The following is a 288,358-nucleotide window of genomic DNA, read 5'->3' as shown; positions in this document are numbered from 1 at the left end:
GATAGGGAGGAATTGTTTTAGCCCTGCTGGATATTTTACTACAGGAACAAAAAGAGGTTGGGAATTTGGATGTACAATATTGACTTACTAGGAGGTGAGGTAGAAAAGCTGGTTATTTACCAATAGGACAGGACATTTACAAATGCTTCCATTCCGCAAGTGGAACTCCATAGAGGGACAAGGCTATCAAGAATGGAGGGTCAACAAGGGGACGTAACTTTTTTTTTTTTTTAAGATTTTATTTATTTATTTGACAGAGAGAGACAGCGAGAGAGGGAACCCAAGCAGGGGGAGTGGGAGAGGGAGAAGCAGGCTTCCCGCCGAGCAAGGAGCCCATTGTAAGGCTTGATCCCAGGACCCTGGGATCATGACCTGAGCTGAAGGCAAATGCTTAACGACTGAGCCACCCACGCGCCCCCCCCCCCAACTGTTTTTTTTAACTCTCACATTCTCAACATTGGTCTAGGAAAGGATTACTGGAAGCTAAGGAAAAGGGGGGAGGGCTGTTGCTTTTGTTTGCTCTGGAGTAGAGGGGTTTGGATCTTACAGATCTCAGAATTTTAAGGTAATAACTTTAGGGGTTAGTAAACATTTTCCATAAAATTTTGTTTGTCCCTTTTATTTCTTCATCTTCTATTTGAGATTTCTCCAATTTCCCTAACTCCCACTTTCAATCACCTATAGTTGTTATTAACCTAGCAGGTCTCTCCCCAACCAGGCTTTATTAGCTCTATTCCCATTTCAGTTCCCTTGAGTTCACATCCTTCACCTTCACCAGTGATTCTCAAATGGGGGCAGTTTTGTTCCCCCAGGACATTGAAGATATATTTGATTGTCACATCTGGGACTGTGGTGCTACAAGCATCTATAGGTTAAAGGCCAGGGATGCTGTCAAAACATCCTACAATGCACAGGACTGCCTCCACAACAAAGAATTATCGAAAATCTGTAGTTCTGAGGTTGAGAAACTCTAATCTGGATTACTGTGAATCCACGGGTTTGTATGCCTGTTTCCACTTTAAGTTTCATTCAGAAGCTTTCAAGAGTTCCCCATTGCCTATGGAATGAAGTCTGATTGCCCATGGAATGAAGTGTAAAGTCCTTGGCATAGGATATAGAAGAATTTTTTTCATTGCTTTGAAGCCTCATCTTTTGCTCTTCAAGGTTAGCCCTCTCTAGAGGGTAGACTGAATACTTGAGGTTTTCACCTAACACTACAGTGCCTGTATGCTGCTACATATACATTTTTCCTAGCCTACAGTACCTCTCTCTCCCTCCCCCCTCCGTCTAGGCAAACTTACTGCTTCTTCTGAATTGCATTTCACCTTCTCTGTGAACTCTTTGTCTCTGCCCTATTGGTACCTTAATTATATATGCATTTATTATATCACAGTGACTATGTTCTGTTTGCATGACTTTGTTTCCTACTACAGTATATCCTCTTGAGGGAAAAGTGTGTGTTTTATTTATTATTGTATTCTAGTATTTAGAACAGTTCCTGATGCAAAGTAGCTTCTTAGATGTTTAGTGGAACATACATTTTTTTTCCCAACGGATAAGTAATAATTTGGAAATTAGCTTACAGTTGAGATTTTACTATAATTTATGTCTTGTGCAGTAATATGTAATCTTTTTGCCTCACCTTCATGCTTTCTGTTGCTGCTATCCCTTTTCAGATGTCATTTTGCCTTCTCTTGCTTATGATGGTAATTTAAATGGATTAATACTTAGGTCTTTCCATTCAGTATCACATAGAAGGTTGTACTTCTTGATTAGATTTTAATCTTTTGCTATTTTATTGAAGAAAGTTAAATCTATAATGGCACATGTTTAGGGATCTCTTCTGCCTAAGAAGGAAGGCGTTAGGCTAATTACAGGTTTTTGACGGTTGTGGTGGAGAGAAGAGTGATGAATTCTTCTTTGGAAAAATGAGAAACATAATGAGAGCTTTTGGGGTGGGAGAATGCTACATTGGATTTATTTAAATACTTTTTTTCTGTTTTGCTTAGTACACTGCTGTAAGAAAATAAATTGCGCTATTGTAATGACCCGCTCAAAAGCAAGTCTGCATTTGTGAAGGATCTGAATACCAGAAGGTCATTTAAAGCAACAGTTTTCATGCTTTCAAATGTATGACTGGAATTTAGGTGCCCTTGTGGTAATCCTAGTTGACAGGTTGTTATTTCATTTAAATAAATATTCTTTGATGTATTGAACATTTCTGATAGGATATTCTTTAGCCCAGACATTTTCTAAAATATAAATTTTAAACTAGTGAAAGCTTAATTAAGGTATAGTGTTTCTGCTGTGTATCAAAGCCTTATAGTTGTGAGCTATATTACTAGAAATAACTTGCTTTAAAATTCTTTCATTTATAATATTGTTCCAATGGGTTCATTTTTATTCTCATCCACAAAAGTTGCTTGTGATGTAGACATAAAGGGTAATTGAATTGGTGCAAGAGTGCATAGAGATGGAAATATTTTAGTCTCATGAAATTTTATCCACTGCTATAATTATTGGGTTGGTAGGTAGTTACCTTTCTTACACAAGCTTAATTTTTTCCCCCTTTAAATCAAAGACTACTAACAGATGCCCATTTCTGTAGTTAGAATCTAATTTGCATAGAATGATTTCCATAGGCATTATTTGCAAGGTCATTTTGAAATTTAGAAATTAGTGTTTTCTTCAAATTAGTTGTCTCTACTGGCCAAAATTATATTTTATATATTTGTCTGGCTAGGACACTTTTTCTGAAGAAAGTTATTTTTAACTATTTGCTTTAGCAGACTTAAGACAGAACAGTGAGTAAACATAGATTTTCTTATTTCAGGTCTTAAATTAGTTACCTTCCCAAGAATGATCAGCATTCCTTAAAGGGAAAAATATATACAAATTCCCATAAAGATATAATTTAGTGCAAATTTACTATAAATAAGAGAGGTAAGATGGTGGAAACTATCATTAACCTTCACATATAAAAAAGCCCTGCCAAACTCTGGTAAGATTGTTTACTAACTTTATTATAATGTTTGCCAATGAGTTCATGCTTTTACTGGACAAGCTATTTAATATCAGTCTGTTTACATTACTGGTATACTTATAAGACCCATGAAAGTTGTATATTTTAAAAAAATTTGAGCTTATTTCTTTTAGTACCTTAAGTTGAATGCCCACTTAAGACACAATGACTTGTACTTTTGCCTAATGTGCATAGAATTTAAAAAATTGAAAAAAAAATCCATTCCTTAGGAATTAGCTGCTTCTTTTAAGTGGGAGTAGTTCCTCTTTAAGAAACAAGGTAGCAAAATGGAGCGGAAAAAGATATAGTTTGGAGAATTTTTTTACCTGTATTTGGTGCCCTTGAAGCATTTCTTCATATTGCAGTGAGAATAGGTAAGTGCCAGTGGAAAAAATTTTGCAAAGCATTTAACTTTGCTGATAAGTTAATTTCTATTCATTAAGGTTTTATAAAATTGAATTATAATGTATACTTCTAAAACATCTGTTGCTTTATATCAATATGTTGTTCAGCCTATTAGGACTGTGGGTTATTTTGGAGGTGTGTATTGAGGGCGGCGGGGGTTGGGAAATGGTGGGTGGTGATAAGGACATTAGAGAGAATGTCTTAGAAATTTTACTTGTTTCCTATTCCACCATTTCTGATATCATCTATATGTTAGTTATGTTAGTTTAGATTAGTGTGGGGATGTTAGGAGTGGCTTGGTTTCTTTCCTTCTTTTTCCTAGCCAAGGAAGTATCGCCTGGGGATGCTGGAGGAGAGGCTAGTTCCGATGGGATCAAAGGCACGAAAAGCAAAGAACCCTATTGGCTGCCTTGCTGACAGGTGTAAATCAGGAGTACCCATCAATATGGTTTGGTGGAACAGAGTCACAGAAAACAATTTACAGGTAAAAATAATTTTATTAGACATTTTTTGAAAGTGAATATATTGGTTGCTTTCTGTGTCTGTGTGGGGTGGTGGGTGTGAGATTGGATGGCTTAGTTGATATCCTTAGGTGATTTTTTTTCTTTTTTTTTTAAATCAAAGGAAGGTCAGTGGCCTGTTAACCAACTAAATGACTTTGGTGACTTTTTGAACTTTCTCTGCTTATAGTATACTTTCCTATTCTTTTATGAAATTTAGTTTTTCCCTTTTGATTTTGTTAACAAAAAAGAGTTCAGTTATTTTAATACACAAAGTTATTCAGGGTACTATATTCAAAAATCATTATAAAATTTATTATGGAAAACATTTATTTGTACTCTGAATAACAGGAAGCTTCATGTGTTTACTTTTTGTACATTTTTACTAAATAAAAATTATATGTAAACAAACTTGTTAAGTATTGGCTCTAAAACCAACTTCAGTAGTATGCTGTCATAGAGTTAAGGCAGGTACATTTCAGTCTTGGACTCTCCCTTATCAATACTGAATAATGAAAATGGATTTTATAACTCAGAGACTAGCTTTGAATAAGATTCTGAAGTACCTGTGAAATAATTTGAATTAGATTCAGTTTTAATTTGGATTATAGTTATTCTCATTTAAAAAAATTGGTAATGGTGTAATATAGATCTATTAATCCAAATTTCAGTTTAGATGGAAGTAGAATATCTTTCTTCCCAAACTTTCTGAATACATGGGTATTTTTAATATATATTGCCAGCCAAAAGTCTGTAATCCCACACACACATACCACACACTGAAAAGTTATAACAAAGTTAACAACTTGGTTTTATTTCTGTTACCAACCTTGTGTTATGAAGGGGTTCCACAGTATTTTGGTCTGTTCAGTATTAATACCATAGCAATATCTATATTGCCTTGGGCACAAAAATAAAGGAGTTACTCCAAAAATATTACAAAGCATAGTATCTGCCCCAAATGAAGTTTTCATAGTATTTTGTAAAGGTCAGGAAAACCTGGGGAGGTGGGGAGGAGTCCACATCATGATATCCTTAAAATTTCACTGGAAAGTTTTGAATATGTCAATTAGGGAAAGCAATATAGTTCACTGAATTTTTGTCTTAATTAGATTAGTAGGAGAGAGATATGTTGTGGATTGTTAGAATTATTTTTCAGTTTTAAAAAGTCTGAGAATAAATTGTACCCTAACTAAGAAGAGATACAAGTGGAACTGGAACTGCTTGTAGGCTGTGGGGTAAAACACTGATAAATGCACGGGTATAGCCACTTGGTCTTTCCACAGCTGTCCATCTTATCCTGTTGCCAGCTTTTGAGGGACCTTTTTTTAGCCCAGCTTGAAAAATCGTTAGGTTACTATAAGAATATATGCTAGAAATTATGTTTTAATTAAAACAGGTTATAATATATAAGCTTTTCAATGTGCGAAAGATTGAATTCGTGTTATCTGAATCTCCTGTTTCAACTACTACTATTATTTTATCCTTCAAATAGTTCTTTTCCTTTAAGGACATGAGGAATGCCTTAGTAGCTTGGTTTGATATTGGAAGGACAGTGTCACCTCAAAATATCAGTCACATGTTGAAGTATTGAAAAATGCCCATCTGGTGTCCATTACTATATCCATGGATTCCTAAACCAGGTACCTGGTGTTGTTTATGCAGAGCAAGGAGTATGTCCGTACCTTTTTTCTTTTCTTTTCTTTTTTTTAACTGGGGTTTTTATCTTTTTGTTGTGTGAGAAAACTAATTCTTGTGAATCTGTTCTTTTTTTTTAATATTTTATTTTATTTATTTGATAGAGACACACACAGCGAGAGAGGGAACACAAGCAGGGGGAGTGGGAGAGGGAGAAGCAGGCTTCCCGCAGAGCAGGGAGCCCGATGCCGGGCTTGATCCCAGGACCGTGGGGTCATGACCTGAGCTGAAGGCAGATGCTTAGTGACGGAGCCACCCAGGCGCCCCTATTCGTTATCATTTTTTTAAGTTTTGTGTGATGCTTTTTAACATACTTGTCCACAAAAATTTTACACAATAAAAAAATATGAATAGCCAGCTATCTTTCCTGTTTCATTTGTGTCCTTTCCTTTAAATCTTAGGTCTTCTTAATCTTAAGGTCACAGAAATGTTTATTTGTATTTTATTTTAGTAATTATAGCTGTGTTTCTTAAATGGTTACCTTGTGCCAGGCACTGTGCTAAGCTCTTTACATATATTGTCTCTTTTGGTCTTCCTAATAGCTTATGAGAGAACATTACTATTAAATGAAGAAACATCTTCAGAGAAGCTAAGTAACATTAAGGTTAAATAATAGAGAAGCAGACATTTTAACCCATGTTTGTCAGACTTTAAATTCTCTTAACTTTATGTGATATACCCTCTATTGAACTAGAGCTGTGGTTGGCTTAATTATCTAACTGGTTAACTGAACTTCTGTAGGGCAGCTTGTTTTTGGATGAGAGTGCATACATATTTTCTATCCATGGATTGTAACTTACGCATAACTGCAGGATTGGTAAGGTCAGTCCTTTTTCCTTAGGATTCCATCTGATTCTCAGTGACCTTTAATTACCTTTCTTTCTGGAACTGCAAACATTTCTTCACATTGATTTCTTAGTGTTAAGTTAACATCTTTAGAAGTTTTTCCACTTCTGAAAACAAAAGATAACCAAGAAAACCCTTATACCAAACACAGCAACAGAAACTTTCTCTGAAGGTTTCCACCTGAATCATTCATAATTGCATTTATTCTCTTCAGTGTTGGGTTTCTTTCAAGAGCTCCATGATCCTTCATCTTTTAGTACTTAATAATCGTTTTATTTATTTTCCATCAAGAATCTCATGATACGAGAGAGCCTGTTTACCACGACATTTGTAAAACAGTGATTCATGCTTTCATTTAAAACATACATACAAAAATACATATGTGTATATATAAAATATGCTGATTAAAGAATCAAAGATATTTATTGTTTTCCTTAGTTTTTCTAAGGATTTAGATGAAGTATATAAGTTTTTATATTTATAAAAATAAATTTAGTGAAGGCTAAATTTATTTTTCATATGGCTCTTTGAAATACTGATAATGTTCATGAGGTCTCCATTACTATGTTTGTGGAGTTCCCGTTCGAGAACCCTTGGAATTGATTCTGTTCTTTTCTCTGATTTCTTTACCACCCATTTATTCTTTCAGTGTCTGCAGTTTGGTATCATCAAAATTTGCTGAAATTGGGGCACCTGATGGCTCAGTTGGTTAAGCGTCTGCCTTCGACTAGGGTCATGATCCCGGGATCCTGGGATCAAGCCCCACGTCGGGCTCCTTGCTCGGCAGGGAGCCTGCTTCTCCTCCCTCTCTCTCTGTTCTCTCCCCACCCCGCTCGTGCTCTCTCTCTCTCAAATAAATACATAAAATCTTAAAATTTTTTTTTGCTGAAATTGCTCTCAAAATTTGTCAGAAATCTCCTTAATTACCACATAGAGCAGTTTTATCCAATACTTAAAACTGCTGGCCACCTCACTATTTTTGAAACTTTCCTTTTTGCAGTCTTGACTCTTTGTTTTACCCCTAGCTCCTTGTGAGCTCCAGTTCTTGGCTCACTCATTCTTTGCTTTCCCTTGTATGCCTAAGACCTAAAATCTTATTTCTATTAGGGCTGTCTTCTAAGTTAAAGACTCAGATTTTTTGTGCTTTCTGGTATCTTTGCATGTAGATATGTATCCCACTTGTCCCTGCAAATTTGGCATATCTAAAACTTACGCATTTTTCTATTTTCTAAATGTTTTTTTTGTAGTTCTTCTTTAATGACTTTATAATCTTCCCAGTCCAGTCACTGAGGCTACATATCTTAACTTCTCCTGTGTCATCTCTCACATTCTACCATTTATTATAAGAAGGAAACTCTTGAAGTTTGTTAATTGAAAGACAGTACATTGGATAATTTATTTGCCATCATATTAAGGCTTTGCCACAATAATGCCATATTATCCCCATTTGACAAACAATGTAAGTTGCAATTTAGAAAAACCTTATTTTGTTTTTAAGATTTTATTTTTTAAGTAATGTCTACACCCAGTGTGGGGCTCAAACTCAACCCTGAGATCAAGAGTCACACGCTCCATTGACTGAGCCAGCCAGGCCTCTAATCCCTATTCTTTAAAATTCTGTAGTATCTTCCTCTTCTTTCCTTTTTTAACACTAACAGTTTATACCCTAAGGATACCTTCTGTATAATTTTTGTCTAATTCCTCCAGGATCTCTTTTACTTACCTAGGGCTATCTCTCTAACCATTCACACATACTAAATTCTAATCAAATTCCACGTGTCATGTAATATGAAATACGTTGTCAGTTCTCTGTATCTTTGTATCTCTTACTATTGTTAACAGAGCCTGAAAAAAAAATCTTTCCTCCTTTTTCCTTCAAGAGTTAACTCAAATACTACCTTCTCTGTGAATACTTGCCTGAAAGAAATTTTTTTTTTTTTACTGCTTCTATAAGACTTGGTGTTGTTTAAGAGTTATTTCATTGTTTTATATTCTTTACCTGTTTGCCTTTTCCCACTGGATTGTAAATATTTGAGACTGAGAATGTATTTATTACTGTTTTTGTACCCTTAATGTATTTTGTCTCTAAATGTTACTGTTTAATTTCCTTTTATTAGGCAATATATGTGATTTATGGTAATTTATTCTAATACTTTTATATATTTAAAAAATTTGATCATAGGTTCTGGGATTTATAGCTACCATATTACTATTGCTTAGTTGTATTATCACAACTGATTTAGAACAGAGGATAGTGATTTCTTTTGAAATGTTAGAGAATCTTCTATATTTTTAAAACTCAAAGTTTAACATTTGTCCAAGTATTCTTGATATTTTCTAATCTTCTGATCTTGGTAGTAGTCTTAATTACTTCTTGACGTTGTTAAGCCACAGGGCTTCCGCATTTTATATTTTTCTCATGATCTTAGCCCAAACACCAAGCAGATGGTAGATGGAAGGTCATCTGAGACTCCATATCAGGAGTACTTTATTTTACCTAAGTGTAAATTAATTCTCTTTATCTTTCTTCAGTCTTTGCCTAGGTTGTTTACCCATTTCTCTGCCTGACCAATCTGTATGTCAGTTTCCAAATTTTTTATTTGTTCTGTGATTATATAGTTCAAATGCCATTGTTTAGGATTGAAATACTTTATCACTTACCTTACAGAATTGTGAAGATTCAGATTTCAAAGCACATAGTAGATACTAAATAAATTTCCATTCCATCAGTTTCACCCTATCACTCCTAAACTCGGTCTTTGTTTATATTTATTTAGGGTGCTATCAGTTATATTCAGATCCATGTGACATCATGGTGTGTGTGTGTGTGTGTGTGTATATATATATATTTTTTTATATATAGGATGGGACAGTAACATTAATTGTCTTTTAGGGGCTCACACTGTAATGCTAACTCTCTTGAATATTTTTAAAAATGCCTTTTTTTTTTTTTTGAAGGGATAACAGTGTGTTCTCATCTTTCCCATAAGACTGAGGTGTTAAGGGGCACCTGAGTGGCTCAGTCAGTTAAGCGTCAGTTAAGTGTCTAACTCTTGATTTCGGCTGGAATTGTGATCTCCATCAAGCCCCATGTCGGCCCCTGCTCTCAGCAGAGAGTGTCCTTGAAGATTTTCTCTCTCCCTCTGCTCCTCTCCCTGCATGCGTGCTTTCTCTTTCTCTTAAATAAATAAGGCTTAAAAAAAAAAAAGAATTAGGTGTCAACTGGAATAAAAGGGTGGGAAGTGCATGGCTTTGTTAACTTCTCAGGGTATTACAGGTTAAGATTTGCCTAAAAGTAATGACATTTTAAATAAAATCATATTCATTTTGTCTCAGACTTTTGGAAATAATGGGTTATAGATCATAAATTATTAGTGTTGCTTTAGCTTACCCCCAGAGTGATGTAAATGAATGAGAATGGTAGGACTGTTGGCTGTATTAGGAGATTCATACTTGTCAACATCTCTTTTGATGGCATTTGCTTGCCTTGTAGTCTGATTAAATGGCATTTCTTGTAAGAAGTATTAGAAGAATGCTCATGTTAAGATCTTTTGGCCCACAAATTCTTCTGCGAATTCTAGTTCCTTGTTACTGGTGCTTTTAAGATCCCAGAGAGGTTTTTGAAACTCACCAGATATATCTCAGTCTTTAGTTACTTGCTGAGTTTTAGTGTTACTTCAGGTGATTTCTAGACTTTAGACCCTAGGAGATGGGATTGTTTGGGCTTTAGAATGGAATGGATTGGAATTTTTAAGGTTAAAACTTAAACCTTCTACTCAGGGTTCCTCAGGACTTTGAAGAGTTCTAGAACTGTGGTGCAGATAAAATGGCATTAGTATGTATACACTGCTTTCTGACCCCCAGACCCACTTCTTTGCTCCTTTATAGCTGTTCTAAACCTTTAACACTGTTCTCAAACCTACTCACCCCTTCTTTGTCACTTTTGAGTAAATGACTTGTGTATTTCACAGGAGGGGAGAAAGGGCATGAGAATGAATTGTCTCATTTGGTAGCTTTCAACCTGTGGGCAGCATTTTCATTCATAACTTTTCTTACTGTTTTTCCTCCTGTCTCAGACAAACGGTTGTTCCTTTACTATGTGCATCAGAATCTCTTTATTACCTCTAACAATTTATTCTATTATTTATCGCTTTTCAGTTTTAGGACATGTCTCCCTCAACAATGATTTCTTTCTCCTAGCTTGTGAACATGCCATGTTTAAGTTTCTTTCACTCTGGGACCCTGGGAGTAAGGAATGCTAACTGAGGAAATGTTCTAGGGTCAATTATGTTTGGGAAACTGCGATAAAATTTGAGAAATGCTTACTACTTATTGTTGCTACCTTTTTATCTTTAATTCATCCCTCAATTCCCATTGTTTTGCCATTCACTTTCACCAGTTCTGTTGAAACTCTTTTTGATAAGGTTACCTATCAAAAGTACCAGTTATTCGATCTCTGATGGGTTTGACATTGTTGACCATTCCTCTTTCTTTGAATTTAGCTCTTAGACTGTTCTTTGTTAGTCTCTTTTGAAGACCTCTTGTCTGTTGCCTTGCCCTCAGGAACTCTCCCAAGCTCTGTCCTTCATTCTGTTCTCATTTATTCCACACAGTGCCCCTCAGGGGTCTCAGCAGATCTTTATTACTTCAGCTATTCCCTATTCATAGTCGACTTTCAGGTCTTTTTTTTTTTTTTTTATGCCCTCAGTCCTTTGCATTCACTCTGAATACTAGCTGCTTCAGAACATTTTCATTTATATGGCATAAGACTTTGAAAATTCATTATGTCTAAAATGAACATCACATCTTTTCCTTTAAACCTGTTTTATTCACACATGTCTGTACAAATTCATTCACAACTATGTGCCTGCTGTCTGTCTTGGTTTTTGATATCACCAGTTGCCTGACTAGTGAGATTTTCTTGCCACCTCCATCTTCCTTATCTGTCACATCACTCAGCCGCTAGGTTCTATTGATTGGGCTGCTTTGAAATTGTCTTCACTTTTAATATTACTGAGTTATAATTTAGGTCTACCTCATTTCTTATCTGGATTGTTATTATTGTAAGACTGTTACTATCTGGTTTCCTGCTTCTGGTCTTAACTTTCAAACCACTACCTGACTGATTATCTGATCTTGTTTTTTTACCTTTGTCAGTAGAATAAAATTCAGATCCTTCAGAAAGGTATCCAAAGTGTACCTATTGATCTCTCTCCTGTTAAATGCTGTAGACCTACTGAACTATTTGTAGTACCATGAAGAGTACCATGCTCTTTCTGCTTCTTTCTTTGAACACTGTCTTTGAACATTGCTTTGCTTGCTGTGCCCTTTTCTCTATCTTTTGACTCAGCAGACTTGTCTTTTAGGAATCATTTCAGGCATATAGTCTTATGACCTAATTAGTCAGCATTAAGCATTTGTTCACTTTTCCCTAGCACTTATATTGCTCTAATGTATATATAACTTGTCTTAAAGGCTAACAGTATATGGCACACTGTAGATACTTAATATTTTTTGGTATCTGGATGTTCTGAGCTCTTGGGATTGCAGAATTAGGTTCAGGGTACATTTACCTGTGAAATGCCCATCTGTGAGCTTCTAGACCACAGTGCCTATGTTTTATAGGTTTTTCTTCTCCACAGTGCCTAGCACAGTATCTTCTATGTATTAGCTATTCAAATAATTGAATGAATGAACCTGGATTAGTGATTATCTGGTGATGAGTATATTTGTCCTGATGGTAGTCCTGAAATTTAATGCTTTGTGCAGTTTCTTAAAATTTTCTTTGGTACAGTTTCATGACAAAAAATATCATTATGGAAAAATGTTTGAAAAATCTTAATATATCTTGAATGTTGTGACTGAATATGGCAGGGTTCTTGGTTACAGAGAATGCCTCTAAGTAAATCTTTCTTACTGTGCAATGTGGCAAATAGGTTTCACTATTGTATACCTATGAAAAGAAACTGTGCATAGATATAGAAAATAGTTATAACTATATAGTAATTCTTGCCTATATAGTAATTCTTGCCTTTTTGAGATGTTGTGATGGTCTCATTGCCCTGGACTACTCATTAACTGACCTGAAGGGATATTTTTATTTTCTTTAGGGAGAGTAATTTTTTTTTAATCTTTCTTGAGATAATTGACATACAAATAGGTAGAGCAATATTGAGCTAGGTGATAATGCCTCTGTGACCATTAATGATTACTGCTATTGGGGAACTTGTAACATATAAATAACTTTCCAGTGGAAGAGGAGCGGTTTACCTGTTTTTTGTTTGAAAATGTGTTCTATCCACCACACACAGATTTTGCTTTTTTATATACATTGATTCTATTGGTCTCAATTTAAATATTGCATATTTTATGTGAGTTCTTATGTAACACCATACTGTTCAGTGATGATGATATGCAAAGAAAAGGGAACTGTGTAAGTGACTTTATGATTAACAGTCTTAAACTTTCTTGCAACTTTTTTGTAAAAATATATATACTTAATGGAAAAAAATTCAGATACTATAGAGAAGTACAAAGAAGGAAGCAAATATGCCTCCAGTTTCCTCACCACACAGAGATGACATCTCTCTTAACATTTTAGTGAGCTCTTCAGTTAGCATCCTTTTATATACATGTGCGCGTGTGCACACACATTTTTCCCTCTTTCCCCTTCTTCCCTTTCTCTTAGGCATAAGTACACCATTTTACAGAAATAGCTATTTAGTATAATTGCTGTATTGTAGCCTAATTTTTATTTTATTTTTACTCACTGGACCTCCCTCCCTGGAAATAGAAATATATTAATTCACATGATTTTTAGTGGCTACATGCTGTTGTAGGGACCAAAATCCACATAACTGAATCCCTATCAAGAGATATTTTAGTCACTTCCTTTTTAAAAAAAAATAATAAATTTTAAAAAATACATGCAAAACTTAATTTTTTTTACATAGGTGATTTTCTCCTTAGCTCTAGTTCCTAGATGTGGGGGAGTACTAGGGCAGCTTATTTTTCATTTTGTTGCATATTATCAAGCTGTTCTCAAGAACAGTGTTTAGGGTATTACCTATTTATGACAAACTTCATAAAGGATGGACTAGTGAGTACTTTTTTTGGAAATTTATGTTTCCATAGTTTCAAGTTATTATATATAATTACTTTTGCTGAGCTTATGAAAATTTTTCTGTTTAACTCTACCATAATATGAAGCTTATTACTAATTGATTTTCACTTGTAGGTTCTCATGTACTGATGTTACTTTACTCTAAAGATAGCCAAATTATAAACAGGAGAACTTCTGTTTAAAACAAAACTGAAGTGCATCTCTTGGAAGCATTAGTAATCAATTTCTTCCATGGTCTTCACCAATTTGACTCTAATTTATTTAGAAATCATATTTCCTCTATTGGGGTGTTTATCAGAGGGCCCAAATTGCTTCAGAAAATTTTCAAATTGAGATACTAGACTAATTTTCACAGTAGTAGTATTTTAGATATTAACTCTTAACTTACAAGGTGAAATTTTGCTGGTCTTAAATGGGTTAGTTTCTGAACAACCCAGAAATTGAGTATATTTTGATAATAAATTTTAAATTGACCATATTTGGATATGCTTGAAATAAGGGGAAATAACAACCCACTAAATTCAAAAAAAGTCTTGTAGAAATGTGAACTTGGAGGGTCTGGTTAGCCATTTGACTTCTTCTTTCCATTTCACCCTGTTCCTCTTTATTCTATATTATTTATGAACACTGAAGATTGGTAAAAATAGCTCTGAATGGGGCTCTTCTTTATGTCCTTGGGTTTCATCTTTTTATGCCTTTATAGATCATTTTATCAAGGCAAAATACTTGCCAGTTCCTGCCTTTTTCCCTCATTTTCAGTATCCCCTCTTTTACCTACCCAAATAATTCACTGGTCTTTGCCCTTGCCAGGAGACAGACAGACAGACAGACAGACACACACACACACACACACACACCCCTTGGACATAAATCTTTTGAATTAGTCCCAACTGGGCTCTTTTGCTAACTCCAAAGAGAGAAGAATAGTAGTGAAGATGGTATATTGTAGTAGGTTTTAGAAAAAAAGATAAGGCTAAGATTAATATCAACATTTCATATCCTTTTTTTTTTTTAATTAATTCAGTCAGGAACAGTGGAGACTTGATCTGTTCAATCTAATTGGATTTCATCAGTAAAGTCATTAAACAAAACTTCCCCTTCTCTTTTCTTCCCACTTTCGCTTCCTCTTTTTCCTCCTCTTCTTCCTTTTCTTTTTTTCTGCTTTTCTCTCTTATTCTCTTTAATCCTCGTTGAAAAATAGAAGATGGATTGGAGTTGAGCAAGATTGGAGTCTAGTTGCTCCATTGGGATGATGTTGCAGTAAACCTGAGTAGAGATGATGGTGGTGTAGACTAGGGCACTGATGGTGACATAGAAATAGTTGAATTTGAGAAATATTTAGGATGTAGAATAGATAATCATGATTTGATGCTTCAAAGATATCTACATTATCAAAAAGATAGTTGTGGTATAATTTATCTGTTTAGGAAAGAGATGATACAGAAAACACAACAAAACTTGAAAAGAAAAACCAACTTAATAGGGAGGTGATAGATTTGTTCACAGATTGTTTGAATTGATAGTTGCAAAGCACCTCTTTACTAGTGAGTGCCTAAACAAAATGAGGAGTTGGCTAGATTTTATTTATTGATCAAATTAGGGATACCTTGTGTTTTGAAAACATCACTACTAGATTTGTTTTCTGGCCAAGGTGGAAGAATAGGTGTTGGATTTACCCTCCAGAAACAGTTAAAAAACTGAACAAAGTATATGAAATAACAGTTTTCAAGACATTAGGTATCAGACAGTGGAGGACAATCATCCCTGATAGATGGGAAACAAAGGTGAGCCTAGCTTACCTCTTGGAGGGTTTCTAGGCCTGGTGCATGGAACGGGAACTCAGGTGGAGCCTAGTGATCTATTTAATTGAGGAGACCAAACTGGATGTTCAAAGTTCCCGTTGAGTCTTCAGCTGAGTACTGAGCAGAGGATATGAGTGAAAAGGCTATTTGAGCTGGAAGAAGAAATTCCTAAAAAGATCACAGGAGATAATTCTCAGAGTTCATATAGGACCAACTGGAGTTCCTATTCTCACCAGCCAAAATGGAAAACATCATGATTTATGAAGCACCAGTAACATAATGGGAAGTCTTTTGCCTAGTAGTGGGGCCAAATTATTGTCTTAAAATAAATGCTGCCCTGGCCCTTCCTGATGAAATTTAAAAGCAAGATCTGAAGGATCAGACTACCTTTTAAGCAGTTTATGATGGAGAACAAAGCTCAAGAATTTTTATAGGAATGTTAAAAAAAAATACCCAATACCCAACAAGATAAAAGTAGCAATATTTGTCATCTAATAAAAAATTAGTAGACATGCAAAGACTACTTGTGAGTCTGAAATAATTTTTTAAAAAAGCAAAATAAACACTTCTTTCAAACATACAAGAGTTGAAGGATTCACCACCAGCAGATGTGTACTTCGGTAGATATTAAAGGAAGTATTTTAAGCAGAAGGAAAACAAAAGCCTGTGGAAATCAGAATCTATACAAAGAGATGAACACTGGGAACAGATACTCCATGAGTAAATATAAGAAACTTTCCCCCTTAGTTAAGTCTCTTTGAAAAATACTTGTTCAAAGCAAAAATAATAACAACCTCTTATTAGGTTTATAACATAATAGATTTAAAATATGTATTGACAATAGCACAAAGTCTGGGAGAGGAGAAATGGAAGTATAATATTGTAAGCTTGCTATACTATATGTGAAGTAGTGTAAGACAATTACAGTTGGGTGTTAGGAACTGAATTTTGTCTCCCCTAAATACATATGTTTAAGCCCTAACCCTTAATGTGACTGTATTTGGAAATAGGACCTTTAAAGAAATAATTAAGGTTAAATGTGGTCATAAAGGATGGGGCCCTAATCCAGTATGACTGATGTCCTTAGAAGACAAAGAAATAACCAGTGGTGCACGGGCACAGAGAAAAGGCCTGTTGCTGTGAGGGCACAGCAAGAAGTTCGCTGTCTGCAAGCCAAGGAGAGAGGCCTCAGGGGAAACCACCTCTGCTGGCACCTTGATCCTAGACTCTTACCTTCTAGAACTGTGAGAAAATAAATTTCTGTTGTTTAAACTGCTCCGTATATGGTATTTTGTTATGACCTTAGCAGACTAAGATAGTTGGTGATAAGTTAAATATATATACGTATATATTATAAAACTTAAGGCAGCCACTGTAATAACACAACAGAGAGTTACAGCTAATAAGCTGAGAGAAGAAATAAAAAGAAATTTTAAAAATCAGTTAATTCCAGAAGAAGGCAGGAAAAGGAAAAGGGGAACAAAGAACAAAGAGAACAAATAGAAAAGTAGCAAGATAGTAGTTTTGAATCTACCCATATTAATAATCACATTAAATGTAAATAGCCTAAATGTCCCAATAAGAAGGCAGAGATTTTCAGATTGGATTTAAAAAAAAAAAAGAGCAAGATCCAACTATATGAAACTGACAAAAACCCCACTTTAAACATAAAGCCAAAAATAGGTTTAAAGTTATACCATGCACTAGTCAGAAAAGACTTGGGTGTGTGTGTATTACTAGTATCATACACCATATATAATAGTATGTATACTATAATATATAGTTTAATTATAGTAATATACTACTGCATATTATCAGTCTATATATAGTGTGTATATGTGTGTGTGTGTGTGTGTGTGTATAATATGTAGATAGATAGATAGATAGTGTAGTAATATAGTTGGTTCTGGAACAGTGTAGGGGTTAGGGTGATAACCCCCCATGCATTTGAAAATCTTTGTATAATGGAGTCCCTGGGTAGCTCAATCAGTTAAGCGTCTGCCTTCGGCTCAGGTCATGATCCCCGGGTCCTGGGATCGAGTCCCATGTCGGGCTCTTTGCTCCATGGGAGCCTGCTTCTCCCACTCCCTGCCACTCCCCCTGCTTGTCCTCTCTCTCTGTCAAATAAATAAATAAAATCTTTAAAAAAAAATCTTTGTATAACTTTTGACTACCCCAGAACTTAATGACTGGTAGCCTTCTGTTGACCGGAAGCCATACTGATTATATAAACATTGGATTAACACACATTTTGTATGTTATATGTATTATATACTATATTCTTACAATAAAGTAAGCTAGAGAAAAGAAAATAATAAAATCAAAAGAGAAAATGCACTTATAGGTACTGTACTGTATCGAAAAAATCTGTGTAAGTAATCTTGCATAGTTCAAACCCATGGTTATTCAAGAGTCAACTGTATATATAGTACACTGATATATACTGTATAAATAATATACCTGAGGTAGTTGTATTTACATCAGACAAAGTAGGTGTCAGAGCAGAGAATATTATCAGGAACAAAGAGAATTATTTGATAAAGGGACGTTCATTAAGAGCATGGATGTAGCATTCTTCAGTGTGTATGTACCTAATAATAGGGTTAAAATATGAATATATGAGACAAAGACTAATAAGTTGCAAGGAGAAGAAGTAGACAGACAGTGATAAGGGATTTCAGTACTCCTCAGTAGTGGAGGGAGACAAAAACAGTAAGAATATAGGAGATTTGAACAACTCTATCAATTTGACTTTTATGGAAAACTCTGCCCCAAACAACCAAATTCATATTCTTTTTAAGTGCACATAAAACATTGACTTAGACCAATTCTGGGTCATGGAACAAGTCTTAATAAATTTATAAAAGGATTCAGGTCAGACAGATACGTTCTCTGACCACAATGTAATTAAGATAGAAATCAGTAACAAAGATTTTTGGAGAATCTTCAAGTATTTGGAAGCCAAATAACACACTTCTAAATTATATGTGAGTCAAAGAAGAAATAGGGAAAGCAGAAAGTATTTTGAATTGAATGAAAATGAAGACATGTCTAAAGTTGTGGGATGCTGCAAAAACAGTAATGAGGGAGATTTATAGCACTAAATGCTTATAGTAGAAAAGAAGAAATGTTCTTAGGTCAGTGACCTCAGCTTCTACCTTAGGAAACTAGAGAAAGAAGAACAAATGCAGCCCAAATTTGGCCCCCCAAAGATTACTTCATGTCCTAATCTCTGGAACTTGTGACTTCTACCTTATTTAGACAGTCTTTACAGATGTAATTAAGTTAAGGATTTGGAGATATCTTCCTGCATTACCTAAGTGGGCCCGGAATAACGGCAAGTGTCCTGGTAAGACAGAGGCAGAGGGAGATTATACACAGGAAAAGGTGATATGAGGACAGAGACTAGAAACAAGTGATGTGGTACAAGCCAAGGAATCTCAAGAGAATGCTGGCAGTTACCATAAGCTAGGAGGGAAGCATAGAATGGATTCTGCTCCAGGCATTTGTACCACCAACTTAATTTCGAACTTATGGTGTCCAAAAAGTAGAAGAGCATACATGTCTGTTGTTTTAAGCCATCAAGTTTTTGGTAATTTGTTACCAGAAAACTGGTACATATGTACTAGCAAGAAATAATAGTACATTGAAATTTTTAAAATTATGTAATTTATGATATCAGAAATATAAAATAGGGATCAATCTGACAAAGGTCTGAGAGTCTGTAATTGAAAACTTTGAAACATTCCTGAGAGGAATTAAAGAAGACCTAAATAAATGGAGACAGGTATCATGTTCATGGATCTGAAGACTCATCATTAAGATGTTGATTCTTACCAAGTTGATCTATAGATTTGTGTAATCTCAAATAAGTAGTTGATTTTCATCAAAGTAGCAAAGGCTATTCAGTGGAGGAAAAATGATCTGTTTAGCAAACAGTGCTAGAATAATTGAGTATATGCAAAAAATATTAGACCCATACCTCACACTTTATAAAATTAACTCAGAGTGGAACTTAGACCTACATGTAAAACATGAAACCACAAAATTTATAGAAGAAAACGCATAATATCTGTGACCTTTGGTTAGACAGGTATTTCTTAGATGCAACACCAAATACATGACTCTTAAACATTTTTATAAACTGCACTACATCAAAATTTAAGAACTTCAGTTCTTTGAAAGATACTGTTAAGACAGTGAAAAGACAAATTATAGACCTGGAGAAAATATTTGTATATCACATATCTGACAAAGGACTTCTATCCCAAACTGTCAAAATTCCATAATAAAAAATCCAATAAAAATGGTCAACAAGTGTGAACTGATATTTCGTGATAGAAAACACAGAGTGGCAAATAAGTCATTTGGGAAATGCAAAATAAAACCACATTGAGATACTACTACACATGTATTAAAATGTCTAAAATATAAAAGTCCGACCAAAGCACATGTCCCTGAGTACATAGAGCAACTTGATCTCTCCACAGAGTGCTGGTGGACATATTAAAATAGTACAACCACTTTGTGAAACAGCTTACCAATCTTTTAAAAGGATTATATATATACATACCATATATATCCAAGCCATTTTCCAACAGTAATGAAACATACCCACACAAAGACTTGTACCTGGTTCTTTGCAACTTTGTTTTTAATAGCCAAAAACTGGAAACGACCTTTGTCCATCAGGTGGAAAGATAAACAAGTTGTGGTATATTGATGTTATTGACTATTCATCAATTAAAAAGAATGCAGTATTGATAAGAGCCAGTGACATTAATGAATCTTAATGTTGCCAAGTGAAAGAAGCTGGGTAAAAAACCAGCGCAGAAATATGTATGTAAGATTCATTCATATTATTCTAGAAAATGCAGATTAATCTGTAGTGACAGAAAGCTGATCTGTGGTTTCCTCAAGACCGAAGTAGGGGAGTAGAGAGGAATGTTAGGGAGGTACTTGAAAGAAGCTTGTGGCAACTTTTTGGCATGATGTATATATTCATTATCTTGATTTGGGTAATGGTTTCTTGGTTGTCTACCTATGACCAGAGTTATCAAAGTTTACATTTTAAATATGTGTGGCTTATTTATATGTCAATTGTGTCTAAATAAAGCTGTTAAGAAAAAGTTAGCAGGTTAGGTTTCATTCGGAGAGTAGAAAGATTACTGATAGCAACTTAAGCCATTAAGACAGGTTAAGTAAGTTGAGCTCATCATAAGGATCTTTACCATGGAAGGTCTTTAATGGGTTTTATGGGTTTATTATGTGATTTTTAAAAACCTGAACAATACTCAACATTAATAGTTTCTCAGTGTCACCTTAAGACAACTTTTTCTTACAGACCTTTTTGACATATTTGCAGTGAAATATTACATAAGACTTTATTATATTTTCATTTAATGCAAACTTCCTGTTTTTCTGCTTAATTTTAAAAACATATTTAATGGTTGTACTTTTTATTTTGTTGCACTGTTTATTAAATCAGTCCCTTAATTTATGGGACTAATTTATTGTGGTCTTAAATAAAGTGTTCTGTTTGTAGTGGAGTCCAGCAGAGTATTAAATACTAATTTTACTTTAAAAGTAACAGTTTCCATGGAATCATGTAATAGTAGAAAAGCATAAAATAGTGTTAAACCTGAGTTAGAAACCTCATCAGAAAATTACTTCATTTGTAAAAAACCCTATCGGATAGGAAATACTCTGTCATTTTGGTTGGGTGAGATATCTACATTGAAATTTTAATTATTAAGTATAATAACAGTGACAACAGTGCTTTTTAAACTAAGTATTAGGACTTTTGCTTTAGTCTGTTTCTGTTTAGAGAGTACAGGTCGGTATCATAGCTAAATGTTGGGGGATGGTGTCAATTTATAAAAAGCACTTGGTTGTTTTTGGCATGCAAGTTGTAGTGTAAATTTAAGTGTATGAGAACCCGAAACTCTGTTTTTATTGATAAATTCTCCCAAAGTGAATGTCTATTACTTGACATGAATAAACATTGATTTTTTTTCAAACATGCATGTAAAGCTGTTTAAGGAATGCTGAAAATTAGGATTTAAAATATAAATACTAGAATAGAAATAGAAATTATGAATATAAATATAATTACCTGTATATGAAATAACAAATATAATACTATAGGAACATAACTAGATAGTTATGCAAGGATTATTATTATTTTTTTAAAAGATTTTATTTATTTATTTGACAGAGAGAGACACAGCGAGAGAGGGAACACAAGCAGGGGGAGTGGGAGAGGGAGAAGCAGGCTTCCCGCCAGCAGGGAGCCCGACATGGGGCTCGATCCCAGGACCCGATGTGGGGCTCGATCCCAGGACCCTGGGATCATTACCTGAGCTGAAGGCAGATGCTTAACGACTGAGCCACCCAGGCACCCCTATAGTTATGTAAGGATTATGAAAATCACAGGGCAGGAGTAATAAAACTTTTTATTCCATTCTCTTTAGGGGTGTTGAAGTTAGTTAGAAAATTTATATAACCCAAGTCCTTGAGTCTTCTTTCTAGATATAACCTTCACCTCCTAAAGCTAAAAGAAATTGATTACTTTGTGATGAATATATATTTCATTTTAATATGATATACTGGTTTTAGTTAACTGGTTTTGGCTTATTTTTCAAGAAATTGTTCTTTTTAACATGTTGAAGGTGTGTGCCTATACTATTTTGTTACTTTATAAAGTCCGTATTTATATTTTAAACCAACAAATTTAAAGTCATTTTAAGAATGTATCTTTTAATTGTAGTTATTATTTTAAATAATTGTATCATAAAAAGTATTCTCATTATTTTAATTGTTAATTATTACTTTAAATATTTCTGATAGTTCTCTAATCTGGCTAGGTAATAATAGGAGAATTTGTATTACCTGTTAATAATAGCTTTACTCTTTTATTCCTAGATTTTGTTTGTTTTGTGTTGTACCTAAATCCTGTGTAATTGTTTTTTCTGCCATTTAAATCCATTTACTTTTTCTCTAACCTCAAATACCGAGAGTTGAATAAAATAAACTCCTAAACCATCCACTCAAGGGAAATGCTTTGCCATCTTAAATCAGGAAAGAGAAAGGAGGGAGGATTTTAGGCTTCTCTTTTCACTTCTTAACTAAAATTCACTGTTGGGTAGGTTTTTTGCATCTTTGGTTGTTGAATCTGTAAAGGTTGCTGTTTAGTGTGTAAATTTTCATAGTTACATTAATTTTAATAACCTAATAAATTCGGCAGTTCTTTATAATTTATTATAATGATATTTTATATATGATTTTTTGGGGAATGGTGGAATAGACTTTTCCCTCCTTTTTCTCCTTTATAAGATCCTTTAAAGTAGGCTTTCAAATTAATTTAAAATAGATTTAATTTAGAGTAGCTCAGCTTTGAAATCAGATAGTCTGTTAGTCACAGTAAATATAAGATATAACTGACATGGAAAATGAGTAATACCGGATTCTCAGGAATATACTACTAAAATTTTTTGTATACACATATAATTTTCTTTGTCTAAATTTGCTGTTTTGTAGTAATCTTGTAATCCTGAAGTCTCCATCCCTCCTAGGCACTCTGGAGTCTTACCAAGATACTGATTACTTTTATCTTGACTCTCATCTTCTAAAATAGATTTTTTTTTTTAGAGATTTTATTTATTTATTTGACAGAGAGAGCGAAAGCAGGAACACAAGCGGGGGGGGGGGGGGAGGGGGAGAGGGAGAAGCAGGCTTCCCGCGGAGCAGGGAGCAGGGAGCCTGATGAGGGGCTCAATCCCAGGGATCATGACCTGAGCCGAAGGCAGAGGCTTAACGACTGAGGCACCCAGGCGCACCTTCTAAAATAGATTTAAGATTAACTGAAACACATTGGTTTAGCTCTGAAGTGATCCTGTTAGTAGCCATTTGTTCCCTTAGAACTAGGGATTAGTATATCAGTAAAATGCATGGACTTATTTTTCTAGAAATTTTCACACATATTAAGGAATTGACCATACCTTTATAGAACATAGCACGATTTTTGAAAACTTTAGAATTTGGAAGGGTTTAAAATAGATACACACACGCACACACACACAGAAAAGTAATAGAAGATAATTTTTTTTCTCTTTGGAAAATATATTTTGGATCAGGCCTGGAATTTTTTTTTTTCTGAATTTCATGTCTTAGATGTGACAGTTAAAGAGATTTCATTACTTCAGTATATTTTCATTAAGCCCAGGTTAACATTTCTTCTACATTTTATTAACTTTATATTTAACATTAGCTGGTATGTAATTGGTAAACTCTCATTTGTTGTAGAGTTTAAATTGAGGTCAGCCTATTGCCTTATAATCTTCTAAATCTAATAATTTGAATTCTAATTTGGCAGTGTAGAGTGGTGTTCATATTGAATCAGGGAAGTTTTTCTCGGGTTGTACAGGAATTAGTTCATCTTATTTTCTGCCTTCTGTGGAAATGCATTTTTACATTCTAATGATTGGTTCTAAAAGACTTTTTAAGTGATTAAATGCTTTGCATCATGATTCAGTGTGTTTTAAACTTAGTTTATATGTATGCATAGAATGTGGGCTGAAGTGTGAACCATACTAAATTATGTTCTTGGCTGACCATTTGAAAGTTGAGTTCAAATGATATCATTAGTGTTAAGAGTGGTTGAATCTTTATTATGCTTAGGCATTTAGAATTTGAAATGGTTACTATTTCAGAAAAATTTACGATATTTATTCCATGTCGAAAAAATACAGGCCATTTATGAATTTGATATGCAGTCTCATAATGTTACAGTAGTTCTTAAAGCCTAAAGTACTATGCCACATAAATATATAAAATGTGGCATAGTACAGCTGTGAAGAAAGTTTTTTTTCCATGTAATCTCATAGTAAAATACTTTAAATTTAACAAGTTACATGTGATACTTGTGGGCATTGAAAGCACTGGGGCCTCTGTTAGGTTTTTCTTATATCTTGATTCCTCCCACCTTTTCCTTGTTTTTAAATGTTTTTCTTGTCTTTACTCTGTTAATTAAATATATGGCACCATATTATTGGGGAAATGTGTTAAGTGTTTTAAAAAAGGGAAATGATTAATTTTGGAATAAAGTCGCTTTTGACCTTTATCCTGGTAGAAGTGGTTTAAAGATATTAAACTTGAAACTTGTTGCTCAGTTTTGAGGTAGTCTCAACCTCCCAGTTCTCTAAAATGTGTTAGGATAGTTTGGTAATGATGCATATTTGACAATCAAATTTTACATGTTTCTGGGGTTAAATTCTGCAAATGAAATAATTAAAATCCTCAAAATTGATTAAAAATTTTTCTTCAAGAAATTTAATTATACCACTCCAAAATATGGAAACTAAAAACACTGTAAATCCTTTCAATAAAATATTTTACTCAGTAAATCATTGTACAATAATGCCTAGTAGATTCAGTGTCTTTTTTGGGCTTAAAGTGTGTTAACTTACTATATTTGATTTTTAAATAGACACCAAATCCTACTGCAAGCGAGTTTATTCCTAAAGGAGGATCAACCTCCAGGCTGAGTAACGTGTCCCAGTCAAATATGTCTGCCTTCTCTCAAGTGTTCTCTCACCCATCCATGGGAAGTCCTGCTGCTGCTGGATTAGCACCAGGTAAGTTGAGTAACTGTTTCCATTGAGTTCTAGATATCAAATCTGTAAGCACTTTTGCTATTAGTTTATCAAAACTGAAATTGTAAACTTGAATGATTCATAGTTGGACACATGATGAGTTTTATGTTTTCAGTTTTGGCACCATAGATCAAATGTATAGTTGAAAATTTTAAAACAAAATTTAAATATGAACAAAAATTATATATAAGCATGTTTAAAAGCACAAAAATAAATTTAAAGTAGAAAATGGTTTATTAGAAAAAATTACTTGGACTTTACTATTTCCCTATTTTTTCAAGTCAATAATAATGCCGTTTCACTCAAAAACTTCTGTAAAAGCATCAGAAATAGAATATTGATATGTATATATACTTCAAAGTCTCCCTTTTATAGAAGTTTCTAAAAAAATAATTCTGTGTCATTCTAAATACAAGTTTAGATGTATTGCCTTTCAGGTGTTTGATTATAAATCTATAGTAGTCATTTTAAATTGGCTAAAGTATTATAAACAATAGTAGGAAAGAAATGTATTTAGGGGTCATCAAGGTAGAGAAAATAGTACTTTTCAATCATTTTTTTTCCAAGTTTACCCATAATGGCAGAAGAATTTGAATAAATGCACTTATACTCCATGGGTCCTGAGGTATAGTTCAGTGTGACCCTTCCAGAATCCTATTTTCTTTGAAGTCCTCTCTTTTATCTTAAATATTCATGCAAATTTTGCATTCTACTCTATATAGTAAAGTTATTTTAATATAAAAATATGAAAACTTTCTTAAATAACATCACCCACCCCTACTGCTGTACCTTAATTAGAGAGTTAAGGTGTGGAGAATTATGTTGAATTTATAGTAAGTGCAGAGTAGGTTATCTTGTCTCTATATACTGCTTGAATTACTCACACGATTATATTTTTAGAACCTTTACTGGATAATCATCACTTGGTCTTGAATGTTTCAAAAGACAGAAATTGGATGCCATTGAAGCCAAAAAGTCTACCTAGATCAGTCTGGAACTAATATTGCCTCCAGGGCTTAATCCAGTTAGTAAGATTCATTGGTTTTGATACTAATATCGAAATCAAGGATCTTTATGAGATAAAGAATGAGAGTAGTACTGATATCTTTATGGAACAGAGCATCTTGTTTAGTATATAAAGTATGAGGCGGAATAACCTTGTGTTGCCAAGGATTTTATCAATGCCTCCTGCCACCTTTTTCCTTCTTGCTCTCTTCTTTCCCACTCATCTCCCCTTCCCTTTTGACCTTTTCCCTCTCCCCTGTCTGCTTACCTTTTCTTCTACTTTGGCTCTTTTCAGGTTCAGTTAAATTTGTAAATATTTTCCCTTCTTCCCTAGAGAGCAGTGTCAGAATTGAATATCCCTGGTAGCCTAAAAGTTTTACTTGTAAGTAATATGCTACTATGATTTTTGTCCCATTGAGGTGTTTCACATTGTTTACATGAGCATAATCTACATGTCAGCTATACATCTAAAATTTCTTAGAGATTGTCCAGACTTCTGAGCAGTGTTTATAAAGCACCCACAAGCATGGTATCCATATGCCAATCAGGAAACTTTGGCTCTCTTAAGGAAGTACCAGTTTATTTTGGCCTAACAGCACGTCTTCACTTACTTCAAAAGCAGTTATTTTGTTCACATCTTTGATCAGATTAGTTCAAGCTTGCCATTAAAAAAGTAAGCTTTTTAAATATTGAAGGAGTTAAAAATGTCAAAGGAAATTTTAGATCTTGAAAACAAAATTTATTAATGCTGCTTCTTTAAGCTCTTCAGTAGGGGTGGGTAGGTAGATGTTTCATTGGTCTCAGTTGGGTACCAACAACCTAAATTTAGGATAAACTTAATATAAAACATTAAATTAATGGAGAAACTATTTACTCTTACATATAGCTCTAACATTAAAATGGTCATTTTATTTCCTAATGAAAGTAATTACTGTCTGGAACCATTGGTAATGGGTCAGTATACATGTTATATGTATTCCTGAATCCTATTATTTAAAAATTTTTCTTCATTCAAATGAAAATCAACTAATAAGCTAAAGTATTTTCCACAAATACTGGAATGATGAATGGTTTTATATTTATTATTTCTTAATATTTTCTCTTTTAGTTAATGGCTTAACACTTTCTGGAGATGAACAAAGAAAAAAATTAAGTCTCCCTTCAGTGTCTTTTATCCTTTCTTATCCACAGATGTTTTTTTTTTCCCTCCCAAGGCCTAGGAAAGGTTTTGGTATTTCCACTTTAAAGTTGTAGAATCAAAAAGGTGGTAGAGTTTATTTACCTACCTTAGTGGCCATTTAATTTATCTTTAATGCTTCTTGTCTACTGTAGATATAACCTATTGATAATTTTCAGTTTATGAAGTTTCATTTTCGCTTTTTTCTGTTTTAGAAATTATTGCCCTTGAAAATATGTCAAATATCGTTTTTCTAAAAAAACATGAAACCTTAAATATTTTGGCACTCAGATGTAAACTAGAGTAATGTCATTTTCATTATATATGAAAAAATGCATTATTAAATATATCTTTTGACCAAAATTTGAAAATATTTGAGCAAAATTAAGTAGATAATTAGATTTTGAATTTCCTCAAATTACAAGGAATTAAAAGCATGCCTGGAACGCAGTAGATTCTGAGTTAACCCTGAGTGAAAGTTTCTTCTTTAAAATGTGTTCTCATCACTTTTAAACCTGATGTGCATTTTTAAAAAGCTTTAATATAAAAAGTAAAACTTTATATAAGTTATTTGAATTTTTCATAGCTAATTAGGTTTCAGAGGTATTTAAATTATTAAAAACATGCAGCACATGTTAAGTTTCCATTGAATTGTACACACAGCCACTTTCTTCTGCTTTAGGAATCAAGGATCTATAGGTTTAGTTGTTTTATGCACATTTAACCTAAGAACAGTAGCTTGCTACGTTCTAAGTATCTGCTATGAATAGTTACAGGAGTATTTGGGGTATGGCACTCAACTTGGACTTCACGGTCTTTGAGAACCCCTGTTGTTCTTTATTTGTAAACATACATTTTTCTCTGGTCACAGCATGTATTATCCTCTGGAGATTCACAGACTTCGGAAAGTTAAGAACCACTGGCTTAACACATACTTAGCAAAATCTATTTCCAGAATGTGTTTTAGTAAGAATGTTTTGAAAGTTACAGATAAAGATCTATTTTTCTAGTAGCTCTTGCTTTAGGTGAAGTTTTTGAATAGATCTTTAGAAATGAAAATATGACTATAATAAGTATACAAAATGATAGTTTATGCCTTTTTTGTGCCATGAAAACTAATTTTATCATGAGAACTGATTGTTGAATGTTTTTTTTAATCAGAATTTTTCCTAAGAGTATTTTGAATTGATAGTAGACTTAGTAAACTAAGTTTTGCTGTACTTTAATTACCTCAGTATTAACCATAGTCTGTTTGAAAGTGATTTTTAAGAGAGGTAGCAATGGGAACCTACATTTTGAGGGAATTTACTGATACATTTGGTGGTTTAATGCACAGTTGTGACTCAGGATTTGAGCATCTCTTGTTCGTGTGTGGATACTTGCGAGGAGCAGAGACAGTTTTTGAATTTGAAAATGCCATCATTAATTTATAAATGAGAAAGAGAACCATTAGTGACTTCCAGTATTTTCAAAAATTCGTTTCTTTAAGATGAGGATGGTGCAGGCTTTTGGACCATTAGCCAAATTTTAATTTAAGTTATGGCAAATCTCAGATGACTGATTTGGGGAGAAGCATTTAACTATACTTACCATTATTGAATAATTGTATTCATTTGTTATAAATCTTATTGTAATAGTCTAGAAAAATCTAAAGAAAATACAGTTTTAGATCCAGTTTTTTGAAATAATCATTTCTTGTATATTCTTGAGGGTGCCGAATTGATGGGTAAAATTAGCTAATATTTATTTTTTGGCTTGGGCAAGGTGTGGGAAAAGGGGGACAGGAAAGGAAAAGGGGAAATTAATATTTTTTCATCATTGTTCTAAAATATTAAACTTCATATATTATAATTTTATGTATATATATCAGTTGGTGCTACCTAAAAATAGTTCTTTATTTTTGTAATGTTGAGAAGTTTGAGTAAGGAGATTTTTTTCTTAAAGTTTTAGGCTAAAAAATAAAGTTCTGTGATTCATTAGCTCTGTGGCATTTCATATCATAGGCAAAGAAATGGAGGCTTAATTCGTTTCATTTACATAGTAGTTGGTTTGTGGAATAATCTGATACTGGTCATTGATTTAGGTGAAACTTTTTGGAGTCGACATAATTGAGCTTTGTGCCAGTTTAGAGGTGACATTCCTAACAGATTATCATCTTACTTCTTCTTAGTAATAAAGAACTCATTAGCTAAGCAAGGTAACTCAGTGTATATTTTAAGTTTGAATAAAAAGGAAAATTACATCTTTTGCTGAACTAAACTCTGTCTTGTCTGTCTTTTATCCGCTGGTCCTAGTTCTTTCTGTGTTGAATGGGGTAAATTCTTTTTCAACATGGTAGCCCTTTCAGATACTTTCTTTTTTGGACAAGTTGTACGTATGTGTGTATCCATATAACTGATCTATTTGTATGACTGAAAAACGAGAGAGGGCAAATTGGGATATACTGTTAAAATTAACAAATCATATAGGTCAGAAATCACGAACTCCTCTAAGTCATTATGGTTGGAACACTACTGTGGTTGAAATCAAATGCACAGATGTCTACCCCGCTAGCTGTATTACTGCTCTGATATCCAGCTAGGGAGCGTATGTACCTGTGGGAAAATAGGAAACTCTGCTAATAGGATGAAGCTGTGGTCTTGCTGATGGTGAATATCTAAGTTCATATTTAAAATTTTACTGTGTATCTTAGGTTCTACATTACAATCACTGAAGGCATAAAAACTTCATAATCTATCATTTTAGATTATTTTATGTTTTGCTCAGTGGTATAATTACTAAAAATAAAATTATAAAAAATATTTATGTAATTCTTAAACATCACCAGTTCTATAGGATGTTACTCTAAGTAGATTTTCTTATAATTATTTTTCAGAAGTCCACTGTTAAATGAATTCCATGGGTCAACCTAGTCAAGAAATTCTGCCATGAGTTTATTTTGATATTTCAGTCTGAATTGATTTCTCTGAATTACTTTTACTCTTAATAGCAGTAGGGGTAGTCTAGCATTAAAATATTCTTCTTTGTTTAAAAATATCAGTCTAGATTTCCTAAGCATATTATCAATTCCCTAAGAAGAACCATTTCATTTCTTATCTAGCACAAACAGGCATATAGATGGTGCCTAATAAGTGCTTACTCACTTAAGCTTCATTTTTGTCTTGGGAAAAAAATGTTTTCATTGGTCAGTATCTCTTAAGTACAGTGAATTTTAATGATTTCATGAACATCTTTGAAAACTTCTAAAAACTGCAAATGTTCAAGAGACTATAGCTATTAATAGTCCTATAAGAACAGAAATGTGCCATTTGAAAGTTTGACTATATCAGAACTAGAGTCACTTTGTGTCCTGAGGTGCTAAAACATTCTTAAAATCAGTGAAAATATTTGTAAGTATTTTTTAAATTGCATGTTTCCATTTTTTGTAACTACTTTGTTTTTCAGGTATATTCTGCAGAACCAATCAAACTTTTCCAGGTTTTCTAACTGGGGAATACTTTCTACATTCAAAAATAAAATAAAAATTTATAGTTAAGATCAGGGGTCTCTGAGGTTTTTGTGAAGAGGACCTTTTCATTGCCCTGTAATGTTAAGCTCATCCTAGATGGAGACTGCTCTTTGTATGCATGTATATGGATACAGATGGTGCTGTCCCAGGGAAGATTACTAACAGTAGAACTGTAGAGCCATAACCGGGTTGGGAATGCCCGTGGGCCTGTATTCCCTTCCCAGTTGGGAATTTCAGGAAACTGAGGCGAGACGTTAATGGCGCAGAGGGGGATGTGGCTGCTGCAGCTGGCTTGGAGACCTGTCAGGTAAGGCTTAATAGCTACCAGTAGACACTCTCTACTGGTTGGGGAATCCCTGGTTAATACATCCTGTTAGGTTTTAGAGTTCCTGTTGTGGACTTCCTGTTTAAATCTCATGTATTGGCTAACACGTCCCTTACCTATGGGGTAGGGGCTGGATGGGAGCGGGTAGGGGTTCCGTGCCACTCTGAGTTCAGTGATCTGCTACTGCAGCAACATCTCCTGCTGCTCTTCGGCTGCTTTCATTGAATCATGACATGATTGCCTTTGGAACGTGGTGCTGGTTATAATAAAATAGCTGTGTGGTTTTTGGCACACCCTTTGATCCCTGTGTTTTAGCACCTTTGTTTCTATAAGAAGATGATATTTGATGATTCCAAAAGTCTTTCTAATGTAAAATTCTATTGTTTTGTGGCACGTTGATCTGTAGGAGATAGGTACACTAAAAAGAAGCAGAAATGAACACAGTGATGAGAGAGAGGTGGCAGAAGGAGAGTTTGGTTTTTGTACTAGACTTAAAAGGGACTTTAAAAGGTACTGGACTTCCTTGACATTGTGTAAATGGAAAATCCCACCAGGGCTATATCATAGGTGGAGATGAGGGGGGTTTTGTTTCAGCAATATAAGATTAGCATCTGGGGTAAATCAGAGTGTTGTAGTGGTTCTGGATCAATGAGGCAGAGAGGGCATGTATTAGTTAAATGCCCAAGAACATTCCTGATTTCTAGCTGGATGTAGAGAGTTGGGAGTCAGCTCCTCCCGCACCCCCCCTTAAGTCCAATAGGTTGAGAGCTCGGGATCATTTCTTCTTTAACCTTTTGGCTCAGTGGTGCCTGGTGCATTGTATGTACTCAGTGAGGGAGAGAGTGTGTGAATATAATTACTGTGCTGTGTGTTACGTGTTTAGTTAGGGATGGTCCTTTAATTCTATAGGAATGACATGAAAAGTGGCAGCCTCATCTTTTTTTTAATTTTAATTTTATTTTTGATAATTATTTTTTAATTTAAATTCAGTTACTTAACATAGAATGTATTATTTGTTTCAGGGGTACAGGCCTGTGATTCATCAGTCTTACATAATACCCAGTGCTCATTACAACACATACCCTCCCCAGTGTCCATCACCACATTACCCCATCGCCCTTCCCTCCAGCAGCCTCTTCTGTGTCTTGAATTTTCCCTGATTCTTCTCAGCCTGACTAGTCAAATTCATACATGAAAGCCACCTATTTTCTTACTCTTTTTTGCTTTTCAGATATGCAGTCTGAATAGAGCGCGTGGGAAGGGTCTTAGAAAAGGAGAGGAATTAGAGATATACCTATTTTAAAACCCCTAGTGCACATAGGCTTGTAAAGCCTAAACATAAATACTAGCAAACAATCAAATGTGGACTGCGTGTTTATGGTGATAATGTTTAGTTCTGGATTTTTTAGTCTTGATTCTCTTATACATTGACATGTCTGAAATGAGATGTTTTCTTGTGATTTCATAAATATCTTCCTGTATTTTAGATGTGGTTTCCAGATTTTAGATTGGTATTCCTCTAAGTAGTAACTAATAACTAATAGTCCCTTTGGGGGGTTTTGTGCCTTAAAGAAAACAGTATAGATCAATTGGATGTTAGTATAATTATTGTCCCCAAACTGCTTCCTAGGCTGTAATTACTGTGGATTGTAATCTTACTGCCCATTGTTTGTGATGTGGTGTTACGCTAACCTGCTGAAACAAACAGATCCAAACTGTAAGGGCTTCTTCACCTCACAAACACTTATTTCTTGCTTTTATAATAGTCCAGGGCAGATATTCAGGTTGTCTGAGATACTTTTTTCCATGTAATCAGTTAGGGACCCAGGTCAGGTGGTTTCTAGGCATCTCTCCAGCAACTGGAAGAGGAGGAACATCAGTGGGATGTTGGTATGCACAAGCCTGGAAATTGTCTGGTATCCAGTGATGACTGTCCACCAAAATATGAACTTTGGTTTTTTTTAAGCAGTTAGGTTACATTTGCCAGTCTTCTTGGGATGTAAAATTTTAACAGTTGATCCTGGTTATCTCATGTATATACATTTTGGGGCACTATCTTATTTGTATCTTTGGTATCTAAAGAAATTGACAAAGAAGCTACAATAATTTATTTAGGATCACAGGAAATGGAGGTTTCCAGCATACTTGATTTTTTATTTATTTACTTTTTTTTTTTTTTTGGAGAGAAAGGATGCAAGCACATGTGGGTTGGGGAGAGGGGCAGAATGAGAGGGAGAAAGAGAGAGAGAATCTTAAGCAGGCTTCCACACTTAGCATGGAGCCCGATTTGGGGCTGGATCTCCTGACCCTGAGCTAATGGAGTTGGATGCCCAACCTACTGCTCCACCTAGGTGCCCCGCTTGATTTTTTTTAGTATCAGAAGCTTTATGGTTTTAAGTCGAAACTTGAGATTTTCAGCAATTTTTCATAGATTTCCAAAATTTGTAGTACTCTGTTGCTTCAGATAAAATATAAGCTTTTTTTGGTGACTCACACTCAGCTTTGTCTGCCTCAGTGATCATATTGAACCAGAATCTAATTGATACCCTTTAGGTATCAGAGTTTGTAGAGCAGTTTGTTTCAAGTTATATAATTACTTAGATTCTTTACCCTTTCCATTGTCCTTTCATCCTAGTATGTTAGATTATAACACCTTAAAGGTAAGGCCTTTTTCTCTTGTTCTCTGAATCTGTTAAAGTGCTCCTGAATGGATATACTCAGGCAAGTTTATTTGAACCCTTTTACCGAGTTCTTAACTGGTTTTTTATTGATGACGGTGTTGTGCTCTTAGTATTCCTATCTTTAGGACAGTGGTTCTCAAATTTGAGAGTCCATCACAGTCACCTGGAGTGCTTGTTAAAACCCAGCCTTCTGGGTCCCATTTTGAGTTCCTCATTTCGTAGGTTTGGGTACTCTTCTAGTTTGTTTCCAGGTGTTGCTGATAAGATTGCTTTCCCTGGAAAGCTGTTGTGAGACCCCACTGTTCTTAGTGCTCTATGCTGTCTTCTTTCCCCATTTTTTCTTTTATCCCCTTTCTTTTCCTCCTCCTAACCTGAGGACTGAGAACACAAACACATTTTTTTAATACTTTTTTTTTTTCCAAATAAGAAAAAGACTTTGAGTTAAGGATTGTTGCCTGTGAATAAGGTACATGGACTTCATCCTTCGAGACTAGTTTTTTTCCATTTCTTGGCTCTGTTCTGGATAACTGAAGTGATCAGATAAGTATCCATTGAATTAATTGTTACAGGGGTTACTGAAGCTCATTCAAGATCATAAACACAATTAAAAAAAATGGGTGATGGGGATTTCTTCCACCTCAGTAATGGTCATGGGACAAAAATAGTTTAATTATTATAATACATTTAATAAAATGATGTTTATTCTGGCACCTGATAAGGACCATGGCTCTTTAAAATTTTAAATCCCGTGGATCATGAACCAGTAATCAAATACCTTTTGTTTACATGTTACATTTTAATATGTATGCTTTAAAGTTTTTGTGTAGAGGTCAACTAAATTGTTATGTTAGAGAAATAAGAGAGGTATTTATTGATTTTATCACAACATTTTCTTGAAGTCAAAGTTCAATTTTTGTTTTAAATTTGGTATTAGCTTTTATTCATTGGAAAGAAATCCAAAGTTAAAATAACATTAATATTAACCTTACATTATTTTTGTGAATATCTGTAATTTTTTGTAATCAGACACACTTGTTTATAAACAGTGCAAACATAATTTGTCACTATGAATGAAGAGCACCATTTACTCATAAATATTCATTATCACTTGAGAAGCAAAAAATGGTTCTTTTTTTTTTTTTTCAGAGAGAGAGACACAGTGAGAGAGGGAACACAAGCAGGGGGAGTGGGAGAGGGAGAAGCAGGCTTTCCGTGGAGCAGGGAGCCCGATGTGGGGCTCGATCCCAGGACCCTGGGACCATGACCTGAGCCGAAGGCAGACACTTAACGACTGAGCCACCCAGGCACCCCGCAAAAAATGGTTCTTTTGATCTAGAAGAGTTGGTTTTGTTATGAAATACCTGTCCTCCTCCCATTTTGTTTTAACCCTTCGTTTAAATATAAATGTTGTGATTTAAAAGATTGCCACCATTGTAGAGGCTAGGAAAGATCCTACCATTTCAGATCATTAGTCCAAGTTTGGAGACAGGCAGGTCACTGTTTCTTCAGATATTCTGGTGATCAAATTAAGTTACCTGCTATACAGGCCAGAGGATATAGTTTTAAAATTGTTATTCAAACCTATACAGTGGTTTTTAAAAATGTAGATAAGTTATTAACATTTTCAGGGGTTTAGGCATTGTAGTTTACACATAGTTAATATTCTAATAATATTTGTCAAATTAATTAATGAAAACTCATGGAAATAAGGCTGTTGATAGAGGTAAGGGTGAAGGTAGGTCAAAGGAAGGACTACTATTTGTAAACATGGGAAGCAAAACAGATGTGCAGGCTATGGTCTCCATCAAATAGTATGTCAGAGTATGTGGTTGATAAAACTCAGGTTAAATTCCTAATACGAACTCACAGTGTTTGCCTAACTTTGGTAAAGGAGATTAAATAAATTTTTTGAGGAAGCTGTAGGGTACTTAATAGATTTGTCAATGCTTTTAGTGTTTCTGATATCCAGGTAGTCCAGATACTTTTTATCTCAAGTAAATAATCAGCCAAAATGAAGTAATGATTATATAAATCAGTTGCTAAAATTTTCTAGATGTTGAGGAGAAAACCAGAGATAGAAACTTGAGTTGTATTTATTTTGGCCAAATCCACATGGCTTCTATTAAAGGTTATTTACATTAAGAAACAAAAAAGAAAGAAAACTTTTTGGAGGTGTTAAAACTTTTCATTTTTATTGTGTAATGTAGTGAAGAGAAAAATATTTGTACTTTTAATCAAATATAATTTTTGTAACTGAAATGTTAACCGTGATTCAGTATTTAGACATTTTTTGCTTTCTCTTTATATTTTCCTAAAAGTAAAAATATTGCTGGTTCTTTATATACTTCTTAAAAGAATGAAAAAGAATACTTGTGATATTTTCATGGTCCTATTCAAATAATTTTTAGTTCAATTTTTTTTTTTGATGGAGTTTTTAAAAACAAGATTTAGGTTTCTTCTCACTAGTATATTAAAAGGCCTAAGGTGGGTACTGAAGGATGGCAGAATAAGAGTTAGAATCAGGTATACTGCAAGTACTGGAGGTTCTTTGACTCCAAGGTTCAGTTTACCTTGAATATAGATTTTGGAGACTTCAAGAATAGAAAACTGTTCTGTCACGTCTTTTAAAAAGCATTTCACTGGTAGCTGATGACTTGATTCTGTTCCCCTCTATGTGGGATGCCGTTGCATGTAGGATGTGAAGCTCTACTACCTTCAATTAAAAAATTCTATGAAATACATACTTCACTCATTGAGAATTTAATTTCCATAAACATAAAAACATCCACAAATTGAGATCGTATATGTATTAAGAATCAGAGTAAGTTTTTCGGTAAGGTATTTTCTATTAATTTAATTCGAGTTCTGCCATGAATAACCTTTAACCACAAAACTGTTCAAAATGCTCCCTTTTATCATGTTGGGTGAAAGCTGTAATCTGTTAGGAAAATAATTTATATGTAAGATCTAAGGTGAAATCATGCCTCTATTAAATATGGTCTGTGAATGTACATATTCCCTATCATTTCTATGGAATGGTTTTTAGGTTAGGCCCAGTCCAAAACTTTTACCTGAATTTTCAGGTTAGAATACTGTATTCTTATTTTTTTTTTCCTATTTGAGAAGGTTAACAGACCCAGAATGCATATTGTTAAACTAGAAAATGAGAATTTAAAACCAGTAATTTCAAATAAAGACAGATATATTGGTGTAATTGGAAGAATTGTAGACAGTAACTTTGGGTGGTTGCTTTTAGTGATTCGGAAATAAAAACAAAGGGAGAAATTCTCTTAGTAATCTTATATACTTAAGTTATTAGTGATGAAATTTTAAAACAGTTTGAATAAAAGACACTGTAAATAGGATAGAGTTTTCTTTGATTTACAGTTCTATGTGTTTTTTTGTGTTAAATGCTTTTTATTCCATTTTATTACTTTGCACAGTATTATTTAAAAATTGGTTATGCATTTTAATCTCTTCTATAGAGCAGCAGGGATTTTTGTGATTTGCTCAACTGCATGGTTTCCTAATATTTTGGAAATTATGACTATCTTATTCTTGGGGTTGTGACTGCTTTCTTTTGGAGGAAAAATATATTGTGTGGCTTGGGTGCATTTTTTTTATGTTGCAAATTAATTTTGTATATTGGACATTTTATCTATTCCTTGAGGAAGGTTGAGAGCTATCTCAGGGGTAGAAGTGAAGTAGGTTCTCATCATTTCACTGGCAAAATCAGATATATAGTTTTTCTTATTTACCTAATTCCCTGATGTGAGAGCTCTGAAGTTTTCCATCTGTATTTGTATAAAAAGAATATATTTGTAACTTAAAACTTTCATCTAATGAAAAGTAATTTATTTATAATTTTGTTGCATTAAAATTTGGTAAAATAAATAACACATCTCCAATTTTTTAAATTTTGAGAAATTGACATTTGGGAGTTTTGGTTCTCATACTTAACTTTTGGAGATATTTTTGTATGTACCTGTACTTACAGGACATAACTAGTAACCCCATGGGGGAATTGCTTGGAGAAACTTAAGCAGATGTTGAGACTTTGGTTTTATTATGAAGTTTTTACTATATTCAAACTGCAGTCAGTAGGAAATATGACACCTCCTCCCCGCCCCCCGAAAGGGGAAAGGTCTATTTTAAACATAATTGTGTAAAGTAATCTTTTTGTTTTGCCATTTTAATAATTTTGACTTTTATGACTAATATATAGTAATACAAAGTACTATTGCTTATGTTCGTAAAAATATTTGACTGTAATGTAAAAATATCTCTGACTGTAAAAATATTTACCTCATGGCCTCAGCCATTAATGCTAGAAAAAGCTACTGATTAAAATTGTGTGAAAATTAGCTTAAATCAGTGTTAATCTTTTAAAGATTAACTGAGGATGTGTATCAACATTTCCCAGGGTGTTTTTAAAAAAAATACGTGAGGAAGACCCATCCTAAACCTGCCATTCCTCACCCGGATCCTCCCTTCCTTTCCCCTCCAGTTCTGCACATGTCTGTTTTTAGACAGCTGATCTGGCAATTCCAGTGTCCATTTCTGGTTAAGAACCAGTGCTTTAAGGGGTTAGGGACAGTGGAGAAGCAGCAGTCTTCTTACAGTGGGGCAGAGCAGGACTTTTTCCTCCCTCAGATCCTTTGTTACATGTATTTATGATTAAAAGAAAATATTAATGTGTTGTCCTAAAATTTTTCATTTTTTGGAATTTTGATATGATTATTATGGAACTATTGAGGGTGTGCATATGAATGGATACTTTTTATAACGTTATAAAAAATTGTAGGTAGCAAGAATCCTAAACTGTTTAATTCATTTCCCCAGCTTCATTTCCCTCTTAAGCTAACTAAGCCATTTGAAAATCTCTTAATTACCTTAGAAGAATAGTCCTTACTTCCCTTGGTACTTCAGTTCATTTCAGAATTTATTAATTATTCTGTATTGCATTTGCGGAGTTAAGGCTTTTTCTTATCAGGGCTTTTATGAAGTGGGTAAACCTATCATCACCGTCTGAAAGATGCTTGAGTAAGAAACTTAAGATTCATCTTTGCTCTCTTCCCTTCACTATCCACAGCCCGTTGATGAGTAATCCAGTCAATTCAGTTTGCATATGATATCTCTAACATACACTGCCCGGTTCCTAGACTAGGCCATGATAGACTAATTGGTCTACCTCTGCAGTTCATTTCCCATTTAAAAGCAAAAGTAATCTTAAATATAAATGAGGTCATGGCCTTCTAATCGTTAGTAGAATAAAATCCAAGCTTCTTACTATGGCTTACCTAATTCATGTATTGTATACTTGTCTAAATCTCCCCCGTCCACTCTCTCCTCTCCATTGTATATTCAGTTACAGCCACGCTGGCCTTCCTCAGATATGTCAAGCTCCTTTTTGGCTCATGCTCTCTGCATATGTTCCTCCACCTGTTCTTTCTGTGACTGGTTCTTTCCTTCTCTTAGGTGTCAGCTAAAATGTCACAAAGTCTTTGACTAATTTAAAGGACATTTCCCACCATTATTTTCCTCATGTTGCCCTGTTTATTTCCTTATCAGAACTTATTACAATTTGAAGTTTTATTTTTGTTTAAATTAGGATGAGTGGTCCTATTTATGCCCATTGGCATATAAACTCTCTTGTGGCAGAAACTATGTTTAGATGCCAAGTGAGTATTTTTAGAATTAAAACAATTGAAGATAACTAAAGACTGCTGATTTCTTTTCTGATTAAATAAGCCTCATCCCTTTAATTCTACCTCATGGAGAACCTACTGTGTTATAAAGTACACATCCTATTTGAGAATATGTATTTGAACATGGTCAGCTGCCCCCCCACACCCGCCCCCGCCAGTGTCTGTGCCTTTGCTTATGACCTTACTCTGCCTGGAAGGCTTTTCAGTTTCTTGAGATCTTGCCTGTTTTTCATTGATTAGGTCAGATGCCTCATTTTCTTTCCCCAAAGCCATTTCTACCTCTCTGGTCATTCTTCTCTGTGCTTCTATAGGGCTTGAGTATCTCACAATATATTTTTAAAATTTCGTCTCTGTTTTGGAGCACCTGGGTGGCTCAGCCGGTTACTGTCCAACTCTTAATTTCAACTCGGGTCAGGATCTCAGGGTCATGAGATCGAGCCATGCGTTGGGCGCCACGCTCAGTGGGGAGTCTTCTTGAGATTCTTTCTCTCCCTCTCATGCTCCCCCTCACCCTGCTCACTCACGCATGTGCTCTCTCGCTCTCTCTAAAGTAAATCTTAAAAAAAAATAAAAATTTGCCTATGTTTTATATACATTTTCTCCACTAAAGTTAAGTGCTTCTTCTGGAGGCATTTATAACATTTTACCCATTATTGTGATCTCACATGGAGACCTAGAGTAAATTTTTAAATTGGAAAATTTTGAGCACTTTAGTGGGCTTTATTTATGATAGAGTGTGAACTTCATGAGATCGGGACTGGGTCTTATTTCTTGAATTCCTGGAACCTTGCTCAGTGCCTGATCTCACGCAGTGGTTCCAGTAAGCTTTCATATGTAGTTACAGATTAATCTGTGGTGCTTCCAAAATACAGCTTTCCCTGCCCCATCTAAGATCTCCTGAATCAGAAACTACTCATTTGGAGCAATGGCCTTTGTATTTTTAAAGATTTCACAGGAGATTCTGATATCTGCCCTTTGACTTCTAAAAAAAAAAAAAGTTCAAAATGCCAGAAAATTTTAAGAAAGGGGAGATTTTATCTGATTTGAATGAGGATGTCCAGGCAAGAAAGGTTCATGGAAAAGGAAATACTGGACATGGGTTTTAAAGGATGGATAGGATTTCTTCAAACGTTTTAATCACAGTTGAGAATCTGTGAAGTTGTTGTTTTTGTTGTTTTTTCTGTTTGTTTCAACCAGTTGAATAGCATAATCTAGAAATGCTCTCACTCAGTTAGTGAACTTTAAAAAGTAATTCAACCCGATGGTTGGAAGACTGAACAGATGTGAAGAAAATCTCAGGTGTGTTATTGAAGCATAGGCTTGAAGCTTTTCTCTTCTATTGGAACACGTGTTCCCTTTAAATGCTGATTGTGAGGAAGTCCATGGAGTTTCCTTGGAGAGACTAGGTTAGGGCAGGGTGTGTTTTTGTTTTTGTTTTTAACCAGTTGGCACTTTGTTTTGTTTTCTTAAAACAAGCTGTGTGTTGGTACCAGCATGCAGTCATTCCATATGACAATTTAAATGACTATCATTAGCTCCTATGGATAATTCTGTTTTTACTCTGTAGGCTCTTAGTCACTGCTTTTGTTATGTAGAGTGTCTTTTTCACTTATCTTTTCAAAGAAATACCCCTGAAATCTACCATTTGTGTGATGCGTGTGATGTGCTGTTTCATCTCTGAAATATCAGAAGAATGGGATTTCATTTTTTAAAATTGCTAGGCAAGGGGTGCCTGACTGGCTCAGTCGGTAGAACATGTGGCTTTTGATTTCAGGGTCATGAGTTGGGGCCCCACGTTGGGTGTAGAGATTACTTAAAAATAAAATCTTTAAAAAAAATAAAATTGCTAGGCAAGTGCAAAAGGTTAGATTGGGCAGGAACTTGGAAAAATTAATGAAGAATGGCACTGAGATAGATACCTTTTCCATATATTTAAAGTACCTAGTACCTCTCAAAATCTTTACCAGTTTTGTTTGCCATTAGCACTCCAGAGTTTGGCACATTGTGTTTTGAGAGTTGTGAGAATGTGGGGAGAAGAGATAAGACTGTAAAGGTGGTTTGGAGTACAGATAACAGGAACTTCCAACTCAGCAGGCATCAGAAACTAAAGACTTAATTACCATTTCTGCCCCTAGGGGACCTGTGAACCAGTAATACCAAGCCTTAATTAGAGCTCAGAACAGTGGTTTTCAAATATTGTTTTAAAGCAGCATAATGCTTGTGAAGTCCATATACAGTCTCCAAATCTAAATTTATATAAAGTTGATAAAACTGGCATTTACAGGGTCAGGTTTTAAAAATTTATTCATGAAGTTATTCAGTGAGAATAACAAGTCTGTGTGGTACTTTGTTGAACACAATAGCTTGAAATTGGTGGGTAAAGGATAATAATTACTCTTTGTTCCTCAATCTCCTTTTCTCTGTTTTCTATCATATAGTAACATGAGAATCATAATTCATATGTAAGTTGAGCTCTTATTCAACTTTGTATGAGTACCTGTGCATTTAAATAAAGATTACTCCAGAGTCACTACCTTCCTAATACAAAACCCATATATATATATATACACAGAGAGAAAGGTAACAGGAGAGAGAGGCTTTATTCTGGGATCTCCATGAAAATACTGTAATCCAATACAAACTAAGTATGTTGGTGATAATCTCCAGTATGCTAAAAATGAGTGCATACTATTTGGACCTGCATTTATGATTTTATTATTGATTTAATAAATATTGAAAAAATAGATAAAAGATTTTCAAATCAAGAAATTTACACAACCCTGAAGCTTTTCTGGAAGCCTAGGGTTTTACTTGATACAGTTTGAAAACCACTGGCCCAGAAGGCCTATTTTTCAATAGGAGGGAACTTACTTACTTACCTAAGGAATCTGGGAGGGTTAGAGCTTTTTTTGAATTGAGATTCTTCATCTGAACCACAGAATACGGACAATGATTTGAGTGACTATTTTGTGTCTTAGCTCATTAGGGCTTAACTCAGTCTCTGAGAAAGGCTGGGAAAGTGAGGAATCAGTAAGACTTTAAAGCCAAACCAAAGCAGAAAACTCCGCAAATTACCAAAGTGTCAGATCCTTATATGCAAATGAACACAATTTTCAAGGCAGTGTATTGATATTACTAGTTTTGTCCTCCATAAATCTGAGCTCTCAGGCACTGAGATTCTTGGTTTGAGAATCAAGAATTTTCATATTACAACTTGGAAATGGCAAGGGAAAGATTGGGATTAGAATTTTTCCCACACTTGAATGAATAAATAATAGAATTAATAAATTTTTTAAAAAATGAAAAGTTGTATTGGTCACCTTCATGATTCTTTCTGGAGACAGTCTTGAGTAACATATTTGTTTTATGAAAGTCTTTTAATCTAATTCACATGAAAGGACAAAATGACATTTCTGTGTTCTGAAATTAGCTTGAGCTCTCTGGTTGCCTTTCTTACTGAGTTTTTTGCCTCCCTTTTCCATAGTAGCATGATTGTAGACAAAACCCCTAACTCCTGAAGTGGAAAGGCCCCTCGTTTTGTTGTGGTATATCTTGAAGCTCAAAGGCTGTGCATGTTGATTTTTTGGTTTTAGAAATAATAGGAAGGCAACCCACCATTGCCAAGTCCTGAAACAGAACATTTTACTCTTTTTGTCTTTTGATTTAGAATATTTTCTCTAACTACTGAATGAAGACCTTGCATTTAAGGAATTATGTAAAACTTCACTGGTTTTTTTTATGTATGGCTTTAAGCAAAGCTACCCTAAGACATGTAGACTACTTCTGGTTGGCGACATTTAATTTCCCCCCCACTTCACTGTTTCTTGGGCACGCGCAGGCACGCTCGCACACACATGCACACACACACACACACACACACAAATCAGCTCCTCAAAAATCAAAACAAAACAACAGCTTTGTCCCTTGGAATACTTTTCATTTTATATACCCTGTAAATTTCTTCTTGAGTGAGAAACCATATGGTTTGTGTGATAGCTTTTCATGTAAGCTTTTTTATCTATTTAACGTTTCTTTGCTGTAACTGAGTGAAAGCAAAACCAAGACCTGCCTATGGCACATAGCTGCCTTCAGTTTATTGGCTACTTCTCTAGTTGAAAGGAAGTTGAACTATTTTTTGGACCCAATAAGTTGTCCTTTCCACTTGGGTGTTGAAAGAGCTTATGAGCAGTAGCTGTTCTGATTTTTGTTGGTTGTTTTCTCTAGGGAACAAGCTACCCTCTGAGTCAGCACTGGACTTGAAGATAAATCCTACAATTCATGAAACTGACTGATTCGACTAAAGGATGGATAGTTTGGGCAGCGTTGGACAGCTCTATGAGGGGTCTGTTGGTTTAACTGTGAAGGGATTGTTGAGTTCAGCAACTTTTAATTCCCCTAATCATAAGGGGTTGCTGTTGTGAAAACAGGGTTTGTGAAGGAATCAGTTCTGGCAATTAACATCAATATCCTTATTGACTCCGTTTTCATTTTATCACCACACTTCATGGAACAATTCTTTAAAGTTTTACTGCTACTTGTTGCCAGCAAGAATTAGTACACCCCCACGAGGTCAGCATAGGATTTTGCTGAATCCAAGTACCCTTTTTTCACATGGGGTTATAAACATTTCTTTCAAGTAAACCTTTTGGCATTTGGGTTGTTTCATCTTTGCAAAGGTAGTGTGCATTTGTGGTGTGAAACTTTTAGGACTAAATTGAACTTAATTTGATTAGTGTATATTTTACTAGATCTGTGAGTAATTTACATTTTGGCTTATGGGTAATATTGTGATATGCTTTTGATAATTACCAATTTTTGCCTTAAAAAGTACAGTATTTTTTGCTATCAGTCTTCAAGGAAATGAGAATAATTACAGTGTTTAAATAAATGGATTTTAAAATCTGAAACCTTGAGGGATTTAAGCTACAGAAGGAAAATATTTCTTATCCTAATATTCTAGGCCATAATAAATTTTGCAGGAATACTGTGGATTGTCTTTTTGGAGGCTTTTAAAAATAGGGTATGGCATGTCATTGGGAATATTTTGGCCAAATGTACATCTGTGCAGTAACACACATAATCTTGTGGTTTAGGATTGCAAATATATTTATTTTAGTCATTTGAAAGTTAGCATGATTTAAAATATATAAAATAATGGGGCTTTTCCTAGCCAATATTTTAGTTAACTGCTGAATATCTTTTATTGTTTAGGCTAGAAGTGCAAATGATCATCTATCATGTCAGAGTTTGGAAAATTGGGCTATGTAGACAGTGAGCTTTTATACAGTTCAACTTCAGGTTCATTAGCTGCATAATTATTTTGACTTTAAGCATGGTACTTTTAATTACAAACATTTTTAGCCAGTTTTGATAATTATTTGCAAAACTTAATTTGATGGGATGATGAAATTATTATGCGGAAAGAGGAAAGCCTATTATCTTAGCTATTACTTCCTAATTCTGTTGCTTTTTGGGTGCTGGTTTGTTTTATTTTGTACAGTCTGTTTGAGCATTAGATCCACATTTAAAATATACACATGCCTGTATGATGGTTGTCTCAGTTAACATGTTTATTTGAAAGTTTTCTTACCTCAGTTTGTGACTTAACATTGATGGTAAAATGTTTCCAAATCAAAATTTAATAAAATAGACTTTTTTACTTGATGGCAAGATCTTGAAGGATTATTGCTGTTAGTCCCCTTGTTTGGCAGAAAAGTGATCAAACCATAATCTAGATTTACCATATTTTCCTAGATTCTCAGATGCCATATATTATAAAATGCATCCTATCAGTTTAATAATAACTTTGGGGGGGGAGAAAAATTATTGTCACTAGATATATAAATTTTAAAAAATCTTTAATAAAGAAAATAACCCAGACATCCATATTGCTAGGATTCTTCAGAAACTTTGATTTCTGATAGTTTTTAAATTCAATACCTTCTGAATCACTCTTGTTGTAGCAGTTATACATGGCTTCATAGTCCCATATTTCTTTTCATAGTACCTAAACCTTTAGGACTGATGGTATCATTTTAAGACTTACTGTAGAATTCCAGAAACTTTAACAGATAAATATTTTTAATTGGTTGCATCGTCCTCTCCTCCTTTAATATTTCATATTTGACAGGGAGAAACTTGACAATTCTGCCTTTAACCATGTTTTTCTCTTTATACTATAACTTTTCCTTCTAGGTACATTACTTTTATATAGTCATTAGGGATTTAAATTTAGGTTAAATTCAACAGCATGAGTTCTACATCTGAGCTGTATTAGCACTCAAGGGGCCTAGATTCTAGTTTCATTTCTATGATCACTGAATTTATATGACTGAACAAATCACTGAGCGACTCTGGGCCCGTTGTCTGATTTGTAAAAAGAGAGAAAAAGCTTAGTCTACTTCTGGCTTAAAAATTGGAAATTATAAAATATTTTCTTCAAACTATTGACAAGTTCGTGAAGTAGATTCTTACATATCTTTAGTAGATAATTAAATAGATTCTTAAATTATCTTTAAGAAGATAATTATAAGTTTAAGGGTGACTCAATGGGGTGATTATCATGAAACGAAAATATTGACTAGGATTTTTCTAAATTTAGGATTTTTAAATTTCTATATTCTTTTATTATAAGGCAATATAGATGATGACTTTAATATTTGTGCAAACAAGCTTATGCTCAAGGTTATTCAGAATGTAAACTTAAAAGAAATCGATTTTATTTTCAGTAACATTACTAATTATTTAAATAGCTTTTCTGGGTGCCTCGGATGGTTAAGCATCTGCCTTCGGCTCAGGTCATGATCCCAGGGTCCTGGGATCCAGTCCCGCATTGGGATCGAGTCCCGCATCGGGCTCCAGGCTCCTTGGGAGCCTGCTTCCCCCTCTGCCTCTCTCTCTCTCTCTGTCTCTCATGAATAAATAAATAAAATCTTTAAAAAAATAGCTTTTCTGTATTTCCTAACTGGATCAAATAACTATGTCATGAGAAAAATTTTAGTTCACATTATAACGCATCACTTATAATGAGCTATTTCCCATAAAACCATTCTTAGCACCTTAATAGACTTTAGTTGATTGACAGTATTTTCTCTAACCTTCAAATTGCCTTTTGGTTTTTTTTTTTTAAAGATTTTATTTATTTATTTGACATAGAGATAGAGAGAGAGCACAAGTAGGCAGAGAGGCAGGCAGAGGGAGAGGGAGAAGCAGGCTCCCCGCTGAGCAGGGAGCCTGACACGGGGCTCGATCCCAGGACCCTGGGTTCATGACCTGAGCTGAAGGCAGACGCTTAACCAACTGAGCCACCCAGGTGCCCCTGCCTTTCGGTTTTTAAAAAGTTACTTCATCTATTAAAAAGTTGAATCATAGTGTTATCTTTTAAAAAGCAGCATATATGTGTATGTTCTGTTATATATATATATATATGTATAACTGTTATATATGTGTATGTGTATATATGTATATATATATTTATCTTAACTAGGATTTAGGGTGATTTCTTAGGATACTTTCTAGAACTAGAATTTCTGGGATAAAGGCTGTGAATAGTTTTTAAGCTACTGAAGCTGAAAGCAGCTACTTTTATTTATGATGCATATACCAAATCATAGCCTAGATGATCCTCTGTAGGATTCCTCAGAATCTAGCAATTATTTACTAAGTATAAAGTTTTGTTTCATAATCTTCTAATGTTTAAATAAGTAAACTTTTTGAATGCGTTCTATAATTTTTGTATGCTAGAAGCTAAGAAAATAGGACTTCTCTATTGATATTACGAAGTCTTTTCTATTTAATGTTAGTAGCTACAATCTTATTTTAAGCCATAACATTTAGTGTGTGTATTTAGATAGTTCAAATACTTAGAGATAGGAGCAATGAAGCACATAGGTTCAGCTCCTTTTTATATGAACTATATTCATTTTTTCTTTGCTATATTTCCTAGCCATGGAGTATGCATCGCTAATATATGTAATCTTTTCTAAAGGTGTATGGATAAAAAGTAGTGAAATTCACTGCTGTATCTTAAGGTTTACGTTTTTTCTCCTTTTCCTTTCCTGGGACATATGTTTAGATAGGAAAAACAAAACATTTGCTCTTGTATTTTTCTGTAACAATATTCACTTTACTGTAGAGCAGAATTATGAAACAGTGGTGACTTTACTGGACACAATTCAAGGTGTCTGTGCAGAAGTGAGTTAACATAGCAGGCTAAAGACTTGTGTCTTTAAAAAAGCCTGCTTGCAAGGTTGGCCCTTGGTTGATGTCCAGGAACTTGGAGTTAAGGAGTGTTCCCATTGTTCCCCAACTGATGAGGGTGTTTTACTGTGCCTAGACTCTTTATGTAAACAATTTAATTTAAGCTGCACACCTGCTTTTCTTCTGGGAGTTTGGAATTCTGGTATGTGTTAGGCAGAGGGTGCCTATAATCAATTCCCTATAAAAACCAAGGGCATGGAGTCTCTGATGGGTTTCTCTGGGCACATAGGTTGTACACGTGTTACTGGAGGAATAGTGAGCTGTGTGAACCCCCATGAGAGGAAGAGAGCGTAAGGAAACATAGACATGAATTCCTCTGGGCTCTACCTGTGTGCTTTTTCCTTGAGATATGGATGTATTTGCTTATTACATTGCTGTGATAAATCTTCACCATGAGTGCAACTATATGCTGAATCCTTTGAGTTCCAGTGAATTTCTAAACATGGGGGTGGTCCTGAGGACCTCCTGGCCAAGGATCTTTGATACTAAATTTATGGAGAAACTCTAAGGATTATATTTTAAAGCAGTTTTATTTATACAGTAATTATTATATGGAGAGTTTAGTGCATTTCTTATGTTATTCTGTAACTGTTAACATTTTATTTCAAGAAGTTTTATTCAGTAGAAATCTGTCCTGCATACAATAGAGTTACCTAGAGTATCCTGGGGATTTATTTGACAGTTGCAAATTGCAAATAATTTGTTTGACAGGTTGCAAATTGCAAATAATTTGACAGGTTGCAAATTGCAGATAATCAAATTGCAAATAACTCTGTGATATACAAACTTTTAATTGTTAAAATGATTATAATTAAATACTTAAACTAATTTTCTCTTTCGGCCAAGAACAGCTAGTGATAGAAATGAACTAAGAATTAAAGTTTGTGTCCGAAGCACTGAAAGAGCAAGTCGGGTCTTCTGAACCTAACTTTGGAGTTGATGTTTTATACCCATCCTTTAAATCATCAGCAAAGTGGAAGAAAATGTATTGTTAGTATGTTTAAGACCCTATTAGAATTTAGGAGTGAAAACTTAGTGTCTGTTTTGGGCTGTAACTGTGTATCATTTTATTTTAGGAAGGTGGTGGTATTGGGGATTTGGTTAAAAAATGAATAAATTAAGAAATGTATTTTTAGTAGTAACTTTGTTTTTTGTACTACTGGGTATTATCACAGGAATTCCTTAGTATGATTTTCTCTTGGATGAGGCCCCAAATATTGACTCTGTTGCTAAGAAGATGATGCTTCTATTTTTCTTCAATTTAAGTCCATCTGTTCAGTATGAGATATATTTTGATAATTTCTTATCTAAACTGTTCTCTTCAGTATAGTCATACATGACAATTTATTGTTGGGGATTTAGTTTGGCTGTTGGAATTTTGTTAAAAGTTATTAGTGTAAGCTAGGTTTACCCAAGCTACATTGACCTGGAAAGAATAATGCTAAAATAATCAGACTGTTGTATAAGAATGTCCTCACCCCAAATTCTTTCAAATTCCTCCCTTTCTTTCACAACGGTTTTTGGCTTGTTTCACATTTGCTTTTAAATAGTGACAGTCAACATCTATGTCACTTGATAGCATACACATTGATTTTTTTCCTCCCAATTTCCTGTTATACTCAGGTAATTCTGGTGATGGCGTTCTCCATTTCCTGATCATGGCTCTTGCTCTATTTAGCATCTTAGTTGTTGGTGTCAAAAAGAGGAAACTTTATCTATATCAGTTTATTTTTAACAGATTTCTTGTGTGCTGACAACTGTGCTGTAACAAAGTATAGTTAGGAATACAGAGAGGATTAAGGTATATAGTTCTTTCCTACAAAGAGACAATTTAAAACGTGTGGTACTTGCTGTAAAACATAAAATGCAAAATGATGGGAATAATTTTAAAATACGGGTATTGAGAAAATTTTTTATAGAGTAGAAGATTTTTCAGAAGGATGAATTGGAATTTACTATGAGGATGGGGTTTAGAGAATTTGGTGTTGGCAGGTAGGGTTGTCGATTAATGTCCCAGGGGTGGAAGGAGCTTGGGAGACTTGTGGATACATGAGGCAGCATGGTGTCTTCAGGGAAGTTGCATTGAATCTTTAGATGAAAAGAATCATCATCATTACATCTTCCTATCTATGAATATGGACTATCTCTTCTTTTCTATCTTTTTCCAGGTCTTCCTACAGAGTTTTATAATTTTCTGTGTTCAGGTCTTTATGTATATTTTGTTAGATCCTCTGAGACACTTTGTAGTTAGTATTTGTTGGTATTATAATTGCTGTCTTTAAAAAATAAAATTTTTCTAATTATTTCTAGTATGTAGAAAATGTGATTGACCTTTGTATGTTGGTTACTTTGGTATTTCTAATATTTTATAGATTCTTACATGTGTGCAAATAATGATAGCTTTATTTTTTCCTTTGCAACCTTTCTTCTGTTGTTTTGTTACATTGGCTAAGGCCTTTAATATGGTATTATTTAGAAGTAGTCATAATTGACATTTTTTGTCATGTTCTTGATTTTAAAAGGAATGTTTCTAATATTTTCATATTTCGGGAGATCTTTATTCTTGGCATCTCAGATGCATCTGTTATCTGAGAGGACATCTTTTTTTTTTTAACTTCTCTGAAAGAAAAAATAATCACTTTTTTTTCCCTAGAAGGGATTTAAAAGTAACCTTAGCATTTATTTGTGAAGCCTTTATTCAGTGACTCCTGTGGGTCTAAAAGATGAGCAAGACAAAAATATCCACTTTTATGGAGTTCACAGCTCTTATTTTTCCTTTTATGGCTTTGAATTGTTTACCATTATCATGTCAGTTAAAAAGTCTTAGTTGATAGGTATTGCCAAATTGTTTTCCAAAAGACTGTAATAACTGATATTACAAGTGTGTGACAGTATTTATATGCTACCCACCTTTTTAATTGTCTTAATAAACTTTTTAATCTATGCCAGTCTGAGAGGAGGCCAGTGATAATGTTGGTTTTAATTTGTGTCTCTTTGTTAGTGAATAACAGCATCTTTTTACATATTTTAGGCATTAAATTTTCTTGTCTACAAACTGACTAGTAGTGTAATTTTTCCTTTTTCTTTTGGTTGCTTTCTGTTTTCTTAATGATTTTAAGAACTATATTAAGCAGATTAGCCTTTTTTTTAAGTGTTGGAAATATCTTTTTTTTGCCGTGTAGGAAATTTATTTTTGAAGAGGTTAAATTGATTAACATTTTCTTTTGACTTTCTCATTTTGGCTCTTCATAACATTATATTTTTAAAAATATTCTTTGAAGTACTTTTCTTCGTGAACTCTTAAATATTCAGTCTGAATGTTTTATCTGAAATTTATGTAGGAAAAGTGAATGAAAGGGTCAGTTGCTTATGTCTGTTTTATCTAAATAACTATCTTTGCTTATGTCTGTATTCATTCTGTCATTTAGTGACAGCAGTAAGTTGTCATATCTGACTGCTGTCCTCTCCTCCACTAAAGTTTGAAATGCCACCTTTATCTTATTTCTTCATATGTATTTGAGGTCTAATTTTGTGCCCATTCTGTTGTATTGACCCACTCTTTATGTGACTCTTTATCAAACATTTTTATTACTGTAGCTTTTATCACTTTTTACTGTCTTCTGGTCTTATACTTTATTCTTTTACTTTTTCTTTATTCTTTTGCTGTACTTAATTTTCTTTAATAATTTTCCTGGCTATTCTTAATGTTTATTTTTCCACATAGATATAATTGGTTTGGCCTTATGTTGGACTCTAGCATTAGTTATGGGTAGAATTGAAATCTTTATAACAAGTAAGTACAGGTATTTATTTCCTTTTGTTCAAGTTACCTTTTGTTTCTGTTAGTTAGTAGAGTTTTAACCTCTTCTTAATATAAGCCCTATTTTTCTAGTTCATGTCTTTAATCATTTTAGTTTTATGTCTTATAGCATTCTGTTTTCTGAGATTCCTTTTTCTCAGGGTATTAATTCTCAACTGTATTATGCATGCAGACTCTGACTTTGGGAGTTCTTTTAAAAAGTGGGGTTGTTTTTCTGGGGAGAGATCTTGTCTGTTCTGGGTTGTAGAAGCATTCATCAGAACAGTTGGTGCTTGCTTCCTGCAAGTGTCACGTGCAGTTCAAGCTTTATGTTACTTTCTCACTGGGATGCCTGTGACATGTCTCCTGGGAATTTTATCTCCTCTGCCTGCGCCTGGTATAGGCACAGGGTTCTCTCTGCACACAAGCCCAGCCTTCTCCTTTCCTCCATCTCTCTTCCACAAGCAAGCTTACGTTTTGCCTCTCATGGGCCAGTAGGTAGAAAGAAGTTTTCTCATCCTACATTCACTGATGCAGCTTTTCCAGACTTGTGGGCTTCACACTGATATTAGAGCTCCATTCCCCATGTGTTCTGGGCTGAAGGCCATGTTTCACATTCTCATGTGGGCATTAAAGCCTCCATTAGCCTAGGTTTTTTTTTCTCAAACTTTCCACAGTGTAACCTCTTAATTCCAAATTTTTCTTTAATTTCTTACTCTTGGAGTTTTTTGTTGTTGTTCTTTTTTTACCTCAGCTATCCTTTAATTTGGGTCATACTATATCTCATATTTCCGTGTATTCACAGCACTGACAGGGGTTGAGGGGAGGGTGTCATGTTAGCTCAGTCTCTCATTTCCCAGAAACGGTATTGTCCTAGCTGGTTGTTTGTATTTAGGAATGCTGTTCATTTACTGTATATTAATATTGTAACCATTTGCTTTAATGAACTCTGTCATTATTTACAAGAGTCTTTTTTGTTGGTTTTCTTGGGTTTTTCAGGTATAGAATCATGTCATCCAAAAACACTGATACTTTGTATATTAGCTGTGATTTTTTTTTAATATCATTTCTTATATTTTGTTAATTGTTCTGGTTAACTCCTCCAGGGAGCATCTCTTTACTGTTTCCTCACTTTTATTTGAATTAGGATACATTTAAGAGAAGATTTTTTTAAATGTTCTAAAGCAGTGAATTCAACATATATGACTTAAGTCTCACAGTTTGCATATTCACCTAGTAAATTATAATATAGTTACAGTATATGATGTCACCAAAATGTCATTCTAAGAGTATACTACAAAAACTAACACAAACAATAAATACAAAAATGAAATACTTCTAAATCATCTTTTTTTAAATACAAATTTTCATTATTCCAGATTGTCTCTTACAGTATCCTCAGTGGTTACTATATTTGCTTAAGTGTTCTGGTGGTTGAGTACCAGTAAGAGCAGGGTGTTGGTGTAGTAATAACCACAAGTAGCTCTTATCCCCAATATAAGGAAAGACAGAACTTAAAAAGGAGTATTTACATGTGAGAGAGATGAAACCAAATCTGTTCATTTTAATTCATCTTTATTTTTGACTACTCATTTCTGTAGTATGGTTCTAGTCCTTTGTGCTGTTTATAATTTAGTGTTGGATCTAGGCAGTTGACATTAAGTATGTTGTGGCTATTGTCTTCATAGTAGTTAGGTACAGAATACCTCTCTTCCGAGCAGATGTGTGCATATTTTACTCAGTTCTTTAACAAGTTTGTAAACTATTCTGGTGACACAAAGCTGTGCCTTATATGACTAGGTTTGATGTTTTAGTAATTCAGGGGTTAATTTCATTTTTAGCTCTCTATACATTTAAATATCCTGTTGCCCCTATGGGTAGTGATGCTTAATAGTGTACGTGTTTCATTTTGAATGTGTTTAACTGTAATCTGCCTCAGCTCAGATATATGAACTCAGATTTCGGAGCTGCAGCTTTCTATTAGTATAGCTACAAAATTAAAAGTTCTTAAGAGAAAGCTTATTACTTTACAACTTAAAAATTCTACTATACTGTGAATTTCCTTTTTAACTGACCACAGATTGTTTTTGGTAATCCTTTGCCATGTATTCAACCTTAAAGAGAGATTCTTTTGTCTCACTTGCACACCTACTTTGATGTCAGAATCTTTCCTTGCACCCCATGCTGCACCTCCTCCACCCCACGTGGCTTATGTCGTCAGTAATGCTACTACTATAGACAATGGATCCCTTTTCTACTCTTTAGTACAAGACTTAGAAACTGGATGACTGGATAGTATATTGGCTAAGAGCATAAGCTTTGGAATCAATAGACCTGCGTTAAGTCTTGATTCTTTTGTTTAATAACCTATGTTCGTCCTTACAATAAATTTAAAAACTTTTTTAATGTTTTCTTCGCAGTGAGGTGAATACTATATACCTACCTCACAGGGTTGTTGTGAGGATTACATATACTGATGTATATGAAGTACTTTTATTAGTGCCCGCCACAATGAAAGTGCTCAAGAATTGGTAGCTATATTTGTTGCTGTTGCTTAATTTAAAGGTAGTAAACAAATTTGTTCATCTTTGGTCACTTGGCCAGTTTTGTCTTGGAAAGACTTGAACACTGGCTTTAGGAAAACTATCTTAAATGCATTTCATATTAGGTAAGTGGGGAGTATTTTATCTTTTGAAAATAGTTCAGTAATTCAATTTTTGCTCTATGGATTAACCTGCAATTAAATGTGTAATACAGAGTTAGAAAAACAGAACTCTGGAACAGTTTTTGTTTTTGTTTTTGTTTTAATACGCTTATATCTTAACATAGTAGCTTGGCTTCCTTATAAATAATGATTTTTTGAAAGGGGTTTAGATTTTTAAAGTCTCTCTTAGACACATTTAAGACTTACTTGAGAATGCCTGGCCTGTTTTAATGTTCATGCAGTAGACATTGTGTTATAGCAGTAGGAGTGTTACATTTGGAGTTTGGAGACTTGGGTTTGAGCCAGGAGGCTTTGCTGTTGAATTTGCACAAATGTCACTGGTCAAATCAAAAAACCTCTTCATGTCTGAATTCTGATCTCTCCTGTGGTGCTTGTAACTTGACCTGCCTCACCTGCCTAACTCATTTAGTTGCTCAGAAAATCAGACGAAATAATTATGTTAAGGCTCTTTAAAAAGTGCAGAGGGCTCTCCAGAGTAAAAATAAGTGTTATCTCAGTTCTCACTTTAGTTTTGTCTACCTACATCTTTCCAAAAAACAATGTTGGTATTTGTTTCTTGAATGCCTCAAAATTGAAATTCATGTCCCTGTTAATTATATTTCTCTGATCAGAGGCATTTTGGTATAAACATTTTCCTTGCATTGTAAGATGGCATATTACTCTAAAGGTGTGGGTTTTAGTCATTCCCCAAATGGCCAGAAAACAGTTTGTGGATAAGCCGAGTTTTTCAGGAAGTGTAACTGTAGCTCTAGAAACCCTTTTCAATCTCTGCTCAGAACTGATCACCTCCATTAAGCCTTTGATTAATTCTACCTGGTTTTAATTAATTTGCATTCCATCTGCATTTATGCATGTAGTTTGCAGTATATTAATTTATATTTTGAGTGTTTTTTTTAAGTCATTTTTTGTCTTTTACATGTGACCTGGTCTTGTTTTCTCAGCTAGCTTGGAATCTCCTGAAGGGTTAAGACAATTATCCTTTCCCTTTCTTCACCTTAGAATCATAATAGGGGATGCCTTACAAAAAATGGTTTCTTACTAGTTGTGTTTGGATAGAACTTGTGTTAGAACCTAGTTGGCCTAATTTTACAAAGTTAGGCATCTGCAGAAATTTTCATTTGTTTTAGTATGTGCCTATTTAGAGTTAAAGACAAAGGCATCAGAACAGTATATTGCTTGATAAAAAAACATAATGTGTAAGCCGTCATGTATTTCAGCCAAGACTAGACTTAATTGTTTTGTTTTTTCAAACCATTTTGTTAATTGTATTTGGCCAAAAGAAACCTAGTGAATATCATTAAATAGTTTGATTTTTAATACTATACTACTTTAGGGTAATGTGCTATTTGTATTGTTAATAGCCATAGTTTTAAATGATTCTTCACAAAAAGGGAATTGGGCCCTGTCTTCTATAAAATAAGCTTATAAAAAGGATTTTAAAGAGTCCCAGTTTGTTATTTTTCATTTTTCCATTAAATTAATTTAAGTTACTAATGATTCTTACTATTGAAGTTTCTCATGTAAACCTTGATATGGAGGAGACTATTCTTGCAATAAATTTCCTAGTTTATTTGGAAATGTCTATCTTTGAAAAAAAAACGTCGTTACATTTGCTTTCATCAGAGCTTTCTCTAAAACAAACCAAGATAAAATTATGGCTTTTATTTTTACACTTGAATTTGCTAAAGATGATGTTTCTTCCAAATGAATGTTTGCATTTTATTTTCCAGATGTGTTTCTTTAAAACCAATTTTGCTCCCTAAGAAACATTTTTACATCTTCTTCAGGAATGTCCTTGTCTGCTGGATCTTCCCCTCTTCATTCTCCCAAGATCACTCCGCATACTTCTCCTGCCCCCAGAAGAAGAAGTCACACTCCAAATCCAGCAAATTACATGGTGCCTTCTAGTGCCTCTACACCTGTTAATAATCCTGTTTCTCAGACTCCATCTTCTGGTCAGGTGATCCAAAAGGAAACTGTCGGTGGGACGACTTACTTCTATACAGACACAACCCCAGCACCTTTGACTGGAATGGTATGTCTGCATTAAAGGAGAAGTGATAGTACTCTTACAACAATTCCTTCTTATTAATGAGATTAATAAGGAGGTTTACCCCCTCTTGCATCTGTTTATTGTGATGTGAAAAAGTGAGTATTTGATTTTCTAACTTAGATGATAATTCTGATCTCATCTCTTCAAAGTAAACTGTTTCTGCAGTAATAACAACTCCAGTTTTGGACAAATCTGGTTTTAATCACAGATTAGATTCAAGCTCTAGTTTAGTACTTCATGGCATGTTTGCTCATGGGGTTACCTAGTACTTGTGCTCACTAGAGTTGACGTTTGCTACATTTGTTTATAGGTATAGGTAGTTTTAACTCTAGTAAAGAAGTCAGAGAAAGTAGATGGTTTCTTATCATAGTTACTGAAAGCAAACTGATGATCAACTCTTGCTTCAGGTGAGGCAGTGATTTAATTTCTAGATCTCTGGATAGTGGAGGATAGTGATAAGAGGTCTCCAATATGGGTTATTGGTAAGGAGGGAGGAAGCCCCAGGGGAGCCCTGATCATGGATGAGGAAAGAGCTAACAAAGGAGGGAGGAGGGAAAGGGCAGAGAGGGAAATGTCGTCACGTTCCACAAATTGTACCTTTTAGCTTCATTGTTGTGTCCACGTTCAAAAATTGTTTTTTAACTGGTACAGTAAAATAAGTAGTAGGTGAAGAGCTTGTGAGTTAGAAGGCCAAATTCCATTAAAACACAAGAGCTGATCTAAATTGTAGATATATGACATAATTACAGATTATAGATTTAGATGAAAAGTATACTTGGATTTTAGTAAGCAGATTTTGATCTCACAAGTTAAATTAATGGTTTATTTTGATAAATATTTTACTAAAAGGCAATTTGAATGGGAAGATGACAGAGTTCTTTAATGTTTTTTAAGAGTCTAAGTCCTGCCATTGTTTTGTGACTTTTGAATCTTAGTACCTCTGAGCCCATTTCCCCAGTTGTAAATGGGGATACTACCTGACCTCCTTATGAGAAATAAATGTGAAAACATTTATAGAAGTACTTGTAAATTATGTAAAATGCTTTTTAAAAACTAATAAATAGCTAATAGTTTTGTTCTGTTTTGTTTTGTTTTTTGGTCAGAGATCTTTCAAAAATTATCACAGAACAGCTTGCCGAACAGAAGGTCAAATAATTGAGGTAGAGTAGAGACTTTCCTTGGTTCTTTCAAGTAAGAATTCCATCAATGTTTTACCTTTTTTGGGGGTTTATTATATTTTATAATTATTTACATTTTTATTATATTTTATCATATTTGTAGAAAGAGAAAAGTTGCTTTAATCTATAAAGAGGTTCTTTTGTCACAAAACTGTCTCAACTGTTTTTGTAGAGATTATATATGGCACATTTTTATGATGTTTTTACCCTTCAGACAACTCTTAAAAATATGCTCATGGTAAACCTGAGGTGGTTAAGCCAAACTGTGCTATCTGGTGTAAGAAAACCAAGGCAAAAGAAAGGAGGTATTATTCTCTCTACAGATAGAGTTTAAAAGAAACCTTACAGGTATTGCAAAACCACTTCCTGGTTGAGATCCAGAGCAAAAGGAATCATCTGAGGGCAGCAGAAATTTCAAAGAGGAAAAAAAAGTGTTTCAGCTTTTAAAATGAAAAAAGAAAAGAGTTTAGAATGTACATCGATTTTGTGTCAGGGACCAGTGAAGAGGAAGGAGAGGCAGAGGGAAAAGAGAAGAAGCAGTGGGTGGGGAACAATTCAGTTCCAAGAAGCTGGAAGATTCAGTAATTTGGCTATAGTTTGCCCAGATAGTATTTAAGTAGATTGTTGCACCCTTCTGTTCCCCTAAGCTGCAGACCCAGACCCAGAGTAAGTCAGTTGGTCCTCTTTACTGTTGCAGTTTGAAGTGTTTAACCAGTATGTACATAACAGTTTGTTTAGGTTGGCCACAAAAAGCCCTTCACGGGGGTGGCTCTTTGGGGATAACCTCGTTATCTGACTAAATCCAAACACTTTGAATATCTGCTTTCTTCCTCTCTTCCAACTGCTTTAAAAAATATTTACAAACTATTATATAACTCTTCTTCCAAAGAGCAGCTTTGGCTTCTCATTGGAAGTTAAATTTTACTGTATCTGAAGAAATTTCCTTTCTCGTTACATTTTTAAATACATTATTACATTATAAGATTATTTTTAAAGTGAGTTCATTCAAAAAGTATACTAATAACAGCTCTTCTGAGGTGTTTAATTCATTATCATTAAAATGTATCCATTTATTTATCACTGTTAAAGATTAAAACTTTATCAAAACAATGATAAAGCTCATCAGTAGAGAGCAATTGGTTATTACATTTTCCCCCTCCCTACCTTTTTAGGTATTTCCAAACTATCATATTTATCCTCCAACTGCACCTCATGTTGCTTATATGCAACCAAAAGCAAATGCACCTTCCTTCTTCATGGCTGATGAACTCCGACAGGTATGCTTTCAGAATCCCTGGTGGAAATACTTAATGTTTGTTGTGCTTTAGCAAACAACTGAAGAAAGAACAAAGCTCTTTTCAAATCATACAATTTAATCAAATATGCTGTACTAAAGCAGATAGAATTTAGAATTTATGAGTTCTCATTGATATATTTATTTAAGGAAACCTGTTCAAGAAAATTACAAGTATGTGTAGGACATAAAACAGAAAAGCTATTTAAATGGGTCACCTTTTTGCACTTCATATCCTATACATTGAAAGGTCTCTCTAAAATATACTAAATAAATTATTTAAATGGTTTCTAACCTTCAGACAACTTTTTGCTAATATCTGTAGGATGAGAATAAGTAGTTTGGCCTAGAAATAAACTTCATTTTAAAAGAGCTTAATATTTTCTATAAAGTGGGTTTTATAAAATAATTTATAGTTTTTTTTAAGGTAAACTAATCTAGGTATTATTTGATATGTAGAATTTCATTTTATACTTATATTCTCAGAAAGATTTTTATTTCACAGAAGTAAGTTGTACCAATATAGTGTTGATGAGTGAATTATTGACAAATTAGCATTGGCCTTGAGTTTTCAGCCAGAGTTAGTTATGTGCTTTGGGTTATATAGCACAGCTACTTAACCCCAACCCTAAATTTGGGTAGGTCTATCTATTTAGACATTTTATCATTTTTAGAAATGTCATTTCATGTTATCAACATTAAAAGTACACATACCAAAAAATATTAATACTTAATGTTATTTAGTTATAATAGAAAATCAGATTTCAGAAGCTATGTTAATATGTAAATATACTTGTTTTCTTTTCTTAGGAGCTGATTAACAGGCATTTAATAACAATGGCCCAAATTGATCAAGCAGATATGCCAGGTAAAATGTGTGTTGATTCATCCTTTTAAAGGATAATTATAATCTTTATGTACACGTTTTTATGTCTTGAACAGCAATTGCTATTTGAAATCTACTTTTGAAGAGTTCTAAGATGCCACTGATCATCTAGTTCATTTCACTTCTATATGCGACAGTATTCTAGTTTGTCAAAAAAAATTAGGTGGTTTTAGAATTCATGGTGATTTACCTCACTGTGCACTAAAATATTAGTGTCTTCTGAAACTTGATGAAATGTGGATACTTAAACAGAGGGGAAAGGTAATTATTATTTTTGAAACTATGGTGTACCAGACAATGTGCTAATTAAATTCTTTATAGGTCTTACTTTCTCACAAAAATTTTATGACATAGACATGAATACTATCTTTTCTTTCTTATGTATGAGGAAAACTGAAGTTGACAGGAAGGCTAAGTAACTTGCCATTTAAGACCAATGGCTAGTAATCAGTTGGTTGGGTCAGAATTTAAACCTGGGTTTTTCTGACTGTACCATAGTGTTTCTTAGAATGCAATTAAAATCTCTTTCCCTAGCTTATTCTGTATATAGCAAGATTAAATGTGGTATAATTTAGCAAAACTTTATAAATAATGTAGTAGGAATACATTTGCCGTAGAGATTATCTCAAAACATGTGGTTGTAATCAAGGATTCCGTATAGTCCACTGTGCATCTTGTTGATTGCTAAAGAATTAAAAGGAATATGTCTAGCTGTTATGCCTTAAGACCAATCTTTTCAGTTTAGATGGCTAGGGAACTTACCTCATAGCCTTTGAGGTTTTCAGGTTGGAATTTTCCTTAATTATTTAACATTGTCTAAGGGTAAAAGAAGAAAAGAAAACTAGGTTTATTTTTGCCTTTCCAGTCTTTATGATTGCAATCATGTGAAAATAATATGACTGTAGATTAGACATAATTTGAAATTGTAATAGAATTTAGGAGGCTGGATATAAGGTTAATACATGTCAGTTAAGTTTCTATAGAACAGTAGCCAATAACTGCAAAATATAATGAAAAGAAAAGGTGTTATTTACAGTCATTTCAGGTTATCAGTAGCTAGGAATAAATGCAGCAAAAGATATGTGAGATCTCAATGGGGGAGACATTAAGAGATATTAAATAAGATGAATAAATAGAGTAAAATACTATATTATAAATAGGAAGACATAATGATTAAGATGTCAGATTTTCTAAACTGACGTATAGGTTCAGTATAATTGCAGTCAACTGTGTGAGCTGTTTTTAATCGTAATTCTTCTGACACCTATTTCGTGTCCTAACTATTTATTAAGGACTCAGTTCCACAGAACTACTCCTACTTCAGATGCCAGCTGAAATGGGTTATCCAGGCTACCCACACTCTGTGGGGCCAACTACAAATTTGGGGGTTTCCACAGCCACTTCCCCATCCCCCCACCCCACCGGTTCAGTAATTTGCTAGAATTAGACTCACTTTAGGTACTACTGCCGGTTTAGTATAGAGGATACAACTCAGGAACAGCCAAATGGAAGAGATGTCTAGGGCAAAGTAAGGTGGGGGCAGGGGATGGGGAACGGGGACTTCCATACCCTTTCCAGGTATGCCACCCTCCTAGTACCTCAGTGTGTTCACCAACTTGTAAGCTCTCTGAATTGCACTGTTTAGGGTTTGTTTTTTTGTTTTTTTTAATTGAAGTTTCATTGTGTGAGTATGGTTGATGAAATCTTTAGCTTTTGGTGATGAACTGAATCTTCAGCTTCTTTGTCCACCCTGGGGGTTAGGAGAGAGGGCTGAAAGTTCCAAGCTTCTAATCAAAGTTTGGTCTTTATTATTTTTAAATTATATTGTGGCATAACAAAGCTTTTCATAGTATATGATAAAATTTATCAAAGAGTAAAGGGCCAAGACTACCCAAGGTACTTTGAAGATGATGAAAAATCTGGGTGTATTGAGGGAAGGGAGGCATAGTTTGAGTCTGTAATAACTAAAATAATGTGAACGGGGGGTGGGGCACTGGGTTAGACAAATTGGTTAATGAACCAGGCTAAGGAGAGCCTAGACACATTCTGTGGTACACATAGCATGTCAGTGGGGAAAGAAGGCATTGAAAAAAATGGTTTTCTTTATGGTAAAAGATAAAATTGGATCATTATCTTTAACCACATCTTGAAAATCAACTCCAAATTAATTAAGAACTTAACTCTATAAAACAAAACTTATAGAAACTCTTACTATAAAATCTTGGTGAATAGATTGAATATTTCAGTGGGGAAAGATTTCCTATAGAGAAGACAAAGATCATTGACTTTTAAAGAAAATACTGATAAATTTTACTAAATTAGAATTGAAAACAATCCAGATACTCAGAGTAAAGAAAAAACCTGGAAGAAGATATTTACACAGCTGACAAAGAATATAAAAAACACAATCCAGTAAGAGCATAAATGACTCAGTTGAAAAAGGGCCAAAAGATAGGAATAGGCATGTGAAGAAAGAGGAAATTCACATGACCAGTAAATGTATGACAAGATGTTGAACATCATTGAACATTAGGGGAAAATACAAATAAGATAGCATTTTATTTATTTATGTATTTATCTATTTATTTAAAGATTATATTTATTTGAGAGAGAGAACAAACAGTGGGGAGGAGCAGAGGGAGAGAGAGAGAGGGAGAAGCAGACTCCCTGCTGAGCAGGAAGCCCAATGTGGGGCTCTGTTCCAGGACCTGGAGATCATGACCTGAGCCAAAGGCAAACACTTAACCGACTGAGCCACCCAGGCACCTGATTTTAAAGCCTGGTTGTATAAAGTGTTAGGATATGGACCCACAGGTTCTCCAGTACATTGCTGTTGGTACTAGAAATTGGTTAACCTGTTACCACTTTGGAAAATTCCTAAAGCTGTGTACACTATGATCCAGCAGTTTTCTGCATGGAAATATGTAAACTCCTATACGTTTTCAAATGCAAAATGTGTAAAGTATCCATAGCATTGTTGCTTAAAATAGCAGAAACTTTGATCAATCCAGATGAATTGTGATATTGTTAGATAATGGAATATTGTACAGCAGCTTAAATGAAGAAAGTTCACTGATGTGCAGCAATACAGAAGACTCTTAGTAATGTCATAGTAAGTAACGTTAGTTGCAAGAGACTACATATAGCATGATAGCCTTTTGTAAAGTTAAAATTATAATATGTGTTTACATTTATGTGAATGTATGTGTATATACATATGTGTATATTTATATGTAATAAAACTATAAAAAGAGAAGGAAGTGAGAGAAGGAAGGCAGAGGTTGGTAGAGAGCCATATATTTGGATATAAGTTAAAATAAAGGTCTGAGCTTTTGTTTTGAGTGCTGAGTTTGCAGATGCTTATTATGTTATTAAGAATAATTAACTAAATAAAAGCAGGCCCTGCATAGACATGAACCAGTGATTCGAGTGTCACAAGCTAAAGGTTATGGTTAATCCAATTCTTTGCCCCCATGTTCAACAAGTTTTTTTTTAACATGATACAGGAAATGTTAATGCTGAAGATAACAATAACAAAGTCTTAAGTACATTATATAGAACTAAATTATTTCTTAAATTCAGTAAAATAGCTGCCTTCAAATATTTTATTTTATTTTATTTTATTTATTTTATTTTATTATGTTGGTCACCATACATCATTAGTTTTTGATGTAGTGATCCATGATTCATTGTTTGCATATAACACCCAGGGCTCCATGCAGTATGTGTCCTCCTTAATACCCATCACCAGGCTAACCCATCCCCCTACCCCTCTCCCCTCTAAAACCCTCAGTTTGTTTCTCGGAGTCCATAGTCTCTCATGGTTCGTCTCTCCCTCCAGTTCCCCCCCTTCATTTTCCCTTCCTTCTCCTAATGTCCTCCGTGCTATTGCTTATGTTCCACAAATAAGTGAAACCATGTGGTAATTGACTTTCTCTGCTTGACTTATTTCACTTAGCATCATCTCCTCCAGTCCCATCCATGTTGATGCAAAAGTTGGGTATTCATCCTTTCTGATGGCTGAGTAATATTCCATTGTATATATGGACCACATCTTCTTTACCCATTCATCTGTTGAAGGGCATCTTGGCTCTTTCCACAGTTTGGCTATTGCAGACATTGCTGCTATGAACATTGGGGTGCATATGGCCCTTCTTTTCACTACATCTGTGTCTTTGGGGTAAATACCCAGGAGTGCAATTGCTGGGTCATAGGGTAGCTCTATTTTTAATTTTCTGAGGCACCTCCACACTGTTTTCCAAAGTGGCTGTACCAACTTGCATTCCCACCAACAGTGTAAGAGGGTTCCCCTTTCTCCACAACCTCTCCAACATTTGTTGTTTTCTTGCCTTGTCAATTTTTGCCATTTTAACTGGTGTAAGTGGTATCTCAGTGTGGTTTTGATTTGAATTTCCCTGATGGCTAATGATGATGCATGTTCAACAAATTTTAATAAATGCTTTTTTTTTTTCCTGTCAGTGCACTAACTGCTCTTTTTCATGTCTTATGTTTACTATTAATCTTCATCTCATGTTGGCTCATTTATTAAAGTTTGGTCTTGCTGTTTTTTTCTCTCTCCTTTTTCTATTCCGTACTTCATACTCCCACCAGATTAGTACTTCTCAACTTTGAAATCAAACTTTATTTCCTGTAGATCAGGGGTTCTCCACCAGGAATGATTTGCCCCCTCATGGGTCATTTGGCAATGTCCAGAACAGTTTAGGTTGTCACATCTGTCAATGGAGTGCTACTGGCTACTAGTGGGTTGCTTAACACCCTACAATACATAAAACAGCCCACAACAACAAAGAGTGATCCTGTCCGATATGTCCATAGTGCTGAGGTTGAGAAACCAGAGTGAGTCTCAGATATTCAATATCTTAGATCCAGCCTATCATTGTATGTTCTTTGAGGGGAAGTAGGGTTGGATAGAGCAAAGACACTGACATTTTCTTTTTTTATCATTATATTTAATATTATTTGGTGGAATTGGACCCCAGACTAAAACTTGGGGCTGAACTAAAGAGTATAGCTTTGTCCGTAGTCTTCCAAGTTGATTTTCTTTACTTTGATTTTTGATACTTAACAGTGATTTAGGCATCCCCTTTTATTCATAAAGGCACTTCCCTTTATTCATACTTATTTTGTGCATTTGTTCAATTGAACTAGGGACAAAGAAAGAGCAGAACAACAATGAATAGTCCTTTCAGTGGAAACATTTGGTTTTTAAGGTTAATATTAGACTACATATGATTATTTCAGGGTGGAGTGAGAAATAATAGTGTTAAAAGGTGACTCTTTGAAGCAGGGTAAAATTGTAATGTACAGACATAAAATAAGTATTTTGAAGATTTTATTTAAGTCATGAGGAGCCATTTATAAGACCTATTATAGAGCAGGAATATTGAAATGAATGTGTAAACTGGCTTTTTCATGGAGGACAGGAGTTACTTTGCAGTGCTAACAGTTAGCTACATATAGTTTACAGGGGTGTAAAATACCTCTCATAGCATCAGAATCAGACACTGGAAGGAAATCCTTTGGTAGTGCCTAGTTTTCTACTGATCCACAGTTTTTGTTTTGTTTTGTTTTCCTGTAATGTAGAGAATTCAACATGTCTTGTTTCAAAGTACAAATAGGGATAAAGGAGTTAAGAGTGTAAGATTTTTAGTTGATTTTGTGCCTCATTCACTCTCTCTGTCACATTGATGCTATGAGTACCACTGCTTGGCATAGTGAGTTTCAAGTCCTTAGTATAGCATTTAAATTTCCCTCTGATCCAATCCCAACATAACTCTCTCAGCTTTTTCTCCACTTTGCACCTCCTGTGTGGTATACCCTGTTCTCCCACCACATGAGATTTCACAGTTCCTGAACACAGTGTACACATTCAAGCATGGTGGTGGTGATTCTCTTTATTCCCTTGCCATCAAGCAAAGCACTCTTTTAACTCGTTTTAGCTCACTGAAAGCAGTCTCATCCTTCAGTTTGTAGTATACGTACCAAATCTTCTGTTAGATCTTTCCTAGTATCCTCGGGAATCGCTCCCTTCTCCCTTCTGTGTCCATATGTAGTGGTTCTCAAGATGTGGTCCTTGACCTAGGAGCGTCTTTTCATTATCACCTGGAAACTTGTTAGAATTGCAAATTCTTGGGCCCTACTTCAGACCTACTAAATAAACACTGGGCATGGGGCCCAGCAAACTGTGAATTAACAAGCCTCTGTGATTCTGAGGGGTACTGAAGTTTAAGGACCAGTGCTGCGGTGAGTTTTACTTGTTTCATAGCTATTTTCCTTGTACTGTATAGGTTTTATATAAATCTCTGTCGTTTGTTTTTTTCTAAGTGTCTTGATAACGCATCTTTCATTAATATGGGTTCACTAATACATAGTAGGCACTCGTGACATTTTTACTGTTTTGAAATTAATGACTTCCTCTTATTAGATGCTCCTCATGAAATAACCAGGAAACAAAATTTATTCATCATCTGTATGTGGAAATTACAGTGATCATTAAAATGATAAATGGGCAAAAGTTACAGCTGTATTCCCTTGTGTGTCTACCTCCCTTATACTGCTTTATTTCAAAGAACGTGCCACTTGACCTTGTTTTGAAAGTTAGATTGAATCAGTGTTTGTTTTGCACTATGGCCAAAATGCTGTCTGCGGGTTAAGAGCATAAGACTATAGAATCAGAGTCCTGAGTTTGCATCCCAACTCACTCTCTAGACGTGTGATCCTTATTTTCCTTACTTATGAAATAGTTCTATCTCATATGGTTTCAAAAACTAAGAGATAGTGAATGTAAGAATTTAGCAAAGGCTAAGTGGGGTCATTTTGAACCTGTCTTCTGGAATGAGTTTTCTTAATAGGGGTTCACATGTATTTCTTAACAGTCGTAAGTCAAAAATTATTAGTTGTTTTTGTCTGTGAGTTTTTTAAAGGAGATCTATTGCTGTGTTTTAAAAATAGTGTTAAACAGGGGCACCTGTGTGGCTCAGGTGGCTAAATGTCTGACTCTTGATTTCATCTCAGGTCATGATTTCAGGGTTGTGATATCAAGCCCGTTGTTGGGCTCTGCGTTCAGTGTGGATCCTGCTTAAGATTCTCTCCCTCTCCCTCAGCCCTCCCTCCCCCTCCCTGCTTGCATGAGCACATTCTCTCTCTCTCTAATAAAAAATAAAAATAAAAAATAAAAACAGTGTTAAACATATTTATTGTAGCAAGTTTGGCAAGTATGGACTAGTAGTGTAAGGAAGAGAATAAAAATCATCCCACTCAGATTATAATTGTTAAAGTTTTTGCTTTATTCCTTAGATGATTTTCTGTGCATATTCTTCATGTTCACTTAACTTGCTTTTCATTTGAGATATTATGAACATTTCTAAGTCATTCAAGATATTTAACAGAATGGAAGCTGTCCAATTGGAAAATGTAATTTGACTGTATGTGAAGCATTAAAAAATTCTTGTCATTTTGGATTGTAAAACCAATACATGTTTGTTCTAGAAAATAGCAATAAAGAAGGGAAAAGAAATTGCCTATACTCTAGAGAGAAGCCAGCCACTGAATACATTTAGTCTTTATAAGAAACAACAAATTGGGGTTCAAGATAAATAGTTTTTTTAATGCCTAACCAGAGTATCATGAGCAAATTCCAATGCATTATCCCGGTTATTCTTAAACATAATTTTTCTTACTTTGAGGAACATGGAAAAAGTATGATGGTAAAGTTGTTTTCATTTTCTTCTTTTATATTGTGCTAGGGATTAAAATTGTGCTATTCTACCCCATGGTTGAAAGTTTTGAAAGATTGCCATATTTATACAAACATATACACAACGAACATATTACACATACACACTCTTCAATTTAATGTTACTTGTTTGGAATTTCTTTACACTTTAAAAAACAAGAATTCATATGTTTAACACCGTCTAAATATATTTTGTGTAAACTAAAACATTTAAAGAAGCAAAATCTATCTTGATTTTTATTGAACATCAGAATCAGAAATGTTTATTTATTTTTAAAAATATTTATTTATTTGACACGGGGTGGGAGAACAAGCAGGGGGAACAGCACAGGAAGAGGGAGAAGCAGGCTCTTCGCTGTGCAGGGAGTCCGATGCGGGGCTCAATCCCAGAACCCCAGGATCATGACGTGAGCTAAAGGCAGACACTTAACCGACTGAGCCACCCAGGTGCCCCAGAATTAGAAATGTTTAACATCTCTAAGTGATAGCATAAATTGCTTCTAACAGCTGAGAAACAGAGTTGTATTGTGCTGTTAGAGATAAGAAATGTTTTCGAGTGTATGAAGTCTGGTTGTTCTTTCATTGTTTTATAATGCCTATTTTAATTGGTAGTGAAGCCAGTTTGTTTTATAGAATTGTTATGAATGTTGACACTTCCAGAATTCAAAAGTATGTTTTGATAATGGTGGTTTATGGTAGATTGGGTTTTTTTATTACTCTGAGAGATTGATGAATATCAGGAAGTTAAAGTTGTCTTCCTGTGAATTACTCTAGCAGTCCCTACAGAAGTTGACAGCTACCATAGCCTATTCCCTCTAGAACCACTGCCACCACCCAACCGGATACAGAAATCAAGTAATTTTGGATATATTACATCTTGCTACAAAGCTGTAAATAGCAAAGATGATCTGCCATATTGCCTTCGGAGGATACATGGTAAGGAAGATAAATTATCCTCTTTTTGAAGCATGTTATTGAGGCTAAGATTACCAAAATATTCTTGCATATATTTATTTACTTAATATGCAAGTTTAAAGGATAATAAATAAATTTATTTCATTTGAAAATTAGTAGCTCATAAGTGATATGTAACATGGCTTTTTCTTCACATTTCTGATGGAATAAAGGGGAGATGTCATTTACAGTTTAGTTCAAAAGGTTTTCTTTTTCAGGTTTTCGTCTTGTTAACACGAAGTGCATGGTGTTGGTTGATATGTGGAAAAAAATTCAGCACTCAAATATTGTAACCTTGCGTGAAGTATTTACCACTAAAGCATTTGCAGAGCCTTGTGAGTAATTTGTACTTGTCTTTCTGCTTATGGGCTTCATTATTTGAAGCCAGATTGCAGTAATGAGTGTTTGTGTTTTATTTTTAAGCTCTTGTGTTTGCATATGATTTCCATGCTGGAGGAGAGACTATGATGAGCAGACACTTTAATGACCCTAATGCTGATGCCTATTTCACAAAGAGAAAGTGGGGTAAGAAAAAGATGCAAGCACGCTATATTTTGACAAATGCTTTTGCTCTGTGGAGGAGTAGTTTTGTATTTTAAAATGCATGTAAATTTGTCCCTGTAATCATAGTGCATTTTAAAAAGAAATGTCTCAAAGAATTGAAGTCAATCCATAACCAGCTGGGAAATAGTATATTGTGTGTATAGACTGAGATGAAGATGGGGTGGGAAAGACTCGTGGAGGTATCTGAAGTCTAAATAACTGAGAATATGGTAAAAGTTTTTTCCTCTTAAACATTGTTTTTCTTTTAAAAATACAATGCTTTCTGAAGAAAGACAGTTTGGAAAATGATGCCTGTAGCTTCACTGCCCAAAGCACAACCATTATCATCTCTTCCTATATTTCTTTCCAAATCTTGGTTTTTTGTTTTGTTTTGTTTTTTGGGTTCCTGTCACGTCATTTCCTTTTCCTTTTATCATTCTGTGACATTGCATCTTTCATTTATTATAAGCATTTTCCCCCTAAGTTTTATATTTTCTGAATATAATTTAATGACTCATAGTCCAGTGTGACTATATATCATTTATGAAATGATTTCCCTAAGCAAATGCTTTTTTTTTTAAAGGTAGGACTCCCTGTTACTTGAGGAATCAGTCTTCAAAATAAATTCTCAGGTAGCATTTACTTAAGCAGGGAATATTTTCTTTTTTTGCCCCTTTCCAATATTTATAGTTCAAATCCTGCAAAGAACCAAAAATATTGTAATTATGGTTAATTAATGTTTATTAAAGGGTAAAATAGCTTCAGAGTAAAAGTAGGCCCATTTTGAGATGTCTTTTAATTAACGTATGTATTTGGGGAAGAAAAATGTATGTATCATTTTCTTGTTTGAGGACAGGAAAGAAGCATTGAATTCTTTTTAAAAAATGTTTATTCCTGAAGTTGACAAATGATTGCATTTTATTACTGTGGTTTTTAATCTCTTAAAGATTTTCTTGAATACATACTGAGAGAAATTGAGGAAGAAAGATGTGAGTCCAAATTATAGTTTTGGATTGTGACTCCCTTTAATTGTGGATAAAAATATATTACTTCTGTTTGCTTTGCTTTCTGACAGTTGGAAGAAGAAAGCTGTGGTTACATGGCTGTTTCACGTTAAAAATCTGGTCATATGGTGTGGTCACTTTTTTTCCTTTTGCCGTGTCATCTGTAGACACATACATAATTTTGTTGAAGGGGATGTGGTATAACTTTTCCTATAGATGAATATAGCTGTAGTTGTTCAAGTTTATTTTAGTAGTAACACCTGTGAGATGACTGTTGGCTTTAAATTTATAGCTGGGTTTCTCTGCCTCCGCACTGTTGACATTTAGGGCTGGAGAATGATTTTGTGGGAGCTGTCCTGTGCATTCCAGGGTGTTAAGCACCGTCCCTGGGCTCTACCCTCTAGATGCCAGTAGCAAGCCCCTTCTCCAGTAGCGACACCAAAAATATCTCCATACAATGCCAGATGTTACCTGGGGAGCAGGATTGACCCTTGTTGAGAACCACTGATTATAGCACTCCTTTCTGGTTTGTTTGTTTTTTAATCTTTATTTTTGGTGTTGACTGATTTATTTGATATATTATGTTTACATTTTCACAGGAATCATTCCTTTTTCTGGTATTTGAAAATATCATTTGAATAGTAGTAATTTTCCTGGACTTACTGTATATACTTTAATTTGTAGTAACTTCTAATATAACGCAATTGTCAGTTTTCCTATTGTGAATATTAAAAGAAGAAAAAAAGTGTGTGTATAAACTTTTGGAGAGACATAGATGGAAGTCTAATATTTTCTTATACTATTTAATTTAACTTGGTACAAAGTAAAAGATTATACACCATAAGAAATACACTAATTAGGAAAATGGGAATAATAATCATACCATACTGTATTATAGGGGTTGTGATGAGAGGTTTAAAATGAGACAAAGTGGGTCAAGTAACCTCTGCTGCTGTTAACAATATAAAGGTTAAGACAGAATCTGGCACAGAGTAGTAAGCAGGCACTGTGTTTGCTATAAATGTTCTTTTTCCTTATTACCACATTTATTAAATAGTTTTATTTAAACTCTTCATAGTCCTCTTGGATGATGTCTTGGCATTTATCACTACAGCCACTTTTTGAGTTATTTAACACTGTTTTCCAGATTGTATTAATTTCAGTCTGTCCAAATGGAGGGAAAGCAGTTTTTGAATTTTGTATTTGCTTTTTCTTGGAAATGTTATCCCAAGCCATAGATTTGCTCTCTATTATCTCTGCAATTAACCATTTAACTGTGTTGCTTTTATACCTAATTCACAAAAAATATGTTTACAATCATAAGAACACTTGAATTTATAATGTCATATTCCCTGAAATAATTAAAAAATCTGCATTAAATTTATGTGGCTCCTTTTCCACTGATTTAAGGATTAACAGTGACCCAGGAAATAGTATCAAGAAGTACTTAAGCAAGAGTTGAGGGGCACCTGGGTGGCTCAGTTAAGCACCCAACTCTTGATTTTGGCTCAAGTCATGATCTCAGAGCCATGAAATCGAGCCCCACATCGGGCTCTGTGCTGGTCATGGAGCCTGATTTAAGATTCTCTCTTTCCCCCTCTCTGTCTGCCCCTCCTCCCCAACTCCCTCCCACCCCTGCTTATGTGCCTGTTCTCTCTCTCTATCTCTCAAAAAAAAAAAAGCTGATAGAATCAAAATGATTACTCTCATGGTAGGTCGGATTATTTTTGTTTCATTATTAGACATAAGTGATATTCAGTGCTTTACATTTATATTTTTATGAGTTGGATACCATCCTAACTGACATGGCTGTAAAGAGAGGAGACTGGGCAGTTTATGGAGAAAAAGAAAATATTCAGCATAAATGATGGTAGAGACTTTTATTTTTCTGTCAAGCCACAGAACGAACAGTTCTCACCTGCCTGAACAATAATATAGGCTAGGATTATTACTGTTTTTTTTTAAAGATTTTATTTACTTATTTGAGAGAGACAGCGAGAGAGGGAACACAAGCAGGGGGAGTGGGAGAGGGAGAAGAAGTCTTCCCGTGGAACAGGGAGCCCAGTGCAGGGCTCCATCCCAGAACACTGGGATCATGACCTGAGCTGAAGGCAGACGCATAATAACTGAGCCACCCAGGCGCCCTAGGCTAGGATTATTTTAAGTAAAATAATAATCTTCACCTTTGCTGTTTTTATTCAGAATTTATATTTACATTTATTTGGTTCACAGTTAAATATAAATTCTTTAAATAGTAATTACAGTGCTCACAGAAAAGAGCACTTCAGTGAGAACTCTTCTGTTGCTAACAGTATAAAGGTATAATCTCATAAATAGGAAATTGGGGTTTGTCTTTTAATTTCTTATATGTATATATATAAAAAACCTTATATATAAAACGTTATATATATATATGATAAACCTTCTATATAAAAACACCATATATATTGACAAGTTGCAGGGCACCTGAGTGGCTCAGTTGGTTAAGCGTCCACCTTCAGCTCAGGTCATGATCCTGGGGAACTCGGATGGAGCCCCACATAGGGCTCCCTGCTCAGCGGGAAGCCTGCTTCTCCCTCTCACTCTCCCTCTGTGCTCTCTCTCTCTCAAATAAATTTGACAAATTTTGCCATGATACATGAATTTTTTTTGTTAATTTTGGTTTGAATGTTTTAGTCTTTTAGTTCGTTATTTAAAAGAGGTCCTTTTGGCTTTGTAGGTCAACACGATGGACCATTGCCCAGACAGCATGCGGGATTATTGCCAGAGTCTCTTATTTGGGCATATATCGTCCAACTGAGTTCTGCATTGCGTACCATTCACACAGCAGGTTTGGCATGTCGAGTTATGGACCCAACAAAGATTCTGATAACTGGCAAAACAAGGTACTAGCATTTTGAGTTTTGGCTGCTTTGTTGAGCATCTAACCTATGACAGTTTAGTAAACAAAGCATGATGATTTGTTTTAATTCAACCTTTTCATATATTCCATCCAGAACAACTGCTATGACTTTGAGTTCATTTGTAAGTTTAAAAAATGTTGAATTCTTAAAAAAATGCCTGGTTATTAACCAAGAATCTTGTAAGGGTTTGGGAGATACATATAGTTAGGGTTGGGGGGATATAGACATAATACCAATATACCTTTTCTATGTATAACCATGGTTCTCTGATTGGAGCATGAAACAGAATTACCTGGAGGGCTCATTACTAAGCACACTTTACTGGGCTCCACCCCAGACTTCTCATTCAGTAGACCTGAGAATTTACATTTCCAACAAGTTCTTAGGTGATGCTGTTCCTGCTCACTGGGTCCCATGCTTTGAGAACCACTGCTACAAAATTAAGTAACAGCCCTTGACTTCACCAGAGTTTTATTTGAATTGCTTTAATTTTGAGAGTTATCTTGGACAGCATAGCATAAAGAGCTCAAGAGTCTGGTACCTACCTGGTTATCTGGGTTCATCATATCCTAAGTCTGTTAGTTGCTATTTATATGATCCTGAGGAAGTTCTGTACTTTCTGTGTATGCAACAGCCTTGTAAGACAGCCACTATTATTATCTGTTCCACATTTGTAAGATACTTGTCTCATAAGATTATTGAGAGGATTGAATGGTTAATACATGTGAATGGTGCCTAATACATCTTCAGCAAATGTTAGAAAGCTAATTAGTTCTCTTTCATGAATAACTAATAAAGAAGCAGCTTGCTGTGATGAAAAGACCACTGGCCTGGTAGTCAAAGATGTGAGTTATAGTCCTGGCTTTATCAGTTTCTGGCTTCTATAAACTCTTATAGGCCTATCACTTAGTATTTATGAGCCTTAATTTCCAACTCATCTCTAAAATGGTTTTTGATAGAGGTTACATGGGGAGGTTAGACTAGATAATATTCTGAGGTCCTTCCTAATAATATAGGAAATTTAAATTTTTTAAAAAATCTCATTTTAATCATTTTCTTTAAATTCTCTGGTCTTTAAAGGTTGCGAGTAAATTGTGTTGGAGTTTTTGATGTTTTAACATTTGATAACAGTCAGAATAATAATCCATTGGCATTAATGGCTCAATACCAGGTGAGTAAGAATGAACATGGATACTTCCTTAATAACTTAAGGCTTGATTTTCTTTTAAGACAAATTTTATTTATTTTAAAGTGTTTTAGGGGTTTTAAGTCTAGATTTCAATTTATTCTGGGGGCGTGTCTGCCAACTTTGAACACGTATTCTTAATCACCGTGGTGTATGTAGTGTAGAGCCCTTACAAGTGGGAATAGAGAAACTTAATGACAGTGTCAAAGACAAACTGTTCAAATGAAAATGTATTTATGTGATGAGGAAATTTGTACTCAGCATAGATTAAAACAGATTAATTAGTTGAATAAATGATATTAAATGACATTTTCCTTTTTTTCACTTCTTTAATGTGTTAAAATCATAGCTGTTATTTTTACTTTTAGATACTGTCCCACTACCAATCCAAAAATTTTAGAGGTATTTTCGAAGGAAAGTTGTTGTATTGCCATTTTCTAAATAATTTTTTCTTTTGCATACTCACTTCTTGTATATAATCAGAATTTGGTTCTAGTCTAGTCATAATAATAGTGTAAATTTAGGCCCCTCTTATGTTTTTAGCTGTTTATTTCATACCTCTTGATTAATGTAAGGTATAGGAGAATAAGACCCTGTCTCTGCAGGGAACTTTAAGTGTAGTTGCTTTTGCCTTGATGATTCTGTGCAAGTAACGTGGCTCTGTAAAGTAATTATTTCATATTCATTATTGCAGTACTTCACATTTTTTGGAGAACGTACAGGTGCTGTTTTAAGACAATGTTAATTCTTTTTGTGTAAGAAATTTTTGGTGCTTCTGAACATTTATTAACTGTTAGAGGTTTGATGTAAGGCAGAATTTCTTTATTACTGGAGAAACAAGGAGAAAAACACTTTACCTTTCATCACCCTTCTCATTTCGACTTCCTTTGTTTAAATCTTTGAAAGATTTTAGTTTGCTTTATATTATAAGCCAAAATTTCTGAACAAAAAGGAAAAGACAGAATGAGAAGTAGCGTCTAAGTAGTGCCTAGTAATCCAATTCATGTGTAAACCTCTTTTGCTGCAGAACCAGGGACAGTACAGTCCCCAAGACTTAGAGCCACTCATCACATTGAGTCATATGCAGACTTTTCACATCTTCCTTCCCCTCTGCTCCTGCCCAGCCAAACTCAGCGGCAGCCAAGCTGTCCTGGTTGGTAGCACCATCTAGTGGGCACCACACAGAAGAATTTGCCAACCCCCCCCCCCCCCAGCAACAGCTTTCTTCTGCCTAAGGGGATTTGCTCCCTCTCTCTTATCTAGGGTGGTTGTTCTTAGTGACTTTCCTTCTGACCTTCTTACACCTAGTGCCTAACTAATTAGCTCTGGAGATTTCTCTTCCTAATCTCTGTGCTTCTAAAAGTGACTGATTATTGACTGAAATACTAGTGATCTTCATGTATCCAGGAAAATAATATTAAATTTTTGAGGCGAAATTAGACATTATTTAGAACCAGTGCCACCTAACTCTATTGCAAGTATCTGGAAACCTCATGTCCACATTAAAAAATGAAACACCTTACAGTTTTGTTTTTTTACAAGTACAGCCTTACACTCTCATTCTTCTGTATTCTGAGTAGAGTTCTCTAAAAAAAAAAAAATTACTAGTATAAGGCTAGTTTGATTTTGGTTTTCTATGAGTTTAATAGCAGTATTATCCTCCCTTTTTCTTTGTGGGTGTACATTATTTCAGTTATGGTAGTGGTTGTGTAGTTACCTTGAAAAACAACTCTTTTTAAGAAAAAGTAATCCTAGAATTCCAAACAAACAACTCTTAAGTAAGTATTTGGGATGATTGATTGGTAAGTTAGGAACTGCCTTCATTCATAAACTCAGGCTGCTTTCAACCAGTCATCACTTTCCCTTTATTTTCCAGCAGTAAAGGTATCTCAGGTTTTCTTTTTTTTTTCTTTCCCCTTTATTTTTTGGGGGCGGGTGATGTATGTGTGGAAGATTTTTCATATAGCTTATAGTAAGGTAAAGGAGAGAATTAAAGATAGTCCCAGTGGGGGATTGTGATTTTACAGAGAAGAGGGTACATGAGAAAGGAGTGCATTGTTTCTTGTAGTCTATTTTTCATAGTCTGTTTCAGACACGTGAATAGAGACTGACTTTCAGTAAAGTGGACATAAGTAGAGCCATAGATAGAATCAGAGAAAAATCAAGAAATCAAGAATCAGGAAGAAACTGAAAATGACTGGGGGGAAAACCTCCAGAATTCAACAAATGGGGGGAAAAACCAGATGGAGGTAAGAAGCAAAATAACAAATGGAAAATTATTTAGCTGGCAAATAAGGAAAGGAGAGTTACTGAGCTTTTATGATGTTAAACTCAATTAAGCAAAGACTTCATTAACCTCTTAGTTAAAATCATTTCTAATTTAATCTGGATTATGTGACATGTATACTTTATTTCTAAAAGTGGGTATTCCCACCTCGAGTCAGCTTTAGAAAGGTGGTGGGATGTACTCACAATGAAATGTTATTTTACAAACCCATCCAGTCCTTCAGCTGTCTTGGACTTTTGTATTCCTGTCTCATAATAGGGAATACTGGAATGTTCTAGGTGGGAGGTTTAGTTATAGCATCAATTCAGGGTGGAGCTAAACTGAAAATTCTGTTGTTTTAAGGGTTGGGAGAGGCTGTGTGTTGGTACATGCTGTTCAAATACTTGATAACTAATAGCAACCTTCAGGTTGCTTTGCTGAGGATATGGGATTGAAACACAGAAATTCACATTTAGCATTTACATGTACTGATTTCTCTTGACCCACATTTTTGTGGTTTTATTACTGTAACTTGGAATATTTTACTTGACCTTGAGAATGATTGAGGGGAATCCTTTTTGAGTTCATTCATGGCAGTGCCCTCCAGAGAACAGAAATGATGGCAACAGTACTAGTGCTCCCTCCCAGGCCACCTCCACTCCTGCCTTTCTGGGCTCCTAACTCTGTACCACAGATGAAGTTGTAGAAAGTTCTTTGACATGAATCCTTGGCATCTCTTATTCTGATAGATTCAAAGTTGTTTTTCTAATCTGTTTTTCCACTGGTTATAGGATCTCATGTTCAAAGTGTCAGATTCACAAATGCTAGTTTGGGATGGATTTTTGAATTTGGATTTTTTGATGTTATTTTAGTAATGGAGTTTGACATCTTTATACTTTATTATTTGGGTAAAATTAAGGATAGCTGTATAGTGCTAAAGTTTCATTAGTGACTGCCTTTAAATATTCACCTATTTTGTAACTATACCATTTATAAATATTCCATGAAACCAGTGGTTCTCAACCCTGGCTGCGTACCAGAACTCTTATGGAAACTTTGAAAAATACTAATACCTAAATCTTACCCCAGACTGGTAACACCAGAATTGGGGTAAAGGGATGGTCACAGGGTGATTTATTTTTTTTTAAGCTCCTCAGGTGATTTTAATGTATAGCTAGATTTGAAACTCTTTATACTAAACCAGTATTCAGTAAATGTATCCAGTAGTTCAGATCAGATCTCAGATCTTGAAGATCTACAGAAGTTTTCTGTCGAAATTACTTCAGATGATTGTATTTAACTCTGAGCCATTCCATTCTCCTAGACACATAATTATTAATAATTACCTGCCAAGAAGGGCCACTTTAGAGAACCATTCTGTTTCCTAGAGTTATAATAGGTAATAGAGAACTTACCTCAATCCAGCTAGCTGTCTTTTGAAAATTCTTTTAGAAGGAGAGCCTCAGAGTGGTAAATGTTAAAAAATAGATAGATAGATAGGTAGATACCAGGTGGTATCAGAACTCTCAGAGATCTGTTATAATATGAGGAAAAATTGTCTAGTTGGAAACAAGGGTAGACAGGATGTAATTGGGGTGTGCAGCATTTTCGATGTTCTAAAAAACATACTCTGAAATCAGGTAATGGTTATGTTGTGTTCGGAATAATGGAATAACTTTTCTTCAAATAATTCTTCAAACTCCCTCTGTATATTGGGTATAATGGAAAGTGGAAAGGGGGCATATTATAAATTGTAATGATCATAGTAAAGTGAGTATATAGTGACCAGCCTTAAGTTTCTTATAATGAGAATGTCAGCTCTGTATAAATTTTTTAAAAAATTTTAAAGCAGCAATTCTGTAGTTGGCGTGTGAATTGCTCAGAGTTATGTTTCTTGGAGCTACATTCATCAGAATTATCTGGGTGCTTTTAAAAATGTTGGGCCTGGTCACCCAGACCTACTGAATGAGAATCTCTGGTGGAGAGGTTCAGAAATCATCTTCCAGCTCCCAGGTGACTCTGAGCACCAATATTTGAGAACCCTGTGCTGGGAGTCCTACAGCTTTTTTGTAAGGGTGCCGGCTGTAGTGTCGGTCTATTACATTTGTACCTTATAAAAAAAAATTAAAAGTTATATTTATTCTTTCATGTCAGCAAGCAGATCTGATATCATTAGGAAAAGTTGTGTTGGCTTTGGCTTGCAACTCTTTGGCAGGAATTCAGCGAGAGAATTTACAGAAAGCCATGGAACTGGTGACAATCAACTACTCCTCTGACCTGAAGAATCTGATTTTGTAAGTTTAACTATACGATTAACTGTATGTAATGATCATATGAGATGAGACAGCTTTTTCATAGAGGCCTTTTAATAGTGATTCTATTTTAGTTCTTACTATTAAAAATCAGGCAGAACACAGTTAAACAACTTTTAATTTCTTTTTTGTTACGTTTATATTTCTTTGAATAAATTCATATATTAATGTGTTTAGTTATTGATGTTTTAAACATTTGGCCTCTAAAGTTGCATTGGTATCCACTAGCTACATAAACCTTTTAAGTTTAAAATAAAATAAAATAAATTAGTTCTTCAGTTGCACTAGCTGCATTTCAAGAGCTCGAAAGCCACATGTGGCTTCTGGCTAATATACCCATAATCTCAGAAAGTTCTGTTAGATGGTGCTGCTCTAGAGCATGATAGGTAGCTCTCTGAAAGCTGTCATAAATAAACCTCAGACGCAATCCAGTTACAGACTCTGTGGCCAAAACATCCATCCCAGAAAGCATGTTCATCAAGATCCCTTTGCTTCTATTCCAATATCTTCAGACTCTCAAGAAATCCTTGAGTATAGGCTTGAAATGTATTTGACTTAGGAGAAACCCACTGTGGAGTACTGTCACCAGAGAAGGACTTTTCCCTAAGATAGATCTCACATTGGGGAATTCCAGAGGGTGGACAACCATAATTCTTATTCTAAGTTATTCTACAGAACAGATGCTAGGCTATCTCTTGACATTTTTCCTATTCTGTTCTAGAAGCAGTTAGAGCATATTGATCCTTTTCAGTGTCTTAGTTTTCAGCTGTTCCTTCCGATTTTTCTGTGTAGTCTTGGATGATTCAGTTTCTTTTTGGACTAGCCCTGGATATGGAATGGAGGGTTAGAGGATGGGGCTGCCTACCTGTGCTTTGTTACACTGGTGTAAATGTCCTGCTCGTGACAGCACTGGAAACCAGTGGTTGCCCAGTGTTCCTATTAATAATCAGATGATTGTTCTTCCCAAATGGAAATATTTGTTTCATAAATTTTCACAGCAGTGATTCCTAGCCTTAATTTGCAACATCTGGGTGTTTCAAATAATCTCAAGTAGTAATCTCCAAATTTTCTTTTTAAAAAACTTGAGAGTAAAGGATATAAATGTAACAAACTAGCCATATGTTAATAATTGTCGAAACCGGGTGATGGGTAAATGGACCTTCATTATACTGTTCTACTTTTAGAAATGTTTGAAATTTTCCTTAATAAAATGTTTGAAATTTTCCTTAATAAAAAGTAAATTAAAAAGCCATACTTTCATACTAACTAATAACAACTTTATAGAGCACCAAACCATGTATCAGGCACTTTCAAACGATGTGAATGAATTTATTTTCCCAATAACCCTGTAAATTAGCTCCATTTTAGAGATGACAGAACTGAGGCATGGAGAGGTAAAGTAACTTGCCAAAGTCACAAAGCTTGTAATAAGTAGTTAGATATAAATATGTCCGTCATTACAGATAAATAGCTAAGATATAGATTATCCACAGGAGTATTTTATTCAACAAAAGAATGCCTGTTCTGTGCCAGATGCTGAAGGTACTTTGAACAAGATGAACAAAACCCCCAACTTCTGGAGCTTCCACCCTAATGGGGAGGAGGTAACAAATATGTAATCGAATAAGATGTTTGCAGGTAGTCCTATGAAGAAGCTAAGATAGAATTATAAGCAGAGAGTGCAAGGGGGGAGGCTACTTTAATGAGAATGGTTAGGAAATGGCTCACCTGTCAGGATAGGCAGTAACAGGTCATGGTCATCTTTGTATTCTAGCAGGTAGCCTTTCAAAATGTAGTATTTTTCTGCCTCAGTTATAATGGTAGAAGAAACTGAATTGGTCTCTTCTGATATATGTTGTGCATGAAGATTTCTCAGAAATAGATAATATACCATGACAACTGGTAAATGAAGTTGCAGAGCAGAGGGCAGCTTCCTAAAAAGTTGAGCCTTGTTTGATTTATCAAAACTCAAGACCCAGTTTTAGTTTCAGAAATTATTTTGAAGAGCAATGGAAAAATCTCTTCACGTACAACCACCCCCTATTTCACCACTCCAAAAAAGTTTGTAATAATCTCTTCATGTCCCACTATTGTAAGGAAGCGTTTGAGAATGGAAATGATTAAGTGTGACCCTACTCAACTTTCCTTTCTCATTTTCATAATAGCAAAAATGTAGAGAAAGAGACATGTTTCTTCTGTTGGCTCTTAAAATTTTCCAGAGAAATCATTAAGCCTTGAAAGTGAACTTGACTTGCATGAAAAAATGTTTTCAAATTTATGTACACTAATAGGATGGCAGCAGCGATGGCTATGTGCTTGTGGGTTATGTTCTTTAAATTACATGTTTGGCATTCAAGTGATGCTTCTTTATTTTCACCAGGTATTTGTTGACTGACCAAAACAGGATGCGAAGTGTAAATGACATCATGCCCATGATTGGTGCTCGATTTTATACTCAATTGGATGCTGCTCAAATGAGAAATGATGTCATAGAGGAAGACCTTGCAAAGGTAAAGAGTCTAGTTAAAAAGAGATATACACATTTGGCACCTATATGTGTAGGGAGATATAAAACATAGTAATTTCTGTGCTAAATATTCTACATAATTGGCTAAGACCGTTTGCAGATATATTTGTCCAAACTTAATGTTCAGTATTTTAATTTTTTCTATCCTTTGGGCATTTTTTTTTTCATGATTTTGCTACATTCAGTTGACACAGTCTTGATTTTTTTTTCATGTAAGTTACTTTAACCATTCTTAAAAATCGCCAGCTGCATGATCTTCTTGAGTATTACTCTTGAATGAAATGGAAATATTATATTCAAAACTATAATCAAAAGGTGGGGATACTAGGATTTATTGTTTAAAGGTAATATTGGTGTAGGATACCAGTTTTGTAAAATTTTGCTTTTATATTCAGTTAGCTGGAATATTAATACTCTCTTTCTTTTCAAAATGTTTTATAGGAGGTTCAAAATGGAAGACTGTTTAGGCTTCTAGCAAAATTGGGAACAATCAATGAGAGGCCGGAGTAAGGATTTACAGTATTTTACAATATATTTTCAATCAAGGGCGCTAAGAGCAATGAGTATTCCTTATTCTTACTGGCTTTATTTGGAAAAAGAAAAATTCTTATGTGAAGCCATTAGGATGCTGTTTTTCAAGTATAGCTTAGATCTGGTTGTTCTTGGGGATTCCACACACACATACACATACAGAAAAGATACTGCTAGAAATCTCCATTGTGGTTTGTACACGAGGGAACGTTTTATGACTATCAGTATGGCCTCTACCCTGTCTCCTTTTTGAAGCGTGGTCAGTTCAGTTTGCCGTAGTCAGATTAGAGACTTCAGAGAGGTCTAATTGTTGCATGCCCCTTATCTTCTATTAAAGGGCATTATTTATAGCAATCATATCAGTGACACCACCACTTTTACATTATTTGTCATTTAGTTCTGCTTCATTCGTAAGTTAAAATTACCATATGTTCAAGAAAGAAGTAGAGTTGTTGTCTGTACTAAGTAGTAACTGTCAAAGACAGGTGGAGCGATACTCTAGCTGTTGTCACTTTCAGGACATGTTTCAGGAATGTTACCTCGGTTAATAGAAATAGATGATACATAAATATTGCTTGAGGGAGATTTTTTGACCGCAAAATTCATGTTCACTTCCCTTTCTTCAAAGTTAAAAAGAAAAACTCAATTAGTATTTTCTGTGATAATTTTTCTAAAAGAAGAGATGACATTGGGGGAAAAAAAAGCCCAAACTTTTAGCTGTTTTTTCTGGCATTTATTTATTTAAAAATTAGTATGCTTGTAGTATTATTTCTTGATTTTCCCCCCCAGTATTTAACTCAGCTAATGACTTTGTCCTGTGGAAGATGAGACTTTATCTTTCATACCCCTTCCCTTAACCAAACACACACACACACACACACACACACACACACACACACACACACACAGTATTCACATTTTACCGCTTAGCCCATAATTTTGAGTTAAATCTTTATTCAGTGTTGACATTACTGTAACAGGGTCAATGTTGTTCCTAGTTGCACCACATTGTAAACCATGACTATATTTTCTTTCTTTTGTATTTTGTTTTTTGATTTTTGTTTTCCTGGGGTTAATAATTGTCTTATATAGAAAATGAAAAAATATTGACCACCAGTTTATTCCAAACTCGCTGCCAGAGTTATGAAACACCTTTCCATATGGTCAAAAATAGGTAACCTATCAGTTCCTTTTTTTTTCTCCCCCTTAGAGAAATTGCCCCTGGAGCCTCTGTCCTTCTGTTCCTATCTGGGCTGGTTGCGCTTTAAGCCTGCTCACACTCACACTTTAGAACTGGAGCTTCCCTTCACTATTATCCTGGGAATTCTCATTGTCTCTCCCTTTGTGTTGGATACCCTGTTTCTTGCTTTTTTCCCTTGGTTTATTCTTTTGATTTATTGGAACACATCCTCCTGTAGCTTCCTGAGAAAGGTGAGTTTTTTGAGTCTATAAGTCTGAAAATATATTCTGTTTTTACACTTTATTGATAGTATGATTGGGTATAAAATTCTAGATAGTCCTCCGAAAATTCTTTTTATTAACTAAATCTTTTGAATAGATTAATATGAACCAGTTTTTTTTAAAGTAGAAAAGGGTTTGCAGTGAAAAAAAAATCTTTCATACTTGTAACATTCCCAGTCTCTCCACTTTCTCCCATTAATCTTTTATATTCTTCCTGAGTTACAATGATATATTCTTATCTCCCTCCTCCCCCTTTTTAAAATATACAAATTGTAAACCACGCACAGTGTTCTATATGTTGCTTTTTCCTCCTAACTATATTTTGGAAATCTTTTTGTTTAGGTATGTTTGGCGTATACCAAACACTATTCTCAGTAGTTTACAAATATGCCCTAACCTTACTCCTCATAACAACCGTGTGGTGCAGGTACCATTAGTATTCCACTTAACAGAAATACTTGGGCATAAAGAGGTTGAATACTGGGCACCTGGGTGGCTCAGGTGGTTAAACGTCTGCCTTCAGCTCAGGTCATGATCCTGGAGTCCTGGGATCAAGTCCCATGTCGGGCTCCCTGCTCAGCGGGGAGTCTGCTTCTCCCTCTCCCTCTGCCTCTCTTCCCTGCTCCTGCTCTCTCTCACTCTCTCTCAAATAAATAAATAAAATCTTTAAAAAAAAAGAAGAGGTTAAATACCTTTTCCAGGGTTACATCATTAGTGAGTATATGAGCCGGAATTCAAATCCAGACAGTATGGTTCCAGAGTCCGTACTCTTAACCGTAATGCTCTGCTTCCATAATTTATGTAGCTATGTAATAGTCCATTCTGTAGATACACTATAATTTATTTCTCCAGTTCCTTACCAATAGACATTTGAGTTGTTTTCATTTTTTTGCTAGTATAAACAGTGCTTCAGGGACTGAGTTATGCATACTTAATTTTATGTGTGCATAAATATAGGCCCAGTTGTGATTGTTAGATCTGTGGATGTGTGACTGTAAACCCTTACAGAAGGGTTTCCCAGTGTACGATGCATGAGAGTCTTTCACCAACAATACTCTTTCAGCTTGTGGATTTTTGTCAACCTGTTAGATGAGAAATTGAATCTCAGTGCAGTTTTATTTTGTATTAACGCTTATGAGCATGTTTGCTATCATTTTTATGTTTTTGATCCATTTCTGTTCCTTTTTCTGTCCATATCCTTGGCTCATTTTTATTTTCAGTTGAATTATCTGTCTTTTTGATGTATAGGAGCTAGAGAGATTTATCCTTTGTGACTGTTTTCTTTTTAGTTTGTCATTTTTCTTTTGACTCTGCTTAATTTTTTTCCATGCAGACATTTTTATATATAGTCTAATTGATCAAACTTCTTTTATAAAAGCTTTTGGATTTTTGAATCACAATTAGAAAGGCCTTTTCTACTTCCACGATTTTAAAGGAATTATCTCATGGTTTCTTCTAGAGTACTTATGGTTTTATTTTTTTTTCATATTAAATTTTTATGTGTGGAATTTATATAGGGTGTGAGGTATGTATTCAACTCCTCCACCCTTTCCCCTCAGAAGACTACCCAGTGGCCCAAAAGCTATGTGTTGAATAGTCTAGCTTTTCTGCACTGGTTTAAGGCAGCACTTCTTTCACATTACTGACATTTTAAAATCTAGTAGGTGCTAGTTCTTACCTCCATTTAATTGCCTGTTTTTTATTATTTTCCTAAAACTGCTTAATTTTCTGTATAAATTCTAGAATCAGCTTTTTTATTTAAAAAAATCAGTAAACCTGATGGTATTTTTATTGAGAAGATAACATGTTTATTAATAAACTTAAGGAGCATTTGTGTTTATAGATGTTGAGTTTCTTAACCAAGGTAATGGTCTGTCATCATACTTGTTGACACCTACTTTACTGTTCTTAAGTGCTGAAGTTGTTCTTTACGTTGTTGTAGCACACTAAGTTTACTAGGTATTTTTTCTTGTTGCTATTGTAACTGCGAATCCCCCGCCCATTCTTTCTTCTTAGATTGCTTATTATCAGTGCACATAAAAATTACTGATTCCTGTAAATTTTGTACCCTGATATCTTAGTGTTTGGATAGTTTTTCACTAGATTTTCTTGGGTTTCCCATATACATAGTCCTATCTCCACATAATTGTAGTTACATTTCCTCCTTCCTAATTTCTATACTTTTAATTTCGCTGGAGTGTTTGTGTCAGCTAGTATCTCTAGTACATAGTTAAGTAATGGTAATGATAATTGCTGTCAAAATTTGAAGCATTGCTCCATTGTCTTTTAACTTCTGTATTCAAAGCCATTTTCTTTTCAAACCCTTTCCCTTCCCCTGTGCTTTTAGACTCTTTATCAGTGATGTTCAGAAATTCACAGTGATTTATCTTGGTGTGGGGTTTTTTTGATTCATTCTGATGAAGTAACAGGTGGGCAGATTAAAAGGTTAATCTTGGAAACTGATGTCCTTCAGTTCTGAGAAGTTGTCTTCGTTGTTTCTTTGATAATTTCACCCTTTGGATTTCCCGTTGCTCAGATGTTAGACCATGGCAATTGATTTTCTAATATTCTCTTCTGTTTTCTGTATTGTATCTTTTTGTTCTACTTTCTAGGTAATTATCTCAATTTATTTTGTCTAAAAATAAAGATTTTTTTCTAATGTTTTTTAATTTTTAAGTTTCTGCTGTCATATTTTTAATTTTCAAGAACTTTCTGTTCTCTAAATGTCTTACAGCATCTAATTCTTGTTTCTCTGAGACTCTCAATTATAGATTTTTGGTTAGGTTTTGTTTTGTTCTAAGTTCTGTTCTGTTCCCTGCAATATCTCGTAGGAAACAAGAGTTTGTTTCGTTTTGTTTTGTTTCATTCTCCAAAGGATTTCTGATCCTTGGCTATTCATTCATATTAAAAATGATCCTTTTTCAGGGTATCTGGCTGGCTCAGTCGGAAGAGCATGTGACTCTTGATTTTGGGGTTGTAAGTTTGATCCCTACATTGGGTATGGAGATTACTAAAAAATAAATGAATGAACTTTTTTAAAAATGACTTTTTTCATCTAAAAAGCTAACGGGAAGGTCCTTGCAGGGTCAGGGACTGTAGAATGTGTGGTAAAGTAGTGTGATATTTTTATATATAATTTTTGTTTGTTTTTGGTAGATTCTTAAATGTTATAATTTCTCTTGGGCAAGTCCGTATCCAGAAAAAAAATCTTCAACCTTTTGTCTGTAGTATAAACCCATAGTCGAGCTTTGGGTAGCCAAAGTAGCAGGAAAGTGTTGGTTAAATAGTCTTAGCTACTATCTCTTGCTCTTCCTGGCATCCTGAAGGCAGGAGCTTCCTTGTTCACCCTGTCTAGAAAGATTTCTGGTACCCTTTCTGGCAAATTTCTGCAAAGCAGAAGTGGAGGTGGGAATGAGAGAGAGGTTATCTATTTGTTATTTATAGAACTTTTAATCAATTCTGCTGTTTCCAGCTTTAGTCCATACCTGCACTTCGAGTAGTACCAATGATTTCCCTTCCTGGGCTTAACTGGTAGGGCTTGCTTTTGTGGCTTCCCCCTTTTTTTGTTCGCATTTTGTAGCATTAGAGTTCAGTTTTTTTCAAGTCAGCTGATCATATCACTTACCTGTTTTTCACCTTCCAATTTTTCTTCTGTTGTTGCTTCTGGTCACTTTGTTCTTGCATGTTTATTATACCCCTTTTTAGACATTTATTATCAATTTGGTGGGATTTTGAAAGGAAACAGATAAATGGGTGTGTTTAATTAGCATTTTAATTGAAAGTCCCTGGAGTGATCTTTGCGAAACTCATATGATTGTGTTTCAACCATGTGGTAGGCTTTCCATCTTGTTCTTAGAAGACAGACCTGTTTGTTTTTTCCCCAGACCTCGTTTTTTTAACCAAGACTGCATAATCTGATCCCTCCCTTATCTTTGCTTCAGATCTACCTCTTTTTTTTTTTCCTTTTAATTTTCTCCTCCCCTCTCTTGCCTTCTCTCCCTCTTTGTCCTTGTATTTTCTTTTCCCCCTCCTTGCTTTTACTCTCTGTCTCTCCTTTGGCCTCTTTCTTTTCCAACCCCCAACGCCATCCAGCCACTGACCTTTGCTAAGTTTCTGAAGTGCTGCATGCTCTGTTCCTTGCAAATACTGATGCCTCTGGCTAGGGCGTACTTCCTCCAGGAAGCTTCCCTTCCCTTCCCAGATGAATTCATGTTTCTGTTGTGTACCAGTACCTGTTTTCTTAATGGCATTATCTCAATATGCAACTTTCTTTGGTTATTTGAACGTCCTTTTCCTCACTAGACCATAAGTTCCAGAGGTCACTGGAAAGTGACTGATTGTTTTGGCCAGGTGATCGCTGTCACTGTTCTCTAGTTCTTGGCAGCACTCTCACATCCGCTCATGTTGGTAGAAAACCAAAATCTACCCTGTTTTTGTCTTTTAAACATTTCTCTGTTTTATGTTTACCAGTAAAGTTGAGCACATATCTGATCATACCTCTCTACTCTGTATCCTAAAGGTGAGAAGAGGAAAAGAATCTCTTTCAACCTATTTCTGAAGATCTTTAAAGACATTTTCTTTTTCCTCCATTTTATCTAATGGTAGAAGCTTAAATATGAAAGTGATTATAAAATAGGAGTGTATAAGGGATGATTGCCTTTGAGAACTAGAAACTGGTATTCATATACTTTCATGTTGTGTGAAATTATTTTTAAAAATTTAGCAATCTACACATAAAATTTGAAAACAGATTTTTTTTGGCCTCCTTATAACTTTAGGAGGATTAAAAAAATAAATCTCACACTCACACACACACACACACACACACACACCTACTTATCAGAGAAAACAATAAAAAAAAAAAAACTAGTGTGGAGTCTGAAGCATCAACATGGCCATGTGATATATAGTGTGAGTTATTGAGGTAAAATATTACCTTTCCCTAGGTTTCAGAAGGATCCTACCTGGTCGGAGACTGGAGACCGTTATCTTTTGAAACTCTTTAGGGATCATCTTTTCCATCAGGTGACAGAAGCAGGTGCTCCTTGGATTGACCTCAGTCATATCATTTCTTGTCTTAACAAGGTAATTTGTATCTGGATTTTTAAGATCACAATGCCATCTACAGTTTGCAGAGTTGCATCTTCTACAAAGACTAAGAGACTTAGATGTAGATGTATTCTGCTCCAGCCTAGAAGATATTTTATTAATAATTATCAGGTATATCTACTTAATAACAATTTCTAGACTAGGCAGGTTTTTTAACATCTACGTGAATAATTACAGAATTTTTCATTGTGGATCTTTTCATTGTGATAAAATGTCACAAAAGCAATGGGTGGGAAAAACAAAAATAATGTTATATTTAAATCTTTTTTAAAAGTTGAATTCTTTTAAGTCATCGTGAGTCTTGTCCTACATGTTATCTGTTCATTTACTGTTAACTGTGGGCATAGTAATCCAGTGTTAGAATAGTAAAAGCACAGTAGGCCCAGTGCTCTAAATGGAGAATTAGGTGAGTAGATGAACTTAGGTAGATGGAGATGTATCAGTTCATTTGAGAGGTGAGCTTTGTGTTTTTGAAAGGGCTAGGAGAGAGACAGTTTACAAAGGAAGGAAGGAATGCATTTTCCTTATGAATTACTTGGAGTCACAGAGTGTAGAAGGGGTCTGCAGAAGTAAATCCTAGTCTTTGTATAGGTTTATATCTAAATCTCAGGGGTCGGCAGACTGTGGCCTGACAGCCCGTTTTTGTAGAGCCCACAACCTGAGAATAGTATTGACATTTTTAGAAGATTGTAAAAACAAAAAAACAAAAGCAAAACTAAGAAGAATATGTGACAGAGACTGCATGGCCCTGAAATTTAAGGCATTTACTATCTGGCCATCTTTATGGAAACTATTTGCTGACCCCTGGTCTAAACTGCCCCTAAATTACAAGTACTAGAGGAAATACCCTACCATGGCATAGGATGTAGAGCTGGTAATGCACAGTGTGCTAACTCCTCAGGGAAAACATGGTTTTTGTTTTTAGGCACTACTTTGCCTTGCTTGAACTTCCTTAAAACTCTTTAAAAAGAGTATTGTCAATAATCTACATTAAGACAGAACAAGCTGTGTATACCATTGAATTCATCCAGTGTGATTTATGTATTTATTTGCTCTTTTCCTTAAGGGGAAGACATTTTTCTTGAAAGTAATGAGTGGAGAACAATTCTACTGGATTTTAGAAAATAGCATACATAGTATCAAAGCGCCAGTAATTAAAATATGTAGCACTGGTGTAAACACTGGCAGGCAGATCCTGTGAAATTAAGCCATGGACAGATACCTTAAGTGAAGATTTTTTAAGACTATTAGGATAATTGGCAACTTGAAGAAAATTCTATTTCATTTCATAAAATAGGTAGTAGTAAATAAAATTTATCCCAAACCTGAAAGTATGGTAATTTTCTAAGTCTGGAAAGAGTGTAATAAATTAAAAGGGATGGATGGCTATCTTGATGATATAAAAATTAAAATCTTACATAGCATATTTTGGTGGAAATTATGACAAATTAACTGGTAAAATGATTTGAAAGTTTGAGCCTTCAGAATTAGTAAATTTTAAACATTTTAATGAATTAATTAATGAAAAAGGAAGGAAAAGTGTACATCGAAAGCTAACCAAAAAAAGTGAAAACCTTAACAAGGTAAGTTACTCAATGGACTAAGGATTACTGTATATGCTTTATAAAGACCTCATTAAAATATTACTACCAAATCTTGACTGATGAGTGGGTGAAGATCATAAACTGGCATTCATACAGTGGAAATAACACAAGTAAATGTAGGAAAACATTGGTAACATTCATCAGAACATGTAAATAAAAATAGCAAGGCATGCACTTGACACGGAGTTGCTTGTAAATTGGTACAACTCATAAATCAGTGGTTCTGATACCCTTTGGAAAACAGTTTAGCTATATGTATTAAGCTATAAAATTATTTGTACTTTTTGATTCAGTATTTTTAAGTATTTCTCCTAAGGAAGTAATTCAGCAGAAGAAAAAAAAAATTAAGTAGATGAATATGTTCATGCTCTATAATTTGTGATACAAAAAAACCAGAAGATACTGGGTCTCCTGGTGGCTTAGTCGGTATAGCGTGGGACTCTTGATCTCGGGGGTCGTGAGTTTAAGCCCCACGTTGGGTGTAGAGCTTAATTTTAAAAAAAAAAAAAAAAAAGGAAGATATTGGAATAATGAAATGATGGAATATAATGCAAACAAGTATTAAGCATGAAAGATAGGTGAAAACATCCAAGTTGAAAAGTGTGCATACTGATTAGTGACGTAAAATGCTTATGTATATCTAGAAGGGAATATGACAGAAATTTTTAAAATATTAATCATTGTTGCAAAAGTTGTGCTAAAATAGATAAAGTGGATTATGAACTTCCCATTTTGTGTCTCTGTTTCAGTTAGATGCTGGTGTGCCAGAAAAAATAAGCCTCATTTCCAGAGATGAGAAGAGTGTGCTTGTGGTGACTTACAGTGACTTAAAGCGCTGCTTCGAAAACACTTTCCAAGAACTGATTGCAGCTGCAAATGGTCAGTTGTAGTATTTGCTGAAAAAGCACGCAGGACATGGCTGAGGACCTTAACCGATAGCAAATTGCACTACAGCTGAACTGTTCTCATCCTCTCATTTCACATTTGGGAAACAAACAGGAGATGAGCAAAGCTGCTTGCACTTCAGTCAGGTACACTGTTACTTGAAAGGAAGAATGTTTCACCTATCCTAGAGCTGTGGCTGCCATTGGGGCCATTATCTGTGAAGAATTTATTTTAGATTAAGGAGCACCATTAGGTGAATGGTGTTCCCGCTTTTGTTTTTTTCCACTTGTATATGCACTAATTTTAATTTTTTAAAGACTTTTTTCTGATCTTTGAACTTTTGCCACATTGTATACTTATTAAGGGAAACTATTTGCAAGGACATTTTTGGGAAACAATGCTGGGCAGCATTTTTGTCACTGAGGGTTGCAAAATTTTCTCTTTTGGGGATTGGTTGCCCTGAATAACCTAATGGACCAGGTAAATAATTTCACAGAAGTACAGTGTAGTGTATAATTCTTGTAAGCGTATTGTATGCAAGCTCTGTATGCCACCCACACTGTTAGTTCAAATGGAGATTTTTGGGGGTTTTTTTGTTTTGTTTTTAAGAACACACAAAGAGAGATCAGTGAATTGTTGGATCTGAGTTCCCCCATCAGTAGATGTAATAAATCCTTTCTGAGTGAGGATTGGATAAACAGGAACTTAAGGAGCACATAGAGCTCTTTGCTCCAAATTCAACCAGAGTTTTTTTAAAAAGGTGTTTCCCTGCTTATCAGATATATTTACATTTATGCAATTTTTTTTAATAGAAAAAGAAATTCTGATAAAGGCCTGAAGTTCAGGAGTATATTGCTTTAGATTCTTTCCAGTTCGCTTTTTTGTATAAAGTTCTGTTCTTTGAACCACAGCTTTATTATGGTACTTTACACTGGATACAGACACAGAGACACTGTTCAGAGGATGAACTAAACACAGCAGTGGTCTGGCATCAAGAGCTTTCTGAAGTTTTACAGCCTGAATCTGGAGGGATAACAATCTGCTGTGCCTTTGCAGTCACTGCTTAGCCCAAAGTAATAGTACTTTTGATAATAACTTCACTATGTGGGATATTCCTGAATAAGTTAATCTCAAAAGTTTGGAATTTTCCTCCTCTTAACTTTCTTAATATTTGGACGTGCAGTTGTCGCCAAACTTGGGTATTCATGGAATTTCTAGTTAATGAAATACCTATACTTTGATACGGAAGACTGCCAAATACATAGGAATTTTCTTTCACAAAAAAACAGTAATGAAGACTCTATCTCCTTTCCCAGCACTGAATGTTTTACTAGCACTGGGTGCTCACCATGCAACTATGAAGAAAATGTGGAAACTCAAAAGGTCAGGAAAGACTTCCAAGCACTTGCAACTGATGTTACGGTCTTCAATTTTAATAATTACACATATTTGTAGTTTTCAGAGAAGTTTTTAATATTTCTCTGTCCACTTTTTATAAGCTTTAAAATGATTTTCTCTGCCTTGAGATTTGCATCAAGAAAAAAACACCTCTTCTCACCTGAAAGCATTGAAGACTAAAGACACGCTTTACACATTTTAACAGGTGTGTTTGAGTCCACGTTTGGTAGCATCAGTTGTTGAGTTAAAAAGAAAATCAATTATTGCATTTGATCTGGATGGATTTTAAAAGAACATAATGTTCAATATTCAAAGGATAATTAACATTTGCCACCATAATGTTCTTTTTTATGTAAAAGGAACAAGAACTTGGAGACATTAACATGCAAAAGTCTTTTATCATTAGCTCATGTATTTGAGGAAGAGCAGCTGTCTTTTTATATGTTTTTTGACAAATCATATTGTAATTCTTTTGTACAAAAAAGAACTACTTGTATTCTAGAAGAAATATGAAATGCTTAATTTATAAGCGGGCTGGAGATTTTTTCCAATATTGTTTTCTTTGAAAATGAAAGGGGATCATCTATTTTAGTTTTGGGGCCTGGGAACTTTTTGAAAATTTAATTTGTGGACCAATGTTTTGTGAAAGTTAAGGAAGGGCAGGGGTAAAATAGGGCTTGAATTTCTCATCCTGTATAGACCAGCAAACTTCCCTCTGCAAGGCAGGTTCAAATCACAAACCCAAGAATGTTTGCATCCTAAGTGCTAGTTTGCTTCAGCCCCTAGTAACCTCAGGACTTGGTTTGAATATAAAGGTAGACAGCTGATATGTTTTCATGAGTAAATATTGTCGGCCAGAAACAGTTGGTGTCAGGTAATACGTATTTTTTTTAAGCCTTGTTTTATATTTATTTTTCATTTAGTTTTTATTGGGAATGGTTTTCAGTAGAACTCTTAGTTCTGCTTAGGTGTTTTTTGGGGGATCCCTCTTTTCCATAGTGTAATTCCATTTAAGAGGTTGTCTAAAAGTTAGTCTTTTTAAGTCATAGGAAGATTTTAATATCTGAGAGTAGTCAAATTAAGGATATAAACTTCCCATACCTTCTGTCATGACAGATCAAAGCACAGAAAGGACAACCCTTGAAATCATGTAACGTTGGTCATTTCAATTTTTTGTACCTATTTTAAATTCTGTTAGTGTATTTACTTCATTGTAAATATTTTTGAGGGTACCTTTGTATTTTGCTTTTGACCTTGGTTCTGTGGTTTGGATGTCAACAACTTCCCTAAAAGCACCAGTATGTTAAGTTCTGATGTCATGATCCCAATATGGGTTATTCATCTTTAATCCTGTTTTCAGTCTCTATGTGTACAGCCGTATTTTTAATAAAGAATTACAGAGAAGTTTGTTGTTTTTTTGGTACCAGTTTATTTAACAAGATGATGTTTGCCTTATGATCGGGATTTAAAGACTGAATACTTCCTGTGTGTTTGGAGAAATTGGTGGCATGTTTATTCATTAATTTACCAGATATCTGTGAAATGCCTACTTGGATCTATTCTAGGTACTAAAAATGTAGATGTGAGTACTTGTTATTTATAAAGTGCATAGTTATACTCACACACTTCTATATAATACATGGCTTTTACAGTGTAGTTTAGGAAAGAAGACTTACTTATGTGAAAGGATAGGGAATGATATATGCCTAGCCTTTGATTCAGTACTTCATTAATTTACTATATAGGTGAAGGGTGCCCCTCCCCCAAGTCTTCCAGAAACATTATTCAGAATATAAGAATAGAGTTCAAAAATGGCAAAAATGTTAACATTTGTTGAATCTGAGTACCTAGTGTTTATTTCCTGTACATTTGAAAAGTTGGAAAAAAAATACAGAATAGAGAGTGATAAGGGACTTGAGGCCTAGGTGAAGGGTAACGAGTAAAAGAGGAAGGATGGATTATTTTCAGCTGAAGGAACTGGTGAGTTGCTTTTAGAAATTCAGAGGAGAGAGAGAGAATAAGTGTAGAAGGATCTTGTGGAAAAAAAAAAAAATCCATGAATTTGATGGCAGATCAAAATGACCGTTGTAGACTCATGGGGAAGACTAGTCCACCTAGAATAGAGGGTGTGTTGGGGGTTTTAAATCTTTTAGATTTAAATTTCATAAGAGAAACCACTAAAAATACTGTTCAAGCTAGGCCAGTGTGACATCTCATACACTCTGGTGAATGGACATACACCATGGCTTTATTACTTTCTTCTGCTGTGCTCTGAATGGTCAAAGACAGGCGTTTTCCCTTCACCTTCAGCAATTGCACAATGATATCTGTAAAATATCCTTCTGTATAAGTGTGGGGGAAGGGGTGCGGTGGAGAAAGATTTATTTATTTATTTTAAAAAAGACTTCTTTATTTTTAGAGAGAAAAAGAGCATGAATGGGAGGGGCATAGAAAGGGAGAGAGAATCCCAAGCCGACTCCACATTGAGCACTGAGCACAGAGCCTGACTCAGGGCTTGATCTCATGAGCCTGAGATCATAGCCTGAACTGAAACCAGGAATTGGATGCTTAACTGACTGCACCACCCAGTCACCCCAGTGAAGAAAGACTTTTAAAACACAAGTCCTTAACATTTATTAAAAACAGTCTGTATGATGGTTAAGAAACCAGCTTGCTAGAACAAGACTACCTGAGTTCAAAAACTGGCTCTACCACTTAGAGCTCTGTGATCTTGAGAAACGATTTACCCACAGTTGAATGAATTGAGATTCACTCATTAAATATTTATTGAATGCCTATTAAATGTCAGGCATTGCTCTAGAGGAACCAACAGAACAACTCTGACCACAACAGACAAATATTTCTGCTCTTACAGAGTTTCCACTCTAGCAGGAAGAAGACAAAGTACATAGTACATTAAGAGGTAATAATGGCTATGGAAAGAAAGTAAAGTAGGATAAAGGACGTGGGTGGAGTCGCCATATTTAGCACATAAAAATAACACAAAGTTGAATTTGAATTTCAGATAAACAATGGATAATTTCTTTTTTTTTAAGATTTTATTTATTTGAGAGAGAATGAGAGCACGAGAGGGAAGAGGGTCAGAGGGAGAAGCAGACTCCCTGCTGAGCAGGGAGCCTGATGCGGGACTCGATCCCGGGACTCCAGGATCATGACCTGAGCCGAAGGCAGTTGCTTAACCAACTGAGCCACCCAGGCGCCCTGGATAATTTCTTTTTTAGCATAAGTATGTCTCAGGTATTGCATGGGACATACTTGTCTTAAAAAATTAATTTGTTTATGTGAAATTCAAATTTGGTTATCCCTGTGTTTCATCTTGCAACTCGAGATGTGGGGAATATGGTGGTGGTGGTAGAATTTCAAATGGGATGATCTGGGTACCAGCCCTCACTGAGAAGGTGATATTCAAGCAAGGACTTGAGGTAATGGAGCCAGCCATGCAGATACCTGAGGGAGAAGAATTCCACGTCGGAATGTGCCAGGAGTATATGAGGAATGGCAAAGGGGCCTGTGTGGCTATAAAAGAAGTGAAGTCAGGTAATGGGGAAGGAGGGTAGTGTTCTGTAGACCATTTTAGGACCATTTTGGCTTTTACTCCCATTGAAAGGAGAAGCTGCAGGAAGATTTTGAGTGGAAGAAAAACCTGATAATAATTAAAAAGGATCTCTTTGGTTACTAGTTAGGAAGTTCTTGCAATATTTTGAGCAAAAGATGAGAGGAATTTGGACACAGGTGATAGTGGCGTGAAGTGATTAGATTCTGAATGTGTTTTAAAATTAGAGCCAAAAAGGACGTCCTAATTATTGGATATGGAGTGAGAAAAGTCAAAATCACTGTTAAGATTTTGACCTGATGCTGACAGGAAGGAGGATTCTACTGAATTGAAAGAGATTGTTTTAGAAACAAAGGTTTTTTTTGGAGGGTGGGCAAGGATGGGGAAGTGAGGAAAGACAAATGGGAGTTTGGTCTGGGACCTGTTACATCTCAGGTGTTCAGTACTCATTTGTTTTGGTTACTTATTTTGTAATGAATGACTCCAAACTTAATGGCCTAAAACACCATTTTATTCTCAGGAATTCTGTGGGTTAGGAATTTGGGACAGGGCACAGCTGGGATGGCTTTATCTCTATTCCATTATGTTTGGGGCCTCTGCTGGGAAAATTCCAGTGGCTGGGGGCTGAAATCATCTGGTCTGACACTGGGACTGAATGACTTGAAAGCTGGGCTCAGCTGGGGACCGTCAGTGGAAGCACCTACACGTGACCCCACCCTGTGGTCCAGTCTTCTGCAATCATGACGACTGGATCTCTAGTTTGAGCTTCTGGAGCATGAGTGTACCAGGGGACTCGGGTGGAAAGGGCATGATCTTTTCTGACCTGGCCTCAGACTCATGCAGTGTCACTTCTGCCACAGTCTGTTGATTACAATTGAGTCACAAAGGCATCTCTGATTCTAGGGGAGAGTAATGTGATGGGGAAGTGGCAAGGGCACGTTGCCAAAGGTCGTGTGGGATGGGAGATGTTATTGCCACTATTTTTGGAAAATACAGTCTGCCACCGCATCAAGAGATGTCATTTTAACACATACGCATGTGAGTTTGGAGTCTGGGGGAGAGATCTGGTCTGTGTGTGTAATTTGCAAGTCATTATATAGATGTCTTTTAAAGCCCTGAGATTGGTTGAGATCATGAAGGGAGTTAGTATAGACGGAGAGGAGAAATAAGTCCAAGGGCCCGAGCCCTAGGGTAACTGGAACAATGTTCAAATGTCTGAGACAAGAGAAAACTAGTTAGAGGGACAGAAATGACCCGTGAAGTAGGAAGAAAAATGTGCGATGTCCTGGAATGAAGGTTAAAATGGATATTTTCAGGAATAAGGGTCAAGTTGTTGAGTCAAGAAAGATTAAGATTGAGACTGAAAATTGGCCGTTGGGTTTAGCAATTTGCAGGTAACCGATAACCTTACCAAGAGCGGTGTCCATGAGTGTGGCAGAGAAGGCTAGGTTTGAGCGGGTTTAAGAGTAGTACTTGGGGGTAGGGATCGGAAACAGAGACTAACCACCTCAAGGAATTTTCCTGTAAAGAGGAGTAAAGAAATGTATTGGTAATGAGGGGAAAGGAAGAGTGGAGGGTTTTTTTTTGTTTTGTAACATGGGAGAGTGAATAGCATGTTTGTCTGATCTAGTGGGAAAGGCACCAGTTGATGGCGGTGAGGGAGTGCTGAATTTCTGGAGCTGTGTCCCTGAGGATAGGAAGGTGTCCAGCTGTGTCAGGACATGTTTTGAACTGGCCATCCAGAAGAGAAGGCTGACTGTGTGAGTACAGGTGCTGGCAGGTTGGGTAGATGTGAGGGTGAGATTTTGAAGTTCTCTTGATTACTTAAATCTTCCCCTTGATGTGGGTACAACTAATGGTACCAGTTACATTGGATTGCTTTGAAAATTGAATGAATTTATTCTTCTAAAGCACTTAGAATAGTTGCTGGCCCATGAAGTTAATCTATTTTTGTCTGAGATTAAGCCCTTACTCTTTTTTAAATGGGCCTTCTCTGAAAAGTTGTGATATTAAATGGTTTCTTTCTTTTAATAATCTTTTATTGAATAATAATACGCACATACACACAAGTTTGCAAATAAGTGTATAGCTCTGTTAGTTATCACAAAGTGAACACACCTAGGTACCACACCCAGACCAAGAAATAGAACATTTGTGGCATCTAATTGTTTTTGTTTTGTTTTGTTTAAATATCCTTAGTTCAAAAAAATAGAAGGCTAGTCATCCCTGTGTTGGGATCCAGGATATTTTTATAAAATTTACTGGCCTGTGAAACCCAAAAGTCTGGTAAATGTTTAGCACTGAGGAGTCCAGTAAACCTTACTGGGCCATCCTTCTGCTGGAAGAAAGAAACAAAACAAAACAAACCCACAACAATTCCCAAATGTCCTATAAGTTTCCAGAGTCATGAGAAAATTTCTAAACTATGATGTGACACCAATTCCTTGAGCATTCTTCAAATCATGTGCTTCAATGAGTGACTTTACTCTTATGTTATGAAAATGAACACTATTTTTAAAGGATTTCAGATTCATGAAGATAAAACTGCCTCGTGTCCTCTTCAGTTAACCACATATTTACTGAGATGAGTCACTTTTCCTCATTCTTGCCTCTGTCCCAAAGAGAGTAGGCCTGGTTTCCCTTACAACATGTCTCCATCTAGTTTCCTCATGATGTTTTCAGGAAGGTGATGGTATGACCACTTTCCAAAACAACGTGTTGGTCACTTATGTCTATTAGCGATGATCTGGATTATTTCTCTTTTTAGGATGCAATCCGCCAAAACACAAATGAAAGATATTTGGCTGGTGGACTTTTCTTAGGGAAGCTCTTGTGTCTTAGGCTTTTGTCTAATTATGTATGGTTTCCTGCACACCACCTCTAATACACACACAAACGCACACACACATCCTGTAATTAAGTTAATCATTTCTTAGCTGACAATTAGCGTTTGGGAAAACCCACCTCTTTTTTAATTGAGGGCACTTCCATTTGCAGCCAGCACTTGCACTCAACTCAGTCTGTACATTTTACTTCTGATTGTGTTCATTTTAGTGTTTCGTTTTCTGGGCGATGTGCCTTGTATGAGTTTGGTTTTGATTTACTGATGCTTTACAGCAGCCATCTTGTGGCATGGAGAGAAAGCTCTTCGCCCCTCTCTAAAGAGTGCTTGCTTGATTTTTCTTATGCTGTGTTTCGTAATTGGTACTTAATGAAATCCCTCTGAACACCAGTCCTCCACCCCCAAGGAAACCCAGGACCCCTTTTTTCACGTATAAGCAAATTGGAGAAAATATGTAGATATTTTTAGAAGTTAATTTTATTATATGAAGATAGCATACAAAATACATTCATAGTGACTAGAGATGTAGGACCAAATTAAGTCTTACTTATATCTGCAGCATATATTCTTGGTATGTATAAAAGTAACTTTAAAATTCCAGTGTCCTTAAATAGTTACGCACAAAACACACACACGTATATACACATACAGTTACTACCACTGTCAGTCAAAGATGTGCTCCTCCTTTCACTAATGAAAAGGGGCTGGCAAGTATCTGTTTCAGGTTTGACATTCTTACAGGCTGGGAAACAAGGCACAGCTAGAAGACCTACATGACATTTTTCAGGATTTGGACAAATCTGTTCCCTGGGCTAAAACTAAGGTCATCGTTTCTTAGACTAACTAGATAACAGACTTGCGTATGGTTTCAGTCCTGTTCACCCACAATGTTACACATACATGGCCTCACAAATCCTGAAAGGAAATGCTGCTTTACTTGTTAGTGCCAACTGTTTTTGTGAAAATGACAAATGGTTCTAATAATGTCATCGGTTAATTAGTGTTTTCATTTTCAGTGCTTTTTAATAAATGTCCAGGGCTGGTAAATGAACCATTCTGTGGCAAGCACTCTGCCACTAGATAGATTCATTACTGCAAGCTTCCATTTTTCTTTCTGTGTTAAAACTCTAGATGGAACCATTGTTGACTTATGGACTCATGTAGGCTATAAACCTGAGTCTTTGAAGCAGCTGAATTAACACAGTTCTAGTACTTTTTTTTCTTCTTTTGGAAAGATGGCATTACTAAGGTCTCTGAACAATACAGAATTAGATTATTGAAATCAAGATGTGGTATGAGTAGTTAAGGTTTTTGTTTTCACTCATTGCTGGATCCTTACTGATTTGAAAGCACAAGAGAATTGATTGACGTCTTCTTTTATTTTCCCTATTCAACCTCCTTCTGGTTACCTGATTGATACCATCGCCAGCTGTCCCAGGTGCTTTTGTGCGTGCAGAGAAGAGGAGAAACAAAGCTCATCCCCTCTTCTGGCCCTGGCCTGACTTTGTTTGCACTGGGCCCTTGGTGGAGAGGCCTGCCTCGCTTCTCTGCCGGCCAGGGGCTTCCCCAGCAGAGCCACCATTGGAGCATCCGCCACCCCCCTTGGGGTGTGCTGACTGTCCCATCTCTTTATACTAGGAACCTTGAAACCAGAGTGTGACACACAGAAAAGGAAGCAAAGATTCCTTATATCTCAGGTTCTAGAGTTAAGTTACGTGCATAAAGGGAAGCATACTCTACTACCAGAAGCAGCAATTCACTGTTGCCTATCCAGCCTTGACTGGCTTTAGAAGGTGCATACATCCTAAATACATAGCATCAAACAGAGCCAGTTGAGAGATCCAGAGTCTGTAGACCCTGAAGAGTCGGCACCCTTGTGTACCCTGTCTCCCTATTTCCATCATCCTCAGACCCATGGCAAGGTCCAAAGCAGATGAAAAGAGGCTTGTCTCCTCTTGATGGCTCATTAACTAATATCCTGAGTCCCAATTCTAAAAGTATCTTGCATAAATTACATGTCACCTTTTTTCTCAAGGAGCATAAAGTGCTTAATAAACATTGGTTAACGTTCTTCCACATCTTTCCAGTAGACCAGCATGAGATAGTAGAATCCCCATTAAAAAGGAAACATGATTGACTTCCTATCTTTTGGGTCCCAACTGTTTCAGTGAGTTGGTTTGGTTGGTATAGAGATGGGGTTTTCACCCTGTTCATCCTGTTTTTGCTCCATCTATCCTGGTTTTGGCATAGAGGAAACCCTCCGCAAGATTCATTTTCATCCTCCTCAGCTTCCTTTTATAACTAACTGCACAAAACAGGTTAATGTAAAAAAATTGAAGTGTTTTGATTATACATTAAGACTCAAAATAGAATCTGACAATATGTTTGAACATGTGGCTTAAAGCCCAAGTAACCCTAACAGACCAAACTCGTTCCAATTAGCTTACTCTGAGCAACCTGCTAAGTGTGAGGCCATCATGCCGTGGAGCCAGCTTAGCTCAGGGTGAGTTTGCAGTGTATCTTGCTAGAGGGGCCTGCAGTCTCGGCTCAGATTTGAGCACCAAGCTCGGTGCTAGAAATTTAAAAATGTGCCATATATGGGAATGGGCATAGATCCAGTCCTGTAGCTAAAATTTTAAAAATTTGTTTTGTACTTCTGAAAAAATATGTCTGTCCTCTTCTTGCCTGCTGGAATCCAGAAAATGTCCCCTCATCCTTCTGTCCTATCTGCTGCCTGGCTGGGTTTTCCATGTGGACCGGGTTCGGTCAGGGTTTGGAAGCATTGTCATGGCTTCTCCTACTCCCTTCCCATATGGGACAGCACAAATTCTTCTCTCCAGTGCTCCGTCCTGTTTGCTCTCTGCTACCTTTCTCCCTTCTTTCCTTCTCCTCCTTCCATGTCACATCTGCTAGAGGACCCCAGAGACATTGCACAAGCTGTCTTAGGGCTGGTTGCCTCCCGGTTCCTGGGCGCCGGTGGCGGGCCCCGTGGAGTCCACACTGCACGGTGGGATCAGTGTGTCTCCTGAATCATCAAATGCCCTGTGGTCTCAGGGGTAGGAGCAGGTAAGTCATTGGGCTTAGAAAGGGTTTCTCTAACACACTGAATAATGTAAGGATTTACCAGTGGTGTTTTTCACTTGTCACTATTTCTCTATCTGGGGTTACATTCTTGTTAGTCAAAAAGAAAAAAAAAAAAAGCACTATTAAAAATCACAAAAGGCAGCTTGCTCCTGTGGAAAGGTAAAGGTGTACATTTATATATGTGTCATACTGGCAAAAGCAGCTAGTTTTCAGGGGGCATAAATACTTGTGTGGTTCTACAAAGAAGGCGACGTGTCAAACTTTAGACAGGCGGGGTGGAGTATAAGACCACCGAGTTGTAGTCTGGGGGAGGAGAGCAGCACGAAATCTTCTTTTCCAGCTCTGAGTTGTCATACGTAAATCTGCGCCTGCCTCTGTTGATGTGCCCACACCCGGAATGGCAGAAAGCAGGCCGCGTGAGGTCAGAAAGCCCTGACTCCTTACTTTTACTGGTTACTCTCAGGCTAAAGAGAGAAAAGGAGAAAAAAAAAAATCATATACACAAAATCAATTTCTTGAAAACAAACACGTCCACTCTTTCCTGTTAGGCCTTTGCTCGTAACTGTTCTAGAGTTGATGGTTATTGAATCCCATCTCAATCTCGGCTCACAGGCTCTTTGTTCTCGAGCCTCACGCTGCTTCTCTGCTACAGGGCTGGTGGCGCTGGGCAGAAAGATGCCTTCTCTGGCCGGGGCGGGGCCTGGGTATGAATAGATACTGCAAATCCATAACCCCGGGTGGAAAATAACTCCAAGACGGGTACGGCCCTCCCCTGCTCTTGGGCCGGTTAGCTACTGGGGTAGGGTGAAAACCGCTCCCGCCTCCAAAATACATTGATCTCAAATCTCTGGAACCTGCAAATAGCACTTCGGCAAAAGACTGAATATTGCCTCATGTGGCAAGCCAGGTGATTAAGCTAAGGATCTTCAGAGGAGGAGCTTAGCCTGAATCGCCCAGGTGGGCCCTAAATACAATCACACGTATCCTTATAAGAGGCAGATGGAGATTCACAGCCACACACAGAAGGCGGTGATTGAAGGTGGAGCGGGGAGACACGGCCACAAGCCAAGGAATGCCCAGAGACACTGAGAACCGGGAAAGGTGACAAATGGATTCTCCCTCAGAGCCTCCAGAGGGATTGCGGCTCTGCCAACACCTTGATTTTGGACTGCTGGCCTCCAGAACTACAAGAAAATAAATCTCTCTTGGTTTAGGCCCCTGACTTTGTTGGGGATGTGTTACAACAGCCTCAAGAAACGAATAGAGCTTCAGGCAAACAGGTCAGCACAGTTGTTTCCCTATCATGCTTGTGTTCTAGAAAACTTGCTGTGGCTCAAAGGAGAAGAAACTTGTTTCTGGTTCTATATGTTACATCCAGCCTGAGACACATACACAGGAAAGAAAAGCTTCTCTTGTCCTTTCATATTGGTTTGTTTCTTCATAGCTGGGATGAGAACGAGAAAGCCTCATTGTGCTACCATATTATTTCGACTGGTTCATGGACTAACACATTAAGCATTTTCTGTATTTTTAATCTCAGAGTCAAGGGTGAGATTATGGCTTTCCTTCACAGAGATCTAGATTAAGTGTTCCAAAATAGGAAACAAAAGGTTGTTGGTAGCCTACTTTCTTTCTTCCCTTATACATGTCTTCTTTATGAGGTTCCTTCCCCTAATCCTCTACCCTCTGAGGGGACTCAGCTCTGGTACCCTCACGGTGCTCATGTTAAAAGGAAACGAGTATGAAGATGTTTGCCTGGCAGTGTGCCTTCCCTTCGGACTTGAGGTTGTTAATTATGCCCACTCTATCACTTCGAGGCATTTGGGCCCACCTTTGGACTCAGATCAAGGTCAGCAAAGCACAGCCTATGGGCTGGCCACCTGCTTGGTTTCGTTCCTCCCCCCGCCCCAGCTTTATTGAGATATAGTTCACCTGTTTAAGGTGTCCAGCTGAATGTTTTTAGTATATTCGCAGATGGTGCAACCATCAACACAATCAATTTTAGGACATTTTCCTCACCCCGCAAAACCCATACCTATCAGTATAGCCCATTACCCTTTATCCCCACATGTCCCACCCCCAGCCCTAGACAACCACTGACCGACTTTTATTTATAGAATAAATATATAGAGTGGCCTATTCCTGGCATTTCACGTAAATGGAATCATACGCTATGTAGTCTGTTGTGACTGGCTTCATTCACTTAAAAATGATTTCAAGGTTTGTCCATGTTGTAGCATATATCAGTACTTCGTACTTTTTTATTGGCAAATAATGTTTGTATGGGTATACTGCATTTTATCAACTCATCAATTGAAGGACCGTTGGCTTGTTTGGGGGTTATTATTAACGATGCTGCTATGAACATTCATGAATAAGCTTTTGTATGGACATCAGTTTTTGTTCTGTTGGGTATGTACCCGAAGGAGTGGAATTGCTGGGTTTTAGAGTAACTCTATTAACCTTTTGAAGAACTGCTATCCTGTTTCCCAAAGTGACTGTGCCATTTTACATTCCTACAGCAACACACAAGGGTTATGATTTCTCCCCCTCCTCGTCAACGCTAACTTTTTGGTTCTAGCCATCCTAGTGGGTGTGAAGTGGTATCTCGTTGTGGTTTTGATTTGTGTTTCCCTGATGACTAATGACCTTAAGCATCTTTTCCTGTGCTCATTGGCCACGGCTGTTTCTGTAAATAAAGTTTACTGGAACACAGCCCCATCTCCCTGTTTATATATCGGTGATGGCTGCTTTTATCCTACAGTGGCAGAGTTGAGTAGTTGTTTTGTTTTGTTTTTAAAGATTTTATTTATTTGAGAGAGAGAGAGAGAATGAGCAGAAGGAGCAGGAGACTCTCTGCTGAGCAGGGAGCCCAACACGGGGCTCCATCCCAGGACCCTGGGACCATGACCTGAGCCAAAGGCAGATGCTTAACTGAGCCACTCAGGTGCCCTGAGTAGTTGTTTTCTATGTGGCTCTTGAAGAAAAAGTCCGCTGACCTCTGATTCAGAGGAAAGAGGAGCATGTTCTACCTTTGGGTGAGACGGGCAGGCATTTGAATCAGGAAAGGTGGGAATGCCTGATAGATAGGCCCAGCCTTCGCCTGTCCAGCACGGTCCCCAGGCAGAGACCAGCACAGAGAAGCTGAAGTGCTAGCAGGGCCAGTGGAGAAAAAAGCTGGGGCCTAAGTTATTCCAACAGCACTTGCCGATGGCCGCTGTAGGGAGGGAGAAGTGTCAGGAGCCAACAGGAAACAAGCCTTCTCTTGGAAGGGTTGACTTCTCGGGATGGCACATCTTAGGACAGGAAAACAGGACCGTGCGCCTTCCCGTACAAATGCTGGCAAGCCTAGGGTATAATCACGGGCAAGCTGCCCTCCCTGCCCTCATAAGCATGTCTCCGTCTGACTTTTGCACTGCTCACACAGTTGGGCATGTCAGGCTCTGTCCAGCTAAGGCACTGTGCTTCATGTGTTTGGACTGCCTGTCCCTGCTAGAATTTTCTGCATGTTTCTACTTCTCAAATCCCAGGCTTCCTTCTCAGCACTTGGTGCTCATCTCTCTGATTTTTATACCCTCCTTCTTGCCCTTCTGAGGACAAAAAGTGCTTTTCTGCAAAGCCTGAACACTGCAGTTCAGGAGGCCGAGTGGCCCTCAGCTGTCCCCACTGAGTTTTCCCCAGCATCTTCCTTCACACCCCTCGATCAGTTGATCAGAGAAAAGACCCCCAGCTTCCTTACTCAATCTTCACAGAGGCCTTGGGTTTGCTCTCAGCCCAGGTGAAGCGCTTCAGCAAGGGGGAGGCCAGCAGAGTGCTACTGTCCACCTGGTAATCCTGGTGGGAGGAAGGAAACAGGTTACACTTCTTGCCTGACCCAGATGGGTCCACGAGTCTGGGGCATGATACTGGGATGCATATCCGAAGTCACTCCAAGCTCTGTCCTCACCTGCCTATTAAGACCAAACATGTTCTCCGCATGGGCAAACCTAAATTTTGTCAGTTGCAAAAAAAAAAAAAAAAAAAAAAAGCCTATTATTCCCTGTGACTTTGAGGTCCTTCTTCCTGAAGGTGAAGAAAATACCTTTAAACAAAAGGGGAAGCTGCAGGTAACAGGCGAGCATTTTTTTGTAGCAAACTTTTATGCAAATGATTGCATACATCTACTAAAACTAATTTTGGCAGATGACTGCTATCTGTGAGTATTTGGGGGCCATACATAAGATGCAAAGCTTTTGAGAAATTAGAAAGACCTGGTTGAATTTTCTTTCTTGTGGATCCTATGGAATTCTCAGGCCCTCCATGGTCATGGTTTGCAACAATTCCATTTTCTCCTTGGTTCAGCTTTAGCATGGAGTTTCATGCAGGCTCCTCCTTACTCTGTTAATACAGCCTTCCCAGTGTGTGGACTCCACACTTTTTGCCTCTGCCCTTTGAGTCTCTGATGGGGCTGTGTTCATGTCCTTACTCATCAGTAAGCAAACCTAAGCGAGCAAAGAAGCTGTTGTGGCCCCACTGTATCGGGCTGGGGAGGGTTAAGGTGGCAGAAATCTTCCATGTTTTGCTCAGTATCACGTCCTAGAACTTAAAACCAGCTTGCTAAGCAAAACAAAATTTCCAGCTACTTTACTTTGGTATTCTGCGGCTTAGTTGTAATGCTTTTAAGTGTTCTAGTCATCTTTTCCTCTTTAGTGTGTTTGAAAAGCTTTTGGTGCTTTTTAAATGATGACTGTGCTGGGTATCAAGTCACAGTGTTTGTGGTCCTCACCTTCACACTGTGGTTGGTTTTCCGGCCCTTTTATGGGATCTGAGTAATACCAGTGCTCCTCAAACTTTACTCTGCACATCAGTCCCCTGGGGACCCTGTGACAGGGCAAAGTCTGACTCAGTGAGTATGGACAGGTCCTGAGATTCGGCATTTCTAGCCCGCTTAGTGACCACGGTGCTTACCTGGAGATCACACTGTCAGGGGCTCGCTGGCAGAAGGGCACTCTTGCCCAGCCCCTCCCCCTCCTCCCCTTACTCTCTCAACCTCACGTTCCAGAGCTTCAAACAGACAGCTGGGTAAGGCCTTGTGTTTGCTGGCCTGTACTGGATTGCTTCTCCCAGTGTGGCTGGGTAGGACCATGGCTGTTCAGCTTCTAGAACCTCAGTGGGAAGAAGCGTAAGGCCTGGGTAGACTTCTCTCAGGACCTCAAGGCTATTTTTTTTTTTTTTAAGATTTTATTTATTTATTTGACAGAGACATAGCAAAAGAGGGAACACAAGCAGGGGGAGTGGGAGAGGGAGAAGCAGGCTTCCCGCCGAGCAGGGAGCCCAAAGCGGGGCTTGATCCTAGGACCCCGGGACCATGACCTGAGCCGAAGGCAGCCGCTTAACGACTGAGCCACCCAGGCGCCCCCTCAAGGCTATTCTTAAGGGAGAGCTTTCTGTTACATCATGAAGACCCAGCCACTCACAGCTTTGAGTTCCTCCATTAATCTGGAAGCAGGATTCCATCATTGATAGCCAAGAAGCTTAGAAACACACAATGAAGTTTCCTAAGGGACTAAACTATGACCAGGTGAAGATGTGGACCCTGGAGTGAATTCCAGGTCATTGTCAAATTTCAGAATTACCTATTGGCTCTGTATAGCTAAGTCTTGTTGTCAGTCCCCTGAAATTGTCATTTCAGCCACTACTCATTACTGACACCCATGGACTGAGAGCCACAAAACCACTGGAGTTTGTGTTTGGATAGAGTCCAGCAAAGGGTCCTGCCAGGGTGCCCTGAGTAGGTGAATTCCATTACTTACATCAAAGATAGAGGCGGTGTTTGGCGAAAGTTCTTCAAAGGTTTTGATTCTCTCCAGACTCATGAAATTGAAAGCATTTACGTATCTGATAAAGGAGCAGAAAGAATAATCAAGACAGGAAAATGAATCCAGCTTTTAGTAGTTGGGAGACTATGGGCATTGTATCCCAGCTGAGGTGAACAGAAGTACCAAAGGAATCCTCTGGCTCCTGAGGCTGCAGGTCTCTTGCTGTGTTCCCCCTAAGGGCCTCCCATGGTTGTCCATCCACGTTGCAGAGTTTTGAGCAAAACCCCAGAGGGACCCTTGAGAGACTCCTCAGTGGTTGGGCTTCTAGTCCCTTGTGGAATTGGAGAAATGTCAGGCCTAGAAGAAACCTGAATCCTCATGTGGTCTAAACACCCTCCCTTACAAAGGAGAGAAATGATGCCCAGAGAAGGGATATGACTTGATAATGTATAGCTGCCTACTTCTCAAAGGATGTGAGGGGACCAAGGGAATGACCTCGCAAGGTCACACAGCTGATTTAACGGCTAGTCCTGTATATTCTGTTCTTGGATTCCAGATTGGGAGAAATGGGTAGTATTTTTGTGTTTTCCCTATAACTACCTACTGATCTATTGTTGATGATCCATTAGGAAGGCTGGCAGAGATCTCCACCATATGGTTCCTCCTAAGGCAAGTTAACCTACAGACTGAGTTTCTCAGTCTGAAACCCTATCATCACTTGCAAGGCCCAATTTCTTAGATAAGCTTCTTATTGGCCTAAGGCTCAGCAGCATCCTGTAAAGGCCCCAAAACTGACGATTTCCCTCCCCCATCTCTGATACAATCAGATATTGCTAATATGTCAATCCCAGCTAGTTTTCTTTAAAAAAAAAAAGGGGGGGGGAGGGTGATTCAATAGGTAATTTTTTTATCTTAAAAATTTAGGTGACTTTTTTTTCTTAAAAAAAAGTGATTCAGTGGTGTGTTGATACATGTATCATGTATCAAAGATACAATCAGATACTGCTAATGTGTTCAATCCCAGCTAGTTTTCCTATCTTAAAAAAAAATGGGGGTGATTCATCTGTTTCAGCCTCTGGGCTGGTTGTGAACTGTGAGCAGTGCCAGTGACCTATAACCCATGACCACAAATCTGGGCTGGCCACTGGACTTCTAGGCCTGTCAGAGAAGGCTGTCAGTCTTTTCAGACTGTCCCAACCCTTAGCCATGCCTCCCCTGGCTGAACTGAGGTCAAAGCTCTAGGGTTGTGCCTTCTGCAGATAAAGATGCTGGAAGGCCCACAGGATAGTCTAAAGATCCTAAAAATTGTTCTAATGGCATGGAGGGAGTATCAAAATACCTAGGTTACAAACTCCAATCTGCCACTTTCTAGACACACCATTTTTGAAAGCAAGCTATCTCCCACGGAGCCTAATGTCCCCATTTGTGGAACAGGAATACCTACTGTATAGTATTGAGCATTAAAGGAATTGATGTCCATAAAGAGCTTACACAGGGCCAGACTACACACAGCACGTGTCTGTGTACCCATTAGTACTGAGTGTTTGATACACGTGGAACCATTAGCAGTAATGAACATCCATATGTAACTGTTAGGACTTATGTGGGATGCATGTATAACCACTAGTAATGACGTGTTGATACATGTATAACTGTTAGTGCTAAACATGTGTAATACACATGTAACCATTAGTACTCAAGAGCCAATTCCTGCCCCACTAGCACCCAGTAGAGGCACTCAGTCAGTATTTTTTCCCCTTATCTCTTCCCCAACTTCTTCTGCAGTGATGAGAGAGAGGTTAGTGTGTCAAGTAAGAAAAAAAAAAGTTTGTTTTATCTAAGGCCTTATGAAAAGAAAAGTTATTGGGGGGAAAAAAGATGTAGGAGTATCCAAGAATAAAAGAAAATGCAATGTGTTATTTTTTTTTTTTTAAGATTTTATTTATTTGACAGAGAGAGTGAGAGAGCCCAAGAGAGGGTAGGGTTAGAGGGAGAAGCAGACTCCCTGCTGAGCAGGGAGCCCGATGTGGGACTCGATCCCGGGACTCCAGGATCATGACCTGAGCCGAAGGCAGTCGCTTAACCAACTGAGCCACCCAGGCGCCCTGCAATGTGTTATTCTTGATTGGATCCTGTGTTTGTCTTTTGTTTTTTCTTAAGGTATAAAAGACATTTGGAGAACTTATGGAAAGGTGAATATTTAATACTATTAAGGAACTATCAATTTCTTTGTGATAATTTTGATGTGGTAACACAGGAGAACGACCTTCTTACAAGACTTAGGGGTAGAATGTTATATGCCTTAAGCTCTCTTTCAATTGGTTCAGCAAAAAGAAAAAAAATGCACATAGAATGTATACAATAGAGACAAAATAGGGCCAAATGTTAACTATGGTTGAATTTAGGAGGTAGACTTTTTTTTTTTAATGTTTGAAAATTTTATAATACAAGGCTGGGGAAAGAAAGAAATCTTACCTGACATTATCAGAACTTCCTGAGTTAAACTTTGGAGCTGAAGTATCTTCCTTGAAGAAGTCATCAGAGAAGGCAGGAGATGAATACGTAAACCCACTATTTCCTGTCAGTATGGCATTTAGTGGGATATAGTCTTTACCGTCCTAAAATACCAAAGATAGAGCTCTAATTGTACAAATTTCTATTTTAACCCATGTCTGTGACAGCTTCAACTGTGTCATTTCCACAATCTTTGTTGTGTTTTGGGAAGATAATTGTGCATATGCACTGTGCGCGTGCGCATACACACACACACACACACACACACACACACACATACATTTAACTGCTAATCGTGCTATTAATAGCTCTTAAAACAAAGAAAACACCCCCTTGACTTATATTCAAAGGCATTTGGGTCTTCCGACATCCTAGATAAATTCAGCTTTACCTGTTGTACATTTGCTTGAAGCAAGTCGCCTAGTTTTTCCACAAGTTCTGCAAATCTTGGCCTTTCTTTTGGGTCTTTGTGCCAGCAGTGCAACATGATCTGATAGCTGTTGGGTGAAAGCACAACAGAACTAGCTGGAGACCAGTGCTAATTGTGTAAATTGCCCCACATGCATCAGCAAAGTGATGGGTGTCGTCTTACAGATAAAGATTATGCTGCTTGTAGAATACTGTATTTGCCTTCATTTTTGCATGTGGGCATGCAGCACCCTCCCACACAAGGCTGTTTGGGCTAGGTCCTACTGATAGCGGAAAACATGTCTACAAAGGCAGACTAACAAACCAACCCTCCAGAATCCATCGCCACCCAAGTTCTTTGGAGTGCTTGTGGTTTGGGTAGGCAGGAGCTCTTCTTGAATAAAGCAGGGCTCCTGGAAAAGGAAGCCCTGCTGTTGACTTGCACTTAGGTATGCAATTTAGAGCTCCTCCCCTCACTGTCAAAAGCCGGGCAATGTCCCGTAAAGGTAAAAGTTCTCATAGACACAAATATCCATGGGTGAATTATTTGTAGTAGTTATAGTCTCAGGCTGGAAAAAAAAAAAAAAGAATCGACTCAGGCTTCTTAAGAAGTATGTGGTATGTCCAGGGCCTCACGGTTCCATGATTGAGCTCAGCAGTGGAGACGGGTAGAGAAAGCATTGTATACAGGACTACGGTCCCTTCCAAAAGGTGAATGTTTGTGTAGCATGTGGGTTGTTCCTTGGGCTGCGTGCAGGTTTCTTGCATGTGGCTGACCCCCTCTCCCTCTGCCAGCCCCAGCATTTCAAAGCTGCCATTACAAACTGGCCTCCCACCCCTCTCAAGGCACTAGGTACAGGCTGGGCTTCTGGGTATGAAAACGTTTGTCTTAATCTCATCCTTAAATGTCAACAGGCTTCCTCTACAATTCTTCTCCTCTGACCTTGGAGATGGAAAGGTTTTGGGCTCTTCTCTTGATCCTGTCTGAGGGGATGTAGGTCTCTGCCTGCCCCCTCCCCCTACCCCCCCCCCCACCAAGAAGAACACACGCCAGGGGTCTGTACACACACTGGGTTACAGATTTACTCTCCTTGGGCTCTTTGTTCTCCTCAAGAGATGTTTACTGTAAGTAGTATCTTCTCTCAGAAGATCATCTGGACTAGAGAAGGACTCTGACCAAGTAGGAGCAAAGTCTGAATGGCCTCAGAATTTGGAACTGGATCAGAACCCGGCTGTTAGCACCACGTGGGCAGGGACCACATCTCCGTGCCCCTCACCTAGCTCAGGACCTGCCATACAAGCACTCCATTATTTGATAAGGAAGTCAGGCTGGTCTCTGGGAAGAGATAGCAAGGCTCCTTCCATCAAGTCGTAAGCCATATTGCAGACATTACTTGTAGTGCCGGGACCTGGGTGTTCCTAACCCAGGCCTGCGAAAAGCCTGAGAACCCTGCCACCCCCCACTGCCACTTCTTAGACCCATGCTTTCAGGCTGGCCCAGCTGCTCCCAGTGTCTCTGAAGGATCTCCCCATTTATTTCAAAGGACAGATGAGGTGCCCAACAGAGACAGCAGGAATATAGGAAGGTTATGAAAAGAGAAAAGCTCATCAGGGGGAAGGGAAAATAAAGGCAAAAGCACAAAGTTAATCTGCAAAATGTGCTTCCTGACTCTGAGTGGTTGGATGGAGGCAGGGCTCCCAGCTCCCAGGTGGCTGGTGAAAAGAAGGGATAATCAGTTATGTGGTGCACATAAGGCAAAAGTTAAAAACAGACCAGTTACTTGGAAGAATCACGGCTATTCCTAGAACTGAAATCCGAAAGGAAGCTGTGCTAGACGCCTCTCAAGAGTGTAATTTCCATCTAGGAAATAATGACTTCATGGGACCATCTTGTACCTTGTCTTTCAACCAAAGCCTGAAGAGCAAACGTACCACTCATGAAAAACAATTCTGAGAGGCAAGACGCTGCGGTCGGGCGGTGGGGGGGGGGGGGGTCTCCTTTGGTCCCCAGGGAAGGGGTGGCCCCATGTGGTCTTCAGACACCCTCCGTGGGTCCTGGTCTTCAAAAGCAAGCTCCCCGAATAGTTGGATGGTGAAGTTGAGGTTCTACTTTCTGAGTACCCAGTGAGTACATATCCTACGTCTTTGATTAAGGGACTGGAGCTCATAAAGACCACTTGTCTGAATCACAGATTCTCCTGACTTTGTCCAGACTGACGGATCAGGACTCTTCTCAGAAGACGATTCTGGTTCCCTCCCGCCCATGTGTCTCCTCTACTATACCTATTTTACTTAACTCCCAGGGGGTGCGGTGGGCCTCAACGGGTCCCAAGAGCTGTGAAGGCCAATGTCAAGGACCACCCTACCGAGGCTCAATGTGCAGACAGGCAGGAAACTGGGAGTGAAGAGAGGAACACGGGCTCTCCAACTGGGGGCCATTGTCCCCACTGTCTGGGGGACCTAGGACAAGGGGCTGCAGGGCCCATGTCCCTGACTGTCCCTGACCACCAGCCTCAGAGCGAGGGCTCCAGGCACTTGCTCCGGTCAGGCAACCTGGCCCAGCCTGCTAGTGGCCTGACACAGTCTGCACAATCCTACATGGAGCTCACTTGAGGTTTACACATTTTACTAATGTTTCGAGCTGGGTACAAAAACGTTTACCAAGGAGACAGGAGGTCACTGACAAAGCCCGTGGTCCCACACCCCCAATACGCTGGCTGTGATGTGATGAAGGCTGGCCCTCTTCCATCCTACCACCCTGAGGCCTAATCATCCAAGGCAGCTCTAGCAATGAGCAGTCTTGGAGGCTGTTGGAAGGACATTCAATGTATACACGCTGATAATGTATAAAAGGTAGCCTGGCTAGAACCAGGCAAGAAAGCGGGGTGGTCCTGTTGGGGGCCCCGACTTCTCTCAGCCAGCACCCTTTCCCTGCTGAGCCAAAAGCTGCTGTGATCAGGACTCACCCTGGCTTCTCTCTGCCCAAACTAGCAAAAGGGACCACCTACAACTACTTGCTGTTTTTATTTTGATTCTTGGTTTCTGATTTCTAGTTTCCATTCCTCTTGCCTAAAATCCAATGCAAAATCATCTCAGCAAACACCAAAGGAAAAGAAAAAAAAAATCAAAACATTCATTGCTTGTTTCCTTATTGAAAGACATCTGATTAAACAGGCCCTGGGCGAGGAACCAGCCACTCAGGGTTGAACAGTTTACATCACTAAGTAAACAGGTTGAACACAATAAAGAGACACCAGCTGCACCCACCCCAACAGCCCTCCTTGAAACCAGCTGTGGGAAGGGCTTCCTTCTCAAGCTATCACCCAAGCCCCCAACTGCATGCCACTTTAGGCCAAGTTCAGGTCACAGAGGCCAGTTCCAAGAGCTGCACTTTGTCCTCCACTCAGGCCTTCCCGCTGTGGCGCAAACAAGACGGCAATTCTCCACCAGCTCTCGAATGCTTGAGAATGGCCGAAGGTTTGGATTCCAGGCTTCTGAACAAACATTTCACAAAGCCACTGCTTTTCACCATTTCTAGAACTCTCCAGCATTGAGGAACCATCCTTCTCTCTACAGGCTGCGTGGGATACGAGGGTTTCCCGGGAGTGGTTAATGTGAAGACTTGAAGCTTTGATGAAGTCCAAGGGTGTTTTCAGTCCAAAGCTGATATGACTTTGTACCTCTAGCATCCTTTTGGACTAGAATCTGCATAGGTACTAGAACAGACCCTGCAGGTATGTGGCCTGGTGTGGACTCTGGGCTCAGACAAACTTATTAGCAGTGTCTCAGATCACTTAGATGTTCTGTGCCTTGGTTTTCTCACCTGTAAAATGGCGTTAATAATTGTACCTACTTTATAGGGTTGTTATGAGCATTAGGTAAGTTAGTATGGGTTAAAAGACACTTAAAACAGTGCCTGGCACTTAAGCACTAAATAACTGTTTAGTTAATATTAGGCGTTACCTAGTAATGACTGCAATTATTATGGTTAGTAGTTGAGAACTAGTCTTGTGATTGTCAGATTTAAGACTGATTGATCGATTTTACTTGAGAGAGAGAGAGAGAGAAAACAGGAGCTGAAGGGCAGAGGGAGAAGCAGACTCCTCGCTGAGCAGGGAGCCCGACGCGGGGCTCGATCCCAGGACTCTGGGATCATGACCTGAGTCGAAGGCAGACACTTAACCGTCTGAGCCACCCGGGTGCCCCGTGTTTGTCAGAGTATATGAAAAGTGGAAGAAATATTCAAAGCATGAGTGGACATATTAGGAATGTGGGTGTATTTCTAATTTAACAGCCTTGTGATCTAGGGAAATCAGTCCAAAAGGCTTCTTAAACGTCTCCTCTGCTGCTTAGTTGACGGAGGACCCATCACTTCACTTTTGAGAGGATTAGTTTCATTACTCCTCAAATTCGAATTATAACATCTGTCTGTCCGCCCCTCGAGGTTGCTGCGAGCTTTAGCTGAAACTGTGTGGGGGAAACGCTTAGAAAACCATGAAGTGCGAAGTAATCTCCTTTTACACCAGATCTCCCAGCTGTTGCCCCTCTCCACCAAGCCAAAGGAAGCAAGCGATTAAAAACTCTCAATGCCTTCCACACTCCACAGCCCAAATGTCGTCCTGGGGCTACTCTGTTCCCAGCTCTCCGAAAGGAGCCCTGCCTCAAGGTCCCCGGACTTCCCTGACCAGACCCCACACAGGCCCGACAAGCACAGGTGCCCCTAGCTCCCTTCTGCACTCATGCTCTTCCCCAGCATTGCCTTCACAAGCCCGAGTCTCCCACTCTCGTCCGGGCTCTGACCTAGCCTCGTCTCCAGATGATGAAGGAAAAAGACAGCAACCTTGCACTTTGGCCAAGCCCATACTTCCTTCATTCCCTCTGACTCCTCCCCAGAGGCCATCCCAGGGCTTCTGACAAGACCCCATTGTGTGGGTAGCACAGGGAGGGCCGCCTGCCAGTTCAGGAAAGGTGGTGCCGCCATGGGGAGGTCCGAGTCCTCGTCAGCAGCTCGACAGAACTGCAAGGGTCATCACATTCCTGCTTAGGCCTCAAAGTTCAAAACATCCACAAAGCTTCAGGGAAACAGAGTGTCTGAGGGAGGCCAGCAAGCGTTTGCAGGATGGAGAACGCCTTCCCGAGGAGCCTGGAGTCCTAGGATCCTAAGCAGGGATCCACCTCAAGAAAAAGCTCCACACAGCTGCCAATTCCCAAAATGAGTCTCGAGAAGTCTTAATGCCCATGGAGCCTTCTGGGGAGAAGGATTACTACTTCATTCGGGAGATTCTTTTCCTCTCCTACACCTCTTCCCCTGAATTCCGCATGAACCCCCCTCACGGGTCTGTAGCGTGAATGGAGGACTGGCTGGTCCATAGTGGCTTTTAGCCCTTCATCCCTGTGGCTGCTTAGCTCGTTTGGCTCCCGCTTTGTGAAGGAGGACAAGGTCTTGCATTCAGTGCCTGGGTGGTCTGTTCAGTGTGCCGGCATTCATACCTAGAAGCCCAATTTCTAACTTCAGTTCCCGCTAATGGCCTTGAAAAGTCATGTCCGTGCTCAAGAGGGGAAATAGGGAGGCACGGGTCAGGGATAATGTGTCCCACTTCCAGAAAATAGTCCCAGCACAGCTGGGCCCAAGAGGGGCTGAACATCATTGACAGGACGCTCCCCTCTTGGAGGTGTGCTGGTGGGAAGAGCGAGGTCGGGCGGGGAAGGGAGGAAGTTGGGGGCTCACATTTCAGGAGGTGCGTATTCGGGGGCCCTCATCCTCATGCCTTCCTTCAGGCGGCTGCAGAAGTCCTCGTCCATTTGCACGCCCGGGTATGGAGACCCACCTGTAGGAGACAGCATGGGGAAGCACAGGGTACATCACGGTTTCGGGGTGCAGAAGACCACGGGGAAGCAAGTCCGTGTTTGCCTCCTCCCTTTAGACTGATGGCTTAGTCCCAAGTCCCCAGTGATCGGAATGGAGGTCCACAGCCAGTACCACCTGGGGAGAGGCTCGGCAGATCCCCGCCAGCAGCGCAGGCTTGCCTGGTCGGTCCTGTGGTGCTGGGTGTCCGATGCCCACAGGCCATCCCCACGTCGGGAGAAGGGGTGTCCTCTGCAGGGGGTTCCCATCTCCCCACAAGAAACTCTAAAGAAAGCCCATCATTAGAGACGCCTACCTGGGGTGACTGAGATTCTTTTTAAGACGCCAGTGGCCCTGGAATCGGATACTCGGGGATCAGTCACACCTCAGTGAGAATGCTTTACTTCACTACGTTCTTGTAAATGCCTCACAGAACTGGAGGACTGGCTGCTGTGAGGGACCCGAGGGAAAGGGGGCCTTGAGCTCCGGGGTGAGGCTGAACGGGGACCGCGCCCGAGAGGGGCCCAGACTCTGCCTCCCGCCCAGTTTACCATCCAGGAGACCCACGTAACATTTCCTTTGAGGGGGACGCTTGGCTGGAGCTCGGGGCAGCCAAGGCCTCCTGACCTGCCCTGTTGCAGACCTCGGATCTAGTCTCAGCATTTGTTTGTCTGCACTTTCTAGTGCTTGCTGCTGGTAGGAAGCAGCTGGGAGGCGTGTGGCTCTGGCACCGTGTCACTGTGGGGCCACTGCCGACGCCAAACTGCTTTCAAGGACTGGAAGCAACAGGTGCCTGTCATCGAAAGCAGGGGAATGGTTTTCACACATTACAGGAAACCAGGGATGTTACTGGGTGACTTTTATTTGCTCTGAAAGGCAAATTTTTGGCAAAGTCCAAAAGACTGTTGGCTAGACCCCACGCTTGGGAGGCCTCGGAGCATCAGTGTGTTGTCTGCGAGCAGATGTGGGCTCTGTGCACATCTGTGGGCCTGGGGCCTTGAAAAGGCCTTCTAGCCACCCATCGTGGATGTTATTGGAAGCAGAATAAATACAACCAGTGTTCCCATTGTTCATCCTACGTAAACCAGCGTCTAGGGCTAACTGGGCTAATATCCAAGCTGGAGCTGGTTTCTAACACCGACGCCCGCCGAGCTGTGCTTGCTGGGGCCTTTCTGGAGAAATTCTGAGGGGAGGGTGATGCAGAGAGGGAAGGGGCAGGGCGTTAGGAATTGGGGAGTTTGAGGAATTAGGAGAAGGCGCAAGGAAGAGAGAAAGTAGTCAGACTGGCTAATGTGATGCTGGTGTGCCCCTCCCCCCCGCCCCCGCCATGTGTGTTGCTACAGAGCATTCTTCCAGTACAGGGCATACACGCATGCACCGTTCCTTATGTGAGCTTCTACAAGGACCCAGGCGTCTTTTAGAGGCTGATCTCAAGGGTGAGTCTATCCGGAGGACACTCGACAGAGGATGCAGACTTTTGGTTCTGGGCCATGTATTTGATCCCTTCCTTCCCCCCGGATTTACCTAGGGAGAAGATTTCCCACAGCAGTACTCCATAAGACCACACGTCGCTCTTGGTGCTGTAGATTTTGTCAAAGATAGATTCGGGAGCCATCCACTTCAGAGGAAGTCGAGTCTAGAAAAGAGCAGGGGGGCCTTGAGCAGAAGGACTGGAAAACAAAGCATGTTCCACCCAAGTGCCCATGGGCTCCCCTCCCAGATAACACTTGGCCCACAAATCATTTCCTAGAGCAGCTATGGTTTCCTCAAATGGAGGAAACCCTTACAACAGTGTCACACTAAAAGGGAGGGCAGTCACTGTCTGGTGAGCCCCTCCCATGTATCCTGCATGTCTTCCCTCCAGGACTCGGGAAGAAGCCCTTCTCCCCCAAAAGGTGTGAGCTCTACAGGGTCCTGGAGAAGGATGATCTGAATTAGGGCACATCCTGAAAAATCGATGATTTTCAGGGTTTTGGTTTTTGGTGTGGACGAAGGAGGATTTTGAAAGGCCTTGCTATGTAAAAAAAAGACAGGATTTTTAAAAAGTCACTGGATCAGGGGAGCAGGCGAAGGCACTGGAAGGAAGGAAGGTGATAGATAGCATTTAGGAGACCATTTGGCTGGTTTTCCAGTGTGCCGAGAAATCTTCCTTCTCCAGACAGCAGGAGTCCCGGTGGGTTAGGCCTTGCACTGCAGATGGATGGGATTTGACAGGAAGTATGGGATCACGGATTGAAAGAGAGAGAGACAGAAGTGGGAGAGTCCAGAAGAGACAGAGATGACAGAAAATAGGGACAGACTTCGCAAATCAGTGCTCCCAAGGAAGGTTTGTTGTTCTCCTTTTATAAAAGGAGACCGTGGGGCAATGGTTCCCAAAGTCTAGTCCTGGGAGCAGCTGTATCTGCAGCACCTAGAAACTCATTAGAAAGGCAGATTCTCAGGCCCCCGCCCCGCAAGACTCCCTGCATCAGAATCTCGGGGTGGGGGGGGGGTGGAGCTCAGTAAATTAGAGTTTAACAAGCCCTCCAGGTGATGGGTGTGCTTGCTCAAGTGTGAGAACTGCTCCCGGAGTAATCGTCAGAGCCCAGACCCAGCTTCAGCCCTCCGGCTGGAGAAGAAAGGACACAGGAAGTCACCCACAAAGGTGCAAAATAACACTCTGTTCAAAAACAAGCAGGGAAGAGAAGCCAGTGGGAGCCAGCAGGGAGATGCTAGGCAGGAAGGCAGGCAGGGGAGGTAAACCATTTCCTTGTCAGCGAGATAACATTGATCCCCTCCCCCCACTTCCCTGAGATATCCACACCTGCTGAATCAATCACCCGGGTTTATTTGAGGGAAAGAGTCCAGGCTGTTCTCTCCAGCGGTACAGGGAACTCCCACAGGAGTCAAAGGGAGGCGATGATACGGTCTTCCCAGGCCCCCGCTGAACATTTCTCAGGTTAGCAGGCTCTGGCAGTGCCGCCCAAAAGGACAGGTACCAAGCCAGCAATGGGGGAAAGAACAGAACCAGGAGACGGGGGTCTTTCTGAGCCCCACGCAAGGGCTCTCTGGTATACAGCCCATTCGGGCTGCTCGTCTTCACAGAAAGCACATGATGGGTTTTCGGGGAGTGTGTAAATATTTACCAGGGGCTTTGGTCTGTGGTTTAAAGATGACAGGGTATAAATGAGTCAAAGAAACATCATACTGACTTACATCTCCTTTTCTCACATAATCGGGGTTCTTATAAATATCCCGGGCAAGGCCAAAATCGCAAATCTTCACCACATTGTTCTCAGATAAAAGAATATTTCTTGCTGCCAGGTCCCGATGAATGCACTAGAATGAAACAGTTGCATCATCAATGCATTTCCTTAATCTAGCCCACCATTTCCCTGCACCTTTTCAGTGTCCTTATTCCTCTTAATTAGAAGATCCATTTCACATGCTTCCTTTACATGAAGGAAGTGACTTCCAAAGCCCATGGGGTGACCATAAACACGAAGGCATTTCTTTACAAATATAGGCCCCCCCCAAGGCCCAAAAGCCAAGAAATGCCCCGAGTCCGCTTTGCCACTTTTGGGCAGGACAGCATCCTGGTAAACCAAGTTGGCCACTGATGTCTCCCGTGAGCAAAACCCCACTTCCCCCACCTCCGGCCTTTAATCCTGAGCTGCTAAGGTCAGATCGTGATCTGGTTTCGTGGAGCACTCCACATGGATGAATTAACAGAAGCTCTCCGGAGAAGTTGTGTATTCTGAGATTCTGGCCAGTTTTGAAAATGTGCCAGAGGGCAATGTGGAGAATGGTCACCAGGTTTGTCTAGTCTGAAATCTGGTGAGGTGTTCCCCTAGAATCCAGTTCTACTCATTGGTATCCGAGGCTCCTCCATCCTATCAGGACAAATTAAGGCATTTGGTGTGATGTTTACTCTATGTAAGTATAAGCAAATACTAGGAAGGGTGGATTTAGAGCAAAGGTGAGTGTGTGTCCATATAACACCCACATGTCCAGGCTTGGCAAAGAAGGAAAGCAGTAAAAGACAAGGCTGACCTTTCTGGAAGACAAAAACTCCATGCCTCTGGCCACTTGGAAACTGTAAGAAATCAGATCTTCCATAGTGATGGGCTGCTTGTAGAAATCATCAGAATCTGGAAAGCATTAAAACCGTAACTGTTTGTAATGACTCTTATTATTCCACCAAATCCCAGTTTATTGGAACAATGTTAGCAAAACATAAAACCAACAAGTAGATCAGAGTTCATTTTCAAGAGCATTGGAGTTTCAAAACGAACATCAGAGATTTTTCCAGGCCTCCAGCCCATTCTACCCAGGCATGGGGTGGGGGGGGGGGTGATGCATTTGGACAAGAAGCCCTGAGGGGAGACAATTGCACAGTTCCCTGTCAAAATTAGTAACTCTGTAAATAATCTTAATTCAAATCTTATCTCCTCAGGACATTACCCTTCAAGTCTCCCACGGATGTTTATTAGGGTGATAAATAAGAAAAAAATGTCAGAGATGCACAGTATGTTGTAAAAATATCTCAGACTGTAGGACAGGAAGGAATTAATACCTACCCTCCTCTTCCTCAACATCGCTCAGACTTTTATCTTCCTGAAACCCAGAGCTCGCGAAGCTCTCGCTGCTGGTGACACTATCTAGTCTTGGTTTCTTGTCTTGCTCCAGGTCGGGCTCCGTTTTTTCTTTCTTAGGCTCCACGTGTAAAGCCGCATCCTTTGAACCGACCGAGAAGGATACAGGGGAAAGAGTTTCAGAACAGCGATGAGGGAAACTAATCCCTCATGCGGGCAGGCACCTGAGTTGGGAGAGTGTCATTGCACAAAACGGGTGGTAAATTGGTGGCAAGAACCCCATGCTCAGGTGCCTGGCTCTTCATGGGGTTCTGGAGTCTGTTCGGCTTTTGGGTGGGTTTCGAGATAGCATCTTAGGTAGGATAAAGAAATGTTAACAGTCGCTGGTATTCACTGAGCGCTTGTTTGGTGTGAGCCAGTATATTAAGACTCTTAGGTACCTTTTCTCATTTAGTCTTTGTAACAATTTTATGAAGTAGTTCTTGCTGATATATGAAGAAATAGGTCTGGAGGAGGTGAGTAATAAAAGTCACAGGCAAGTAGTAAATGGCAACGCTTGAACCCAGGTTTGGCCAACTCCAGTCCATGCCTTTTACCATTTTTTCCATACCACACACCATCTTGTGAAATATGATCCAAATAATAGAGACAAATCCCCAAATCCCTAGTGGACTTGGGACTTCACTTGGCATAATCCCTGGGTGTAAGGAGAGAAGGCCATACTTATCGATTTCTCTGGTTTCTTTGGGGAAGGAGGGAATGCGAACATTTGTCTCCCCTCCATTAAAAACAAAGATCCAGTTTGATCCTAATAAGGGTAGAAAAGGCCTTTCATCCTGGACTGCGCATCCAAGCCCTGGTGTGTAATCTGGCTCTTTCATTATGATATTGGGCAAATTACCTCCCTTTTTGGGTTTCATTTTCCTCACTGGAAAAGCTCCATCTTATTATGTTTGGCCTCCTAGGAAAGGAGGTGTTGGTTCTGGGTGTTCGTGTGGAACCGAAAAAGATTTTTATCATCTTTGGTAATTCACCTAATAACTGTGACACTACAGATTTGGTGCGTCCGGTGGCTTCGTGACTATGTGCTGGTCGAGCCTGGACCTGGGCTCAGTCATGCTAGCTGGCAGTTCTGAGGAAGGGGCTGACAGGGACTGAGGCTCAGTGGTGTCCCTTGATGCACCTGCATGGAGCGAGGCAGTGCTGGGTCCACATCCTTGCTTGGCTTTTCCTAGACATGTCACAAATCAGGAGAGATCCTTCCACTAGAGGGCGCAGTGGGAGTAAGCAGAGGACAGCGGAGGGAGCCACAGCAGGGACAGCCAGACAGATTTAGGCTGGGGGGTACTAGCCTCCTGCCTGCTGACAAGAGCCCCGCAGGAGCCCTGCAGGGGGGCAGGCAGGCTACACTGCCACCCCAGGTGACCTACCTGGGAAGAGGTAAACTGTAATTCTTTGTTACTGCGCCTCCCTGAGGCAGTTAGAGTTGGTTCTGCTCAGTTGGGTACTGGAATTGGATTTTTCACAAGGCCCCTGCTCAGGCCACAAGGCAGCAGGGAAAAGGCACTGGCAAGGGTGTGGGGAGGAAAGTGCTCGACAGGTCTGCTCATGGCTCAGCACATGACAATCCATGCTCTCTGCTCCCCGGGCTACCTTCTTCCTCATCCTCCCAGTGGTCACAGCCCCAGACACATCTGCAGGGGCCTTAACTCAAGCTCCCTCATCCCGTCCTTGACTCTCAATCAATGCTCTGTTCAGCTTTGCTTATTGGTAACCATCGCTGTTAAATAAAGGTGGATGTACGGAACTTTCGGGACTCTGGCAGAAGGCAGTGCATTTATTACAAATAGTATTGAGAGATCCTGCTGCATTTATTTGGAAAACGGAATATCCCATTTCTATTTAGCCTTTCGGTTTTTCCTTCACTTTCTCTTTATATTCCTTTAGGTTCCAAATATGAAATACAGCCATGTGTTTTCCATGAAAACACTGAGCTCCACCAACAGGGAGGCGAATCATTAAATATAGCCAGAGAAGGAAGCAGAGCTTTCTAAACAAAGAACGCACGAACCCAAATGTTCCATCCTGCCCAGGTCCCTGGGGTACGCTGCTGCCTTAGTTCTTCTTGAAGCCAGTCCAGGATTTCAGGACTGCAGGGACTTTGCACTGCTCCCAACCCAGGCCACCACTTTCCCCTTTTTCTTATGGTTTCTCCCCCGCTCCTGCCCCCACCCTGCTTTCCTTATCCAGCATAATGCACAGAAAAGCTTTGCAAGGGTTGTCAAGAGAGCGGGGCTCTTTTCTCCCAGACTTCACCTCTGGGTAAGGGAGTGTCCTTAAGCCAATCACTTACTTGACTTTTCTGGGCACATCTATAATGTGAGAGAGTGAACTAGCTGAACACAAGGTCCTTTCCAGATTCAAGATTTTTTTTTTTTTTTTTAAGTAATCTCTACCCTCAACATGGGGCTTGAACTCAGGACCCTGAGATATAAAGAGTCACATGCTCTACTGACTGAGCCAGTCATGTGCCCCTTCAGCGTCAAGGTTCTATTGGAGGGCATGGCTTAAAACTGGGGACAATATGTTCTCGCATATATGTTTCCAAGTCTGGTAGACCACCTGTGTCTTTGGTAGGGTCAAAGTTGAAGGGATGAGAGAATTGACCAGCTGTCCAGTGGTTCTTATTTGTATGTCCAGTGAATACTCTTGTCCATGGGACAGATGGGCGTAATTCTTGGATGTGCGGCACTTTATCCATCGGGCAGGTTGTATAGATCAGTGGCATTAAGTTGGACTCTCCCAGTCTTTCTGTCTCAGTGGGTCAATAATGACAAGGATAGTTAACATTTCTGGAGTGCTTAGCTCAGTGAAAAATGGGATTCTCTCAACAATGCCATGAGTTCGGCTCTGTTTTTACCTCCATTTAGTAAAGGAGGGAACTGAGACCAAGAGATTGAGTAACTTGCCCAAGGTCCCAGATTTTGAGTGACAGAGACAGGATTTAAACCCAGGATGTCTGATTCTGGAGTCTGTGTGTTTAATCACCACACTGCTGATTATCAGGTAATAATGTTGAGTCCTTGCTCTCCAAGCTGCTCCGGCCCAGAGAAAGACACAACACTGCTGGGATGGGTCACACTGGTGAAGTTTTATTAAACCTTCTCCTCCATTCAATAATCTCTGCCTTCAGGACTTAAGCCTACATGTTCCTTTTGTCATGTGGTTTTATTTCAGTGGGTAAAGCTGGTTCTGTGCACACACGGGGCTGACAAGGGGAAGGTGTGGGTCCGGGGAAGGTGAAGTAAAGGGCACAGCAAGAGGAGAAAATAATTTCTCTGGCTTCATGTTCACTGCAAAGTCACTCAGTTGATTGAGTCCTTAATTTCTCTAGTAAATGGAGACAATTATACTTGCTATCATCTTCTTTAAAGAAATAACTAAGTGAGTTGTGTGGGTGTCTATCTACGGAGAGAGAGAAAGAAAGAAAATGATCAAGATGCTTGGATAGGTAGTTAGGTAGATGACTCGAAATTTTAACCTCTAATTGTCGCTTCATATGCGAGGATTACATATTCTCTGCGCTGCCCACAAAAAGTGTGGTATATTAGCATGGAAGAAAAAAGCAGAGATTGGGTTTTAGGCTTAGTCATTAACAGAAAAATACAGTTTTCTCTGGCTTTATGCTGCTATCACCTAAACTCCCAACCCCTAAATTCCTTACCTTGTTGAGAAAGAATAAGTCTCGTTTGCTCTTGAGGTAGTTGGACAGATTTCCGTATTTGCAATATTCAACGATCACCATCAGGGGCCCTGTACGCAAAACAGGTGGCTTATCACTTGTCAATTCTCAAGGGTAATGGAGAAACAGGCAGCATACTATGGCTGGGTCTCTACGACTCTAGTTGCGGTCTCCCAGCCCTTAGCTGCTTTCTGTACCCACCGCTACTCCCAACAGGCAGGGTCTTCTCGACTACCCTTCACCTCTACTAGTTTTGTGGACCTTGGAAAACACCGATGCGCACAGGTCTTTTGCACCTTTCTTTCTGGCTGAAGCCGTGATTATACATCTATATCCAAGTGCTAACCTTGCCACAGGGGAAGATAGAAAGGTCTTCAGGAACATGCTGGAGCCCCAAGTCATGACCACAGCCCTGTCCCAGCCACTTGCCCAGCGGGGAAAACCTGTCTGAAGGGAAGGGCCCTTCTGGTTGTCCCTCACATCCCCTCTTCCTGGGATCCCACCAGTAGTGACTCGTTCCTTTATGTGGAGTTTCAAGGAAGGCTCACCCTTCTATCCATTACCTTAGCTCTGGTCACACTCCTTCAAAGCCATCCTGAGAGAAAAATGCTCTCCACTTGACCTGGAGCCCATGGAAGGAGGTCTCAAAGGGAATCCTTCTCTTTAGAAACTTTCAGTTACCTGTACAGGAAAGGCATTTCTAGGATGGGAGCGCCTTTCCATAAATGGACAAATTGTTTCCTCTGGACCTACTGAGAGGCCGTTTTTCAGGAGGTGAGGAGGAACGGGGAGAAGGAGCTATATATCCCACTCTGCTCTTGGCATGTGAACCGGGAGAGGGAGCAGGCCCTCCTCATTTACCTCCTTGCTTGGTACAGGCTCCCAGCAGGTTGACTACATTCAGATGGTGGCCAATGTGGGTCAAGATCTTGAGCTCAGTCATCAGAGCTTTGTACTCGCTGGCTGTGGCCCCCTCTGTGTGAGAAACAAGGAAGAGTCAGGGCGACAGGACAATGGGGCTCTTTTCCTGTCCTCCATGTTTGCCAATGCGCGGCCGGTTGCTTCATTAACTTCCCCACATTCTGGAGAAAGGCCCAGTCTCCAGACTGTTTTCATGACTCCCTCCCTCCTGAGCCAACATCCTTTTGATTACAGTAAGGCCCAGAAGCAGTGGTGGGGTTAGTCACTGGGCATTTCCTCTTAGTGGACCTGGTCTGCTCACCAATGCGCCGACTCAGAGCTGGGCACCTCGTGAAGGCGCCTTCCAAAGGCTTCCGCTTGGCAGAACCAGGCGCAGCAAGAACCTTCCAGACAGGGGATGTGCCCACACCTCCCCTCTTTTTCTCACTTTCCCCTCTTTGAAGAGTTACAAAGAAGGAGCACCAGGGTCTGCAAGAGTGGAATGGCCACTTCTGTAAACATCTTTGCAATGTGTTATTTTCTCCCTATAACCTTTTCCTCCCTGGAGTCTGCAGGGTTATCTTGAGTTGTAAGGATCCATAAGCATCTGACTTCAACTTCATTCGCAGAGATAAACAACATCACTCTAAGATTTAGCAGAGTCTAAAGCCTAAATTAAGTTTGTTCTGTTTGTTTTCTCTCTTTTTTTGGTGATGGTAGGGAGGGGGTCTTTCTTATTGGTTAATTTATAAGGCATTTACAAAATTTAAAAAATAAAATCATATCTTGTTGTAAAATATTCCAACAATATGATTTATACAGAGTAAAAAGTGAAAGTCATTCCAACCACTCACTTCCCTAGACTTTTTTCTACGTATTTATAAACATATATATCCACTTAAAGGTCTTGTTTTGTTTACATAAATGGAATCCTCTCTATTTTTTTTTAAGATTTGCTTTTTTTAATGTCAGAGACTTTTTCCATTCTTGTTAGTTGATTAATAGCATTCTTGACATTCGAACTATCTCTAGTTTGTGTGTGTGTGTGTGTGTGTGTGTGTGTGTGTTTTGCCATTACAAATAATGCTGTAGTAGATAGCCAGTGTGTAATCTTTGTACACATATGCAAGTATTTCTGTAGAACAGTCTGGGAAATGGCCAGAGCATGTGCATGGTATTTCATAAGCACAAATCATTTTTAAATTATTTTCTAAGTAATAACCAGATAAACACTAGAAGCTTTCCAACGGGGTTGAGATTGGCTCACAGTAGATGCTCAACAAATATTTGTTAGAAAAATAAACACCATGAATACTCTTCTCATTTCAGACATGGGCATGAGGCCCAAAAAGGTTAAAGGTTCTGCTCAAGGGCACTTTGAAAGAGCTTCTGACTCATGGCCTATGTCTGACATTCTGTCTTTTCAATTTCTCCTAGAAACAGATGGCCAACCAATTTGAGCAAGAAAGCTGAATGAAAATGGTTTTTAGGAATTTTATATAGTGGGTGATTTGGCCATCTTTTAAAAATCAAGGCTCATGGCTTAAAAAGATAAGCATTTATAAAGATATTGCACACGCTATTTCTGTATTACAAAGAATACATTTTTGGGGCCTTTAAAATTTTTCAAGTCAGCATCGTCCCCCTCAAACTCATCAGTCCCTGCATGCTTTTATGCCCCTTCAGCACAGAGGGGAAAAAACCAGGCTCTCTTGCTCGGATTGTTCCATTTACAGGCAGGTGTTATCTTGGATGGAAATTGACAAGCATGGGCAGCAGACCCGCCTCTCCAGGAGACGGTGTGGTAGTAAGCAGGGAAACGGGACAGCTGAGGAAGCAGATGCTTCCAGATGGAGTTTCGCTTCATTCAAGGTTGGATATTAGGTTGCCTCCATAACTTGGGCTAGGATCATGTTAGGATTTTGGAGCAATGGGCCATTTACTGGAGGCCAGGTCTCGGCAGCCCCTCTCATGTAGCACTGTGGGCGGGAGGGTTGAGGGGGGCGTTGTGCTGCACTCAAATCCTGACTTTTGCACTCGTGAGCTGTAGGGCCTTGCAGAGGCGATTTAACCTCTCAGAGCCCTGTTTCCTCATCTGCAAACTGGGAAAATAGTATCTACCTCAAAAGCCTGGAGAGAGAAAAATAAGAAAAATGGCAATTTCATGTGGTTCAACCTAACACATGAAAGCACCTAGTCTGGTACTTTCTCACACAGAGGACATGTTGATGCCTCTTCTCTTCAGCATCTGGGGCATGGGGTGCGGGGCAGGGTGCTAGAATGCAGGGATTCTCACAGGAAGGCCTGCCATCATCTGGGCAGTCCATTTTGAGCAGAAGTCCTGATTCGTGGGTATAAGAGTCCTTCTCTGGTTACTTTCTGGTAGAACGGTCAGGTTCCTTGAAGAGCTTTATCAGAGACTTTGCCTGACAAGGACAGCCTTTTCGGGTAGAATATATCACTTCATGGGGCTCTTGCAATGCTGGCATCCATGCTGGAAGGAAGGAAGCGCTCTGAAGTCTCCCTACACAAATGGTCCTTTCTCCTGGAGCCCTTCCTAGGGATCTGCTTGGCTGGGTGCATGGCCTCCCATGCCTCAGGAGCCCCTGGTCATATCTCGGAGAGTTGGGAAAGCTAAAAAATGGCCTTTGGGTTTCCAGTACTTTTGGGTTTTGGAATCTGAAAATGAGTCAAAATGACATGAAAATTCCATCATGAATGAAGAAATGAAGTATTTTCCATACTTCAAAAGAAACATGCATCTTTGGGATGTCTGATTTATGCAGTTTTCACCTATTTTCATTTTCATCTGTCTTGTGGTGGTCATGAATCACTTTGTCATGTGACTTCACTTCTCTGGTGCTTCAGAGAGGGGTAGTATCTTTCATCATGAGAAAGATATAGATAGATTAGATAGATAGATAGATAGATAGATTTTTTTTAAATTTCTAAAGAGGAAATGTTTTGCAGGTAGGACCTGACAGTATAAAATAGTTTAGATTTCTGAGGATCTCAATTATTCCAGCTTCATAGTTTTACTTTATAGTTAGGTCCAGCCCCAGCTAAGACTTTGGGATTTATGATGCACAGCTAATTTCCCATTACAACGTCATAATGGATCATTCCAAAACTTTGAACCTGTGGTTATAGTGAGCTTAAGTCCCTAGTATTTTAGAGCCCACGATGGGAGAGGAGAAAGATCTTTGAGGTGACAGAAATTGTTTTCTCGTGGACAGTGCTGGGTTGTTTCATTTATAACGTTTATTCTGAGCTCTCACGGGCCTGATCTAAAACTCCTGAAGCCAAGGATGCTTCCAGCAGTAGAAGATCGCTATGTGGCCAAGCAGAAATAGCTGAGTTTGGACCTAGGCCATATCTAGCTCATACCAGTATTTTGGGTATGCAACCCGTCTGCTAAAAGCCAAACTATGACACCCATACCTTTCAGCATTTTTACAGCCACAGTCCGGCATGTGGGTGATTTCTTAATGCCAAATGCAGAAGCTTGAACCACTTTTCCAAAAGCCCCTCTTCCAAGTGACTTGCCTGCAATGAAAAGAAGACATTGGTTTGTTTGCGAAGCCAGCAGGGTGAGGTTGTCTTTTTCAGGAAGAAAGTATCCGATGTGCATATGTGAGCCATGTAGACTTTGAATAGAATTCCCAATAAACTGAGCCCCAAAGAGTCAAAGTAAGGGACATGTTTCTGGGTATCTTCCTCCCACCTCTTCACTGGGCTTCTGAGGTGCCTTTGTCCCTTGCAGCGAGACTGAGCCCCTGGGAGGCATTTGGTGTGGGTGGGTGACTAGTTTCCTCTTCACCAAATCTTCCTGGGGAGTCTCTTCCATTGTTTAACAACATTACTACCAAGACTTCCCTTTGTTTAACCTAAGCCACTTTTCTTGCCTCTCGAGGTCATTTCTTCTGAGCTGTTTTCTTTTTTTTTTTCCTTTTAAGATTTTATTGATTTATCTGAGAGAATGCACCAGAGGGGGGAGGGGCAGAGAGAGAGAAGTAGACTCCCTGCTGAGCAGGGACCCCCCCATGTGGGGCTTGATCCCAGGACCCTGGGATCAAGACCTGAGCCGAAGGCAGATGCTTGACCGAATGAGCCACCCAGGCGCCTCTCTTCTGATCTGAGTTCAGCAGAAAGGAAGAAACAGAATGTCAGTCCCTGCTATCAGTTCTGAGAATGTCCCATAGCTACACAAAAATCACTAAATCATTTCTCAGCCTTCCTTGCCAGGCAAAATGCTCCCAGCTATCCTACCGTGCTCTTACATGATGTCCACATCTTCAGGGTTCAGCACATGAGCCTAGGCTACCAGGCAACCACTGGTAGCAATTTGTTTAAGCCCACAGAGAAATGGTTGCCAAATGCAATAACAAAGTCAGGTTTCTTTCATGGCACCTGTTATGTTCTGCTGTGACCGCTGTTAACATGCTTCTTTCCTTACCCTTGCATGAGACCACTTGACTCAGATGCTCAAAATGATAACCATGTCTGAATCTTCCCAGAAGTGGGTTCAGGGCTTGGTGCACAGAAGGCCCCCCTGTGCCTAGTGCAGAAGGAAGAGTAGCCATTTGGGAACTTGTGAGATGCTTGCAGCAAGTCTGGTACAGTTCTGGGGACCTAGAGGAACCCTTGGGTTGGAGACCATGAGGGTGATGCTCTGTGAAGAGAGCACCCCCCGCCCCGGAATGCCTCAGCTACTTTTTATATCAGGGCACTTTCTTTTGCACCATCAGGACACAGGTAGCCAAATAGAACTCAGAGAAACAGTACACCTCAAGCATGATGTGGCAAAAGGAAGAATGAGCCAAAGAAGTCACTCTCGCTTGGTTCTTCTGGGGGCGGCAGGCGGGGGGACATAGCCAACATAATGCCGTTGGTCAAAAGTAAATCCTGGTAGTCAGAATGTTAATTTGACACAACCCTTCCTCTCTCAGCCTAGTGTCTTTCTCAGACGACTGTTCTGATAAGGGGCCTTCAGTGAGTTAACTAACCGACCTTCCTTCCTTCCTTCTACTCCAATCCCTTCCCCCCCAAAGACATAGGTTTCTGTTTGTTTTTAAGATTCTTGCAAAGCTTATAACGAAGCTTTCCTGCTTCCTTATCATATTACAACTTTATACTTTTATGCACCCTGACTCAGTAACAAAGATGACGTCACCCTGGCTCTGCTTAGTATCGTCCCCTCACTACCAACCACCCCAGGCACCCAGTCAGGACACAGGAAAAATTCAATTACCGATGCGATCATAAGAGCCTCTTTGCAGCTGTCTCCTGGGGACTCCCTCTTCGTTAGGAGGGAACACTGGTAAAATTACATGCTTTTTCTCACATGTACTGGTAGTGACTGATAAAGATCATTCCTCCCCAGAGCGGGCACCATGGACAGGGATATGGGCTCTGCTTCCCTCTTCAGATAAAACCGTCCATGAAATAGACCAGAATGGGGACTCTAGGTTTAAATAAAAGTGCCTCAGGCGGACCCTGCAGGTAGTGGATGTGGAAATCATTCGTGGAAGGAGCATTGGCAGCTACCAGACTTGTAAAGATAGGTGCATTTTGGTTGGATGCTCATTCTCTGCTTTTTTAGGGCAAAAAACGTATTCCCTCTGCCATGCCTGATAGGAAAAGTGTCCAGAGCCTGACAAATATCCAGGTAATCTCTCTCTTAGGACACCACCCGCATACCGCATACTGTGAAGACTCTGGCTTTGTTTGGGGGCGGGCGGAACCCTTTTCCCTTCCACAGCCTCAGACCCACGCATTCCCTTCTTCGCCCTGGCATAATACACTTGATTTTAAGTAGTGTTTGGGGATTTTGCTTCTGTCAGTGAGAATAAGCTCGTTCTCACTTGGCTTCCCTCGGCCCTTTTCATCTATTCTCTTGGAAGCTGACTGCTGCCTCATAAAACAGCACGAAGCTATTATGGGCTCTTTAATCATCTGATGCATTGGAATCCTTTGGCAGACCCACTGTTCCAGTTTCAGGGGAGCCCGGTGACCCTGGGCTTGACCTTGCCGGATCCTTCTTTTCCCTCACAATCCTCCTTGGTGTTACCTACATGCCGCTAACTGGCTTGTGAAAGTGCTAGGTCATTGCCATACAATGAAAGGCTACTGGAATCCCCTTCAACAATGTCCTTGACTGGCCAGGGTCCCTGGGACACTCCAGGGAGGGTGCCCGGCAGCACTGACATGCCCAGCTGGTCTTCTAAGAGGCAACACCAGCCCAGGTGCCGTCCACTTGCAAATTCCATGTTCCCTGTGTTGTTTCCTAGATTAGGTAATTCTGACTTTATTTTGCAATAGGAAGCTGTGTTGTCCGACATTATCCCAGCTTCTGTGATACATTTGTAAGCGCTGACTTCTCCCTTAGGTTTAGTGAGGAAGCACTAACAAAACAGATTCCATTCTTCCCGGATTTCAGGCATTTCAATGGGAGCAACACTTTTGACCCGAACTCCTACTGTATCTATCTATCTATAACAGGTACCATAAATTACGACTTGTCTCAACAGGGCTGCTAGTAGGAACCAACAGAGTACAAAAAGCTGAAATCAGATGCCACTTGTCTGTGTATTTCCCTACACAGCATGTTTTTCTGTGTATTTATAGCTCCATTGTAACTCTGCCCATCAAACCAGCTTTTTCGCTCCAACCATCCAGACATAGTCTTGGTTACTTTCACTTGCCAGACATTACTTCAGATTACTTTCTGTCATTTATTTGGCTTAAAACCCCCCAAATCTTGGGCCTTTCTGCTCCCATGCTAGTAGGAGTAGCATTCCTCTGGCCCTTGCCGCCGCGCTCTGCGCTGAAAGACAGAGTGAGCTGACTTCACCCCCTTTCTCTCACCCATCAAAGACACTCACGTGCACATGAGCCACATCATAACATCTGGCAACTCCAGAAGGGAAAGAACCGTAAGAGAGATCTTCCACAAGGAGAACCTCCTGAAATGGGATTATCTAAACCCACAGAGGCCCCAGGGGAAATCTGGTGGAAGGATTAGCAGTGGCCCCCAATGTGATACGGAGCACAGGGATACTAGGTGAAGGAGTGAAGAGATGGGACGAAAAGCTCACATGTCCTATGCAGGAAGAGGGATGTTTGATTGTGACTAATAACTCTGGAAAGCAATGTGGCCTGAGAATGGCTTACGGTTGTGGGAAAATTATCCCAGTTCCCTGCCAAGGTCACTGAAGGGCTGGGCTAGCTGCCATATAATTTAGACTTGCAGAAGGAACTCATCTAGTGTACCACCTGCCCTTAACTACTCTAAATTTAGATGATTCTCCCCCCCCCCCGCCCCCCGTCAGCAGCCATTGCTGGCTTTTGCCTGTCTCTCCAGCTTTTCACTGACTTCCAATTTTCTTCCCCAAGCTAAACAAACATACTCTTGGGGCCAAGTATTCTTTCTCATGTAAGAAGAAATGTAAGCGGAGTCATTTCAAGGCCCAAGAGAACAAGAAGAAGAAGCACTTCTCCCTCTCCGTCCCCCCAGACCCCCAACTCCAATATAGTCTGCCTGTCGGGGGAGGGGGGAGGCAATGCCCTCAAATTCGGAACAACAGGCTCTTTCACTGAGAGTGACAAGGTCTGGGAACACTGGGTCCATGATCTCTGTTGCTAGTTCCAGCTAGTAATGATTCTGGCATACACAGGAGTGAGTAGAAATTTTTCAGAAGCCACAGTCCAAATATTTTGGGCAAGAGTCATAGAGGCTCCTTCGGTTTTGTACTATCCCAGGCTGGAGATTAATTTGCATCGTGACGCTGAGCTGGAGGAGAAAGCACGGCTGCCTGATGTTTACGGGGGAACAGTGGTCCTTGCTCTTCAAAAATGTAACTTTTGACCCCTGGGACTTCTCTGTCTGGACATTTCGAACACCCACAGAAATTTCACGTACATAGTCTGTGGATTTTGTGCCGAGGGGTTCTTTGACCCACAGCCTTGAAGGGGCACGGACGCTCCTTCCACATTTTTGGCTGTGCTGTTCCTTGACATCTTGAATTGTGTCACAAATTTCTAAGTCCTCAAAAATGTCCTTGTTTAGGAATGCTTGTACTTGTAAGTCTCGTGGTGGAACTGATCCCTGCCCTTCACTTATCTCCTTCAGCAGCGATCTCCTTCACCCTTTGGGGGAGTGCACTCAGACACCTTTGTACCCCTCACGGCTTAGACAGGTGTCTGCTGCTCAGACAAGGTGCTTAGAGACTGTTGCAAGAACAAGTAGGTGTCCCTGTCTTTTTTTTTTTTTTTCTTAAGATTGTATTTATTTATCTGTCAGAGAGCACAAGCAGGGGGAACAGCAGGCAGAGGGAGAAGCAGGCTCCCCACGGAGCAGGGAGCCCGATGCGGGACTCGATCCCAGGACGCTCGGATCATGACCTGAGCCGAAGGCAGCCGCTTAACTGCTGAGCCCCCCCGGGCGCCCCCTCCCCCATGCCCTTGTACTGCCGCCCCAGCATTCTGTTAGAACTATTTACCTCTGTGCCCACCTCCCTTGCCGTTTTGTGAGCAGCTGGAGGGGAGAATCCCAAGTCTAGCTGACTTTTGCAGCCCTTGGAGCACAGTGCTTTGTAGGCAGTAGGTGCTCAGTGTGGGTTTAGGAATCTGTTGAACGAATACATTACCCAGTTTAAGTCGCTCCCGGGCAAACTCCCACTTGCTGGCGTCATAAGGGAGCCGCTCACACTGCTCGTCCAGGGGAACTTCGTCTGGGTCCATTATAATTGATAGGTAGTCTGCCTTTATTTCAGAAGAAGACTGAGAAAGAAAGAGATCTCAAAGTCACCAAGAAGGAAGCAACTTAAAAAAAACCTGGATATCCAAGTTAAAATAATACCCAGCAACATCTGCTGCTATTTTGGTTCGTTTGGTTGAAACCGTGCGGTTGGGTACAGAAAGTACCCCTCTGCATACACGTACGTACATCACACTTCCCATTAAATAACTCCTTACTCTTCTCACGCTGCATTTCTGTAGGCTGGCTCCGCCATATTGTCTCAGATAATATGCACACAGATGGTCGGTGACCTTGTTGCTTGTTCTTAGACAATGATCAGATGATAGTCCTTCTCCAAAACATGCAAAGCATTTTTATAAAATCATTCCAAATGACTGACTGAAAATAACTTTCCATGGCAATCTGTATAAGCAGGGATGTACGTCACAAGCCAGGCCAACGGTGAGAAGTGTGACTGTGGCTTGCCTGCATTTGCAAGAAGGGCCAGAGGTGGCGAAGTGAACCCAGGAGCTCTGGGACAGTTGAGAGGCATATTTCATGTGAAGTATTTAAATATACTCAAGAAGGCCTGGCCCCTTGGTTGCTGCAGGTACCTGGAAACACTGTGGGATCCGTTGGTGAGAACAGAATAAGATTTACCTTCAATAAGAAATAGAAGTTGATTATTTCAAAGGTCGAGGAGTCTATGAGGCATGGGACTTAAACACAGCCATTTCCTGAGCTTTGGCCGTTAGTAGGATTGTCAAGTAAGTAAGGCGGGCTTCTGCCTTCAGGTGCTTGTTTTATCTTGGTAATGGACATCAAGCCCAGAAAAGATCCTTTATTTCATAGCATAGATAAGTGGATTTACATTTAGTGTCTTAGATTCCCATCAATGAATTTATTGCCTGTCGATTCAATGTAGAAGTGATGATGGCATTTCTATGAGCAGTTCAGAAAAGAAGGTTGCTTACCCATATAAGGTCGGTTTGGGTAAGTCTTGCCTAGAAGTTACAGCAACTTCATTTCAATGAGTTTTGGAACCCTCTTGCGTTGCCCTTCCCTAGGCAGGACCAGAGTTCAGGAGAGAAGTCACCCTCTCCATCCACACCATTTCACGCTCGCCCGCATTCTTCAGCTCTTACTCACCCTGTTCTGGGCTGTCACCGCTCACCTCATCCATCACTTGCAATCGGTCTCCTTCTCCCAGAAATTATCACTAAAATGTGTGACAAATAGCTCAAAGCAGAAAGATCTGCCTGGCCTCCATGGCGAGTGGAAACCAGAGAAAGATACGGAGCACATTTGTCACGAGCTGCCTTTGCCACTGGTGCTAATCTGTGAGGGCCAGCCCGTCAGACCCTCGGGTGAGTCTAGAAGACTGGGAAGGAATACACGTTCCTCTCCCAGGGTGCTGGGTGTGTACTAGAGAAGCCACGCGAGTAGGTTTTAGGACTATACTTTTCGATGTCCAATATAGCCACGGCCATGAGAAAAAAACCTCCAATCTTCAAAGAGCCCAGGCTAGCTGAAGCCTAGCAAGGAATGTGTCAGTTTCGGGAGCACACGTTGGGAGGCTGGTGGAGGTGTTGAGAGGGACAGGGTATCAGGCAATGAAAGACAATCTCCCCGTGGAATTTTATGGTTTATCTCAATAAGGCAGATGAGCGGGAACACCAGACAAACCTCAAGCAAGGGCTGGAGGAGAGTTGGAGAGTAGAATCTTAGTTGACAAATATTTATTCTTTCAATTGACGTTAACACTGAGCAGCTACTAGGTGTTTGGCATGGAAGTTGCACAGCTGAGCGCTTCAGGGCCCAGGCGTTGAGCTGGCTGCCCGGCTCTGAGTCACAGATCAACTCTGGACCGGCACCTAACTTTGGCAAGTCGCTTAACCTCTCTAAACCTGGTATCCTTATCTGCGAAATAATGATAATGACGGTGCTTATCTCCCAGGCTTGTGGTGAATATTGCATGAAATGATCCATGTCAAGCTATGAGAACAGGGCCTCGGACACAGTAAGCATCCATCAATGCTAGCCCTAATTCTAACACTGTCCTGTGCGGCGTGGGGGTAAAAGGGTAACATCCAGTCCCCATCAATGAGGAATTCACTTGCGGTTACAGAAACCACATGGAAATAGTTTTTGAGGGCCTGTATCTCTTTGCCTCCCACAATTAATCACCTTTCAAATTCCCTAAGGATCCTCTTCTGGAGGGAATCATCTCTTGCTCTCATCCTTTCTTATCGACATCAAGATTTCAGATTTTTAGATATACTAGGGCCATCTTCAATTTAGTCCCAATGCACCTTTCCAGCTTTATTTCCACTCTGCTCCTGTGGGCTCCTTCCCTCCTCTGGGGAGTGGGGGAGAAAGAGAGTGGGCTGCCTTTTTCTGCTGCCTTCCTTCCTGCCACAACCTTCAAACTTGTTCTCTAAACTTCATTTTCTCTGAAGTTTTTTCTCCCCCTCCCTCCTTTGTAGGCTTCGGAACTCCCTTCCAGATTTGGCAAGCTTTGCTTTTGTTAGACCTACTTCCCTACGCTCTCTGTCACCCCTTTCAAAATGCTAGTGGTGTGGCCTTTGTGTCCTTCTAAAGCAGTGGCCTTCACTGTCACGGCCCCAAACCAATCATTCCATACGGCCGACGCCTGATGTTACATATTACCACAGAAGGCTCCTGCTTAGCCTTGCCTCCCATACCAACACCATAAAGGACACCTTGTTGGTTTTGGTTACCAAGCCGAAGGTCGCACAACCTGGGTTCAACACTCAGCTCCAACTCTAACTAGCTTTGTGACTTTGGACAAGTTATGTTACCTCTCTGAACCGTACTTTCTTTCTGTCTACAATGGGAATGATAATATATCTACCTCCTTGCATTTTTGGAAGGATTAATTGGGATACTACATGAAGAGCTCGTCATGAGACCTGGCATGATAATAAGGACTAAGAAATCTCTAGAAATGGAGGAGGCCTCCTTGACACTTTTCAAGTCCTCTAAATATGCCTTGAATTCTAATCCCTTAGACTAAGAACTACTATCATTTCTTACTTGGGCTACTAGAAAGTCTTCTGGTAGGTTCCTCTCTAGGCACCCTTGCCTCCTCTGGTCCATTCTCACAGCAGCCAAAATTCTCTTTCCAGACCCTGCTCTTTTACACTGATTGCCTCCTTTTGCTTAACAACACCCCACCCCCACGAGCCCAGGCTTCCTTTTACTTCCAGAACACAGACTAAATTTCTTACCTCAGCCTGCAAGGCCCTGTGTGGCCAGCCTTCGCATCCTCTCCTCTCCCGCCTCACCTCCTACCTTGTTCCCTCCACGGCAGCCACACGGACCTCCATCAGGCTCTCGTTCCCAAGGCGTCCCTGTCCTGCCCCGGCCTCACGCAGGCTTTCCCTCGGCCCGAAGCACTTTTCCCTCCCTTCTGGGCCCGACTGCCCCCCGCCCCCTTACAGGACATCTTTCAGTCAGCTGCCTCTAGTGCCAGATTCACATTTGTCTGCGTAACCGGTGAAAGCCAGGCTCCTCTCCAGACCGCACACTCTGCGTGTCCTCTCCACTACCACCCGAGGGCCTGACACCGGGCCTGATGCTCCTTGTGGAGCAGGTGCATGGTAAATGTTGGAGGCAGGAATGAATGGATGAACGCATGTCCACTCTTCGCCGCCGAACGGCAGAGAAGCAAGTGGGGCTGCAGGCCTAATGATAGAGATCTGATGTCCTGTGCTCAGGCTGAACCTCACAGCAAAGAATGTAGTTGTGTGGTGGGGCTCAGAGGGCACGGAACCGCCGTGTGCTGTGTGCACTCCCATAATGTTATGAGACGTAAGTCAGAGCGGGGGGTGTCTCTATTTTGCTTTTTCCTTTTCATTTCTTGGCAAAGAATAAGAAAGACTTTGCAGGTCTTATGCTGAATCTAAAGATTTTATGCCATATCTTTATATCAAAAACATCCCTTCTGTTTCTGGGAAATAGTCCTCTGTTCGTTGCTCTAGCTTTGGGTGTGAACACTCCCGTTAATGGTTGAGAGGCATTTTAATGATCTATGTTTGGTGCTCCCCAGGTCCGAGACAGAAGCCAGGGGGGAAGGGGATTAGACTCTAACATTGGCTTAGTGCCTGCTCTAGCCGTGAGGCAAGCATTTTAGAACATTATGTAAAAAGGAACATAGAACTTCGTCTGAAATGTTCTTACCCTTTTCAGTTTTCGGATAAAGAGCGTTAACAGGAGCCAGAAGAGGGTCGCAGCCACACAGGTGCACGTCAGAGTGATAAGCTCCAGGTTAGACTTGTCTGAGGTTCCTGGAGAGAGAAAACCATCAGGCTGATCCTCAAAAGGCACCGTCCAACTTAGAGTCTTTGTGATTCTAGAAAACGGGTCTAGTGCGCCTACATGGTTCATCATGGCGAACGCAATCTGCCGGTGCAAGAGTTAGTCCGGGACAGGTCTTCTCTTACCTTCTGAGTCAGGCCGGGTGCATGATATTATCATCATAAACCCGCGCAGAAATGAAAAGGCTTTCCAGAAATTCTGCGGTTGAGTTTGCAAACTCTGTAATCCCAGAAATAGCTAATTAAAAATCAGAGGAGAAATTTTTAAAAAGGAAAAAAATCAAGACAGGAACAAAAGCCCATTAAAGTGCTAAATCTGGAATACGTGAAATCTCCCTAATGGGTTTTAGAGGAAATTCTAAAGAAAAAGAAAAAAAATTAACAAAAATGACATAAAAGCGCTCCTCGGGGACTCACAAAATTCCTCTACTTTGATTTTAAAAATAAAAATAAAACTCAAGGACTGTTAGAGTTGCCTGCTCGCTTCTTTTGGAACAGCCGGGCCAAACTGCTCACCTCCTGCTCCCCACTTCTGACCTTTGCAGCAGCAGCTGACCCTGCAGGGGGGCTGGGGTGCCGAGGGGGTCCTTTCCAATTGCCTCATTTCCCAGAGTCACACACAGATCAAAAGCTGAGCAGTTCCTCCACCACCAAAAAGAAACGACCCAAAGCGTTCAGGAGAAGCCTCCAGAGAGGAAGATCTTTGGGATTTGGAAAGGAATGCCCCAGTGGGCCAGAACAGTGGTTCCCTACTTACAGACTCCAGGGGACAGTTTCTGGCGAATTCTAAAGTAGTGCCTCATCCTTTAACCTCATTACAGGGAGACAGAGGGTCCCTAATTAAGCTAGGGAAGAACAAATGGAACTTATTCTCTTTAGGAATAATGATGTGGGGGTGCCTGGGTAGGCATCTGCCTTTGGCTCAGGTCATGATCCCAGGGTCCTGGGATTGAACCCTGAGTTGGGCTCCCTGCTCAGCGGGGAGCCTGCTTCTCCCTCTCCCTCTGCCTCCTCCCCTCTGCTCATGCCCTGTCTCTCTCAAATAAATAAAAAAAAAAAATCTTTTTTAAAAAAGAATGCTACGAATGGTATCATTGAGCACTCATTATGTGGCAAGCCCCCAGAACCGCCCCATGAAGTAGGGAGCAGTAATATCCCCATTTCCTAGACAAAGTGCGACATCTCGTGGGCTCTTTGTTTCAATTCAACAAGAAGGTACCGACTCCTACTGCAGGTGACAGTCAGTCTGGAGGAGATGGGAAGATGAGCAAGAGAAAGTTGTCACGCTCAGGGGGCTCACTCCCACCCTAACAGAGACGGAAGGCAAATACAAAGAAATGAGGGTTGAGGGAATCTAACGCTTTTTGGAAGAGGCGACATTTGAAAAGGATGGTGGCCTACAGAGATGAGGCGGGGAGGGCACAGAGACAGAGGGGACAGCAGGAGGGAGGACCCAGAGCTGGGAAACGATGGGGCGCACGTGGCAATAGACGGGCAGCCCGGGACCCAACTGCAGAGAGTTTGAGCATCTGTGTGAAGGGTTTAAACTACATGCTGCCTGCGGGCGGTTGGAGCCAGTGAAGTTTCTCTGAAGAACAGCAAACGCACAAGTTAGAAAGCCGAGCTGCTTCCTTCTTCCCTCTTATCCATGTGCTTTCCTGCAGCCCACGGTCCCTGCTGCAGCAGATCTTTTCGTCTAGAGGGGAAATGCACATTTTCTCCCCGTCCAGTCCAACACAAAGTCCCGCCCCTTCTTCTCCCGAGGCTCGGGAGATTGTCACCTCCTGTCCTGCCAGGCTCTCGCTGCCTGCCTCAAGGCCCTGTCACCTGGCACGGCACCAGCTTCTCGACCCGCCTTGACTCCCCCCAGATCTCCTCCTCGCTGAGCCAGCGTGACTTTCCCTCCGTCTAAATGCCATCACCGCCCACCTCTGCCCCCACGGCTGTCAGGATAAAATTCCAAATCTTTGGATCCTTTGTGCCCAACCTTGCCTGTCTCTTCAGCTTCATCTCCTCCCGTCCTCCCACGTGCTCCAATCACATCAAAATACTTGTAGTTTCTTAAACTGACCAGCCCTCTTGCACGTCCATGCTTTGGCCCCCACTGTTTCTCTACCAGAATGTAAGCTGCTGGGGGCTGTGGCCACATACTCTTCCTCCTTACGTCCCTGCTCCTCGGACTGGGTGAGTGAGTGGGTAAATTATGATTGGCTTTGTCGCCAAAGAGTTTCATGAAGCTTTCAAAGGGGTCAGGGTCAAATTCCTGTTCATGGGCATTAATCCAATAAACACGTGGAATGCCACCTATGTTGCAGGCTCTCTTCTAGATGCTGGTATACGGTGGTAGACGAAAGGTATGGTCTGGAGTTCACAGTCTGGCATTCACATCTGAACAGGTGAATGGGTTCACAGCTCCCATCCGAAGCAGCAGGATGTAGGATTGTGGGTCTCCTGTTCACCGCTGTCTCTGGTGTTTAGAAGAGTGCCCAGCACTGAGTAGGCATCCTGAATATAGTGGGTGAGCGAATGAATGAATGAATGGATTTGGCTTCATTTGCTGCATTGTTAGCTTGTGGCCGTTTCCCCGAACCTCATAATGAGAACAGCTTTGTTGAAGTTGCAAAGCATGATAAGTTTTTCTCTCCGTATGCATCCTCTTGATGGGAATATTGTAAGCTCAAGTTAATATGAGTTTGGCTTTCCTCTCCCACGTGAAAGGTCTAATGCTGCCCTGCTGTATTCACACAGACACACACACACACACTCACACATACTCTCACACTCTTCTCTGCTTATGCTGCAAATAAGTTTTGTGGAATCTTATTGGGACCAGCTCAGGCCATAGTGGCCTTTGGCTGTTGGAGATGCTGAAAGCATCTTGAGACATGGTACTGTCTGCATTAAACCTCTGCAGATGCCTCCTGCCTGGAATGCCCTGGGAGAGGCCCCCTCCCATCGTGGGAACTTTCCCACTGCATTCCACGGGGCAGGAAGTTGACCCCCAAAGTAATTCCACAGCCCTTACTCAGGCAAAATTCCTTTCAGTGGGACCAAATGTGTTTGTGTGCACTTACACATTTAAAGAACTCATTAAGAAACATCTTCAAGATGAACATTTATTACAGATGAAAGATCTTTCTAGTGTTCTATCCCTGCTTACTGAAAACTAGAATAGGAATTTAACAGGATATCATGCAGTATCTGTGCGCTCTCTCTGTCTCACTTGCTTTATGTTGAGGAGACTGACTTAAGTCAGCAACATCTCTTCCTATGCAGCTCTTGGATGTTTTCTCGGAGGTCAAACATCCCCACACTGGTCTGACTAAGACCCAGCTTCAACAGGCTGGTGACAGCTGATGAGCTCAGTCCATGAAATGGCCCAGCTGCACATGGCAGGGGGGAAAGGAGGCTAGAGGAAACGTGGGTGGGGTTGACACTAACTACGAGTGGGCCCTGGGGCTCGGACCACTGCGCTCATAGGCCGTGTGTGCAAGCCGGCATCAGGGCACACTGTGAGGTTATTTTTACATGGCAGAGTGACAAGAATGTGGCCCCTCTGAAGAGTTAGGGTGACTGTACTTTTTATTACAGACCACTAACCCTGCTGCACAGAGCCTTCCATGTTCAGTTACCCTCTCAGGCTTCAGACCACCCCCCCTGGAACAGGAAGTGCGGATGCCCCCCCCCCCCCGCCCAGGGTAGGCACTGAGTCTTGAGGGGTGACGTGCCTAGTCTAGAGTCTGTGTAACCACAGTGGCTGGCTACCCTGCCCTGAGCCTTTGTGATGGTGACAGCCGTTCCCTCTGCCCAGGGCCGGACTCTGGGTTGCGGCCGCACCCCCCAACCCTGACACGCAGGGCCAGGAAACTCAGCTCTCGCAGTAGAACCGGTGGTGCTTCCCAGGAGGTGAGGAATAGTCCCCAAGAACAAGACCAGGGCCTCTCGCTCTGGGACCTGCCTTGCCTTGAGATGAGCCCCAGTTTCACCAGGAAAGGGCAGGAAGCAAGCAGCTATGTCTTAGACCGAGGACCCCGTGCCCCAGCGGCCTCATCCTCCACATGTGCAGGTAACAACAGCACCCTAGCTCACAGGAGAAGTGTGTGAACCTAGTGGGAGCCATTTTTTTAAAGGTTCCCCCCAACCCCAGCACTCCCTTTCGTTTTTTTTTTTTTTTTAAATCCTTAATAGAGTTTGGACTTCAAGTACAAGCTAATTTGGTTTCCATCCAAACCTATTGCATATATCACAATTTGTCTCTTCTTTCTAAAAGTACTCAGACTTTGGCCAAATACCGATCATTTTCTACAGACAACTGGGTCACTACTTTCCCTGAGAAATTTGCCTCATACCTGCCAGGGTGGCTTAGGTGTTGTTCTCTGGTTCTATCATTATTTTAATTTGAGGTAACTGTTTATGTGGATTTATTGCCCATTAAATTCTTAAGACATCAAGAGATGGGTGTGTTTCGTGTTCATTTGGCATCTCCAACACTGGCCCAGTGGAAGTCTCAATATTTATATATAGATGAAAAGAAAATTAATCAGATACACTTAGACCTGATCTTCCACATGAGCCAGTCAAGCAGTGCTACTTCGTTTTATCTAAAATCCAATAACCAACAATCCAGTTAACCTTATTACGTAATTTCTCTTAAGACTTAATGGAATATTAAAATTGGCTCTCCTACTATTTATGAAGCTCTTTGGGAATCTTTGTACACCAGTTTGGAAGCTCTCTTAAGAACAGAGAACTACTGTATTCAGATTAAATTGGAAGTAAGTTTTCAAGAATAATTTCAGGTAAAGATATTTAAAATTGCTGGGGCGCCTGGGTGGCTCAGTCATTAAGCATCTGCCTTCGGCTCGGGTCATGATCCCAGGGTCCTGGGATCGAGACCCGTATCGGGCTCCCTGCTCCGCGGGAAACCTGCTTCTCCCTCTCCCACTCCCCCTGCTTGCGGTCCCTCTCTGGCTGTCTCTCTCTCTGTCAAATAAATAAATTAAATCTTAAAAAAAAGAGCTTTAAAAAAAAAAAAGATATTTAAATTGCTATTATGGGCTGTCAGTTCTAGAACACATTTTTATTAAAGCTAGTAAAGCTAAATCCTTTGACCTAAATCCTTAGGTCAAAGAGGAACTTTGTGGTTTGGAACCCCATTTGGGTGACTCTCTGGTTAAGTGTAGGAATGCTAAAATACAGAAAGTTTTGGTGAAGTTAATATGGTTTATCACGTTAACAAACAATAATGTTAGCTAATGGTTAAAAAGTTTCTATTATATGCCAAACACGGTTTTGAATGTGTTAATCCTTACAACCCTGTAAGTTTGGTATACCGTTATTAACGTCTATTTTGCAGATGAAGCACCAAGAAGGTAAGTAATCGGCCCAAGGGTACACAGCTCAGGGAGCAGTGATGCACCTGGCCTCAGAAGGGGTCCCCCGCTGCCTTAGAGCTGAGAGGAAGTAGAGCAGAATGGTTCAACATGGATCCAGTTCTCAGCTCTGCCACTCCTAGCTTCGTTACCCTGAACAAAGTCCTAAATCTTTCTGTGCTTCGGATTCTCACTCGCAAGTAGAAAAAAAACCCCCATTGGGTTGTCACAGAAGTTGAATAGACTAATGCATGTTGAGTGAGCATAAGCTATTAGAACTGAATTCCATCACCATTTTTTGAATTCTTGATCAAGGCCAGCTTTATGTCATTGTTTAGACTTGAAATACAAAGGCATGCGTATCCCGTCCCCCAGCCCTTCTGCGTGCAATTACTGAGTAGCGAGTTCATCTCTCCATTGCAAGCGCTGGTCTCTCCTTGGGAACCCTTCTGAGTTGCCAACACCCAGGAGAGGAGTGACATCAATCAGCAACATATTCATGTGAATTAGTTTATCACATCCTTCCTAGTGCCAGGAGAGCCAGAGGAGTGAATTTGGGGCAGGATTCAGGAAGAGAGGAGCTAACGTGGAGGGTCCTCCAGGCTCGAAGGAGCATCAGAAAGAAATGAGACCCCAAAGCTGGCCTGGCCAAGGGGCATAAAAGGGAGTGGCTGCATATCCAAGACAGTTCTGGGCTTTTCCTATTTTTTACTCTCAGAAATGATTAAGGAACACAGTGTATGTTTCCTGCTCTATGGGTCCTTTCCCGAAATGTGTTAATGTGCAATTATCATGGCATAATTTTACCAATCTCACCTCTACTGCCACTCCAAGCTTTTAGACTGTGGGACCCTAAGGCAGTCCTGTGCATTCCATGATTTTCATATCCATCAGTCATCCTCAAAAGAATGCTTAACGTGGTATTTTCTCTTGGGTAATTATAAATGCTATTGAAGTAGTATTTCAATAGCAAGGCCTAAACCTGTTAGAAGAATGTATTTACATATACACTGTGGTTCTTACTTGCAATAATAAGGTATATTTTATCTCAAGTCCTTGGATGAGAATGTGCCATGCTTTCCTTGAAACCGTCCCATTGAGTTGCACGGGCTATTGAGCACTATGTCAATTTCAGAAATTATTTTGGTTACGAGCGGTTTTGTGTTGTTGTTTTTAACGTTAGAACTTCCCCTCTGAGAGTTCCACGTGTGATCCTGTGCGGTCCAAACCAAACAAGACCTGTGATTATTTAAAGAAGCCACTCTGACTCCACAGTCCACTCATCCTTTTCAGATACAAAAATAACACATTGTTTTATCTATGAGCATAAGAATCCTTTTTCAAGGGAAATAAAAGGAGCAGACAGTTTCCTTCCTGGCTAATTCATGAACCTCTTTATATCTGTTAAACATAGCCGCAGACACAACTCATTTGCTTGGTTTCATTTCCTAAACTCAACCTGACAAGATAGGTCAGTGTGAAGGGTCTATATGCATATATTGGGAAATCAAGTCGAAAGCTAGGGAACGTTTCCTGGCCACCAGAGTGAGAACCACCAGAGAGAGAGCAAGGATCTAATTTCAGTGATAAAATTACTAACCAGGTCCTGCGCTCAACAGTTCGGAAGAGCATCTATGGATCCAGTTTTTATTCAGTGAGCCTCAAGTACATCCATTTGAGATGGGGCATCTAACTAAACAGATCCACATAATATCCACTTTAAAAAAAAAAACAACAAACCTCCTTATCCCAAACTATATTTGGAGCTGAAACCTGCCTCCCTGAAATTTCGCCACCATCTCCCTTCCTTGGTTCTGGTTGTATTTTCTGGTGCGTCAGAGAAGGAGTGAAACGGCTCCTCAGTCTGATGCTTCTCAAATATTTGAGGAAAACAATAATATCACTGCTTAGTTTTTAGACTAAACATCCTCATTTCCTTGTGCTACTTTATCACTATCCTATTCAGACATGGCTCCATTTATCTATAAATGGGTACAGTATTTCAGGTGGTTTGATGATTGCAGATCAGGGAATCCGTTTTCTCAGCCAACCCCAGTTTTTAAGCAGAGAGGTCGGATTCAGCTGTCACTGCGAGACCAGGGGGAGAAAAAAATTACAAAAGAGAGCCAGGAAGAAGGCAGAACAACTATAAAAAGCAGACACAAGAACTCAAAAAGCATGGCAGTTGAGGACAATAATGAGTAAAAAGAACCATATGCATGAAGTGTCCACAGCCACCTTGCAAAGCTCTATCATTTCCCCAAGTGCTACTGGAGATTCACACCACCCGAGGGAAAAGAGGTCATGAATCAAAAGTACCAGGTCCTCAGAAAACCCCGTGGGCGAGACAAGAGGACATATTTAAAATACCTCGACTTTGTTGTTGCCAAGAGAGATATCAACGTAGAAGGCTCATAGTTGTCTCCTAGCTCACTGCCCCATTTGCCTTGCCAACCCAACAACCTCTGAGGCTTCCTTTAGACCTTGGTTCACTCCCCGTGGCCTTTCTCGTCTCTCTGAACTCCTTGAGCTCTTATTAGCGGCACTGTGTGGTCTGCTTGATACAAACTAGTGTTTCTACTTTATCCTTAGGAGGAGCTCAAAATTCGTCTTTTTTAAGATTTGTTTGTTTATCAGAAAGGGAGGAGGGGGGAAGGGGCAGAGGGAGAGAATATCCAAGCAGACTCCTGCTGAGCATGGAGCCCAACACAGGGCTCAATCCCATGAGCCATGAGATCAGGACCTGAGCTGAAACCAAGAGTTGGACGCTTAACTGACTGGGCCCCCCAGGCGCCCTTAGAAGCTCAAAATTCTTATTGGTCTGGTTCTAATTGTTTCCTGTGCACCTTAATCTGCTTCCAACCAGGTTTTGAGAGCACACTGAGGTGAGGGATCATGGTTTTACTTCCACGTGCTGCACAGTCCTGGGTGCATAACTAAGTTGTTGAGTTAATAACTAATTGAATTTGGCTTATCTCTCTTGCCCTAAACAATCTATTGACGTGTGTCTTTTTTCAGACATTCAGTGGTGGTTTTCTAAGTAGATCAATCCAGCAAACACATTCATCAAATGCTTAGGGAAAGAGGAGTGAAGAGTAAGCTGTGGTAAGCGTTGCATTAAAGGTTCACGTCAAGTACTCTGGGAGCACAGAGGGGAAAGTGATGGTAAGGCAGGAGGTCCTTTCCTCTACACCCGAAGCAAGTCAAAGTGAGTTGTCAGGATGAGTAGGGTTGTCTGGGGGAGAAGGAGATGGGAGGAAGGAAGGCTGTGGAGACCGAAGGAAGGCGCTGTGTACAGGCAGAGGGTGGGGAGGAGCAGTCGCACAGCTGGGGAGCTCAGAGGTGAAGGGAGGGGTAAGCCACAAGGCTGCAGAAGGAGCCCAGGGTGGACCTTGTGTGCCTGGATGAGGATGAGAGCCTATCCAGAACCACTGCAAATTCGAAGCAGGGAAGTAACATGTCGTAAGATTAGTCATTTAAGAAGATTTAAGAAGATCACTCTAGAATTGGAAGATGATGGAAGGAGAGAGAAGTAGGCGGGTTGTTTGGGAGGCTGAGAGATGATGTCAGGAGATGACAGGGTTAGGACGTCTGTAGAGGCAGCCGACATGGCAACTCAAGTGAGAATGGTCTCCCCTTTCCTCAGAAGCAAATGACATAGGCTGATGGAAATGTGTAGAAAGGATCAGTGGCAGCCATATTCTTAATGCTGTCTGACTTCAGAAAAGCATTTAGTGGGAAAAGGAATCACTGTAGGAAATTAGAACCAGGTAGAGAGAAAACCAAATAACAGGATAACTGAAAAAGTCTAAGAGCTGAATTTTATGCTAAGGCCTCAAGGACAAGTTCCTATGGCACGTCAGGGATTGGGACGAATGGAGGAAGGATAGACCCTCCACAGGTTACAGGACATGGACTGCAGCCAGCCTTCCTGCTGACTTCGTTGTATAACTTTGGGCAAATAATTTAACCTTTCTGGAGTGTCCGTTTTCCCATCTGTAGACTAAAGATAATACTAGTTACTTCTCTGGATTCTTAAGAAGTTCATGGGATTAGGTATACCAGTTGTCTAGCAGTGTCTGCACAGAAAGGTACTAAATAAACAGTCTCCTGCTAAGTTGCAGGGCACAGCTAAGGAATACAAAGATAGGTCAGACACAGTTCTGTCTCAAAACGTTTGCAATTCAGTCAGGAAGAGAGGGATATCAATCCCCAAATAATAATAAAAAGCAGTATAAAATAAGTACAGACTAAAGATCCAAGAACCATGGTGTGGGAGGGCAGGGAAGAGAATGAGCATCTGAGTCAGCTGTTCATCCTGGAGGACACTGCTATATATTGGCCATAGGGGCAAAGGAGGGTTAGCGGTGAGTCAGGCTCTCTGATGGCCAGCCTGTTGGCTCCACTCCAGCCTGGGAGTCTCCCCAGTGCCACTGCTCTGCCCATGGACAGCAAACACATCACAGCAGGAGAGACTATTCCCAGGGGGTAGACTTATGGCAAACAGAAGGCCGGTGGTCATGACTGCGGACAGAAGAAACTCAACAGATGCCGTGAAGTGAGGTGGCTTCTGGGGACCCCAGATCAGCCTGGCAGAAAAGGTGAGGGGACAGGAAATAAAGTCTTTGTGGAGAGCTGCAAACTTGCAGAGATAGCCCTGCTTCAGGCAAGGGCTTCTCCCAAGCCATCAGCTGCCTAGCCACTGGGTCAGACATGGCTGCATATTCCCTGGTAGAGAAGAGTGGGGATGGTGGGGATGAACCACAAGGAAGGCACGTATGGGAAGCTGGAGTGGGTCTGAAGAGCCCAGCTCTCATTTACGTTTGCCATTACCTAGCTGTCGGGTTTAGATCAGTCATCTCATTCCTGTCTGGGGCTTCCTAACTGCTCTGTGCGTCTTTTGGGGTTGTTGTCGGGACATGGGGGAAAATGCCTTCTGGACTGAGGATCCGGGACCTCCTTGCCCCTTTCTCAGATCTGCAGCCCTCCCTGGCCTGATGGAGTGACTCCCTGAGGGCCACATCTGGAGTCCGTGTTAAAAGGTAAACGAACCATCCTTTGAAGAAAGAGGTGTTAAAGAGAGATGTGCACGTAATTGTTTTCTCCATGGCTAATTGTTTTGTCTGGGGGTAAGCAGACCAGTTGAAAGAATCCTTGGAGATGAGGACTATTTGGGAGAGAAACAGGACCATCACTATACGTATTGGGGGAATGCTACCCTCAACTTTTTCCAAAAGTATACATTTGTGGAAGCATAATTTCTAGATTTTTCAGGAGGCTCTCTAAAATCATCTCCTCGGCAAAGAATGGGGATGATGCTCTGTTTTAAAGGAGTCTGGATTCCCAGAGTTAGACTCTTTGAGCAGTGCAAGTTTCCAGAGCGGAAGAACTGATGTATAAGCAAGCCGTTGCCTCGCCAGCAATACTTTCGCGTTCTGTTGTCTCCTGGGGAGCCCCTGGAAACAGGCTACCGAACAAATTGTGTCTTTTCATGTAAGACCTCAATGTGCCATAGATATTTACATCTCAAGAGGTGCCAATGTGATATTTTATGATACTGTAAATGCTATGTTTTGGATGATTCTTGGCATCAGCGGACTGAAATTGAGGTCTGAACTACTTCCCAAATGGGAGCCACATGGCCACAGTCCTGGCTCGGATTAGACCGCTTTGGATTTTGCGGCTCAACAAACTGTCTGAGGTCTATAAAGAGGAAGCACTTGGAATAGTTTTCTCAAATGTGGTCTGTTTTTTATGTGTGGCTTCTCCCAGATAATAATTTGCAGTCTGCTCCGTGTTAAAACGAAAACAAAAAAACAAAAAACAAAAAAACCCCAAAGCCTAGCTTGTGAAAACATTCAGGAGAGCGGCATATGTCTAACTCGTGGGAATTGGAAAAGGAAAAAGAAGGAACGAGTTTCCACCGTGTGGGTGTTCCCCTCTCTCTCTACACCCCTCCGCCTTCTTGGATTTCTCTGTCGCAAGCAGGGCCACTGCGGTCATTCTCTGCGGGTCAGTGGCATACCCCTCTTCCGGGAACTACTTCCCTGCAGAGACGGGGTTCAGATGGTGGCTCTGGGGCAGGGGGGTGGGTGGCCCGCCAGTGTCTTCCCCTTGGGCCTCGCCAGGGCACCCCCCAGCCCCCACACCCAGAGGGTCGCTTCCCAGAGCCCCAGGGGGAGGGGCGAGGAGGTCGGAGAAAGGAACGGGCCGGAGGCAGCGGGAGACCGGGTGGTGGAAAGTTAAACAGGGAAATAGACGTCTGATCTGTTTCTTGTTGCTTTCTGGCGCAGCTGTTTACCTTGAACAGTGAGGTACGCCGAACTTTCCACGGACCCCTTCTGGTTGGTGGCTTTGCAGTGATAGACACCTTCATCCTCTTCTGTGACTCTTTCAATAAACAGCGTGCTGCTTCCTGGTCCTAAAATAATTCCTGCGGGGTGAGAGATGTTTACATTAGTGGGCCTGGGTGACACATAGAAACAGCTGCTTCTGTAATCCAACCCTCTTCCTATAATTATGCGTTCAGACGAGGAAATCCGAGCTCTAGGTAACCTTGGGCTGGGCTGCTCATTTGTTTTCTCTCGGTCTGCGCAGCAGAGCTTGGAGCCCAGCTCTGGAGATGCGGATCGGACCCAGGCCATTCACTGCGTGGAGGGCAATGAGATGGGGCTGCCATACCCGGCTTTCAGCAGCAAATGTCAAGGAGGCAGGGTGCCTCCTAAGAACACTTACCGTTGACTCGCCGCCTGCTGTGTGCCAGCACCACACGACACACTTCGCATTTCGACGTTGACGATCACCCCGCAAGGTCTCACGGTCTCCGTTTTACAGACGTGGAAACAGATCCGGTGAGGTTAAGTAACTTGACCAAGAGCACACAGCTGGACTGAAACACATCTGTGGCCTCGGGGCCAAAGAAAGTCCTGCTTCACAGTCGGAGAGGTGAAGAGCTGGGGCTGTGTTTTAGTCCAGGTCTTAGCCCTTCCAGCTTTGTCACTCTAGGCAAGCTACTTAAGCTTTCTGTGTTTCAGTTTCTTCAACCTTAAGCTGAAAATGCAAGCAGTTCCTACCAGGTACACGGGAGCATGAGTGGCCAGCGCAGGACACACAGTAAATGCTCTGTCAGTCGGAGCTAAAGTGTTACTAGCAAGCATCCCGTAATGGAAGGAGCACCGTGAATTTTCAGAGCCCCAGCTTGAAGACCCAGTAGCCTCAACACCAAGGACTACCAGCAAGTATTTATTGAGTACTTACTCTGCTATTAGTCTATGTTAAAGACTTTGAGGGAGGGGGAATGCTAAGACATGGTATCTGCTGAGGGAAAATGAACTCCTACCAAACACACATATATACATATTCTCTCTCTCTCTCTCTCTCTCTCTCTCTCTCTCTCTCTCTCTCTCTGTTTCACACACACATGCCAGCAAACAGAGAGTGTTTCATGAATGAGTGAATAAATGTAGCACGGCATACCCAATTAAATGCAAAGCCTGGTGTGGGAGGGAGATCCATAAGTGTAGGAATAACCTCAGGAAGTCCTCATGGAGGAGGTGGGCCTTGAGCTGAGGTTTCAAGGATTATCAGAGGTGCAGGAAGAAGGGCAGGCAAAAAGACAGCCGTGCCACTGACATGAATGTGCATCGAATGCTTGTTCTGGAATAGTGATAAAATGGGCCTGGCCAGACTGCAGGCTTTATTTTGTTTAAATAGTTTGTATTCCCCCTGATTATAAAAGACCCTCAATAGAGAAAATTTGAGAAACATTGGAAAGCATGAAGAAAATGTAAAAGAAACCTACAGTTTTTGCTCCTAGATATTTTTCCTTTATTCTTCTTAAAGTGGCTTTTTAACACAACCTGTTCATTCATATGAAATTTTTGAGCTCCTACCATGCATGTACTAGCCACTATTTGAGATGTGGTGATATGATAATAAACAAGACAAATGAATCCTTGCCTACAAAGGGCTTAAATTCTAGTTTTGGAGAAGTACAAATAAGTAATTTCAAGGACCAAAGTCTGTGAAGAAACTAAACCAGATTAAGGGGACCATGGGTCACGGCGGGTGCTTAGAGAAGGCTTTTTGAAGAGATGACATCTGAGCAGAGACCTGAAAGATGGGGAAGAATGACCTGTTTGAAGATCTGAGACATAGGAAATAGCAACTATAAAGTCCCTGGGGCAGGAATGAGCTTGTTTAAGGGACAGTGAAAAGACCCCTATAGACTTTAGTTAGCAAGCAGGAGAAAGGAAAGTTGACTGGGTTCAATCATGTATGACCACAGGCCATGGTAAGGATTTAGGGTTTTATTCTAAGCACCGAAGAAAGCCACCGGAGGATTATATCTAATTGCTCATAACTATAAAAGTATAATGAACATCTTTAGACATAAGGGTTTTCCTGTATTTCAGATTACTTCCTTAGGATAGATTTCCAGAAGCAGATTTATTAGGTCAAAAGCTCTTGATTCTTATAAACACATTGCCTTCCAAAAAGATTATACCCACGAACATGTCTACCAGCAAGGCTAAGAGTCTGTTTTATGACTCTCTTGTCAGTAGTGAGCAGGATCATCTAAAAAATACAAAACACAAACCTTTGCTGATTTGATGGATGGATTTGTTAGCCATTTTTATTTTCAAAGCACTCGTTTTGAGTGGTTGACTAGAAAAGGTGAGTTCAGATTAAGGAGAGGTTTGAAATCCTGGCCAAGGAGTTTCCATTCAGTATAGAAGGAAAGAGGGGCTCACAAAAATTTTTGAGCGGGGAAATGACATAATGAAAGCAATGTTTAAGGAAGTTTAGTCTAGAATGAGAATGCAGGGTAGACTGGAACGAGGGAAAAGTGGCATCTGGAAGTCCAGCTCACCCGCTGTAATTCAGGCAAGGAATGCTGACGATCCAAATCTGGATGGTGGGAAAGGAAGCAGAGAGGAAGAAAGGCGCCATATGGGACACTTTGTAGAAACAACCTATAGGAATTGCTGCCTTACTGGATGCAGGAATGGACAGAGATGAGTGCAAGGTGATTCTTATAGTCTAGGTCCAGGTAATGGGATGAAACATGAGACTCTCCCCTGTAGCCTTGGTGAAATCATTTAATGTCTTCGGGTCTGTTTCCCCATCTGTAAAATGAGAATAGTACCCGCTTTGCCTATTTTATGGGACTGCTCTGAGGATCAACTGAGATAATTTCAATGAAAGCTCTGGAAAGTGCAAGATATGGTATATGTGTCAAATGGAGAAAGTAAACGTATGGCTAGAGATTGGGTGGTCAAGGGCAATGAACGTTCATAGTAGCGGCTATCCTGCTACTCACCATCATCTTCATTGCAGTAGACCTGACCCTCAACCAACTTTCTATCACTCAAATCCTGGTTTAAGGCTGACACAATGAACAAGTGAAGCCGAAGGCCTTGGATTTCACCCAAGGAGATGGGGCTGTAGTTGTGAAGGTGAGCAGATCATGCCAAGGATGCTGTGAGCTAACGTCACCTGACTCAGTTTCCTCTTTCCGTCACATGGAGGAGGAGATGGGGTGAGAGGGTGTCCCAAGCCAAGCAGCAACACTCTTCTTCCTGACTTGCCCTCACACTGTACTCTGCCCAGTGCTCAGAGGTTGATGCGTCACCACCAGGAGGACACTCAGAATCCTCATCGGGCACTTGCTCATTGTCTGTTCTCACTATTTCCCTTCTCTCAGGCATAGGCCAGTTACTACCCTTATTATCCGCACCCCCCCAGGCCTCAGATCTGCCCATACTTATTCATAGTTGCGTGCTCTGGTTTCTTTTTAATGCCTTAGCTTGTTGCTACTCGCTTCACATGACCTGACCCCCTATGATACAGGTGCTGTTCTACTGAGGAGCTCATCTTCTACAAAGGGCTCTCTTCTTAGTTTAACTTTTTCATTGTGATTCATTTCAAACATTTAAGAGTACAGGAAAAATAGGACCCATGTACCCACCATGAAGATAATCAGATGTCAACATTTGGCCATACTTGCTCTATTCCCCCCTCTCTCTTTTATATGAATAAACTGTGTAGATCATCCCCTTCCCTCTCTCCCCAGAGGTATCACTATCCTGAAGTTGGTGTGTCTCATTCTCATGCATGTTTTGTGCTTTTTCCACACTGATATGTACCTCTATAGACTATGTAATACTGTTTTGTGGCTTTAAAAATTCTAAATAAATGGTGCCATACAGTATATACGTTTTTTCAACTTTTCCTATTCAATGATGTTTTAATATTTATTCCTGCTGATACATGTAGACGGAGTTCATTCTTAACTCATGTTAAAAAAAACTCATAAAAAAATCTACTTCTCTACTATAAGATAGTTTTCATTCTCTTACTGTTACAAAGAAGACTGCAATACACATCTGACACACTTTTGTATACGCGGTTATGCAAACATCTCCTTGTGCTGGGTTATACAGTACACCGATTTCAACTCTATGAATAGGATTACAAAATGGTCTTCCAAAATATACTGATTTATACTTTCACCAGCACTGAGTAAGAGCTCTCCTTCCCCCATATACTTCCCAATACCTGGTGCTACTAAAGGTTGTAACTGATGGTAACATAATGGGCGTAAGATGGCATCTCTCTGTGGGCTTAACCTATGTTTCTCTGATTACTAGTTAGGTGGAACATCTTTTTCCAATTGTGCTGGCCATGTGGGTTTCTTTTCCTGTGAATTACCTCTTCATGTTTCCCGCCCATTTTTCTATTAACCTGTTTGTCTTTTCCTCAATGATTCTGGGTTCTCTAGATGCTTTGGATACTGATACTTTGTTGGTTAAATATGCAGCAAGTACTCCCCCATTCTATAAACAGTCTTTTAAACTTTGCTTATGGTGAATTTTCAATACAAAACCTTTTAAAATTCTAACTTAGTCAAATTTATTAATGTTTTCCATTATCCTTTGTGCTTTTTGTTGCTTTTTTTTTTTTTAAAGATTTATTTGAGAGAGAGAGAATGAGAGAGAGCAGGGGAAGGGGCAGAGTCAGAGAGAGAATCAATCCTCCAGCCGAATCCAGCCAAATGCAAAGTGCAACGTGGGGCGCGATCCTAGGACCCTGAGCTCGTGACCTGAGCCGAAATCATATCAGCTGCTCAACTGACTGACCCAACCAGACACCCCCGTTGCTTGTTTTAAAAAGATGGTTTCCTACTCTGATTATATACTTTCTTCTAAAAATTAAAAAAAAACTTTTAAAAAGATTTATTTAGAGATTTGCCATTTTTCATTTTCATTTCTTTAATCCATCTGGATGTTCTTTTAGGGAGGGGTATGTGTGGTGTGAGTTAAAAATCTAATTTTTACCCTATAAAAACCAGTTATTCCAGCATCATTTGCTGAATAATCTGTTCTTCTCCCACTGAGTTATGCTGTCAGTTCTGTCAGATACTAAGTTCCCATATATTTGTGGTTCTGTTTTTAGGTTCCCTATTTGTTCACAATAACCTATTTATCCCACACAAGTTATGATTGCTTGATAATGCATTTTGATATTTGCTATGGTATGACCCCTTCTTCAAAATTGTCTTGGCCCTTTATACGTTAATATGGATTTCAGGTTTAGCTTGTCAAATTCTGTGAGAAGCACTGTTTTGGGATGGGGATGGGAATGTCATTGAATTTATGTACTAATTTGGGGGAAATTGTCATATTTATTTTTAGGTTGAAACAAATGAAATTGCCCCAGTATTTTTGACCTCAAAAATGGCTCCATTAATAATTATTCCCTGGAGCACCTGGGTGGCTCAGTTGGTTAAGCAGCCTGATTCTTAATTTTGGCTCAGGTCACAATCTCAGGGTTGTGAGATCGAGCCCTGTGTTGGGTTCTGCACTAAGTGCAGAGTCTGCTTGAGATTCTCTCTCTCCTTTTCCCTCTGCCCCTCCCTCCACTTGCTCACACTCTCTCAAATAAATAAAATCTTTTAAAAAATAAATATTCCCGTCCAGGAATATCAAATATCTTTGAGTTATTTTGGCATTATTTTATGTCATTTGATAGTTTTATGATTTTCTCTTTAAATATATTTTCAGTTATATTTATTCCTAGATCTGTTGTAATTTTGTTATGTGAAATGGTATTGGGTTCTTTGAAGAGTCACCCTGAATGAATTTTGTTTCCCTTTGGGTGTTAATCATTAGAAGTAACGTAGAACTCACTTAGAAACATGATGTTCTGGGGGGATGGGTTAGCCTGGTGATGGGTATTAAAGAGGGCACGTTCTGCGTGGAGCAACCGGGTATTATGCACAAACAATGAATCATGGAACACTACATTAAAAACTAATGATGTAATGCATGGTGATTAACATAACAATAAATTTTTTTTTAAAAAAAAGAAACATGATGCTCTACTTTGTGTTGTTGAGATGAGATCATTTAACTGTAGGTCTGCTTGCTTCTAGAGGGATCCCCTAAGTAATTTTCAACCACTAAAAACATAATTCCTGTCAAAACATTTATTTCCCTTTACTGAAAGAAGTTGTATCAGATTGGACCAACAGGGCACAGAGCAGGATTTGCAAGTGTGGATGTCTTCAGGGGCCAGGCACATAACATAAACGAGTTGGGGATGAGATCATGGGAGGGGGACTGTGTCTGTGGAGGGCAGAAAGCCTGTCTCCCATCTAAAGGTGGAAGCATTAACTTAGCTCCAACCAACTGGAAACTGGGAATTTGAGTCCAGTGTTGTCTTCTGAGGGTTTTTTTGTTTTGTTTTTTGTTTTTTTTTTAATGTGGGCTCCATGCCCAGCGTGGAGCCCAACACACTGCTTGAACTCATTACCCTGAGCTTGAGACCTGAGCTGAGATCGAGAGTCAGATGCTTAACCGACTGAGCCACCCAGGGGCCCATCTTCTGAGGTGTTTTTTAAATTTAAATTCACTTAATTAACATATAACATATTATTAGTCTCAGAGGTAGAGGTCAGTGATTCATCAGTTGCATATAACATCCAGTGTTCATTCCATCACGCACCCTCCTTAATGCCCATCCCCCAGTTACCCCATCCCCCCCTCCCTCCCCTCCAGCAACCCTCAGTTTCCTATGATTAAGAGTCTCTTATGGTTTGTCTCCCTCTCTGATTTCATCTTGTTTTATTTTTTCCCTCTCTTCCCCTATGATCCTCTGTTTTGTTTCTTGAATTCCACATGTGTGTGAGATTATATGATAATTGTATTTCTCTGATTGACTTATTTCACTTAGCATAATACTCTCTAGTTCCAGCAAGAGAAAAATCTGGATCTTTCATGTTAAAGCTTATGATTTCTAAATGTTGGCAACCAAATCAACTTATGTAAATTTGCTGTGAGGGCCAATAGAAGCATGTGCGCTGGATAGAGTAGATACAACTTTGACTTAAGAGGATGTACATGGGGTGACACTATTATATTTAATGAAGCAAAGACCTCCATGATTGGCCCCCCCTTTTTTTTTCCAGTTTCTGTCCCTGCTACATCCCTTAGTGTATCCTTAGTATGAGCCATCCTTATATATTGGCAGTTCATGATAAGCCTCCATGACTTTGCCCATTACTCTCTTGACCTGGCACTTGATTAGCATTCACTTCCTAATATTTAGCTCAAGGCAAATCTGGATGCTCTGGAAAGCTTCTGATGCTCTTGTGCCACTTCTCTGTTACTCTTGCATCACCTCGTGCACGCCTCTCCTCCGACACTTAACATTTTGTAGAAATTTGCTGACTTTCTTACTTGCCTGCTCCACTGCCTTATTCATTACTGAGCCCCAGTGTTTAGCACTATGCCAACAGACAGCAGACACTTGGCAAATGAGGAAATGGCCAAATAAACCAAGACCATGGAAAATGGAATTTAGGGGGTAAGGAAAGGAGAGAGCTCTGTAGCATTTGCAGATGAACCTGAGTAAGGTAGTAGTTAATGCTGACGCCCTACATACCCAGCTCTGCCCGGGCTGTAAAGTTCTATGTCAGTTAATTTTATGATCTTAAGATTCAAAGAGCTTTAAGTCCTAGAGTTTAGAAATGCAAAATCAGGTAGTTTCATGGGTCTGTTAAAACCATTAACCTCAAAGTCTCAAGTAAAATTTTACACAGATTTGTTTTTGTAGGAACTTGTACTTCAAGGAAATCTGGTGATGCCACCAGTGTAAGAACTTGAAGCATCTATCGTGTTCCTGCTGATGGGGGTTTTAGATCAGAGTTTGTGATGATGCTGGTCTATATGTTTATCCATGGGATGCAGTCTACATTTTAAACATACGAACACCCCCTTTAGTTTTTAGTATTTTCAAGGGATTTTCACAATTTTATTTCCTCCCATGATACCATAAGGTGAAGGACAATCTTGGCATTTTATACATAAGCACCGCATTGTCCAGAGAAGGGCATGAAATAGAACTTTAATCCAATTCACCAGTGAGTAAATAAATCTGTAGATTTTAACCTGTTTGAGTAAATTAATGCATACCATGTGTTTTCCTCCTGTTCCTTCCACAAAAATCTGACTTGTTGTTTCCTAAATTGGCCTGCTAGTCTGACCAGTGACTCCTGTTTTGTGGCTTAGCCGAGCATCTGTACTTCTGACTTAGAGAACATGTCCATGCAATTTGGCCAAATTAATCGTCATCATCAAAACTCTCTTCTTCAACCATCAGAGTCCAATTAGATGACACCTCCTCCATGAAGCCCTCCCTGATCACTCCAATCAGAGGTGCCAATTTGTATTTCATAGAATTTTATACCATTCACACTGCATACTTATGAACTGACTTGTACCTATTATGTGTAATTTTTCCAAAGGTAAGGACTAAGATTTGCTCATTTTCATTTTCTCTAGAATGTGACAAAATGTCTGGCTCATGGAATAGGTAGTTAATAGATACTAGGTTTAACAAATTAAAAGTAAATTTTGTTATGACAGTGTTGGCTGTCCAACGAAATGATAAATTCTTTGAGGTTGGCACATGATATAATTTCGATAAGCAAGCTATGAGGATATGATGTATACAGTTGTAGGTACATGGTAAACTGTACCTGTACATTGATACCTCTTAAAGGAATTGATTAGCTAAGAACTATATCCGAACGAGGGACCAGAAGAGCCAAATATACATTCAAGATGGCTAATGCAACCCAAGAAAACTAGACACTGGATGTCTGATTAACGTCCCACAAGGAACACAGAGGAGATTGTGTTTACCCAGTCAAACTTCAGAGGTTTGGACAACTACAGGGAAGAGAAATCCAAGTTTAGTAAGCTGCAAAGACTGACAAATTTGGGGAGTGAGCAATGGTGGACTCATTCAGTGGCACTAAAATTGCAAATGATTCCAGTGTTTTCAGAGGATTGCCACTGGACTGCTGCTTTCTCTGTTGAGAATTTTACACTAAGGTCAAGCCACGTGGCAAAGCACTTGCAGATGTAAGAAAAAAAAGTTGGCAAACGGTGGAATAATTTGAGACATAGTGAAAAGCAGCCTTATAATAATGTGCTATGTTGGAAGAGAATTATGAGATGCTTAAAACACATGGTCTAAAGGAGATCTGATGGCCAATGTGATCCCTGGTGAGACTATTGTTTCTTTAGCCACGAAAAAGAGAGAAGAGCTCTTAGGAATGACTAAGACTGATGGGCGCCTGGGTGGCTCAGGCGGTTAAGCCTCTGACTCTTGATTTCGGCTCAGGTTATGATCTTGGGGTTGTGAAATCGAGCTGGCGTCGGGCTCCACGCTGGGTGTGGAGCCTGCTTGGGATTCTCTCTCTCTCCCCCTCTGCCCTTCCTGCCCCTGCCCCTCTAAAAAAAAAAAAAAAAAAAAAGAATAAGATTGAGAGCAGTGGTGGAAAATGCTGTATAATATTCCTCTTCATGAAACCACCGAATAAGGGAAGAGACATAAACAAAGGTCCTTTCATTTGGGACAATGTCTATTGCTTCACTAGCCTAACTTACAAAACTGAGTTATGAGAACAGAATGGTTTCCAAAAGCTGTCAAGAAATTGTAAACTGGTTGACATGAAGGGGTTATAGTTGAAGTGAGCACCTTGAAACTGTGCCAAACACACATGTATTTCCAAACATTTAAAACTGAAAAGCACTCTTGTGCCCTTTCACTATGAACTTTGCCGTTGTTCTAATGAAGTATTTCAAGATGATTCAGGCACTTAAAAAATGTGTCAAGCGGTGCTAAGTCTAGTTATACATAGCTGATAGCTAAGGTTTCATAGTTAATAGCTATAAATTATAAACACACACATGTGCGTGCACACACGCATGTACTCACTCATGCTACACTACATTCTTCTCTGTGTTCAGATTTGCCGTAGTCCCTCCATGAGGTGGGATGCATTTATCCTGCAGAATATAGCCATTTATCCAAAGTGGCCTTTCTGTGTATGACGAAGAGGTGTTTCTACGACCAGCATAGTATTAGTGCTGCATTGATTAGAGGTTAAAGTCAAGGACTTGTTTTTCCATCAGCAGAAGAATAAATCATGGGAATGCATACCATATGATAGTGCATGGATGCTAAAAAGAATGAGGCAGAACATTATGTACTGACATAGAAAGACCTCCAAGATACACTGTGATCAAAGCAAGTCCTAAAACAAACATATAGCATGATCTCAACTCATACTTAACTTAGAGATGCTGGCTTTCCCATGTAACCCCTCTCCTGGTCAACTCACTATAATCTATTACCTTGTTTTGTTCATCATAGCAGTTATTACTATCTGATGGTAGGCAATATGCTTATAGTTCTGTTTGTTAAATTTATTAAGTGGACTTTTCCATTAGAATGTAAATTCAAGGTCCTGTCTGGTTCCAACCACCTCCTATATTCCTGGCACAGAGTTGGCTTTCAGTGAATAGCTGTTGAATGAATGAATGACTGAATCCCATTTATTTATTTGCCCCCCATGTGTGCCCCAATTTGTATATATGCACGTATCTAGGTAAAAAAAACGATAAAATTGTTGACAAAATATAAATCAAACAGTTGGCATGTGTTAATTCCCCAGAAGGAAATTTTTTATAGCTTATGCTTTTTCTGTACTATGTGATCTTTTACGATGAAACTGTATTCATGTATTATTTAATTTTTTAAAAGGATAGTTTTAAAAATGAAAGTATGGGCCTCTTGACCATCAGCAAAGAGTCACTGAATAAAAGTTTAAAAGATATATATATAATATTGACCATACAATGATGAAATATTTTTGAAGGAAAGTAGATTTATAGTCCACAACAATTTATAATTTTGGATTAAAGCAAAAACAAAATCCATCCCATCAGAAGACTGGCCACCTATCAGAGAGAGAGAGAGAGAGAGAGAGAGAGAGAGAGTGTGTGTGTGTGTGTGTGTGTGTGTTGGGGTACATGATATATGTTTGCTGTGTTTTATTTTTCAGTGCTGGCTGGTTTAATTATGACTGAGTTGAATGAGATAATCCCTTAAACTAACATACAATCTAATTGTTTAAGGCTCCTTACTAGCAGGAGATAATGCAACAATGAAGCACTTGAATATGGGATGGAGGAGGAATGAACTTTCTTAGTTTGACTTTATCAGCATCAATTCAGTCATGCAAGCCATGGCCGAGTCCACCGGCTAGGTCATCTGTGAAGACATTTGTGTGAGCATTATCCTTAACTGGATCGGGAATACCCAGCTGCATTGCCATCTGTCACTGTAGGTCCTGGTTAAACTGTTCCAAGGTTGTACTTGGACACATGGAATAGAAAAACCTGATTTAATTGTTCTGCTAAGCGATGGAGGTACAGAATTATCTAAGGTAGAGTATGGCTTTTCCTTCTTCTGCCAGGCAGTCTTCGGTGTAAGCAGAAAATTGTAGATTGGGGATGGAGACGCCTCCCACTCTCAGCACCCAGACAGTGGCTGTTAGTTTTAGGGTTAGTGACTTTGGACAGGGTGCAGCCCTGAGATCTCTGGGGTGATCACTGGGAGGGTCTACCCTCACACCCCCATGTCTCTATTTCTCTTCTCTTTGTTTTTCTTCATTCCCCGTTCTTTTTCTCTGCTCCTGGTCCCTCAAGCCCTGGCTGCTCAGCAGACAAAACAGGCTGCTGATCTTGGCCATGCTCAAACGACAGTTCCGTGTGTTGCGAGATGTCACAGAAAGAATCAAAAGAGGAGGTTCGTTCACAGTCAAAAGTTTTAATGGGTATGAGGCTTCTCTTTGAGGTGATGAAAAGGTGCACAACACTGTGAAGATCCTTGGTGTCGCTGAATTGTACACGTTAATGATTAAGTGGTAATATTTATGTTATGTGTATTTTGCCATAATTAAAAAAAAAAGGGAGAGGCTCTTTCTAAAGTGATGCTCATGTTCTCCGGTTCTTTTCCATCTCTTATGGTCTAAATTTTTCATTTGAAAATCAAGAGGACTTTTTTAAAAGGCACAAAATCACACTTAAACAACCAGCAGGCAGCCCCACTGTTTATATGCGGGGACTTGTGCTGCCTTAGTGTGTGTGATTCCCTTGGCTGGGTCTTGCTGTGGCTCACAGCTTTCAGGAGGCTTTTCTGGCCTGGATGGGCATGAGGATGCTCTGCTGGAAAGCGCATCCAAGACATTTTCTTTAGAAATTTAGAAATTTTCATTAGGATAGGATTAGCTTCATACGTACAAGACCTAAATACACTGGACGTTACCTCAGTAAAGAGATAGATTTGGGTGTCCAGACTGATTCTCCATAAATAACTTCTAGTGATTTTCAATACAAAATGGGACTCTCCCCATGGGTTACCTCACTTTTCTGGGTGTAAACCAGAGAGCTCTACAGCTGTACTTGTCAGTCTCACTGAACCAGCCCGACAGTGACAAGTAATTGCAGACGTCCATAAAGTGACAGCCTCCCATTTCTTCACCATGTTGAGGCCGTGGTCAAGGTCAGGGTTCCTCTTTCATCTGGGGTTGGGCTTGTAGCTCTGAACTCTGGCAGTGCCAACCAAGGAGATGTTTCCCCTGCTGTTACCTCACTGTACTCTTTCCTTAATTCCACTCCTTTCTCCTCGCCTTCTAAATGGAAGTTTATCCTTAGAAAAGAACTGAGTCTTGGTTCTGCAACGTGTTCAGAAGGTCCCCTATGCTTATATTGTTGTCAGGGGCACAACTATGCGTTGAGAATCTGTTAGAAGATTCTGGCCAGGGAGAGGAGCTACCGGGATAGCCACGTGTGAAGCTTGGCGGTTCTTGGTCTGGGTACATGGACCCCCTTACCTTAAAGACACATATTGGAGAGAAAGGAATGGTGAGAGCAGCTGCTCAGCCAATCACATCAGTGGACTGACGGGGCTCAGTGGGGGTGATAAACAGAGTGGCCAGCGCACCCCCCCGCCATGCACTGCCCTGTGCATACCGGGAATCGTGGACACGCTTTTCTGCAACACGTCTTCATTCATTATGCACCATAAGGGTGGATGTCATAAGAAAGAAAACGCAATCACTCCTTAAGTTTTGCATAGATAATTGACATTGCAAGATAAGTGACATTTCTGAATTTTATTATTACCAAGAAATCAAGCGAAGCTGCTGATTCTAACAGCCTGAGGGTGACAGGTAGTCACTTTATTATCCCTAGGCATCAACATCCCCATTCATGTCTCTCCTCTACCTTCCTTCAGATCTTTCCTAGATCTATGAAAACCACTCTACACTTCAGACGTCATTCTGTGCCCGCCCCCGCCAGTATGAGGACAGCAGGTCCCCTCCATCTGGATATGCACTTACAGGTACAGATATTTGGTGTCAGGGATCTAGTGGTAACAGGGAAGCTGTCACCTTCGGGGCTTTAGAGAAATAGTCTTAGTGACCAAGATCCAATTTAGGAAAGAATATTAATCAGAGGGTCAGAGTGATTCTCTCCTGCTCCAGCCTCAGGCTATTTAAGAAGGAATTTATTCTTTCTAAACTCTTTGTTGTTCCCATTGTCATAGTGCTCCAATCTTAAAACACTCTGAAAGGTTTTGCTGCCATAGAAATTCAGTTTAAGCAATAGTTTGCTGATGATTTCTCGATTTAGGCAGTCTTTACTAGAACTGTCTCAGAGCGGCATTGTTTTCTGTCTTCTTAAATATTTTCGGAGGAAAGTTTGTTACTTTTTCCAGCATTTTAATGACTTTTTCAGAAACTCTGCACAATTGCTTGGGAGGCGGTTTGTGCTTGTATCGAAGCAATACTAAGCTAGGTAGACCTTCCGTATCTCCTCCGCACGCCCCTCCTGTGTCCTTGGAGTGTCATCAAGCCGGTGCCAAAGGCCCCACCTGCGGTGCTTGCTCAGCTCTGTCACAGCTTTGGACATTTTTAGGAGAATCTGGGAAGTGTGTGAGGTAGAAAGGTGACTTTCTGATCATTTTGGAGGAACTGCCACTCTCTTGGGCAGGTAGCTGGAGAAGTAAGGAAGACACCCTGGAGGTCACACGTTCTCCAGGGTGACTTCATACTGTTGCTCCAAGCCTGGGTGCAAACCCTTTACATTTCTAACCCAAAGGAAATGGATGTTTCTTAGAGGTGCTTGCTGTCTGTACACTCCTAAGAATCAAACCATGCTCAAAGCAGCCAGTGACCAATAGAATTCATCTCCAACTCGCTACTGGGCCTTCCATATTATGGTTTTCTTTCCTGTCCGGTCCTCGAGATTCTACTTGCTTTAGCCGATCAAATCTCTGTTCACCTGTCTTTTCAAAGTAAACACGTCTCAAACTGCTTTTCTCTTCAACACTCTGCACCCTATCAGCCCCTCCTAAGAGTTCCGAGTGGTTTCTTTCCTCGGTTCTAGTTTGGAAGTTCCCCTGCCTGTATTACTTCTGGAACATTTTCTCTTATTTCCTCTTTATTTCTCTTCCATTCTGCATATTCAATGAACAAGGAATAATTGAGAATCTGTTGTATGTGCAGCATTAAAGTAGGAAAATTGAAGCAGAGAAGATGTATTTTTTTCAATTAACTAATGTAGTCAAGGTATTTTAATCCCGTGATGGAGACGTATTTTCTACTTGTCCCATTTATTAATTCACCTTATTCCATTTTTAGACTCATTAACTCTGGTGCCCAACTGGCACGATGATAGTGAATAAATTAGGACGCACATGGTTGTGGCTTCAAGAGGTTGTGCTCATTTAAACACCTACACAAACTAATTACTTCAGATATTTCGTTATTCAGATTTTAGCTTTCTCATTCACTGCTGTACTGGCAGAGCCTACACAGCACCAGGCACGACGTACTACCTTATACATATTTGTTGAACGACTAAGAGAGTGTTGGGCTGCTATAATAAATTCTGGACTTTTTTTTAAAATGTCAAAGTAACTGGATTTGGGTTCAGAATCATTTTTAACTTCATACAGGGCATGTCTGCTTTTATTTATTTTAAAATTTTATTTCTAAGTAATCTCTATACCCCAGGTGGGGCTCAAACCCCATAGCCCCAAGATTAAGAACCCCATGCTCCACCCACCCAGCCAGGCACTTCATAGGCATGCCTTCTTTAAAAAAAATATGCTTTAAATATTTTAATTTATGCTGTAAATTTTTAACATTTAAAAAATAAACTATATAGTCTTTGGGAATCTTAAGCTTTACGAGTTAGAAATGAGAAAATGTCCATTGTTTAAAAAATAAGCTTGTTTACTCCCATGAGGTCATTTAAAAGTGGTTATGGGGGGCCTGGGTGTCTCAGTGGGTTAAGCCACGGACTCTTGATCTCAGCTCAGGTCTTGATCTCAGGGTCCTGAGTTCAAGCCCCACGTTGCGCTCCACGTTGGGCTTGACGCTGGGCACAGAGCCTACTTAAAAAAAAAAAAAAAAAAAAAGTGGTGCTTATGTGTTCCTGAGAGCAATGTGCACCAGCGGTCAGCCCCCAGGCTCAGTGTGCAGAGTGCTGGCTCCAGACTCCCCCTCTGGTCCCAGCCTCGGGCAGCTAGGCACAGGCTCTATGACCTAGTCTGCTCTTTCTCCTGTGTCTACGCCTCCTCCTGTTTCCTTTGTAAAACAGGCATCATAATTTAGCAAACCTCATAGGATTGTTATGATGAATAAGTGATGTGCTTGGAATAGGACCAGGCACCTAGTTCAGCGCTTGTTAAATTAAACTAGACCCGTGATATGGCATCTAACACCAGTACCTACCTCTGATGACAGTTGCGAAAAGTAAATGAAATATTTGTAAATCTCACACAGTGCCTTGGTTCCTGGTGAATGCTCAATACATTTTTATTATTTTTCATAAAGAAGACCTATTAAGATACTAGATCTACCTTCGAAGGTTTTCAAAACAAGCCCACATAAAACAAGGGAATAAATGACATTCTGTGACATGAATTGTAAATAAACCAGACATCAAAGGAAGGGAAGAGTCGTGATGTACTGGAATGTGAAAGAAGGATCCTCAGTGGAGGCGGCCTCTGTGGTCCCCTGGCCGGGAAGTAAAGACTGTCCTGTCCCGGGGTGGTGGGAGGAAATGGCAATCCACGGGGCGGGGCAGTGCCACGGAGACCCCCAAAGCCTGCAGGTGTGCAGTGGGAGGGCGGGGAGGGCCGCTCGGTGCGCGGGGCGGAAGGGCCTGCATGGCTTACAGGGGGTGCCCTGCTGGAGACTGCCTTGTGTCCCTTGCGCACATGCTTTCCTGGGCCTGCATGTGTAGCCTCCCTTTTATTCCTGTGGATGCCCTTTGGCCCAAGAAAGCCCTACTTAGTTTTCATAATGCCTTCTTGAAACTGCATTTCTTCTCTAGAATGGCTGTGTCCCACTGAAGGGCTTCCTGAAAGGAAAGGAGGAAGGAGGAGAAAAGCTCTCCCGTGAGGTCTTTCAGCAGGCATTTTATGGCCACTTGTCCCGAGCGTGAGCTCTTACACGTGCCCTGTTTCCTTTCTCCTATTTTTTTTGGAATAGGGTAAGTTATCATTTAACAAATGGCAATGATGATGGGCCAGATCCTATCCAAGACCCAAGGCCACTAAAATCCTCTCAGTATATCAATGTTCTTTTGAGTTGCCAGGTGTCACAGGTCTTTAAAGGATGTGTGGTTTATCCTCCGGATTTTTAAACTTTAAAAAATTAGCTTAGTTAATTGTAAACCACTATTTATATTTGGTTCTATATTTTATATTCATAAATGATATAGATTTATAACAATATACTTCATTAAATATATTTAATTCTGTATTTGGTATTTGTAAAGCTATCTCGTTAAATATATATTGTTAATTATTTAAACTTTATTTAAAATTTATTCTCAGTATGGCTTCCCAAAGGCTTAGTTTAAAATGGACTAGTTTTCAGTCTTTTCCAGGCTGTGATCTTGATGTTTTCCCGGTTCAGCTTTGGAATAACCAGTGAGTCAAGGATTATCACTTTGGTTACCTGTGATCTTTACCCATAGGTTTGTAAAAAAAAAAAAAAAAAGAAAAATAACCATAAAAGAATTGGTATTTTTGAAGATGTCTACGTGCACACACACAGGGTCATTGTCACATAGCCTATTGCATTGGCTGCTGAATTTGCTGTCTTAAATTGGAACTCTTACATATGAAACTTTATAAACACTATATGCATGTAAGAGATTATCTCCAAAAAATTAAGAAATTCTTTTCCAAAAGGCTATAGCCATTTTAAGGCGTGAATAAAAGGAGGGAAAATGGCCGACTTAGTAGAGCTGAACTCCATAAATGCCAACAGTAGCATAGTAGAATGATATTTACAAAAGATTTTCTGTAAGAATGTATAGAAGACTTGTTTTAGCAATTCTTCTCTTGGCCCTCCGAAAAGCAAAGAAACCTAGGAGGAAGATATCTTTATTGGATACAGAAGTGTTAGACATTTGAGCTGAATTATTAATTAACTCCTCTGACACCTTCCGACAAGTTCTGAAAACTCATTGGCCAATTTCTATGGAAATGAGGTGGGTGAGAAGGGCCGCATTTACTCAGCCGTAAACAGAGGCACGCTTAGTGATGTTAACTCATTTAAACCTTACCACATCGTTGTGCTGTCAGTATTCTCCCAGTTGCATAAATAAGGAAACAGAGGCTCAGAGAGAAAGGATAAGTGAGTTGCCCAAATTCCCTGACCCATGAGGGCGATGGTAGGACTCATTCCTCCCCTCGCACCTCATAATCTTTTTCCATTTGTAGTAACCGCCTTGGCATACCCCCTTGCCTTGTCTACCCTCTAGTCCCAGAATGGCCACAAGCTTTCGAAATTGGTTCAATTCTAAATCTTTAACCCACATGCAAAGTATGAAAACTGAACACAAGCCAAATTTACTTCTTTCAAAGAACCCAATATCTTACATTAATATTTCGTAAAATGTATTTTGTGATCAAGTTATTTGTGGGAATACTTTAAAGCAATTTACCTGGTTTCTCTACTATAAGGCTTCTTGGTGTCTCTAATATACTGATGTGAACTCTGAATCTCTAAAGGGAGGATGTTACAGGTACTGTTACAGACACTGCTTTATTTATTCATTTATTCATGTATTCATCTTTTTGTTTTGGTAGAATACCTCAAGGTGTAGAATACCTAAAGAATTCATTTTCTATGAAACTACCTATCTTAATGGTGTGTCATCTTGGGCAAATCACTTTACTTCATGGTGCCTAAATTTTCTGTCCTACAAATGGGAGTAAAGATATCCCAAAGATCTCTTTAGCTTTAGAAATTCTATGATACAGCTTTCCCAACCACCCCTAAGTCCAGGCATTCATGCTACCAGGTGAACCTGCTAAGGATAGAAAAAGATTTTCTGAAAAACTCTCCATTCATTCATTCATTCATTCATTCATAGAACATTTATTGATTGCCAAGCACTATGCCAGGTTCTGAGGATACAAAGATGTACTGTCTGCCCTCAAGATGAGGCATGATATGATGATAAACATGTAGGAAGGGAGCATACACATGAACTGATGATACGGTACAGAAACAGAGCAGTGGAAATATGCCCGGATAATATACAGATGAACTGATGATTATAAAATAACTCAGTAAGAGAGAATAGAAACACTTATAAATAATAAAGACCCCTGGAGGATCTGCCCCCTCGTTGCAGGGGTTGAATAGGGCTTCCTGGAGGAAGAACACCCAGTCTGGGTCGAAAAGGATAGGTGGGCGTTAGATGAAGGGAAGATACTCCAGGCAGAGGAGGGACACAAGAGCAAAAGAAGCAGAGGGGTTGAAGCAGCCTAATGTGTGCAGTGATCTACAAAAGTTTGGCACCTGCTAGAATATGAGGTTCAAGGCAAGCGGGAGGGGGGGTAAGCATGGAGTTGGAGAAGTAGGGAGGGCCAGTTGTTGAGGGCCTTCTCTGTCAGCCACTTGAACTTGGTCCTGGGATAGAGAGCCAGTGGAAAACTTGAAACAGGGAAGTGATGTGCATCTTATCCAGCTGTGTGGAAAATAAGGTTCCAAGAGAGAAGAAAAAGAGGGGCAGAGATCAGTCAGGAGATGGTCAGGAGACAGATAATGAGCTCCTGAACCCAGAGAATGACAACAGGAGAGCGGAGGGAAGGATGGACTTGAGAAGTATTTCGTATTTAGTAGACATAACCTGCGCAGCCTGGTGAGAGATTAGAGAAGGACGAAGGGGAGGTCGTCAGCTTCTGGTTTGGATGATGAAGTGAATGACGTCAGTATGAGAGGAGGCGCTGCTTGATGGAGAAAAATGATGTGAGGTGGTTAGTTTGGGACCAGCTTAGTGTAAGGCATTTCTGAGACATCTTAAAATTGGAGATCTTCTACCACCGCCCCCCTTCTGTGCATCACACTCAAATGGAGATTTCGTTTTGCATGGAGGACTCACATTCAAGGACCATTCCATAGTGCTAGTCGTTTGATTTGGGTTGTTGGGATGTTGCAAATAAATGGTCCAATTTTATTTTTCATGTAAATGGAATTATTAAGCAAAATCATAAATAAGTTTATTTTAATCCTATTTAATGACAAAATTATGAGGCAAGCAACAGACAGCATTGATACGTACTGATTTAAGTCTAGTTGTTCTTAAATATATTTTTTCTTGAAAGAAAATTAACACGTGACCATTAGGCTTTCTTACCAGTATTCTATCATTTAAAATATTTTCTTAAATTTTAATTAAAAATTAAAATGAAGAAGAAAATATTCTTCATTTTAATGCACTTACTATCAATTTAAAAGATTATACCACTTCTCTGGACTTCCTCTCTAGACCAGATGTTCAAAGCTTTGCTGTACCTCAAACCAAGGCACGAACTCACTTGCCCTGTTGTCACGTTGAACAGACACGATGTCTAAGGGGCTCTTACCATTTCTTTATGAATGCACCACTTACAGCAGGTTCTGTATGGCTCTTTCTACATGGTTCGGCACATGGGGTGCCTAAGGACGGGCTCAAGCTCCTCACTTAAAGTTGCTATCAGCATGAACCAGAACTCTACTGGCAAGAGGTTCTAGAACTACGGGAGAGAGGTGAGAGGAACGTTGAGGGAAGAAGAGAATGAGGAGAAAGAGTGATTTCAAGGAAAACAAAATCTCTTACCGGGTTCTTCTTGGATTTTGTGGTTGTTTTTAAACCAGGTTATCTGAGGCTCTGGGACACCAGTAGCATGACAGTCCAATGTGGTGGAGCTGCTGATAGCCACTGTGTGGTCGCTGAGGTTTCGCAGGAGGTGTGGGGCTTCCTGATCTAGTGAATAAAGAAAGGGGATTGTTATTACGGGTCACTTGTATTCCTTTGTTATATATGCACATCAACACTTGACGTATATAAACAGCAAAACTCCACCGTAAGGTTCCATTCGTATTTTGTTCCCTCAATTTTTCTTCTCTGGGTAACCTGCTTCATCTTTAGGAAGTTCTAACGCACTGAAATTTGTCAGAACACGGAGTAAAATTGAGAGCAAAATTCTGTAGGATTCAGTATCATGGGTGTTGCCTGGCCACCTAGTTTTCTTCCTTTCTGTGAGAGAAGCTTTTCGGAAACCTAAGGATTTCGCATCCTATTCAAGGAACTAAAAAGGAAACCCACGATTTGGGATAGAGGCTTATAACGAATTTTTACCCAAAGATACCCTATTACAGTGATGAGCTAATGTAATTTTGCACATATTTTTATCAATGTGTTTGTGAGGGCATGTCTGTGTTACTCAGCCATCAGTAACCTGAAGTGTGAGACAGCAGACCAAACAGGAGAATTTCTTGAACTTTGCAAGCTTTATTGATTATTTCCGTCCTCCATCCCCTCCCCAGTGCAAGCAACCAAAGGGATTAATTCAAGAGGCAGAGGCTTCGATTTGTAGTTTTTGCACTATATAATAGTACAAATATTGTATTTTATATTATTTTCTCTTAAAAACATACAAATATGATACAATACAATTTATTTTAATAAAATGCCAACCAATATAGTACAACAAAATGAATCTCATACATTAAGATGCAATACATTACAACATTAAAATCCCACATTGGAACAGCAGTACCCCCAAGGCCCCAGCGAGTACAGTGTCTCTGTTTAACGAAGTAGTCAGTCCTGCTGATGTGTATACATTCTAGTTAGGCGAGTGCTGGATTGGTAGCTGGAGCTTCCAAGGTAAAAGAATAAAGACACCTCCTAACGTCCTTCCCACCCTCCCGAGTCATCCTCTTCACCCCCTCTTGTTGCACGTCCTGGAACAGAAATCAGAAGAGGTTTGGCGTGACTTACACATTCTGCGCCATTGGCTTCAGTTATACAGACTGAGCTGTCTCTGACCATTTTGGATTTCCTCATTTATTGTACTAACACTGTGAAAGCAGCTTAGGAGTGATTACCAGGCTAAGGGGTGACACACTGCAGGGGCTTTGACACGGATGTCCCTGCAGGATGCTGCCGACGCCCCAAACCTTTCTCTTTTTATTCCTGCAGGGAAACTCTTGAGGATTAGCATTCATGCAAGCAATTTTGAAATCTCAGGTTAAAAAGTATAGTATCATATAACTTTTACAGCATGCTGACAGGGCAGGAACATGGCAGGGTGACTCTCTGTTCAGAGGAACAGCTTTCTCATTAAATTCTGATTTCCAAAGCGCATCACTAGTTCTTTCCTCATTTTATACAAAATGAAATCTTGAAGGCTAAGAAGAGCGTTGAAAGGAGAGCCCTGATTTAGAAACTCTTCAAACGTAGCATGGAATGAGTGACCACAACGGCCCTTTTGCTCTCCGTCAATGTATCCTTCTAGTCTGTTCTGCACCCCGAGGCAGAACCATTTCAACATTTCTGTGTTTGCACTCTGTGCAGTCTGTCAAATGGTCTTTCCTAATTACAGATGCAGCCGGGTATCAAAATCTTCAGTTCTGATAACTTTTCACAAGCTTGTTACAATTTTGACATTTTTACACAGTAAAGATTCCAAACGTATCGGTGAAACATGACAAGATAATGAAGAACAGTGTCATATTACTATTTAGTGTCTATTACAGTGGCAAGTCAAATTTGACATATCTCATTTAAAACTCAGACACAGTTCATGGAGTTATATTTTAATAGCTGCCCCTACCACATTGACTATTTCCCATGTGCTCAATATGATAAAATGATCTATCATTGCCCACAGGGCTTATTATAAAAAGGAAGCCTGGATATAGGGCTTGCAACACCCATATAATTTTCATAGCTACAGACTATAGCATCATCAACATAGACAGCATTTGACCTCCCTGACAGGTGTACTGGAAAACACTGATATGTAAGAGAACAGTTTATTTTAACAGAAATCTCATGAGAACTCCCAAAGGCCCTATCTGCCCTAGACAAACTTCAGACAAGAGAAGCAGCAAAAAGGCTGCAGAATAAACATAGGACTCTCAATTAAATACAAAGTTCATATAAACATGTCTGAAAAACACAGTATTATATTTTTCCTGGTACCCATTTCTGAAAAAAAAAAAATGCTCTCCTACGTGAGATTTTTTTGATTGGTTTCTAAATGACCGATCAACCAAGGAATCGTTTTATCAATTCCCCTTTATACTTCACAATCTGTTTTGACATTTTAGGTAAGAAAGGCACATCAAACCCTTATTATGAACCCTAAGTTATCCGATGGAAATAGGTAGCTGCTTTCCAAAACTTTACAAAGTGGAGGTGATCCCTTCAAGTGGAGAAAAGCAGAATTAACAGAATATTTCTGCTGGTTATCAATAGCCAAAGATAACGCCCCACCAGGTTCTCCTTTCAGCTTTCAGTGTTATGGCCACAAAGATCTGCCAGGTCTCATAAATACATAGTTTCTCATCTTCACTTGGACTGGGGGACTGAGGAACCAGCCTCATGTCCTCTACTCCTACTCGATCATTCTCCATCTTAGACTCTTCTTTTTTTCTCTTCTTTCCCCATTAACCTCCCCTTCCTCCACACCCCAGAGGGGGACCAAAACAAAACAGGACCCACCCAATTGATTTTTCTCTTTGAAACTCTTTGGAAGGATGAATTACACAGCAAACAATTAATTACTCTGTGGAATTCTTAAAAATCATCTCTTGGAAGTACTTAAAATCCTCTCCTGTAAAAACTAACACCCTTCCCCTCCCTGCAAAAATTGCAGTCGCAGTTTTAAGGGGGAAAGAAATGATAGCTTCTGCGTGTCTGCTTCAGCCTTTGTTCAGCACCAATCCCTCAACCATCCCATTTGCTTTTTCAGCTTTAGTAAAACTGGGAGTCCCCTCGATCTGTGGTACTAAGGCATTGTTTACTGAAGGAACATGCTGACTTAGAATGAACAAAGACGCCACGCAAAAGAACCATAGGTAAAATTTCAAGATACAATTGATTATTCTTTCCTCCGGGCTGACAACTTCCAGGTTACTAATTGTTTTCAGAGCATTTGGGGCTCCATAAAACTGGCATTCTGGGGAAATGCTATTGTTTACTCTTTCACACTTGACAAAAGCAATTCCCACGTGAAAGACAAGTTTAGCCGTGGGACAGAGTCTGTTACCTAAAGGAGGAAACAGTCTGGTGAGTTCCCAAGCCTGAAAAGTTGTCATATTGTCACCTTCTATTGAGTTGCCCAGCCACTGTGTTCTCAGCCAGGGCTATTTTGGTCACTGTGGCTTGTTTTCCAATAGTTCACGCAAGGCACATATAATGATCAATCATAAATGAAAACAACAGAACAATGCATAGTAAATTGGTGAAAAAGTCACTTTCCCTTCAAACGCGAGCTGGAGAGAGGAGATTTCCATCTCTCCCGATTGAAAAATGGTGTGTATATTAAATGGCTCTGAAGTCTTCTGTAGTTTTGCCATTTCTTAATCCCCATAAAAATCCTATTAACATCTGCATATGGGGAAAGTGGACTTCTTTTAATGGGCAAATCTTAGATTTACATTTAGAAGAATGCATTCAACCTTCGGTCACAAGAGCCTTGATTTCCTTTATAAGCTGATTGTGGTATGTCTTTGAATGCCATCAATTAGATAGGAGAGAGTTCTTTAAAAGAATAACCGGGGGACAAATCTAAGTAAGGCGAAGGCATGATGCACATATTTTCAGATGCGGTCAGTAGCTGTAGAGTCCACTCAGGGGCAGTGAGGGGGGAAGCCTGCACTGCCAATCGGCTGGCTGCCCAGAGCGCACAGGCGCAGGACGTGGCCTTGTCCTGGGTGGGCATTCTGAATTCATACTGTGATAAAGCTTTAATACCTCTGGATTACACCGACATCTTGCACTCCTGGGGCCCATTTTAGAAGCTCCAGTTTAAGATTAATGTGCTTAATGTAAAAAAAAAAAAAGCATTTTCAAATAAATAAGCATTATAACTTGCTATCCAGGTGCTATTTACAAATCGAGAGCAGATGAAATAGTACAAAATAAAACCAAGCAGAGGTCCAATAAGAGTCTCAAATTCAACTGTACTCATTCTGAGCTGGAAAATTAACTTATTCATGTCCATCTTTGGCAGAAACCATTTTTGTTTAAATTATTCAGTTTGCGTAGCTTCAAAACTTAAAAATACAAAGAGGTTGGCATCAAAGTGGGAGGAAAGGATCAGTCCCAAGTTGTTGTTTATCAGGCAGGAGAAGACAGCAAAGAGCAAAAACAGAGAATGCACTGCAGGGATCCTCCAAATCCAAACGCGCACCAAGTTGGCCCCAGAGAGCAGAGCCCTCAGCCTGAGTGGGGAGCCCAGAGCTGGGACCTTGGGAGCTCATTATCACTCCTATCATCTCCAAACTCATTTTGGGAGGAGCATCTCCTCTGAGCCAGAAAGTTAGCAACAGTGACAACAAATCAAGATGATATGAGACAACTGTTACTTTTTAATGAGTCCTTTAATGTTTTACATTATTTTGTGTGGTACAATCATTCCTTGTGCTTTTAAATTTGGAGATCCGAGAGAAAACAGCCTTTTTGTTGCAGTGCTCACCTCTAATTGTAACTTCTTTCTTCTGAAGGATTTCTTCCCCTGTGTATATGTTCCTGGCTCTGCAGGCATAGGTGCCTGAATCTTCCAGGGAAACGTTCTTGATGGTGACATTGAGAGTGACGGAGTACTCTTTAGTGATGGCCATTTTTTGCTTGCTGATGCTGTGGTGCATTGTTCGGTTTTTAACTGTCCGCAGCAAAATCCAAGTAATGTCTCTGTATAAGAACTTGTTAACTGTGCAAGACAGTTTCAGGTCCTCTCCTTCCGTAGGCATTTTTTCCAAGTTAACATGAAATCCATTTGGCACGTCTGTAAAATAAGAATAAAGAACTTCAGTTCAGTTCATGGAAAAATCAGTGTCTCCTCTGGAGATCGTCACAGAGCTTAAGAACCGTTCCGACACAAATTCTCTCAGCATCAGCATTAAAAGGGTGAGTATTTATCTTTTCGTGTCAGGGGAACTGATCAAACCCACGTAGGAACCAACTAAGTTCGTTCCGTCAGAAGCGAGGCAGCAGGTGCCAAACAGGCTGTTTATTGGGATGGGACGTTTCCCCTGTTTGCACCACGTGGCTTTTCAAGGTGGAATTTGTTTTACACCTTGGGGTGATAGCCACATTCCCCATTTCCGTAATACATCTAGAACTTCTACCAGTGGGTGAGTGGGCAAAATAGGGAAGTCCTGAAAGAGCGACCTGTACGAAAAACCAAGGGTGGTGTTATGGTCAGACTTATTCAAGAGTAAGTTGCGACCAGGTGAAAAGAGGAAGTCCCAGGTACATGGTAGGAGACTTCAGTCCTGCCAGTCAGTACCACTTTAATCCTAGACTTTTCCAATTAAAAAAAAAACCCAACTGATTTCCCCAGTTTCCAAAAAGTGGACCGACAGTACCCTCTCTGGCTGCTGTACCACCCCCTCGCCTGCTCTTGGCGGGCACCGTGGGCAGAGAAGAGCCGCGTTCCTTGCTCAGGTCCCCTTTCACGGTGATCGTTCTACTCAGACATAAAAGAACAAAATGCCAACTAATCTGGGAGAGTTGCCTCATTTCAGAAGTGGGGGCAAGGGGAGGGGGAAATAATTTTTAAAAAATCATATTTTCTCTCAATAACATAGTAAAGGTTTTCAGAAGGTGAATATGCCATTCAAAGCCACTTCTCTCCTGTCAATCCCCAGCTAACCTTCATTTCCGTCTCCAGCAACACCTCGTGAGCTCTCCTCCTCAGCTTTCTTACCCTGGACTGTCACTTAGCTTTTGTGCTCTGAGTTCCCTAGTCTCATTTTGGACCATTTCCCCAGAGGATTAAAAAAAAAAAAAAAAAAATCATCGGTTACTGGCCCCGAATTGACCTGCTCCCAAAACCCTCCCATTGCTTGTTAGTGGCGTATCTGTATTGAGCAAAGAATTTGGGCCAACATTTTACAAAGTACTTTGAAGATGAAAAGCACTATGTTCTGCTATTATTATTATTATCCGTTGCACACAAAGCTATAAAGAAACCTTTAAACCTTAAGGGGACAATAGTCCAAAATTAGATATCATATCAACTCTTTCCTAAATCTGACTTTGCTTGTTTTTCTGATTTTTCTGGGCTTTGGCTTTATTATAAAGTGTCACGTCTGAAGAAATGCCAAAGTATTCATTTGAAACCTGGGGGCAGGGGTAGCAGTGGCTTATGAAGCTGTCAGTGGTTGGAGAGAGAGGAGACCAGCAGAGGTTTTCCTGCTTTTAAAATGAATATCTAAGAATGTGCCAGAAGATGCAGAAGCAGCTGACAGTCATTTTTAACACAACAATAAGGTGTCAGAAATAGCCCCTCTAATTCAGCATCTTTTTATATTTGGGACATTTTCCAAGCCTGCGGCGGAGTGAAACGTCAACCATCAACTTTTACACAGATACCCGAAGTATTGTGTACGGACTGCAGTCAAATCATTTCTTCCAAGGCCATACATAGGCTTTCCATTTATTATGAGGTCCCGTCCTGGTGGTTAGAACCCAAGCGAGCCCAAGTAACACCACTGAGATCATGTAGAGTTTCTATTTACTTTAGTGATTTGAAACTTCCTGTGGAAATAGCTCACAGGTTTCCTGATGGAAGATTTTGTTTATCTTTGCCAAGCACCACCAGGAATCTCAAAATAAAGTGCATTTAGTGACACTGGGAAACCAGGGAGATAAGGCAGTGTGCTGTTCCTGTTTCACCCTTGGTAATTGCTAACACACCCATAGTCATGCGGAGTGCCCGCAAACAGCAAAAACACACAGGAAAAGAAAAGAACCAACTAGGTTCTGAGGTCTGCTGCTCATATGGGGGACACTGTTGGTGAAGTTAGTTTGGTTCATGTTACCAGACAGCCTCTTAGAAATGATTGTCCATTTCTCAGGATAACTCCATTGGCCTTCTCTTTTGAGCCACAGAACATGATAAATAAAATGTCCTAACACTAGTTAATGAATCCAGAGGGATTTTTCCTTTTAATTCATGTGGATTTTTTTTTTTTTAAGCCTGGTACAAAAACAGACCCAAAGAATTGCCTTCTAACAAAGTGAAAGTAAGAAATCTTCCCACACTTAAGTATCTGTGGCAGATTTAGCACAATCCTCAGCACTAACACTCATCCCCTGTGACGCATAGCACATCCGTGGCATCTTAGGAGGTATTGTGGAGAAGAAGCAATCTTTGCTCAGAAGAGAGACTCAATTTAGGGTTAGGTGCAAAGAGTAATCACTGACACAGGTGCATATTTGGGGGGGCGCATATTGACTTAGTTGGATCAACCCTGAATTAAGTTCATGAAACAGATAAGCACAGAAATTAACACGCTGAGAGGTGTCTCATTTGTCAGGAGGTAATAAACAAGGCTTTCCTTCTACTGAAGAACAGAAATAACATTCTCTAAGAGGTGAGTGGTTACTAGAAAGTTTTGCTTGTTTCGAGTAGATACTACGTACAAGTGAATGCCAAAGTTTAGAGTAGAAGCAGTGGAGAATTCTAAAGGCCACAGCTAACTTGTTTTCATCAGTTTGGAAGGCAACCTGAGTGAGTTGTTATTATATTTTAAGGAAGGGGCAACATGCATGACAAATCCAGATCTTTTGATTTAGAGGAGTTAAACTTTAGATCTTTTAAAGCAGTCCTTGCATGCGCTCAAGCATAAACGCCGAGTAAACGTACATTCACTTTTCAGAAAATACACGTGTAAGGAGCAACATTCCTAAGAGAATCTAGTTTTGTCTCCAGTGAGAATAAATCTCGTGAGAAAGATTTAAGTAAGAAAAAGGTAGTAATTAGTTAAAAAAATAATTAATGTAACAAATTAATCTATGATTACCAAAAACTAGAACTTTTCAGGACTGGTAGGAAAGAATTCAGAGCAATTATATTCCATTTCAGGGTAAGATTAAAGCTCTTGAATTTCTAGAGGAAAAGCATCGTAAGCCTCAAGTGTGTACGTCTGAATTGAATTCTCACAGCTCCTTTCTACAGACAAGCCTTGAGATCTAGAAAAGCTTTCAACCATTCCATGGTTATACATTGTATAATGTGGTAGGAGGGAATCTGTCTGCATTGCAGCTTTGTCAATAAGACAGCCACACACAAGACATGCAGTAATGCCGAGCTCAGTGGGGCAGGCTAGATACTCGTGCTGCAGTTAAGGCTGGGTATCCGTTCATCTTTCTTGGGGACTCTGAATAATAAGGAAATGAGCACAACATCCCCCTCTACTCTTGGTACCTCCTCTTCCAGTACTGCCTTCAGACCCAGGCAAGAGGGGTCCCCGTTCTGGGCCTTTCGATGGCTCTACTCCAGCTATCCCCCTCCTCACAATATAGAGTCTGTGGGGTCAAGAAAGCATGCCACCTCCACTTCCATATCTTGCTTGAGGTCCTTGGGATCCCAGAATTCCCTGTAAAGATGATCCCGAGTCTGCTTCCAGACTGTCAAAGTCCTCTTCCCTAGGTTTGTCCTCCTGAGGTCAGACTGCTCGTAGGTATGCACACTTCTAGATCTCAGGGAAGACTGTTAGTCAGGAATGTGGGCAGCACTGGATATGTGGGCTGTGGAGACCATACATATGGGTGCAGTAGTGGGACGGAGCCAGGAGTCGAAGGAGAAGATGGGGCGGCAGTTCCTTCTGTACCTCCAGGCATTGCCACGTTCTGTGGTGGAGCTGTGAGTAGTCCCAGAGTTCTAAATTTGCACCTCACCTCTCAGGTCATCATGGAGGTATATTTGTCCATGAGAAGCTGAAACATAACAGCTAAATGAAACATAACTGAAGCTCATTTAGAACCTGTGAAGTGGTTAGATGTATAGTTTGTGGACCTCCATTGGTACTCTTGCATTGGTTCTGAAAATGTCAAGGCAAGCCTGTCCTCTGCTTTTTACCTGTTCAAATTTTATGCCCTCCTCCCCTAGGTTGACCTTGGCCCTTACTTCTCAGAGACTTAAAGCTCCACTGTACACACAGTATCCACTGGCCATGTGTGGCTACTGAGCACTCAAAATGTGGTTAGTGTGACTGAAGAACTGAATTTTATTAAATTAATTTTATCTCAATTAATTTAAAATGTAAAAACGGAGGCAGTGTAATACTTTGAAAACACTGCATGTTGAAATGGTATTTTGGATATACTGGGTTAAATAAAATTAATTTTACTTTTTATTTTTTTAAAAAACATAGTTTTGCTAGAAAATTTTATTTTTTTTTAAGATTTTATTTATTTATTCATGAAAGACAGAGAGAGAGAGAGAGAGAGAGGCAGAGGGAGAAGCAGGCTCCCAAGGAGCAGGGAGCCCGACATGGGACTCGATCCCAGGACCCTGGGATCATGACCTGAGCCGAAGACAGACGCTTAACCATCCGAGCCACCCAGGCGCCCTTGCTAGAAAATTTTAAATTACATGTGTGGCTTGTATTTCTATTAGACAGCATCGGCTTAGCGTTGGTAAATTCATCTGCCACATTACTTCTGCCTACGCCTTTTGATATTAGGGTACAGATAACACTTCTTTTTTATGTTAAAACTGTCTTCCTATAAAGACAGGGCTTCCTTGATAATCTGTTCAAGTGCTCAGTGCAGAGCTGAACTGTTCTAATTAATAGTTAGTGCTCATTAAACCTGTGTAAACTTGTTGAATGTTCAGAACGGGAGCTGCTCAATCTTTTATACTTTCAGTCATACATACAGTCATTATGGATTTGGATAGGAACTTGTTTGCAACCACACGTAAAGGACAGTCCAAATCTTTGTTCCTAATTAGTCCAAATCATCCGAGATTGGTTAGAGAACCAGTATGTGTGAAATTGCTATTTGGATTTGGAGAATCCTTCTCTAAATAAAGGACTTTTCCTATGTGGAATGGATGTAGAGACAATCTCCCTTCCACTCCTTGTAAGGAGGAGTGGGGCTGCCTTGGTCTCGGGGGGCTCTGGCATGTCCCTTTGCACCTCTCCAAACCTCATTTCCTGACTTGCAAAGTTCGAAGGGCTATCATGCTGAATAGCCTCTCAAGTCTCTTTCAGCTCTGACATTCCATGAGAATCTACCTCGGGAGATCTCCCACGACCCAGCTTCTCTGAGGATTGGCTAACTTGCCGGAAGGCTCCCTGTGATCCGACAACCCGTATGCCTCATGGAATCAGACCTACCTATGTCTTTCTAGAGAACTCTAGGCAACTGCTGCAGCCTGCCCCATGCAGTGCGAAGTTTCCAGAAAGCTGGCACACTGCCCGGGTTTCCTCAGAAAATTGGGGGAGTGCGGAGCCAGGCAATTGTTTTTACACTTTGAGCTACTTACTTCCTTCCTGTACCCGCGGAGGGACATAGGGGGTACCATTTGTGTACCTTGGAAGTTTTAAGATTTGCAGAGACCATCATATTGAAGGCTAAAAAATGTGTAAATGCTACCCAAAAACCACATTACTTACTGTCAACAAACTCAGTTTCAGGTTTCTACAGGAGAGCCTCATTCCTCAAAAGTAGAAATTACTTAAGTTGTGAGACAATTAGCTTCTCGGCTTCAAAAACAAAAACCTATCATCATAGGTTTGGTGTCCCTGATTGTTACTGAACGACTTCTATGTACCAGACCCTGTGACAGGTACTGAAAGGAGTTCAAAAATGAACATGACAAGATCCTAAATTCACGATCCAGCCTGGGAGGGAGATGTACGCACATAGTTCTAGAAGGGAACTCGGAGAAAGAACTTGTTCAGAGATCCAGTGATGTTGCAGAATCCTATTCCTGAGAGCAAGGATGAAGGTGCTCAAAGTTTAACAATTCTATGGAAGTTTTTAAAAATAAAAATCCCTCAAGCCAAAAGTGCACTAAGAACAAACAGAATTGAAAAGACAGCGAGGTCACCAGGCTATCTTTGTGAGTATAGGACATACGGCTTACCTGTGATATAAAAGCTTATGTTTCTTTCCACAGATCCTACTTTATTGGAAGCCATGCAACTGTAGATTCCAGAAATTCTAGAGTCAGCCACAACCAAGGTGCTAGCCGTCTGTAAAAGAAAAGGAAACTTCAGCTAGAGCAAAGAGCTATTTGAACATCCCTAAGATTCTTCTTCTAAAGGTTGAAATGATTCAGCTATTCCATTCATTCGACAAGGCTAGTATTGCACGCATGGCGGTTACCAGAAGGCTCTCCCTTTGCGGAGCCCCAGCAAGAATGGAAAAATAACAGGAAAGCAGGTCCTCAGGAGACCGGGGGCTATGACATCCGACTTGTATGAGGGTTTCAGGCTTATTTATCTCGTGCTGCTGGCGTAACAATTACAGACCTGGAGCTGAGATGCGGGACTGCACGTCCTACTCCGTGAGGTGGTCAGTTCCACGTCAATGAGAGGAACAGGTGAGGCTGAGAGCTTCCCTTTTGTTTGGATGACCTGAGACTATGGATGCCATTTGGTAACAGGAGGTTTCTTTGCTGTTTGCTTCTGTAATGGGCGTGTTAAGTGAGCAAGGACAGAAGAGAAAGGTTGGCCAAACCATTTCTTTTATGTACTCAAAGAATGGAGCACTGCAGCTCCCAAGGTGCAGAAGCTCTGGAAAGCTAAGGCTGTCCTGTGTGTTTATAAATGACTTAATTTCTCAGTCGGCCAACCCCCAACCTAGAAAACGAAGACATCGACTGTGAATACAGTATCGTTTCACGGGATTTTCGTGCTGCTATTTGACACATGAGCCCTTGAAGGAAACACTAGTGGTCACATTTTGTGTGAGCTGGAAATTGCTTTCTAAACTGTGATGTCTCACAGAGTAATGAAACACAAACTTGTATGGCACGAAGACTCTGCTGTCTTCTTTTAAAGACAAAAATTAGTAAAATGGAACGGGTTGTTGAGAGTTTTAAAATCTAACCCAGCCTTGCAAAATTGTAATGCATCCTTTCTATGAAACAAATGAAAAGGGAAGTTAAGTTTCTAGTATTTTTTTTTTTAAGTGTATCCAGTTACTTATAAATTGTTGCAGCTTATCTCCTAGAACACAAATGACTGGTCATTGGCTTTGAAATTAGAGAGGCTTGCTGATGCTTCCAGACAGAATGGAGTGTCCTAGCTGAAGTAGAATTAGGTCAAGTGACTTACAGGCTAATGTAATATATAGGTGGAAATGTGACAGTCGGCTTTCTAAGATGATGAACCCCGATTCTACAAAGGGTCCCAGCATTCTTCTGAGTTGCTAATGGGCTAATGAAGCACTTATGTTCTCATATCCCAGCCAATAAATTATTTGTCTTTAATCTACAGATCAAGAACACTGAAAAAAATACACTCCTCGTTTTTTCATCCAGCAAGCTTATTGCTCCAAATTCTCTGTAATTTTCACTATGATATAGTGTATATTACGTGATGTCTCCTCTTCTGTTTCTTGGATCTGTTTAATTACATCTTTTCATATATCCTCTGTGAATTATTGAAATTACTGGAAATGAAAGTGTCTGCAGTATGTGGCAATTTTCATTCAACTTAGCAGGCATTTATTGAGCGTTTATCAAGGTATGGCGCAGATGTTGTAGGGGAAACAGATGATGAATGGGACACAACCCCTATTCTTAACCTTGGATAGTCCTTGGAGGACTACTTTAAGGTGACAGAGAATTTTCCTGCTTGAAGATCAAATATGTATTATTCTCTCTTTTGCAGAGAAACACTCGCATGGAGGTAAATGACCAGTAGAGGAGATCATGAAAGAGCTCAGGTGTCTCTTTCCCTATGTGAATTAATCTTTATAAGAGGTGGGAAATACAAGGAAATTCTAGCCAGGATATTTCTTTTAATTATTGCACCCACCACTTAAGAGCCATGGAAGAAAATGGCAGTAGTTAGAAGAGAAGCTTGTAGGTAGCAGTGTGAAAGGAAGTGTTAGCTCGTGGCGGCTGGGACAATTCAGACCATCAAGTCCGACACTGACTTCTTTATTTGGTCTCCGCAAACTTGGGCTCAGATGCTTGGAAGCAATATGCAACAAGTTCAGACCCAGGGGACACCAATAAAGGCCCCCCAGCTCAAGCACAGCTTTTCTTATGACGTCAGCTCTCAAATGTTTATCCTCAGGGGCCTCAGCAGAGTCTTATCTACATTCTTTGATTTGCTGCTCAGTAAATAAGTGAGAAACTCATTTCTGTTTGTCCCGAGGATGTTTGATATGAGCGACAGCTACTGCCTGAATCTGAAAGTTGCGTCTGTGTTTCTATTAAAATTATTTTGATTTCACTGGACTTAAAACAAGTGAGCACCAGAACTGGGCTCTGTGGCAAGGGGAAGGAAATTCAGATGTGCACATATGCCACAGTTAGGATCTGTGCAGGCAATCGGGGGATGATTCCAATAAACAGTCGGGAGAGCTCAGAACTTTTTGTATAATCAGAGAATGAAATTGAGACACCTAGAACTGAAAGGAATCCAGGCCACAGGATGCGCCATGGAGATACGAATGTATTTGAATCTCTCCTATTTTGCTTGAATGACCCCTTCCCAAACCAAGAGCTTACCCATAGGCAAGCCTGCTCCAGAACTCACCTCTCCCAAATTTCCATTAAAATTGGATGAGAAAATGACATTGATGGGAGTTTACATTATTTCTTTGTTTCTGGGTGCCTTTATGTAGCCCTTGCTATGCGCCAGACGGCATGTGAGGCAATATCTAGCCTGTCGCTGGGCAGGCTAACTATGCAACTGTAGGTAAAAGGGTCATTATACTCTAAGCTGGGACTTTAATTTCCTCCTCCCTATAGCCCTGTGAGGTAGGTATATTACCCTTGATCTCTTACATGAAACTGCTTGCCTTAAAACTCTTTAAACTGAATGGCACAGATCTATTGGTAGAGTTCCATCTAGTCTTTGAATTGAGTTCTTTCTTAAGAATACATCCTTAAATGGGCAGAGATGGGTCACATAAGCTAAAATGCTACTATGTACAGAAATACTAGTTTCTCTCTTATTATTTCACATAAGCTGCAAGCTATTTTTCAACTGATACATTGTTATAAGGTTTGAGAATATGACCGACGAATGAAAAAGTTATAAGGAAGGAAATTTAAAAATAAGATGAAATTAATATCCTATGATCAACTTTATTAAAAATTATCTGATTTCTAGAGCACTTTTTTCCAGAGAATATATTTTTAACTTAGAAACTAAAACATATTTTCATGACAAAAGACATTTATTTGATAATTGAAGTATAAACATTATAGGGTCAGAAAAAGCTCAAATGCGAGTTGTGGGTGAGTGTGGTTTTTCTGCACAGGAGACAACTTCTCTTAGGACAGCAAGTCTAAACGCAGAAGTCTTCTGAGTAAAAGGGACAAACCCATTCCCCAGTGCTCGTAACCAAATACTATTGTTTCAAAGGGGGAAAAGATGAAAATAGCCTAACAGTTGGAACACGAAATATTAACTTAATACTTTAAAAGAGGAAGTGCCAAGAATTTGAGTAGTTACATGTGTTTGAAATTATCATTTAGAAGGTGCACCAAAAGAAATTCTCAAGGATGTCTGCTTGTCTTCTATAATTACTTTTCATTTGCCATAATTGTTTTTTAGCTCTGAACATACACTTTGGGGGTGCCTTGTCTTGCCCTGCCAGGACCTCAAGGATTTAGATATTAGAAATAGACCCTTAAGGTCATTCTCTGTGTTCTTTTGTATGACCCAAGAACGCTGATGAAATCTGTCGTCAGGTACTGTAAGTTGGGAAGTTATTCAGACCCCTTCCTTCCTTCCCTTTCCCTACGCATTAGTAATTCCCTACCACAATGAGGTTTCAACCTCATGGGTGAGAATATTTTGATGGGATGATGTGTAATTCAGCCTAATTTCCAGAACTAGTTTTAAAAGGTCTAAATATGGACCCGTGATTTTAATCTCGGGATGTTTCTAATATCGTTTCCTTTCAAGTGTGTCAGGGAGACATAAAAGTAGATATATCAAGGTCATGGAAGAATCTAAAATTAACCTCAGGTGGCACATTTGGGCCAAGTGATGGGAAAATAGAACACGAGAATTCGAAAAAATTGAGGCGTGTGGGAAATGAGACACAAACTGTAATTCTGTCATTAGTTTTAAGGTCACTGTCATGGATCAGTCTTGTATGGTAACCCTTCTCAAGGTAACCTCCAAACGGTGTCAATGGAAACGCTGCTAAAACGTTAAAATTGTCACAATTCTCCAGCCTCACAGAATGAATGCTGTAATATGTATTTCCTGAGTGTTTTTTCTAACACAGGGTTCCCTCTACTTCCTACTCCATAGCTACAAACCCAAGAGTCTGGCAACTCCATTAAAGAATACTAAAACTCCGCATTTGCTATTAGCAACTCCAATTGATGACTCATTTTTCACAAATCTCGTCCAAAACTTGCCAATAAGGAAACTAAATTTTATTGTTCTCTGCACCCTTCTATGAGTCAAACAAACAAACAAACAAAAAACAAAGAAAAAAAAAGGAAATCCCTAGAATCTAACGGGGGCTCCAGTGGGACCTCTATTCCCCTGATCTGTGGGGGGTGTCACTGTGCAGGCCAACTATGTGACTGTAGTTAAAACGGTCCTTAGAGTCTAAGCTGGGACTTTAATATACTTCCTAAAAATGGACAGAAAAGAAAAGCAGTTTTAATTGGAAAGGAAAGACCAGCGCAAATAATTCTGAAATAGCAAAACTCCCATCTGTCATCATCATAATTTTTTTCCTATATACACAGAGATAAACTAATAGATGCCAAAATTGTAAAAGTAGTAAATGCTTCTAAATTTCGGCCTTGAAATGATTAAAGAGAATCTATTACAGTTACAGCTTCCAAGAGGATAAGCCACATATACATGATATACATAGATATCAACTTTGTTAAGAACATTAAAAGCTTTTCAATGCAGACAATTATTGAACAGTCTTCATTGTATATGATCACGATCAACTTGAGAACTGCCTTAGGGCATACATGACTATCATGTTTACAGGAACGGGCAAATGAAGGAGGACAAGTATTATTAGCTCCATCTTTTGGAGGAGGGAGCAGGTTCAGAGAGAGGGACGGATCTGCGTATGGTTATACAAGATAGGAAGTCACAGAGCTTGACCCCAGGGCTCCTGGCTGCAGGTTGGTCAACATACATGCCCACTGTGTCTGGAGGTCCATATTTAAAACCTCTGCATAACTACAAAATTACAAGGCAATAAACTTCTTTCAAGCCGTGTGGAAAAACCTCAAGAAAGTTCCTTATCTCACTCGGGTCTTGCGACTTCACTCCCTCTGTGCTTTCCAGGCAATTCTGTATTCCAGGTTGCTACTTTATGGTTCAGGCTAATCCGAAACCTCACCTGGCTTTTTCATTTTCCACTTTCTTTTCTATTGTATTTTTTGTGCCTAGGACGCCAAAATAGAATTAAAACTTACCATTGGAATTAGGCTCCTACTTGTTTTTTTAAATATCCAGCAGTTAACAGTACATCTCCCTGATATGATCAGGAGAAGGTAAAACGAATTAACACATTCAGTGGCATCTTGAAGTTTTCTAGAATATTCTGTGACAGCTCACTTGCCTTCTACTGTGAGGCATTCCCATTCTTTGAAAAGATGTGCTGTCACTCAAACTTTCAAGTTCATAGAATTTCCTCTTTTCTAAGGATTTCATTGAACTGCTCTCATCCATGGTTATCCATCATGGGACGTTTCAAACTACTGTTCATTTGTATTAGAGAAAAAGAATTGTAAACCACGACTGCAGTCAGAAAACCTTTTCTTAAATCCTTGACAAGTGATTTTTCATATTTTCATGGAAGTCATCACCATTTTAATTTCTGTACCTCATTGGAAGAGCTGTGGCTTTTGGACTAGGAAGACTTTGCTTTGAGTTTCTCGTCTGCCACATTTAAGCCGTGTGGCTTTGAGTTCATCTCATCACCCCTGTTTTTATCTTTAAAAACTAGATAACCACTCTAGCTGGCCAGAATGACGATATGAGCGTATGTCGAAAAGTTTTACAGAACGAGGAAATCAGATGTTATTTGTTGGAAATCAGATGTTATTTGTTGTCATTGTTCAATCCTACGTGGGAGGGGTGGGGAATGATGCTATCTACTTTGTTGCCTTCAAATGCAAAAAATACAGCTGAATACACAGATAACACAAGCATAACCACACTCAAGCAGACAGCACCCGTACTAACGAGCCATTCCGAGTCAAGACATGCATGTATAAATAGGCATTTTGGCAAGGGGTTGATAGGTTTTCACTTTTTAAAGCATCACTACCCCTGTGCCTGGTAATAGATTTTAAAGTGTATTTTTCCCAAATTCAACCAAAGAAAAGTCTGAGGTCCATGAGATGTGCCTAGTTCACAAGGTATCTGCTATTGCTGAGGTTCAACGGAGGCCAGGGCAACAGCGAAGGAATGGTATGCAAGAGGGGACAGCAAAGGCCACCCACTCTAAAAAATGTGGGTTCCCAAAGTTCAGGGTCCCTCAGCTGCTCTGCAAATCCACTGCCTGCACAGTTTCTACCCAGGCACTCGGGGGCAAGAGGACCAGGGCTAACATGAAGCCCGCGAGATTTGCTGTGAGTAATCAAGTCCTTGTATCTGACCCGCAAGTAGCAGGCCTTCAACCACAAAACATAAAACTGGAACAGGCCTACCTGTTAGCCTGAAAGTAGGGTACAATCTCAGAGCCTTTGCAGTTCTTGGCACCTTTTTTAGAGGAGAAGTTGAATCTTCCAAAATTGGTCAAAGGGTACAAAGTTTCAGTGATGCTAGATGAGTAAGTCCTAGAGATCCACCGTTCAGCGTAGTACTTGTAGTGAACAGCGCTGTGTTGTATACATTTGCTATGTGTGATCATTAATTCATTGATTCATTCACACTTCCTACATTCAGTGGGAGGAAACTTTTGGAGGCGATGGATAAGTCTGTAGCATTGACTGTATTGATGGTTTCGTGGGTGTATCTTTATCTCCAAAGTCATTATTAAACTGTACACATTAAATTTGTACAGCTTTTTGTATGTCAATCATACCTCAATAAAAATTTTTTAATACTAAAAAGAGTACCAGCAAAGATGTGTGCTAGATGCTCATTGGGTCAGGGAACTTTTTTTTTTTGGTTAGAAGTCTTTTTTTTTTTTTTTTGAATTGAGGTATAATTGATACATAACATTGTATTAGTTTCAAATGTAAGAAGGCATAAATGATTCAATATCTGTATATATTGCAACCCGATCACCGTAAGTACATTTAACATCTGTCATCATAGTTAAGCAAAATTTTTGTCTTATGATGAGAAGTACTAAGATCCATTCTCTTAGCAAACTTTCAAATATGCAATTCAGTATTATTAACTATATTCACCATGTTGTACAATAATCCCCAGGACTTAGTTATCTTATAACTGCAACTTCGTACCTTTTGACCCCCTCCGCTTATTCTTCACAACCCTTATCCCTGCCTCTGGCAACCACCATTCTGTGCTCTGTAATCTATAAACTTGGGGTTTTGTTTCTTTGAGATTCCACATATGAATGAGATCATACGGTATTTGTCTTTTCTTTGCCTGACTTCTTTCACTTAACTTAGTGCCCTCAAAGTCCATCCATGTCACAAATGGCAATTTCTTGTGGCTGAGTCATATTCCATTGTGTATATACATACCATACATCATTCATTCATTCATTCATTCATTCATTCGATGGGCACTTAAGTTGCTTCCATATCTTGGTTATTATAAATAGTACTGCTATGAACAGGAGGGTACAGATATTTTTGAGTATTTTTGTTTTTTTCTTCCTTCGTTTTCCACCCAGAAGTGGAATTGCTAGATGATAGGGTGGTTCTATTTTTAGTTTTTTGAGAAACCTCCAAAAACCTCCATGTTTTTTGTAACTGCTGTATAAATTTACAACCCACCAATAGTGCACAAAGATTCCCTTTTCTCCACATCCTCACCCATACTCGTTATTTCTTGTCTTTTGGATAATGGCCATTCTAACAGGTGTCAGGTGATAGCTTCTTGTGCTTTTGATTTGTATTTCTTAGGTCAGGGAATCCTGATATACTCTACTGTGCTTGCATACCCTGGCTTAGGCTTTGCCCTTGTGAAGACAGAGGGAAAACAAGCTATTTTGTGAGATGGAAATATTCCATTTTAGACCTAAGTCTTGTATTAGCCTTTGCCTATTGGCTACCCACTTTATGTATGTCAGAGATACTCAGTCCTAGGTACGTGCTAGAATCTCCCAGGGAACTTTTATGAACCCCAGGCTCTACTCCAGAGATTCAAAAGTAAGAATAATTGGTGGAGTATTCTGATATTCAGCCAGGGTTGAAAGCCATTGGTATCTGAGAGGCGGCTCCCCCTCTTGCATTAGGACCTAGTATTCATGCCTTTGGAACTGGTGGGCCACTGGAGAACAGAGTTTAAGCAGTCTCAGGGTATCTCTCCACAAACACATATCTCAGATCTTGTCTTCTCTCTGAACTTTTGTTTTGAGCATTTGAACTACTTCTGGTTCTAGTAAACCCAGAACCGGAAGCCAAGTGTGTGTTTTTAAAATAAATATCCCAGGGGCACCTGGGTGGATCAGTTGGCTAAGCATCTGACTTTGGCTCAGGTCATGATCTTGGGGTCCTGGGATCAAGTCTGCTTCTCTCTCTCCTTCTCTCTTTGCCCCTCCCCCTACTCGTGCTCTCGCTCACTCTCAAATAAAATCTTGAAAATAAAATTAAATATGCCAGTGCTTATTTTTGCAGACAATACCTTATTCTTTCCTTCTATTATTGCCGTGCGCTGAGTGATGCTCTCAATCCTGTTTCCTATGTTGCTGTCAGGATCCAGGACTAGGGACTCTTCATTATTGGAGCAAAAGTCATACCTATTTTTTAAAAAAAGTAAGTCATCACTATATTGCTTTGTAGCATGGTCCGGCCCATGGTGACAGGTGAAATAAAAATCACTGGTTAAGTCCTGAGATAACAAAGATAACAAAACACATTTTCCTCTTTTCCTTAGATTTTTCCCCCATGTTCATCCCCACAACTTAAAAATAGAAAATATATTTTGCTTGCTCTGAAAGCAACCCACACCAGTATATCTCCATACATCCTTCCTGTTCTAAATGTTAAATACTAAGTAAAAATGCAAAAATTAGGAAATTTAATATCTAGATTTTAATTAGTTCCTAGCGGAGGAAACATGCAAACACGGGGGGGAAAAAGAAGTTATATTAATGAATGGAAACCTCAAGGAAATAACAGCATTTCACATCTATAAAAGGTTGGTTTTAATCAGAATATTCCATTGTACAGCTCATTTTTTTTCCAGGGCTATTAAGTGTATATGGAAACACACAGCATGAAGCAGTTATTAAATTCTTTTTCTTTCCAAGTTTTGGAGTATCATGAGAAGCTCTTTAACTGCTCAGACCTCAAAGTGTTTCTAAAATGATCTTTTCTGTTTCTAAAAGTCCACGAGATCTCTTGTTATATGAAACTAGCTAGTAAAGTACCATTTTAAAGAGAGAAGTTAGCATGTTCTCTCAAATACACGTTCTTATCAGCAAGCTTCTGTTTTCATTTGGCTTATTCCTCAGATTTTGGTGGAAATAGTTATTAATCTCAACACTCACAAAACTGCTCCCAGACCAAACCCTGAATGTTCTGGTTTTTAGTGGGATCCTTTTTGCTCCCAAAGCTCCGATGACTGTATTGAAGAAAGCCCAGCCTCCTTGTCCAACAGTCAAGGCCATTCATAGTCCGTTCCCCACCTAGAATTTGTGGTGAGCAGAGAACCTGCAGGGCTCTAATTTGTACTTGTCGTGGGCAGATTATGGGGATGTTCAAGCCAGGAGGAATTTCCCAGCCCAATTTCCAGAGAGAATGAGTGGTTGATCTTAGGCAGCCAAGGCGGCCATCATTTACAGAAGATGACAGGGAGAGAATAAAATAAGCCGAGGAAGAAGGTAGGATAGATGACATTGTGAAGACCAGGAAAATGTCCTGTGATCATCCCTCTACGGTCCTTGAGCTAGACTCCAGGACTCCAGACTGTTAAACCACTGAGTCTTCCTGGGTGGTGTCCTCTCCTGCCCTGTCATGTCCGCCCCCAGAGCTTTCCCCATGTTCTAAGTGGCCCCACTGGACCAGCAGCTCCAGGGGATCACATCTACTATACACTCTGTCCCCATGTCACAGCAAGGGCCGAGTGTGTCACTGGCACGCTATGAATACCTGTTAATATACACACAGGCACGGGGGACTGATATGCTGTTTCTAGCAAGAGCTTTCATTTGTTTTCATTGTTCGTTATTTTCAAACATCTTGGTAATCACAGCCCTAGTGTAATAAAGCCCCATATACCCACCACCCAGATTTAACAGTTTTCCAGATTTTGCCACAGTTGTTTTGTCTATCCTTATTTCTTTCCATCTTTCTCTTTTGTGAAGTATTTTAGAGCAAATCTCAGATGTCATTTCAGCCCTACATACTTCAGGGCATATCCCTAAAAGAATGCACATTTTCTAAGATAACAACAAGGCCATTATTACACCTAACTGTACCCACTCCATATACCAGATTTCCCCAAATGTTGGCAAAAATGTCTCTCTTTTACAGTTAGATGATAAGATTTTAAATAAGAACGTATAATGAGGACAGGCCATTCCTTAAGGAATTTATGCAATTTCTTTTTTTTTCTTTTTTTTTTAAAGATTTTATTTATTTACTTGAGAGACAGAGAGCACGAGAGGGAAGAGGGTCAGAGGGAGAAGCAGACTCCCCGCCGAGCAGGGAGCCCGATGCGGGACTCGATCCTGGGACTCCAGGATCATGACCTGAGCCAAAGGCAGTCACCCAACCAACTGAGCCACCCAGGCGCCCGGAATTTATGCAATTTCTACTAGATATTCTTTATAGTCATCAGGTAAAATAAGTGAACGTTTTAACTGTTACTGATTAGTAGAGGAAAATGAACCCAAGAGAAATTATATACTTTCTCCTTTACTTGAAACACTGTAATGCTATAGTTTAGAAATCCTAAGTCATTCTGCTATTTTTCATTGTCTGTTCTCTGGACTGTTACAGCCATGCCTCGAACCGCCTTTTGACCTCAGGTCCTTCACACACGCTCAGGACCACATGAGTATAGCCAATGCATACATGCCTTACAGGTAAGATGGGGTCTATCACACACGTGCACACCTGTATTGGACACGTGCGTGTGTACTTGGCATTGTGCCGTCAAACAGCTGATATTCTCTTGTATCTGGAAAAGAAGCTTTTAGTTTCATTCCTTTTCCCCCAAAGAAGTGAAAAAGATAAACGGATGCCTCAGACAGAGACCTTAATTGCATACTCTTGATCTTCAGGAAAGGCAAAGAAATATGTGCGAGTACAGCGAGTCTAGGCATTTCCCAAGGGAAGTGCAGTCTGCTGCCCAAGTTCACGCGGGGCTGTCAACCTCTGACCCCCACCCCCGCCCCCAGAGGCGGCTGCTGGCGGCACAAGCCCTATGGAAACTATAGGCTAGACTCACGGCAAGGTCCTCCCAGTGCAAAGGACAGATTCTGTGGCCATTTTCTAATTTGGGGACTGTTTTTTTTTTTCCCCCTCTTTGTAATTGGAACCATAAAAATAGAATGTCATTTAGGAGCCTGACTATATAACAGCACTTGAAAAGAGATTTAGGGGGAGGGGAATTTGCCTAAGCCTTAAGAATACATCAAGCTCTTAAGGAAGTAGATTGTGCCATGTTTGAAGATGCAAAGATAATCACTGTGCTGGGAACCGTCTTGAGGGGGGAGGAAGCCGAACAACAAGAGGAAAGCAGCGTTCACTCCTGATTTCGCACAGGAAGCCCACAGCACCTCCTGCCAAAGGGAGATAAGAAAGCTCCCAGGCACTATTCTGGACAAGGCCACTGTTATCAGCTTCAGCTCCACGCGGTCCTCTCCAAGCTCCAAGCCTCTGTCCCTTGCCTAATGAGCTTTCGGACTCCTACCTCCATTTGCATACAGCACGACAAATACAATAGAACCGAGGTATTTATAACCATTGAGACGCAAAAAATTTCCGGGGTAAGGGTGTACTCCATGTCATCTCATCAGTTGCGGAGTTGAAACAAATTGGTTTGGGACTAGAGATTGGTAATAAATAAGTTAAAACAAAACAGCCAATTATATATCCAACACATGGAGCTGAGACCCTACGTGTGACATGTCAGTCTAACTCCAGGTAGGAGCCGTCTGTGGGGCTCTCCCACCTGGTCTAAGTAACCAGGCTGCGGCTTTCCACACGTAATGGGAAAACACCAGCCTCCATAGATGTAGGTGACATTACAGACCTGCAAGCTTTGGGTTGATTTTTCCTGTAGTCGGGATGGATTTGCCCTAGTCCCTTCACAGTCGTAAATATTTGTCTCCTCTGTGATGAAAGACAGATGAGGCAGTCTGGGGCCACAGACAAAGGCAAAGCCAACACTGAGGTCAAACCTACAATCTCAACTGCCAGTCCTAACAGGCAAGCTAACCAGCCATGGGCTATAATAATTGTAATCCACACCATGCAATCTTATACTCTATTATAATAAGGGTATTTTCTACATGCTAAGCACCGTGCTAAGTGATTCATATACTCTATCTCATTAATCCACACAACAACCTAAAAAGTAGTTTCTATCATCCCCCCTTTAAGGGATGGGGAAATTGAAGATTAGAGAGGTTAAGTAAATTACCCAAGGTTAAACAGCTAATAAATGGCAGAGGCAGAATTTGTTATCAGTGCTGGCTCATTCCAGAATCTGTGCGCTTAACCCTTACCCCACATGCAACATAACATCCATGTAATATCACATACCGAGAGATTATTATACTTCAGTGCTTCTTTGTATGTAGGAAGAAAAGGATTCTCCAACATTCACTACCCCAATTCTATTACTGCACTGGGGATTTAATGTGTTTTTTTTTTTTTTAAGCCCTTTCTGCAATAAAGCTTCCTTCCAAAATATGGCAAACAACTCTTATCACACACCGAAATGTATTAAACGCTCAAAGTGTGCACACTGCAGAATTACAGTTTAAATTAGAGCTCCCTTTGTCATCCCAGTCTCTGAACCCAGTTCCCACTCACCTTCATAAATCCTTTGGATTGCCTTTACAGGAAATGCCAGGCAGAGTGCACCCAAAGGTACCCTTTGGTGTTCACCTGGGCTTTTTCTTAGTGCTGGCTTTGAACAGTTCTGATTTTCAGACTTTGTTCCTTCCTCCTGCTTTGCTGTCCCCTCCCCCTACCTCAAACGCAGAGCTCACACTTTCTTTTCTTTAGAGGGTGGATGGTTGCATCTGGTGGAATCAGAAGGAAGCATCCAGCTGGGTGAGCTTTAGCCATTGATGGTTAGTATCTGTGTATTCTTTGAAGTGGCCTTCACTGAGCCTTTCTAGAAACTGACCATCTGTTTAGTGCCTGTCATGATACCCACGCCTCCTGGAGATACCCGGTAGGACTTCTCATTTCTTAGATGATTTCTAGCAAATTCTAGACGGTCTACTCCATAGCCTGAATCTCAAGATAAAGAGATTTTTTTTTTTTTTTGGCTTGCCTTTCATCCCTTGATAAATAAATGATATTAAGCTGATCTTTCTTTCAACATTTCTGTTCTGCTAAAGCCTGACTCTCGGTTGGCTGAAGGGAAACTGGCTGTTACTAATGTGTCAGGCCTGGGCTGGCGAGGCTATCCACATTTAATTCTCACAGTCCCCCTTCGGTGAAGCAGACATTATAGTGCCCATTTCAAAAATCATTTTACAACAAAGGAAACCAAGACTCAGAAAAACCAAATGCTTTGCTCAGACTCACAGAGAAAGTAGCAGACCTAGGATCAGAACCCAGATATACTCCACTTTTTCCAGCACGCCAGAATTCAGCCCATCACACAGGATGAATTCTGTTCCCCGGGGAACCTCCCCAAACCTTTATCACCAACCTTCACAGGGTGAATCTGGCTCGGAGTCACAGGTTGGATGAAAACTCTGTGGTCCTCTGAATCAAACTGGTACAAAGTCAGACACCAGGAGAAAGTGAAAAATTAGCTTTCAAGAGGAGAAGTAGCACCAGGCCTTTGGTAGAGGGGGAAAGGGCAGAGGCATATTTTATAATTACATTTTTGACATAAATTCTGGTTTGTTTTGATCATCAAAATGTCTTGATGCTAAAATTATAAGAACTCTTAGGCTCCTACTGGCTGATGAAGTTTATCATTTAAAAAAATCTTGCGGTGAAATAACAAATCCAACTTTCATCACAATTCTTCTTTCCCTATAACTTACTTGTGTCTGCGCAATCCCTGGACATGTTCTGGGATGAAGCGGCCCTGTTTTATTACGAATTCCTATACAGTTGTAGCAGGCAGCAGACTTTAAAGAAGACGTCTGGGGTCGGGGTGGGGGTGCGCCGTGGTGAGCCGAGCGCCCAATACCCAGTGGCTGCCTATTTGAGCCTGAGCCATGCCCAGGAATGAATGTATATATCGATTTAGAATTAAAGCACATTTAGTTGAAAAAGCAGCTCTAGAAAGCCCTACAAAGTCTCAAGGCAGAGAATAACCTCCCTCTCCCTTTTTTTCTTTTTTTGGATGATGAAATCTGAGGACTTCTGTTGTGGACTCTGCTTATCTGTTTAATGGGATTTGACTGCACGTGCTAACTCTGATTAGAATCTGTTTGTACAGAATACTGAATCATTTCAAGTTACAAAACAAAGGGTAGAGCAGTAATAAAGAGCAAGTCGGGGCTGTAAAATGTCTTTAAAAAAAACTAGAAAGAAAAAAAAAAAAAAGACCACCTGGCGGCCTGCCAGAGGGCACGGCCGGGGCTAGTTCCCCACTATGGTGCACCATCCTGGAGAAGGGCCTGATGTAAACTTTCCTCCGCTACTGTGGGTGTTGTGTCAAAACATTAGTGTTAGTGTGTCTGAGCCATCAGATTAATATAATCTGCAAACTCTCTGTTCCCCTCCTCTCACATTCTCTCAAAACAAATAAAACAATATAGGGGAGGGGACACTGGCAGAAAAAGGTGTGGAGGTGGAAGGAGTGTTTAGACAGAATGGTTCCTGCCCCTTCTGCTCCAGGAAAAGGGCCTGGGCCTTCGGGGTGGTCACAGGGTCACACCAAGGGGATTCTGGACGAGTGACTCTCTTGCGCAAGGACAGACCTTGTGACGCCTTGGAGCCCATACTGAAAACTACTTCTTGTCTGAATGGAGAGCAGGGAGTGGAGAAGCCTTTTTCGGGGATTGAAGGCTCTGGGTCAGCTCCTTGGACAATGGTGGAGGTGATCCAGCACCCGGGCCACCTCTGTTTCGATAAGAGCTTTTCCGTGAGCCTCTTGGCCTGGCTGCTTCCTGTCCTCCAGGGTCTCGTGGTCCATTCACACTCAGAATAAGGCCTCCTCTCTCCCTGCTTGCTTCCACCAAGAGCTCCAAGCTACCCCTGACTCTGCCCCTCTCTCTTTTACAGAATCTGAGCCAAGGGCCAAGGCATCCTTGCAACCCTATTACCGGGGTGACTAAGGGTGGATACTTACTTGGCCGCACCTAGATGTGGGTCTTCATAAGAACACCTATTTTGTTCATTCATTTTTTTTTTCTAAGTGAAAGATTGGTCAGCTGAGGAAGGGTGGTTTGACATATAAGAATTCTTCAGGGAAATCTCAAGAGGAGCTACAAGTAATATCCTTAAACCCATTCAAGGAGTCTTAAGGTGTTACCTCTAAATATTTCAAGCTATGGTTACATTTTGTTCTCATGGAAAGGAAGAGAGCACATGACTTACTATATAGCTGTCAAGGCTGAAATGTCCAGAGAGCCTTCAGGGGTAGGAGGTGGGCAGTCACAATTTAGCATTAGAAACACAGAACCTAGACCTAGTCTGACCTGAGTTCAAATCATAGTTTTACAACTTCCTAGTTCTGAAAGCCTGGACAGCAAAATCCCAACTGTGAGAATCATAGTCACAGAAAACTGCTCAGAAGACCTACAGTCTTTTCGATCCTTTGAATAGTTCTGAAATAGAACTTTTTTAAAAGATTTATTTATTTGGGAGAGGGAGCGTGCACGCAAGCAGGGGGAGGGGCAGGGGGAGAGGGAATATCAAGCTGACTCTGTGCTAAGTGCGGAGCGCACCGCCAGGCTCAGTCTCACAACCCTGAGATCATGACCTGAGCCAAAATCAAGAGTTGGACGCTTAACCCACTGAGCCACCCAAGCGCCCTGGATCATTTCACTTTTAATAAATTCCGCTTTGGTGTTAGGCCGATGATCAACACTAAGGGATGTGATGATTTCCAGTCCTGTGACCTTCACTGCAGTGGAAATGTGATAAAGGAGTTTGTGTATACCACATCCCAAGGATTATGATGGGAGAAATCAGTTTTCTCGGATTTCAGTTCCCTGAATGGCTGTACTTCTCTTGGTTTGTTTTTATCTGATGGGCCCCTTCATCTTGCAAACATCTATTTCGTTTCTCTTTCTCTCTCTCGACAACTAGAAAGTAAAAGCATATGGGCCATATCTCTGTACCAGCCTTACTGCATTTTCTCCTTTCATTCAGATTTGCTAAATTATTTATTGTACTCTTTGTGAACCGCCTCAAATTCTTTGGGAAATGAATGTGTTCTTAACACTGCCAACTCGAAAGAAGTAACCCCATGTTACCACGTCTTACTAGTTTTATTACGGGAGTTAAAAGACCAACAGAAGGGAAATAATTTACAGAAGAGTCCTTTGCTGTCAATGATGGTAAACCTCAGGGTGATACTAAATGAGTTAATTTATGTAATGTACCTAGCACAGTGCCCAACACACACTAGATGGATTGATAATGTAAGTTGTCCTTTTATTATCTCTCTAGATTGAGAGCTACTTAAGAGCAGGGACTATGTCTTGTTCACCATTATAACCTCCAGGCCTAGCCCAGCCACCTGGTAAACAGCAGAGGAGCACACCCACCTCTTGCTCAGTTGACCATTTGATGAGAAGAGTGAATCCTGACAACGGCCTGACTAGATGTGGATTCAACCCCATGCCAGGTGTCAACCCACCATCCATCATTTACCTCCAACTGCTGAAAAAGGGGCACTGCTGACCCTCAAATGACCTCCCACATCTCCCTTCAATGAAGCACCATGTCACCACCATCAGTGCCTGTCTACTCACGGTGAGGAGTACTAATGGAGACAGAGGGTCTGACTGGGACCTGGACGGACTCCTCACAGCATTATCCATATCTGACCAACTGACAGTCATGGACAATTTCAACTTAGGCAATGATGCTCACATGTGGAGAAGCATCTTCCGGTCTAACAGAAAATAGAAAACCAACCAGCAATGGTCTTCTCTTTTCCTCAAGGGTAGGCAAAAATATTGGCTCATAATCATTAGCACATTTTATTCAAATAAAAAAATATATATTCATACATATTCCATTTAAGAAGTAAAATCATGTCCTCTGAGAGAAGCGGAAGATTTTGTTCCTTCTGTTACTAAGGAACATATACATTTATTGAAGAGACAAGTCAAATACATGTTCATGTGTCAAAATATCAGAAAAATGTCAGAACATAATTGAGCACAAGCAAGATGTCAAGAGTCCATATGCTACCATCACTGGACAAGACTTGGGTCAATGAACATTTGAATAGCTGAGGTAGAATTGTCAAATGCAAGTAGATTGAGGATATTATAGCTCCTCTAATCTCCTAAAAAAAAATCTGAAAATTCTACGCTTTCTGGTCCCATCTTAATTTCTTTGGAGTAAAGCACCATAGTCAGAAGACCTGTCTAAAGATGCAAGCACTGGGGCACCTGGGTGGCTCAGTTGGTTAAGTGTCCAACTCTTGGTTTCAGCTCAGGTCATGATCTCGGGGTCTGGAGATCGAGCCCCAAGATGGGCTCCAGGCTCAGTGCGGAGTCTGCTTGGGACTCTCTCTCCCTCTCCCTCTGCCCCTCCCCCCTTCTCTCTCTCTCTCTCTCCCCTCTCAAATAAATAAATAAATCTTTGGGGAAAAAAATAAAGAAAAAAAAGCAAGCATGTTTCTGGGAGAACATTAACCTAACAGCATGGATCATTTTGTCAGAATATTGTCAGCTTTCACGGGATACCAGTGTGTGTATGACGCCACCTCAGAGGGAAGCTGCTTTGCAGTGGGCAGCCCTAGAGTGGTCTAAAAATACTGGACAAGTTCCAGCAAACAAATGTAACGCTTGCAGTGCACCAGCCATGGAGCTAAATACTTCATATATACTAGCTCATCTAATCCCCTGAATAACCTACAGTGTCAGTGCTATTATCTATCTCTATTGCGTAGGTCAGGAAACTCGGACGCACAAGGTAGTTTATTTTACCCAGATGCTGGTAGACCGTAGTAGGTGGTAGAGGCAGGATTCAGGCTCCAGAGCCCATGACCTTAAACTCTAGACTAGATTTTTCTGTATTCTAACACCTTTTAAAATTGCTTCTTGATGTCATTAACATATTTCTCTAAACATATTTGCTTTCTGGATATGAGCCTTTGCCCCCAAATTACTCAACTTAAGGTCGAAGTAGTTGTTAAAGAGACAATCCTAGTAGTGAAAATGAAGTGCTTGGTAGATAATGCTCAAGAGGCCAAACTCTGACACATCACAACCAGGGCTGGTTTCCTAACAAGGTACTTAAGCTTTCTGTAATGGTAATAATCCCAGGATCTGCCTCATAGAAGTTCTGCGATAATTAAATGAGACAGTATATATAAAGCACACATTAAACACTTAATGTCCTATAGATAAGTGCTCAATAATTTTCAGCTATAAAAGAAAGAAAAATAGAAATCCTAGGCCACAGGGTCTTCTTCTGGACATGATCTTCTGTTTGGCTCTAAGTAGTCTCTAAATACCCGTTCTTGTTATCCTCACCTTACATACCCAAAGGCTTTTTCACATGAGAGTATTTCTCAGTAAGGTAGCATAGTTTTCAATGATGAAGACAAGGCATATGGAACATTAAAAGCCTCAGGAAATGGGATAACATGCCCTTAGACAATTCTTTTATTTTATCTACTTATTTATTTTTCAAGATTGTATTTATCTCTTTGAGAGGGAGAGAGAGAAAGAGCTCGCGCACATGAGCAGGGGGTAAGGGCAGTGGGAGAGGGAGAAGTAGACTCCCTGCTGAGCATGGAGCCTGACTTGCGGCTCCCTCCCAGGACCCGGGGATCATGACCTGAGCTGAAGGCAGATGCTTAACCAACTGAGCCACCCAAGTACTCCCCCAACTCCAGATCGTTTTTTTAAAAACTCAAGTGAAAATTCAAGTTTTTGGATTCTGAGGTTTTGATCTTCAGACGTGCAGGACAGAGTTTCAGGGACACAAGGCATATGACACATGCCAAAGATGGGCCACAGGAGTAAGACTGCCAACAGTGCGCCTGTGGAAGTCTATCAGTCTGTACGGGCGAGGGACAGGGTGGGCCTACGGGCAGTCGATGGCAGAAGAGCCGGGCATCAGCCAGGAAGGTGGGCTGAAGTACAATGAATGACTGGCTCAACAATTCAGCCCTCACTTGGAAATTCCACATTGGGTCCATACCCACCTTTCCAATTTTTGCTTTTAATTCTTCTCAGCCCAAATCTAAGGCGCCAGCCACGTTACTCTTCACGCATGTCCTTTTCAACTCTTCAACCCATCCCTGTCCCCATGTTACTCTGCCACATCTATGTTCCTTTCCATTTGACGTTCTAGTACCTACCCATCATCTTTAGGACTCAGAGCTTAGTCCCCCCCGCCCCCCCAGAGTTTCCTCTAAACTGCAGTCGTCCCCACCTACCATCCACTGAAACCATGATGGTTCATTTATTCATCCAGATTACAGGCACCTCCCATGGAGACCCAAGGCAATGTTGTGGTGGAAATAAGAATGAATGGGAATAATAGACAGGCAGTCAGAGATTTGGGTCTAGTCCCGGGCTTACACCATTAACTAGCTGCGAGGTGAGGGATAATTATTTATCTTTGAGCCAGTTTCTCCTCTATAAAACAAGCTCTTCTTAATCTCAAAGATGCCCTAATTCTAAGTGAATGAAGCATTCAAAGTGACTAAATCAAGGCCTGCAGTGGCGTCCACGTCCTTGTTGCATTTACTCATCAACTATAAACTCAAACTTCCTCCTTCATTTTCTTTTGTCCCCCACCACCACCCACTCTTCATCTCCTTTGTTCTCTGGTGCCGTCTGCAAAAATCCACAGCTTTGTGAGCCCCCTGAGGGCTGGGTGCTTGCCGAATCCTGATCCAGAAAATAATCCTGAACAACAAAGGAGGGAACAGGACTTCCTGCGAGAGATCAAATACCCCTGCAAGGTGAGAAAGTCACAGAGAAGGAGAGTGCCACCACAGTAAAAGTGCCAAATTGACTGTATGCCTCGCTACCCTGCTCAGGTTGGTCTTATTTAGACCTGCTCATCCCATTGGGGTTTATACCTCCTCAAAGGGTCCATTCCCACCTGCAGGTCTGGGGCCCAAACCAGTGCAGCTCATCCTCAGTTCCCAAAGTAATTGTGACATCTGAGTTGAATTCTCCCAGCTGCTCTTTCTCCTCTCCCCTCCCATCCTTGGTGCAACTAATTTAACAGGTGGACTCTGCAGGATCACTGGTGACGTGAGTAAACCCAGTGGGTTAGGCCAGTGCCTCCCCAAACCTGTCCCCCTCAAGGATTTCTGTGCCTTCCTCTGGGAACCCTTGGGGGTGCACTTAGAGGAGTCCTGTGGGACACCAATGAAAAGTAACCTTCTGAAATGCCAACCTACTCAGCCTCTCTTATTCCATGATCTGAAGACACCTGAGAAATAACTTTCTGAGCTTCAGTTTCCTAATGGGGAAATTATGTCCCTTCTGTAATATTGTACAGATTAGGGATAGTGTATGGAAAGGGGTGACCACAGCTTTGGCACTAGGAAGGGCTCATTGATTACATCTGTTATCATTAAGTAGAAGTGGCATTCAAGGTGACAAGACACCTCCCGAAGCTTCAAGAGAAATTATGAAGAAACAAGTTCTAGTGACTTGAAGTGCATTATAAGGCACCATCTGGCCATAGTCTAAATCCATTACATCCTCTCTCTCTTCTCCATGCACCAGGCTCTACTTTTTCATCCAAAAAGGCAGTGAGGTTGCATTAAAACCACAGACCAGAGTTCATATTTCAAGAAACAGTCTACCGATTTTATTCTTTGTGCTACACCAGCGTGGGGGCGGGGGGGGGGGATCAAAACAGTCTACTAAGTCAATGGAGGTCTAACTAAAATGTAGATTTCCAAGAACAGGTGCATGTTTTATAAGTGATTGGTCCTATTTATCCATTACCTAATGCTCTTGTGTTAGGACGTTAGTTTCTAAGATTCGGTAAGAAAATGCCCATTCCGTGCCTGGGTGGCTCAGTCGGTTAAGCGTCTGCCTTCGGCTCAGGTCATGATCCCAGGGTCCTGGGATCGAGCCCCACATCGGGCTCCCTGCTCGGCGGGGAGCCTGCTTCTCCCTCTGCCTCTGCCTGCCTGCCTGCCTACTTGTGCTCTCTCTCTCTCTCTCTCTCTGTCAAATAAATGAATAAAATCTTAAAAAAAAAAAAAAAAAAAAGAAAATGCCCATTCCGTTTTTAAAAATCTGTGAGTAAGGCCAAAGAAAATTTGAGAGGTTCTGCCAATCTTCTTTAAGGAATCTTCCCGAACTGTGTGTCACCACCTTCTGGCATTCCTAATCCTGGGAAGCAACACTGAATTTTGCTCAAAAGATCCCTAAAAAAAAAGCCATTCCTATGACTCAGCCTTTTGGTTTAATTTAAACACATAATGAAATGTTTGATAGCAATGACAGGAGACAGTTAATTCATTAGAAACAATTATTCCTCAGACTCGCTGTAGTACCATGAGGAGCAGGGAAAGGAGGAAAATCTCACAAAGCAGAGAAAAGTGGCAGACAGGCATTTGGCACATGAACTCGTGCTCTGTTCTCAGGACTTTGTATGAAATATTAATAAGGGCCCTCGTCCAAACATTCACATTGGGCCGCATGTACTTCCTCATCCAGCAATTATGTAACAGAAAGCAAGAAGTTTCTCATTAGGAGGCGAACATTCACGTTCTGCTTCTGAGGAAAGCCTCCTAAAGAAGATGGCCCGATTGATTTGAGCTTGTTTGTTCAAGCTCAAAGTCCTGCTGGAGTGGTCTTTGGGGAATGAATCTCCTTTAAAGTCCCCATTTCGATTCAAGGTTTTGTGTATGGCAAATTAAAATTCTCGACAGCATGCCTGCTTTGGGTCCCCGAACCTGTACGTACCCCGCACAGAAAATATGTCAAGAGACACATGGATACAAATTATATGTACACTTAGGAGGAACATGATAAATATTAAAACACGCAGTATGTGACGTTTCCAAAAGAAAAGGACTTCTTAAATTATGCTTCCCTCTGACACCTGACCTACATTTAGCCCCCAGGAAATGCTGACTTTTTCAAAAAATGTTTACACGGTTAACACTTTCATTTTGTAGATAGAATATGGGACACAAAATTGTTTTAGCAAAAAAAAAATAAATAACAGACATTCATGCTGGCAGTCAATTAAGTCCTTGAGTACATCTCTAATTAACTACCACTAACAATTGTTTTGTTTCGGTCCTGTTCGTTTTGTGCATCAGTGGGGTATGTAAAATTACGTTTCTCTCAGATGATCCATCCCTCACACATCCCTAATGATTCAGGCCTTCCTTTCTTTGCCAATTTGCTGATGTAAACAATAGAGGGATGCAATTAAGCAAGCCCTTCTCAGAGTGTCTAGATGTCTCTGCCTTCCCTTATTTTGTAGGCCACCTCGCCCCCTGCCCCAATGCCCCCAAGAAGCCCAGCAAACCCCACTTGGTCCTGGAGTGGTCTACTTTCCCTAGACCCAATCCCCTGTCCTCTACTACTGGGTAGATGAAGAGTGTTCAGAAACGGGATGTCAAATTGTGTGGTGGGAATGATTACATCCTATTAAACTTCTAAAGCTTGTAGCTATTTGTGATTCCAGATCTGACCGGCTTTAGAGTTCTGGAAGCAGTCCCTTGAAATTCCACGTACGCCTATCGGGTTTTTCCTAGCAAATCCCCCATTTTGGCTAAGAAAGTAATACAGGATACTCTACCCCCTTCACCTGCCATGACTCGAGAATCCAGTGACATTTTTTGCATTCTGAAGGGGCTCATTGGCGAAAGATCAAATAAAGCAAGCGAGGTTTTAGGGCTAACTGGGCAAAGAACGATAATGCCTTTGCTTGGATGGGTTGGACCAAGACCAGCAAAGGTAGTCCAGCTTGGCCCTGAAGAAAATGTGGGTTGACACCAGCAATGCAGGAGCAGAGGGTTGTTTTTTTTTTTTTTTTAAATGGGTGATTACTCGCAAAATAATTACTGAGGCAGTTCTGTACCACAGAATACATACTTATACACGCGTAAGGCTTTTCTACAACCATTCAGCTTTCACAGGTTGGTTTTTTCAGTGAATTTGGCACTGATCCTCAGAGTTAATCCTCAGGTCAAATTGCTTTATAATTTGTAAGAAGCAGAAGGGAAATATCAGTGTGCAACAACTAGGAAATTATTTCAAGCTTTTCTGAATGAAGAAAACGTCATTTTAAGTGATTTTCTCATTTCACTCATGAATAGCTGTGTATTATAGGAAAGGGGAAGCAGGGCAGTTACCATTTACAGAAGGGGAAATTGAAGCACAGATTAAATAACTGGCCAAGGTCACACAGATGTCAGGGCCTGTGCCAAGAATAGAACCCACTTCCTTGCTTCCCAGGTCTCTATCCCTGAGACTGGGAAATAGATATTCTTCAGGTACATGTACAAAGAAAATAAGTAACGACCAGCTATGTTTGCTCTTATAGCATTAAAACGTACATGCTGAAGGCCAATGGTGTGTATCTTTGTTTTGCACATGGTCGGTGCGATAAGTAGATGGGTGACAGTATATTTGGGTTGAACACTGATGATGCGCAACATGCATTTGTAAGATGCAAACAATGTGAACGCAACAGGAGTAGCCGAAGTTTCTCTCTGTGTATTTTTATTGGTCATCACAGAGAGCCAATGAAGAAAATGAGATTTTTCACAAAGAACTCGATACACTCAACAGCCTCTTCCACTAAAGACCACTCTATTATCATCTATCAGTGTTATTTGTGACCTCGACAGTTAGCTGGGGACAGAGAATTAAAGCAGCCTGTGATGGAAAGAGCATGTGGTCTAAAAACAAAGCTGCAGAAATCAGTGGCCACAGGCCACTTCACCCTCCCTGGAGAAAAGACCCAGACACGTTGAACGTGTGAAAAGCAGGCCTTAGTTTTAGAAAGACAACACAACTTCGGAAACAACGGGGGAGACTCTGGGCACAGACAGGGAGCGGAGCCATGTTAATGGGTTAACAGCGAGCATCAGGAAGGATGAGCCAGCCTCAGCCCACTCACCACCCCCCTGTTTTCGGGGAGCAAATGACCCAGCCAGGCCTGATATTCTCCAGTCAGTTACTGGCAGGGTTCCTGGGAGCTCGAGCCTGCATCAGTAAAAGCAGTCTTGCAACATCTCAGACTCTTCCTGAGAAAAATGTAACTGGTGATCTGGAGTACCAGCATCATGCCAAGCCTGTCCATTCCCTGTTTCCTGCTAGGGCCCCCAAATCCATGTCCTCCATTTCCCAAAGAGGGGCCCCTTCCCTCCAGTCCAAGATTGTTACTCTTTCCTTTAGAGACCAGGCTCCACACAGTGGGCAACCTCATGCACACTATTCCCTGTGAGACAGAACCAGCACCGTGGCAGAGAGATATGTAGCAAAGGACCATGGGAGCAAGACCCGCTCATTGCATGGGCAGGTCCCACATAGTGCTTCAAAATCCAAGGGGGATGTGAAGTTCTAGAATCTACTGTGGACTCCCTCAAGAGGAATCAGCTCTACCACGTCCCACTCTGCCCCACTCTGGCCTTTGCCAACCCACAGGTCAGAACCACTTCGTCCCATGACAGGAAACGAGTGAGTGAGACAGGCTGCGCAAACTGGGATGGTTACTTTAGTCGCCCGCTGCACAGCCTTTGTCGTCTTGCTTTTGCTTTTGCCTAACTCATCTGTATTTCCTTCATTTCTCTTCTTCTGAAAAATCGTGTTATGTTTTCCTCAATTCTACAGCCCACACCTACTACATTTCTATTTCTCAAGCATAGCAAAATCACACTTTACTTTCCACAACTTGTGTTCATCTCTCAGAAGCGCTGGTTAGGTTAAAAATTGTCACTGTTGTGAAACTAGCTCTATAGTAGGCAGAAAATTCTTTTCACGTTCCTTAAAAGTTTTGGAGCCTTAGACAATTTTATCCCACTGCTAGGAATAATCACAACCTTGTCTTCCAATGGCACTCCGTACCTTTCCCAAATATATGACCTCATTTGAACCTCATATTGTCTCTGTGAAGCGTGTGTAATTATCTGTATTTTATATGAACAGAAGCTGTAAACTACACACATGTGAAAGGCACTCTGAGCTTAACTACCCTTATGCAGACTCCCTAGGTTATGCCCACACTAATCTGGAACAAGTTTCGGAATATCTATTTAGAAGTCTCTGCTAGTTGCTAAGGATGAGGAAAAATCGAAAATTCCACTTCATTTGGCATTGATAAGTTATTTTAATGCTATTAAAAATTCAAAAGAAATATTCTAGCTCTCCCACTACGTTACCACCCAAATGTGCAGAAAAGTAAAAGGGGAAAAGATTCTGCCATATTTCCTCTCAGCTCATTAGGAATGTGAGTTGAAAAGTAACTACCTTTTTCCTCCTTTCTTTTATTCCTAATGTTTCATAAGAACAAACTCTAGGTGAATCAGAAGCATAGCTAAAACCTAGCTCAGCAGTGTATCACAGGGGTTTTTTTTAAAGGAGGAAATTTCTGTTAATTTTATTTATGGTTCTTATTTTCCACAAAGGTAAACTAGTTGAGCAATAATTCTGACAGTTTTAAAATATATTTATGTATTTACCGGACTCCAGAAAACTATGCAATTTAAGCCTGAACCTCTTTAACTTAGATACATTAACCAGTTGGCTATATTAAACCAATTAATGAAGTTTGAGCTACTTAAACACATTCAAACCTCAAAACTAATCTAATGCTTCGGTTGTGTCCATATATAGATATGTCCTTTAACTAGAGCCTAAAATTTAAATACCAAGAATTATTCTATATATTCACGAGTAATATGGACATATTAACCACCTAACCTCTTTTGACAGTCATGCGTAGATACCACCATGCAAATATGTTACTATGTAACTCAAAATAAAATTTTAAAAATTCAGGCAATAGACCCCCCCTTTATTCAAATGTCACTAACTAAAATTCCTATCTACAATGGAATCTAGGTGTTAAGTATATAAAATACATTTATATAAAGACATATTTGAAAACTTCTAGTAACTAAAGAAGGCTCCATTTCTCTTGTCAATTTTAGCTCCTATCTCTCTGACAGGGTGAAGTAGAATTATTCTATTTATGTCCTAGTTCACAAAGGTCCTGTATATCTTTCTGAACTATTTCTAAGTTAAAAGTACCGATTTAACCACCAAGCACCAAATTCGGGCCTGACACATGTTAAGCTACTTGGTCTGTTGACTTAGAAAAAACACAAACAACAAACTTCTTATGGATATGCACATTTTGTAGCAGATAATTTCAAGCAACAATGTATATATTTTTAATGAAGCATCACTGGAAAAGTTAACACTTTCATTTCTGATCTGTCTTGTGATTGGTTAAAAAAAAAAAAGCCTTGATCAGAGAATAAGTCAGATGGTCAACTAACATTTACCGAAGATCTGAGGCACTGCTCTGAGTCTTGAGAGAAGAGGGATTAGACATCTTTCCAGACCCTGACAAACTTACTCTGTGACACAGGAGAAGGATCCCATGTACCACAAAGAAATCAGAAAAAGAGAGCTAATGCCTCCAAAGTTTTACTTCAAATGACTTCATTCCCCAAATCATGTTTTATTAGCATTATTCAAACCCAACTTTATAACATTATATTCCCTCACTCATAATTGCTGTTTTCTAAAAGGGTTCCTAGCTCTGCCCTAAATAGAATTGAAATTTTATTTTTATTTATTTTTTATTTTTAAGTAGGTTCCATGCCCAGCTTGGAGCCCAATGAGGGGCTCAAACTCACAACCCTGAGATCAAAACCTGAAACTGACTGAGCCACCCAGGTGCCCCTAGAATTGAAATTTTACATTTGCTATTGTCAAAACAAAAATTAAAAACATCTATAAAAGGCTATGTTATTCCCCCAAAATTCAACTTTACACTTTTCTCCAAATAGCTTAAATTATTTAGTAATTTTTCACTTATTTGCATGTTAGGTTAGCACAAATATCCAGGCCTTAAGGGAACAGATCCACAAATATGGATGCCTACCCCTAAATTAGCAAAATCATACAAAATCTCAGTAGATCTCACTTTCTTTTGGGTTAAGTATCCACAGTGGTAAAGAAGATAGTCAAGATTTGTAATTTCTCCATATTTCTATTCTTAGAACATGACATTCACACGAGAAATTGGGACATGTGTGGAAATAGCTACTTTTTGGGAACCCCAGGACTCACCAGTAGCTTTCACTATCAGAATGAAAGACCTTAAGCAAAAGATTACAACACAAGATGAAGAGTTGAAATGGCAGGAAGAATCCAGAAAATGAAGCAGTCCCTTCTGTTTATGCTAGAATTGTGTCTTACTTTTTATCAAGCTAATTTTGTTTTTGTTTTTTTTAAAATAGCAACTTTCCCAACACTCTACAAGTGGAATTAAAAGCAACAAAGCAAATATTATGGCATAATGATTGTTCTTGGGCGGTCTCAATAATATCTGATTGTTGCACTTATCAACTCTATTCCTGTCCTTCAAATTAGCTCTCATGAACTGTCCTTAGCATCATTCCTCTAGACTAAACAAAAATGGGAAAAGAGCAAACAGGACTCAGTCATCAACAGGATGCAAGGAAATGCTGCACAATGACCAGAAGGTAGGGACGTATCCACTCAGCAAATACACAGTAAGCCTCTACGGGCCCTAAAGATACAGAGGTGCTCTCAATCAGCTCAGGGCTTAGAGATAAAACAAATGTATGCAAACTGTATGCAAACCCAGCAAAGTAACAAGGTGCAAAAGAGGCGTGGTTCCTACTGAAGAGGGAGAAAGGAGTCTGAATGAGGCAGTCAGGAGAGTTGGCAAAGCTAAGCCTTGGAGGATAAGGAAGGACTTCTCAGGAGGCAGCAAATGGGTGGAAATGAAGGAAGAGCATGAGCAAAACCTACGACAGGTAGTGATCACCAGGGCAGGGAAGATCTCCTATCATATCCAATATTCACCAAATGAGAAATGGGAAAGCCACTGTAGCTGAATAAGCCAAAGTCTGGAGGTTCTCAGTTGAAAACAAGACTGGAGTTCCAACTGAGTTTCAAAAAAAGGCTCACAAGGTGACCTTGATTCTCTCCCTGTGCTCCTAAAACTATTAGCTAAAGAGAAAAATTATGAAATGGTTAGAAATGAGTAAGGAAAACAAGTAGATATTGCCAACTTTTTCCCATGGGAGGGAAAGCCTTTGTTCGCCCCAAATATAACCGCCTATCCCATTTGCAAACTTCCATCTGTGTCCCTTAAAGAATCTCGAGTCCGGGTATAGCAAGTATTCGAAAGTTAGGAAACAAACTGTGCTTACCTTGCTTTGGAGTGACTATGGTTACAGGCACGCCAGAACCACATGACTGTAGGTTGAGGTATACCATAAATGGTACAAGTCAGGATCTGTCTGCTGCCCAGGGGATAGAGAGTTGGGTCTGGAAAGGATGACACAGCTTTTTCATAGATCTGGGGTTTCACTGGAAGGGAGATGAACAGAAGTCAAGAGCTGTACAGTGACTTTCTCCTGGGCTACAACATGAAGGCCCGCATTCTCCTTGGTTTTGATGTCGGGGAAAGCAACACATGTCTGTTGTCATTACAGCCTTTTTTTTTTTTTTAAATAAAAGTGTTTGATAACAGTAAAAAATTGATTCCATGGTTTGTACGTCATGATTACAACGGTAAAAAAATCATATTGCTTATGGAAGATAACGAGCAGACATGAAATTGGTATGATGCGGGTGTACGTGGTTTTTTTAAAAATCATTACTTAAATGTGTGTTCTCGCTGATGTTGTTCCATTGACTTTTGGTTTACAAATTTTCCTGAACTCCACCCCTGCCAGAACCAGAAGAAAGTACGAACAGCAAACTTACCATTTACAATTAAAGTGGTGGTAAGGTTTTTAAACACACTGGACTGCTTGATGGCCAGCAAGATCGTGTAATCCCCTGCATCTTCTGCAGCAACATCTTTGATAATTAACGAGTAGCCGTGAACCAAATAGCGAGGAGATTTCTCAGTCACGGGGAACCCATCTTTTAACCTGTGGTTAAGAGTGGGATTGGGAAGTCATTCCACAAGGCCTCTCAAATATCACTTTAACACTGTCATTTACATTTGTGAGCTCAAGGTGATACGCTCCAAGCCTTTGGTCCTCCACATGCACTTTACAAATGTAGACAGACACTAACTTTTCAGTAAAGCCAGGCGTGGTTTTTTAAACGGAGAAACACTTCACATTTATTGGCAAGGAGGAAGAAGTACGTTGAAGGAAGAAAGAAAAGCGATGGTTTTAAGGTACCCACAAGGATGCTGGTCATCACGTGACTTAAGTATTCACCCAGCAGCACTGGCTGATCCCATCGAGATGTTTTTCAGTTTTCCATGAGGCTTCATCAGCAATACAAGGGCCATTGTAAGTCAGATCAACTAGATCACTTCTCCAGATAAAAATAAAAATAGACTTTCCTATTGTGGTCTCATGTGGAGTTCTTATTAGTTGTATAAATGGTCACACCAGTTGTCCCTTTCATAAGCTATAGTAAAATCAAGATTATCAAGATTTTTTCCCCTGTGGAAGAATAGTTAAGGCACAAAACTCACAAACAAAAGGTACAAAACTTAAAAAAAAAATTCTTTTTAACTTTAAATATAGAATCAATGCCGAGATACCACGCAGCTGCATACAGAACTGAGAGTCGGGAGGCCTGAAGGCTTGTCCCAGCCCTGCCACTCTGTGCTGTGCATCTGACTTGTCCGTGTGAGCCTCAGTTTCTCCAAATTTTCTAGAGTTTCTCAAAGATTTAATGCTACAAGTCTATGATTTCATTAAATCGCACAGTACTTTAGCTGGGCATTTTTTAATCTTTTAGGAGCTTATTGTGTTCTGTATGAAGGTTTAATACTGGAAATGGTATTAGTTCATATCCATGCAAACGTTACATTGTCCTGTAAGCAAATACCCATCACTAATGGGTCTCGGTTCCAAAGCAGTTGAAATAACTATGCTCTATTTTATGACTGCAGATATCATCTTAATTTACTTTATTTCTCATGAACAAGTCAGTGTTTTCAAACAGGGAATGATTTATTGTGTATGCATTTTAGGTCCTAGCTGCTTAGTTACTAAAGAAATTAGCACTGTTTAATAGATGGGGATACTCTCAGACCCTTTTGAAAGAGGGAATGTATAGCCTGGAGTGATTAAATTCCTATTAAGGAATTATGTACACTCACAGGAAATTTACTATTGGACCTTTTACACATTATAAAACAAAACAAAAAATCTCTCTTCTACTGTGACGGCATGAAGGGGCATAGCACAGAGTTTAATTTTCTCTTTAACTCCCTATTAACCTATTTGAGGAAACTGAAAACAAACACTGCAATCATATGATATTGAAAGCAAAATAAGGTCTGGTGGAGGTGATTCTACAATGGCGCCGTTTCTATATTGTACGGGCTGTTTTCCTAATCGGTTTAGTACTGTACTCTTTTGTTTAAAATGTAATGGTTTGAGCCAAAGATATTGGCATTTAAAAATGATTTAACAAAATGACTGCAGATTATAAACAGATTACATTGTTTTACATCAGGTGTTGTACTAACAAAAAGAACCTGCTTCAGAAGGTTCTGAATATGCAAACTTTGAGCCAAAAAAAACTTAATTAGTTCAAGTAGGTCCTTTCCTCCACCCCTGTGACTGAATAAGTCTTGTCTCTATTAATGTTTGTTTAATTTTACAACAAGCCTGGAACTTTCATCCCAGCTGTATATAAAAGAATTATTTTCAGATAATAAAAGAATTATTATCCTCATTACAAGGGCCCACTTCTTCAGGGTTAATAGAGCATGTTACATATTCAAGATGCTTCCTACTCATTGCCCAACATACTCCCATTCAAAGGATGTTGACATCATGGGGAGGTTTAGAGATGCAGAAATTTAGTCACAGCACGGGAAGGGCTGAACTGAACTGAGCACTCAAAACACCTCAGCTCTTGCCCCATCCTGGGACAGCTTCCTTTCCCCTCCAGCCCAGCCTCTCTGCTTGCTCCCCGCCCCAGAAATCAACACGATTCTTGGCTTTCCACCACGGTCTGGGGAACTTCTCTTGATATTTTTTCAGGAATTCCAGTCATTGGGCTCCTGCATCTTCTTACTTACAAAGCATATCTTAAACTGATAGGAAAATAATTATGGTCCTACCATAGAACCTCTGGCGAGGGAAATGCCTTCACTTTCACAGATAGCCTGTAGGCCCGCTTGCCAGCTGTGGTCTCCAGCACGTGCTGTTTTCGATGCTTCACAGTGATGAATGCTTTATCTTTGAAAGGAGAAGGATAAAAAAGAGATTAGGAAGGGCCGTGTTTATCTAAATAGAACAACACCAACCCAACCTCCTGCCTCCTAGAAGGAGGGCGCAAGCAATAAACAAACAGAGCTGAACTCTGATCAAGCCTATCAGTGAGCCCAAATATTGAGCCCTGAATAAAATAATTCAGAAGCACTCTAACTGGTGAAGTACATTCAAATGAAAGGGTTGCGAGTAAAACAGAAAAACAGAGGCAGAGCCACAGAGAATGGAACATCTCAAATATCCGTGTCACATCACAGAAAAGTAGAGATACTTCTCTGAAAATCTACCTGCCCAACATGAGTATGATGGGAGAAAGTTCCTTCAGACACCATAAAATAAATGATCTGATTAAAAAAAAAAAAAACCCTACTGGAGAAAATCAAAAGAATATCTAAGCCCACTGCCAGGACTGTTCCAGGTTTCTGCCTCTCGCTGTTTTTCTTTTCAACAGTGAAAATAAATAAGGTTTTTAAGGATTCTAAAGAGGTTTAAGTATTTTCTTTACAGAATTTGCCTATTGGCATTAAGCAACAATATTAGGATTTCATGAGGGTAAAACCAGGGATAAAATCACATCAATTCTAAATAACTTATCCCACCACATTTTTCTCTAACTCACAGCAGTACCTGAGAAATGAAGGTAAATCTATCATATTTTTCTGTCTGTTTATATGGAATACTAAAAAAAGAATTTAATATGATCTAACTGAATTATTCACCACAATAAACTGGCAAGGAAAAGATGCTCTAATTCCAAAGTATTAAACAACACTTACTGCGTTTTGCTTTTTGGCAGCAGGAGGAGGGGAATCAAGTTGTATCATTCATGATAGAGTACCTCTTGGCCAAAAAAAAATTTTTATAGAATCTGCCCCAAATCCATGAAGATAGAAAGCAGAGCACGAGTGCCTTACCATATATATGCACTGAGGTGTTAACAGATTTGAATGACGGGCCACTCTTCACATGGCAAGTATAAAGTCCTTTGTCTTTGTTCTGTACTTTGTCAATAACAAGAACGCTGTAGAACACAATGGCAATGGAAGTGCGTTGGCCAATTCGTTGCCTTATAGACGCTCTCTTCTTTGTCTAGAAAGAAAATGTATAGCAAATGTGGAAGTAGTAATTGTTCATGCTCAAATTTCTCAGATTATTACTGAGATGATGGACATTTTACGCTGAGAAGCAAACCCACCTAACAGCAAGATGTTTATAAACTCAAACTGTGTCTCAATGCGTTTCAAACATTTGCCATGGGGGCACTCATTTAGCACATCATCTTCTCCAGATGGACTTTCGTGTACATTAACTCAGTAGTTTCTCACAACTACCCAATGAAATAGGCAGCATCACTGCCCTTTTACAGATGAAGAGGCTGAAGCGTCAGAGGCCACCGTGGGCAGGAAACTCAGGTCTTTGGAGTGTAAATCTAGTGCCTTCTCTCCAGCACACACCTCTCTAAACAGTAACCAGCTCTCTGGGCATAGATGTGGCTAACTCAGGCAATAAGTATCTTTGGTATCTGGCTTCATGACACTGCTTCTTTAATAAGTCACCATGTGAGTTTTCTTTTGCTCCCTTACTGGAAATGAAGGAAAAAATCATGAGTCCCGGCTACACAGACTAAGGTGTAATAATCCTGCTTTCATCATTTCACTATTTTGAGCAAGGCTTACCAATTTCTGCTAAATCACACTGAATGGATCTGAGGACATGCAAAGCCATCTACAAGCGTAGCCAACACTCTGATGATGGTGGTGGTGGTGGTGGTGGTGGTGGTGGTGGTGGTGGGACGTCCTCCTGTGTTTGCCTCAGGGCACACCAGGAGCAGGCCCTGGGGCTCAGCAGTGTAAAGTGGTCACAATGCCTCCTTCCTGGTTTTGAGAAGATGAGATCACATTGCCTTTTCCTTCCATTGTTCCTTCCCCCTCTCTCATTTTTTTTTTTTAGCATTACATTTTATAACACATAATATGTTATTTCTCCCTCTCCATCCTTCCCCGTGAGGAGGCATGGAAAAAAGACATTGAAAAGCAGTACAGTACTGGTCTTTGGGTCTTGAACTTAGCTCTCCTCTGTGCCACATTTATGAAACTTCTACCACCTGTCCTTATATTGCCCTGCTGGAACAGACACACGGGTAGGCCATTTTCTTCCTTCTCGGCAGTAACCAGAAAGAAGATGTCAACCACCACCATCAAAAATCAGAGCAGCAGTCCCTTAAATGCCAGCCTGAGAGATTTTCGGCCACTCTCTGTAGGTATTACTTCCGTCTTCTCCCTGGGAGAACTCTTCCCTTCCCAAATTTGAGTAACACTGGTGTTGTTTCTGCCTTTGGAAAACAGCTGATCCTGGGTTTCAGATAACTGTTTTGTCTGGCACCGTAGCCACCAGCCACATGTGGCTGTTAAAGTTAAAATAAGAAATTCAGTTCCTTAGTCACAGGAACCACATTCCAGGCCCTCATTAGCCACCTGTGGCTAGTGGTTACTGTATTAGTCAGAAAAGATATTTCAATCACACAAAGTTCTATTGGACAGCGCCGTTCTCAAAGGTAACTGGCGGTCAGTAGATGTTTTATCACATCTTGTCGTAGAGCCACCAACAGGATAAGAGTTTGTTCTCTCCTGGAGTTTACTGAGAATACCTGACTTCTATCAAAACCCAGAAACAACTGCTGCAAGTCATAGCATTGTTATTTAAATGAAACAATATCACTTTCTAGAAAATAGGACTGATGAGTCCTTAATGTGTTCCTACAGCGCACTTGTTGCATCTTTTGGTTGCCAAGTTATTCTATTTCCATGGCAAGAAATGTTGATGAGAAATAACAGTAGCTTGGGGCTGACGCATTAATCTTCAGCATAAAATGTAATCATCGGTAACCTTTGTGATTGTGCAACCTGAATGACCGAACGCACGACTGGGCCTGGGATATGCCCCATCCGTCATACTGCCACCCAGCCAATGGGGGCCGCGGTGACAACAGCTGATCATCGATTCCCCATCTACATGCCTGCAAACGATGACTGTTTGCAGGGACGTTTGGTCTGAATAAGGAGCCCTGACTCAGTCTTCATTCCTCTCATTTTTTCTGAAGGACAGCACTGCTCCTTTGTCACTGAACAAAGGGGATACGGGCCGGCTGGCTTGGAATATCTTTTCCAAACATGCTCCAATCAGGTGCCTCGCTGTCTGCCGGTATCTGAAATTAACGCGCTGACAACAGCTTTTTGTTGTCGTTCTTACCACAGATAGGCCCTGCCTGGCATTGAGTGATAAATTTCCCTCTCATCTCTAAATCCCAGAGAACAGTTTCCAAGGATGAAACAATCCCCTTTTCCACCCGGAATCATGCAATAGAAATACCAGCCTGTATACTTCAAAACAAAACCTCCAGACATCAAAAGACCGTATCTATGCACACACACGGAACATCAGACGAGGGAAGCCCCCGAAATGCACCCACAGCTTCCTTGTTCACTCAAACTGCCACGCCAGTCAGAAGATGCTGATTTTGCCCCACCTCAAAAACCCAGTGGCATGTCACTTGCCAGAAAGAAATACTACCCTCCAGAAGCCAGAGAAAAATGTCACTCACTTCACCAGGATAACTCCAGGTCATCTGAACCCTCGTGTTCAAATCAGTGGTGGCAGTGCAGTTGAGGGTAAGAGTGTGACCTTGCAGTAACTTGACTGGGCTTGGAGTGCTTATCTGGACATCTTGGATGGTATTGGCTGAAAGCATAAGAAATGAGATTTTTTTTTTTTTTTTTTTGGAAATCAAGGTTTCCCTGCGTTTTGCTGTTTTGGTCTGCGCTCATGCCCCTGGAACGTCACTTACTTTGTCGATAGGTGAGATAGTTGGTCTTGTACAAATGTCTGTTGACTGTTGTTTCACAGGTCAGAAGCCCTATTTCTCTGTATGTTGCATTTGCTATTATAAAACCCTTCCTACTGTCCCAGGTTATTCGTTTTCCATCCGGGATCAGGGTATCAAGGGGAAACTGAAAAGGGAAAAAAAAAATAAAAAAGATGTTTTAAGAAAATCGTACTAGCACTGTGGCAATACCGTTTCCCTCGTAATTTGCGCAAACACAGTTTTCATTGAAAACGAAAATGGTCCAGGTAAAAACTCTAGTTTGTCATCATGGGCTCTTTAGTTTTGTTTGCGTGGAGCAAGATATAGATTATGATAATAAATTACAGTAATTACGATAATTCGTTATCAGCCTCGGCAACAAGCTGCACCCACCCGGGATAGACCTAGCTGCCATGTCAGATTTGCACTGGGAGCCCGTATCACTTGGCCTCTGGGAATCATCCTTGTAACAGACTGGCCTGAGACTCCACAGAGAAACCAACTAGGACTTTTTCCACTGGGCCCGCCAGGTTACCCTCCTGGGCCTCATCATCTGGAGCTTTTAACAAGCCATAACTTGTCCTCCCATTTTTCATGATTTAGTAAAGAGGTGGCTGTCTTCAGAGGACTCTAAAGAATTCCCAGTCCTTTGAGATTCATAGCATTCACTTGGTGCTTGCTGGGGTTATCATTCTGGGAAGGCTGAGGGCCTCGACTCTGCCTCTGGGAGGGGAAACTCCAGGGAAATAGACAGTGAAGACAGCTGCAAACAGATGTGGAGGCCAGAGACGCTGTCGTGAGTGAAGTGCTCTCACATTCTTAGAAGTATTCCCAGACACATTGAGTCCAAACAGAAGAAAGGAATCCATGATTTGATTTTCCCTTATGCCTTCCGCTGGATGCCAAGAATTTTATTTTTTAAAGACTACCATATAAACAATCCGCCTTGGGATGAGCCTTTATAAAGGGGATATTGCTCCACTGATTGGCCCAGCCAAATTCCCCTGATGCCAGATTGCCAGCCCAATTTCAGAGGCATCTCTGACAACCACTATGACTTATGCCCTGCTGGAAAAGGGGGGAAGAAAAAAATCAGATTACCTTCCCACAACAGATTAAAAAGGAAAGGGCAAACTGCCCGGAAGATGTTTCAGATCTTTTTCATCTTCTAAAAAGTGCACCTTGCATCGCTTATCTGTTTATCATTTATTTATATTGCTTGTTGAAGGAGCTAATCTGGCCGGGATTTGCGACTCCATGGCAGAAATTCCTCTGGGAAACGTCACCAGCGCCCTCTCCCAGTGAGCATGTCTGCATCTGTCTGTGTTACCAGAGTGTCACACGGCTTTGAAATGAGCTGCACCCTGTTTATGAAGAACTTGCAAGCAAGTGAAGGATGCATTTCGTGTTCTAGTAAATCATGATTCTATCTGCAGGCTTAGGAAGGCTTTATCTCCAGTGGGAGGAAAAGAACCTTCTCTAATTTGGTGCAAATTATTAAGGGGAAAGCTCAAACAAATTTCAGTCAGGGATTGAGATCTATGATGCTTTAAACACCGGTGAACACAAGCATGTGCCGAATCTAAAAGAAAGGTTCGCTGATGGACTTCCTCAGCACAACTGAGAAATGCACTAAAGTTTCCTTTAAGGTTTCAGAGGAAGTTTCGCTTACTCTAATCTGCCCTTACAGCCACCAGTAGGATTCTACTGACCAAGAAGCTTTGTTCCGAGCTGATGAGAGCTAAATTAGCAGAAGACCATGTAGCTCATCAGCTATGGCGGTGCCTACGAGTGTCACAGAGAGGCAGGCAGAGGAGCAGCCCCGAGGGAAAGGACTGGACAGGGGGGCTGTCTCCAGCTTACCACGGCTCCGCCAGCGCTGGTGGGGGAAAGGAGAGGGAAGGGGACAGCAGGTTAAAAGGGACAAAAGGAGAAGTGGAGAAGTGGAAAAGATCTTATAACTTCAGGGCGACATACATATACATGGTACGTTCGAATAGTTTCCATATATATATGGGGCAAACCCAAATCCCTATTAGAACAGTGTGCTTTTCTCTCTCCCCCTCCCTCTCTCTCTCCCGCTCTCATGTCTGTTATAGAGCTTAGGTAGAAAAACAGTGAAAACAAGCTCCCCCCCCCTCATATTTTTACAGGGGGGAATGTGGGACTGTTCCTTACAACAGACAAATGATCTGCACTAGAACAAAAAGGCAGCCCCGTGGTATGTTCCACAGTAATCACACAGTGATTATTACCTCAGGCTAAGAGGAGTGGATACCACGCTTGATAATAAATATCACTTGATAATAAATCAAGTTTTGGGTATTAAGCTGTTAGATAAATAATAACAGCTAAATAAAAACCCTTAATAGGGCTCAGCTTGTACAAGGAACTGTTCTAAGGTCTTTTTATGTATCACCTCAGTTACTTCTTAACATCCATGCGAGGTGGGTGCGACCCCACCTCTCCAACGAGGAAACTGAGGTGGAGGAAGTTTTGGTAACTTGCCAGTTTGTCCAGCAGGTTAAGTGGTTGGGTGATCAGAATCCAGGCAGCGTGCCACGGGGCTCTGTTCTTAACCACTCTGGTCTTTCTCCTGTGCCAACTAAACCATCAACCAAGGTGGCAAGGGCACGGAAGGAGGGGTCAAGATACGGATTCCAATGCCCAGTGTGGTCTGGGGGGTCCCCAACTCCCCCAGAATCTCAGTTTTTCCTTCCACCCATTGGTTTAAACTCCTCTGATGCTTCCAGCTCTGAAATACAATGCTTTTATAATTACAGGCAGTGACACATAGATATAACGGAAGCTAACGCCTGTCACTGATGGACTATCCTGAGGGCTTAAATCGAATCAGTAATGTAGGAAAGTGAATTCAAGGGAAGAAGACTGGGAGGCACCTCCATCATACTCCAGGACTCTAGTGATACTGGAAATTCCTCCAAGCTTTTCAGACTCGACTACTGCGACCCCCAAACACTTCGTGAGTACCTACAGGGTGATTGATGGTGGTGGTTCCCGCTGCCTTGAGAAAGGCTTGACTTTTCCTCTTAAAGCTCAAAGCTCTCAGGACTCACCACCATTTTCCATTTGGGGAGTGCTTGTCCACCTCTTCACCCTAGTCTGTTCCCAAACTCTTAGCACCGATGAATTAGCTAGAATGTCACATTTTAGTTTTTATCTTTATTAGATTCCACCCCAAATCTTGTTCTTTCTCCACATGCATGGTTTACAACTTGATCCGAAGAAAAAAATGTCATGTGTAGCTTTATTGCCCCCCCCACCTCCCTTTTTTTCCCTTTCCCTAAGCAGCTAAGTTTGGCTGCCCAGCAGGACATAAGCTTTTTGTTCCCAGGAACTTCACAACCCAAACTAAAGGTGGTGGGTCCACAGGCACCTGTCTCACAGTTCTGTCCTTAGCAAAAATCTAGAGTAACCACTCTCTTGCCAAGCTATTACTTTGTATAAGCAACATTTTTTTTCTTCACATTTGCAAACACTTGGACTTGTGGCAATATATGAACATTTGCATGATTTTTGTTCTTTCATTACATTCACACAGATTTATGCCCACCACATTGTCATGGTATTTCATTTAAGTACATGCCTGGGTATGACATCTAGCACTTATCCTTTATAGTAAAAGGATATTCCAGAAAAGTCCACAGAGCAGCCCAAATGTCTGTGAGAAAATCATTCCAGAGAGATAAAAGGACTTGAAATTCATTGTGCTCACTTGCAGTAAAGATTTTCTGAGAGAAGCATTGCTCGGTTTTACCTTTTTTAAAGTCACAGTGATGTTAGGTGACGTGACCCGGCAGGGGATGACGATCTCCCTTCCTTCAGTCATATATATAATTTCGGGTATTTCACTGTGCATCTCTAAGAAAGGTCTACCTGTATCTGAATGAGAAGAAAATGAAAAATACATAATATATATATATATATATGTGTATATATATATATAAATGGTTGTAGCAACAACATCTAGACACCGTAGCTGGGTGAGGCGGGATGGTCACTGACACGGGTCCCTCTTAATATAATCCATAAGTTCACATTCTTGTCTCTGAATTTGGCTCTGTTTTTGCCCAAAAACAGAATGCTTCTGTAATAAACCAAATTCCTTATTCACGTCTTGACCTTGGGTCAGATTGCCCCTCATGCCCTAAAATGCAATTGTGATGTGTGGGGTGGGTGGGGGTGGGGTGGGTTTAGGTCACTATTGCAAAAAGCCATAAAAGTGCAGGGAGAAAGAAAGAAGAATATTCTGCATACACTTCTTACCACAGCTATGCTAAATGCCTCAGGAAGCGCCCTCCAGAGCCTTTGTAAGGAGTCAAAGGGCCCTGGGTGCAATGGTCAGCTGACCTTGGAGCAGACAGAGGTAATGCAGAGGTGTCAATTTGGAGAGAGGATTAGCATTTGAATGACAGAAGCCCGACTTAAAGGTTTTCTAGACCTCCCCCCCCCACCACCACAGGCACACTAATAATGAGTGAGAAGCTCTGAGCTGCTCAGGGCCAGGGGAAAGCCTGGAGAAGCAGTGTTGAGGACCACACTGATTTCCTAGGCATATTAGATTTCTTTAGTATGTACTATGTATCTACTAATAGCACAATATGTCCCAGTGCATGCAGAGAGGGCTGGAAAACGCTTTAAATAATCACCAAGATACCACCCTTCAGAAGGATGGCATCTGGCCAAGTCTCAGAGGCCAAAAGGATTCAAACCACCTGTTCAGCTTCTCTGTGGTTCCTCTGGGGACCAGAATGAGCATCAGATCTTTTAGGAACATTCGAACAGCCTACCATGCCCTCACCCTCAGGGACCCACTGACATCTCATGATCTCTTCAGGAGGTACTGTGTTCCCATCTTCTGCCCTCGGCTTCAGCCTTAGACACCCAGATGGAAAGAAGTCTGGTGTTAACGCTCTCCATCTGGACCCGAAAGATCCAACGAGTCCCCCCACCTGCTTGCTGTACTTTAGGAAGCTCGCTCTGGACGCTGAATGGAGACACACAGCAGTAAGTAGGCAGTGGTTGCCTGGACTAGATGGTGGCTATGAAGTTGTTGTGGGTTGAACTGTGTCCCCCCCCAAAACCAAAATGTGGAAGTCCTCACCCCCAGTCCTTCAGAATGTGACCTCATTTGGGTCAAATGGAGTCATTGCTTATGGAATTCTCAGTTAAGTAGGGTGGGTCCCTACTCCAGAGTGACTGCTGCCTTTTTAGGAAGATGGCCCCAGGGAGACGGACGTGGAGGGGGTGGGGGGAGAAGCCACATGAACACACAGGGAAGAGACTGAGTGATGAGGTGCAAGTTGGGGGCTGCCAAGGATTGCCAGCAACCACCACAGGTAGGAAGAGACATAGAAGGCGCCCCCTCCCTACAGGTTTCAGAGGTAGCATGGTTCCACTGACACGTTGATTTCAACCTCTAGTTTCTAGAATGTGAGACAATAAATTCCTGTAGTTTCAATCCAAAAAAAAAAAAAAAAAAAAAAAAGTAACATTGGTGTAGCCTGGCTTAAGAAGGAATCATTCCACACACACTAGACACAGAATTCCTCCTTGTCCTCTGGGAAGCCTTGCTAGGCCAGCCCCTTCCTTATACCCTTTCTCTGCCCCAGCCCACCTGAGGGGCCCTCCCCAAACCCCCAACATTCTCCAATAACAACACTTCACACACTCTACACTGAACCGGCAGGTTACTTCTCTGGCTACAAACTGGCTGATGAATTCCTAGAGGAGAGGAGACAGATTGGATGCATCTCGGTCTGACGTGTAGTCAGTGAATGAATGAATGACCTCACAAAGTGGATGAAGGGCTATCCAACAACTCTGTCCTTTTACAGATAAGACAGAGGTGTAAATACGTGAATTGAGGTGAGCAGAGCCAGGCCTGGAGGCCAGTGTCTCCTGACCTTCTTCCCCGGTACCACCCTCAGGGCGGGAGCTCCCCCCACCCCGCCCCCGCTGTAGCCGGCAACTGCTCTTCAGAGACTCAGCCTGATTTTCACACACGCAGTGGGGAAAGGATGTGCCCTGTCATACTGTCTAGTATTAGAGGAATTCTGAGAAGAGGACAATCACCCAGGGGTAGGCCTGGGGACAGGGCGGTTACAAAGGCTGAGTCAGAGGGTGTCAGCAGATGGTGGGGGTTCAGAGCTCACACTTTACAAACTGGGTTGGAACCCTGGCTCTCCCCCTTACTGGTTGTGAAACCTCAGGCAAATCATTTTACTCTCTGTGCTTCATTTGCAAAATCTACTTCAAAGGGCTATTATGACGGCTACATGAAGGAATATATGTAAAGTGGTTCGAATGGTACCTGGCAGACAGTTAATACTGGATATGTGCTGGCTCTTACTTTTCTTATTTTTACGAGAGATTTGAACTTATGGAGAGAGGGGATTGGGATATATGAAAATCACAAATTATACCCATGATCTTAACTATAAAAGCTCTAACTATATATTCATCTGTGGCATAGAAAAAAAATACACTAAAATGTTTGAGTAGTGGCTTTGTTATTTTCTTATCTACCTTTTTATATATTTGCCAGATTTTCTAGAATGATCATGTATTATTTTATAATAACATTTTGAATTATTAAATTTAAGTCTCAGATTATAAAGCAGGATCCATTTTTACTTGAGGAAAACGATCATTTCTGCCATTTGATTTACTTTAGTTTTGCCCAATAGAATGAGACATTCACACTGCACAGTTAATAGTTAGATGTCTATTAGGAGAGCTCAGGGGGTATAGTAACATATTCAGAGAGGAAAAGTTAATTATACAGAGACAAAGATTCACTTATCAGCACAAAATTCCTCCCTTAAATAAAGTTGCTGAGCTAGACATTCAGGCAGAAACCATTGGGATTTGATCATTCCTTTCCTTCCTCCTGTGAGTCTATATTTTTGTCTTCTTTGTGAGTCCCAAGGTAAACACAAACACCAGGAAATGGTTTAATTCATGTAACTAAACTGTAAATCCTTCACATTTAATTTACTGTCTCCTTAAGCAACTATTTGCAACAAAGGACACTGGCATAAAAAGTTTGGGCAGGAAATAGTAAACATCAGTGTAGTCATATCTAGGCTAATGAATTCCCATCCCAAATGAAAACAGAAGAGGTGAACTCCATGTTGCCTTTCAATGTATCCTTTCCCTTTGTCACTTTGGATCCCCCCAACACTTGAATTTGACTACAACTATTGGCCTTGACAAGCCAATACCAATATCAGCCCTGGGCCCACTGCACTTCTGTTCAGAACTTCAGGGAATTGTGTCCATCCCAACACAATTCAAGGTCCATCATTTGTATCAAGTCAGCAGTTGGTTAAAATCCACTGTGTTTGCAAATGAGCTTATGACTGTGGGTACACACACACACACACACACACACACACACACACACACACACTATGCTCTGGGCTTATTAATAGTATACTTCCTCTACAATTTGCTTCAAGGAAGAGCTAAGAATGAACTTGCCTGACATATTATAATACAAACATTTTTTGTTTTGTAGGACCATAGATACAGAAGAGGTCACGGTTCCATTAATATCACCAGTAAAACCACTTACTACTCCCATAGGACACATTTGTCTTTGTCACAAAATTAAAAATGACTTCTGAACCCAGCCAGCGCTGCAGAGTGGTTTCCTGAGACCAAATTGGCTGGTTGTTGAGCGAGGAAGAGCTGCTCCCAAGATTGTCGGCACACTCACAGCGCAGACACACTGTCACCAGGGCCTCGTGCCAACACCCAACTAGGCAGAGGTCACGCCACCCTCCCCTCTCTGAACTCCTAGAGCTCAGAGCAGTGACAGGAAACTGGCCCAGAATGTGAGGTGCTCTCCTCCAATGGCAGGATCAGGGCTGTCCTCCTCCAGGACAACAAGTGGGCTCAGACTCAGGGAAAGATCAAACAGGGACCCTTGCTCTGAGTGGTATTACATCTGTTTTTTTAAATGTGTTTTTTCCTTTTGAAATCTGTACTCACTCTGGCACAGTAAGCCCCACAGACACAGGGGTCCCAGCATGCCATCCTCATTCCATGCCATTTCCCACCAGCATCACTTGGGGGTTCTTCCACTGCATTTGGGGCAAGTGAACGACCCAAAGAATTCGGGGAAGCTCTTCTGACTTGAGGAGGAGTTCAAGAGTAAGCATGTTTTTCCTAAAACCTTCGTCGTCCTCTGATTTTAATAAAATTTTTCCTGATTTCCTTTTCAATCTCAGTTTCTTACCTCTAAGTTCTGGTCATGAGGACTCCTCGTTATTTTAGAGGAGGATGTGATTTTAATTTATTGAGGATGAAGTGAAGAGGATGAACCAATCCCATGAAAGGGTTCTAATCTAGACCCAAGAGTTTTCACGTCACACAGGTTTTCGTGTTGGGGACCATACTTAGTGCTCAAGGCAAGTTGGTTGATTGGTAAAATATTTCATTTGAAAGATGGGGGGGGAGAGGTAATTTCTTCACTCATTTACAGTGCCCATCAAAGTCTATGAAAATTCAAAGCAGAGCTTTGGAGCAACCATAAGAAAGCTGAAGTGGCTATACTAATATTAGATAAAATAGACTCTAAAACAAGAAATGTTACTAGAGATAAAGAGGGACATTTTATAATAAGAATAGGGCCAATCCATCAGGAAAATATAATTATAAACATCTGCAACTAACAACAGAGTAACAAAATACATGAGGCAAAAACTGACAGAAATGACAGAAATAGACCATTCAAAAATCATGGATGAAGATCTCAATATCCCAACTTCAACAGAACAACTAGACAGAAAATCAAAAAGGAAATAGAGGGCTTGAACAACACTAATAACCAGAGAGGCCCAAGAGACACCTATAAGAGACCCCAGCCATCATAGCTGGCTATATATTCTTCTCAAGTGTACGTGGAGCGTTCTCTAGGATAAACTGTATGCTAGGCCATGAAACAAACATCAACAAATTTAAAAGGACAGAAATAATACAAAGAGTATTCTTTGACTATTAGAATGAAAACCGAAATCAGTAACAGCAAGAAACTTGGGAAGCCCACATATTAAACAACACCCTCCTAACTAGTGAATGAAACAAAGAAGAAATCAAAAGGGAAATGAGAAAATAGATGAATGAAAATGAAGATGTCATATTCCAAAACTTACGGGATGGAGCTAACATTTATAGCTGTCTGGAGGGAAATTTATAGCTGTATGCCTCCACTGAGAAAGGAGAGAGACCTCAAGTCAATAACCCACTCTTCCACCTTAGAACTCTAGGGAAAGAGCAGCAAGCTAAACATAGAGGAAGCAGAAGGGAGGAAAGAATAAAGATTAGAGTAGAAATGGACGAAGTAGAGAACAGAAAAACAATAGAGAAAAATCTGTGAAACCAAGAGCTAGATCTTTGAAAAGATGAACAAATTGGATGGGGCTCCTGGGTGGCTCAGTCGGTTAAGCGTCTGCCTTCAGCTCAGGTCATGATCCTGGGGTCCTGGGATCGAGCCCTGCATCCAGCTCCCTGCTCAGCGAGGAGTCTGCTTCTCCTTCTCCCCCTCCCCCCCCCCCCCCCCCCCCCCCTTCCCCCCCCCCCCCCCCCCCGCTCGTGCTCGCTTACTCTCTCTTTCGTGTTCTCTCTCTCAAATAAATAAATAAAATCTTAAAAAAAAAAAGATTAACAAATTGGAAAACATTTTAAGCAGACAGGCCAAGACAAGACAAGAAAAAAAGAGAGAAGACAAATTAATAAATCAGAAAGGAAACAGGAGACGTTACTACCAGCATTACTAAAATAAAAAGCATTATAAAGGAATATTGTTAATTGTGTGCCAATAAGTTAGATAACCTGAAATGGACAGGTTCCTAGAAAGACATATACTACTAAAACTAACCCAGCAAGAAACAGACAACCCAAATAGACCTATAATAAGTAAAGAGATTGAATTAGTAACCAAAACACTACCCACAAAGAAAAGCCCAGGCCCCAGATGGCAAGTGAATTCTATCAAACATTTAACAACTAATACCAATTCTTCAAAAACTGTTCTAAAACAGAAGGGAAAACTTCCCAATTCATTCTGAGGGCAGTCTGATACCAAAACCAAAGACATCACAAGGAAACCACAGATCAGTATCTTTTGTGAACGTGGATACAAAAAAGCTCAACAAGACACTAGCAAACTGAATACATATAAAAAGAATGATACACCATGACTGAGTGGGATTTGTTCCAGGAATGCAAGATTGGTTTAACATCCAAAAATCAATGTCATTAATATACCATATCAATAGAATAAAAATCAAAAGGCATACGATCATTTCAATAGATGCAGTAAAAGCATTTGACAGAATCCAAACCCCTTTCATGATAAAAACACTCAACAAACCAGTAATAGAAGGGAACTTCTTCAACCTGTTAAGGAAATCTACAAAAAAAAAAAAAAAAAACAAAAAAACAAAAAAAAAGAAACCCTAACAGCTAATGTCATACTAATGACAAAATACTGGATGCCTTCTCTTTAAGATTAGGAACAAGACAAGGTCGTCCACTCTCACTACTTCTATTCAACATTATACTAGAGGCTCCAGGGCTATTGTGAACAATGCAATAAACATTCTAGCCAGCACAACTGAGCAAGAAAAAGAAATAAGAGGTAAGATTTTCTCTATTTTCAGATGACATAATCTTGTATATAGAAAATCCTAAGGAATTCACCAAAAAAAAAAAAAACCCTATTAGAACTAGCAAATAAGTTCAACAAGATTGCAGAATCCAAGAACAATATACAAAAGTGAATTATATTTCTATATACTCACAATGAGCAATCTGAAAATGAAATTAAGAAAACAATTCCATTTATAACAGCCATCAAAAAGAAAAAGGTACTTAGGAATATATTTAACACAAGAAGTGTAAAACTACACTTCTCAGTTTCAAGTTACCACAAAAACTACAAGCAACAGTGATTAAGACAGTGTGGTACTAGCATAAGGACAGACACATAGATCAATGGAGTAGAACTAAGAATCCAGAAATAAACCCATGAGTCTATGGTCAGTTGATTTTTGACAAAGATGCCAAGATCATTCGATGGGGAAAGAATAGGCTTTTCGACAAATGGTGCTGGAGTAAATTCACATACAAAAGAATCAAGCTGGACCTTTCTATCACACCATACACAAATACTAACTCAAAAGGGATCAAAGACCTAAATGTAAGAATTAAAATTATGAAACTCTCAAAAGAAGCCCTTGAGGTAAATCTTCATGATCTCAGATTTGGCACTGGATTCTTACTATGATACAAGTAACAAAAGAAAAAAAATAGATCCACTGGAATTCATCAAAATTTAAAACTTTTGTGCTTCAGGGCGCCTGGGTGGCTCAGATGGTTAAGCGTCTGCCTTCAGCTCAGGTCATGATCCCAGGGTCCTGGGATGGAGTCCCGCATCGGGCTCCCTGCTAGGCGGGGAGCCTGCTTCTCCCTCTGCCTCTGCCTCTCTCTCTCTCTTTCTCTCTGACTTTCATGAATAAATAAATAAAACATTTAAAAAAAAAATTTTAAACTTTTGTGCTTCAAAGAATGCTATCAAAGAAAGTGAGAAGAACCCACAGAATGAGAGAAAATATTTGCAAATTATATATCTGATAAGGGACTTGTATCTAGAATATCTAGTATATATTTATACAAATCCAGAATACATTAAAATCTAGACATATATATATCTGTAACATGTCACTACACTCTATATTTAGATGATATTAAATATTTAAATATATAATTAGATAAAATATATTAATATATAATATTAATAAAAAATTGAGGAACTCTTACAACTCATAATAAAGACAAATAGCCCGATTAAAAACTGGAAAAATGCTCTGAATAGACCTTTCTCCAAAGAAGATACACAAATGGCCAATAAGCGCACAACTAGATGCTCAACATCATGAGTCATCAGGGAAATACAAATCCACACTACAACGAGATATTGCTTCACATCCAATTGGATGGCTATAATAATAAATAAAATTTACTGTTGATAGGAATGTAAAATGGTGCAACCACTTCGGAAAACAGTCTGGCATTTCTTCAAATGGTTAAATATTGAGTTACCATAGGACCCAGCAAATTCTTCCACTAGGTATCTACCCAAGAAAAGGAAAACTTACGTCCACACAAAAACTTGTATATGAATGTCATAGCCAAAACGTGGGAACAACTCAAATGTCCATCTACTGATAAGTGGGTAGCTAAAATGTGGTAGATCCATACAGTGGAATTTCATCCAGCAACAAAAAGAGATAATGTTCATACGTGGTACAACACAACATGGATAAACCTTAAAACATGCTGAGTGAAAAAAGCCATCAATATACTTATATATTTAATAATCAAATACCACATATTTGATTCTATTTCTATTAAGTATCCGGAATAGGCAAATCTATAGGGACAGAAAATATATTAGTGGTGGCTTCAGGCTGGGAGCTAAGGATGGAGAAAGGGTGATAGCTCAAGTGTGCAGGGGTTCTTTTTGAGATAATGAAATGTTCTAAAACTGATGGTGCTGATGGCTGCATGTATCTGTCAATATGCTGAAAACTATTAAATGGTACACTTTTAAATGGGTGAATTGTTGTATCTCAAAAGCGTACTTTGAAAACACCAGAACTGGGGGCTCTTTCTTAAAAATAGTGACGCACTGTTTTTTGAGCTGGAATAGTTCCTGGAGATCATCCAGTGCAAACTCTTCACGTGATGGGTCCTTGCAACCTTTTTCTCCCACTCCCCTTTGCATCCGGGTGGGCTACTGATGAAAAATGCAATTTTCCCCTGTGACAAAGTCATCCTGACTGCAAATATGTCCTTCCGTTCCTCCCAGCAGCCCCTGCTCAGCGGGGAGCACAGTGAAACGTCTCTGCCTTCATTTAAAGAAGTCACTTGACCAACATGTCTGAGGATGATAGGCCACACAGAGTATTCAATTAGGTATTTCCTAGCAAGTTATCCTGATTTTCCAAATGAAGATCATAAAACCTCAGTGGTAGTTTACCACCAACCCTAAAGAAACAATCACAGTTACCAAGAGTGGTGGCTCAGTATTTGGAGTCAAAAGTGAGAAAAATCCCGGGGTGGCTGACCTGAGAATATCAGCTTCCAGCTTCTGTCATCTAGACAGATACTGTGCAGAAATATCTCTGTTCAAGCAAGACAAATAGAGAAAGGTCATCATGTCTCAGACTCAAGATGCCATCCCAAAATTGAAAAATTTTTAAATGTCTTATTTGTGTGGTACAAAATAAGAAATGCCTATTTTTGGAAAAGCTCTTTCCTGACTACCTTTCTTCAGAAGAGAAACATATAGCTTTGCCTTGTCTCGCTTTGAAGCCCCACTGGTCCAGTTACAACAGCTAATTGAATAGCAAGGGAGGAGGAAAGGACAAGAGTTAGAAAGGAGAGCAGAAAACACAGATGACGGTCCACGCTCATTCCTTCCTCCTGCATCTTTTATGAACTTGCTCCTTGAAACATGGGCAGCTCCTGGCAGATCAGGGTAATCAACCATCTCGGCCGCATGTCCAGCAAAGGCTGGGCACGTGGGAGACAGTCAGCTGATGTTTATGGAGAAGATACCAGGTGAAGCAAGAAAAAAGGTGAAATCAGAATGTATTAAACACCCCGCGCTGTGCATAAATCATAGTCCGTGAACTCAAGGTCCTTCTACTACAGTTCGGCTCTCTGCTCAGCGCACATACCTCCCCGACACAGAAATTTTCAGATTGACAGAGGAAAAAGTCTGAAATGTTGCCTTAGAAGAGGAACGTCATTTTTTTAAAAATTACAGCTAAGGTCTAAATAAGTTAGTTGAATATCTAAATAAGAGTGGAGTGCTGAGTAGATGGTAAGCTTGACTAGACTATAAGATCCAGGAAAGCAGAGAAGGTCTCAGGCATTCCGCGTGCCCTGGAACCTCGCTGACTGGGTGTTCACACAAAGCTGCTTAGCTGAATGACCTCGGTTAGCTCTTCATCTTGATCACCTGAAGCATCTCAAAAAGAAAAGAAAAAGAGAAAGACAGGAAGGAAGGTAAGGAGGAAGAGAGGAAGAGTGGAAAGGAAGGAGGGCTGGATGGATGGATGGAAAGACAAAAGGAAGGCAAGATGGAAGGAAGGAAGGAAAGACGGAAGGGAGGAAGGACAGACAGCAGGAAAGAAGGAAATGAAGGAGAAAGGAGAGGAAGAAGCAAGGAGCTCTGAAGGACTATTGTACTAACTTTCTTCTACTGCCAAGATTTTGGCCATGTCCCCAGTCCTATTATTTCCAGTTCTGCCTCTGAATCATGAAACTGTAAAACTGTTAAGAGCTTTTATGATATCCTAACACTGTCTCTCATCTTACAGAAGAGGAAACTGAGGCCCAGAGAGAAGGAGCACAGGAATAATATGAATGGTTGAGCCAAAACTGAATTCAGGTCTCCTGATGCTAGACCATTACTCTCTCCACCACACCGACATCTGGCCCTGACCCTCCTGCATGACTCGGGAGCAACACCACCTTCAAATATCCACCCCAACGGGAGAAATGGTGGCACAGACACGGGGGTAGCATGCGCCTTCCGACAGAACTTAGAAATCCGAAACACAGACCCGTAAGTAATTCTCACGACTGCAATCAAGCTTAGCTCTCTCTGCTATCAGTGCCGATGATCCCTTGGTGGTGTCTATGATAGCCCGCCCCCGACCGAGAACAGCCAAACCAGAGAGAGTCCTGTTTTATGGAGACTAGAGATGGAATTCCTTCCAAGGGTACAGTCGGCGAGTACAAGGGGCGTTTGGTCACCCTCCTCCCCAGCTGGGACTCGGGTTCTCCCAGGGAGCTGCTATCAGGCAAACGTTCCTTCCAGAGTCATGAGGAATCTGGAGCCAGGGTTCCATTCAGGTCCTGCACTGACAACTTGTGCCACCATGGGCCCCCCTGGGGCTCACTGTCCTCATCCAGAAAGGGTGGCAAGCGCTTTTCCTATTCCCAAACTTACGATTTGTCATTCATTCACTTGGAATGTTCACACTGGGCATGGCACGCGGACATCCCTCTGGGGGCCGGGCAAGGAAGGCAAATGAGGGGAGTTACAGGATGAGAGACGGTGAGAAAGCTGACCTTTGAGAGTGTGGGGGCCAGGTCTGCAAGAGGCAATCCTTGCTTGTGGCAGCCAGTTGTTGCCAAGTGGAATAGGGGCCAATATGGCTAATTTCCAGTTTTTAAAGATAAGTAGGGAATCAGGTTTTTAGGCGAACTCCTCCAATTATTAAATACTGGCAGCCAAAAGCACTCTGCCTGCCAATCAAAACGTATGTCCGCTGAATCTGGCCCACACACTTGCAGTTTACAATCCTGCACCATGCTCCACCTTCCCCCACTCTGTTTCATATGGCACACAAAGCTCCCAGGCGGCTGGGGCAGAAGCCCCGGGAAAGCCACGCTGGAAAGAGCGGGGGCTTTGGAGTCACCCAGATCTGGGTCCAAAGCTTGACTTGGTAACTTACAGAGTATGCAACCCTGAGCACAGTATCAAATTTCGCCAATTTTTCTGTAAAAGGAGACTTACAATGGAATGTATTCCATTGCATTGTTAGCTTGGAATGAGATGATATGTGCAATGAATCTGAGCCAGGTATCAATAAATGATAGTGACACATACCAAGTCCTCAATGAATCCCAACAGGGGGACAGCCCTGTTGCGTCATCTCATCCAGACCCACCAAGTGAGCACCTGTCCTGTGTTGGAATACCTAGACACATGGGGAATTCACCAGGTCCCAAGACAGTTCATTTTGGATAGCTTTAAGACATTAGAAAGTTTCATTCTGTCAAACTGAAATGCCTGTCTTGACTTCTTTCATTCTTAGATGGCACTTCTGCCACCTAGGTTCAGAAAGACAAGGAAGCTTAGTCTCTTCTTCATATAAGAAAACTTTGAAAGAGACTATTCTACAGTGTCTCCTTTTTTCCCACCCAATTCTTTACTTCTTTAAACATTTCAGTTCCTTTCTTTGGTTGTTCCTTGCCAATGGGGATAATAAAGTCATCGAATTATTTGATGCTCACAACCCTATGAGGCAGGTGCCCATTTTACAGATGGTGAAAATAAAGTTTAGAGGGGCTGAGCAATTTGCTTGGAATTCCTGTTTTCATTGTCCATCTTGAAGTGTAAATGAAATGGTTAGACACGCACCACCTTTATTCTGAATGCGACATATTTATTAATGCGGTCCAAGATTGGATTCTTTGCCTTGGCCAAGGTGGAGTCTCTGTCAGTCTCACTCAGTCACAGCCTCCCCTGGACGGTCCCAGGGCAGTTAGTGGGTTTTGAAAGCCAAATGTAGTCCTTTACACTTATTCCTGTCAAATCTCATTCTGTTAATCCCAGTTCACTGTTTAAGTCAGTTGGAAATTTTTGGGATCGTGATTCTGCCACAGGATAGATGAGTTTTGCCCCCGGATTTTGCTCATTTGCTCAGCATGCCCTCAATTTCCTCAGCAAAGTCCAGGAGATGAGGTGAGGCTAATGTAACTGAAAAAATCCCATCTTTCCTTCCTTCCTTCCTTTCTTTCTTTTTCCTTCCTTCCCTCCTTCCTTCCTTCCTTCCTTCCATTCATCTAGCAAACACTCTTGAGCACCTCCTACGTATGAGACCCTGTGCCAAGTGCTGGAGCTAGAACAGTCAGTCCTGGTCCTCCCAGAGCCTGGGAGAGGTGAGTTCTATGTGAAAGGGGGAGGGCAGCAGAAGAAGCACCAAACCTAGTTTGGGGGAGCCTGGGGAGGTACCCCGAAGGGGTGGTGTTTAACTTGAGACCTGAAAAGTAAGAGTAAGCTGACGAAGAAGAGCTGGAGGGAGGTGTGGGGACGGGGAGAGTGTCCCAGGCAGAGCGTCCCTGGTCTATGTTCCTCTTACTGCTCTTTCCCATAGTGCTTTGCAATTGGCTCATTGTAACAGATTTCATTTGCTCGAACAACTGCAGGCCCCTTGAGAGTTAAGGTTGTCATCTCTATAATTTCTAGTCTGCCCAGCATGGTGCCCTTCACAAAAGTAATTATTACTGATTGATCCTTCTAAGCACAGGCACAGCGTTATGTCGATCATCTCATTCAATCTCCTGACAAGCCCGAGAAGTAGTCCTCTTCTCATTTTATAGGTGAGGAAGCCAAGGCTCAGCAGTTGATCACATTAACAGCAGCAGTAGCCGTCAGAGCAAACGCTCACGCAGCTATGAACTCCTGAACGTTAGAGGTGGCGAAGGACAAGAACTTTGTTGCCCTCTCTACCGTGTACTCGGTTATAGGACTCCTTATGTGAACAAGTTACTTAACCTTTCCGTGAAATGGAGATGAAATGGCAGCACTATTCAGAGCCCTGTGGGGAAATGAAAACTGTTCTCTTATGCAAAGTGCTTCCTGTGGTGTCCAGCAGAGTGAGACCTCAGTGTTAACCATTATTCTTACTAAGGAATTTGTACAAAATCAAAGACCTAGCATGTATCAGAACAGGGATTTAAACCTAATCTGAGCCAGAGCATGTGGTTTCAACTCACAAGAGCCCACTGGTTGACATTTGATGAGGGAAGGCAGGGTGTTTATGGTTTTAGTAAGTCACCCATTTTGAGAAGCGCAATCTGTGGGCCAAGACAATGCCAAGGTAACCCAGCAAAATGCATCAGATGACAAAACAATGAATATTTTAAATAGTAAAGGAAAACGTAAGCATATCAGAACTGCAAGAACCATAAAGATCAAAACGGATCTCCTCTGGGTCTCCAGATAGGGCAGGCGTTTCATTATCATTGCTAAAGAAAGTTACAGAATGTCAGAAACTTAAAGCCTTTTCAGCTTAAGGGGATTTCTCCTGAAAAAGTCCCTTGCTCGTTCTTTTTAAAAGATCACTTAGAGGAGATTTTTAAAAATCCTTAAAGCCATAAAGTTTTGATGTATTGTTCTTCACCCTTCTTGATTGTAGAAGGAAAATGAGAAGGTATGGTCAATTTTATTGCCTTTGGACTTCACTGCCATCTTGAGATTTCATTGATTGTACCTCAATCATTAACTTCTCAAAGTCTTAGATTGTGTCCAAATGGCTCATTCAAGACTATGTTCATTCTGATTATTTTTTTAGTATTTATGTACTCAATGTCTTGTGATATACAATTGTATAGCAAAACTTAGCTAGCTGGCCAAAATTTTCTGGTAAGGAGCCTAGGGAGTGTTAGAAAACACTCTTTTTCTGAGGGAAGGGCCGGAACATTTGGCAGGTACCATCAAGGGCTAAGGTTGAATTCCCAGGAATATGTTAGGTGAACACAAGGTCTGGGGCAGGGACCAGGGAAAGAAGATGCAATGCTCCCGATTGTCAACAAATCTACACAGGAGGGGCTTCCCCATCCCAATCACACGTAAGTGTTTTCTATGGCCAAAGACCCTTGGTCTAAAGACAAAATGCTTCTAGAAAGGAAATATGAAATGGCAGGGCTTGAAGATACCAAGAAGTTCTTCTATCAAATTTTCACAGAGTTGGAAAGGAGAATGGATAAGAGTTAAGTTACTCTTCTCTAAACTCTCGCCATGTGGTCCTAATCAGCTGTCCCCAGTGACGGAGAGAATGGATAATCTCCTTCATGCTTGTGCCCTAGAGGGAGTACAGAGCTGGGAGGCAGAGGGGTCCATTTCCCAAGGAAAAATCTGCCATTCCAATCAACAGCGTCATCAAGTGTATATTTTAAATCCTAGAAATATTTCTTTCCCCTTTTATACAACTTCATCAAAATGAGGAAGAAAAAAAAAAAAAAAAAAAAACACCAACCCAGCAAAACCTGACCTTGCACTAAAATTTCTGATGACGCTGTATGCAGAGACAGGTCACAGTGTTCCTAGGAATTCCTTATAGAAGATCATTTGTAGTAGAATTCTGGAAATGCAAATCAGCCTCAGACCACTGCTGTTTTAGGAAGCCCACCTGGGTTTCCAAAGTCTGAGAGTCCAAGCTCTGTTCACCTCAATGTGTTCATCTGTCTGCTGAGCAAATACAACAGGAAACGACGCAAGAGGAATAAGAAACATGATCCATCAGCTGACCTGGCTGCATTTGTTGCTTCCTGGTGCTTCGAGGTGACTTATAAGTTTTCTTTGCAACAACTGTGTGCTCGAGACACTTCTAGGACAGGAATCTCAGACCACCCCCAAGACCAAAACTTTGGAAAGCCATTCTTACTGAAAGATGCCAGGTTAGAATAAACTCAAGTTTCAGAAAATAAGGGGTAGGAGCCACAGGTGAGGGATAGAGATGAAATGAGTAAGGAGGCATGGGGAACTGAAGATGACTCCAGACATTAATCTAGCAATAACAGATAATGTCACAGATTTGCCAAGAAATCCGGACCTAAAGAATTCAGCCAACTAGTGTGGCTACAAACAGGTTTTGTTTTTGTCTTTTTAAATTGGTTTCTAATTTTCTTTCTTCCTACAAAATGTAAACCATTTAAGCATCTTTTCCCTTGGAGGAGAATTTTGATAAATAGAAACAATATTTTCTCCTCAAAAGTTTCACGAAACTACGAGGGGTATTGCACTGAAATGTTTTTGGAAGCTCTGAAAGTCCGTTCAGCCTTGCATTGCCCTCCCCGCCCATCACGGCTCTGACCTGCACCATGCGGTGCATCTGACCAGGCAACCAGCTGATGCAATCCAAAGCATGAAGACCCCCCCCTTCAGGTTAGGCTGGAGGGCTGGCATCCTTTGTTCATGCCACCTTACAAATGCTGTCATCACTACAGCGTAAGAGATGGAAGCCACGAGGCTTAAGTAAACCTGCAGATCGCTGCTGTTTTCACTGATGTCCCTGATTGTTATAATGGCTCTGCTGGTTGAACTTGCCATACGAGAATGACAAATGAGGCAACAAACACCAGCTGCTCAGACATCACCCAGCTAAGCTATGTCGACTGAGCATCTCGCGTGGGCCCCACCGCCGCATGAGACCGGGGAAGGAACCTGATGGGGGGCAGTGTTGGGACAGAATGTGCCTGCTTCACGGAACACTGGCACGGGGCCTTCAGTAAGTACTGTTGGAGGAGTCCTCGTCACTCCTTAGAAAGACCCACCTGTGAACAGCAGTTATTCTCTATAAATGTTAAGCCTGTGCATTTAAAAATGCTCACAAATCTATTTATATAAACTAGGGGTGCCTGGGTGGCTCAGTGGGTTAAGTGTCTGCCTTAGGCTCAGGTCATGATCCCAGGGTCCTGGAATCGAGTCCCACATCAGGCTCCCTGCTCAGCGGGGAGCCTGCTTCTCCCTCCGCCTGCCGCTCCCCCTGCTTGTGCTTGCTGACAAATAAATAAATAAAGATCTTAAAAAAAAACAAAAACAACCCACCATAGTGCTTCTGTAACTGGTGCTGTTTTCCTAAATAAAAAGTACAGATAGGACCTATCTTGTCTCAACCAGGTTAACACTTTTGTAAGTTCACTTATTTAAACTTTGATAAGTTTGAAACTTTTAACTTATTTATTCTGACTTCCACAATAAGACATACATTTTACATCAGATTCTTTAAACTTTTGTTTTCATTTTACACACATACACATTCGTGTGTTTTACATATATGTGGGTATGTGTGTGTGCTATGTTTAAGATGGAAACACAAGTTTTATTTAAAAATGTTTCCCCAGGGACGCCTGGGTGGCTCAGGCGGGTAAGCGTGTGCCTTCGGCTCAGGTCATGATTCCAGGGTCCTGGGATCGAGTTCCGTATCAGGCTTCTTGCTCAGCAGGGAGCACACTTCTTCCTCTGTCTGCTGCTCCCCCTGCTTGTGCGCTTTCCACCCCCCCGCTCTCTGACAAACAAAAAAATCTTAAAAAAAAAAAATGTTTCCCCACACAATACCTACCCTTGCAATATACTTGGATATTTTCCATTCTAGTCTCCTTTTTTTCCCCTAAGATTTGTTTATTTATTTATTTGACAGAGAGAGAGACATAGCAAGAGAGGGAACACAAGAAGGGAGAGTGGGAGAGGGAGAAGCAGGCTTCCCGCTGAGCAGGGAGCCCGATGCGGGGCTCGATCCCAGGACCCCGGGATCATGACCTGAGCCGAAGGCAGACACTTAACAACTGAGCCACCCAGGCGCCCCTGCTTTTTTTTTTTTTTAATGCTGATTACAACCCATTAATTTGATTCCACAGACCATTACCATGTTGGAATGGACATTTTTTAAAGCCCTGGTCAACTTTCAAAGAGAGCTATGTCTCTCTCCCATATCGCATGAGCTAGAACGCAGCACTGGAACAGCGTGCATGCAGATGTCCCCAGATAGGCTCTGTTCCCCACAAGCAACAACACAAAGCTCTCTGGGATCAGGATTTGTGGCTCTAAGGTCCACTGCCCAGAAAAACACTCTGCCATCATCTTAACCGATCATTCCTCAAAAAAAAAAAAAAAAAAAAAAGATACTGAATTTGGAATTTAAAAGTTTTAATAACTATCAAATCTATATTCTCAAAGATTAAAACAACAATTAGTTTAATAGTCTGAAGTCAATAGCTGGAACTTCAGTGGAGTGGAAATAGCTAGGGATCTGACCTGGATTCCCCATCCTGGCTTGTCATTTTCTTAATTCTGGATTCTGAAGGTCACTGAAGCTGTTCTCTTGTATATAAAATGGAAGAAATAATACCAACATAGTTTATCTCAGAGATAACTATGTAAAAGCTCTTTAGCAAAATCTGTACAAATCAGTACACTGGACCCTTCTCAGAAGGTCTGTGCCATTAGTAGTTTTACTTGCTGGAGATCCCATAGCCAGGGAGAGCTTTCTCTCATTTATGTGAAGGCATGATGATTATTCTCTCCCAGAATACCTGGAAAACACTTTTTTTTTAAAGTAATCTCTATGCTCAACGTGTGGTTTGAACTCATGACCCCAAGATCAAGAGTCACATGCTCTACCATCTGAGCCAGGCCCTCCGTCTCTCCCAGAATATCTGAGTCAATAGAACCTCTACTACTTTTTAGTGATGTACCTAATGGGTCTGATAATTTTTTTTTTTTTACCTAAAATTAAGCTGCTATGCACATCTCATCAGTTTGACACAAATGAGAGAACCAATGGAGGAAAAATCTGTCAGGAAAGTGCTCCAACTCATTTGCTTTCATAGACTCAGAGAGAAAAACAATCAGGTAAAGAAAAGCAGAATAAAAGAGATGAGTTTCTCTTACAGGGAAGAGGTAGAAGATACTCACCCAATGACAACACACACACACACATCCATTTTTTCCCTTTTCAATTATAATTTTTTTAAGAGAAGACATACTTTAAAGAGCCCTGAAAGGCTTGGTTGTGGAGAGAGGAGGAATTCAGGCTGACTTCACAGTGTGGGGAGCTCAGCATGCTAAGTTCAAGGTCTTCCTAACTAAACCGGAGATGCTGACAAAATATTACATACTTTGGAGATGCCATTAAAAACTCTTCTGCTCAGCTTTCTTACTTTATGACCACAACTCATATATTACAGTAATAATTTCAAAGAAATCCTCCAACTTTTAGGAAAGGCTGAGCTGGAGCCAATTTCTCATGTATACCAGAAGGTCAGAAAAGCCATGCAAAGGCATTCCCTCTCTGCAAAGGGGATGAACACCACCTAAGTAGCCCTTACATTACTATTCATCTAGAAATCTTTGTTTTGCAATTAGCAAAACATTAAGGAGTGCTTTACAATTTGTTTTTCTTTATGACCCAGAATTCTGTAGCTGTAATTATGGGGGGATTCCATTCATTATGCATAAGCAATTTTCTAAAATATATATAGTATTTTTTCAGCTACTGCCATTCAACAGCCATTTATCAAGACCAAGCCAAGGGTATACCAAGAGAGGAGGATGTAATTTAGGGAGACAAAGCTCTACTTGGCTATGGATACAAGCCGCCCAGGTGCCCCTCCAGAATTCTGAGGGGCTCTGACTCTTCTCCCTCACCCACCAGAACCCAACCACTCACCAAGGCCAACTAAATCCCTCCAACCCCCAAACTTCTCTCCTTCTCCACAGCTCTCAGAGGGACCTTGGACCACCAGTTCTCCTGCATCAATGCACACAGCGGCCCCATCCCTGGTCTTCCAGCCTCTGTCTTGCCCTCTCTGGATCTCCTCCCACCACCGAGAATCTGAAAGGAAAAATCTGACTACCTTACTCTGCTGCTAATACTTTTCCGGTCTCTCCCCACGGTCTCTCCCCACGTAGTCTCAACATGAAGGGGATCTTAGGTTCTTCACTTGTAAAATGAAGAGAGGAATGCTTCCCGGGGTTGTTGTGGGAATTAAATGGCATAATGTAAACAAAACCATTTGTTTAAACGAAACTTCTTACAAATGTAAGAAGTTATTACATTAAAGGAAATGGTAATTTACCAGACAATTCAGTAATTAAAGTGGTTAAATATAATTACTTGAACAATTAAATTGATGTAATGTATTATGTCAGAGGCTTGGTGGATTTATACAAAGTTGCAATGCCAAAGTGGTGACGTTGATGTCTCTGTACACCACATATCAGATGTTACATCCGAATCAGTGCTCAGGTGGGAAATGTGCCCATTACCCAGCAGGCAATCAACGATGTCTAGATGATAGTTTGGTTATAATTCACATGCTAGCTCTACACAGACAAAGCTACAGAGCCCTGATTCTTTTTCTTGGAACCCTATCAGACTACAAATCTATGTCTTTTTCGAAAGATTTATCTAACACTGTTTCTCAACTTCATGGGAAATCAAAGTGAAATGCCAATACATCCACAGATGCTTCTCAGGGCAGAAAGTCTCCAAACAGAACAATGAGCTCTAAAGTAAATATTCAACAGTAATAAATAAGTGATAACCAGTTAGTACCTAGTGTGTACCAGCTGTGTATCAGGAACTGCTTGGAGTTTTGTTAATCCTGAGATAATTCTGAGCCATCGGGGGACAAGTTTTGTGTCCCCAAATGAAATTAAACCTGCAATGTAGTAGGTATTCAATTAAAATGGAAGCATAAGACCAATTTTTTTTGGAGCCTGGGTGGCTCACTCGGTTAAGCCTCTGCCTTCGGCTCAGGTCATGATCCCAGGTTCCTGGGATCGAGCCCTGCGAAGGGCTCACTGCTCAGTGGGGAGCCTGCTTCTCCCTCTGTCTCTGTCTCTCTCTCTCTCTCTCTCTCTCTCTGTCTCTCATGAATAAATAAAATCTTAAAAAAAAAGACCAACTTTTTTCAAAGGAATTGATACAATAATGAAAATACGCATAAAATGTTACACTATTTGAGAAAATTATGGTCGCTTAATAAATTCTATTACAGCTACCTTGGACTTCAGGAAAGTTTGTTTTGAGATCGACATCACTACCAGCAAAGGACACAAAACTGGCATTACTATTCAGAGTCCAGTTTAATAGGCATGTAGGAGGTAAAGGTGAAAACAGCTGAATGATATTTTTTAGGAAAAAAAATAAAAGAGATGGTCTTTTTTTTTTTTTTTTTACTCATTTTAAGTATTTGATTTGCAAGTCAGACTCTGATAAACCCACAGGAGAAAGTTTTATGAGAATTTTAGTATGAATGTTTCCCCTTTTCCCCTGGAGAGATGGGAATAAAAGCATTTTCTTTCCTCTGCCAGTGCCAGAAGGAACATAAGATACTATGTGAAACTAGAAAAAGAGAACAGATGGCTATGTGACTTTTTTCCCCACTATCAAACTTTGTGTCTGCTTTCTCCCTGAGCTGGAAAAGTACCCCTCTGGAAGTCTCTGTCTCTGCTCTGCACCTTTTCCAACATGCCCCATTTCCTGCCTGTTCCCCTCTCTTCCCTCCTGTGGACGCAGGCTGACTTCCCCAAGCCAAGATCCCAGGCCTACCTCCCCCTCTGACTTTGAAGTATATTGGCTACATTCCTATGATGGCAAACTGCTAGTAAGTTGTTATCTACCCCCCTGGAAAAGTGCAAAATGTAGAAACAGGAGTTTGGAAGAACAGAATGCAGAAAAGTGGCTCAGTCTACATCAGGCTGATAAAAGCTAAAAAGATGTTTCTGGCAGTATCGTACAGCTGCTTTACGGTCTCCTAAAACAGGAGCTCTGAGTCTGGATTATTATATGATATGTTTGGGTGAAACACTGTCTCATTGCCCTACTTCAAAAATTAAAAAAAGAATCCTGCCAAAACGTAATTCTGTTGTTTTGCCTCCCATGCAAAGACTCACCAGGAAGTAGATCCACCATATTGTATATTTAGGTTACTGACACCGGTGGTTGCTTGTTCTGTTTTGTTTTTTAACTTGATCTGTGCCTGAGGTGCCTGCTAATTTTGCTTTGCGTTCTCTAGAGCCTCGGGGGTTTTTTGTTGTTTTTTAAAATCCCATTCAATAAGTTTTGGAAATTGGCTGGAACTGATAAACAAGGAAGAACAAAGTAACAGGCCATTTTCCTTATTCTTTCTCGGGCATCCATTTCTACTGTCAACTGATATTTCTTTAAGGATTTTGCATTTCTTCCCTCCGAGTATCACTTCACATGTTCATTCTCCACGGAGTGAAAAACGGTACCGTAAAAATTGTAATTGAAAAATGATTCATTTTTACCCTTTCTATGATGTAATGATACGTGCCAGTTCTTATGTCATTATCCTTGCTTAATGAACATGAAGTAATACAACATTATTGGAACCAACTCTGTAACATTCAAGGGACATTAGCAACATTACATTTATAAATTTAGTAGAAAGAACAGTATCTTACAATTCTGACATATAAGTGAATGTGTTGTGCTAAAGGACAAAAAAAATCTTGTATTCTGTTTTGCTTTTCTAGATGACTAAGAAATAGAACTAAAATCTTGTCATTCATTTATTCATCCAGCTATGCTACATGCCAGCCACTATTCTAGGTGCTATGGATACAACTGTGAACCAAATAGGCAAGAAACTGTCCCTGCAGGGAACACACAATTAGCTATGCATCCTTGAAAATCATGGTGAAATTGACCCTCAAGAAATGCATTAAAAAGGCATTCCACCAGTTTCCAGGGCAGAAGCTCTTTCCTGGCCCACTTCCTTCATCGCTAGGAATGCCCACTTTCTAAGGGATCAGGGTGGATTTATAACCCACTGCAAAGCAATAATAAACAGAATGTAGAAAATGGAAATCCTACCATTAATAAATATATAGATTGTAGATTCTGTTTTCTTCTTCTTTGAAGCAGGTATAGATAGATATTTACAGCTATAGAAGCCAGTGTGGTTTGCCTGAGCCGTGTTCAAGGTCAAAGTACTGCAGAACTGTTTGCCATTCCTTCCACAGGCAGATTTAGTTATGCTCAGCCTTTTGCTTTCCTTTCTCACTGTTTCAGGCAAAGACCATGAATGGGCTGCTTCCCCTCTGCAATCACAGATAAGAAAACAAAACACAGTTAGGGCTAGGGCCAGGTCCTAAGCATCCATTTCATTAGGAAGCGCTATTCTGAGGGCCTTGAAATGCAGTCCTCCTCTTTACAGAGAAGCAACACATTTAGAAAGCTTTTAAACAACTTGGAAGAAAAATGCAAAGATGTTCGTTCAGGGCATCTCTTCCCTGTTTCCCTTCCAGTGAGTGAGTGAGTCTCTCCTTGTGAAGCTGGATACATGTGGCTTGCACTTGGCAGCTTTTAAGAGACCACATAGGTCCCCACCTTTGTTCTCTGAGAGGTGACCCTTCTATTCTGCCAGGGAATGATTTTGCCTTAGAAAAGTCAATCAGGTTATCCCCAAACCAACACAGCCACTTACCTACATTTGAGATACAGTGTCTGGCCTGCTTGCATGACGTGCTGGGTGCCTTTTAAACTCAGTTCAGGACCTTTTAATTTTGAACCTGAACTAGATCCTGGAAAACAAATTTTAGAAAAGAATTATTTGCAAATTGCCTTCTCATTTTTTTTAAAAAGTCGTATCTTTCCATGAAGGTAACTTTTAATCTTTAACTTACTTGCATCTGCAAAAAGGCATGTGTAGTATTAAATTCTCTTAATTCACAAATTTTTTCTAATCCAAGCCGCGTTCACAAATATTATATGTCCTATTTTACCAAATGACTTAAATAATATCCAAAAACCCATTGATTTAGAACATTAATAGATTCAAACATGTTTCTAAATGCAGCCATGTTAAGACTATAAAGTAACATTAAAAACTCTCAGGATTAAAGGTCAGTGTCATTCAAAACTGAACTTCTATCATGGTGGATCATCTGGTCCTGCAGGCCTAGCTGATCTTCTTTTCCAAATACAAAGTATAGAAACTTCCTGGGTTCTAGACATAGCTCAGTGATTAGGAAGGCCATGATATTTTGGGTGAGTCATTTCTCTTTCTGAACCAGTTTCCTCTTTAGGAAAACCAATTATAGACCAAAATCAGTTTTAGACGTCTTTTGGTTTGTCTTACGTAATCTCCAAGTTCCCTCTATAATGGAAGGAAAAAAAGGGAACTATTCACCCCTACGTGACATTTGACAAGCATACTTCCTGGGGAATGCTGTGAGATAGTGAGATAAGCCAAGCGAAAGTGCCTGGAAATCTACACATCTCTATTCAACACGATAATAATATCCACCCTAGGGACTCTGTGACACTAGCCAAGCCACCTGTCTCTCCAGAGCTCAGTTTTCTTATCTGTAAAATGAGAGACTGGGCTAGATGACCTTGGATCTCTCACTCCATTTCTGACATTTCCAGTCCCATGGTCCTGGGAGCCCCAGGTGCTCTAGAGGGTTATCCTCTCCTGAAGCAGCACTGGGCATGGACTCATCACAATAAATATCAAGGAGGACCTCTCCCGCCTCTTCCCTCCACCACCTCCTGCGGAGGCAGCTGCAGACGCCCGGGGAAAGCAGGCCGATCAGGGGCCCAGGATTAGCAGGGACAAGCAAGGAGGGGATGGATATTCTTAGAAGAAAAGTTAAGGCAATCCTGGAGTCAAGCTTTGGGAATACTTTTTTTTTTTTACTTGAAAAATAGGTTCATGCAGTGGAATTCAAGACAGAAGACTGAGCTGAATCCTCTAGGCTTTCATGTTAGATCACAGATCCTGTGAGATGAGATACACAGGTCAAATTCCACGGTTAAGTCTAGCAGTGCTCTCTAGCGTTACTTGTGGGTCCCAGTAGCGCAAAGGAAACGCGACTCAGTTTTAAAAATCTGCATTTGAAGGGCGCCTGGGCGGCTCAGCTGGTTAAGCGACTGCCTTCGGCTCAGGTCAGGATCCCGGAGCCCCGCATCGGGCTCCCTGCTCGGCGGGGAGTCTGCTTCTCACTCCGACCCTCCTCCCTCTCGTGCTATCTCTCATTCTCTCTCTCGCAAATAAATAAAATCTTAAAAAAAAAAATCCGCATTTGAAGCTTAATTTCCCCATTTACTAGCTGCATGACCTTAGCCTTCCTTCATTGTTGCTCCTTAGTATCCTCAGGCGAAAAAGCGGAAAACCCACAATCTACCTTGCAGGCGCGGTGTGTGCATTCAGCGCTGGGTCATCTAAGCGATGGTGCTGCCCTGATGTGGGACAGATGCCCAGTCACTGCCATCTAGCAGAACTGCTTCCCCCCACTTCTGCCAGAGAATATTTTGCTGAGATATAATTGCAAAGACATTCCATTAACTTAATCTGCATTTCTGAGGTTGCTGATGAAATAAATTAATGCAAACGTAACTTTTATATGCAATAGGTCCTTGGTATCAAACTACCGCTAGGAAAAAAAAAATGACTTGATATGAACTAATTCAGATTAAAATCACTGTTTCTTATAGATCCAACTGGTCTATCAAATAACCCCAGAGAACAAGTCAACCCATTCAGGTACCCAGTGATGCATTTGGTATTTTATTCATCTTGAGGAGTTTCCCTGAGGCAACAGGGGGCTCAACATCAGCGATCCATGGGAACACCAAGATTTTCTAAAGCCACAGCCAGCAACTGATAACACCTATCCTGAAAAAATTTCCAGGCCAGAATAGTTTCTGCCCTTCTTTATGGCATGGAATTCTGGAGATTTAACTGAGTAGTTGTTCACGTGCTGGAAAAAATCCAGCAAAGTTTCCTGCGGAAAATTCTGGCACAACTTAGAGAGATCCCTGTGGTTTATGCGGAGATGGTGTGCTTTCTCATCCAGGAGAAGCCAGGGGGAAGAAGCCGCCCTTTTCATGACATGAGGTAAACCCCAGTGCCTGCTGTTTCGTTTCCAAATCATATGAATCTTTGTCAGCACCCTAGAAAACCAATACTCCTGACCCTTATCAGAAAGAAGCTTTGACCTCAAAAAGCCACCAAAATCACAGCTGAGGGGAGTGTTATATAGAGAAGATCCCCTTAAAGAATATGCCATCCACACTCTCCTCTCTGCACTGCCCATTCCATCCTCCCACCAAAAGAAACCAACACAACTGAGCAGTTAAATAAGACACAGAAAATAATAAGAGTTATTGGAAAGTTTAGGGGGGAAATGCTAAGAAAAATATTTTGCTATACCATTATCTCCACTGACATCAATGAATTTTGCACTGGGAATGAAGAAGCTAGATTAAAGAAGTTGATTAAACAAAGGAAAGAAGAAGTAGAAGGAAACTATTTCCAAGGAACTGGACACTGTGAGTATACCATCATTCTTCAGTTAAAAGGAAACTAGAATCTCATAAAGATTAATGGAGGTGCCAAGACTATAGTTTAACAGGAAAACTAATAGGGAAAAAGGAAAGTGAAATATTTATTCCTCAAATGCTCTGAAATCACATTAGGCCTTAAAACATTTCTTTAAAGCAATTTAATTGTCCATATACCTACCTGAGTCATAAAGATCTGACTAACACTTTTTGAGTATCTACTGTAGGTCAGCACTTTCTCCATTTCACTGGCGATATACGTAAAAATGTAAAATGTAAATACGTACATATCCATATACACTGTCACACCATGTGAAAATCGGGTCTGCTCTTCTCAGCAAGTAGCTCAGAGTCACGTTGCCCAATTAGAAACAAATCCACAGCATACTTTATTTCCAAGGGTGGAGTGCTAGAATTTAACAGGGATTCTCCCCTTGTGAAGCTCAGATGGGGATCAGAACTTTCCACTGTTTGCCATGGTAGCCTAAAAGTCTGGTTGAAACAAATTATTGTCCCCTTAGTGAATTAGGTGGTCTGTGAACCACTGTTTTCATCAAAATCCACTACAGTATACAGCAGTCTCCCCTCATCTGCAGGGACACGTTCCAAGACCCCCAGTGTATGCCTGAACCACAACAGTACCTAACGTGACATATACTGTGTTTTTTCCTATACATACACACCTGTGATGCAGTTTAATTTATAAGTGGGCGCAGTGAGAGATTAACAACAATAATGCATAATAAATAGACCAATTATAACAACATACTGTAATAAAAGTTATGTGAATGCAGTCTCTCTCAAAATATCTTACTGTACAGCACTCCCCCTTCTCCTTATGATGATGGGAGATGATAAAATGCCTACATGATGAGACGAAGTGAGGTAGACGACATGGGACGTGTGACAGAGCATTAGGCTATTAATGACCTTCTGACCCTTCATCAGAAGGAGGATCACTTCTTCTGGGCCACAGCTGACCTCCGGTGAGTGAAACAATGGAAAGCAAAACCACACATATGGTAGGGGGACTACTGAAATCATGAGAGGCAAAGAGATGTCCTTCTGTCAGGAAAATTATTAATTAAATAACAAAACAAAAAACCATGCAGACCATGGAAGTGGGCTTTATCACATGCTTCTTTATTAGAATAAGCTATCAAGCATTGTGGTGTAATACCCCTGAAAGACCAGTATGTGTACAAGGACCCAGGTGAACACCAAAACTGGTATTATTCTTGCCTGAATATTTTCTTCACTGTCTGTCTGTCCTGTATCATCTGGTAGGTGGAAACAGAATAGAACGTTATGACTCGTTGACAAAAATCCCTTCCCTCCCCACGCGCCAAACCTCTACTGGAACGCCCATATCCAGACCGTTCTAAAACATGACTCTCCATTCCACCTTCGCTTTGTTACGCAAAATGGAGTGTTTTCTTGGATTTCAGGGGGAAGTGGGAGTACAGTTTCAAGTAAATGACGGCTTTATTTTGCAATCAAAGCCAAAGCCCAAATGAGTGAGGCTCTTTCTTCAAAGCTACCTTGCTGGATACCAACAGAGCAAACTTTGCTCATGGGACATTAGGAAACTGACGGCCTTGCCTATCATTTTTAAGACTGAGAGAAGACTCTTATGTAGAGTCGGACTAAAAGCATCATTAGAAAACTGCTGTTTTTTATTGACCTAAGTAAAAACAGTGTTCTTATTAGTTGAATACAACTTCAAGACAAACCTCAGTTCCTCTTCCTTCCAGATACCACCCCTTCCTTCACCTCTACTATATGGAACTCCAAGAGTTATGCTCTGTAAGAAAGGGGACTTAGCCAAGTATAAATCATGAAACATCTATGTTTTTCCACTTTTGATTTAGAGTCAGTAATCTCCCCAGTTCAGCTACTAACTAGTTCTGTTGTGGCCATGGGCATGCCCTTAAGACTCAGATTCTTCATCTCCCAACAGAGGGGGATGGCTTCCGATTTTTAGAATTCCTTCCAGCCTAAAAATTCTATGATCCTGAGATTACAGTAATTGATACCAATGTACAAGTTAGAAAGCATGTCAAAAGAATTATGACTAATAAAAAGACAAATAACAAAGTGGACAAAGGATTTGAATAGACCTTTTTCCAAAGAAGATTTATAAACGGCCAATAAGCACATGAACGATGCTGGAAAAAATGCAGGAAAACGCAAATCAAAACCACAGTGAGATACCACTTCATACTTCCTAGGTTTTATTAAATTAAAAGACAGACAATAGGGGTGCCCGGGTGGCTCAGTCGATGGGCATCTGCCTTCGGCTCGGGTCATGATCTCAGGGTCCTGGGATCGAGCCCCGCATTGAGCTCCTTGCTCAGTGGGGAGACTGCTTCTCCCTCTCCCACTCCCCCTGCTTGTGTTCCCTCTTCCGCTGTCTCTCTGTCAAATAAATAAAATCTTTAAAAAAAAATACAGACAATAACAAGTGTTGGTGAGGATGTGGAGACATTGGAGCCCTCATATATTGCTGGTCAGATTGTAAAATGGTACAATCACTTTGAAAAACAGTATTGCACGGGGCACCTGTGTGGCTCAGTTGGTTAAGCAACTGCCTTCGGCTCAGGTCATGATCCTGGAGTCCTGGGATCGAGCCCCGCATCGGGCCCCCTGCTCAGCGGGGAGTCTGCTTTTCCCTCTGACCCTCCCTCCTCTCATGCTCTATCTCATTCTCTCTCTCAAATAAATAAATAAAATCTTAAAAAAAAGAAAGAAAGAAAAACAGTATGGCAGTTCCTCAAATGGTTAAACACAGGTTAAACATATAACCCAGAAATTCCACTCCTAGGTATCTATCCAAGAGAACTAAAAACATACGTCCACATAAAAACTGGTACACAAATGTGCACCTACAGCAGTATTACTCATAAAAGCCAAAAAGTGGAAACAACTCTATCAATGATGACCGTATATCTGTACAATGGAATATTACTTGGCAATAAAGAGGAATGAAGTACTTATACATGCTACTACTAGAAGACCCTTGAAAATATGCTGGTGCACAAAGGAAAGACCTTTGAGGACACAGGGAGAAGGTGGCTGTCTACAAGCCTCCGAGAGAGGCCTCCGAAGAAACAAACCTGCCGACACCTTAAATTTGGACTTGCAACTTCCAGACCATGAGAAAATAAATTTCTCTTATTTAAGAACCCAAAACAAAAACACTATGCTAAGTAAAAGCAGCCCATTACAAAAGGCCACATATTGTATGATTCCATTTGTATGAAATGTCTAGTATAGGCAATTCCCAGAGACAGAAAGGACATTAGTGGTGGCCAGGGGCAGGGGGAGGTGGGGGCTGGGGAGTGACTAATACTGGGTATGGGGTTTCTTTCTGAGGTGGTGAAAATGTTCTTAAAATTAGATCATGGTGACAGCTGCCCAGCTCTGAATGCATTTAAAAAGCATCAAATTATGCAATTTAAAATGGTGAGTTTTGGGGCAGCTGGGCGGCTCAGTCGGTTAAGCGTCTGCCTTCGGCTCAGGTCATGATCCCTGGGTGCTGGGATCGAGCCCCGCATCAGGTTCCTTCCTCAGCGGGGAGCCTGCCTCTGTCTCTCCCTCTGCCTGCCGCTCTGCCTACTTGTGCTCTCCCTCTCTCTCTCTGTCAAATAAATAAATAAAATCTTTAAAAAAAATAAAATGGTGAGTTTTATGGTATGAGAATTTTACCTCAATAAAACTTAAAAAAAAAAAACATGACTAAAGTCATCACAGAGATAAGTGGAAGACACAGAATATGGAACTATTTTTAACTTTGCTGCCACACATGACCTCATCAGTATTAGATTTTATACTAGTTATTTTTCCAGCTTAAAGCTTTAGAAGCCTGATTTTTGAAAAATCACTTTTCCTTCATGCTTGATAACATCACTCTTTATGTATTAGAACTTTTACAAATATATTGCAAAAAACTCATTGTTGCCCCTAATTACAACCTTTTAAATTTAATTTGATGTTCATTTTAAGTCATTTCTAATAGCATACTTTGAATTTTAACTATTTAAATTGGAATTCTAACAAACTGAGTCACATTGAAAATTATGTTGTTAGAGCTCTCTGAAGAAACCTATTGGTGTTTCCTTTTATATTAAAATTGATCTCTCATTTTTTTTTTAGTGCAAAGCTTTGTATATTAGATTTATTTCAAATGAGATGCATCTGTCTTTGATTTTGCATACCACGTTTTCAATAGTACATAATCCTACATGATAAATGACCTCTTTATCTAAGTATAAATCCCCAAGTATCATGTTTCCAAAATTTGATTTTAAGACCATGAGCCTTTACCAAGGTTGTGTGAGGTTAATTAAATATAATTCATAATAAAAGAAGATATTCTTTCCCCAAGATGTAGGTTATTAAAAGCTTAAGTCTCACAGACTAAATTTTATAGACGCTTTCTGGTTGGTGGCAAGGCTGAGAGAAAGGTTAAGAATGCAATTGCAGGTGAACCAAATTTCTAGAAACTACCACAATTTGTGTTTGGGCTGTTAATTCTTACAGTGCTTCTAGTGCTTAATGTAAAGCTACATCTTGGTCTCAACCTCTGTGTTGTGCCTCTATTATAGTATTTGCAAGGTAATATGAAGTGTACATTATAACCGAATGCACTGTTAGAATGGCTGTCTTAAATGAAGACCACACCACAAGCTGACAGCGCACACTTTGATGGAGAGCATTATAACGTACGTACATATTGCTCTCGTTTGTGGCATGATGGAGAAAGACCGAAGGGTTCATATTCTATCTACCAAGAGACCACATCGAAGATAGAAAAGCCAGAGGGATTTGCATGGCAGCCACAGAGCTCGAACCCCACGATTAGGCATGATATTAGTTTTCAAAATGTTATTCCCCCCCCCCCCCGCCACAAAACAATTGGCATTAAGTCAAGGAAAACCCTAAAGAAAAAAGGCTGTTAACCTAAATACATGTACACACCTATCTATTTGGATGCACACACTTTTCTCTCAGTGAAAACATCAAGTTTGTTTGAGGGGTGGGGGGAAGCAGGTAGAGTAGTGAAAGAGGTTTGGGGGTGTGTTTGAATTGTATTCTCCATTGTTTTAGGCTTTAGGGAAAGCTCTTTTTGGCTGGGATTTGGAAATTGACATGTATTTGGCAATAGCACTGACTTACTGCCGAGTAATCCCTTATGTTGATAAGATTATTTGCAACTTTTGGACAGTCAAATACAAATAATCTGCAGATGCACACACAGTCAAATACAGGCTATTTCAGATCAGGGTAACTGTGTTATTGATCTTCAGGGTCCACAAAGCACTGGATGTTGAAGTAGCTGCTGTCCAGCAATCATACATTTAAGTTGTAGAAAGTTGCTAATCCCAGGGACTTGCTTTTGTCTTTTACATCTTTACATGATGTTAAACTCACTATTTCACCGCACGGACCTGCGACAAGAATTCACTGGCTTCTTGCTTTAGAGTTTTTGCTATTCAAATAGAAAATTTTAAATAGTCCTTTACATAGCACTTATGTCTTGAATTCAATGTAAAAAAAACAAGTGAAGAAATTACTTAAATGTTTAATTTCAGCAGTTGGTGTTGGCATTACCCTATAGATAGGTTCATTTGAATAATTCTGCTGTAGTGTATTTTAAAGCTGTCTTACAATTTGTATTTCAATTGTCAGTTGACAAAACCCCTAAATAGCTTTTGCAGTGCAAGGTACAGAGGACACCACAGTATTAGCAAGTGATGTGGCCGATGTCTAAAATAATCAGAACTTGGACCGTCTGCAACCTACCCATGTGTGAGTTATAGGCTTTGCTCATTTTTCCTTTATAAAAGTTATTTGTAAAGAGAAAATTCTATGTGGTTTAAGATGTTTACCAAGAGAAAAGTACTCTAATAACCTCGACATTCCTACTATCAATGTTTACGAGGGGCACGTCTTCAGTGTACCTCTCTGAGCTTTTTCCTTGACACTGGCTTCTCAGAGGGTCATGGTTTAACAGGGCGCCTTCATTTATCATTAGGCCTGTCACCGGGCTACCATCAGGAGCCTACCCTCCCAATGACCTGTACCCGTGCACAGCTCCTTTTCATGTGACATCAGAGTTAATTAAGGTTAGTCAGTGAGAAATCTCCTGCCGACCAAGGAGGTACCTTTTCCAAAAAAATGCTCTACTCCCACACTGCTGCTCTTTTATTGAACGAGTTCAAAAACCACCTCCACAGAGCTGTCTAACAACAGGTCATTTCAATATACCATACAATGTCATGAAAGTTATCTGAGTTGCCTGGAGCAAGGGTCAAAATCTGGTTGACAGGGCACGAGACATAGCTCGTAAAGTATTTAGTGGAGAAGTCTGATAGACCTTCATCTGGTGATGCAAAGGGAGAGGAACAGAAGAATGTTCACACCCTAAAAATGCATAAAGATTTCGTCTGTTAGGTAGTGCTTCCCTATCAGCAGCAGGAAACGCGTTATATTTGGAGCATATCACCACTGGCCTCTGTTCTACCCAGTGTTACTGTTCAGAGGACTGTGGGCAACTTGGCCTGATGCCACCTCGTATAAAATGGATCATAATCACCAACAGCCCACTGCTATTGTTCATGTTGATTTACAAGTTATTTCAGCCCAGAATGTATTCATTTTCAGCCTCTGAACACCTGAAAATTCAGAATGTATTAAACTTCAGGTTATGAACCCTTGAAAAGAGATTGCTCAGTAGAGGTGCCATTTCAATGAAAACGCATGCAATATATGCAAGATTAAAGACACAACACTTGGTTTAATGGAAGCAACTGTTTTGTTAATCTTTCAGCACTTGGTGCATCCTCTTTGGAATCACAGTGCTCTAAAACAATGCAGTGTGGTCTGTGACAGAATGCTTACAGGCAAGAGAGCATTTGGATAGAGCTGCATTATTAGGAATGGTAGCAGCATTAATAAAATGCTCGAAGTGTCTTAGCATCAGCCTTCTAATCTCTCATCTCTTGTTTAGAAATCCAAGTTTCTGTTCTGCCAAAGGTATCCTCCATATTGTTGTTAAATAAACATTACTCCTGAAACTAACGTAATGTACGTCAACTATACTTCAAACAATTTCTAAATGGTTAAAACCTTTATACAAAAGCAAACAAACAATGATCAGCCTGGAAGCATAGTACAGTGTGTTTGCAACCCACAACTTAAAACCTAAAGTGTTCCCCTTTCTGCATGACATTAGGATTACAGTTTGGTCTACTACCAAATATTTTATCAAATGTTCTGTGTCCATTAGTGCTCATTGTCAAAGGACCAGGCATCTATGGAGATGATGGGAGCAGGTACCCGAATTTCATGGACATGTTATTTACATAGATCCCTGTGGGTTCCATCAGAAAGGAAAGCATCCCAGAGAAGATGTGAGAAACTTTTTGTCAATTCAATATAGGACCTTGCCATAGAACGGTTAAAGCAGAACAGGAAGTGGAACTTGTAAATTGTAGCGTAGCCACTACCTATATGTTATCACACACAAATAATCTGCAGATGCACACACAGTTGTTCTTTCTGGGAAAAAAAATGAGTACACCATGGAGTTGTATGCTGTGATGATATTAAGTAACCATAAAAAGGCACTGTGCTGAGGTTTTAATTCTGAATCCAAAATAATGCCTTAAAATATGTGGGTAATAAAAATCAAGAAGGCGGGCACCTGGTTGGCTCAGTCGTTAAGCGTCTGCCTTCAGCTCAGGTCATGATCCCAGGGTCCTGGGATCGAGACCCGCATTGGGCTCCCTGCTCCGCGGGAAGCCTGCTTCTCCCTCTCCCACTCCCCTTGCTTGTGTTCCCTCTCTCGCTGTGCCTCTCTCTCTCAAATAAATAAATAAAATCTTTTAAAAACATAAAATAAAATAAAATCAAGGCGGCTAGCAAGCAAGTAGGCAGGCAGGCAAGAGTGCACCTTAACTCTAGCTATCCAGCAAGGAAAAGACAAAAATGTTACTATAACTAACCTGTGTTTGGTCTCTTCTTTTCATATATTCTTCAACTCTGTAATCTATTACAAATAATGACAAAATAGCATTTGCTTTGCATATAAAAACAGGAGAAATAAAACAAGATTGGCAGGCAGAGTGTGATAAGATTCTCACGTTAATTGTAGGCTCACACTGATCCAGTTTATGAAGCCTAAACTACACAGAAAACTTTTTCTGGAGCACTTTAAACAGTCTATAAAGGAGGTGCTTTATAAATTCCCTCCCTGAGAGGCAAGTTGAGAGATCTCTGCCTTTGTAACCAATAATATATACAAACCCTTTGACCTTTGAGATTTAAATGGCCAAGTGTGTGTGATGAAGTTATCCATCATAGGGGAATTGAGTTTTTGAAAGCGATGTTAGCATACTTTCTAAGGCTCATTAAAACACTATTCCTGACCATTGTGTTTCTGTTGTCAAACTCAGTTTCCTTCTAAATTAAACAATTCGAAATACAATTGCTTTCATTACGCATATTTTGGAGACTTATCCGCTTAGACAATGGATGGGTATGATGACTGAACTGTTCTTTTTAATTCTGGCTTCCTTTGGGGTGCCTGGGTGGCTCAGATGGTTAAGTGTCTGCCTTCGGGCTCGGCTCATGATCTCAGGGTCCTAGGATCAAGAGCCCCGCATCGCGCTCCCTGCTTGGCGGGGAACCTGCTTCTCCCTCACCCTCCACTGTTCCCCCAGCTTGTGCTCTCCTGCTCTCTCTGTCAAATAAATAAATAAAATCTTTTTAAAAAAAAAAAATTCTGGCTTCCTTTAATTTCCATGTTTTCTTAAGACTTGCTTAATTTACACAGTAATTATTTGTAATCTTCCTAAGATTTCACAAACTTTTAAAAAATCTTACCTCAGATGGAATAATGTTCTATAAATTTTGCTGAGAGCCAAGATTCCGGAAGGGAAAGTAACCCACTAAAGGCAGGACGCTTCCAGCAGAAGTATAGCCATTTTTAAAGAAATAATTTAGTGAGTGAAAACCATTCAGTAAAATAAACGCTATATGTGATAGCAAGGGCTTCCTTACAAATATCCATAAAAGACTTTAAAGTCATTTATACCCCAAACCAGGAAAATATTAATTCTCAGGGCATTTTTACTCATACACCCTCATTAACCTAATCTAGAGTTTTGTTTCTAGAAATACCAGGTCTGTTATCATCCAAGATATCACACCCTTGATGGAAGAAAAAATAAAACACACCCGTTTCTGCTACCAGTTGGCCATCAACCTAACAGGCTTTATTCTATTTTTTTAAAGGATTTATTTATTTATTTGAGAGAGACAGAGAGAGCACAAGGGGGGTTAGGAGCAGAGGGAGAAGCAGACTCCCCGTTGAGCAGGGAGCCTGATGTGGGGGCTCCATCCCGGTACTCTGGGATCATGATCTGAGCCGAAGGCAGACACTTAACCAACTGAGCCACCCAAGCATCCCTAACAGGCTTTAAAATAACTTATGAATCAGCTGACTCTGGAGGACGAGCCCAAAATCAATAAGCAGAAGTTACATAAAACCAGAAGGAAGAACTCTGTAGAAAGGCAGGAAGGTCCCTTGTCCTGGAGCTGTCCCTATAAAGTTAAGCCACCAACTCCCCAAGATGAGACTGATGGACTGTGTGAAGGGCTGGACTCCCATCCATGATCCCAGCAGTATGGGAACTTGTTCCTCTCATTTATCTAACCTTCTTATCTCTCTTTTACTGCCGCCCAACCCTGGTTTTCCTCCCAGCACATTCCCGAGAGGACCCCTTTCTCTCACCCCTCCCCTTGTAGATTTCTCTGATCTTTAACCTCAGCATTTATTCCTCCATGTAATATTTTCAGCATATACTAAGAGAAGGATACAATGATAAACAAGACACACAAGACCGCTTTCTTTGAAGTGCTTATAACTTGAGGTGGATGACTGATAAAGCAACATGTAGACATATATAATTTCCCAATTCCACATTACTTTCTATATAAACATAAAATTACATTATATTTGTGTGTTATCATAGCAAAGCACCAGATGTAGGGAAGTTAGTCCAGCCCCGGGAGTGAAGTACATTTTCACAGAAGAATAGCGTTGAAGGTAAGACCCGAAGAATGAGTGTGTATTTGCTAAAGGAAACACTTGGTTCTCTTTCCTTTCTCTTTCAAAGACTTCCAAATTTTCAAACCTCTAAACCTTCGTTTTTACTTTTAGAGAACTGTTTTCCTTTACCAAATACCCTTAACTCTCTTGCCCACACAACTCTGCTTTCCTTGACCTCTTTGCTGAGAGGCAATGCCCCGGTTTGCTTATTTTTTAAAATGGGGGATTTATCTGACTTTACTTGCCACTAGAATAAAAGCCACCAAAGAACATTCTCTAAAGATCTGCCCAGGTCATGCTGTGCTTTTGGAAATCATGGAAGAGGAGAAGCAATGAGAGGAATGAAAGAAAATGATGAGTTTCCATTCGCGTGATTACATCAGCCAGGACCGAACTTGTCCCTCCTCTTCACCCCTCTCCTCTTCCTAGCTTACCCTGGGGATGGTGCAGAGCCAGGAGGAAATAGCTGCCAACCCAAAAGTCCTTATCTAAGACAGCAAAAACAATAGCAGGGGCAGTAACATCACCTAATATCTTTAGGCTGAATTGGTGTACCTAGAAATTCAGGTTCCCAATCAACAGTCTGTCTTCTGGGCTGTTTGGGAACCTTGACCAGGTAAGAATTTCCCAGCAGGAGGGCTCATTTAAAGAAAAGATCTCTTGGGAACCATTTCTCTAGTGGATGGGCAGCTTAAATCCTCATTTTGAATCCTAAATCTAGATTCAATTCAGGAGAACATGGCCAGCTCAGCCAAAGACAAGAAAGGGGTCACTGGAACCAGAGGATGCCCACAAGGAAGGAACAGAACATCACAGAGGTGCCGGGAGATTGACTGCCAGCTCTTGGACAGATTTCTGCCAACCTCCTTCAACCACACTCCCACACGGGTTCTTAGAAAGTGAACCAATGTGGAACTATGATTCCTACAAGGGTCTCTGAGAACCAGAGGAATGACGAGGATACAGTTTCAGTCAGTTCAATCAGCATTTATTGAGTGACTACTGTGTACCAGGTACTGTACTGGATTCAGAGCTGGGAAGATGAATCAGAAACAAGCACTTCCTTTTGAAGGGCTCTCAGCCCTGAGCAGCCTCTTAGGTCATGAGTCATCGAGAAGTAGATTAGGTGAATACGAAGAAATGTAGAAGATTATCTAAGTCAACAAACAGAGATCACCTCCTAACTATGTATAGCTTGTTTTCAAAGACATGGTTTTGAGGGAGTCATAAATTCTTCACTAACTTAAATGATTCACTTCAGTAAAATTCAGTTAACATCACAAACTACATTTTTTCAAGGGCCAACATATAGCACAATGAACACAGCCATGTTTATATCTTGAAATAAAATATACTGGGCTAATTGATGATAATTGCTTGAGCACCTCTTAAGTGAATATGTTAAAATATTCTAAAATAAAATAGTCTTCAAAAAAAATAGTCTTCTGCACATGCCTGAATTCCGTGGAAAGTTGCACATAAACCTAGAATGATGACTGGTTATGAAACAGGCAACAGGAGAATCAAATTTGTTATGATCCATGCTTTTCCTTATGAAATCACAGCAGAAAATACAGCATTCCAAAACAGTCTAAGAAAATACATTCCTTAAAAGAAATTTCCCATCCCAAGTTTTCCCTTAACACTCTCCCGAAATGGTGAGTGAGTTATTCCAGCAAGACAATCCCATGCCCATCTGCTTGGACTCTGCTTTATATCCAAAACAACTCAATCTCAACATTTTAGAATTTCACTGCCCCTAAAAAGAGCTAGCCAGATATAGAATCACTAAGCTCACTAAGCTCAATGTCAACCGAGACAGACTAAGGTGAGATAGAAATTCCTGAAATTCAGCATTTGTGTTAGTTTCCAGACTTCCCCATTTGCCTTCCAAGTGACTCTGTGCGACAAATACTTTGCAGAGGCTATTTCTCATTTACCAGTTTTGAGGACAGGGAAAGGGATAGGGGAGTGTGTGGTAGAATCGCTGCTAATTTGTACATCAAGGACGTGTGTCAAATATTCCCTAACCTTCCAGAAGTTATAGGTACACAAGGTCCATCCTGGGACAATACAATTGCTCAATTCCCATGCAATTTTTTTTTCTCTAGTTCTAGTAGAATTCCCTATGGAAAAGATTTCAAAGCTATAAACATTTCCAAAGAACAGAGAACAAAAATCTGATCCAGCAGGAGATATTAAGTGGAAAAGAGAGTTAAACAGTGTTTTCCAAAAAGAAAACAATACCATTAATCACAGGCAAAATGCCATAATGAGAGTTTACACTGCCTTTTCAAATTGTTTGCAACCTCCTCTAATACAACCCTGCTTTCCCAAGTGTTTACATCTACTTTTGGTTGCTCTAATGCCAATTTAGAAAAAGAAAATAATAAAAAAATCAAACAATTTATATATCACCAGTCCTGATAATTTCCATCCAAGGCATATATATCCATTGGGCTACATTTTCCACTGTTGGCTTGGAATGAACGATAAAAGGTTGCAGGACAGGGTTTTTCTCAGATTTGGATGAACATAGCCATATTCTGGTATTGAAAAGTGTCCCTCTCTAAGTCTTTGATCAAAGAAGAAGTAAAAACATTTTTTCCTCTTTCTCGACTTCTTGCAGGTTTGAAGATCTGAAAGGAATGATCTAGCGGAGGAGGAGAGACCCAAGGCACAACAGGGCTTGAAAGAAATGCTTCCATTTTTGATAATGTTATGAGGACTGTTGATCAACAAGGTAGATCATCTGGAGACGTAATGTACAACATGGTGACGATAATTAAGCCTGCTGTATGTTTGAAAATTGCTTTGGAGAAAGAAAGAGACAAAGAAAGAAAAAAGAAATGAAAGCCTGTGCTGTGTCCAACCTACACTGAAAAGTAACTCCCTCTAGGAGAATGCTCTCAGACAGTTGTGCTTTTCTCACAGACATAAAGCTATCAATTCTAAACCCCAGAAGCCAAACTCTTTGGTTTTCCTTAACTCCTAGATTTTGTCATTCAAGATATGCTGGGTACATGTCGGCGGAAAGAGTACCAATTTCAAAATCAGAATGATCTGGTTTGAATCCTGGGCTGGACTCTCATAAGGGTGTGATCCTCAGCAAATCACCCAGTTTCCCTGAGCCTCGGGGTTTTCAATCCATAATAAACAAAGTTAAAAGTGCACACATTGGATAATTATGAAGAAGTTCATTTGAGCTGCCATATACAGAGCCTGTGCTTAGGAGTGGCTCAGTACATGCACCCTCCTCCTCCCTCATTGTGCATGGGTCCTTCCCTGTACTCCAGTCTCATTAAGAAAAAGCTCCAAGTCTTTGAGGTTTCTGGGATCTAAAAGGTGCACAGAGAAGAAGTACACATTTGATTCCTGGAAGCAATCTGGCAGAGGGCAGCCCCAGCTTTTTCAGAGGACCTTCCTGATGAGAATGTTTCCAGAATCAAAGTGCTGGTTTGGCTCATCCATCCTTCTCTGTAATCTGAATTAGTATGAAGCCACATATAGGAGAGCAGTTTGAAAACCCATATAAAATCATATTCTTAAGAAACACAGACAAAGGGGCTCCTGGGTGGTACAGTCGGTCAAGTGTCTGAATCTTGGTTTTGGCTCAGGTCATGATCTCAGGGTTGTGAGATCCAGCCCCATGCTGGGCTGCCCCCTCCGCAGGGAGTCTGCTTGAGTTTCTCTCCCTCTGCCTCAGCCCCTCCCCACCGCTTTCTCTCTCTCCAAAATAAATAAATAAATCTTAAAATAAAAAACCATGTTCTTATTGACGTTGGGGATCCTTTTCGGACTTGAGTTTTTTGGAAGGTCCTTGATCAGAAAACCCATGTGATTACAATCCCATCTTAATGGAGGCTTCGCTGGTGTCCGCCACACGCAACGGTGGAATCTCCCAAGGCTGCTTCAGGCTGGAGTAGCGGCAGCATCTCACATTCTTGGGAGATGGCAAAACGCCAAAGAGAGAGAGTTTTGAAAGAAGGGGAAGACCAGCACATTCTCATCGATGCTCTCTTTTCCTTCTCCCTTTTGTATTTAGGCTGTCCAGCATGGCAGGCGGAGGGGGTTTGGGGAGTCAGGCACATCAGACTGGAATAATCCCAGCTTTACTTACCGCTTCTGTGATTGTAGGGCAAGTCTTTACTTTATGTCAGCCTCGGTTTCTTCATATTTGAGAGCACTGTACCTACCTCTCAGGATTGAGTCAAATCATACATGTAAGTCAAAGTGCCTGACAAACTATCGGGGTTACCTTCCTCCTTCCTTCTTTCCTCAAAGCATGCGGCCTCCCCACAGCCTCCAGAAGAACGTGCTCCAGCAGAGATCCCCTGATAGAAGTACAACTAAGCTGCAGGGCTGCCCACGCTCAGAATCTGAGCATCAGCAGTGCTCCCTTGCTGGGATCACGGTACTCTGACGTGGCATGGCACCTTAACCAAGGCCTATGTACCCTAATCATAGCATTTATGAAATAGAAGCTCTTCCATGGGACCAGCTGTCCCAATCACGGGTAGTGTTTAGGAGGGCCAAGGGATTGTTCACTATTATTTTACTGGCCAAGTGCGAGCCTAATAGCTAGACTGAAAAGAAAAAGCTAACCATGCTAACGGTGGGGGGCGGGACGGGGGGAGTGGATTGAAAAACACGGCCACAATATCGTGCGGCTTTCAAGAGAGGAGCCCGTTTCCGCACCCCTTGACTCGGGGTTAGGACCTTCCTTTACCAATAGGATGTGGTAGACTGGTGTTGCAGGAGTGGCAAAGTCCAGGCCTCCAAGGGCCTGGAGGCTTCCACAGTCACCCTCTTGGACCACCGCCCCTGCCTGCATGTAAGAAGCCTGAGCAACACCACTGGATGGCAAAACACCATGTGTGGAGGGAGACCCGGTGATAGCCGGCGCTAGGTCCTAGTGGAAATGCCAACTGACGGCAACTGCATGAGGGACCCAGATGAGACTCGCCCAAGTTCCTCAGCCACAGATTCAGGCAGGCCTAATGAATTATTGTTTAAGGTCATTTGTTTTGGGGCAACCTATTACATAGCAATAAATGACAGATAAAAATGCAATCCTGACTCAGCCCCTCAGACAGTGATTCAGTAGTGGGAGTGCGTGAAAGATATGTTCTTTCTATATTTGAGCATCAAGTGCCCAAATGGAGTACACATACCATTCGGCCTCGAATGCCCCATAGGTACCCTCAGATGCTCTCAGGGAAGGAGATGCTGCTTGGATTCTTGATGTTTCACAAGGAAGTTTCCAGCACACGGTTCCACACAAGGGGAGGCCACCTCTGTCTCCAGCCAAGCAGAGACTCTTCCCACGAATGGGGACAGATCACGAAAGTCAGCAGAACCAAAGGGGAAGAATTCAGCCACCCAAGTGAAGGACACTGATCCTAGCAAAGGAAATACAGGCCAAGCAGCTCAGTTACGGACGCAGAGCATCATGAGGCTTCAGGCCGCATTGCGCGGGGATCCTGGAGGGTAGCAGGGCAGGCCCGAGGTACGTGGGCTCCCAGGACAAGTCAATGGCACGACACCTTTCAACAGGACTGCAGACATTCACCAGTGTTTATATAGGGGAAAGTCTGAGCGCTCTGAGGTGTAAGGCAGCGAAGACTACGATTAGCTCTATTGTCTACACCTGCAATTCAATTCCGGCTCCTAACTCACATACCCCACCTGCCAACCGGATCCAACTTTCCTCAGAAGGCAATTTCGCCACCTCCATCAGTTGCATGCCCCAAGCACTTTATCCTAATATTCCTTCTGCCACACTACTAACACATACTCTTCCCGGCAGGAATTCTTGTAAATAGTTTCCTCTACCTTGTTATATGTCTAGTGATGACTTAGAGCCTTTTACAGATTGGCCCATGGGCCTCCCAGGTGGCCAGGCCTCTCAAACCAGCCCCTAGGGCAGTGGCTCTCAAAGTGTGGTCTCTGGATTAGGTGCATCAGCCACACATGGGAACTTGTTTGAAATGCAAATTATTGGCCCCGCCCACCCCAGGCCTACTGCACTAGAAACTCTGGGGTGGGGCCCCGCACTCTAGCTAGCAAAGCTCTCCAGGTGATTCAGATGGATGATAAACTAGGAGGTTCTTAACCTTGGCCGCCCACTGAAATCATCTGGAAGCTTTAAAAATTACTGATGCCTGGCTCCCACTCAAGAGATTGTGATTAAATTGGTAAGGGGTGCAGCCAGGGCAAGGGATGTTTCAAAGCTCCCCAGATGATTCTAATGTAGAGCCAACTCGGGGGACCATGGCCCTAGCAAAAGGCAAAGGGTTTCACAGAAATCAGCTGGCAGACTAATTACTAATCAGGGTTTTGCTAAAGGTGGCCTTGAGTTTAAGCGGTTTCATATTTGTATATAATGAAAGTGAAGGCTTTTCATTTATATAAGGTTCACTTCAGGCCCCTTTCAACACAAGCATCTGATCATTGTTACAGCTTTGCTAGTGGGGACCACATGGGTGGGTCTGTAGCTTGAAAGGAAATCAATTCACACTCCATCAGTTAAATGGGTTAGAAGACCAGGCTGATGAAAAGTGCCTGTAGGCACTGAGGTAATCTGTGAAATTGACAAAAGCATTTGCCAAGATTTGCACTACAAGACAAGGAAGAACCACTACAAACACATTGAATGTCAAGCCAGTAAGAAGCACACACAAAAACTGTTATCAGGGTAGCAGGACACAATAGGACAGTGATGCTTCCCTGACAACTAAGATTCCAGAGAAGGACACTTAACCTTCGTTGCTTTATGTCACCAACTAATCCTGTTCTGAAAGCAAATACCTCATAAATCTTTTATTTATGGCTGAAACCTATTAAATTAACTATTTAATGCCATTTTTACTATTTTTCACTGAGTCTGTATTTTCTAAGAACTTGATCTTGCCCACCCATGATTTGGTTAACCATGGTATTCTCCAAGACCACCACCTCTGTTTCCTGTGATTACAGGTCCAAGCCACGTCAAGATTTTATAGAAAGAGCCTTGAAGAAGGACACAGGTGTCCCAGAGAAGACGGGCCACAAGCACAATGTGGGAGCCAGAAGAAGCTGCTGGCCACCTGGGGGGATGAAATCCAGCTTCGGTGGCTCTGAGTCCCCAGTGAAGCATCAGGACCAAAAAGGAGAGGAATACAGGAAAGAGGGATCTCAGAGAGTCGAAGATCCTAGCTGATTTCCTACATCTTAGCCACTTACTGCAATGTCATCATTGCAGACCAACATTATCACTTGGGAGCAAGCCTTCTAAGGAATCCACTGTAACTGAGGCCGACTGGACAGGTAGGAGCACATTAACATACTGGGATAAATTCATATCTGGCCCTGAGAGCTTTCTTTTTTGAAATGGTAGTGTGGTGACATCACCGATTCGTTCCAGCACTTACTGAGGGCCTCCATGCCAGGCATTACAATAGGTGCCAGGGATCAGAGAGCAAGGGGACAGATACATAAACAGAGTAGTCCCGATGCAAGGTGAAAGAAAACAAGTAGAAAGGGGCACATATAAAGGTTCTATAGAAGAGGTATACCTATAGGAGAAGAAACCACAAATCCCATCTGCAGCTATAAGGAGGAATGCAAAGAGATGGTGATTTCGGAGCTTTTGAAGGCTTTTGAAGGCAGGGGAGGAGGAAATGCAGAAGGAGGGAAAGGGTCTTGCAGGCAAACAGCATGAACACGGAGTGATGAATGCAGCACAAGGCCCATCGTAAGAATGGTGAGTAAGTTCTTTGGGGGGAAGGGTTTGTGTAGCTGGGTCACAGGGTGTGTGGAGGGAAGTGGTGAGAAATGAGGCTAGTCATGTAGGCTCCAACAGTTCAGACACAGCAGTTCAAAAGAAGGGTCACAAGGAGAATCAGTTTGCTCACCAAATCTATCAGTGTACTACTAAGCAGCCATAATTTTGGTATTCTTAATCTAAACCCCTTGTGGGCTCTAAGAAAATAGAGGAAAATTTCACATTTGAAAAAGACGCCAGCATTTAAAAAGAAAGCTGAGCACTGTAATAATGTCATTCAACAAATGTCTGAACATCTCTACTCTGCTTGGGGTGGAGGAAAGACAGAAATGAAGAAGAAATGTTATCTGTACTGGGAACATCAGGTTCTATGCCTGGGTCTGCCACCAGCCAGCTACCGAACTTGGGGCGTGGGGGGGGAAACCCACTGTTCTGGGTGGGTTTTCTCATCTTTGAAATGAGTGTCTTGGATCTATGAGGTTCCATCTAGCTCTCACAACCTGTATGTCTGAGAGACAAGATCAGGTCTCGCAAGGAGCTCAAAATCAAGGCAAGGAGCAATAATCAGATATGGCTCTCAGGCATTTAGCTTACCGAGACTGATGGGAAATCCCCAGGAATTCTTGACATCCCCCCACATCCGCCCCAGCAGCAATGCAGGAAATCTAGTCCACTATCTTCAGCAGACTCAATGGAACCATTTCCTTAATGAAACCCCCCTGCAGTCCCAGATGCTAAGCCAGAGGCTTTCCTCTCAATCCCTCCCTCAATTACCCCATTCCTCCCATTTCCTTCCCCTCCCTCAATCTGGTATAAAATCCAGTAATGTCATCAGCAGCATGCAATTTCCAAGGCACCCAAGTGTGTGAGGAATCAACAATGATCCTGGAAAGCATTTGGCAAGAGATCTTGTCATTCCTTACAAGCCTCACCAGTATACTAAGACCAGTGGAATGGCAGGCACTATCCTGTTCTATTAAATTATTTAAAGCAATGCAACAGATGCTTTTAATGCTTTTAACCATTCCTCATGATATATTTTTGTTTAAAAAAAATAAGGTCTGGTGTCGTTTCACATGTCTTTCCTCTCCTCTCCACAATGACAAATACTCCGAAAAGTTATATTTACTTGATATCCAATAAACTCCCAACCGTGCAACTGTACCAAAAACCTAACGCCAGCAAGCTTTGCATTTAACACCCAAGTGCCAAGAGAGCTTCTTTCACTTTCTCTCCATTCTTATGCCCACTCGCATACACATCTCAGTTTGTTCTTGCTTTGCAGAACTTCCCAAGCCAGAGTAAACAGCCACAACCTCACAATAGGTGGGATACCTTCCTCCAGGACACTGCATTTTTTTGGTCAATATAAAACCAAATTTTTTTGCAACATATTTTCAGCTACTATATTACATACGTTCAAAGTAGATTTAGAATGTCTCAATAATTTTTGGTAAGGAGAACAAAGTGATTATTTGGTTTGTTCTAGAAGATCATATAAAACAGGTCCACTTTTAAATAAGAGGTTTAGTATCCCTGTTGCAATCTGAAATTTTTAGAATGAAGTTATTTTTGAATCAAATTAAGTGAAAATTAATTTAAAACAAAAAACAAAACCCAAGAAATTCTTCTAAATTTAATATGATTGATGGCCTTTTAGAAGAGGTAACGTAACCAGAGTTAGGAAGTAGAGTTTACTTCCTAGGGTTACATTCTGTTTGGAAAAAAGAGAAAAAAGCCCATGATTACTACTGGTTCGGACAGCCTCTAACAGCTTAGCTCTTGCAACCCATTAAAGAGCAAGTTAACCAGCTGGTGGATGAAAAAGAAAATGCAATGTGATTACTGATAGCAGGTGACGCCCAGTTCATCATTACAGGCTTAGCTCTGGCATTATTGGGCTTATCATCCATTTTATATGCAAATGTATAAGGGCCAGAGAGAAAGAGAGACACACCATGTTCAGCCTGTTCCTTGGAACCATTCACTGACTCCGGTTTCTCTTCATATCGCATTCACCGAGTCTTAAAGAATTGGAAAAGGGCATTAGAAATAGGCATCTTTTCTAACTTCTGACTTTCACATATGAAAACGAAAAATCCACTTAATGATCCCCAGCAAAAAAACTGGAGAGCCCGTTATAGAATTTTCAACAGGGAAAGAAAAAACTTAAAATAACAATAAACAAGTAAGGTAAAAATATTAAGGAACTAGAGCAGGTGACCACCTACAGTCCATCTGCAACATGATCCATCAGGTGGAAAACTCCCAACGTGGACTGCCAAAGGTGCTAACTAATTAATAGTTCAAATATGCAAGATAGAAAAGCTCTACCAAAAAAGTGTGGCTTCCTAAACCTTTGAGAAAACAACAAAAATTGTCATGTAAAATTAACTTTATTATGAAAGATTTATTACATTCTATTCTATTTATTACATTCTATTCTGAGTATTATTTTCATGCACATTTTAACTTCATATTATTAATGTAGATTTCCCTCACAAGATTCAGAAGTGATGCATTTCCGTTAGTTACAGCAAATTGTAAATATCAGCTGCTCAAAAACCCCCCAAAAGGGGGGACAGAAAAAAGGGACTGTGGCTTTAATCATGGACATGATGCCTTAAAATAAGAAAATGAGACTTTGAGCTAGAGTAAGGGAGGTATTCTTTTTAGAGGGAAAGATCGCAATAAAGAGACCTTGAAAATATCTGTCCTCTTAATTTCTCAGGATATTTGGAAGAAGGTAAATGTAATCTTTAGGGGGAAAAGCATTATTTTTTTGTCTGACTGAGCCTCTGATTAAATTATACCTCAGTGCATGCACATCCATTAACACACAAGCTCAAAATATTAATAACTCACAAATATTCAAAGGCTATATAGCACCTGAAGGAGAGCAGACTCCTGATAAATCCACAGAGCAGAAACTTGGCCTTTTTCTGGACACCATTTCCCGGAGTAGCCCCTGAGTTCAGTTTGAAAGCCCTGGTGGCGATTTACAAGGTAGGCAGCTGATTGTTGTAGTGTGAGTTGTCTGTTAACCAGCCAGAAGCCTGTGATTTACAAAGCCATGCTTCAACAATTACACACCCGACCACTGAAACAACAGTCCCTATAACCCAGCAGGTAAAGCGGTTCTCACCTTACCAATGTTTTGTCTTGCTTTCTTGTTATAACACATATACTTTTTTTTTTATCACAAAAGAGTCCCAACATCTCTGCCTCATTTAAGTAAAATAAAATCTAAAAGAAATCTCAAGAGAACCTTACTCAGGTTTCTGAAAAGCTTGCACGGATCTAAATTGCTCCTCATCACCAACAGCACTATACTTCGCCGGTCAACCACGTTTTTGAAACAAGAGTAAAGATGTGTATGTGTGCAGCAGAAAAGCCAATGAAGCATATACTTTTCCCTTCATTTTTTGGATTCGCAAGAATTTACCTAGATTTACCTTTACATAACAGGCAAACGGTCTTCAGAAGTTACTTAAATGCTCTGCGCAATTATACTTCAATATAAGTGACAAAGAAGCAATATTTCATAAATATAGTTATGTTACCGACTTTCTCAATCTATAGCAAGTTCTCAGACATTAGGACTTCGCCTGCCTCTCAGTTTAATGGTTTCGCCAATCTAATCGGAACTGTTACTTGTTTTTTAGAAACCGACGATCTAATTAGTCTTCCCACTGAGAAAGAATATTTTTTTAACAGTTAACTCCTTGGGGGGTTTAACAAGCATTTTTAAAAACGCTCAACCCTACTGACTTTTTCCTTCCCTGGAATCACTGCAATAACTTTTTTATGTTACCGTACTTTATTTCATATATTACCTTTTCTCCAGGATGCTTAAAAGAAAGGCGCTCTGAAATATGGCTCTCTGCGCCCAGGGGGACTGAACCGGAGTCACTCAGCCCCAATGGGCAGAAAAGGCAAATCTGGGCCCTTAAGTCCCTTCGGGCTTTGACGCCGTGGTGCGGGGCAACCTCCACACTAACCACTCCACACAGGCGGTATAACCTCCTGGCCCCGGACTGTTCTGCCGCCTGTTTTTCGAATTCCCGGCAAAGGGGCGGACCTCGCCGATTCCTCAAACTGCATCTTTTGGTCCAAAGCGTCCTCTCTCTCTTCTCTCGGAACTTAAAGACTAGGCCTGCAATTCTGAAACTTAACGGTATTTGGGTTCTCGACTGCCCTGGTCAGTCAGGTTCACTCAGGTCGGCGACCTGGGCTGGACCGGCCGCAGAGGCCCCACCCGGGTGGCTGCGCGCAGCGCGCTCGGCCCCGCGGTCGCCAAGCGGCGGGGAGGAGTTGAAGCTGCCGGAGCGTTCCCGGGGGGCATTTGGGCCGGGGGACCCCAAGTGGGTCGAAGGACACGGGCTTTTGCTATCTCCTGCGATCCGTCCGCTCCCGGCAGGCACGCGACCCCCTGCAGTGGGCTCTCCTCCCCTAGGGAGGCACGACGTCGTGGCCGGTGCCCAACGTCGCCAACGCCCGGGCCTCAGCCCAGCCCCCAGGCAGACTGGCGGGCGTTCTAGGAGCCTCTGCTCGGGGCTCCGGTGGGCCCTGCCGACCGGCGCCAGGCCGCCTGGGAGCAAGCGGTGGGGGTCAGGCAGGTCCGGGTGCGCGGTGCTGCCTGGGCCGGGAGACCCGACCTGGGAGCCGGGCAAAGAGGGTCGGCGACTCCAGCCGCAAAGGGGCAGCCCCAGCGCGGACCAACGCGGCGCCAGCAGCCGTTCAGGGCAGCGATGCCCGCGGACCTCCGCCAGCTGCTCTCTGAGGCGTCGGCACTGCCTGCCCAACGGAAGAGAAGGGCGCCACGGCCCCAGGCGTGCCCACGACAACCAGCGGCCCAGGTTCCCGGCGAGGCTCGCTTCTCGCGGCTGCAGCTTCACCTCCCCGCGTGCACCCGGCCCCAGCCCCAAGGGTGTGCCCGCCTGCCGCCCCAGCCCGGCGCCGCGCGGGCCTCTGGCCCCGACCTCGCCTCACCTGTAAGCAGCAGACCGCCAAGCAGCGCGCACAGCAGGACCCCGGTGTCCCAGCAGCTGACCATGGTGAGCGCGACGCGGCCTGCTTGCCCGGTCCCCGCGCTGCTCGCGGGCCACAGACCCAGCCGCCCGAATCTGTCTTCTCGCACTCCGGTCCTCCGCCGCGAGCGCCCCTCTCCGCGGCTCCAGCCAGGGAGACCACCACTTCCCCGGGTAATCCTCGCAGCTCGGCGTCCTCTGGCCGCTGCGCTCCAGCCCCGGAGCCCGCTCCGAGCTGCTGCCGCCGCCACCGCCGCCGCTGCCGGGGAGGAGCCGCAAGGAGTGTCCGCCCGGCGCGCTCCGAGCCTTCTGCGGACCTCGATTAAGAGGAGCCGAGGGCGGGGGCGATTTATAAACTTTCCCCAGCCCACTTCCTACCCCGGCACCTCCTTCCAGTGACGTCAAGGGGTCCCCCACCCCTCATCCGCCTCCCCACCTACCCTCTTCCTCCGGGACCTGATTCCCTACGGCTCCGGAGAGGGGCGGGGGCCGCCGGGGGAGGTGGGGGCGGGTAGCTGGGCCCCGAGCGCGCGTCGGGACCGAGTGCGAGCGCTCGTGGGGAGGCGGTGGCTACTCCGCCGGGAGGCGGCCCCGGCAGGTTCAGGGTCCTTGCTCCCGGCCCTCCTGCCCGGGTCCCCTCCTCCTTCCCTTAGCGCTCAGGAAATCCTTGCAGTCTTCCTCCCTCCGCCCGGCTTACTCAGCCTTTGGGGGCCGCCCGAAGCAGGGAAGGGGGACCGGGCTGGAGCTCGGCCGCCCAGCTCCGGGGGCGGAAAGTCCGATCCTTGGGAAGCTGGCCGCGCCTCCGCGACGGTGTCCCTGGCACGGAGGAGTGAGGCGCAGTCCGGTTCCCTCCTCTTCCTTGTTCTTGCCGCCTGGTCTAGCCGCCCCAGACCCCCCAGAATGTCCCCAGACGTCTAGGAAGGCGCCGGAGACCCTCTGCACAGGGACTGGACCCGGGAGCATCCGAGGGGACCCGACGCTTGCGCGGCACCTTCGGGAAGACAGAAAACCCTCTCAGGTCCCTGGGGAGTACGTCTGTGTCTCTTTGGGCCGCATGGATGCACCCGCCCAAGTCATTTCCTAAACCCTCTGCTTCCTAGAAGCAAAACAACGAATAACATCATGATACCTTTTAAAAAGCCGAGGCGTGAAACTGCTCCTGCAACTTGTAAGGGCCGAGCACTTAAGCCTTATTTCCTAAATGCTCCAGAACAAAATCTTTCTGACGGCAGCTTGGTACGCAAGATGAGTGACTGCTGCTCTTCCAACAGAACCCGATGACATTAACTTGAGGCACTAGATCATTCGCGATGACACTAATTCCACCTTGTTCCTCAATTATGTCTCCATTACCTCAAAGGCTGAAACCGTCCGAGACTCCACGGAGCAGCCCAGTCTTGTCTTTGTAAATACCGCTGGTTTGAAAAATAGTTATATTGGAACCGGCCAGATGGTTGGTCTTGATAAAAGGGGCTGTGATGGCTCCTAAAGGGAACCAGCGACTCTTCCCTGTAGGACTGGACTACCTCCCCGCCTGCGAAGGTTGGGCAACCCGAAGGTGCCACACCTACGGGCAGCTGAGCGAGGACAGGTTCCTGCCACCCGCAGCCCCATGCGGGCACCTCGCCAACCTACACCTGGCACCCGGGAGCCTGAGTCGCAGCCCCTCGTGGTTCAGAAGAAAAGAAGACGTCCTGGAGTCACTGCTCCCCTGCCGGCTTCACCAGCCCTTCCTATGTTTCCAAGGTTCCTCACCGCTCCCTCCTGGCTCCTTTCCTCTGCCTCCCCCAAACCTGGCTCCTGGAAAACCACAGATCATTCCATGAACAGTTAGTAAATACAGATTGCTGGAAGCTGACCCCTGATCCTTCTCCAACAGGTCCCTGAGCCCAGATCACTGCCTGGGACACACTGGGAGAGCCAAGGTGTCCCTCTACCTCACTTTAGAGCCGCTTGTCACTCCCAGGCTCTGTCCCAAGGAGAAGCTGTCAGCATTGGCCTTCTGCAACACCTCACAGGGGCCGGGCATTGTGTTGGGGCTAAAAGCATTGAGGCCGGGAAGATATCATCTCTGCCTTCTAAGGAGCTTAGACTCTAGAGAGGAGGGTGACAGGTAAAGAGACCATGACAATACGGTGCAGGGACCATAGTGTGGGGGAGGAGGGGGAGCTTGGGTCCTCATGGGTGCAGAGAAGAGGTGGTCTGCCCTGGGATCTTAGGAGGGCTACTCAGGAACAGACACTTAGCTGACTCTGGAGGAAAGTAGTCCATAGTACAACCTATAAAAATGTAATTCAACTTTAAAAACACCATTTGATTTTGTAAACACCCAGAGAGATGGCATCTCTATACTATATATACAGTATTACTATACACTCTATTTGTGAAGGCACAACAGGTATTTGATGGACAGCTGAAACAATCTTCATAATTTTAAGACACCACCCCACAACGCTAATATATTGTTCAATTATTTAAAGTTAAAAGAGAAACAAGTAAATAAATAAATGAAGCTAAAAGAGTCATGGTCACATCAATCTAACTTAATTTATGCCAAAATCATGCTGCACTAAGAGTGGTCCTCCACAAATTCTTCAACTATTCTTTTGAAAAGTCGCAGGCTTTTAATTATAGTCAGCAGTTTTTTCCTACTTCTTATCTTGGTAGCGGTGTTGGCCTCCTCACAAAGAATTCAAGATACGACAAATCGTTGCAAGGCTTTGGTCATGATTTCATTTTAGCTTAAATTTTAATATTTAGTTAAATGAATAAGCAAAATGATGGGGAATAAGGTTTGGCTCTCAACTCCCCTCCCTCCAAAGAGATAATGCCTTTGAATGAGAATAGGTTACTGGCACTCTTCTAACTAAACCACTAAGTAAAGAGGTTTTATAGATAATCATGATGGAAAAGATCAATTTCAACATGCCTGGTGGGTATAAAAAGCTATTGAAGTAGATTATCTGCTTGCTTCCTGCTCACATACAAAAGAACATTTCATCTCCTGCAAAACCAGACACTCTCTCTTGTTATCAGCTACACACATTCTCTTGAGGATTCTTTCTAGTCCCTATTCAGAGGCTCAGTGTGGGTAAAACCAACAGCTTTAATACTCAAGACTGAATAATAGTGTGGAAGCATCAGTGTGAGAGACTGGAGGGAATCCAAGGCCTCATCTTCCTATAGTGGACCAAGAGTGGAGCTGCTCAGCTTATCAGAACTGGGGCTCAATCAGGAATTTCACCCTCACGTGCGTTAGGTAGCTTCAGACCAAAGAGAAATTATACTCCGTGGCTACACACCGCAGAGCATAAATGTGTATGGTTGGCTACAAGAACCAAATGATCTTATAAACCCTCTGTGTTATATGAAAACCTCCCACCCCACAATGCTTCTTCACTCAACAGTTTACCTGGTCTAAAAAGTACACACTCACGAACCTCATGTAGCAAGACCTGCTGAGCTCACCAGGCAGGCACACTTAGGGGTTGATATTGACAGATGCTGCTAAGCTCTGCTCAGGTTCCTTAGGGGACACTGGCTGCCAACATCCTCACTCCTCTCCTTTCTGCTCCACGCACTTCACTCTCTTCCCGTCCACCTGCTCTCACAGAAGGTGGTACTGCTGCTGTTTATCTCACTTTGATTTATTCAGGGTTTTGGCTTCTTTTTGAGGCTGGTTAACAGTTCAGAGAGGGGATGGAGAGGGAAATGAACTCTGGGGTGGCCGGGAGGGAGAGGGAGGAGCCCAAGAGAACTCCAGGGATCCAAGGAGGACTCGAAGATAGGGAGCGTTGCCTGGATGGGGACATGAGGAGGGTGCTGGGGGGGGGCAAGGGGGGGGAGGGAGGGGGGAAAGGGGGGAAGGGGGGAGGAAAAGGAGGGCAGAGATGAGGGTAAAGGAGAGAAGGGGGAGGGAGGGAAGGGAAGGGCAGGAGTAAGGGAGAAAGGGGAGGGGTAAAGGAGAGAAGGGGAGGAGAGAGGAAGGGAGGGAAAAGGGAGGGAGAGGAGCACAGAAGAGAAGGGGGAAGGGGAAGAAGGGGAGGGAGAGAAGAGGAAGGGAGGAGAAAGGGGAGGGGGGATGACGGAGAGAAGGGGGAGGGAGAAGGAGAGGAGGGGGAGGGAAGATGAGCAGGGGAGGTGAGGAGAAGAAGAGGAAGGAGGGGAGGGGTAGAAAGGACTTGGCTTCAGGCTGGCTGGGGTGAGTGGGCAATTGAAAGCAACCTACTTTATTTCCTCTTGAGCCAAGGCAGGGTTTGAAGTGATAATCTGGCTCCGGTCCAGACATTTGAAGGAAGTGGCATTCATCATCAGATTGCTATACCCTAACAGTGGACAAAAATCTTATATGTCTAAATGTAATGTCTGAGTTTTGTGTAATGGCCGGGCGATGACCAGGAAGTTTATTAAAAGCCATGGATCTAACTTCCACTTCTGAGTAAGTAGGGGTGACCAGCAGAGATATCCATCTTCAACCTTCCTTTTTCAAAAGTTCTCCTAACCCCAGGCACAGCCTCAGGGCAGGTCTGCTGGCAGCTTCAGTGGAAGACCATCCCTTTCCTTCCTGCATCTCTTCCAGGCTCCTCCCAGAGGTACTTCTGTCTCAGCTGCAGCAGAAGTCACGGAGAAGCCGGGGAAGCTGGGGCCACTCTGCCTGAGCCCACGGGACCCCTCTGAACCAGAAGTCAGCGGGAATGCGGAAACACGGACGGGCGGCAATTTTCTAAGTCATCAGCAGATGTCAAAATCTGGCAAATCTGCCATCTGTAAGAAAGTGAGGACACCCCCCCCCCGCCAATTTCACCTAGCCCTATGGGGGAAGTAAAAATTGAGTATCGTAAGTGACTTTAGGTTTTTTTCTGTTGAAAAACGAATATTCCATAAAATCAAATTCTAGCTAAACTGAGAGCACAGCTTCCAATTAGTATTTGCAAGACACATCGTAAACTGCTTTCAGCCAATTTTTAGACTGTTAGATAACTTCGTGTCTAGACATTTATAATGAAAATTTCCTCAGAATCACTGTTTCTGTATTTTGGAGTACAACTCCGGCTTATCAATGTAAGAGAAAAAAAGTTAGGGTCAAGATAGGACAAACAAATCTTGGTTTTAGACATAAAGCATATCAATGTCCAAAGCGTCAACTCAAATATTAGTGTGGTTTTTCTTGCTGAAATGTAAATCCCAGCCAAATAATAGTTTATTACTTAAATAAGATTCTCTTTCGTTATCGACTAAAATAATCACAGATGACACAATAAATCATCTAAGATTTGCTTCCAAATTACCCAAGAGGAGTAAAGATGAAACAGGATAGGCCATATAATGATAATGTGAAGCTGGGTCATGGGTATATAATTTATGTATATTTCTTTTTTTCTTATGTATATGTTTATTTTTAAAAGATTTTTACTATTATTTTTTAAGTAATCTCTACACCCAATGTGGGCTTAAACTCACAATCCTGAGATCAAGAGTTACATGCTCTACCCACTGAGCCAGCCAGGCCCCCCTCTTAAGTATATATTTAAAATGTTTTCTTAATAAAATACCTTTTTCTTTCCTCATCTGAAATTGAAAACACAAACTATCGGGTGCCTGGGTGGCTCAGTCGGTTAAGCATCTGCCTTTGGCTCAGGTGAGATCTAGTCCCACATTCGGGCTCCCTGCTTGGCAGGGAGTTTGCTTCTCCCTCTATCCTGCCCCCCTGGCTCGTGCTCGCTCTCTCTCTCTCGCTCTCTCTCTCTCTCAAATAAATAAATAAATAAATAAATAAATAAATAAATAAAATCTTAAAAAAAAGAAAAGAAAACAAAAACTATCCACTCAAACTAAGTTTTAGGATCTGAGCCTACAAAAAAAGCTAGAGAGAAGAAAAGAGGGACGGTGACCAGAACTTTGGTTTCATGGATAGTCATGAGGAACTGTGTCCTTGGCATGAGTTTTCAGCAAATCCAAAGTTCACTGATAAAGAGGTATGAATAAATGTAAAGCAAGCACAGAGGAGACAACTTACAGTTTAAAAAATCCACTTGATTTGAAAAGTACTTCTGTGTTGAGAAGTAACACAGATAAGTAGAAACAAGATCAAAAATGAAAAAGAATAGGAAAATCTCTTTAAAAGGAAAATACTATCTAATGATGGAGAGGAGGAAATGCACAAGTTTTGAAAATCCCTTTTCTTCACACTTATTAAAAATTATGCATGGTAATATTATTTAAAGGACTTTGAAAACTAAGAAAAGGATTTGTTGGCAAGCATCCAAGACAATTTTAGAAACAGGAAGACAATATTGCAAGACAATTGGCCATTTTTTTCTAGAACATAAGAAAAAGAGAGGTTCCAGTGGTTGGAGAAAGAAAGAGATTCCACAAGACAGACTGGTGGAGATAAAACATAAAATTATAAAATGTTAGTGTACAAATGGCCTTCATAGATGATCTACTCCAACTGCCTGATCGGATGGTGAGGAAAGAGGCGAGAGGTGATGTGCTTGGACTCTCCCCCAAGCAGTTCCCACCACCCCTCCCCACCAGCCCCCCCCGTGCCCCCCTTGGCCCCCACCCACCCTTCTGCTCTCTTAAAACCAAGCCCATCGGACAGAAGGAGAGAGCTAGTTCTTGAAGATCCCCTGCTTCATCCACTGGGTCACTGTGGGATGATCTAATAAATCAGGGGACGGAAGGATGGTTCTGCCTGCAGGTCAGTTCGTATCTCAGTCAGATGAAGGTCACCACCTTTGGGCAGAAGGTCACCCGAACCCAGAAAGCAATATAAAACTAAGTGGAGAGCAAAGAGCCTCTCCTGCTACAGAAGGTATGTGTGCAGCTTCCAGTGCTCCCTGCCTCTTGCTGGATATATGACCTTGAGCAAAGCACTTCATGTTTCTGGGTTCCAGCCTTACTCTGCAGAGTAGGGATGACATAATATGGTTGTTGGGAAGATTAAAAGAGGAATCCAGAAAAGAATTTATAGTAGTGCCTGGATCGAAATAAACACTGAATAAATGTAGCTGTCATTACCCTGGCAATGCCCCTCTGCACGTTCTCTCACGAGTCCTCCCACACCTGCAGTGGGGTTGACTGCCCTTTTCCCCTCAAATTCCAGATCTCCCTTGGGACTGGGCCTTGAATGGCCTAACACATTGTCTCTCCTTACTAGCTTTGTCCTTAAAGGACAAACCCTCTTCTCCTTACCCTAAGGCACTGTTGGAGACCCTGCCTCCTCTTGGACTTCAAGTGTCCCCTGATGCTTAGAGCCTCCACGTGCTGGCCCCATCCTCTGGACTGGGAGCCCTTCGATGTCTCTCTTCTGGGACCTGACCCTGAGTAACTGTTGCATTTCATGGCCATCCCTGTGGGGACCAGGTCATACTGTCATGTTTCCATGCTTCCTTTCCTTTCCATTCTGCCCTGGTCCAGCTGCCCATCCTCTCTCTCTCTCTGGGCCTCTGCTACTGAAGTTCCAGCATAAAATCCCATGCTTTCTGTAAGAAAACCCACCGGCTCCTTTAATAAGCAAAAACCTTGACCCACCAAGGTGGACAGTGAGGAAGAATCTCACCTGGGAGAAGGCCACCCCCATTCTCCTTTCCTCCTCAGATCGCCTTTCCTTGAGTTTCCCACTAATCACCACTGCCACTATGGAGCTGCCCTGTCGAACTCTACAAGTGTGGTTAAAAGCTCCCTTTAGCTTCCTTCAGCAGAGCTGAAACTGACTATAATCAATATCAGGACCCTACGAAAGGCTCAGACAGGTCAGCAGTGGATGACGCCTGCCCCTCCAGAGCCCAAGGGATGTTTTCTTCCTGTCCCTGTTCAATGACTCCACATGATCTGATTGAGCTCTGGGCCCAGGAAGAATCCAGAGATAAAGGGCTGCAGTAAGAAAGCCAGAGGAGGCAGAAGGTGACAGGCGGCTGACCGGCCCGAGATCTCCCGTGGCCACAATTCCTCCTGCTTCGCTGGGCAAGCTGTGGCTTGCTTTTGCCTTTGCTTATTTGGTTCCCTGTGCTTAAAATGTTCTCCCACTTTAAAAATGGCAGTGTAGGAGAAAAAAGTAGGAATCCTGTGATTTCAGTATCTAGAAAGAGCAGCAATTATAAACAACCACTTCAAGTATGATTTTAGTTTAGAAAAGCCCCCAGTGACTCATCTCTTATAAATGGAGAAAATGAAATCCCAAAATATGAAGTGATGTATCCAACTAAGGCCACATAACTATTGGTGGTACATCAGTACAAGAAACCAGATTGTCTTCTCTAGCTACGGCGCCCGGCTTTGCAGATGAAGAGTCACTTAAAAACACGATTTTCTATTTTGTCATGTATGGTATGTGTCACCGTCAATAGTGTGAGGCAATTTAAGGAGCCTGACCACAGCTAGAAGTCGGAAAGTTTGCCACAGGCTAACAGGAGCACCATTAGCTTAGAAGAACACTCTAGGACCATGAAGGAAATTTCCAGACTGTTGGTCTGGTCCCTTGACCACCTCTGACCACGAAGGAGGACAGAAAGTTCTCGGTCTCAGGAAGAAGGTGTATTAGGAACACAGGGAACCCACCCAGCAAAGAGCAAAAGCACACAGCACAGCCTAGAGTTGGAGTCCACGATGCCTGCTGATGTGTTGCCCCGCCGCAGAGCCTCCTACCCCAACAGGTGCCTGGCTTCACTGTTGGTGGTCCTCAGGAAGTGCCAGAAGACTGAAAGAATAAGGTTTCTGTGGGATCCATGAGACCTGGAACACTCAGACAGGAATTTAAATGCAGACTGGAATCCAAGTCCTTCCTCTAGGGTATCCAAAAGACTGGCCGTCATTTGCTCATGCTGGGACCTTGTGTGCTGACAATTTCCATCTGCCTGTTCTGCTCTCACCCACTGCACAAGTCCCAGTCCAAGTGCCATATGCACTATGAAGACTTTCCTGAGCACTCCGGTCAGCCGGATCCCTCTCTCCCTTGCACTCCCTTAGAATGCACAGCTCTGAATTTTTATCTTGTACTTTCTTCTTTAGAAACTATAGGGAACTGCAAGGGGATGTCTTTAGGAATTGAAAAGCTTGTTTAAAAAGCAAATACAATGTGTATCCTGGTTAGGCATGCTTTGGTTGCAAGTAACAGCATACCTGACTAAAATTAACAAGCAATAAAGACAAAATTTAATTATCTCACATAGCAAGGAGTCCGAGGAAAGCAGTTCTGGGGTAGATGCGATAATTCCACAATGTTACAAAGTACCCAAGCAACCTGTCTCAGTCTTTCTGCCCTGCCATCTCTGATGTTGCTTGTGGTCACAAGTTGACTTTTGCAACTATATTCAAAGTAGGCAGTGGGGCAACGAGGTCTGCTCCTAGCTGTTTCCTATCTATTAAGAGAGAATCTCTGAGGAGCTACCCAGCAGAATCCCCTTTATCTCTCATTGGCCAGTAATGGGTCACATGTCAACCTTTAGACCAATTATTGGCAAGGGGAAGTAGATTTAACTTGACCAGCATTAGCCAACCAGGATTAGTTATCACTCTCATGCTTGCCTGTCACACAAATACATACTGGGTAGGATGCTGTGTCTCCTAGAACAAAGGATCTCCTTTCAGCTCCCACCAACTAGACTAAGATCAGGGGTCTCTTAACAACCAGGAGGGAGGAGCGCCTGAGTGGCTCAGTCAGTTAAGCGTCTGCCTTCCGCTGGGGTCATGATCCTGGGGTCCTGGGATGGAGCCCTGCATCTGGCTCCCTGCTGGGCAGGGAATCTGCTTATCCCTCTCTCTCTCCCCCTCTGCCCCTTCCCCTGCTCGTGCTCTCTCTCTCTGTCTCTCTCTCTCAAATAAATAAATAAAATATTTTAAAAAGCCAAACAAACAAGAGGGAGACATATTATCTTTTGTCTAAGCATCGGTGTCAGCTGCAGTGAGTTATATGGATAGTCACTGATATATGACATGTAAGAGCCATAAAAATCGACCTTCCTAAAACATGGCATACATCACGTCACTTCCCACATGGAAAACTGCAGAGTATCCATCTTTTGCCTATTGTGGTAGAAAAGCAGTGACCTTAACGTGGAATCAGAGGAACTGATTTAGTGTGCTGGATAGCATGACTTATTAGTTATGTGGGTAAATTAATTCACTTTCTTGAGCTTCAATTTCCTCATTTGTATAAAATGAGTGAATTGAAGTTGATTCATCCCTTTCAGTTCCAATCCCCTGTGAGTCCCTTTTGACTTTCAAGGCTTCCTCAAATCTGGCCAGACATATATATCTAATCATATTTCCTGCTTAGTTATTTCTATCAAGATTCTTACTTCCTTTATGCTAATCCATTCATTGCCCCAGAACACACTATGTCATTCATTCGTTTATTCCACAATCATCCATTGAATGCCTGTTAAATTCTGGGCATTAGATGAAAGCAATTCTCTAGAAAATGGTAGAGCAAGAACCAAGAGGGACTTGGGTCTCTAGATGACACAGAGGAAGCCCTGCACCACCTATTTCTTCTAGATTGTTACATGAGAAAAAAAATAACATACCTTTTGTCCTTTTTGGAGCCACTATATTTTTTTAATAGTCTATACACTAACTACTTTAGGTCTCTCCTGATTATTTGTTATGGGCAAAAGGCATTCCCTCAAAGTTCATATGCTGAATGAAATCTTAACTTCCAGTATCTCAGAATATGACTGTATTTGGAGATAAGATCTTTAAAGAGGTAACTAAAGTTAAATGAGGTCATTAGGGTGGGCCCCTAATATAACTGGTGTCCAATATAACTGGTATCCTTATAAGAAAAAAAAAATAGGACAGAGATGGAAGGCCATGCAAAGACACAGGGAGAGAAGATGGCCAACTACAAGCCAATGAGAGAGGAAGGAACCAACCCTACCAAAACCTTGATCTTGAAATTCTGGCCTCCGGAACTATGAGAAAGATAAACATCTGTTGTTTAAGCCATCCAGTCTGTATTACTTTGTTATGGTGGCCTGACCAGACTCATAAGCTACTCCTGCCTGACTGCTTTCTTAATTCTTAAAACTACAATTTTATCTTCTAGTTGATAACATACAACTTAAGTCTTAATTTTCTACTGTTTACACCTTTGTTAAAAGTTCACTAAAGGTAGGGAACATACCTTAAACTTTTGTAGAATTTCTATTGTTATTGTAATTTTGAAACCAAAAGCTAAACAGTCCTTTAGAAGAATTGGTAAGGAAAAAAAAAGAGAGAGAGAGAAAACAAATATACGTATTAGTAATGACAAAGGAGCCAAACAAAGTGCCTAAATCTACAGGTACAGTCCGGTGTTTTTAAAACTCATAAGAAGGGGCGCCTGGGTGGCTCAGTCATTAAGCGTCTGCCTTCGGCTCAGGTCATGATCCCAGGGTCCTGGGATCGAGTCCCACATGGGGCTCCCTGCTCAGCAGGAAGCCTGCTTCTCCCTCTCCCACTGCCCCCGGCTTGTGTTCCTGCTCTCGCTGTGTCTCTCTCCATCAAATAAATAAATAAATAAAGTCTTAAAAACTCATAAGAAAACTCTGAACTATGGTATGCAAATTATTTTGAAGGCTTAAGAGAATTTGACAATTACTTGTAGGAAAAAAAATACAAAATTGGACTGACGAGATGGCTCTGTTAAAATGAGAGATGAGATTTATACCAAATAATATCCCTCCCTTAATACCTAAAGAAAAAAAAAAACCATGAAAACCATCCTCCAAATATGCAATAACAGCAAACAGGCAAGGATAGAATTACAGCTCAATGAAATACACTTCAAATGTTAGTAGCCAAGGACAGACAGGACCTTCTGGAGCGGAACTGAGAGGCATAGGAAGGCTAGACTTCTTATTCTACCCCTTTACCCAAACCCATACCACTGAGTAGAGAAATCCTAAGAATTCTTACTGATGACCCCCAGGAATCCCCACTGGGGAGGACAAGCTACTCAAGGGTCTTCACTTTTTCCCCTTTCTGTCTGACAAACAGCAACAACAGAGAAACAAGTGATCATGTCACAACAGTCTCAAATCTGAGAATATTCTCTCCATGGGCATTGGGATTCCTGGTTCTAGCATTTTAACAAGATCTCAAAAGAGAGAAAACAATCACATAGCCTAACAAATACTGTTTAGCACCCCCAAACTCTTCCCTTCCCACTCTCCTCTCAGTCCCATTTAAAAAAATACAATATGCACAGCCTAACCCTCAAACTATAGTTTGGAGGAGAAAAATTGTTTTTAGATACAGTGGGAAAAGAGTAAAAAAAAGTCACCCACTTTGTAACAGAGAAAATACAAGGTCAGGACAGAATTGCTCAAGATAAAGAAAAAAACCAGCATGACAACTATGCAAATATGCTGTATGACGGAATGAAAGCAAAAAAGCACGACGAAGGGAGTGAGCGAGCAAGCACAAGACCTGGTCAAGAACTTAACTTAGGAGAACACTTCACTCAAATAAAAGAAGAAAACTCTTCCTGATCTCTTTACACTAGAAAATAATTCTTTTTTAAACCCATGAAACAATAAAAGAGCTCAGAGATGGTATGGTAAGTGTGGAGAAGATAATGCTGTATGTTCACCAAATCTTGGGTCATTTCCTTCATGCCAGCACACAGAACTTTTGCATTTCTTTGCCTTTCTTGAGCTGCTGCTACCATCAGATTCACTCTGGGCAAAAAGCGTACATTCTAGTAATAAATGTAAATGGCATGGCATGCATCAATTCCGGGCCAATTTCAGACAATTTGAGGTCAGCAGATAGGAGTTCTTCTTGCTGTCATTTCTCCTGCCAAGGCAATTTAACCTGCGACAAGGCCTCTGAGATGCAAATATCTTGGGCTCTGAGTTATCTCTGGACAGGAACTATCCCAGGAAACTTTGCATGAGAAAGAAATAAACCTGTAAGTGATAAACCACTGAGAAGTTGTGACTTATTAGTTACTGTAGCATAACCTAGCCCACCCAAATATCTTGAAACCAACAAAATGAAATTTAAAAAGAATTTGCAGGCACCAGAAAACCAACTGATAGCCAAACAACATCATTACATAATACGTATATAAATTAGGAACAAAAAGAACAGATACCACTGAAAACCTGATTATTAACATAAAGGAAAGTCTTAAAACATTTGAAATAATATATGCAAAAAAGACAACCATAAGAAAGAAACTAATGAGGGCGCCTGGGTGGCTCAGTTGGTTAAGCGACTGCCTTCGGCTCAGGTCATGATCCTGGAGTCCCGGGATCGAGTCCCGCATCGGGCTTCCTACTCAGCGGGGAGTCTGCTTCTCCCTCTGACCCTCTTCCCTCTCGTGCTTTCTATCTCTCATTCTCTCTCTCTCTCTCAAATAAATAAAAAAATTCTTAAAAAAAAAAAAAAAGAAAGAAACTAATGAGAACTCAAAGAAGTAAAGAAAAAGGATTAACTTATTCCAACTTAAGATAACTGATGTCCCTGAAGTAAAGAATGGGTGAAAAATTACAAAATTAAAGAATCTTTAAAAATTAAAGAGAATATTTATTCAAACTATGTAAGAAAAATTCTATAAAACAAAAACCTGCCTCCACAGAACAAAAGAACAAATCATATTTCAGGACAATTGAATACAATACAACACCAAAGAGATATATTCTAATGAATCTATTAAACTTTAAGGATAAAGAAAGAATTTATTAGGTGTTTGGGCAGAAAGGCCAATTACTTACAAGGAAAAGAAATTAGATTGGCCACCGGGCTCTCCTTATGACCTTCAGGGGCAGAAGACAGCAGGGCACTGCCTTCAAAGCTCTAAGGGAAGGGATATTGGACCAGGCCAGGATGTCAATTCAGGGAGAAAGGCAGGGGCAGACATTTCTCAAAAATGGTGGAATTCAGGGAATACAAAGCTATGATACTTCATGGGAAAGCTAGATGACTTGACAACAAATTCCAGCCAATTAAAAAACAATTAATCAAATAGAAGAACTCAGGAATGAGGAAACTATGGTAAAGAATTTAAGATGAACACTAGGGGCGCCTGGGTGGCTCCGTCATTAGGCGTCTGCCTTCGGCTCAGGTCATGGTCCCAGGGTCCTGGGATCGAGCCCAGCATCGGGCTCCCTGCTCCGCGGGAAGCCTGCTTCTCCCTCTCCCACTCCCCCTGCTTGTGTTCCCTCTTGCTGTGTCTCTCTCTGTCAAAAAAATAAATAAAATCTTAAAAAAAAAAAAAAGATGAACACTAAATCCATTTGAAGACATGTATACATATACATAGTAAACAGCTTCCAGCAATACATTACTTACTAGAATGTAAATATTGTATTTGGGCAAAGATCAGGAGGGGAAGAAAAATAGGAGGAAATAAAATACTAGTGTCCTCTGCTTTCATGTCAGGGAGTCAACGGAACTGATACTGTCTAAAATTTGAAGAAAAAAAAAAGTAATTAAAAAAAATAACAATGAGGGCACCTGGGTGGCTCAGTCAGTTAAGCATCTGCCTTTGGCTCAGGTCGTGATCCCAGGGTCCTGGGATGGGGCCCTGAATTGGACTCCCTGCTCAGTGGGGAGCCTGCTTCTCCATCTCCCTCTGCTGCTCCCCCTGCTTGTGCTCTCTCTCACTGTCAAATAAATAAATAAAATCTTTTTTTAAAAAAGACTTTAAAAAAATCACAATGGATGTAATACCTTAATGTTTTAAAAAATTTTTCTTCCTAACCTACAGGGAAAATTTAAAGAAATTATCTCTTTTATTTATCTGCAATTCAGTTTCACTTTAACCTCTTTTTTCTTGAATAAATTCAAATAAAATGAACAAATTTGTAACTATGCCTATCTATTTACCTTTCTAAAAATAGTATTTACAAATATCCATTCATCCATCATTCATCAGTCTTTCTATCGCATTTTTTTGTATGAATGCATTAAAAATTGTCTGGATCTAGTTGTTGATCTAGTTAATGGTTTTTTCTTAATGGTGAGGTTTGGAGTAGGTTTAAAAAAAACTTCCATTTTTACACATGAAAAGATGCTCAACATCGCTCATCATCAGGAAAATGCAAATCGAAACCACAATAAGATACACTTGTCAGAATGGCTAAAATCAAAAACAATCAACTGAGGTGCCTGGGTGGCTCAGTTGTTAAGTGAATGCCTTTGGCTCAGATCATGATCCCAGGGTCCTGGGATGGATCCCCACATCCGGCTCCCTGCTCAGCAGGAAGCCTGCTTCTCCCTCTCCCATTCCCCCTGCTTGTGTTCCCTCTCTTGCAGTCTCTGTCTCTGTCAAATAAATAAATGAAATCTTTCAAAAACACAAGAAACAGCAAGTGTTAGCAAGGATGTGGAGAAAAAGGAACTCTCGTGCACTGTTGGTAGGAATGCAAACTGGTGCAGCCACTGTGGAAAACAGTATGGAGGGTCTTCAGAAAGTCTAAAATAGAACTACCCTATGACCCAGCAATTGCACTACTGGGTATTTACCCAAATAATACAAAAATACTAATTCAAAGGGATACCTGCACCTCTACGTTTATTGCAGCATTATTTACAATAGCCAAATTATGGAAGCAGCCCAGTGTCTATCAATGGATGAATGGATAAAGAAGATGTGGCATATATATATATATATAATTCAACTATAAAAGATAATGAAATCTTGCCATTAGCAACAACATGGATGGAGCTAGAGAGTATAATGCTAAGTGAAATAGAGAAAGACAAATGCCATATGATTTCACTCATATGTGGAATTTAAGAAACAAAACAAATGATCATAGGGGGAAAAGAGAGAGAGAGAGAGAAACAAACCAAGAAACAGACTCAACTGTAGAGAACAAACCAATGGTTACCGAAGGGACGGGGTGGGGGGATGGGTGAAATAGGTAAAGGGGGTTAAGAGCACACTTATCATGAGGAGCACTGAGTCATGTGGAGAACTGTTGAATCACTGTATTGCACACCTGAAGCTAATATAACACTGTATGTTAACCCTATCATGAAATTAAAACTAAAAACTTAATAAATAAATAAAACAGTAAAAAAAACCCAACAAAACAAAAAACTTCCACTTTTATACTTTGGGCATATATTACCTTGACAAAATTAAAATGGCAATTTTTTTTCCTCAAAACAGTTGAGCATATATATCAAAATATTAAAAATGGTGATAGAAATTTGAATTATTATAATTTTTTTCTACTTTTTTTTTTAAGATTTTATTTGTTAGAGAGAGAGACAGCGAGAGAGAGAACACAAGCGGGGGGAGTGGGAGAGAGGGAGAAGCAGGCTTCCTGCTGAGCAGGGAGCCGGATGTGGGGATCGATCCCAGGACCCTGGGATCATGACCTGAGCCGAAGGCAGACGCTTAACAACTGAGCCACCCAGGTGCCCCTTCCCCCAGGTACATTTTAATAAATATTCCAATATCAGCTCGTCTCTGTCTTATAAAACTGATCTAGAGAAGAGAAAGCTATCTAATTTGCTTTATAATGTTTTTACTATAACCTTGATTCCAAAGCCAAATAAAGAAAGTACAGGAATTAAAGCTATAAACTGATTTCCCTTATGAATAATAGATGCAGAAATTCTAAATGAAATATTAGCAAGTCAAAGAAAGAAAAATCACATATTTTGGTCTTGCACTCAGATTGATTGATTGATTCTCACAAGGATCCTGAATCCTTGTGAGGCTTCATGGTATATCTGAATACTGTGTCTAATTTTGATATTTATAATTTTAAAACATACAGATTATTAGAGATAATTTAGAGACGATTCCACTGCAAAATGATTAAGAGAATGGAAAAATATGTAATCTAATTTAAAAAAAAAGCAATTGATTGGCTCAGAAGGACAAAATACCAGAGGATATATTTGATTTAAAAAGCAAAAACACACACACAAAAAAGAAAAAACACAGAAAGTATGGGTTTATTGTTGTTAAAAAACAAAACAAAACATTATTTTTCACTTAAAATATCATCATCAATACATCTGTTGATAAGCCCCCCAAAAGGCATAGGCATCCAAGGGAAGTCTTTAGGAGCAGGGCTCCCTTCAGGGGCCGGCAACTGTGCAGTCATACAGGCCCTGGGTTCAGAAGAGCCACATACTTGGTTTAATTCTCTGCTGTCGCCATCTTGAAATTCTTAATACTTTTTGGAGAAGGGGCTCCACATTTTCATTTTGCATTGGGCCTCACAAACTGTCAAGCTGGCCTTTCACCAAAGGGTAACTTAACAGTCAACCAACTAGCTCTACTGGTACAGAGGTACAGAGACAAGGGGGATTCCTTGGGCTGGAAAGAAGAAAATAGGGACATGATTCAAATCCATAAAGTTGTGAAGCATGTAGTTGGTCTGCACATTGACCTTTTACCGTCATGTCTCTACCATGAAACTTGCTGGTAGAAATTTTATGATGAAGGCTTCATCTGGCAGGATAGAGGCTGGAAAGCTATTTCTCTGAGACTGTATGCCACTGAGCAACTCAAACTATTCCCATTCTCAATATTTTAATCCCAAATCAAGCTACACAAACTATGAAACATTTTCTTGAAGGGGAACATAAGTTATGAAGATGGACCACAGGACTGGGGGATGAGGGCACAAGGAATGTCTGAACCAACAGTGTCTGTTCGCACAACACCAACTCCCCCCACACCCAAACTCTTCAGAGCCTGGTCCTCAGTAATGAGCAGAGAAGCAGAGAGAGCCCAACTCAATCCAATCCATCCTATGAATAGCTCTGTCTGCCAAATAAAACATTAATACTCTGTATTAATAGTAAACATACGGGGGTGCCCGGGTGGCTCAGTGGGTTGAGCATAGTATTCCCTCTCTCTTCTTTTTATCTCCCTCTCTTCCCAGAGCACTCTTTATTGAACTAGCTGTTCAATTTAAATTGGTATCAGGGGCACCTGGTTGGGTCAGTCGGTGGAGCATGTGACTCTTAATCTCGGGTTGTGAGTTTGGGTTCCACATTGGGTGTAGAGATTACTTAAAAATAGAAGCTTTATAAGTAAGTAAGTAAATAAATAGGTTTTCAATTTTTTTTAAAGATTTTATTTATTTATTTGTCAGAGAGAGAGCACAAGCAGGGGAGCGGCAGGCAGAGGGAGAAGCAGGCTCCCCACTGAGCAAGGAGCCCGATATGGAACTCCATCCCAGGACCCAGGGATCATGACCTGAGCCAAAGGCAGACGCTTAACCGACTGAGCCATCCAGGTGTCCCAGGTTTTCAATTTAAATAATGTTTTATAAAGTCCAAATTACT

The 288,358-nt window shown here is 40.6% G+C and overlaps 2 protein-coding genes across 10 annotated transcripts in view; one reads left to right on the top strand and one right to left on the bottom strand.

The window, feature by feature from the left end:
- Positions 1-93,490, top strand: part of PAN3 (poly(A) specific ribonuclease subunit PAN3) — a 124,380-nt gene extending 30,890 nt beyond the window's left edge. Inside the window, exons 5-21 of one of the 7 annotated variants that reach the window (XM_025875122.2) lie at positions 3,750-3,911; positions 24,884-25,031; positions 56,024-56,271; positions 57,393-57,449; positions 58,640-58,744; positions 59,572-59,629; positions 68,178-68,339; positions 68,576-68,692; positions 68,781-68,882; positions 72,624-72,789; positions 73,888-73,978; positions 78,414-78,553; positions 80,952-81,081; positions 81,540-81,604; positions 88,037-88,175; positions 90,553-90,682; positions 92,005-93,490. In XM_025875122.2, the coding sequence (XP_025730907.1) occupies positions 3,750-3,911; positions 24,884-25,031; positions 56,024-56,271; positions 57,393-57,449; positions 58,640-58,744; positions 59,572-59,629; positions 68,178-68,339; positions 68,576-68,692; positions 68,781-68,882; positions 72,624-72,789; positions 73,888-73,978; positions 78,414-78,553; positions 80,952-81,081; positions 81,540-81,604; positions 88,037-88,175; positions 90,553-90,682; positions 92,005-92,162 (2,178 nt within the window). In that variant the 3' untranslated portion in view covers positions 92,163-93,490. Of the gene's footprint in view, positions 1-3,749; positions 3,912-24,883; positions 25,032-56,023; positions 56,272-57,392; positions 57,450-58,639; positions 58,745-59,571; positions 59,630-68,177; positions 68,340-68,575; positions 68,693-68,780; positions 68,883-72,623; positions 72,790-73,887; positions 73,979-78,413; positions 78,554-80,951; positions 81,082-81,539; positions 81,605-88,036; positions 88,176-90,552 lie in introns of all 7 variants that reach the window. The other 6 variants (XM_025875123.2, XM_025875126.2, XM_025875124.2 and 3 more) reach the window with 6 other exon arrangements.
- A 5,471-nt stretch (positions 93,491-98,961) lies between these two features.
- Positions 98,962-270,648, bottom strand: FLT1 (fms related receptor tyrosine kinase 1). 3 transcript variants are annotated; one of them, XM_025875119.2, is made up of 30 exons: positions 270,069-270,648; positions 244,334-244,430; positions 243,721-243,947; positions 221,259-221,383; positions 217,463-217,625; positions 217,220-217,356; positions 214,533-214,707; positions 213,468-213,585; positions 211,133-211,302; positions 210,574-210,733; positions 190,510-190,624; positions 181,653-181,761; positions 175,245-175,553; positions 170,372-170,518; positions 150,121-150,252; positions 138,311-138,417; positions 134,016-134,148; positions 128,809-128,913; positions 125,329-125,442; positions 124,450-124,538; positions 120,711-120,867; positions 120,184-120,281; positions 119,347-119,469; positions 117,676-117,787; positions 116,035-116,134; positions 110,290-110,395; positions 109,860-110,002; positions 107,379-107,463; positions 105,326-105,420; positions 98,962-102,050 (listed from the first exon to the last, which is right to left on the bottom strand). In XM_025875119.2, the coding sequence occupies exons 1-30, from the start codon at positions 270,130-270,132 to the stop codon at positions 101,849-101,851; spliced, it is 4,017 nt and encodes a 1,338-aa protein (XP_025730904.1). In that variant the 5' UTR covers positions 270,133-270,648; the 3' UTR covers positions 98,962-101,848. The 3 variants fall into 3 exon arrangements, with proteins under 3 accessions (XP_025730904.1, XP_073750842.1, XP_073750843.1); XM_073894741.1 differs by lacking the exon at positions 128,809-128,913 and having other exon boundaries at positions 270,069-270,647; XM_073894742.1 differs by lacking the exon at positions 105,326-105,420 and having other exon boundaries at positions 101,897-102,050; positions 270,069-270,645.
- Positions 270,649-288,358: the final 17,710 nt, after the last annotated feature.

The sequence above is a fragment of the Callorhinus ursinus genome, unplaced genomic scaffold, assembly GCF_003265705.2.
Source record: "Callorhinus ursinus isolate GAN/ISIS: 27379988/994484 unplaced genomic scaffold, GSC_fseal_2.0 scaffold7, whole genome shotgun sequence".
NCBI classification, from domain to species: domain Eukaryota; kingdom Metazoa; phylum Chordata; class Mammalia; order Carnivora; family Otariidae; genus Callorhinus; species Callorhinus ursinus.
The sequence above is the reverse complement of the archived record's forward strand: the minus strand, read 5'-3'. Positions and strand labels throughout refer to the sequence as shown.

Excerpts from the sequence above, each read along its gene's own strand:
- FLT1 (XM_025875119.2), bottom strand. The coding sequence starts at position 270,132 with ATGGTCAGCTGCTGGGACACCGGGGTCCTGCTGTGCGCGCTGCTTGGC. Across the intron at positions 138,418-150,120 it reads GGCGTACCTCACTGTTCAAG|GAACCTCAGACAAGTCTAAC; the intron begins GTAAACAGCTGC and ends TTCTCTCTCCAG. Across the intron at positions 124,539-125,328 it reads AGCCTGTACCAAGCAAGGAG|GGCCCCTGATGGTGATCGTT; the intron begins GTAAATGAGGAG and ends TTTTGCGTACAG.